This window comes from Pristis pectinata, chromosome 2 (assembly GCF_009764475.1).
Source record: "Pristis pectinata isolate sPriPec2 chromosome 2, sPriPec2.1.pri, whole genome shotgun sequence".
Taxonomy (NCBI): domain Eukaryota; kingdom Metazoa; phylum Chordata; class Chondrichthyes; order Rhinopristiformes; family Pristidae; genus Pristis; species Pristis pectinata.
The window spans coordinates 83,658,385-83,946,742 of NC_067406.1; the positions used below are offsets into that span (position 1 = coordinate 83,658,385).

Below are 288,358 nucleotides of genomic sequence, written 5' to 3' on the forward strand. Positions count from 1 at the left end.
GTTGAAAATCTTACAGACTCCAAAAACCCTCACATCCTTGAGAGTTCAAATTGTGCTTGCATGATTAAAATATCTGCTCCCCTTGCTGGTACTATGGTCCATATTTCCCTCCTAACCAGCTATAACTGTATATTAATGCTTGAATTACTCAACAAGAAAATAAAAAGGTGAGACAAAATAATATTTGGCATATCTGAAGTTTTTTTTGGAAACATATATTCTGTAAACTCAGCCTATTCTGCCAATTTCTGCTTCCTCTGTTTCAAATTCCCCGTTCTGTTACAACACAGCATGGAGATGTCCTCAGCTATTTGACCTGTTTTTAGTGGAATAACATGTAAAGGTATAAATGTTAATTTTTCAAATCATTCCTTTCCCTGTGTAGCAGCAATGATTCCAGTCACATAAAGTCAACATTTACTCTCCATTCTTCAGCATCCTGTTATGGTTAAAACAGAATGAAAGACTCACGCACATTGAAGGGCATTGCTTCAGCATGCCTATGCTTTCTCTTTGAAACAGCTCTTCAATTCATTCCACTTTCCTGCCCTTTCCATAGGGCTCTGCAAATTTGCACACTAAAGTACATATCAAGCACCTTTTTTTGAAAATTACTATCAATCTGTTTCTGCCACCCATTCAACTGATCAGATCATAACAATTCTTCTCCCTGATATTTTTGATAATTATTTTGTGCCTGTGTCCTCTGCTTATTGATCCCCTTGCTTTTGGAAACACTTTCTCTCTACCTGCATAAACAACATAACCTTCATCCTTCCTCAACCTTCACTGCTCTAAGATGAACAATCCAAGGCCCTCATTGCTGGTACACTTTCTGTGCCCATTCTGAAGTGTGGAGCATAGATTTTGAAATAATATGCTAGCTGAGGGTTAAATAGAACTTTATGAAGAGTTGGCAAAACTTTTTTTAAATTATTTTTGTGATCCACTGGTTGGATTTTAATTTTACAACATACTGGGAGCTGGATGGAGATGAAGAGAGGAAATGGGCAGGTATTGGTGGCTTACAGGAATCTCAAGAGTGAGTGCAGGGCATCTGCCAGGGCTTTGCCACTGAATTGTCATTTTAATTTTGTTTTTTTTTGAACTCTTAGTTTCAGTTGCTGTGAGGGTGACAGACACTTAATGTGTATTTAAAGAGACATGCAGTTTTAGGGAGAATGGAGTTAAGAAGAGCATGTTAGTGAACCTACAAGGAAAAATGCTATCTTAGGTCTGGTCCTTTGCAATGAGGCAGGTAAAATTAACGATCTTGTAGTTAGGGATCCTCTTGGAAGGAATGACCATAGTATGATTGAGTTTCTGATATAAATAGAGGGTGCAATAGTTCGATCTAAAACCAGTGTATTATGTCTAACCAAGGGAGACTACAATGGGATGAGGGAGGAGTTGGTTAGTGTAGACTGGGAACACAGACTATATGGTGGGACAGTTAAGGAACAGTGGAAGACTTTCAAAGAGATTTTTCACAGTGTTCAACAAAAGTATATTCCAGTTAAAAGCAAGGACAGTAAGGGTGGGGAGCGCCAGCCTTGGATAACTAAGGAAATAAAAGAAGGCATCAGGCTAAAAGTTCATGCATACAAAGTGGCCAAGAGTAGTGGGAAACTGGAAGATTGGGAAATGCAACAAAAAACTACTAAGCAAGCAATAAGGAAAGGAAAGATAGATTATGAAAGTAAACTAGCACAAAATATAAAAACAGATGGTAAAAGATTTTATAATTATATAAAGCGGAAAAGGATGGCTAAAGTGAACGTAGGTCCCTTGGAAGATGAGAAAGGGAAATTAATATTGGGTAATGTGGAAATGGCCGAAGCATTGACCAACTATTTTGTGTCGATCTTCACAATGGAGGACATGTCTTACATGCCAAAGAGAGATATTATGGATGCAATGGGAGGTGAGGACCTCGATACAATCGTGTCACTAAAAAGGTAGTGATGAGCAAACTAATGGGCCTAAAGATAGACAAGTCCCCTGGTCCTGGTGGGATGTATCCCTGTGTACTGAAAGAAATGGCAGAAGTTATAATAGATGCACTTGTGATAAATCACCAAAATTCTCTGGACTCTGGACAGGTCCCAGTGGAATGAAAGACAGCAAATGTCACCCCACTGTTTAAAAAAGGATGTAGGCAAAAGGCAGGTAACTATAGGTCAGTTAGCTTAACGTCTGTAGTCGGGAAAATGCTTGAAGCTATCATTAAGGAAGAAATAGCGAGACATCTGGATAGAAGTGATTCCATCAGGGAGATGCACTATGGATTCAGGAAGTACAGGTCCTGTTTGACAAATTTATTGGAGTTCTTTGAGCATAGTGGACAGAGGGGAACGCATGGATGTTGTATACGGATTTCCAGAAGGCGTTCGATAAGGTGCCGCATAAAAGACTTATGGATGATGCATGGAGTTAGGAGTAATGTATTAGCATGGATAGAGGATTGGTTAATCAATAGAAGGCAGAGAGTTGGGATAAATGGGTGTTTCTCTGGTTAGCAATCAGTGGTGAGCGGGGTGCCACAGGGGTCGGTGCTGGGTCCGCAACTGTTCACGGTATACATTAATGAATTGGAAGAGGGGACCGAGTGTAGCATATCTGAGCTTTCTGATGACACTAAGCTGAATGGAAAAGCAAATTGTGCAGAGGACATGGAGAGTTTGCAGAGAGATATAGATTGGTTAAGTGAGTGGGTAAGGGTCTGGCTGATGAAATACAATGTTGGTAAATGAGAGGTCATCCACTTTGGAAGGAAAAATAGAAGATCAGATTATTATTTAAATGGTGAAAGATTGCAGCATGCTGCTGTGCAGGGGGACTTGGGAGTGCTTGTGCATGAATTGCAAAAGGTTGGTTTGCAGGTGCAACAGGTTATCAAGAAGGCAAATGGAATGCTGGCCTTCATTGCTCGAGGGATTGAATTTAAGAGCAGGGAGGTTATGCTGCAACTGTACAGGGTACTGGTGAGGCCGCACCTGGAGTACTGCGTGCAGTTCTGGTCTCCTTACTTGAGGAGGAATATACTGGCTTTGGAGGCGGTGCAGTGGAGGTTCACCAGGTTGATTCCAGAGATGAGGGGGTTAGCCTATGAGGAGAGATTGAGTTGCCTGGGACTATAATTGCTGAAATTCAGAAGAATGAGAGGAGATCTTATAGAAACATATAAAATTATGAAAGGGGTAGATAAAATGGAGGCAGGAAGGTTATTTCCACTGGTAGGTGAGACTAGAACTAGGGGACATAGCCTCAAGATTCGGGGAAATAAATTTAGGACGGAGATGAGGAGAAACTGCTTTTCCCACAGAGTAGTGAATCTGCGGAATTCTCTGCCCATGGAAGCAGTAGAGGCTACCTCATTAAATATATTTAAGACACAGTTAGATATATTTTTGCGTAGTAGAGGAATTAAGGGTTATGGGGAAAAGGCAGGTAGATGGATCTGAGTCCACGGCCAGATCAGCCATGATCTTATTGAATGGCAGAGCAGGCTTGATGTGCCAGATGGCCTATTCCTGCTCCTATTCTTATGTTCTTATGCAAGAAGTAGAGAGATGGACATGGGAGAGTTGAGTCAATGACTACACACCGATTCAGGACACCTTCCTGAATGTACTGCTGGAGAGTGTGAGGAGTCAGAGGGACGTGTTGCTTCCTGGAAGTAAGAGGAAAAGCCCAGCTGTGGACACAAGCGTGGCATGGCAAAAAAAGTCAGCAATGGGGGTGTGATGTCTGGTTCCTGGATACAGAGTGAGGATGCTTCTGCCTTCTCAAGCCTACTTCACCTAATGATTCCTCACAACAATCTCCAAAGTACTAGAGTGACACATGCAGGATATGGAGGACTATTTCTGTGCACTTCCTCACATCCCCAATTGTCTATCCACCACAGACATTCATCCTCATTCTTATGCAGTGCCTTGCATTTTCTTCTTGGTGACCCTCAACAAATGCTCTTCACTCAACTCACAGCTGGTACAATTGGCCACTATTGGTGGATGCATCTCAGGAGGGCAAGCCTACTGGAGCTCAGGGTGAGAGGACTCTTGGATACCATGTCTCAGCTCACGAGTCATCTAGGCAGTTGAGCTTTCATATGGTGTCTCAAATGTAACAACTGATTAAGAGCAGATGGTGAAGAGAGGATAATGGTGAAAATTGTGCATTATAGGCCCTGGGTCACTCTAGTACCTTGGAGGCTGTTGATAAACAAAATACTCTGGAGCAATAATTCCAAATTTCAACTGGCCCACAATGTGTACACTTACAGAGCATGAATGGCAGAATTTTTCAAGTGAATGCAATGCTGGCTTTATGCACTGAAACGATGGCATGGAGCATTAATGCTGAAACCAAAAGCAGATTCTGAAATCTGGAGCAACACACAAGATACTGGAGGAATTCAATAGGTCAGGCAGCATCTGGGGAGGGAAATGGACAGTCAACGTTTTGGGTTGAGACCCTTCATCTGGACATTTAAAACTCTAAAGTGCAGGTACAAAATATGTAAAATAACCTCTCAGCACAAGCACTGCAAACAAAACGTTTTACACAGCAAGATAATAAAACAGCTGTCAGTGCTCAAAACATAATCGCATTTTTCTCCGTCAATCCTTCAACTGCTGTTTTCTTCACACCTTGCTTTTACTGGTAAGTTCCTGGAAGCCAAACTTAAACTCCAAAACCAATGTTCTCATTGTTTATTTGCAGCAAAATATATATTGAAATTTATAGTCTGCTTCTCCCAGGAGCTGTTAAATGCAGAAGTCAGTAGCATAAAGCCAGTTTTCTCAGGCACTCACCACACACAAACCCACATTTTTCTCCAAGTTAAGCCTCCCTCGCCACTAGAAAGCACAGGATACCTTTAGCGTAACATCCTCATGAACTTGCACTGGCAGCTTCAAAACTGTGAATTACTGTTCTCGCAATTCACTTTATAATTAAAGCAGAAAATAATAAAATATTCTGTAGGTCAGGCAGTACCTATGGAGAAAGAAACAAGGGTTAACATTACAAGTTAACGACCTTTCATCAGGTCACCGACCTGAGGTATTAAATCTGCTTCTCTCAGCACAGATACTGCCTGACCTGCTGAGCAAGTCTCAATATTTTCAGCTTTTATTTCAGATTTCCAGCATCTGCAGTTTATTTTGCTCTTTGACCACTCACTGTGTATTACCTTACATCGTTCTTCATACCAAAATGCTCACTTCATATGTTTTTGTATGAATGGTATTTACTGTGTATATTGGTATTGATATTTCGTATTGCTATTGGTTTATTATTATCACCTCTACCCAGGTACAGTGAAAAACTTGTCTTTGCATACTGTTCGTACAGATCAATTCATTACAGAGTACATTGAGGTAGCACAGGGTAAAAACAATAACAGAATACGGAGTAAAGTGTCACAGCTACAGAGGAAGTGCAGTGCAGGTTGACAATAAGGTGCAAGGTCATAACTAGGTAGATTGTGAGGTCAAGAGTCCATCTCATCGTATAAGGGAACCGTTCAATAGTCTTATCACCGTGGGATAGAAGCTGTCCTTGAACCTGGTGGTATGTGCCCTCAGGCTGCTGTATCTTCTGTCTGATGGGAGAGGAGAGAAGAGAGAATGACCCGGGTGGGTGGGGTCTTTGATTATGTTGGCTACTTCACCAAGGCAGTGAGAGGTATAGCCAGAATCCATGGAGGGGAGGCTGATTTCTGTGATGAGGTGGGCTGTGCCCATTCCTCTCATCAATGTGCTTTTGAAGCCTCTTACTATTCTACCCACTTTTTACTACATTTAATAAGATAACATAGGATACTTATTTATTAGTCACGTGTACATTGAAACACACAGTGAAATGTGTCTTTTAGCGTTACTGACAATGTGCTGGGGGAAGCCCGCAACTGTCGCCACTCTTCCGGTGCCAACATAACATACCCACAGCTCATAACCTGTATGTCTTTGGAATATGGGAGGAAGCAGGAGCACCCCGAGGAAACCCACGCAGACACATGGGGAGAACGTACAAACTCCTTACAGACAGCGGCAGGAATTGAACCCAGGTCGCTGGTGCTGTAATAGTGTTACACTAACCACTTCCAAATACTGCTTCTTCTGCAAACATAGAAAATCCGGCCCCACTAAAGGCCAAGTCATTTCTATATTAAAAATACTTCTAGGAAATTTCAGAATTCTTCTGTGATTTGGGGCCACTCTAATAGATAGGTCTTGTGCATTGTTTCAGAATTCCTTACAGCTGATCGCCAAAGGTGGTGCTGTAATAGCAGAATATAATGAATATAAATAGTCATGGAACAGAACAAGAGACAAAATCTATTAATTCCATGCAATGTACAGGCCTTTACAATTGATAATAATTGTTCAGTTCTTGGCAACATCTCATGAACACCTGCATCAATTTTCTGCACTCAATTACTCTTCATAGCACCCCCTTAAGACTTTCAGCACTTAGTCTGGCAAAGAGTTGAAATGAAAGACTACTTATCCCACACTAACAATGATGTATTCATGCATTAGAATCGTCTTCTAGGCTTTCTCTCTGATGAACAATGCAAAACGAGTACCATTTGCCGTCATTCTAGCTCCTTCAAGAACCCAAATGACCCACGATGGATGGAAAATAAAAGCAGACTAAAGCTCAGACTGCACCTTTTATACATTTTGAATGTCCCCTGTGCAAAGGAGATCCTCAAGATATTTTCACAATCAGTTCCCGAGCTTCTGTAGAATAGGATTGCATAAGATATATGGCAACAAAACAGACTATTCAGATCAAGCAGTCTGCGCTGGTGTATATGTTCCACCCAAGCCTCCACCCATCTTTCCCTATCGAAATTATACACCATCATTCCCTTGTCTCTCATATGCTTACCAGCTTCTCGCTTAAACGTGCCTATGTTACTTATTTCAACCATTCCCTGTGATAGCAAATTCCATGTTCTGAACATCTTGAACTGAGTTGAATTGAAGTGAATTTCTTTAATTCCCTATTGGATTTCTTAGTGACCATCTTATAACAATGGCCTTTGCTTACTTCCACTTCCCCACCAGTGGAAACATTCAGAATCAGGATCAGGTTTATTTTCACTGTCTTATATGATGTGAAATTAGTTGTTTTGCAGCAGCAGTACAGTGCAAAGACATAAAAAACTATAAATTACAAAATGAATAAACAGCAAAAAAAAAGGAACAATGCGGTAGTGTTCATGGGTGCCTGGCCAAGCTGGCCATCCACGGGACGCGGCAGCGGGCACGCGCAGGTGTGTTTAGAGAAGGAGCACGCGGTTTCCGCGGGCACCCTAGCTGAGTTCCACGCTCGGTGGGACCCTCAGGTGATCGCGTGTGTCGTGGACGGTACAAATGGGATTCTTATTTGAAGTGTTGCGTGTTGCGTTAATGGGTATAGCGTTGAAGGATGCACTGACATCAGCCTCCGAGACAGAAATCACAGGGTCGCCAGATTCTGTGGGGATTCACACCGGTGTAGTGTTATTCTCCCTTTCAAAGCATGCATAAAAGGCGATGAGCTCAATGGGGAGTGAAGCATCACTGCCACTTATGCTGTTAGGTTTCGTCTGATAGGAAGTAATGGCATGCAAACCCTCCCACAGCTGTCGTGCATCCGATTGTGTCTCTAACTTCACACAGAATTGCCTTTTCACTCGCACGATGGCCTTCTGGATCGCTGGTCTTGAGCACCACAGATCTATCCCTCGGCAGACTGCGAATCTCCTGGTTCATCCAGGGCTTCTGGTTTGGGAAAACTTGGTATGTTCTTGACAGCACACACTCATCCACGCAGGTCATGATGAAGTTGGTGACGGCTGTGGCATATTTGTTCAGATCCGAAGCTGAATCCCTGAATATGGTCCAGTCCACCAATTCAAAGCAGTCCTGTAAACACTCCTACATTCTCTCTACACCCACTATTTAAAACCTTACATAATTTCATAAGACCTCACTAGATGCTTCTCAATGCCAAGTCTCTCAGTGGACTCTATTTTATTCTATTTCTTCAGAACTTCTTCCAGTTTTATGGTTACTTCTTATTGGAATGCATTGCAACTATTTAATCAATGCCAGTCATGCCATTTAAGAAGATATGAATTAATCTATCCTTCTGTCAAAGCTGTTGAAAATTTTGAGAATCCAAAGCCTAATGAAGTAACTGCTGTGCCAGTAATTAAAGGCAAGTGATTTCCCACCCACGTCCTTAATATGGAGGAGCTCTGTGGGCTCTGAGCATTGTTCCACATGCTATATTTCCTTAGAACATCAAGACAATTCCATCCCCACTAATTTTCCTTGTAACCTATTCTTTTCACATTCATTTTGCTGTGGCTAATTAATCTACCAACCCAAATCTCTTTGGGATATGGGAACAAACTCGACCACCCAGGGAAACCCCATGCAATCACACAGGGAGAACGTGCAAACTCCACACAGGCAGCATCGGAGGTCAGGATTGAACCTGGCTGCTGGAACCAAGAGGCAGCAGCTCAACCAGCTGCACCACTGTAAAACTGGGCGGGTGAAGAAACCTGGGGCTGCACAATCTCCTGATAAACATTCCCAAGGGATGCTATGAAAGCTAAGATGGAAGATCTTACCTTCAAACAACCTCTGGTGAAAGCACTAATTATCTCCATTTTTGTAATTATGATTGTTTGCAGTTCCGCACCTCTCTTAAATTTTGCCGTTGGCTATTCTTCTTTAGCTGAGTCAATTCAATATGTAAAGTACCTGGAACAAAGACCTGCAGACTGATGTGAAGTGTATGAAAATCCAAAACAATGAAAGTAGAATTTAGATCTCGGAGAATTTGGCCTGGGATCTTTGTGATTTGTGTAGTGCAATTAGATATCACACACTGCAGTTGCATGCATTGTATTTCTGGCTGGACCTCACTGAACGTCATAGCCATTATTTTCCTCTGCCAAACCTGTTCACAACTCCAAGATCATTCAGAAAAGCAAAGATTAACCCAGGCCTTGTATGAATGCAAGGACTTCTTGCTGTTGACACCAGACTTTGGGGTTGGATAATAATTGGAATTCAAATGACTGCACATTTAAAATCACCACATAAACAAAAGTAGAAATTTGGAGATTTTATTTCTCCATGTTGGATTGTGAGGATATGGATTGATCTCTGAGGGAAAGACAAATCCATATTTGCTTTCAAAGGGGAAGTTGATCAATATTTGAAAATGGGAACAAGGAATGAGAGTGAGTGAAGAGTTCTTTCAGAAAAAAGGTAAGAGTGTGAAAAGCTAAATAACTGTGCTGTTGTAAAATTTATTATTTCCATGGGTTTCCATTTAACAGCCTGAATACTATTTGAACCGCTCAGTTAGACTGAAGCCTTAGAATTGGACTTGGACTTCAATGAATTTTATGCTGTTTTCTAAATGTAGGGGGTAGAATAGAGTCAGGTGAAAAAATCCATTTGAAGAGAATGCTTCACAACTCAAGTGAGGAAAAGGTTTGCCAAACTAAGTGAACAAAAAGCTTCCAAACCCACGTGGATAAATTGTTTGTGCAGAGGAAGGATCTAATCCTGCAGCAGTTTGTTTCCAAACAAACTGCTGCAGGAACTCAGCGAGTCAGGCAGCATCTGTGGAGTTAAAGAGAAGATTGAGGTTTCAGGTTGAGGCATTGCATCAGCATAGGGCTTCTCAGTCCATGTGAGGAAAGAGTTTCACAATTCATGGGAGAAGAATGCTTCCGAGTTCATTTTGGGAAAGGACTTACCAACCCAACTGAGGAAAGAGCCTCCCAATCCATGTGAGGAAAGTGTTTTTTTTATGTTGAAATATGAAAGCTGAATCCTTTGCTATATGATATTAGTGGGCTATGTTGTTGTGACATTCCATTACAAGCAGACACTCTTCCAACCATACTGGACTGTAGATGCTTCCACAAGTCATGACACAACTGATTTTCAAGATGTTTGATTTGTTTTCCTCATGGGGCAATCAAAAAACTGAAAGTGTTCATTTTATGCCTTTACACCATTGACCTTTGCTCTCTACCACTGGTTCCTTGATCATGATTGGCAGCAACCAGGGGTCAAGAGGAGAAATCAATGATGCACATTTGCTAGCTTACATAGTTTCAGATCATTGTCCCTTATGCCGAGAAAAATATACACATCTTGAAAACCAATTGTATTGACTTTTTTTCATGGACACATCTTTAGCCTGCTCATTTCAGAGTAATTTCAATTTTAGGAGGATTAGATCCTTCCTCTGCACAAACAATTTATCTGCAATGAACTGAATATTTAAAAGCTTAACTAAAGTTGAGACATAACACTGCAGATAATTTGCTTTGCTTTGCTTTACTTCCTGCTTCCTGATGTTCAGTGTTTCAATAACATTGACTGCTGATTATAAAAACAGAAGCAGGTGCATAGAACACGTAAGTGAAATCTCAAATGGTTTAGGATTTTGCATGATGCTTTAGAAATGTGGGCTTCTTTTGGATAACTTAATAATGAAATCCAGCAGTCAGAACACAAAATAGTTGGTGAACTACAGAAGGAAACAAGAAATGTAGTTAGATCAGAGGAGAAGATGTTCAGGTTCAAAAGAACAGAATTGCTTACCTTAAAAATAAAAGCACCAGCAAATTGTAGGAAACTGTTGCAAACTTATTTTATAGAATTTACATCACTTGGCATTCCCAATGTTTTTTCAGCTGTTTACACAAATCTTCAGAAATGTAAGTTACAATGATCAATAGTTTGTAAACAGTTAATCTCATTGGTCAGCCCAGAAAACTGAAAATTATTGGTGGCATTTTTAAATGTATAGCCTTTTAAAAGATTTTAACTTGCAGTTCTAGAAGAATGGGACCGTCTTTAAGCACCCCACAAGATAGAATATTTTTGTAATTCTGTTAGTCCCATTGAGCTTTTGTATTCACAATCCAACCCACAGAGTATCCATTCTGCTGTTGCAAGCATGATCATTGCCAGAGAACAATTGTACCTATTCAATAACAACTTGCTTCTCCTTCCCAATAGGCTTCCCACTCTGCATTTCAAATATTTTACAGCCGAGCTGTCTGAGAGAAGCATTGACATTTGTAACTCAAAAATGATTTCACCGAGACTCATATTCTCTTAGCTAGTACTATGCCGGAAAGGTGTTGAATTTTTTAGATGTTTCTGTTCACTTTGCAAGTTGTTATATCTGTCACCTATGCTTTATTTTCAAATTGGTTGATGGTAGTGAGACCTATACAAAAGGTGTATCCATGTCCTTTTTGTGTTGATACATTGTGTACATTATTTTTAATTAAAATTGGTCTCACAAATTTATAAATAGTAATTGAGGCTAAGACTGGTGAACACGAAAAGGTTATCCTGTGCAAAATCAACATCAAATGTCTATCTCCACCATCCAACTCACAACTTTTGTGATCCACAACCTTATTTCGTATAACATCCAATGGACCATCATATTGTAACACATCACAAAGCAGGTGCCTTCAATGTTCACATTCAAAATTCAATTTCAAAATTTGCTTCCACACTTTCTTTCCATTGTCTGTTCTATTTTTCCTGTGTGCTTCCTAAACCCTGTAATATTCTTTTTCAATCGAATAGTTGTCTTTCAAAGAATTTAAAGACTCTGCATCAATGATAATTTTTTCTTCTTTCTGTTTGTAAACAATGCTAGGGAAATTCTAATCCTCCAGTTAATCCTGAGGCAATGAAACCAATATTTAGTATGACTGACATACTATTGATAATCTCAGGCACCTTCTTCAAGAGTTCTGTTTCGAGGCAAGTTCTGAAGTTGTGGCTTACTCTGAGGTTACTGTTTGAAGATATTTTTTGAGAATCTTTCTCTTTATTAAATTCTATATTATAAACATACAGGTACAATCATTTTCGTAGAACACTAGAGATGGTCCTTCAGGACACAAAGAGTTAATGGGTTGCATTTTTCAACGTAATTATTATAATGTACCTTTAAAACTGTGGTAGTCTTTCTCAAGAACTTCTCGGTTTCAGGCTGATTTCCTACCTTCACAATCAAGCATTGGCTGTCTGTGTATTTAGCCTTATTTAGAAACCACATGTTATTTTGATACACATATGGAAAATCACTCTTTAACCATGAATATTATCACGAAGACATAAAATAATTTGTTCAAAGAAATATGATCTCTAACAGATGCATTTTTTTACATTGGATAGTCACAGTGCGCTCTCCTGTTGTCACACTCTCTACCTATGGCCCAGTGACTCGTATTGTGCTCCATAGCCAGACAGCTACTGGTAGTTTCTTGCCAGATTGTTTCAATTACTGTCTTTTATGGGTCCGTGTCTCCTACAGTGTTTCTTTTACTTTGCTGCTTAAAAAGTCCCAAAGGCATATGTTTTACTGTTGACATAAATCACCTACTAAGAGCCCAAAAACTCTCCTCCAAATATATATTTCCCAAACATTTGTGATCCCATGACTTAACTCTTCCATCTTGTTTGGGTGTTTTAATCACCCAGGGTTTAAGGTGGTCAAATGGCAAATCAATAGATGTTTTGTTTAACTACGGGACACATTAATCATATCCCAATTTCTTAAAGTAGTTTTTTTTTATTGTGCAGCTTTGGTATACTCCCTGACCCAGCATTGAGCTTTTAACACAACATTCAATCCATCGGCAGTATTGCATTCTTCCACCTCTGGAACATTTCCAAAACTCACGAATCTCACAGCCACTCCTGTGAATACTTCACCCATTCACTTCAGAACCTGGAAATGGGAGTAGGTCATTTATCCCTTTGAGTCTTTTCCGCGATTCGATGAGATCATGGCAGATCTATGATTTTCCTCCACATTCCCATCTCTTCTCCTTATCCCTTAATACCTTTGGTCAACAAAAATGTATCAGATTTCTGGGATAAATGAGTTGTCTTTGTGAGGAAGTATTGAGCATGGGATCTGTACCCCTCTGTGGTTTAGAAGGAGAGATGATCTAATTGAAACATAAAGTTCTAAAATGGGCTTGTCAAGGTGGATGGTGTGAGGGTAATTTGACGTGGAAATGCAGACCACAACACCTTTCAGATATAGCAAGTCGGCGTTACTGCAGAGGACAAGAACATGCACATGGATGGCATATGTTGCTGCTGATGGGGTGTCTAAAACTAGGATCTTGGTCTCAGGATTGGGGACCAACCTTTAAGACTGACATGAGATAGAACTTTTCTCAGAGAGTTCTGAATCCCTGGAATTCTGTTCCCATGAGAGCTGTGGATACTGAGCCGAAGTATATTCAAGGCCAAGATAGGTAGATTTTTGGACTCCCGGGGAATGAATGGTTATGGGGATTGGGCAGGAAAATTGAATTGAGACCAAAGATCAGATCAGCCAGGAACTTAGAGTGGCAGAGAGTTGGCTTGAGGAACAGTAGGACCTGCTCCTGTCCCTATTCCTTAAGTCCTTATGCTGTTTAGAAATGTTTTCTCAACAAATGAACTAATTTTTGCTAATTGAAGCATTCCCAAAATTCATTAATAATGGGTGACCCATTGTAAGAGGCAAATTGAACACCTGGTTTGTTGATGAGTGTATTATAATGGAGCAAAAGGAGGAGGGAAGAGCCACACTGGAGCAGAGAGGACTTAGCCAGCTCATGAGCGTCACAGACAGGAGCCCAAGCAGCAGGTGTAATACAACAGAAATACCCATCAAAAAATGGTGCTGGAGAAGTGCACGGGGGGGGGGGGGGGGGGTGGTTTGACGAAGAAATCAATGATTGGTCAGTGAAGAACTGAAGAAATAATCATCCAGCTCTACTTCCCTACCAATGAGTAAACACCACCTCTGCCCCCAATTCTTACTGTCCACTCAAGGCCATTCAGGAATAAGTCTCAATAGCCATATCATCCAAAGACTGTGAACTTTAGCTCTAAAATTCAGCTCCTTGTATTGTATTTCTTTGACACTACAGGGGTCATATCATTTTCAATGTGACCACATTTGTGCCACATATCATGACAGATGCCAGTTCATAAGGACACCAGCATGTCCACAGTTAATATCTGCTGAATCAGAGGAGGCAGATTGTATTGTCGCTTAGTGTGCAAGGCAGTTTGAAGGCAGCGCTGCTCCATTGGAGCTCGACTCTCCTGTTGCTGCCTTCTCTTAGCCTTGCATCGCCAAATGTGCTTTAAACAGCTGAAAGGAGGACCTAGCCAATACTGCTTTTGAAAGGATGCTTCCAGATTAATTGATTGATTTCTACTGGCTTTTTGCTTTGACTTTACAAGTGATAAGATAATAGGATAAGATATCTTTATTAGTCACATGTACATGGAAACACACAGTGAAATGAATCTTTTGCATAGTGTTCTGGGGGCAGCCCGCAAGTGTTGCCACATTACCGGCGCCAACATAGCATGCCCACAGCTTCCTAACCAGCTGGCGTGTTTGCACTTACAACGGTTATTTAAAGCTGCTTATGTCTACTTGCTGAGATATCTTCTCATGACTTCAGATTTTCTTCGCAAACCTTTGCTTCCAAGCTTGAAAGCAATAGTAGGCATTCCCCTTCAGAGGGCATTATGAGTGGGAGAATGAGCAGAGGACACAGGGATGCAAAAGGGAAGAAGAAGAGGAAGAGTTGAAAGGGAGCCTTGTTCCCCGTATAGAAGACACCTCTCCTGCTTTTCACCTCCTCCAGACAGGCTTCAAGAAACCACGTGGCCCACTCTTTTCAGGGTAATACCATTCTTGAATGTCTATCAGGTCAGACTGATTTCCTGAATCCAGCCAGAATGTCTTTTGACCTCTTTTGGCCATGACACACCTCCTTCCCTTTAAGAAGTCCATGTTGGCTTTAGGTGGTGGAGGTTAGCTTTAAGTTATGTTACTCATCGATAAAGTTGCCACCAGCACCCACCCCCTCCCCCAAAGAGGGATGCAGCCAGTGAGCAGTGAAGTTAGCACTGACTACAAGCAACAGCCTGTAAATTGAGCAAGGAGCTGTAAATCGAAATGCCCCCTGCATTGGGAGCAGCTACTGGAGCTTAATTGTCCATCGAGCTCCCCACACCTGCTTGCAGGAGCTTGCAAACTAAGAGTTCATGGAGTTACCTTACATATTCCTCCAGATTTCCTCTTGTTTAGTGAGCCTTGCCGGTCATCACACAATCATACAGGACAGAAGGAGGCCATTCAGCCCATCATGCCTCTGTCAGATCTCTGAAAGAGCTGCCACTTCATCCTACTTGCCTGCTCTTTTCCCAGAGTCTGTAAGTATTTCATGGAGCATAGAACGTAGAACAGTACAGCACAGGAACAGGCCCTTCAGCCCACAATGTTATGCCAAACTAATTAAATTAGTATTGGTATTGGTATTGGTTTATTATTGTCTTGTCTTGCATACCGTTTGTGCAGATCAATTCATTACATGGTGCAGATACATTGAGTTAGTACAGAGTGCATTGAGGTAGTACAGATAAAAACCAATAACAGAGTACAGAGTAAAGTGTCACGGCTACAGGGAAGTGCATAGCAGGCAATAAGGTGCAAGGTCATAACAAGGTCAAGAGAAATGCCCAACTAAACTAATCCCTTCTGCCTACTCAATGTCCCTATCCCTCCATTTCCTGCACATCCATTTGCCTATCTAAGAGCCTCTTGAAAGCCTCGATCGTGTCTGCCTCCACCACCACCCCTGGCAGCATATTCCAGGCACTCACCACTCTCTATGTAAAAAAACTTGCCCCGGACATCTCCTCTGAACTTACCCCCTCGCACCTTAAATGCATGCCTTCTAGTATTAGACATTTACTGCCTGTCTACTTTATCTGTGCCTCTCATAATCTTATAAACCTCGATCAGATCTCCCATCAGCGTCTGCCGCTCCAGAGAAAACAACCAAAGCTTGTCCAATCTCTCCTTATAACACATGCCCTATAATCCAGGCAGCATCCTGGTTTCCTTTATAAGATTGGATGCAATTCCCTTTTGAATGTTATTTTTGAATCTGCTCCCACCACCCGTTCAGACAGAGGATTGCAGCTTTTGTATTTAGTTTCTGGGATACATTCAGATGAATGAGGATAAAGCATTGTTACACCATCTGCATGGTTTGTTTACCATTAGGACCATTCTGTACAATGAAAGAAAGAATGATTGCAAAATATATGATAAATGAACATATTTTACTCTGTTATATGTTACATATGTTTGCTTTCTGGTCTGTGTGGTTATTAAGCTATTTGTAGATGTAACATCAAGTGTTCTCTCCACTGAGGAACACAGGTGACCAAATTGGTCACAGAGCCACGAAATAGAAAGTCCAAATCTGAATTCACCACTAATCCTTGTGGATATGAGTCATTGCCGAGGGTGTTCTTTGTTGCAGTCACTCTGCTCACTGTCTCTGGACAAAGAGCCTATCGCCTCTTGTGAATGGGAATATGATGAAACAAACTACCACTAACGAGTCAAAATTGCTCATCCTACTTTATGTTGAATGTCCTGGGATAGATTATGTGTGCTGCTGTGTGATGTTAGTGTCTTATTGGTTTCAGAGGTGTCCAAGAAAAAAGCGGGAGAATAGGCGGTTTTTATTACTTTTTCTCTCCTGGACAGAGTTTTGTAAGATCTATAACACGTGTTTAAAGTTCCAGGAATGGGAGACATCAGACTAATTTCCCGTACTCTTTCTTCTCGCACAGTACAAGACACAAAGGCAGAACCTTCTCAACTTTGTCCCGTGGTGGCTTAACACTTTCACACTCGCATCCATCCACCCTCTCTCACTCAGTGTATCTCACTCTTTCTGATTATTGAGGGTTTCTAAAATTGTGAACATAAGAACATACGGAACAGAAGCAGAAGTCCATTTTGTTTCTTGTGTCTGCTTGGCCATTCCATCAGAACATGGCTGATCTGTTACCTCAGTGTCCTTTTGTTGCACTAACCCCATTTCTCTTGATTCTCTTCACATCCAAAAATCTTTCGATGTCTGTCTCAAATATACTTAGTGACTGAGCCTCCACTACCCTCTTGGGCATTGAATTACAACATTACTTGGGTGAAGAAGTTCCATCTCATCTCTGTCCTGAATGGCTGACCTCTTATTTTTATACCCCAGGCAGGGAAAACGTCATCCCTACATCTACCCTGTCAAGCCCCCTAAGAATTTTGTACATTGCTTTTTGTTCTTCCTTTTCGACTCCATCTAATGCCCTTTTCCCCTTCTTCTGCTGCGTGCTTCTGACCCTCAAGTGGACAACACCTTGTATACTTGAGATAAATTGATATACAGTGCTGCTTCTTTTAATCAGACTCTGCCATTGAAAGGCAGTGTTCCAACTTCCAATTCCCAACCCTCAACACAGAACTCCAGATTTTGCATGAGATTATGACAAAGTATCTCAAGTGGATGTTTAAATCAATGATGCAAAACAAACATAACAGTTCTGTGAAATACAGGCCACTTACTGTAAATCCTGAACTTCCAGCGGCAGGTAAAAAAGATAATCGAAATGTGGAACATGTGATCATTGAAGGGATTTGACAATACATTGCAGGCAGATTTAACCAAACACCCACCTCAGCTTCCTTTGAGTACACAGTGTCACTCGTGGCCCTTTTTTGCCTGCTCTTTATAAATCTGCCCAATTCAAAATACAAGCAATATAAAAATATTTTTGTCTACCAAAGGACGATTCTTGTGGAAAGTGTTATAAACAAAATATCTCAGGCAAAAGGTGCAAATTATTAAGTTGTCATCTGAAAAGAAATTATAAAAGAATTTCCCCCTTTTCTGGAATTTTATGATCACCAGAAGTTGTAAGTCCTCCTTTTGTAGCTTTTCAAGTTGATTGCATGTTGTAGTATTCCTCTCATGGAGTGTGAAGTAATGTGTCCCATATGAGTCTTTCCTTGTTTGATCCCAAAAAGCATGCCAGAAGCAAACCGAGCTCTTTGTATTACACATTTCTCACATTGACTCAAAGGCTGCAGCCATTAAGCCTGTCACAATTAATGTGCAGAACCTAGCCAAACAAACTTTAAATTAAATTAAAGCTTCTGCATCTGCTGCATGGTGATGTGACATACTAATTTAAGGTCAAGATTCAGGAAGTTGACAATGACATCACATTTTCCTTTCCACATGGAAAGCCAACACTTGGAAATATTGCTGGATCATCTGTGGAAAAGCTTCAGGTAAATATGATTTAGGACACTAGAATCTGGAAGTTGTCCAGATTTTTTAATGGGGGTGGCAACCTCAGTACTAGAGAATACGAGTGCAATAGTTAAATATCTGTGGAAGGAGTGGAGAATAAGATCATTACCTACAAGACAACAAATATTTGCATTTTCTTTCAGCTGATGGGCAATGCTGTAGCAGTTGGCACTTTGCTGAGCATTGAGTTAGAAAAGCACTTATCAGATAGATCAATTAATAGAAATTTTTAGGAAGAAACTTGCAAACTGCTGGCCATATATTTCTCCCTTGAGAAACAGGAATTGAAAGTTTAATGAACTCATTGTGCATCCTTTCACTTGAGAAAAGTTTTAGGTTTGCCTGCATCCTCACTTAACCTGGTGAGGGACTGTTTCAGAAAAGATATTAGATAACATGAATAGCAAAATGAGTAACGGGTGATGGCACGATGGTTAAATTACCAGACTATTTCCCAGAGGCCTGCATGAACAGCCTAGAGACATAAATTCAAATCCCACCAGGGCAGTTGTGGAATTTAAGTTTGGTTTATCAATTAAAAAGACTAGTGTCAGTAAAGGTGATTTCACTGGCATTTGTAAATACCCACCTGGTTCACGATTAACTTTCAGGAAAGGAAGTCTGCTGCCCTCACCTGGTCAGGCTGAAATGTGAGTCCAAGCCTTACAGTAAAGTCGTTGACTCTTAAATGAAATGAACGAGCAAACCCTCAATCTAGGCATGGAATTTGGAAGCGGATCTCAGCCCAATCAACCCTTCAAAGTCCTTGTTAGGAAGATCTGGGGACTGGTATCTAAAGTGTCTGTCTGTAGGCCACAGACTAGTCCCAGAATGTCCTGACTGCTCTGTCACAATCCCTGTGTATGTCGTGTGCCATGGGAGTTCAGACCATGGCAGAACTGTTGTATACAGATGGGAGAAAGTAGCTGAGGGAGTCCTCGACATCACGTATCATGGCATCAGATCAAGTATGGTGGGGGGGAAAACTAATGACCATCTATAGTCTTATCTCTCTCATTAAGAGGCATTTGGATAAGTACACGGAGGGGAGGGGCTTGGAGGGTTATGGACCGAACATGGGGAACTGGGACTAGCAGGGAGGATGCTGTGGTCGGTATGGACCAGTTGGGCTGAAGGGCCTGTTTCCGTGCTGTATTACTCTGACTCTGACTCTATAATCTAAATCATAGACCTATACCCAATTGAAAACTTCCACAGAGAGAAAGGCAGAGCATACACATTGCAGGCAGACCCAATGTTCCAGGGCATTAAAACACCAGATCATCAATCCCAGGAACAGGTCAGGCCTGAGGTTTCATCCTCCCCTCAACCCACAAGAAAATCCAACCTACTTTTCTGAGTCCCACTGCTGTTTACTGCAAACTGTCCCAACTAGGAAGCCAACATAGCTTTCTGATGAAGGGTTCTTTCCTACTCACTCACTCCATCATATTGTTAGCTCAAGAGCCCTGACTGGACTAACTCTGTAAAAAAAATTGGGTAAAATCTCGCTGCAGCTGGGTTGTTTGCGTTTAACCCTGCTTGTTAGACATTGTCCTGCACTATTCATATGAAAAATATTCTGTGTGGTAAACTGCCGAATTAAATGGGGTCTTAAGAGTGAGATCACACATGCACAAAGCAAATGGCAGATCATCATAAATTAACCACTTTTGCTGAGGTTAGCAACTCACAGTTGTCCCTTTGTCTTTCCCCTGCAAGTTAATTTGTGTGTTATTAATGGCATGTGTCAGTACCATGATGTTATTTTTTACATTAAGGTCTGGTTTAAAGTTTTTGTAACATTTTAGGATGAAATTTACATGGCATTTTGTGCTAAAATAATTCAGATTATACACACAACGCACTGAGAATAATTTTGATTCTACCTTTAAAAGACTTCGGTGTTTCAATTAGCAATTAATCTCACATTTTGGCATAGTTAATAATTTACCTCATATTGTCAGGGTTCTCGATGTCAGTGGAGGAATTCCAAACCTTCAATAGATCAGTGATGCCACATGTCTGAAGATTATGCCATAATTAAACACATGCACAGAACAGGAGGAAGATGATCCCTTTTATTGGCATAGATTTATTAGACACTTGTCTTCAGGACCACACAAGCCACTACATCTGCAGCGGAATCCATCTGCCCGTAAAATCCCTTTTTTTTTGGCTTAGAATTTGTGAACCTTCTGTTCTGTCATATTGTGATAAGGAGGTAGCCAAAATGGTATAGAAATAAAATGCAAAACATACAGGAATTGCATACCTGGTAAATTAACATTGGAAAGCAATAAGATTGGTGAATATTTCGGGCCTGATCTTCCACTACTCATTGCTTACACCAATTAGAGTTGCATATATATTAAACTTGAGTATGATGCCTCTGTGAGGGAAGGAATGCTGATAAATTTAGTCTCTGGACCATGTCTATGAGTTGGCTGCATCCCTAACACGGACAGAGCAACAGTCTGCCCACCTTTGACTGGAAAATGAAGGAGGGAATGAGGCTTGGAGTGATTCAGCAACATTTGTTTTAATTCAAAATGAAATACAGTATGTTTTTTCTTAAAACCAAATGTAATAAAGCAAACAGGTTGCAAATTTCCAAGAGTATGACTTTGGGAGAAGAAATAATTACTTTAAATTGTTCTTTTGCAGGGTCCACCTGGTCCTAAAGGTGACAAGGTTTGTGAAAACAAATTTTACAGACTTACGTAAATATATGTCTCTTTCCATAAAATATCCTCCTTGAAACAAAATTCTTAATTTCTCGTTGCTTTTGCATAGATAATAATTAAATGTGTTTGTGTGTTTCAGGGTGATCAAGGGGACCAGGGGCCGAGGGTAAGTTTTCAGTAAAAGCTTTCCAAGGTGTATAGCATGCAGATTTGAGTGCAGTCGTTAGAAAGGCAATGACCTTTTCACAGCACATCTCTCATTTTCTTGTCAGTTTCATTGACCAGAAGACAATCCTGGTATATTAAAGCAAATTTTAGAGTAGTTAGAAGCTATGTCTATCAGGGCAGTGACATAGGGCTAGTTTTGATACCAATTGTTCCTGAGGGGTAGAAGTCTTTGTGAATACTGCAACACAGGATCTTTTCTCCTGCACATCTCAATCATTGACATACATTAGTAACTGGAAGTGAATGTTCTTCACCAATGTGTGATGGTACTGATGTCTGGAATGCATGGAATAATAATAAACTCAGATACATTAATATTGAGAGTGTTTTGGAAAGTATAGATATTCCTCAATTTACAAATGAGATATGTCCCTGGAAAACATTCATTCAATGAAATGTCATAAATTGAGAAGGCTGGAAAAAATACTTTTTGAAAAGTAGATTTGTAAATCCAAGATTCATACCTAAACAGTCAATGGAGTCACAGCAAAAATTTGTGTCTAGAACATTCGTAAGTCGAGGAATGCCTGTACAGTAATATTAGATGTGTTAAATTTAATTCCTGGAGTGTTTCAGCAAGTGGGTATGCACTGCCCTAGAAATTCAGCCATGAGTCTGAAAACATCTTCATTTTCAGAGTGGAATACGATCATGGCCATTTCCACATCAAATCGTGCCATTCCCGAAACACAACCAGGCAACTCTCATATTTAATTTTTTGTATTTTCATATCTTCATATGATGTAGAAAGAGGCCCGTTATGTCTATGCCATGTCTCAGAACACTCCCTTTCATCCCATTTCCCCACATTTCCCTTTAACCTGTTCTCTCTCACGTGCTCATCCACTCCCTCCCTCCCCTGCCACTTATCTACACTAGATACAATTTAAAGTGACAAATTACCCTGCCAACCAGCACACCTTTGGTATGTGGGAGCGTCCGGGGGAAACCCACACAGTCACTCGGGTAAAGTGCACACTTTACAATCTCTGCACTCTCAGTCGTGATTGAACCCAGGTCACTGGAGCTGTGCAGCAGTATCACTGACAGTTCTGCCAAAGTGCTGCTCAGGTCATGAAACTGATCCACTTTCTGTGAGCGTTGCCGTCATTCCCAGAGCAACCAGGAAATTAGTCAACGTTGTTCCAGGAGCACCCATTGTTGGGCACTCCTGCAACAAGCAGGTTTTCGCAGTAATACTGCCCTTGAAGCAGCACTATAAATGGGTACCACATGGATATAGCTCCTAACAGTTAGTTCAGATCTACTCCCTGCTCTCCTAGCCCCCGCCTCCAACTCCCCACACTGTTCTCAGGTGTCCTCTCCCTGACAACAAGCCCCAACCATGGCACTGCTTTTCTGGCACTCTCCGCACCCGCCCCTCCCCAATCCATTCCTGCCAAATGGGATGGAGTGGGTTAAAATTCCTCCTCCTACCTCCCTAGGAGCTCTGGAACAACCATCTTCTGTGGGTAACTATGTCTGTACACGCAGAGCGTGCAAGAGAGTTGGAGAATGGCCTCCATTAATATCCATGTGTGTCTGATTATATCAGTGTTAGAAGAAGGTTTTCAGTTCTTCCGAGATGTCAACTCACTTAAATTAAGAACTTCTGTGTGTTACCAGATCTGTTAACCACCGCGACCAAATGCTGTGCTTTTATGTGTCCTCCAACACTTTGTAGTATGATTTCAAAAAAGGCAGCTGATCCTTGGTTTTTTTCACAGTGGCACAATGTGGAATCTAACTGCACATCTCTGATTTTGCGCACTCACAGCTTACCACATTGCATGTTTTCCTATAAGGAATAGTCCATTTAAAACAAATGTTCCCGTTGTTGCTTTTCTTAGCATTTGGTACTGGTCTATCTCCTCATCTTCCCCTCCCTTAAGTGGCACTTGAATCATTAAATTAAACCAACTGCTCGTAGTTAACTCTCACTTTTCAAATTGACAAGAACTAAGTGTGACGTTAAACTGTCCTCACGCAAAAGCCAACATTAATAAAATCTCAGAGACTAAGTAGACTTCGCAAGCAGTGATCAGTTACTTATTGGCGGTCATTCAAACATTGCTAATTAAGTTCAGCGCTGTTATCATCAGGAAAGTATTCTGGTAAAGGGAAGGTTGTTCCAGATGGAGACCTCAGCTCCAGACTGAATGAAAGGCTTCTAGTCTGCCACAGTGACAGTTGTCAGCTTGCAGCCATTACTGGCGGTGATTTGTGCAGTCGGTGCAGTAACAAGATACGGACTGTGTTCATCTACCCATGACGCAAAATGCTTTGCTCAGGAGCACATGAATCCTGGTTCCCAATAGCAGCCTGCAAACAGGGCTTCCAGGCAGGCAAAAGGCACAGTTAAAAGCAAAATGTTGATTAGTTGCCATTTTTTGAGCAAATGATAGGATGGCAATTTTTAATGTGGCTATGGAGAGATGTTCTGCATGTTTGCAGTGAAAAGAAAGAAATATAATTGGTGCCTTTCACATTGTCACAAAGTGCTTTCCAATCAAAGAAGCATCTTTAAAATGTACTGCTGTAATTGCAGCAATTTGGCAACAAAACATTAAATGTATAGTGAGCAATTAAAATATGTTGGTGCTTTGGAATGAGTGATAAATGTTGTTCAGTACACCAGGAGAATCCCTTCCTTTTCAAATAGAACCACGGGGTATGTTGTGTCCACTTCAGCAGGTTATGAGTCTTTAGTCTTTATTTGAAAATGTCATGTCTGACAGTACAGCACAGCCTCATCTCTGCCCTGGAACATCAGTCCAAGTAAGGTGTACAAGCTGCTGCTTCTCAGCTTGAGTCCATGATGTCCTAATTCTGAATGTTTCACAGAGCCTTTCCCGATCATAGTGGAGGGAGTGGGGAGTGCACATTCTGAGAAGCCCAGAGCACCTTCCCCTCATGCCAACAAAAGCAATTCACTGCTGAATATCCCATCCTGCCCCGCACCCCATGGGCTCCCAACATTTATCCTTTCTGACACTGGTACCTACTTGGATTGGCTCCAGTCAGACCCAGGAACAAAATTCAGCCTCAGTCACCCTGTCACATCTACACCAGAGCTGCTGAAGAGTTTTGCCACAGACTTTCATGGAGCAGAAGGATACCATGTGATGCATAATATACAAGGTAATACGGAAGGGAATGGTTTCCTATTAATAACACTTTCTTAAGAGCTGTAAAGGGACTTCCTTGAGGAAAACTGCCTGCTGCTCAGGTAGAGCCTCGTGGAAAGTACAAAGCCATCTACAGGTTCCATTTTCTTAGGCTGTTGAGTTTAAAAGTGACCAATTTTCCTGTGCACTAAATCCGTCTGTGCCTACTTCTGTGACACTAGACAGAGAGGAAAGGCTTGATGGCCCATCTTACTGTGTTTACATCCTGTTTGTACTTCTGTGACTTCAGGTGAGGGCTGTGACACGATGCCTGAGTTTGCTACTTCAAGTTTGTTTTAAAAAGCAGCCTGTTTCTATCAGTAAAGCTGCTGATGGGTCACCAGCAGACTGGCCCCCTGAAATACAGGAATTACATTTTTAACGCTGCAGTTCAAATGCTGGATAATACAAATAGATAAGCAATATTTGGTATGGAAGGTGAATGCCTGATTTGGTATTGGTATTGGTAACGGTGGTTTATTATTGTCACATGTACCCACATACAGTGAAAAACTTTTGTCTGCATGCCATCCGGGCAGATCATGCCACACATAAGTACAACGAGATCGTAAAAAGAAACCAGAATGCAGGATATAGTGTAGCAGCTACAGAGAAAGTGCAGAGCAGGTAAACAAATAAAGTGCAAGGGCCATGAGGAGGTAGAGTGGGAGATGAAGAATTCATCTTTAACATATGAGAGTCTGATAACAGGCATAGAAGATAAGATAAGATTTCTTTATTAGTTGCATGTACATCGAAACACACAGTGAAACGTATCTTTTTGCGTGGTGTTCTGGGGGCAGCCCGCAAGTGTCGCCATTCTTCCGGCGCCAACATAGCATGCCCACAACTTCCTAACCTGTACGTCTTTGGAATATGGGAGGAAACCGGAGTACTTGGAGGAAACCCACACAGACACTGGGAGAAAGTACAAACTTCTTACAGATAGTGGTGGGATTTGAACCTGGGTCGCTGGTGCGGTAAAGCGTTACGCTAACCGCTACACTGAAGCTGTCCTCGTTTGAGATCCAGCCCACTACGGTGATGTAATTTGCCCATCTTGATCAGAAAATGTATTAAGTTGCTATCAAACACATACTAAAAATGTTCAGCACATCAGCCAGTAGCTGAGTTCTCTGAAAAGTCAATGACCTGATTCTTCTTCATGAATGCTGTCTGATCTGCTGAATATTTCTTGCATTTCCTGTTCACCTTTCAGATTTCCAGCTTTACATTATTTCATCTACAGTTTATTAAGTTTGCACTTTTGTGGTAAGCCTGCATTGTGAGTACAGCTGACACTTCCATGGAAAGTAAAATCAGGAAAGCTACATAAATAACCACTGTTACATTATAGTCAACACTTTCCCCTTTTGCACCACATTCAGACACAATGGCATGTTCTTCCACGTGGAATATTGGGATCATGGGACATACGGTGCAGCAAGTAGAGTTGCTGGCTCATAGTTCCAGCGCCCCGGTTTCAATCCTGACCTCGGGTGCCGTCTGTGTGAACATTGCACATTCTCCCTGTGACCCGTGTGGGTTTCCTCCAGGTGGGTTTCCTCCAGGTGATCCGCTTTCCTCCCACATGCTGAAGGCATGCAGGTTAGCAGGTTAGTTGACTGCTGTAAATTGCCTCTAGTGTGTAGGTGGGCGGTAGAATCTGGTGGGATATGGGAATGTGAGAAGAATAAAATGGAATTAGTCTAAATGGGTATTTGAAGGTCAGTGTGGACTTGGCTGGGCCAAAGGGGCTGGCTCAGTGCTGGATGACTCTTCAACTCTATGACCTATGAGATCTTGCAATGGCCATTTTTAGGAGCAAGGTTGTCACTGAAACACTAAAACACTTTTTCCTTCAAGTCCTGCACAGAAAATGCCCATGTTTTCCAGGCCAAATCCATAGAATGGTAAAACAGGTACAATGCTGGAGGCAGTCTGCACCTGTGGGACCAATCTCACCAGGGACTCGATGCAAGGGAGAAAAAAGAGGAAAATTAATTTAAAACAAAATGTGTTTCTTATGTCACAAACCAGCAACAAAAGAAACACACCGTCATGATTCGGTGTTAAAAACTATTTTATTAATCACTACTTATGATAATACGTAAAATAAAAGTAAAAATGTTAGGATGTTAGAATTCAAAAATGTTAAACCCTGAACATTAACCCCAAAAATTAAACTCGTCGTGTGTGTGTGGCAAAGTCCCAAACTCCAAGTCCAGGAATGGTTCTTAAAGTTCAGTTCCGCAAGCCATAAGGTGAAACATGATCAAAGGCTTCTTCAACAACCACCGTTGTCTGAAGATAAGACGTAGATGTAGAGAACATAGGGAGAGTAAATACGAAATCCAAATGTTCCACGATGGACTTCCTCACCCCGAAAAGCATCCGAATCGTGGTCGTCCACACAAATACCTGTTTCCTTCTACAGGTCAGCAACAAGGTGAACTCCACCGGATTACTTCCAATTTCCATACATGGATTTCTGTGGCAGACACAGTTATTGTTTCTCATCCATTGATAGAGAAAACTAACAGGCTAGTGTCTCTCTCCCTTTTCTCTCTCTCTCCCTTCTTCTGACCTCTTCGACAACGTCATTGCGTCCTTTATCTTCTATTGATGTAAGCACTCCACACACACACACACACACACACACACACACACACACACACACACACACACACACACACACACACACACACTTTATCTTAAAGGGACTTTCACCGAGTCCGTAACACTTATGAATCTTCTTCTTCGCCATAGTGATGAATTTGGAATTTCAGGCTCATGAATCTCTGCGTACATTTAATTCAGTTACAATCAGATGAACAAGCAGAAATCAATAATGCTTTGTAGGAACAGACAGAACAATAAAAATGAATGTGATGTTATATTCATAACTAAAGTAGCTACTAATTCACAATTAATTAACCAAGTGAGATGGCATTTATTGCATTTATATATTTACTATATTCAATTTTTATGTCAGAATTGGTCCTCATGCTTTGTCATCTACCTACAGTCCCTAATTATCATTACATTATCCAGATTGGTGTTGGGTACAGTTGATATATTCTGGAACTCTCTGTGATTTATAATGAATAATTTTAAAACTAATCTTTATCCCTCTGGGTAACAGAAACATACAGCATGGACACAGGCCCTTCAGCCCACAGAGTCCACTTATTCCATGCACAACACAGACCATTAAAAAGTAAATAATTTTACTCTTTTTTGTACTGTGGCCCTATTCATTTCTTGCACTTGATTTGCCTGCCTTTTGCTTTTGCATTCAACTGTTCTTTTTATCATTACTGTTCTTGGATTTTGACTCCTATTTAGGTTCCCATCCCCCTTGCCATTCTAATTCAAACCTTCTCCAACAACGCTGGCAAACACCCCCACAAAGACATCAGTCCCGGTCCTGCCTGGGTGCAGACCATCTTGCCTCTGCAGGCCCTACTTTCCCCAGAACTAGGTCCACTGTCCCTCCCTCCTGCACCATCTCTTCAGCCACACATTGATATGGTTGATTTTCCTACCCCTATACTCAGTAGGATCTAACACTAGAAATAATCCTGAGATTACTACCTTTGAGGTCCCTTATTTTTTATTTATCTCCTAACTCTTTAAATTCATCTTGCAACACTTTCACCCCTTCACCTATGTCATTGGCACCGATAGTTCCAACAACCACAGACTATTCACTCTCCCCCTTAAGGATGCTGTACTGCTGTTCCATGACAATCTTGTCCCTAGCACCTGGGATGCCACATGTCACTGTCATTCTCCCACATCCCCCACAAACCCAACCCCAGCCTTTTACATAATGCAGGAGGAGTCCATATCCCTCTGGTTAATAGAGATATACAGCATGGAAACAGGCCCTTCAGCCCACAGAGTCTACAGTGACTACCAAGAACCCACACACATGAATCCAACTCTAATCCCATTTCTTATTTTCCCCACATTCCCACCAACTCCCCCAAGATTCCACACAAGGAGGCAACTTACAGTGGCCAACTAACCTACTAACCTGCATGTGGGAGGAAACTGAAGCTCCTGGTGGGAACACAAAGGGAGAAAGTGCACACTCCACACAGACAGCACTGGAAGTCAAAATGAAAAAACACGATGATGCTGGAGGAACTCAACAGGCCAGGCAGCATCCATGGAGAAAAGCAGGTGGTCAATGTTTCAGGTCAGGACTGAAGATAGGAAAAGGGGAAGCCCAATGTATAGGAGGGAAAAGCAGAGCAGTGAGAGGTGGGCAGAAGAGGGGAGGCGGGGTGGGCACAAGGTAGTGATTGGCAGATGCAGGTAAGAAATAGTGATAGGCAGGTGTGGGGGAGGAGGGGAGAGCAGCTCCACCGGGAGATGAGTCAAAGGTAAGGAGAGAGAAAAAATAGGGATGAAAAAAAGAGGCTAGGAATGGGAAGAAGAGAAGAAGCAGGGTGGGGGTGGGAGGGTGTTTGAATCCAGACCACTGGAGTTGTGAGGCAGCAGCTCTACAAGCTGCAGCACTGTGCTGCTAAGATTTGCTCCTGAAGTTGAGTGCCATGCTGTTCATAATCCAATCATACACTGTGGAAGATCATGCATATATGAACACAAAGCGTGTATTGTACAGCACTTGCTGATGCTGAGCACACTCAGCAGTCTCTCCAAATGAGTGCCATACACAGGGAAGTCCATAGTTTATGGATGTGCACCATGTACACCTAAAGTACCTGATCATGATTAAAGATGATGTTTCTGATAAAATTCTGTGACAAAGTGCATTAAAACATTATGCTTTGAGATGGAATATCTAGCCAAATAGGTATTAAACTTTTGACAGAAGTGTGGAGGAAACAAATTTACTAAATTCCTGGCTTCCATTAACTATTGGATTTTTCATGATGTATGGTAAGTGCAAGATAATGGTAATGCCCTGTTCCTTTAATGGCCACTGAATTACTATGTCTCATTTGAGAGATATCGGTACAGGAAGCATATATTAAACAGAAATTTTATCACATGTCTGGTCAATGTCATTAGAGTCAAAGTAAATGGAGGATAATAGTCACAAGTTGTGCTGAAATTTATGAATTTAAACCCAAGTTTTTGAGTGAGAAAGAGCAAGGCTATTCACCAGATAATTCAGCAAATGAAAAGCCAGTGGAATGGGGTATCTGGAGTATTTTGAAATTGATAAGTGAGAGCCTAAAAATTTAGCTGTCCTTCCACTGCAACTGGCTTGTATTCCAGGGAACACAGGAGTACCTTTCATAAACAATTTCCTGAACACCCCCACAATGCCAAACTTGGAAATAATAAATGAGGCACCGCATCACTTATATACACAACTCAAGAATTATTCTTTTCAAATAATTCTTTAAGTGTAGTTTTTAACTAAACATAGTAAATAGCTGAACAAAGTCAATTGTTTCTTTAATTAATAGCTCCCATTTGAAGTCAATCCAGTCCAGACATGGTGCTGGGCAGTAGTGATATCCCATAAGCTCCATCATCAGTGGAAAAACTGATATGTTTTCAAGGTTCCACAAAGAAAAATGACTATTCACACTTTGTTTTTAAGTAAGGCGTAGATAGCTGCTTCAAATTTAAATGACTTAGCCCCTGAACATTCCCTTTCATATCATCTTTTCAACATCTGTAATTAATAATTAAATTGCACTTAATGTTTTTTTTATTCATTATCACCCTCAAGACTTGACTGTATGACACCATCAGATGTATCACCAAATGGGTGTAGGCTGCTGGCCATCATTCAAACACAGTGAGGGACAAGTTGACAATCTCAGATGGATCTTCAAGAAAAAGACTTCCTTGGAAGAAAATAAACCATCAAAACACCCCACACCCACATTCCTATTAAACGGAAATGGAGAACGTCAAAGGTTTGGCAGCAAGTAAACTGGTGCCTCTCGATCAAGAACTGAGAGGGAAGAGAAATAAGTAAAATGAGTAGCTTAGAGAAAAGAATAATAAGCAAAACTTTCTCGCACTCACTCATGTTGAAGGCTCACCAGAGACTCAACACTTTAATGGAGGTTCGTTGCTTTTTTACCTGCTTTGAAGGAAATTATAGATAAATGCTAATCCCAGCAGTGCTGAGCTAATCCGAACAGTGTTGAGCTAATCCTGAGTGCTCAATAAAATCGGAAAACAGATTTTCAATGGGTGGGCCTCATAGTCTACAAAGTTTCAGTTCTAACTAAGGAAATTTTAACTCCTGTGACCAGATAGATTCAGGAGCAGGTAGAAGGTGAAACCTGTGAAAAGGGATGCCATGTCAGAAACCCGATTTCAACATGCCAACTTCCTGTTCTAACTTGAGTGCGTTCAAGGCTGTAGTCAGGAAAACCAATTGGGAGAGGTGGCTTGGCAATTTAAACACATTAATCCCTCATTGAGACTGATATTTAACAGTATTTTTGGAATGTAACTTGATATGCATGGGGTTCCCATGCTTCCTGGAACTTGCCAGTGAATGAGCATGAGAGGGCCGAAGCATTGGGTGGATGCTGAGGAGTTGACAGACAAATCTGGTAATAAATCCTGCAGCCTCATAGCTGCTTTCTTGAGTGACTCTGTGAAATATATTCCTCACTGGAATGCTGTTAGTTCTTTGTTTAGAAAAGATTGGAGAATTCTTTTGCAGGATTTCCACGCTTAGTGAGCCTTGCTATCCACCTGGTCACAGCACTTGGCATATTTTCCCAACCGTACCAGCGCAGATGCTGCTATCTGGTGATTGTGGTGGACACAAAGGGCAACAAGATCGCCCCAGATGTGGGCATTCAGCCAGTCCACACCCTGCTTCTGCATGTATTAACTGTGGACAGAATAAGCTGTGAGCTGTGCCTCTCTGCTGACATCCCCCTCTTCAGTGCAGCTTCAGGCAAATGAAGAGAAGCTTCACCTCTCTAGAGCTGCAGCAGAGAGGGAGGGTGCTGGGCAGGGAGACGCAGTTTACAGGAGTCCATATCTGCCTTCACTTTTCACAAGCTGTGTTTCCTAGTTGTCTGAACACAGTGTCGAAGGAGGCTCACGGTGTCCCACAGAGCTGCTGCTGACTAGGTAGTCAGTGGGGTGGGCATGGGAGATGATCACCACTCTCGGCCTCTGTGCTTTGGTGTCATTCTGGGGCGAGACTGGAATCATGTCTTTTTTATTTCAAAAATAAAAAATATACACTATATTCAAAATTAAAAATATACATTAAAGAAGAACACAGTGCAAAGCTCTTTATGTCCTTAGTGTCATTTAGTCAATACATTCAGTAGTGTTAGCATGTTTTCTTTACAAAACACCTTTGCAACTCATGTGGCTCCCGGGGATGATACACCCTTCTGTTGTTTAAGGGGCTTCCCCACCAGACTCAGCCCCTCAGTGTCCAGTCATGGAAAGACCCTAGACTGTGGTCCTTGCCCACAGAGCCTTTGCATTGGCTGCACTGAGCTTCAGCGCATCCCTCAGCACGTACTCCTGCAGCCTGGAATGTGCAGCATTCCCTTACGGACATCTCGCTGTGCTGGAAGACCAACAAGTTTCGGGCAGACCAAGGGGCATCTTTCACCGGGTTGATGATCTTCCAGCAGCACTTGATGTCTGTCTCTGGGAACAGCCCGTAGATCAGAGAGTCCTCTGTTACGCAGCTGCTTGGGATGAACTGGGATGCAGATCCTTGCATCCTTCTCCACACCCTCTTGGCAAATCCACAGTCTGCAAAGAAGTGGGCGACCATCTCCTCCCCACCGCAGCTGTCCCGAGGGCAGCGCGTGTTGAGTGTGATATTCTGATTGTACAGGAAGAATCTGACCAGGAGGACCCCTCTCACTGCCAGCCAAGTGAGGTCTCGATGCTTAATGGTGAGTTCCTGTGATGAGGCATTCTGCCAGATGGTTTGGACAGTTTGCTCAGGGAAACACCCCAAGTATCCACAGAGTCCCTGTCCCGCAGTATCTGCAGGATGTTCCATGCTGACCACTGCCTGATGGACTTGTGGTCAAAGGTGTTTGTCTGGAAGAACTTTTCCACGAAGGGCAGATAGTGCAGCAGTAGCCAATAGAGCCAGGCCCATCCTTTGCAAAACTGGAGACAGATAGAACCTTGGCACGTAGTGATACTTGTTGCTTGCATACTTGTGTTCCAAGCGCCACCTGATGCAGCCACACATCAGAATGCATGCGAGGTTGGCTACTTTGTCTGGGGACTTGAGCATCATAACCCATCGGACTCCCTCCATCTTGGATCCCCAGATGAAGTGGAAGACAGCCTAGGTAATTTCCGGGGTGGAGGAGCGGGGGACGGGCCACACCTGCGCTAAGTAAGGCAGCCGCAAGAACACCTCATACCTGATGACCAGGTTCTTACTAGTTATCGAGAGGGAGCATCACTCCCACAGTCCAAACTTCTGCTTAACCTTTCCCATCCACTCCAGCCAATTCTTGTCACATGCCTCGGCCCCTCTGAACCAGATACCCAGCACCCTCAGGTAGGTGAGGTGAACAGGATGGTGGACCAGTCCGGCCAGATACCGAAGAACATGGCCTCACTCTTCTTGCAGTTGACTCTGGCCCCCAATGCCAACTCAGACTGTTCAGAGCTGCTGATCAGTCTGTGGACTGACCGTGGATCCAAGCAGAAGACAGTGACATCGTCCATGCAAAGGGAGGCTTTGACCTGGGTGCCGCCACTGCCTGGCAACATCACCCCTCTTATGCCCTCGTCCTTTCTGATGGATTCAGCAAAGGGTTCAAGGCAACAGACAAACAAGGAAGGGTCATCCAAGACCTTGCAATTGGCCACTGATTCCTTAGGTTAGGTGGGGGGCTGAAGCCATCAAGTATCATGGATACAATGCACCTTTAAGTACTGGTAGTTGAAATGAGTTGTGTATATGGACATTGTGATTGTTCACCCTAAATAGTTAATGCAACAGTCAGATTGAAGTGTGCTGACAAGTCCACTGCAGAAAATTTAAGATCTGGTGCTCTAAACCCCCTTCCTCCCAGCACGACAAAAACTTAAAATCTCGGCCAATGCGGAATGTCTTCAAAAGTTTTAAATGTTTATAGCAGACCAAAATTTAGAAATTGTTTGTAAAATCATCCACAATTATCATTTTTCTGGTAAGCTTTGCAATCAAGTTTGTCCCCTGCAACCTCTCTTTTGCAAGAATCTTTGTGCATGAGAACAGAGTCCTTTCAAGCAATTAGTTGTCCTTACCAACTTCAGAAAGCAAAATGACAAAAGGCCATGAGTCAAAATGCCTTTGCACCATCTTGTAAATAATTAATATTAAATTAAAGCCTATGCACAACATCATACATCATAGCATCTTGTAATGACAAGCCAGCCTAACTGATCGATGCTAAAGATAATTTCTTGAAGATGATGAGCAAACTTGTCTCCAGTAGAAAACCAGTGTCATAAATACAAATGAATTATGGACTTTTAACTGATTCGTCTGCATCTCTGGAAAGCATGTCCAAAGTCAGTGCCTTAAAACAATCCTGAAATAGGCCCAGAGAGAAATGCCACTCAAAGAATGATTGATACCAGTGGACCACTGATAAGAAATGTTCTGTGATGTGACTTTTACAAGCTTGTTTGTGAAACAGTTTGAGGAAAAGCTCTAATGAAGTGATTGGACTGAGACTCTGAAATAAACCCTAATCATCAATCCAAATATTAATGGCAAACTTTTGACCTTATTTGGAATACAGGTCTTTAAAGGGACATTACTGCTTTACTAGAGATTGAAACCTTCGAATCTGAGCCATCTGTAGATAGTTTGTACTAAAACAGTTGCTTTCTGATTTATTGTTCTTTAGTGTTATTGACTTTTCAACAAATACAACTGGTGAAACTACCAATCAGGCAGTTTTTTTGCCTGTGCTTTTTCCCCATAGACTCCTTTGACCACTGCTGCCTGGAACTTACTGACCTACTGAGATCCAGTTCATCCCTGAATTCATGCCCCCAGCTACTCCTGCCAAGTGGTCATTCTTCATGTGTGACCCGAGACTGAAAGAGTTATTTAAAGCAATCCTGCCGAGCAGGAAACTGTGAGAAAATTTGGATCAGCTGCCTGCGTTGCAATCATATTTCTGTAATCCCAGACACAATTTTAATAGTATAATAAAAATGGCAAAGAATTAAACAAAAATATGGTGGAAAGCTTCACAAAAATACTCACCAAACTATTGCATTGCACCAAAAACTCTCTTGGCCACTTTTGGGCAAATTATTCCAAAATCTTGGTACATCTCCGATTTTAATTTAGGTGAGTGTCTCAAAAACAGAGAAGTAGTAGCAAGGTGGCATGTCCTGTTTCATGTTGCAATGTGAAAACCTTGTGCTGTTTTGTTGTGTTTTTTTGTTTGTTCCTTTGTTGTGTTGTGTTCCCAGGGTTTGCCGGGGTCCCCCACAGTGGCGGCTCTGCACAGTAATCAGATCCTCACTGTCAAGGTTTGTGGATAATGTGTGCGTGTTCAGTCAGACCTTGACCAGCATACTATCGTCACTGTTTGATTTGCCAAGTCTAAATGTTTCACAACAATCTGCGGTCAGTTATTAATAATGAGGTAGTGCTTAACTAAATTAAAAAATCTTCAAAATAAAAGACAAACTATCCGTCGTTGTTGGCCTCTGTGAGGCAAGTTTCAAGTCCAACCACATACACGTTATTTAATTGAGGGAGGTTGTTGCTTCCTCACCTCCACTATCATTTTCTGTCCATTTTTTCTGAAAGCAACAGCAAGCTATGAAGGAAGGAGAAGTGGCAAATTAAAAGACTCTTCTCTGTGCTTGCCTAGTCCTTTCACTGATGGATTATTTTACTCCAGATGATTGGAAGCCCCCATCAACAAACTGACTGAAAACAGCATAAGTGCGCTTGGAGCGTGGAGAGGAACTTAGATTGGGATGGGAAAGTGTATGGTTAGGATGTGACTACATCATAGGAAATCAAGAAGTGCAAGAGCATTTTGCCTAGAAATAGGATTTCACCCATTTTTGTTGCAGTAAGTGTGTGCTGCATTTAGTGCTGATGCCCAATAAGTAGTGAGTTTGCGAAATTTACTTTCAAAATCACTTGGGTGGTTTGCGCTCTTTTTCCGTTGTTCAAATGTAACTTGTACATTTCCCAGCAGAAGCACTGTCAGTGCCTGATAGTGTTCTATTCATGGCAGCCACCGTATAATAGCATGGTATTGGCCTGGAGGTGAGGGAAATTGTTGTCAGGATAGGGGACTCTAGTTGATGGCCACAACCAACAACCTGTCCAGTCAACAACAGCACCCACAGACTGTATCATGATTCCTGTATCATGAATGGTTGCAAGTTACTGCAAGACACAATCTCATAACTCAGGCAGTGATCACAGCAATAGTCCCTGCAGTAAGAAGCTCCTGTAAGTGCTCTGACACACAGAAATGATCTCCAGCGCAAATAGTGCAATGAACAAACAGGCAGGCACAGAAAGCGAGCTATAAGTGTCCCATTAAGGATATGCATGGTTGGCAACATGGTGCAGGGTTTTCTCCATGTTTTATTGTGAGTAAGAAATGTAGGTTGTGGATTGCTCAGTTTTGGCGCAGTAGAGGTGAAATGAGTATTGTGCACATTGATGATGCTTTTATATATGTGTCTGAGGCCAGTAAAATGACACCTGGACTAGGATGATTCATGTCCGATCTAATATACTGATTGGCAAAGCTTCCATTGGAAATAGATGCAATAACATTAAAACATGTACAAAACAGTTTTTATGTGTATTTTATGGGCATAATAGGTCCAATTTCAAAGCAATTTCATTTTGAATCACCTAAAATTTATCTGGGACAACAAAAAATGGGAACCTTATCATAAATAGTGATCTTTCTAAAGGGCTCTGTTGGCAAATTTAATTTGATCATAGGTAATGAATCACAAATGAATTTATTTGATTTCAGTTTAAGCAGATAATGAAGGACTATTAATTCAAATAAGTTTTTATTCATATGGGAGAAAGAAATCTTACAATTTGGTAGTCAATTCTCAAAGTATTTGTGAACTTTTAATAACTATGGTTCCGAACAAAGCTTTCTCTTAAAATGTTGAACTCATAAGACAGATCAAAATGTTTCCATTCAGCTGAGTGGCTGATACTAACACATGTTTAATAGCAAGATCTAAGAGTCATATTCAAATCGTCCATCATTGTGTTCCTCATTTTGTTTGATTAAGCACAGAATTAGTATGCTGGACTAATGTCTGACTGAATGCATCACTGTAAATTCTCATGGTTTGGAACATGGAATTCATGCCAGTCTGCCAGTTAATAGGCACAGTGAGCTATGCAATTTCACGGTATTATGTCAGAAATTAATAGACCAGCAAAATAACATGATTATAATTGAAAGGAATGGATTCATTTTACACTGTAAGATATATAATGAGATATCAGATAGGAAGGTAAACAATGGCCATTTAACAAATTGTTGTACATATACTTGTTTTGATGATCAATATTTTGATTGAATGTTCCACTCACCAATATATTTTATATGCAGGGATTATAGTTAGAATACATCAAATTTAGATGTTCTGATTGGCATTATTTCAATCCTTTTAATATAAATGAAAGGCACATGGGAAGATAAGCTTTGTGTTGGCATTAATTTTAAAACTCAGAGTGTTAGGGCTTAGTGATGAATGTGTTCAATAGTGAGACAGGCAAATAAACAGACAGATGAATGAGTTGATAACTTACAGCTGAACTTTTAGTGAAGTTGATGAGAGACAGACGGATCAAGATTAGGATTATCAATCACATTAATTTCTGCTTCCTGTTCACAATATTGTGCTAATTATGGGCGTTGACATGGCACGTATTCCATAGCCAGAATCCAAAACTATATGTAGTTGGTAGAGATGTTAACTTGCTGTTCTTAACTGTTTCTCCTCCTTCTTTTGAAACCTTCCCTTGCCACTCCTTCACCTTTCTGACCTCTGACCTCCAAACTTTGACTTTCCCTGCCTGATCAGATGGCGTTTCCATACCCAAGAGTCAATCATGGGTTCCTCTCGGCTGATCAGCAGTTTATTAAGCGACGCCTCATGAAGGTAGTGCTAGTGCTTGTAGAATTCGTCTTTGCATTCTTTACTGTAAATATTATTCTCACTTCTTCTTGATTTTCTTTACCTGCATTAAAATTAGAAAAAATAAATACTTGCTGCTAACTTAATTATCTCAGAATTGTCACTCAATTGAATATTGATTAATTCTACTTATTTTTAGTTGGTTGTAAAATCTAAAACTACCTTCCCATGTGACATTGCCATTATAAGTAACGATATTTTGAACAATCATTAATCCACATCTTGTTTTATTCACACACCTTTTCACTGCTATGTAGGGTGATCAAGGACAAGCTGGCCCACCTGGTCCACCAGGGCCTCCTGGTCCTCCAGGCCCCCGTGGTCCTCCAGGTGACACAGGAAAGGACGGTCCTCGAGGAATGCCAGGAGTACCTGTAAGAATCCATCTGATTTATTTTGGTGCACTGTATTATAGTTTCCTGTTCATGTATTTCCAAAAAAATTAAAGGTACTGTACCATGGAGCAAGAGTGCATGTGTTTAAGCCTTTTATGCTCTCAAAACAGTGGGTTACCTTCAGCATGCAACCTTGTGGAGGAACCTCATAGTGCTCAGATATTGCAATAGATGGAGGAAGGGAAAATCATGGAGAATTGCCTAGGTTCTACTTCTGGTAAATTGTTAAATTGGTTTATTATTGTCACATGTGCCAAGGTGCAGTGAAAATCTTTGTTTTGCATCCCATCCATATAGATCATTTCATCACATCAGGACATCAAGGTAGTACAAAGGAAGAGCAATAACAGAATTCAGAATATAGTGTTACAGGTACAGAGAAAATGAAGTGCAGGCAGACAATAAGGTGCAAGGCCATGACAAGGTAGATTGTGAGGTCAAGAGTCCATCTTATTGTACAAGCCTTAGCAAAGAGCTTGAGAACCTCACGGAGAGAAACTCAGGAACTCACGACCTGCTGCCTCTCAATCCATTGAGACTCAGGAAAGGACATTAGTGTCATCTTAAAAACAAGCTATTACCTTTCCTGATGAACATTGAACTATCAAGATAGTGGGTTTATCAAATATAAATATGTATTATGTTTACTGAACCAACATTCTTTGGTTTTAGGGAGAAACCGGATCAACAGGTGAACCTGGATTGATGGTGAGTAAAATATAAACCCTGGTATAATGAGAAGATGTTTTAAATCTTGGAGGAAAAGTCCAAGACAAGTTCCTTCTGCCCAAAATAGATGAATTTAGTAACCTTTTGCTTGATAATGTTTGGGATTTGGGTTTTCCCCTCACACCCTCCCCACCAACCACTCCCAGTCCTTCCAGACCAGAGGTTAAATAGTTGCAGTGGATTCCATGAGTAGGCACACTTGTGGATGAATTATTTCTTGTTACTTTGAGGACTTTGAATTCTCAGCCATCCAGTTGGCTCAGTTTCATCTTGATCAGCTGTTAGAATTAATAAAGTCACCTGACCCTGTAATTACTTTTTAATGTAATTTAGAGCAAATTTTACTTCTGAAAATGTTATATTACTTGTGACACAAGCACTTCAAGTCACATCCACCTTTTGTATCAGTAAATAATCTAAGTTTTCGTCAATTTGCTTTTACGGCTAACATCCTTCCATCGATCTCTTGAGATCAATTGGTGTCAATTGATCCAAAGGGTCCGAATTGAGAATGAAGTTAGTTACCAGTAAGCACATGTTGTATATTTCCCAATTAGTTCATTTGGTTGTCCCATAGTGGCAAATGCAGCCAATTTGAACCAACAAATTGAAATAGTGATCAACGTTACTTACCTTAAATTAATGTGAAAAAGGGAATTATAGCAATTATATGGCAGTTAGATGTGTGCCATTTTAATGGAAGTTTAAGCCTGTTTATTTTATTAGTTTGTTAAACTCTTCAGGAGGAATACTGTCTAGTTTTTATAGGTTGGAGTGTTAGTGATTTGTGCAACCTTTACAACCAATAAATCTTTAAGTGGCAATCTTTTACAGCAAGAACTGGCTTTTATTCATTACAGTGAGGCAAGGCAGCCCGTTATTTGTTCAGTGTCATCCTTGTTAATTGGAAATATCTATCTTAAGGTCAAAGCGATGACACAGAAGTATGCTTTTCAAATATCTGTCATCATCAAAAGCATCAAGAATTCAAGCAATTATGATAATTTTAATCAGAGATAAGCAGTTCAGATTCCTGACTATTTGACCTGTGATAATTATGATTATATTGACTCTGTGTTTTTACTGACTTGAAACTGCCAGCAATAGCCACAAATTCCACTGTTTCAAATGCACATAAGTCAAAGTTAGGCCTTTGTCATTAATTTCAAATGCTTACACACTTTTCTCACTGTAAAAATCATTGAAAATATTAATTCTTGCTGACTGAGATGCAGCTGAATTTTTGTGGTAGACTAAATTATAATTTCTGCTGAGCAACTTCCCTGGCCCTGAAAGACTAATTTTATAAGTGTGGAGTCTCATTTTCTCAGATTTTTAAAATAACTTTTTACAAGTTTAGTCATGCTATTTCAGCTTCTGTCATAATATTTTGTGCTTTCCGGCATTTTATTTTCTGTAAAAAGTTAAGATGCTGTTAGAAATCAGTGTCTAGTTTTCTAAGAATTCTTCAAACTGAATGGCTGCTCTCTCAAAGCAATGACATATCTCTTGCTGGATGCCACAGATCCCCAGCATCAGGCACCTGAGAGCAACTGACTTTGGACCAGGGGAAACTTACACCAGAGTTCACCAACATTTTGTGAGCAGTTTTTATCAAAGGTAGAGGAAAGCCCTAACCCAGTCAGCTATGCCAGCTGTCAAATCTTTTCATTTATTGACATTCAGAAATATTTTAAAAATATTGAAAAATAAAACAAGATGTGGACCATGATTTCTATTTAGTTTTTGGCTTACAGTTAAATAGAAATTATGATTTTTTTAAAAAAGAACTTCCCTTCCCTTTGCCTTTTTACTTGCAGCCTTACAATCCTCAATCTATGGATTCTCAAATCCAGAACTTTGTCTAACCTGGTGCAATATCCAAGGCAATTCCCCAGCATAAATACTGAGGAATCTTGCCAAAATGAAGTTTCTCATGCTGGACTCCATTCAGCGTTCCAAATTCATCGGTAGATTCAGGATTTCCACACTTAACAAGATATGCAAGGAAATCCCAGATTTGCTTCCATTTAAACAATATGAGCTGAATTGTTTGGGGCAAGATCTGGGCTATTATTTTTTCTTGGTATCAATGTCAATGTCAGAGACAGCAGCATTAGGGCAATCCAGTGCAACCCAAATTGTGAGAGACTTCCTTTAAGGGAATAATGTTGTGCCAGCTATCAATTGAAAGTGCAGCTGGTTTCAAGAGTTACACAGCTGCAGCTGATCAGCGCTCTTTTTGCTTTCTGACAGCAAAGTTTCAAGCATTTCACAAAATGACCTCATTGCACGTTAAAATTTGTCCCTGAATTGACAGCAGTTGAAGGAAGTGGTTTGAAAAAAAACTGCCAAATGCATCAAGTGTTTGTAACTGGGCTTCTGTTTACTTCTGTGATATTTGTATAGCCACTTAACTCTCTTACTTTAGCTAGAAACAGATGTCCGCTTATCAGATCATTTTTTTTAAAGGAATTCCAGTGAGCTAAGATCTTTTTTGATTTCTTAGTCACACCTGGCAAACTAGTTTCAGGAGAAGAATTACATGCTCAGATTATTTTCTTTTGGGACTTAAAGTAGGATTATTTTCACACTCTAGATTGTCCATATAATTTCGGAACAGCTTAATCGAACTTCCCAACTCTGAATAACAATTGCCATTTTGGGGAGTCAAAGAATTGTGACCCCTTTCAACCAAGTGTTGCCATATGTGCTACAGGTGGATAGTGATTATTGGACCACAGGGTGCTGTTTTCATGAGGTCCTTGGATTCTTTCTGCCGGAAATAGCAAAGTTAATGAAGGGAAGCTCATTTAAGATCTGGGAAAAAGGTTGGCTCCATCAAGCCTGGGAGAAAAAAAATAAACTTACAGTCATTTGCACAGCTTTTGGTGCCATATCTAAATGTAAGATTCTCCTTAGCTAACTGGATAAATAAGAATCTATTATTTTTTAATTGATTAATACCTCTGAATTGTAACCAAGATAGGCACAACTTATGAATTAATGAAATGGCTTTCAAGCTTTTATTACTAATGTGAAATAAAATGCAGCAAAGCTTTTTTCAACATTTAGGCAAACAGAAGAGTAACCAGAGAAACAAAGGAATCTAGATGAAAAAGCAACAAGATGCTGGAGGAACTCAGCAGGCCAGGCAGCATCCTTGGAGAAAAACAGATGGTCAACATTTCGGGTCAGGACATTTCTTCAGGACTGAAGATAGGAAGAGGAGAAGCCAAAAATATAGGGGGGAGAAACAGAGCAGTGATAGGTGGACAAAAGAGGGGAGGTGATGTGGGCACAAGGTGGTGATAGGTAGATGTAGGTAAGAGATAGCGATAGGCAGACTCTAATCTCTGTCGGGTCTTTACCATCCCCCCCTGACCTCCCCCTCTCTGAGGCTGAGCGGTCTGTTCTCAGCAAAGGCCTCACCTTTGTACCTCTATGCCCCCACCTCAGTGAATTCCGAGCCCATCATGATACCGACTCTTTTTCCGCCGCCTCCGCCTCTGTGCCTTCTTTGTTGGTAAGGAGTCCTCTTCCCCCTTCCAAAGACCCGTTGTCCCGCCTCTAGCCCTCTTCTTCCACCTGGACTCCCCCACTGGGACTGTTACCTTCCCTGGACCTATTCATGGCCAAACATTGGTGTGACATCAGCCATCTTGACTTTTCTGCTCCCCTCACCCACTCCGATCTCACCCCTACTGAACGCTCTGCTCTCCACTCCCTCTGCACCAACGCTGACATTGTCATCAAACCAGCCGACAAAGGTGGTTCCGTGGTAGTCTGGCATACTGACCTCTACCTTGCAGCGGCCAGATGCCAACTCCCAGACACTTCCTCCTACCTACCCCTGAACCATGACCCCACCGAGGACTACCAGGACGTTATCTCCCCACCATCACAGACCTCGTCACCTCGGGAGATCTCCCCACACCCACACCTTGACAGCTACTAACGTGATAGTCCCGCAACCTAGGACTGCCCACTTCCATCTTCTCCCCAAAATCCACAAGAAGGACTGTCCTGGCAGACCTATTGTCTCCAAGTGCTCTTGCCCCACTGAGCTCATATCCTCATACCTGGACACTATTTTGTCTCCCCAGTCCAATCCCTTCCCACCTACATCTGTGACACATCACACGCTCTCCAACTCTTCCATAGCTTTAAGTCCTCTGGCACACACAACCTCATCTTCACCATGTACATCCAGTCCCCATATACCTCCATTCCCCATCAAGACAGCCTCACCACCCTCCACTTCTTTCTTGACCAGAGACAGAACCAGTCCCCTTCTACTAACACTCTCATCTGCCTGGCTGAACTTGTCCTCACTCTAAGCAACTTCTCTTACAATTCCTCTCACTTTCTACAGACCAAGGGTGTAGCCACGGGCACTCACATGTGCTCCAGCTATGCCTGCCTTCTTGTTGGCTACGTTGAACAGTCTCTGCCAAGCCTACTCTGGCCCCATTCCTCAACTCTTTATCCGCTATATCGACAACTGCATTGGTGCCACCTCTTGCACCTGTGCGGAACTTGACAGTTTCATAAGTTTCGCCACTAATGTTCACCTGACTCTTTAATTCACTTGGACTATCTCTGACACCTCTATCTCCTTTCTCAATCTCTCCATCTCCATCTCAGGAGATTCTTTATTCACTGGCATCTTCTACAAACCCACTGACGTCCACAGCTACCTTGATTACTGCTCCTCTCACCCTGTCTCTTGGCAAGGACGCTATCCCTTTCTCTCAATTTCTCCACCTCCGCCTCCACCTCATCTGCTCCCATGATGAGGCTTTCCACTCCAGGACATCTGAGATGTCCAACTTCTTTACTAACCATGGCTTCCCTCCTACTGTGGGCGAGAGAGCTCGCCCCCGCATCTCTGCCATTTCCCACACCTCTGCCCTTGCTCCCACCCCTCCCAGACCCAGCAGGGATAGGGTGCCCCTTGTCCTCACATTTCATCCTACCAGCCTATGTATCCAACACGTCAGTCTCCGCCACTTCCGCTATCTCTAACAAGACACCACCACCAATCATATCTTCCCCTCCCCACCCCTTTCTGCCATTCACAGGGACCGTTCTCTCAGCGACTCCCTAGTTCACTCCTCCCCCCCACCCATCCCGCTCCAATCCCGAGGACTTTCCACTGCCCCTGCCATAAGTATAACACCTGCCCCTACATCACCTCCATTACCTCCATCCAGGGACCCAAACAGTCCGTTCAGGTGAGGCAGAGATTTACCTGCACCTCCCCTAATATCATCTACTGTATTTGGTGCTCCATGTGTGGCCTCCTCTACATTGGCGAGACCAAACGCAGACTAGGTGACCAGTTCGTAGAACGCCTGTGCTCCATCCGTAACCGCAATCTGCATCTCCCCGGTGCCAGTCACTTCAACTCCCCCTCCCACTCCATCACCACCATGCATCTTCTTTTCTTCCCTTTCCTAGCCTATCTCTCTTTTTTCTGCTCACCTATTCCTTCTTTTTTTTCCTCTTCTCCCCTCCCCCCATGCCACCTGTCTCCTTACCTTTGACCCATCCCCCAGTGGATCTCCTCCCCCACACCTGCCTATCACTATCTCTTACCTGCATGTACCTATCACCACCCTGTGCCCATCCCACCTCCCCTCTTTTGTCTACCTATCGCTGCTCTGCTTTTCCCTCCTAAATATTGGGCTTCCCATTTCCCTATCTTCAGTCCTGAAGAAGGGTCCTGATCCGAAACGTTGGCCATCTGCTTCTCTCCACGGATGCTGCCTGGCCTGTCGAGTTCCTCCAGCATCTTGTTGTTTTTTCAAACATAAGAATAATGTTTTGCACTAACCTTCTAGTGCAATGGATTAGAAATTTTTGGAGACTCAAGCCTGTCACTTCAAGGCATTCCATTTTGCAGAGTTACAACCAAAATCAGATTTAACCAGCTTATTTTATTTATAGAACAAATCACTTTTCTTTTGAACCTATCATCTGCAGGTGCCTGTGCCCGTAATCTGCTAAGCAGCATAAGAAGTTTGATTGATACATTTAAGCAGTTAGATCTTGGAAATCAGTCATTTATGCTAACTTTTCAGTCTAGTAATAATGACTTAATGTGTTTGTCTTTCTAGGGACCTCAGGGACCACCAGGACAAAAGGTACAATATTGCCGTAACAATACTGGAAAAGCAATTAAGCCGTTTATTGCCAACACTTGACCCAGATCCTGAGGAAATGAGCTACTGTATGTAGTTCAGGAACTAATACTTGGTCATCACTGTAATTTTAACACTTTTCAGGAGAACGTGTTGTTATATCAAGTGGAGCAATATTGATTTCTACTTTAAATTAACTTCAAATTGGAAAAAAATAGGCAGCTTAAGTTTTTTCTTCAGAGCTTTTATGTCAAAAAAAGGTTGTTATTTTAAAAGAAAGTTACTGGTCTTCATACTCCATTGATGGCAAAACTCTGGAATTTAAATTTGAAACATGTAGGGATACAGTTTCTGTTACAACCCAAACAAAGCTTAATAGATCACTGCCACATGATTGATACTGAGCAAAACTTTCTATGTGTGACTGATGAATGGGTTTTGCTTTTGCTGTGATCAGGGAGCTGCTGGTGTTTTCCTGTTTCTGAGGTAACTTGATGACAGACTTCCTGAACCTTCTGTCAGCACCTTTTACAGTTATCAGAATCGGCTGCCAGGTTTCTTTTGATAAACTCAACACGCAATTTATGGGATTTCTTCATTACCACATCGTAAAGAACATCAATGCCATATTCTTACCTCGCAGTGAGTCACCAGTTTTTGGAAGGATGCCTCTGAAGCACCTACCAAACAACAAAAAAGATTTTAGAAACGGTATTCTTTGCCTTGCTCTTTGTTTAGTTTACTCTGTTGTAGTAGCACGAAGTGTTTAAAGACATGGATAGTTTCAAAAGAATATATAGAAAGAGCGAAATGAAATTATGGGCTTTTTTGTCCCCGTCCATCCTACTCCGTCACGAGACATGAGCACAAAAATCAAGGCTAGTATTCCAATGGACTACTAAGGGTGTGCTACACTGTCGTAGGTGCCTCCTCTCAGATGAGACATTAAGCTGAACACACACCTGCTCAGGCAGACATTAACCATCCCTGTTTTGAAGAAGGGCACCATTCCAAATACTCATTCAGATACAAAAGCAAAAATATAGCAGATGCTGATATAAAAGCAGAAAATGTGGAAACACTCGGTAGGTCAGACAACAAGTGTGGAGGGGAAAAACAGAGAGAAACATCAGAATTCTGATGAATGTTTATTGGCTTCAAGCATTAAATCTGTTATTCCCTCCTGCTGAGTATTTCCCACATTCTCTGTTATTATTTCAGGTCAGTGAACATATACCAGAACTAACCTTTATCCAGACTCCTGCACTAGGGCAGCCACAGGAGGGAATTCATGACTAGCTGTAAACATTAACAAAGAAAATTATGTGGACATTATCATAGTATTGTTTATGGGAGTTTACAGTGTGCAGATTGGCAGGTACATTTCCTACAGAGAATATCCTGTAACAGGTATGAATATATAAATGTATAAACATGTGAATTAGGAGCAAGAGTAGGCCTACAACAAAGCATTCAACATTCAGAAAGGCAAGGTAAAGGTTGGATTTAGCTTGGTTTTCACAATTTCACATTTTCTGACATTATACACCTTTTACCAGATCTTTGCCCGTTCACAACCTAACTATATCCCTTTGTAGCCTCCTACATCCTCTTCACAACATACTTTTCCACCTAATTTTGTGTCAATTTAGCAACCATTCCCTTGGGGCTTTCATCCAAGTCATTTACCTATATTGTAAAAGGTACTTCATTGACTGTAAAGTCCTTTGGGATCTCCTGAAAGAGATTTGAATGGTAATATACAAATGCAAGTCTTTCTTCCAAAGCAAAATGGTATGAATTTCCATTATTATTCACCGAGATCCTGTTTCCTTCAAGTTGATTAGCCGAGGTCTCCAAAATCAGCTTCTTTAAAGATTGATGAGATTCCAGTTTTGGGAATGTGTTTGAATTGGAAATAATGTGAAAAGTCTTATTTTTTAGCACAGTGAAAACACAGGATGGACAAAGATATGTACGTAGAATATGTTCACATTTTACTCAATATGTAAAGTAATATTAGTAATATAACAGTAAAGTTGGCTACTTCAGCTAAATTATTACATAAACTGATTTCAACAAATATGAGAAAAAGAAGCGGCAATTAGGAATATAAGCAGCACACACAAAAATCTGCTCTGTGAGGAGTATTGGCAGAGCAGGCTGGAAGTAGTTCAGAGAGTTATTTAAATCTAATGGGAGGGATTGCATTTGTCAGGAAATTGAGATGAGCAGCATGCCATTATTAATTGAATAATCTATCTGTGCAATAATTTATTGAAAGCTTTTAACATTTCAAAGTGCATTAGGTCTAAATTCTGATTTATTGAGCTGACTAGCCTAACCAAAGAGCTGAGCTTTAACTTGTAGATTCCCATTTTCTGTTGCCTCACTCAACCAAAGTTAAGCCCACGCCTGGGCATTCACATTCCCTTTAGAGCAAAATATACCCCTACCTTCCCCTGCAACCCTCCTCCCAATCCACCCTCACAGAAAAATGCACTGATAGAATTTATTTATCTTTTCAAACTTTGCTGTGGGCTTCATTTTTTGTCCATATTTACTCCACTTGAATGTGGAGATGTTCTAAGGGTTTTTTTTCTTTCAACTTTGTTAACATTCTCCAAAGCAAGGTAAAGGTTGGATTTAGCTTGGTTTCCCCAACCAACAAAACTAGATGCAAGTTTTGTTCAATATTTTGTTGTGTTCCAATTTGCTGCTAAGAAACTTAATAGTGCTATTTTTGTTAATTGAAACATTTTGAATTGTCCATGATATCATTCATAAGCATAGGGCTATCAAACATGATATTGTAGCGACTCACCGTCCAAACAAGCGAACCGGCTTGGCAGTTGGGTCGCGCGTCGTCGGAGCGGCGAGGCCCAAGATGGCGCTGGGCCTTTGTCTTCCCTGAGCGATAGGGAGAACCCGCGCATGGGAAAAGTTTGATGACGTAGCGCATACGTCATTTCCGTTTTCGGTGGGCAGGAACCATTCCTCTTAAAAGGCCCGCGCAAGGCGGGAAAATAAATCAGTTTTGTTCTGCAACTCATCGACTAGTGCCTTACTTCCACATCACGGTAGCAGCTGCTACAATATAGCTTTAAAAACTGAAAATTACTCAATTGTATGATTCGATGGCAATCTCACTCTTAAACAATTGGAGAATAGTTCTTAGTCAATCCCTTCTCTTGGCAACAGCTATATTTTTAGAATCTGGGGGCAGTTGATGGGAACATGGGGAGAATAAAATGGGATTAGTGTAGGATTAGTGTAAATGGATGGTTGACGGTCGGCACAGACTCAATGGGCCGAAGGGCCTATTTCTGTGCTGTATGATTCTATGACCTTCTGAGATGAAATAAGTTCATCGGTCATAGAAAGTATAGCACAGAGTGAGCCGCTTCAGCCCACCTCACCTATGTTTGTGCTGAATTTTCAGTTGGAACTATCCGCTCTGACCTGCTCCCTTGTGTATTTTTATTTTTCATGACTCTGTGTGTTTCTTGAGACAAGCACCTTGCATGTTTTTAAAAGGAAACTAACCAAGTACACAAGTGAAAAGGAACAGAAAAATATGCTCCTTATCACTCTTTGATGAACATTATTAAGAACCCACTTCCTACCATTCCACCACCCCATCCATTTGGATGGCTGTATCAATACTGTAGAATAAATCTCACTGTCTGTGCTGATTTAAGTGTAGAGATGATCTCTTCCTTCCCTGAGAATAATCCAAATGCATCAAAATAGCATTTTCAAGTCAAGTTACCACCTTATTATTTATATATGCAATTCCTTGTCTATTGATATTTCTTTTGTGACTCCAAGCACTCTCCTCAGAAACCTGTTGGCAGGTGATGACCCCAGTCTGATACCAGTAGAAAAATAACAATATTAGCTTAACTTGGGATTTACAGCCCACAGATTTTCAAAGCCCAAATTGTCTTAGAAACCATGTAGGAGAGCTACTCAGCATGCTGGTCTTTATGGGAGGTCAGACCTGGGTATCCTCAGTCCTTTCTGAGTGAAAGGTTCCCTTGGCTTTCCCAGCCAGTCTGCAATCGAAATCTAAAACTTCTTGTCTTGCTAGATCTGGCATGGAGACAGTTTATGACTCTACCATAAGAGTTTAAATGGATAAATACCATTAAAGGTCAAGGAATTAACTAATGTTTTAACACACTAAACTGTCACAGACTCCTTGCTATTGTGACCAGAAGTACAAAGAGTGATAGAAACACCAAAGCACAGCATTTTATCTCCAAGTATGGCTCTCGGAGTCTTATCAAGTTAATATGATATTGTACATGCTCAGAACAATAAAATAACAAGAGAAAATACCATCACATCTTTCTGGAAGAATAATCTGCTATTCCATCTGCTATTCATATCACTGCATTTTTAATTTGCTTTAGTGTCTGCCGTTAGGTGGAACACAAGGTTCTGCCGAGAAAGCTGGTATTAAAAGCTGAGCTCAGTGTTTGAAGGGAGTAAGGTGCTTAATTTTCTTCCATCAAGTATTAATGAAACTTCATCAGCAACCTCCTCACGTGGAAGATCTGACAGACATTTAGGCAAAGTTGCTGGTTAGAAAAGCACTGCTGTGATAAAAGTCTGCAGTCCCAGTACATCAGAACAGATAAAGGGAAGTAAGGACTGATGGTTCTTCAGGCTTAGTGATGGAGTACTGAGAGCCGCAGGCTGAAGAACAAGTGAAGTTATAGGTGCAACCTCCCCTCCACTAAGGAAAGGAAAATTTGAGGAGAGATCATGCTTCCTGGTGACTGACTGTGGGAGACTCTGATGTCAGGTCAACAGAGGTATGGAGACCTGGAGGACAAAAAGTGAGAAGTAGTTTAAAACAGAAAATCATATGAAAAAGAGCAGAAGCAAATATCTAATATGGCTTGCAGTCAATTGCACTTTATTGAATTAGTTCAGGGGAAGGAAACAGAAGAATTCACATTGATGATATCAGAGTGCAATAACTGCTGCAATTTTTTTAAACGATACTCATGAAACATCATCAAAAAAACACATGGGCAGATTGTAGAAATGATGCCCATCTGCCCTTTGATGTTCAATGTTTCTTCACTGTCCACGCAGGAGTCTGATGCACTCTAGAGGTTAGTTGCCAGTGTATCTGACGTCCTGTTCTCCCACTGGACTCGCCACTGTGACCCAGTGGAGATTCCAAATTGTACTAAGCTGAGAGGTGGAGGGCACATGCGCTTCACATCTGATCCCTCAGCTTTGTACCAGCCATGACTGACATAAACGCAGCAACCATTTGGTTGGAAGTCACCAACTTTCATTTAAAAAAATGTAAGCTCAGGTTAAATTTTAATTTCATTTTGCTTTATAATTATGTTTTTAATTATGTTACAGCAGTTTAGTGTATTTTAACTACACTTCTATATTTTAAAATAAGCTATCAATGGTCACCAGGGCTATTCTGGGCAGGGCCTCAGGTTTCACCACCTGAGGCCTAGTCATCACCCACAGCCTGCTTCACCTTGCAGAAGGGCCACAGAGTGAAGAGCGCAAGTAAAGTGGATCCAACAAAGCTGGGAGAGGTTACTGAGGCTGCAAGGGAGCCTGCAGCTGACAAACATGAGGTCCAGGGTGGGTTGAGCACAACCTGGCCCAGAAATATTGGATCAGTCATTTATTACACGGTTGTTCTTATTCCCTTTTCATTGGTGAAACATTTCATTTTAGTCTTGAGAGAACAAAGTGTTTGATCAAACACATGGCCCACCTAGCTGTATTTTGGATAAGACATTAGACCAACTTCTGCTTCTGCTCTTGTCAGCTGGGTGTAAAAAATATTCCCAGGCCATATTTGAACAGGGACACTCTATCCCTATCTTTTGATGACTATTCCAATGGACTTCCCATCATCAAAGCTTCAGATGCTTGAACTTACTCACATCATTCTTCCCTGTATCCACTCCATAATGATAAGAGGTCTGGACAGAGTGGACAGTGGGAGGCAATGCAGGACAGTAAGCTCAGAATTTAATGTTGGTTAGGCAACAGGAATCAGAGATTTTAGTGAGTCACCATTGGTATTGGTATTGGTATTGCTATTGGTTTATTATTGTCACTTGTATTGAGGTACAGTGTAAAACTTGTCTTGCATACCAATCGTACAGGTCAATTCATTACACGGTGCATTACATTGAGTTAGTACAAAGTGCATTGAGGTAGTACAGGTAAAAACAATAACAGTACAGAGTAGTGTTACAGCTACAGAGAAAGTGCAGTGCAATAAGGTGCAAGGTCACAACAAGGTAGATCATGAGGTCAGATTCCATCTCATTGTATAAGGGAACCGTTCAGTAGTCTTATCACAGTGGGGTAAAGGTGTCCTTAAATCTGGTGGTATGTGCCCTCAGGCTCCTGTATCTTCATTGGTGGAGGGGCCAAGGACTAGATGTCACAAATATAAAATAAAAGGAAAGAGAATTAACAGTGACATGAGGAAAAGCATCTTTACACAGCATGTGGTTGGAATCTGGAATGCATTGCCTGTAGATGTGGTGGAAACAGGTGCCATTGTAGCCTTCGGGAAGGAATTGGATAAATATATGTAGACGAGGAGATTGCAAAGCTATGGAGATGGGGCCAAGGCTGAGGTATGGAACTAGTGAGTTGTTCTGATATACAGCGATGAGCCGAATAGCCTCCTGCTGTGCTGTAACCATTTTATTATGACAACCATGCCAATATAAGGCAGGTTCACAGAAACCTTCTGTGAACTTGAATCGGATGACACGTTTATCGTGATAAAATATTCCAAGGCACTTCATGGGAGCTTCAATGATAAAGAGATTAAACAAGGAGTGTATAAAAACTGATGCACAGAACCCTTGGAGGATGATGAGATGGGTGGGAGATTCTAGAGATAAGAGGAGTGGGAAGGGTTTGAAGCCAAGGGCAAGAAGTTTAAAAGTGAGGTGGTGTCAGACCAGGAGGCAAAGGAGGACAGTAAGCATATGCCTTCTTGTGTCCTTAGACCAGGAAAATGATTAAATCAATTATGGTGGGCTGAAGGGCCTGTTTTGTGCTGTATGGTTCTATGGTTTAATTCCTTTCGTCCTTTCTTGAAATCTATCAGGAAAGTTATTTAATAGGCAACTGATTGATATTGCCTCATGCACACATACCAAATGTTAGAAATACACCTGTTAAGTCTAATTAATAAAAGTAATGTCAGGTGATGCTTTAGAGAGGTGATCCAGTGAGGAATAAACTTTGTGGGGAGTAAGGGATTATTGAATCACCACTAATAATTATGTTAATATTGTATGTAGTAATTTGAACTCAAATGTGATGGACATTTTGTTATTTCAGAATGTATAGAGTTCTTTAAATCATGGATTAGCCAGACTAAAGATATCTCTGCCCTGAAGATATGAAAGATGTCATATAAATACAAATCTTTCTTTTTAGAGAATGACAGAAAACTTCAAGCATTGGCATTGCTGTTATTGCAGAGCCAGGCCAGTGTTCAAAACATCCAGTTATAGAGCCTGCAGCATATTAGTTATGATATCATCTAGCCTCTTCCAAATGGCTTGTAGAGTAGTGTAGCCTTATGGAGCTCAGTGGAGACAAAAGATATTCCACATCCACCATTTGGATTTATTCCTGGCCAGAATTCAGAGAAAGTCACAAAGGGAGCAAACACTCACATAGAAAGATGCAGGAAAAGAAGCCTGTGAGTAGATCTGTATCTTTACCCACAGTGGGAGAGGGAGATGTTCAAGGAAACCAGAACACAATCTATGCTCAAAAATCCAGAGAACCAACCTTTCATACAACTGGCAGAATTCTCAGTTGGTCTCTAAGCCAATAAATCAAATCTTACAGCTGGATTACTTTTCCATAAAGTTGTCACAGACATTGATGGGTTGAATGGCATCCTGCCCTGCCGTAAACTTTCTGCACTCTGTGATTCATATAACACAATGTTTGGATGGTTGAAAATATGCTATGATGCAACTTCTTTCAAATAACAGAATAATGTAAAAAAAAGATATTGTCAGAAATAAATGAAATCTTAGAGCAGCTTCAATGAAGATTTCACAGGAGCAATAATCTGTGTTTCATCTTTGCAGAAACTAATGAGACTACTGTCTATTTGGAATCTAATTTGCACACTTCTTGTATATTTTTAGGGCTCTATAGGAGCCACCGGTGTACCTGGCATTCATGGACAGAAGGTAAGAAACCTCTCAATTGCTTTTGTCATGTTTCATTCACACTGTGTACCTTATGGAATCCAATGAGGCTGCTGCAGTTGGAAGGTTTTTTTCTAAGTCAGTATAGATTGCTCTGATATAATGGTCAAAGTATTTTGTTGACCATTGAGCTTACTTTAATTAAAGGAGCAGCACACAAGGCTTTGGGTGGGATAATGTATCAAGGTTTTCTCCATCTGCTTTTGTTAGCTGGGTTTACATTCATCCCATTCTGAACATTTCCTCAGCAACAAATGATCTGCTGGAGGGACTCATTGGATCAAGCAGCTTCTGTGGGAGGAAAGCAATTGTTGACGCAGGATTTTGACCCCAAACGTTGACGATTCCTTTCCTCCCACTGATGCTGCTCGACCTGCTGAGTTCCTCCAGCAGATTGTTTGTTGCTTCAGATTCCAGCATCTGCAGTCTCTTGGATCTGCACTGAACATTTCCTCACTCTGGGTGATGTAAGTAATCTCAGTTCCATTCCTCATGAACACAAGCCCATTTCAGGATGCACCTTTACATAACCCTCTCTTGCTGTGACTGACTTAGGAGTTCACAATGGTGCCATTTCCCCTGATTTTAAACACAAGGCATCCCTGAATGGATGAAAGGCTGCAGCTCTTTATTGTTAGGGAATTCTTTTTGTCCTTGAAGCTACTCACTTGGAATATCTGCTGTTTTGCTCAGGATTATCTGTTTTCCAAAATAAAATTGGAAGTTTGGAGAAGTCTTCTCCAAATAATTGTGTCAATTGTTAATTTAAAGTCAGAGATTAGTATATGTTTTTGTTAACAGTATGGAGTATAAGGAAAAGGCTTCCTTGGCATAAACAAGAAGGATAGTTGGGACTTCCACTCTGTGTACAAAATTCTGCCACCAATGCCATCTCAGGAAGAATAGCAGCAGGATAAAATTTTCTGAGTCCACCCTCGTTATATCACAACATCGCCAGTAGTGTATCTACAATCGTCCAGTATTCAAAGGCTCCCATGTGAAATTCCAAGTCTTAGGAATTTCTCCTCATTGGCATGTGCTGAATTTGCACATATTTTGGCTGCACGTTATGCTCTATTTCTGAAGTGTTATACCTTTGACTTAATTTTCAGAAGTGAAGAGTTGCGTGCAACCACTACTATATTGCATAGTTAGCACATATGACCAAGAATGAACTTCTATCAGTCCATCAGAAGTGTATACTCAGGGATAGTAACCCCCAAAACTGCCAGAAGTGTTCAGTCACAGCAAAGCTCAGTTCACTTTACTAAAAGCAGGATCTATTGGCCGACCCGCGAGCCTGTGCTAACCTCAGGAAGAGCTACATGGAATGTGATGGAGCCGTATCCATTGTGTTATTTTTCTGGAAAAGACCTGAAATTAAGTAGTTTCTAGACCTCGCCAACTTGGGAATGATTTAAGCAATATGAAATCACTGATAAGCTCATCAACAGACAAATGTTAATAATAGTTTCATGTTGGCAAATGCAAAGATCAAACCTGGTTTGTGTTAAATAAGACAAGACACAGAATTGCAAGTAACAGTCCTAACAAATCAGATGATTAAGTGATTGGATCAAACAGACTGAGCGGGGATTCACCAGAATGACCTTATTCCAGGAAACAATGAATGATGAGTGTGTCTGGACAATTGAAAAAGACAGTCATTTATTATTAACAGACTTTGAAGTTGAACAATTGGCAGCAGTATTAACCGCAATAGGATTCCTTTCAACTGACCCGCTAAAATCTTTGTTGTGAAAGCCACAATGTGCTCTTTTCCCAATTCAGCTGAAGATTCAGTTGGTTCTATGCTTACTAACCGAGTCCTGCGATGTTTTAAATTGAAGTCCTGAGACAGTGGCTTAAACACAAGCTTATGTGCTATGTCACGGATGGTTTCGGTTTTATGCGGCCATTTTATTACATAAATCCGATTGTCTTCATGGATCGTGTTATACCATATAAATGAAAATCCCCCACTCTGAAGTGTTCATTCTAGAGTTCATATCTAGATGACAGGCGGCACGGTAGCGTAGCAGTTAGTGTAACACTATTACAGCGCCAGCGGCTCGGGTCCAATTCCACCGCTGACTGTAAGGAGTTTGTACATTCTCCCCGTGTCTGCGTGGGTTTCCTCCAGGTGTTCTGGTTTCCTCCACATTCCAAAGACGTACAGGTTAGGAGCTGTGGGCATGCCATGTTGGTGCCAGAAGAATAGTGACACTTGTGGGATGCCCCCCCATGCACATTCTCAGTAACGCAAAAAGATGCATTTCGCTGTGTGCTTCGATGTATATGTGACTAATAAATAAATATCTTATCTTATCAATAACGGTAAGAGCATATCCTGCTTTTGTCCTAGCAAAATATCACAGTAATGTAAAATAATAGCTCAATCTCATTCATAGTTCTTCCATGTAACCAAAAGAAGTTTACTTCTTAGGAGGTTATTGAACCCATCACCTCTTTGCTGGTGCAATCTTAAAGTGAGCCCACTTTCCCATTGTCTTCACCCTCACTTTTACTAAGTATATACAGTAGGTATCCATGTTGTTTCCAGTATTCCAGAATATTTATGCTTGAACATTACAAATTTTCATCTCCCCATTCCCCCTCTGCACTATTGCAACACTCATCAGAAGGTGTGGGAGGATTATTATCTTCCACTGGACTGAAAACAGAAACTGCTAGCAATACTCGGCAGGTCAGCCAGCATCAGTGGAGAGAAAAACAATGTCTTCCACTGATATTTCTATTTTTGTCAACTGGACAACTGATATATGAAGTTCATAAAATTCCTTAGCAGGGCCATTCCTTCCAAAATTCCTTGGCAATTCCTTCCAAAATTAGGACCAGGAAGCAGTCATTTATCAGTTAGGAGACATTTCTTGAATAAATTCCATAAAATCGTTGGAACAAACAGTTGCAGGTGCTGGAAATCCAAAGGAAAAGCTGAAAATGCCGGATGTGGTCAGCAGATCAGGTAGCATTCCCTGGAGAGTAAAATAGGGTCACATTCTGTGTCAGTGATCTTTCACCAGAACTGAAAAGGGGAGAAAAAAAGTCCTGTTTTAAGTTTCAGAGGTAACAAAGGGCAGAGAGAACAGGGGAATGTCTGTGATGGGGTGCCAAAGTGATCATTACTGTAGCTATCAGCATTTAGACACAGAAGAGAAAAGAAACAAAACAACAAAGTGAAACTGAAGTATCCAGCAACATCTGAGGAGTAGAGTCCTGAGGGCTGCAATGTACTGTTCATCAAGCTTGCATTGGGCATCATTGGAACAGCATAGGAGGTCAATGGAGAAAGGTTAGCGTGGGATTTGATGGAAAATTAACATGGTATGCAACTGGAAACTCAGGGTCACCCTTGCAAACTGTACAGAGATATCTGTAAAGCTACACTTACTTTCTCCATTGCAGCAAAGTCAATAAAATAATATCTGATTCCACAAGATAGTGTGCATGGATGAACAAAATATCTTACCATTCTTGATTGATGAATTTCTCAAGTACCTATGATTTTTTTTTCCATTTCAGCCAGCTGACCCACTTTGTATTAATAACCGCAGCATATCTGTTATATAGAGCTTGTTATACAAGGACATGTCCCTTTATAAAAGACTGACAGTGCTATCAAGTCACAGGTTACCTGCTATGTTTCAAGTCAGAAGTTGAAGCCATGATGCCCATGATCTAATGCACCAAAAAATCTGGTATTGGTATTGGTATTGGTTTATTATTGTCACTTGTACCGAGGTACAGTGAAAAACTTGTCTTATAAACCGATCTTACAGGTCAATTCATTACACAGTGCAGTTATATTAAGTTAGTACAGAGTGCATTGATGTAGTACAGGTAAAAAAAACAATAACAGTACAGAGTAAAGTGTCACAGCTACAAAGAAAGTGCAGTGCAATAAGGTGCGAGGTCACAACAAGGTAGATCGTGAGGCCATGAGGTCATAGGTCATAGTCCATCTCATTGTATAAGGGAACCGTTCAATAGTCTTATCACAGTGGGGTAGAAGCTGTCCTTAAGTCTGGTGGTAAGTGCCCTCAGGCTCCTGTATCTTCTATCTGATAGAAGAGGAGCGAAAGAGAGAATGTCCCGGGTGGGTGGGGTCTTTGATTATGCTGGCTGCTACACCAAGACAACGAGAGGTAAAGACAGAGTCCAAGGAGGGGAGACTGGTGTCCGTGATGCGCTGGGCTGTGTCCACAGCTCTCTGCAGCTTCTTGCAGTCTTGGGCAGAGCAGTTGCCATACCAAGCCGTGATACATCCTGATAGGATGCTTACTATGGTGCATCGGTAAAAGTTGGTGAGAGCGATAGGGGACAAACCAACTTTCTTTAGCCTCCTGAGGAAGTAGAGATGCTGGTGAGCTTTCTTGGCCGTGGCATCTACATGATTTGTCCAGGACAGGTTGTTGGTGATGTTCACTCCCAGGAACTTGAAGCTGTCAACCCTCTCGATCTCAGCACCATTGATGTAGACAGGTGCATGTAAACTGCCCCCTTTCCTGAAGTCAATGACCAGCTCTTTAGTTTTGTTGACATTGAGGGAAAGGTTGGTGTCATGACACCATTCCACTAAGCTCTCTATCTCCTTCCTGTACTCCAACTCATCACTGTTTGAGATACGGCCTACAACGGTGGTATCATCTGCAAACTTGTAGATGGAGTTAGAGCAGAATCTGGTCACACAGTCGTGAGTGTATAGGGAGTAGAGTAGAGGGCTGAGCATGCACCAGTGTTGAGAATAATCGTGCCGGAGGAATTGCTGCCTACTCTCACTGATTGCGGTCTGTTTGTTAGAAAGTCAAGGATCCAGTTACAGAGGGAGATGTTGAGTCCTAGGTCTCCGAGTTTGGTGACAAGCTTGCTTGGAATTATTGTATTGAAGGCAGAGCTGTAGTCAATAAACAATAGTCTAACGTATGTGTCTTTACTGTCCAGATGCTCCAGAGCTGAGTGAAGGGCCAGGGAGATGGCATCCGTTGTAGACCTGTTTCGGCGTTAGGCGAATTGCAGTGGGTCCAGGTTGTCTGGTAGGCTGGAGTTGATGTGTGCCATGACCAACCTCTCAAAGCACTTTATGATGGTGGATGTCAGAGCCACTGGTCGGTAGTCATTGAGGCATGTTACCTTGCTTTTCTTTGGTACCGGAATGATAGTGGTCTTCTTAAAACAGGAGGGAACCTGAGATTGAAGCAGGGAGAGGTTGAATATGTCCGCAAATACTTCTGCCAGCTGATCAGCACAAGATCTGAGCACACGGCCCGGGACACCATCTGGGCCAGGTGCTTTCCTCATGTTCACTCTTCGGAAGACTGATCTTATGTCCTCCACTGTGATCACAGGTTCAGTTGCATTGGAGGCTGTCAGAATGGATGGTGACAATCCACTTCCTTTTTGTTCAAAACGTGCATAGAATGTGTTAAGTCCGTCAGGAAGGGATGCGCTGTTGTTAGCTATGGAGCCTGACTTCGTCTTGTAGCCTGTTATTTGCATGTAAGCCCTGCCATAACTGGCGGCTGGTCAGGGACTCTATTTTGAGTTGGTATTGCCTCTTGGCATCCCTTATAGCTTTACGAAGGTCATACCTCGCTTTCTTGTACAGATCAGGATTACCAGATTTGTGTGCAGTAGTCCTCTCCTTCAGTAGGGAGTGGATCTCCCGGTTCATCCATGGCTTCCTGTTAGGGAACACCTGTATTGTCCTCTTTGGTACACAATCCTCCACACACTTGCTGATAATGTCTGTGATGGTGGTGGCATACTCATCAAGGCTGGCAGCTGAGTCTTTGAACATGGACCAGTCCACTGTCTCAAAGCAGTCACGTAGAAACTCATCTGCTTCCTCAGGCCAACACTGCACGACTCTCTGTACCGGATCCTCCTGTTTCAGTTTCTGTTTGTATGCAGGGAGAAGGAGCATAGCCTGGCGGTCTGATTTACCAAAGTGAGGACGAGGGGTGGCTCGGAAGGCATCTTTGATGGTTATATAGCAGTGGTCAAGGGTGTTGGCGCCCCTGGTGGAGCAGGAGATGTGCTGATAGTATTTTGGTAACACACTCCTGAGGTTGGCCTGATTGAAGTCCCCCGCGATGATGAAGAGGGCCTCAGGGTATCCTGTCTGAAGGTTGTTGACCATGGAGTATAGCTCATTGAGTGCAGGCTTCATGTCCGTCTGTGGTGGAATGTAGACTGCCATCAGGATAGCTGAAGCGAACTCCCTTGGCAGATAGAATGGTCGACGCTTCACCGTTAGATATTCCAGGCTGGGTGAGCTGGAGCTCGCCAGGATCGTCTCGTCCGAGCACCACAGGTTATTGATTAAGAAGCAGACCCTTCCACCTTTAACTTTGCCTGAGGACTCTGTACGGTCCATTCGATGAATCGAGAAGCCCTCAGGTTGAATAGCAGAGTCAGGTGAGGCAGGTGTGAACCATGTTTCAGTGAGACATAGCACACAACAGTCCCTCAGTTCTCTTTGGTAGGTCAGTCTTGCCCTTAGTTCATCAACTTTGTTCTCAATAGACTGGACATAAGCTAGAAGTAAGCTGGGGGTCTTGTAACCACGTTGTTTCAGCCTCACCTGCAGCCCAGCCCTCTTGCCGTGTTTCCAAGATACATCCTTCACATTTAATAATTCTTTTTCAGGGTGACCCTGGTTTGATTGGGAAGGATGGTGAACCAGGTCCCAAGGTTAGTCTGTTTTCCAGAATATTTAAATACTATATGTACTGTGCTGAAAAAAATGCCATTGTATTATCTACAAATTATATTCTTGGACCAATAGGGGTAGAATACCTACAATTCACGGATTGTAGCCTGCATTCTCCAGTACTAACAAAATGTTTAAGGTCAGCTAAATAATAATGACTTAATATTTTGTCAGAATAGTAACTGTAATGCAGGTTATTGTTTCACTTTCAAATCACAGGAAATAATGAATTTCAATGGGAGCTAACAGCAATCATTGAAAAGGACATTTTTTGGATGCAAAAATTTGGTGTGCCTCCGTGCTATATTTCTGCAGCCCAAATTACTTCCATAGAAGTACAACACCCAAAATACATTTCTGGTTAGATATTCTACCACATGATGTCAGTAAAACTGGTGCTGTTCCTTCATTAAAAGAAAACAGCTTTTAATCATGTTGAAGGCTCAAACTGTATGTTATTTAAAGAGCCAGACACACTTCTCCTGCATTCAAAGGAAGAGTGCAGCAAAACTCCCTGCAAAACTAACTTCAGATAGATCAATCCAAATGGGAAACCTGTCACTTTCTCACCAGCTCACTTCAGCAGATCTCCTGTCAAACATCAGTGACCAGAATTGCCAGAAGAAATGCAGAAACAAAAGCCAAAGTCTGACACACCCTCACTCTTAGAAACCTTACTTCAGGGTCCTGATAAGTTGTTTCTGTTGAGATATGCCATCAATGACATTTTGCATCTCACTACTGCATTGTAGGAGTCCACAGAAGTTCAACCAACAAAGTGGGGAACCTTTGATTTTGATTCTGTCTTTTGCATTCATGCCTGGAAGGGCATTTGGCTGCCAAAAGTGTGGGCATTTATTGTGGGTGTTCCTGCCCTTACAGACACCACCCTGGCAACTTCCTGCAATAACTGCCTCTGCTCTATTTGGAGGATTCTGCCCACCCCCTCCTATCACAGGAGCCTTCATTCATTCCTCAGCAACTCTTTTCATAAGAGTTATGTTTGTTTGTGGTGTGACCATGTAATATATACTTTCTGAATTCAAAACTGTGAGGGAACTCACCTGCTAATGATCTGTCCAATGATAAGTGTTGTTCCTGAAACAGTGTGGTGTAACAAGGGGGAGCCCAAAAGTCACAGATTAATTTGCAATTTTTGTCGAGTATTTCACAATGGTTGTTTATGGAGGTTGCTTTTACTGTTCTAATGCCAGAAAGTCAGTTCAGATGACTTTCTAAGCCACAGATTGCTTTGAAAGGATGCATTCAAGATTTAAAACAAATGTTCTGAGGCGTTCAAAGCAAATTCCATTTTAGTGAAAGTGTTAATCCACTTGACGTCAGATTTTACTCTTTTATTAATGTTGTGCAATGCAATTTCAGCTCCAGACACTACAATTTTGCTGTTGATTCTACGGCTTTTGGAAGTAGAAATATTATAGAAAGATTGTACCGTGGTAGAGCTGGGTTTCTCCTGGCTGCTCCATTTTCCTCCAATTTCTCCTAGTGTGTAGGTGAGTGATAAATTCTGGGGGGAGTTGGAGGGTTTGCGGAGAGAATTATAGAGAAAATTAGTGGGTGACTGGGAATACTCTGTGAGCCAGTAGAGAGTTGATGGGCCAAAACTAGGATGTGAGATTAGCCAGAACATTGAATGTCAGTGTAATGTCAGCAATGTGCAGCGATTGATGGGACCATATACCTGCTCTGCATTTTTCTTCTTGGGCAATTTGTCGAGATTGAGGATGACTTGCTTCCACTCCAGTTTTGATGTGACAACGTGGGATCCGCAGACTCTCCCGCAGATGGGGCAGGAGCTGCCTGACGGAGTGGGCTGGTGGTTAGTTAGTGAGATGGTCCTGTCCATCCACCACTGACACAGGACTTCTGTGTGCTGCAGATAGGTGGCCTCAAGGTTCTCTACACCGTCCTGAATGCTCCTTCTCCACTTTGAGCACTCATGGGCCAGGGATTCCATGGGCCAGTGGGATGTTGCATTTCTTCAGCAAGGCTTTGAGCACATCCTTGGAACTTTTCCTCTGTCCATCTGGTGATCTCTTCCCATGACAGAACTTTGTGTAGAGCATCTGAATTGGCAGATTGGTGTTGGGAATGTAGACAGCATGGAATCTCCAAAATAGCCAACTGAGAGTGAATTAGGGCCTAGGGATCTGGTCCTGGGAACAAACACTGATGTTGGTTCACTTGTCCTTCCAGTGAATTTGGAGAGACAGCTTTGGTGTTATTTTTCCAGTTCCTTGAGACACCTACTGTAGGTAGTCCAGGTCTAAGAAGCACAGAGGAGGGCAGGAATCAATGAAGCAAAAAAACACAAGCTGCTGGAGGAACTCAGCAGGTCAGGCAGTATCTGTGGAGGGAAATAGACAGTCGATGTTCTGGGTTGAGAACTTTCATCTGACAGCTTTGACACCCTTTAACTTTGCCTCCTGTTAAGGGCTGTCGGGGCATTCTGCGATGGGTCTCAGTGGTATGCTGCAGGAGGCAAGTTGCTATTAAGACCTCGCCAGCCATCTCCAGGACCCAAAGAGATTGCATTATACATATATATAAGACAAGTACAGATGTGGGGAGAGACTGGATTGCAGATTGGGTCCAGCAAGGTCCAGCCCTTGTCTTCGGAAAACAGCACTGCCTGTGATCACATAGAAATCACTAAAGGAGTCCTTTTCCACTCAACAGGTCCTTTGCAGACCTATCCTTTCTAGAGTGTGAGCTCTGTTCTTCAAAATGAACTCTGTTTTCCATTTGTAGGCGGAGATTCTAAATGTTTGGAACAAGTGTATAAATTTTTAAGAAATCTGCCCTGCCTTTTGTCCTGTTGACATTCAGATTTTTTTTCTCTTTCTGCCTTTTCGATCAGGGTGATGTTGGAAGTCGAGGTGAGAAGGTGAGAGCGCCACTTTGTTTGGTTGCTATACGTTGCACAATTTTAAATTATCTATACTTCTGTCGGTCTATTGTGAGTCAGGCTGTGTTCCATTAAATTGTATCTCTTCTCTTCCCTTTCCTCTGTTGCTCAGGGTGATGCTGGTCCAAAAGGTGACAAAGGAGGAAAGGTAAACTCTTCAGCAGCATTCAGCCGATCAGGATGGGCTGGTTGGGAGGGTGGGGGGGGGGGGGGGGTTGGAAACAGAGTGACGGTAATTATAACTTCATTCTGCTGGGTGTGGAACAGAAGGGTGGGATTTGGAAGGCTAAATAAAAAAGGTTCCACCTCAGGCTTTAATGTGGGTGTGTTGGTGAGGAGTGCGGCAAGTAGGAGCGGCTAATCCATGCATAGTGGATCATTAATATTTTAAGCAGCCTGCCTGTCTCCATTTTAGATACTTCTGTCTTATTTGTAACATCTGTGGGCCTTGAGAAACAGAGGAAATGAAGGGAGGTGTGGAGAGTGAATGTATCCAAGTACTTTGTCCATGACACTGTGGAATGCCAAGGCCAAGAGAGCAGACTGACGTCACAGCATCTGACCAAACGGTTCCCAGCATTCCATGGCATCCACCTGACCACCTCCCCAATCTGTCTGATGTGACTGACCCCTAGAGTTCTTCTCTCTCCAGTATCTATTTAACCATCATTCCTCCCCCCCTTGCCCAACCCAAGGATGTACTTCTAAGATTCTGGAGTTTCTCAGTGATTGATTTCATCCACTCTCCGCCAAGCACCTACTCTGCTGAGTCCTATATTTTGATGCTGGTATGTCTGGAAATCCATCCCTAGTCAGTAACATGAACTGCACAATCACACCGGCCCTTTGTATTGAGCCTCTGAAGTTATTGGAATGAATTTCAAAACCAGGTTCCGACGTGCTGACATTTAGTGCCACTGACCAGGGATGAATTTCAAGTCATTAAACTTTTGGAGAAAGCCTTGAGACTTCAATTCTTTATTATTTCGCCTTTTTACAGGAAGGTTGCAAAATACATCCCAGTCATTAATATGGAGTGTATCTTCTGAAGGGCAATCTCCCTCTTCTGTGAAGTCACACGCAGCATTCCCTCCACTTGTATCTGGCTTCATTGTGTCACCTCCAGTAAAGTGAGACATAATGAAATGGGTGCATAATGTTTTTTTTCTTTCTTTTTCAATCTTTTTATTAAATTTCAAATTAATAAACATAACAGTAGTAATTATACACATGATACGAAGAGATCGGGATTACAATAATAACAGTTAACATATACAGACACAAAGAGTAAAATATATAATCTGAACCTCCCAATCTCTTGATAATTAAACACAAGAAAGATTTTAAAAGAAATTTAAGTGGGTGCATATTGAGCTTTGTCCAGCATTTCCTTGCTTTGACATTCACCCCAGAGTATAAGCAGAATGGATTCCACAAAAGCAGCATCCTCACGTCGGCTTGTCCAACCATTTTGTGAGGCAGTTCAGCAAGATACAAAGGACATGGGACTGATCGATTTGCATTCTTTCTGCTTCTTTCCCAATAGGTCCCAAGAGCCTAGTGTTTTAGAGAATTGCTTCCTTGATATTATCTGCCAGATACAGTCCAATATGAAACTGAATCGGCACAAGGGCGCCGAATGATTCCTAAACCAAACATTTGAACTGAGCTCAATGATATCATGAGCTTTAATTCTACTAATTAATACATCATAAAATCATAAGTAGATTGAAAAAAAAGAAACAGTTTACTACACCCCGTTCTTTGCATCTAACATTTTACCTCTGAAATAAACTCCAATAAATAGGAAAATGTGATAGTTTCTACTCAGTGAATTCCCACAACATGCAAATTAAATAAATAACTTTTTTTAAAATTTATTCATGGGAATTACAAACTCTGGATCATTAAGCTTCTGGGCTATTAGTTCAGTGATGTAACTATTATTTGCCACACTCAGCTATCCTCTCAGGTTGAGGGGATGTCATTGGCAAAGACATCTTGGGACTTCCTGCTCATCTTCAAGTTGCTAAATCAATGGCATGAAAAGTTAGGCAGCTTCTACAGTCTTATTACAGTACAGTACTTCTACAGTTTTTATATTTAATATCTTTTAACTACCAATAATAAAAGAGAAAACCAGACAAGTAAACAGATTCATACTGCTTGCCGTAAGATGAGGTAATAAGGAACTTAATACAAATCTTTTAAGTGTGATACAATAATCTAAATCATAGTTTAAAGACCAGTACAACTTAATTTCCACATCTTGTCACTGTTGGTTTCCAAAGTGACAATAGTAGCCCCACAAGCACCATTTCACAGTTATGTAAAAGGACACAACCTGTAAATGGAAAAAAATGGCACAACATTTTGTCTGTGAACAATTATTCACTTGAAAGAACATTTCTGTGATTGATTTTAGAACAGTTTGGTTTTGTTCAATTCTGATACAATTACAAGGAAATTAATTGCCATGATTTTAAACAAGCCATCGGATAAGAACATAAGAAAATAGTAGGAGTAAGCCACTCAGTCCCTCGAGCCTGGCCCACCATTCAATATGATCATGGCTGATGTGCCCCAGCCAAGCCTCATCTCCTCCTCAGTGCCAGTTCCCCATAGCCCTCAGTACCCTGATCTGTCTCCTCTGTGATCTAGTTCCCATAACCCACCGAGGTAGAAAATTCCAGACCAACAGCTCTCAATAAGGACATTTCCAGAGATTTACAACTCTCTGCAGGGAGGTGAACTGAAGAACCTTTGCAGGATCAGCTGTGAAGAGGCTGTGTAATGCTTGTATTAATCTTTAAATTGGTGTATATTTCTACTAATCCAACTTCAGACACACTTTGCCTATCCTGAAGTTTCAGCAGTTAGGAGACTGCAACAAGCCATATGCCTAAACATTTTTTCTCACACCATGGGAAAAGTGTAGTCTAAAGCTGATGCATTTTCTCTGTATTCGGGTTGGTGCATTCAAAAATATGGATCATTTGCTGTAAGATTACAGGACGTTTGATTTCAAGTTGTGGCTTCAGGGAATAGTTTCAAGGTTAGCTTATTATAACCTACATGGGCCAAAAACTGAGTGAGCAGTTGCAAAAGATAATTCCTGTAGTGAAAGGTAATTATTATTATTGGTGAATGAAGGGCATCATTTCCTTCTACCCTTATGCAAGTTTTGTTGTGAAGATATAATCTCATAGCTGGGGATGGACAAGCAGCATCCCTAAAAATCTAATCTTTGCAGAAAAAAAAATCATTCCTACTCTCTTCCAAGTCTGTGTCAGAGCAAAATTTGACTGGACTTTAAGTTTCCTTTCAATGAATGGAGAGATGTGGAAGCTAAGCCTCACAATGCTCAAAATTCACTTGGTCCTGCAAACGGAACCAATTTCAGATTATTGATTTCAACTCCAGATCATTAAATCTATATATAATTATTTACAGGGAGCTAATAGAAACGATTACCTGGTACTTTATTGTTCCAATAACCTATTGATCAATACAGTAATTGAATCTTTCAGAATTCGTATACATAGTGGAATAAAATATTGATTTTTCCTTCAGCAGAGCCCTGTAATTCTAAAAGCTACGCCAATAGCATTTATAATATGCTCCAGGGATGTTTCTTGTCTGTTCTATATTCTACTTCCTGTGAAGAAGTGCCTGGCCTCCCCTTGAAAATTGCCCACAGTAATGTATTAGAAATTGGAAGCTCACTTTGTGAAAAATTGCCAAGACCTGCATTCCATCTTTTGTGGTTCAGTTTATTGAATCTTTGCTGACTCGGGTCTTGCAGAGAAACGCTGCTGGTGATTGAAGTTCTCCACAAAACAGTTATTGAAAGGTAATTAACTGGAAATAAAACTAGAGACCTGCTATCATCCATTTTGCCTTTATCACACAGTGTCAACTGCTGCTACCCAGAGTGCAAGCCACGAGACAAAACGGGGAGGGGTTGGGTGGAAAATGTAGGGCACTGTAGTCGTTTTCTGCCTATTTCATTAGAATAATATTCATGGTCAGGGATTCATCCCCTTACTGTTAGAACATACTTTTCCCTTTCCATTCCTGACCCAGTGCTTGCTGCATCCCCATGTGGGTATGCATATCAAGCAGCTAAGCCATAGCCTAAAAGTTCATCCTCAGTCAGTTGCAGGCAATAGGGTAGTGTCAGAATGTTGCATCCTTCCATTGAAGTCAGGGGATAAATTTCAGAAGCCGACTGCAATGTCTCGAAGCAAGCTTTTGTCGGGGATGCACATATTCCACACAGCAGAACAGGCTGGCCTTCAAAGATCGGATGGCACAAACAGGGCAGAACTCACCAGCGTCACTATTGCTTACCCATGGCACTGTCTGCACATACCATGCCCATGCTTACTGTGCCCATGCACCATATTCTGTGACTGTAATTTCTGATAATGAATTGTAACAGCTAAGAGTAATTATCAGAAAAAGAAACAAAAAAAAAGACTGTAGCTGGTGATAGGATATGCCAGTCCAAAATATTGTAGTGGGGAAGCAAGTGAGCACAAGGTGGAGTAAGGATGAGGGGAAAATTTGGAATGGAAACTGTTTTTATTTTGTTTGGTCCCCATGTGCAGTTTTCAATAGGCAAATCTCACCATTGCGACCTGTTTAGTGTTTGGGTCAGATGATCCCTAGTGACACCAGGAAATTCACCTTCAGCTTACAGAAGGCATAGGTTTGGTCTTGGGCCGTCCCTCACACCTCAGATCCCAATTTAGTGGGCAAATCAGTCACGCCAGCACTGCTTGTAATGCAGATGAGTTCTGGAGCCTCAACATTGCATAAATCATATAAGTGGCTTGCATGGAGGCACCCAAGGTATGTTTGTTAAAATTGATGATGACACAAAGGTAGGTGGGGAAGTAACTTGTGAAGAGGGCATAAGGAGGCTACAGAGCAAATTTGATAAATTAAGTGAGTGGGCAAAGAGCTGGCATATGGATTATAATGTGGCAGTAATAATTTAAAAGAATGATATTATCTAAATGGTGAGAGCTTTCAGAGCTTTGAGATGTAGAGGAACCTGGCTGGCTTACAATACAAAATGCAAATGGATGACGTGCATGTACTCAAGCAATTAGTAAAGTCAGTAGAATGTTATTGTCTTTTGCTCAGGGAATTTTACACAAAAGTATGGAGGTTGTGCTTCAGGTATATGTGACATGTGAGACCACATCTGAAGTACTTTGTACAGTATTGGTCTCTTTATTTAAGGAAGGATGTAAATGCATCAGAAGTAGTTCAGAGGTTTACCAGAACGATGGTTGGAGGGGGTAGGTTGTGTCATTGGGAAACATTGGACAGACTAGGCTTGTGTTCCCTGGAGTTTAGAATCCTTGATTCACGGACAACTCAAATCCTCCATAATAAAACGGATGGACATCCACATTTGGACACTGAATTAATCCAATCTTTAAGAATCCTCTTATCATTTTGTTTTAGAAGTTCTTTCTTTCTCAGTTATCTCAGCAATTTCAGCTGCTGTGACTGCAAAGTCATGGCTGTGAAGTGAAGATTATGTTCTCCTACCTGCATCAGAATCTCCATGTGATAACCTGAATAAAACATTTGCAGAAGAATTTTGGTTGGTAGACTGATAAACCAATGATGTAGTGGTAATTGGAAATAGAATCACGTACAGTATTTCTCCATTTTAGAAGCTGTGTAGTTGAAATCACCTATTTTTGATCTAAAACAGCCAATAGGGATTTATAATCCATGACTAAAATGAAAAATCTTCCCTACAGAAAATGGCAAAACCTCAAATATAATTGCCAGTGGTTCGTTTCTAACTGGGCATATCTCCTGTTGGCTTCTCCTGGCTACCTTCCAGGATCTGATCGATACCAGTGCCCAATCTGTTGTTTGAGGTGATACACTCGAGCGTTAACGTTCTTGCCATGTTACAATGAACAATAAGAATTCATTGATCAAGTTCCTTGCATGAGTCATATGCTCCCTGTCGATATTCATTCCATCTCCATCTTCCACTAATTTTGAGCAGCTAGTGCAGTGATGTGAGCATCATAACTAGGTGGTGTAATACTGTTCCATACCCAAAACATATCTGAACTTTGCAATGTTTGCTTCTCTAATTCATCTAGTTGCTCTTCCATCTGACTTCTAGAAGATATGCCACTAGTCAACCTTCTAAATATACTATTTTGGCATCAGGCTTGATGAATATGTGTGCCTTGTAGCTGGTAATGCCAGTATGAACAACCTTGGAGACTGCTTCATGTTTGTGTAATAGGATTTCTAAGCATGGTGTTGCAGTACCTACATGGATATGTAACACTGATTATCTGACCATCTGATTAGCTTTCTTAGCCAACCCTTGCCTAGTAATGTTACTCCATGTTATGCTGGTCAATGAATGAGATTCCAGGGCATTTGTCAATGCCATTTCCAATTTTACTAGCCAGGTCAAATGTAATTCTTTGTGTGCTCAACAATTTGGGCTGAATCTTTTTATCATTTAAGTCATACACCAACCTATCTCACATCACAGGGTGAAAGAATCCACTAATGTTACAATATCTTTTAGATCAACAATATAGACCCTCACGCCAAAATTGCAAGTTTGCTATTTCTGATGAAAAATATTCCAATTTCTGCACTACTTCTGCGTACTTCTTTGTAGGCTACCAGATTAATCAGCATATGATGTATCAAATCCATCAATAGAATAGCTTTCTTATACTCTCTTTTGACAGTATTTTCAATTTGATCCCTCTGCTTCCAGAATATAATTCACAGTAAAGAACATTTCCATCCCCTTTACATTCGCTGGAAGGACTCACACGGTCAATTCCTTGCTTGCATATATGTTTTGGCTGCATACATATCCTGTCTGTACTTGAGCCATCATTTCATCCCATTTCCCACCTACACTGTGACAGTGCTGCACTTAAGGCTTCTCTACAATACTCAGCTTTCTTGTGTATTGTACTGTTATCAGCATCACAGTATCTCACAGTATTACTGACTTTCTTTAATTGCTATTGTCTGGAGTGCTCGATGCAAGTTTCCTGACTCAGTGTGCACCCATGAAATGCTGGGGCTGTTTCCTTTTCCCCGGTTCTAGATTTCTGAAGTCTTGTAGGCAGTGTCATCAATCATCAATGTTCAGTAGGTGCTTCGAAGTATTTCCTCAGAACACAGGGTTTTTTCGCTGAACCCGATGCATGTCAGTTGCTTTGACTATTCTTGTCAGCACTTGTTGTGTAGGGAGTGGTGTTCAGTGAGCCACTAATCTATAACTGGTGAGAACTGCCTTTAATCATCTCTAGCAGACACCAAGAGCTTCAGAACACATTAACTCTTAGCGCAGCCTAACAACTACCACCTGTGCTTATGCCACATATATGTCAATGTCATTAAATCACATTACTCATTTGCATATTTACATACAAGCAACCCATAGCCCAATTGCTGAAATGATCCTATCACTGAGATTTAGGAAAAAGAAATGGTTCTTTTCTATAGTTAATGGAGGGACGCCAGGATTTGTGCCCCATGTCTTTAGAAATGTGAGATTAAATATTTAGCACAGAGAGGGTTAAGACCACGAATTATTTGTTGCTAGATAAAGTTTTTACATCAGCTTCAGAAAATATCATGATAATCTAAAAAAGCAGGTACAGGTGATATTTATTAAGTGAACATATAATATTGCAATTGTTCTCAGAAGAACTAGCCTGTTTTTAATGAAGGTGTCTGAATGCTCAGTGAATTGAGCACAGGGTACCTATCCCCACTAGTACACACCACAGCAGGTCTTCACAGATGCATTTGTAATATTTTAGCTCCTATACTCTTGAACATAATTTTTATAACATTTATAAGCAGCTGTACGAATAATCATTTCAGCTAACTACACTGCTCTTCATATCTGTTACATAGAGAATTCCAGCATTTCAGATTAAATCTATCATTAGAGAAAGAGACATCTTTGAATAAAGAGGGGAATCTCCACAGAGATTTTCTTGGTTGTCCATCTCAACTGTAGTTAGAAAGCCACAAGTTACACAAAGTTCCACACTTTTTTTTGTCAGATGAGCAGAGAAACTTAGCAGAGATTTGCCCAGTAGTTATATTACCCTGAACACTGCACTAATTTATTTAAGGCAGAAAAGCTGTATTTTTTAAAGCAATCAAGTAGTCAACTATTGGGAAACATTTTTGATTGCAAGTTAATAATTCTTATTTTTACTTGCAATCTAAACTATAAACAAGTTAATATTGTTAGTAACAATGTCATCTCTGGTTCAGGGGATAAGGACAATGAGTATATAATCTAAGCTGACTCTCTAAAGCTGTGCTGAGGGAGAGCTACACTGCTGGAGGTGCATTCCTTTGGATGGAAGAATACAACCCTGTCTGCCTAGAGTAGGTTTTAAAGATGCCATGAAAAAGAGAAAGAAACTCTGCAAATGACCTGGCCGAAACCATGCATAGTAGATGGAACATATTGTAGAAAAATATAAAGTCATCCAATTTGGTGCACAAAACAGAAAAACAGAGTATTTTTTAGATGGTGACAGATTGGAAAGTGTTGATGTTCAAAGGGTCCTGGATATCCTTGTAAACAAATCACTGAAAGCTAGCATGCAGGTGTAGCAAAAGCAATTATAAAAGCAAATGGTATGTTGGTCTTTATTGTGAAAGAATCTCAGAACAGGAGTAAAGTTCTTTTTGTGATTATGTGGGGCCTTAGCGAGACCAGTTTTTGGTCTCCTTATAAGCATATACTTGCCATAGAAGGAGTGCAGTGAAGACTCACCAGACGAATATCAGGGATGGCATGTTTGCAATATGAGGAGAAATTCAGTAGACTATTCCCATATTGTCCAGAGGTCAGGAGAAATGAAAGGTGATCTTATTCGAACTTACAAAGTTCTTACAGGATTCAACAGGGTAGATGTGGGGAGGATGTTTTCCCTTGCTGAGCAGTCTAGAACCAATTGGACACAGTCTTGGTATAAGGGGTAGACCGTTTAGGACTGAAATGAGGTGATTTTTATTCACGCAAAACGTGGCAAATCTTTGGAATTCTCTACCTTGGAAGGCTGTGGAAGTTTCGTCATTGAGTTTATTCAAAACAAAGATCAATAGAGTTCTGGATATTAAGGGAATCAAGGAAAATGGAGCTAAGGTAGAAGATTAGCCAAGATAACATAAGGAGAATGTTAAGAGGTTACAAAGAGACATTGATAGGTTAAGTAGGTGGAAAAAGATGTGGCAAATGAAATACCTTATGGGAAAATGTGAAGTTATCCATTTTGTCAGGAAAATTAAAACAGAGGTATATCATGTAAATGGTAAGAGATTGCAGAGCTCTGAAGTGCAAAGGGATCTGGGTGTACAAGTGCATGATCCACAAAAGGCAGGCATTGTTAAGGCACAGGTGGAGTACTGTGTAAAGTCTTGGACTCTTTGCTCAGGGAAGGTTGTAAATGAGTTGAAAGCAGGCCAGAGGAGATTTCCTAGACTGATCCTTGGAATGGTGAATTGTCTTATGAGGAACGGTTGAACAGAGTAGGCTTGTGTCTGCTGGAGTTTCAAAGAGAGAGAGAGAACACTGAGGGATTTTGACAGGGGAAATGTTTCCTCTTGTGAGAGAATCCCAAACCAGGGGGTCACTGTTTAAAAATAAGGGATTGAAAATTTAAGACAGATGAGATAATTTTATTACCTCAGAGGATCATGACCGTTTGACAAGGGAGGTGGAAGCAGTGTCTTTGAATATTTTTAAGGCTGAGTTAGATAAATTCTTGATAAGCAAGGGGCTGAAAGGTTACTGGGGGTAGGTAGGAATGTGGAGTCGAGGTTGCAGTCAGATCAACACTGACCTATTGAATAGCAGAGCAGACGAGGAGCTGAGTGCCCTACTCCCGTTCCCAATACTTATGTTCATAACTTCGAATGATCTTGATGAATAGTGGAGCAAGATCCAGGGGCCAGATGGCTTACACCTGCTCCTCATTCTTATGTTTTCATACCTAATTCACCACAGCCAATGAAAAATCCAGTTGGTGCTCCATATTATTTCTGTAGATGAAATATTGCTTACCCAGAATAGCTGCTATAATAATCGTTCCTTATCCTCCAGTAATTAATTGTGTGAAGTGCTTTGAAGTATTTCAGTGTAATGATTTGTCAGCATCATTACTATTGGCAGGAATGGCTTGTAGGTGACATGGCAGCCTATTTAGGCTCTTTGAAAACCCTTTCTCAAAGCTGCACTATTCAGATTTGTAATTAAGCTAAAAGCTTTATCAATCCAGAGAAAAGGCTGCATCTGTGTAAGAACATGTTTAAAATAGGAATCGGAAAGGTTTGCTCTCCTGGCATCATAGAATCAAATCAAATCAAATCAGTCCCTGCACTGATTCACTTCCAATTCTGCATCGTAAAATCTCTAGTATTTTTGCAGGTTTCACTGAGACTGTGCGGGCCTGAGTATTCCCCTGAATTTGGTGCAGGTGTTAATTGGTCTCATGACTAAGCCTTGTGTATTCTAGGATTTTTACTACTTTTTTGCCACTTGCCTGTGTAAAACAGCAGCTGCTCACCCCTCGACTTTGATTCATGGCCATGGGGTCAGACCATCTTTACTCAGATTGGCTTTTACAGCCTTGATTGACATGTGGTTCTGCTATTTCCACAATATTGTTTCTGCATTCCTTTCTGGGTTTTTTTGCTGCTTGCCTTTGATTTTTTTTTACAGTGCAAGACACTTTTTGCACAGATTTAAGCGAAAACACTGGTGCTTTCAGCAGCTACATGCCTGAACTATCACCATGCTATTCTTCAATTGGCTCTGCCAGCAGTTTCCATGTATAGGGATAAGGAAAAGGAGCTCAGCAGGAATTAAAACAGATACTCTTGCACCTCAGGCAGCTGGTATCTAGATAAATTTGTTCCAGGTAACCAAGATATCAAACAGCTGCTGGCAATGTCCGAAGAGACTTGTATTTGCTGCTTACGTATCAGGGGAGCCTGTTGTGGCATTAAGTTGTCCACTATAAAATGGCCTACGGACCTGATCCTACAAAGGGATTAGCCCAGCCCATCGCTGTGGAAGTCAGTGCAGTAACGAATATTTAAGTCATCTGATTCTTTTGAGCTACGGCTCGTGGTTTTGCCACTGCAGGCAGACTGCAGGCCATCAGTGCATCCAGGGGATCACTGGAATCTGGTTCACCCAGAGGCATCATTTCCCCCACATAAAAGAGAAGCAGCGGGAGAGCACACTTCTGTTGGGAGCGGGCTTTCCTGAAGTCCACAGCAACATTAAATTGGTATGCATTGCCAGCAAACTCTTTAATGACAAACCTCAGAATAGAAAAGGTTTTAATTCCATCAAAGTACAGGTGAGGTTGGACCACAGGATCAAATAATGCAGGTGAATCAGCAGCTACCATGTCTTCATCTTACAGTCTATCTTCAAGGAGTTGGCAAGCAGGGCAGACATTTATGAATGTACAAATTAGGAGCAGGAGCAGGACACTCGGGCCTTTAACCCCGCTCTGCCATTTAATAAAATCATACCTGATCTGATTATAAACTCAACTCCACATTCCCACCCAACCCCTGTAACCTTTTCACACCTTAATCATCAAGTTTCTATCTACCTCTGCCTTAAAAATATTCAGAGACTCTGCTTCCACCTCCCTTTGATGAAGAGTTTCAGAGACTTGACCTTCAGAAAAAAATTATTGCCTCATCACTATCTTAAGTAGATGTTCCCTTATTTTTAAAGAGTGGCTCCTGATTCTAGATTCACTCAAAGGAGGAAACATCCTCTCCATGTTCACCTTGTCAAGACCCCTCATGATTTTATATGTCTCATTTTTCTAAACTCAGCCGCTACAACCATAACCTGCCCATTCCAGGTACTAGTCTAGTAAACCTTGTCTGAACTACTTCCAATGCAGTAACATCCTTTGTTACTGCATTGGAAGTAGTTCAGACAAGGTTTATTGGACTAAATAAGGAGGCCATACTTTACCTGAGTGCATGGCCCATGTCAGGAACCCAGGAACTTTTCAGCTTCAGCAGAAGGGTTCTTGACTTGAAGTGTTAACTCCACAGATGCTGCCTGATCTGCTGAGTGTTTCCAGCACTTTCTGTTTTCATTTCAGATTTCCAGCAAATGCAGTTTTTTTTTATTTTCAGTTTACAATTTCCTCCTGGTCTAGTGCTCTTCCAAATTGCCATTTATGTGTGAGAAGCATGCATCTTCCTCCTCATTGACAGCCTCATCTATGGCAATCCTCCTATTTTCTGTTGGGTCATGGATGAGCTTGCCATTGTTGGCAGTGCTTTTTCCAGTCCTCTGGATAACTACTGCTATCTGCTGTAGTCTTTGGTGCAGCAGAAAGTTAAGGATATCACATTAACACATCAGGGATAAGTTTGATAGGTAAGATTTATATCTGTTGTAACAATATATCTGCACAGTAAAACCACTTCATAGCAGGGAGTCTACTGTTCAAGGTATACCTGTTCCTTCTTTGGTTTTTACGTTTACAAGTAAGCTTATGGTCAATTATCCAAAGAACCACGATCGTGTATAGTAACAGGGATGGAATTTGGAGGACAGACTTTCAAAACTCCCTGGAGTTTCCCAGATGCCACAGTTTGAACTCTTTGACAGCATAACCATTTTTCTCTTTGCCAGATTCCTCAATCAGAAGCCAGCCTTTTGACGGGCTTGGATTCCAGTTAGGTGAGTGGGTCTCCAGAGCAGGACCCATTCCTGACCCAGGGGAGGAATGGTCTATCCTTGAGGGAGGTACAGTTCCTAGCCCCGGGAACTCTTGTATGTTGATTGAGGAAATAAATACTACCCAGGGCATCAGCAGAACCCTGATGTCTTTTGAATCGTGCCATTAGATCTCTTACCTTCCACCAGAGAGAGCAGACATCTCAACCCAAAGACAGCTCTTCCAGCAGTACAACACTCCTTCAGTGGCCCAGGAGATGTTCTCAATTCTCTGAATGTGGTTTGAATCAGGATCTGACCCTGTGAGTGCTTCCACTAACCAAACCTAACACCTTATCTACATTCACACATACTTCATCTTCTGGCAACGTTTATTCCCATTGACCTTTAACCCAAAAAAGAGGTGCAACTGATTGACACCCTATTCTGATCTCCTGAATCAAAGCTACATTAGCAGGATACCACTCAACCAATGAATTTCAAGCCTGTTGTAATCTAAATGGGTGGCATAGTGGTGCAGCGAGCAGAGTCACTGCCTCACGGAGTCAAAGACCTGGGTGCAATCCTGTCCACGGGTGCTGTCTGTTTGGAGTTTACTTTGTTCTCTCTGTGACTGTGTGGGTTTCCTCCAGGTGCTCCAGCTTCCTCCCACGTCCCAAGAGGTACGGGTTGGTCGGTTAATTGACCTCTGTAGATTGCCCTGACAGTGTAAGTGAGTGGAAGAATCTGGAGGAAGTTGAATAGAATGTGGGGAAAATAAAAACAATGGGATTAATGTCGGATTAGTGTAAAATGGATGGTTGATGGTAGGTGCGGACTCAGTGGATGAAGGGCCTGTTTGTAGAACATAGAACAGTACAGCACAGTACGGGCCCTTCGGCCCACAATGTTGTGCAGACCGATGTAAAACTACTCCACGATCAATCTAACCCTTCCCTCCTACACAGCCCTTAACTCTCCATTGTTCTTACATCCATGTGCCTATCTAAGAGTCTTTTAAATGTTCCTATTGTGTCAGCCTCCACCCCCACCCCCAGCAGTGTGTTCCAGGCAACCACCACTCTCTGTGTAAAAAACCTACTTCTGATATCTCTCCTAAACTTTCCTCCAGTCACCTTAAACAGATGTCCTATGGTATTGGCCATTGCCGCCCTGGGAAAAAGGTGCTGGCTATCTACCCTATCTATGCTTCTCGTAACTTTATACACCTCTATCAAGTCGCCTCTCATCCTCAAGCTCACTCAACCTTTCCTCATAAGACATGTTCTCTAATGCAGGGAGCATCCTGGTAAATCTCCTCTGCACCCTCTCTAAAGTTTCCACATCCTTCCTATAATGAGGCAATCAGAACTTAACACAATACTCCAAGTGTGGTCTAACCAGAGTTCTATAGAGCTGCAACATTACCTCGCGGCTCTTGAACTCAATCCCCCGACTAATGAAGGCCAGCACACCATATGCCTTCTTAACCACCCTATCAACTTGCATGACAACTTTGAGGATCTGTGGACTTGAACCCCAAGATCCCTCTGTTCCTCCACACTGCTAAGAATCCTGCCACTAACCTTGTACTCCAAGTTCGATCTTTCGAAGTGTATCACTTCACATTTTTCTGGATTGAACTCCATCTGCCACTTCTCCACCCAACTCTGCATTCTGTCTATATCCCGTTGTAATCTACAACAATCTTCTACACTATCCGCAACACCGCCAACCTTCGTGTCATCTGCAAACTTACTAACCCATTCCTCCACTTCCTCATTCAAGTCATTTTTAAAAATCACAAAGAGCAGGGCTCCCAGAACAGATCCCTGCAGAACACCGCTAGTCACCGACATCCAGGCAGAATACACTCCATCTACTACCCGCCTCTATCTTCTGTGGGCAAGCCAATTCAAAATCCATGCAGCCAATTCTCCATGGATTCCATGTCTCATTACTTTCTGGATGAGCCTACCACGGGGAATCTTGCCAAATGCCTTACTAAAATCCATATACACCATATCCATGGCTCTACCTTCATCAGTTTGTTTCGTCACCTCCTCCAAAAACTCAAATTAGGCTCGTAATGCACGACCCACCCCTCACAAAGCCATGTTAACTATCGCTAATAAGACTTTGCTTCTCTAAATGCTCATAAATCTTGTCCCTGAGAATCCTCTCCAATAGTTTGCCCGCCACTGATGTAAGACTCACTGGTCTATAATTCCCAGGATTATCCCTGTAACCTTCTTGAACAACAGAACAACATTTGCCATCTCCAATCCTCTAGTACCACTCCTGTGGCCAAGGAGGATACAAAGATCATCATCAGTGCCCCATCAATATCTTCCCTCGCTTCCCGTAGTAACCTGGGGTACATCCTGTCCAGCCCCAGGGACTTATCTATTCTAATGTTTTCTCAGAAGCTCCAACAATTCCTCTTTCTTAACCTTGACTTATTAGACTGTTACAGCACATTAGACTGTTCTACGCTGACTTCACATTCATCAAAGTCCCTCTCCCTGGTGAACACTGAAGCAAAGTATTCATTAAGGACCTCCCCTACCTCCTCCGCCTCCAGGCACATGTTTCCCCCTTTATCCCTGATCGGTCCTACCCTCACTCTAGTCATCCTCCTGTTCTTCACATACGTGTAGAATGCCTTGGGGTTTTCCTTAATCCAACTAGCCCAGACCTTCTCATGTCCCCTTCTAGCTCTCCTAAGTCCGTTCTTAGGCTCCCTCTTGGCTATCTTATAATTCTGTCAGATTTTTGCTTCCTAAATCTTAAGTATGCTTCCTTCTTCCTCTTGACTAAATGTTCCACCTCCCTTGTCAACCATGGTTCCTTCACCCTACCATCCTTTCCCTGTCTCAGTGGGACAAACCTATCCAGAACCCATGCAAGTGGTCTCTAAACAACCTCCACATTTCTGCTGTGCATTTCCCCAAGAACATCTGTTCCCAATTTACGGTCCCAAGTTCCTGCCTAATACCATTGTAATTAGCCCTCCCCCAATTAAAAACTTTCCCATATTGTCTGCTATCCTTGTCCATGGCTATGTTAAGGGTCAGGGAATTGTGGTCACTATCTCCGAAATGCTTGCCCACTGAGAGGTCTGTCACCTGACCAGGTTCATTGACAAGTACTGGATCCAGTATGGCCTCTCCTCTAGTCAACCTGTCCACATACTGTGTCAGGAATCCTTCCTGGACACATCTAACAAATTCTGCCCCATCTAAACCTTTTGCGCTGAGGAGGTACCAATCAATATTAGGGAAGTTGAAGTCACCCATGACAACAACCCTGTTATCTTTGCACCTTTCCAAAATCTTCCTATTTATCTGCTCCTCAGGGTCTGGGTGGCTATTGGGGGGCCTATAGAATACTCCCAATGGACTGATTGCTCCCTTCCTGTTTCTGACTGTGCTGTATCCGTATGATTCTCTGATTTGTTTTAAAATATGATTCCAGAATTCAAAAAAAAATTCTCATTTTGCCACTTTTCCAAACTGTTGTGTCTGTGACTCCAGAGGGCGTGAGCTCATTGGAGAGAATTTGAACCCTCCTCCTTCTGAAACCTTCCACCCCCACTCCCCACCTCAAAATAGCTCAGGAAAACACCAAATCCAGCCAGTTAGACTGTTCTCTGGGAATTTTGTCTGCCTCCTACTGAAGATCAGGTAAACCAAGATCAGGAAACTCCCATGGTCTCATTTCATTAAAGATATATTTCCTACTTATTCTCAGTATTACTCAGTTGTGATTTTTGTAAATGAGCTTCAGGATGCCTATATATATATATACATGAATGTGTGTTTGTGACAATGTGCACAATTACCCAGATTTGATCATCAATGTTTTGTTGATGGCTGGGTTATATCAATGGAACGTCATTAAGAACTTTTTTACAACCATGACCTGTAGCTCTCTGCTCACAACCTGTGACCTCTGTGAACCCAAAGGGTCTGTGCTGAGTGTAATTAATCCCTGCTGTAGTTGGTTTAAGTGTTAGTATTTTACAATGGACAGCAGATACCTTGAAGTTTAGCTTTATAATACACATTATTAATATATATTATAAATGTATATGTTATATGTATATATTTTTATAGTTAGTGTTTAGGTATCATGTGCCAGAGGGTTTTGCGGATAAAAACCCAATAAGTGAGAGGACTTATGTCACAAAATCATCATAACTGCAAATCTCAGTTATTGTGACTATGAATAGCAGACAGCATAAAATAAAATCCACCTCAACTACATATAAGAGTCTAAAATAAAAACAGAAAATGCTAGAAACACTCAACAGGTCAGGATACATCTGTAGGAAGAGAAATAGAGCTAATGTCTCAGGTCAAAAACCCTTCATCAGAACTGTGAAGGAAGCAAAAGAAGCTTGTTCAGCTGCAGGGACGGGGGATGTCTCTGACACAGTAAAACCAGGGCTACCCTGGGAATAAGATGGACAATGAGTGAATGGTAGCAGTTAAGGAGTGAGACCATATGCCAAAAGAACATGGACCAGAGACTGTAGGGGCTGCGAAATGCAGAGCAAGAAGACATGTCCTGCAGGTCAGGCTAGGTGTGTCCTCCACTTCCAGAGAGAATAAAGTAAGGGACAAAACAAACAGGCGTGTCCAATATCACAGATGGGCAACTGATACAAACAGAGAAATCGAGTTACCTGTAGTTGTAGAATTCAGTATTAAGTCCAGAAGACTGCTGGGTATGCCTTCCTGCTCTGTATTTCACAACTCCTGCAACCTCTTATCTCTGTTCTCACTCTCTCACTGCTCCACTCATTCACTGACCAGATAACCTTGTTCACCTGGTTTTACCCAATCAGAGACATCCCCCTCCCCCACCCACCTTTCGGCTGAACAAGCTTCTTTAATCTCCTTCCCACTTCTTCAGAACTGGAAATACTCATATGGTCAGGCCATATCTGCGGGAAGAGAAGCACTGTTTCTGTGAAAAGTAAGCAGTCAGGAATGAGCTGTGGAAGAGAATTAATTTTCTGTATCTTTGGGGTTCAGAGAATATTTATACCAAACTTTACCTAAGAGATTAAATATATGCAGTAAAATTCTTAATAGTAAATTGCATGTACTGTACAGAAAGCGAAACCCCAATAGGCCAGGTAACTTTTGTTACCTTAATTCTTTAGAACATAGAACACTACAGCACTTCAGGCCCTTCAGCCCATGGTGTTGTGCTGGCATTTTATCCTGCTCTGAGATCTATCTAACCCTTCCCTCCCACATAGCCCTCCATTTTTCTATCAGTCATGTGCCTACCCAAGAGTCTCATAAATGTCCCTAATGTATCTACCCCCACCACCTCTGCCGGCAGTGCATTCCACACACCCACCCCTCTCTGTGTAAAAAACTTACCCCTGACATCCCCCTTATACCTTCCTCCAATCACCATAAAATTATGCCCCCTTGTGTTAGCCATTTTCGCCCTGGGGAAAATGTCTCTGACTGTCCACTCGATCTATGCCTCTTATCATCTTGTACACCTCTATCAAGTTACCTCTCATCCTCCCTTGCTCCAAAGAGAAAAGCCCTAGCTTGCTCAACCTATCCTCATAAGACATGCCTCTCCAATTCAGGCAGCCTCCTAGTAAATCTCCTGTGCACCCTCTCTAAAGCTTCCACATCCTTCCCATAATGATGTGACCAGAACTGAACACAATACTCCAAGTGTGGTCTAATCAGAGTTCTATAGAGCTGCAACATTACTTCATGGCTCATAAACTCAATAGCCCAACTAATGAAGGCCAACACACCATAAGCCTTCTTAACAACGCTATCAACCTGCATGGCAAACCTGAAGGATTTATGGACATGGACCCCAAGGTCTCTCTGTTCCTCCACACTGCTAAGAGTCCTGCCATTAACCGTGTATTCTGCCTTCAAATTCGATCTTCTAAAGTGTATCACTTCACATTTTTCCAGGTTGAACTCCATCTACCACTTCTCAGCCCAGCTCTGCATCCTATTGATGTCCTGTTGTAACCTACAGCAACCTTCTACACTATCTACAACATCACCAACCTCCACGTCATCTGCAAACTTACTAACCCACCCTTCCACATCCTCATCCAAATTATTTATAAATATCACAAAGAGCAGGGGTCCCAGTACAGATTCCTGTGGAACACCACTGGTCACTGACCTCCAGGCAGAATACTCTCCATCTACAACCATCTTCTGTCTTCTCTGAATGAGCCAATTCTGAATCCATACAGCCAAGTTTGCCCGGATCCCATGCCTCCTGACTTTCTGAATGAGCCTTCCATGAGGAACCTCATCAAATGCCTTACTATAATCCATGTACATCATATCCACTGCTCTACCTTCATCAATATGCTTTGTCACATCCTCAAAGAATTCAGTCTGGCTCGTAAAGCACGACCTGCCCCTCATAAAGCCGTGCTGATTGTCCCTAAACAGCCTATGAACATAGAACATAGAACATAGATCAGTACAGCACAATACAGGTCCTTTGGCCCACAATGTTGTGCCAACCTTTAAACCTCGCCTAAGACCATCTAACCTCTACCTTCCACATATCCATCTATTTTAAATTCCTCCATATGCTTATCTAGTAATCTCTTGAATTTGTCCAATGTACCTGCCTCCACCACCACCCCCAAGCAGTGCATTCCATGCCCCAACCATTCTCTGGGTAAAAAGCCTTCCTCTGATATCTCCCTTGAACTTCCCACCCATTACTTTAAAGCCAAGCCTTCTTGTATTGAGCATTGGTGCCCTGGGAAAGAGGTGCTGGCTGTCTATCTATTCCTCTTAATATTTTGTACACCTCTATCATGTCTCCTCTCATCCTCCTTCACTCCAAAGAGTAAAGCCCTAGCTCCCTTAGTCTCTCCTCATAATGCATACTCTCTAAACCAGGCAGCATCCTGGTAAATCTCCTCTGCACCCTTTCCAACACTTCCACAACCTTCCTATAATGAGGTTACCAGAACTGGATACAGTACTCTAAGTGTGGTCTAACCAGAGTTTTCACAAGATCACAAGATCACAAGACAAAGGAGCAGAAGTAGGCCATTTGGCCCATCAAGTCTGCTCCATGAGCTAAACTAAACTATTCCTATCTAGCCCAATTTCCAGCCTTTTCCCCATATCCCTTGATACTTTGACTAATTAGATACCTATCAATCTCCTCCTTAAACACCCCCAATGATCAGGCCGCCACAGCTGTATGTGGCAAAGAATTCCATAAATCCATGACCCTCTGGTTAAAGAAATTTCTCCTCATTTCTGTTCTAAACGGGTACCCTCTAATTCTAAGACTGTGCCCTCTAGTCCTGGACTCACTCACCAAGGGAAACAGCTTAGCCACATCTACTCTGTCCAGTCCTTTCAACATTCGAAATGTTTCTATGAGGTCCCCTTTCATTCTTCTGTACTCCAGTGAGTACAGAACTCCAAGAGCCGACAAATGCTCATCATATGTAAGCCCTTTCATTCCGGGAATCATCCTCGTAAATCTTCTCTGAACTCTCTCCAACATCAGTACATCCTTCATAAGATAAGGGGCTCAAAACTGCACACAGTATTCCAAGTGAGGTCTCACCAGTGCCCCATAGAGCCTCATCAACACTTCCTTACTTTTATACACTATTCCTCTTGAAATGAATGCCAACATAGCATTCGCTTTTTTTTACCGCCAATCCAACCTGGTAGTTAACCTTTAAGGTATCCTGTACGAGGACCCCCAAGTCCCTTTGCACTTCTGTACTTTGAATTTTCTTCCCATCTAGATAATAATCTGCCCATTTATTTCTTCTACCAAAGTGTACAACCGCACATTTCTCAACATTGAATCTCATCTGCCATTTCATTGCCCATGCTCCTAAACTATCTAAGTCTCTCTGCAACCTTCCTGTTTCTTCAATACTCCCTACTCCTCCACCTATCTTGGTGTCATCTGCAAACTTAGCCACAAAACCATTTACTCCATAATCTAAATCAACGATGTACAATATAAAAAGAGGCGGCCCCAACACCGACCCTTGTGGAACACCACTTGTAACCAGCAGCCAACCAGAACAGGATCCCTTTATTCCCACCCTTTGCTTTCTGCCTATCAGCCAATGCTCCATCCATTCTAATATCCTTCCTGTAATTCCATGAGCTTTCATCTTATTAATCAGCCTCTTGTGTGGCACTTTGTCAAAGGGCTTTTGAAAATCTAAATACACAACATCCACAGCCTCTCCTTTATCCACCCTACCTGAGATTTCCTCAAAAAACTCCAATAGGTTGGTCAGGCAGGATCTTCCCTTCATGAAACCATGCTGGCTTGGACCTATCTTGCCTTGCACCTCTAGGTATTCCATAACCTCATCCTTGAGTTTTATAGAGCTGCATCATTACCTCGTGTCTCTTAAACTCGATCCCACGACTTACGAATGCTAACATTCAATAAGCTTTCTTAACTACCCTATCCACCTGTGAGGCAACTTTCAGGGATCTGTGGATATGGACCCCCAGATCCCTCCGTTCCTCCACACTACCCAGAATCCTGCCACTAACTTTGTATTCTGCCTTGGAGTTTGTCCTTTCAAAGTGTACCACATCACACTTCTCCGGATTGAACTCCACCTACCACTTCTCAGCCCAGCTCTGCATCCTATCAATGTCCCTCTGCAATCTTCAACAATCCTCTACACTATCCACAACACCACCAACCTTTGTGTTGTCTGCAAACTTGCCAACCCACCCTTCTCCCCAACCTACCCCCTCATCCAAGTCATTAATAAAAATCACTTCTCCAAATGCCCATAAATCCTGTCTCTAAGAATCTTCTCCAGTACTTTGCCCACCACTGAAGTAAGACTCACTGACCTGTAATTCCTAGGGTTATCCCTACTCCCTTTCTTAAACAAAGGAATAAGATTTGCCACCCTCCGATCATCTGGCACTACTCCTGTGGCCAGTGAGGACACAAAGATCGTTGTCAAAGGCACAGCAATGTCTTCCCTCGCTTCCCGTAATAACCTTGGATATGTCCCATCCGGCCCCGGTGACTTACCTATCCTAATGTTTTTCAAAGTTCCAGCACATTATCTTTCCTTATGTTGACATGCCCTAGTTTATAAGCCTGTTGTACGCCATCCTCACAAACGTCAAGATCTCTCTCATCAGTGAATACTGAAGCAAAGTATTCATTAAGGACCTCCCCTACCTCTTCCGATTCCAGGCATATGTTTCCTCTTTTATCCCTGATCGGTCCTACCCTCACGCTAGTCATCCTCCTATTCTTCGCATACGTGTAGAACGCCTTGGGGTTTTACTTCATTCTATTTGCCAAGGCCTTCTCATGCCCCCTTGTAGCTCCCCTAAGTCCATTCTTAAGCTCCCTCCTGGCTACCTTGTAACTCTCAAGAGCCCTGTCTGATCCTTGTTTTCTAAACCTTAGGTAAGCTTCTTTCTTCCTCTTGACAAGATATTCTACATCTCTTGTCAACCGTGGTTCCTTCACCCTACCATCCTTATCCTGCATTGATAGGACAAACCTTTCCAGAATCCTATGCAAGTACTTCCTAAACAACCTCCACATTTCTGTTATGCACTTCCCCAAGAACATCTGTTCCCAATTTACGCTCCCAAGTTCCTGCCTAATGGGATCATAATTCCTCCTCCCCAATTAAATACTTTCCCATATCATCTACTCCTATCCCTCTCCAAGGCTATGGTAAAGGTCAAAGAGTTACTGTATCCAAAATGCTCTCCCTCCAAGAGATCTGAAACCTGATGAGGCTCATTGCCTAGTACCAGGTCCAGTATGGCCTCTCAACTAGTCGGCCTGTCCACATACTGTGTCAGGAATCCTTCCTGGACACTCTTAACAAACTCTGCCCCATCTATCCCCTTTACACTAAGGAGGTGCCAATCAATATTACCGAAGTTGAAATCGCCCATGACGACAACCCTATTTTTGCACCTTTCCAAAATCCGCCTTTTGACCTGCTTCGGGAATTTAATACCTGCAGCTCATTGACTTTGCAATGTACCTAAAATTGAATTTGCTTTACCCATAGGGGTTGGTCAACATGATAAACTAGCCATGTGTATTACGGTGAGAAGTTCCACACTTTTCTTTTTGTTTGACCCATACAGGATAATGCGTTGGAATTTCAGTGATAGGTTCAATGTTGTAGGTTAGAATGAACCTTAAATGCAGGGATGACAAAATGAATTTTCAGTGTCAGTGTCACTTTTTTGTTTCTATGGAAGGTATTGGGAAATTTAATTATGTTAAAAACACCATCCCCTGTTAAATGCAAATTGTTAGAATATTACTGTTTTGTGGAACACAGTTTGAATGAAACATCAAAACCCATTATGAATTTGAAGATCCTTCTACTCATAGCTATGAAGCACAAGACATAAATCTGCATATCAGTCTGTTTAAAATCAAACTAATTCAGATAAAGCATTTGGATTGACCTAATTAAGTGATTCTGAATTCATCAGCAACCTCTGATTCCAATAACACAGGCTTGAAATAGCAACTTCTCGATGTGGTATTACATATTGTTTGTTTATGTAAGCAGTGGGTTGGCACCATGTCTTTCACCTCTCACACTTGGCGTGGAATCCAGCCCAGGCAGATGGTGGAATCTATTCTCTCTCTCTCAACTTGGATGAAGTGGAGTTGAGAATTTTGAAGCCTTTTAAATAGTAAAGTTTCATAACACTACGCTGACCCAATTTCATATTTGACTATCTCGAAGACCTCTGAATGATGACTTTTCCTGGGTTCAGTGGGAATGGCATGTAAGTAGATTGGAAGGAGTTTTGGTTTTACATGTGGTTGTGCTGTATTTAAACTGATACGTACCGAGACTGGTTGACAAAGGTGACATTCATCCATGCTGAGAGCCGCATTGTGGTGCGCAGATAAAATATTAAGTGGAAACGATTGATATGAAATAAAGTATTATGGACTTGTTCAGAATGCTAGGGCAACAACAAAGTACAGTGAAAGGATACTGATGTGCTCTGGAGTATACCTGTTTACAGACAATGACTGTTTCATTAACCACCCTGCCTTTATATTGCATGCTCAATTTAAACTGTGTACTTGCACAAAGTTTATGTTACCTCTTCATACCAGGGACTGATAGTAGTGATGTGTGGACCCATTATAAAAGAATTTTATAAATTCTTTTCCTCTGAAGACCCACAATGGAATTATCCTACTTCCCTGCAGTTAATTGGTTAGGAGCTATAGCTTTTGCTTTTTTTCTCAGATCTGGTCAAGACTAGCATATAATCCAGAGGCCAGGAATTTCTGGATGCTTAACACTCAAGTCTGCCGGCTATTACTCTGTATCCTCTCTCATCTGGGCCACCAGGTGCACAACCAAAGAACCAAAACCAAAACAAGTATTAGCTTGCTTAACTTTCCATGGATTATTATGAAGAGGTATAAGCAGAAATAGTGCTGCTTTAACCCAGAGCTGCCAAACGTTCTGATTTGATTAAAGAGAGAAACTGATGGAGCAATAAGGACACAAAGAAAGGCTTGCACTTAGAGGGTCCCTTTATGCCTCCAGCACATGCCTTGGCAACAAGTTGCAATTGAAATATAGTTTATGGCAGTTTTAATATCAACAAATGCAGAAGTCCATTTGTATCCAACAAAGATCTGGAAAAAAACAGTGAAATGAGTGACCAGATCACCTGCAAAGAATATGCCCAGGCTGTCTATTTACTTGTGTGATTAATGTCTGTTTTCTCTTTCCTGTAATTGTACTTAGGGTGACCCTGGATCATCAGCTGCGGGAATAAAGGTTAGACTGGCCCTTGTTACTGAAGTTCCAAGTTTTGTTACTTCTTTGGCTCTACTTGGACCATTGGGTGAATGGTATCTTTCTTTTACTTTTTTCCTCTACAGGGAGAACCAGGTGAAACCGGACTTCGTGGACAAAAGGTAAAGCAGAGGAGAAAAGCATGTCTTCTGATTTTTTTTTCTCTATCTATTATATGAGTTTGCAGATGGGTTAGTCTTTGGACAGAAATTATCTGGCTTTCTGCATTGCTCTTGCATCTGCTGATTACCTAAGTAGGAAAGAGCAAGAGGAAAAATTAACATTGAGATAGGGATAGGCATTTCAGCTGATAGCCAAAGCTGACTATCCATAAACAAATAGTTAGGAATCAGTCAAAATATAACAATTAAAAGATTGTGATGCTTCCACTAACACACTTTATTGTGTTGCCATAACACGCTCTAATCCTGAATGCTTTACTAAAACACTACCCCCTGTGAACTTCATATTCTTAAAAAAAAATCACAAGCGATTATGATGCAGTGTTGAACATATCTAGCAAACTTAAATTTAGGAAGTACCGTTTGTACTTTCTAATTCTTTGTTTTTTTATCTGCACAATTTTGCAGTTCTCAATCTTTCACCAGGGAGAGTCTGAGTACATTGGATTTTAAAAGTTCAAATCTGTCCTAAAATCTATTTTTCAATGAAGTTCTGCTTTTTTCTTCTCCAAATTATAGCACTTTTAATGTTTTTTAGTGAATAGGTTGATATTGTCCTGAAGCATTTTCATGGAGAATAAATGAGATTGACATTTGACAGAATTGTTAGTTATCCATCAGTTCAATAATTGACCTGAGCAAGGTATTGTCAGTGAAAGTGTGTTTAATATTCATGGGCCAAAAAATTGCATTCAATCCTTTTCTTTCTTTATTAAGACAAATCATGCATGTATAGAAATGACTAGGAATTAAAGATCTGCTACATTCCAAAGAGCAGTTTCTGCCTGAAGTTAGAGACTGGGAATATCCTAATACAAAAAAGAAATCAGTTTCTACATTGTCTTTAGTGTCATTCTGTGGCTGCTTCTGAAGGAGCCATTGAGAATAATTTTGCCTTGTTGCAATGAAGTAAAGACTCTGAGAGTGATTAGGAGCACAATTTCACATCACTCCCATTTTTTATTTCCATTGTGGTCAATAAAATTTACAATGTGACCTGAAACAGGGTCCTGATTCATTATCACCAATCTGACAGTTTTGCAGGAAGGCAAAGTTATCCCATTCATTTTAAGCATCTGATATGTTTTTGAACAAGAGTTCAATATATGCATCAAATATATTTTCAGATCAAATTACAGGAGAACATGTAATTAGAAGCAGGAGTAGGATACTTGGCCTTTCCAGCCTGATCCACCCTGTAATAAGATCATGGCTGATCAGATTGTAACCTCAACTCTGCATTCCTGCCAACCTACAATAACCTTTTATCCCTTGCTTATCAAGAATCTATTTAACTCTGCCTTAAAAATTTCCAAAGCCTCTGCTTCAGCCTATCTTCGAGGAAAACGATTCCAAAACAGTTCACCTCATCTCCGTCTTAAACGGGAAGACCGTTCTTTTAAAACAGTGACCCCTAGTTCTAGATTCTCCCACCAGAGCAAACATCCTCTCCCTATCCACCTTGTCAAAACTTCTCTGGAACTTATATGTTTCATTTAAGTTCCCTCTCATTCCAAACTTTAGCAGATACAAGCCTAGCTTGTCCAACTTTTCCTCAAAAGACAACCTGCCTATCCCAGCTATCAGGCTAGTTAATCTTCTCTGAACATCTTCCAATGCATTAACATCCTTTGTTAAATAAAATGATCAATACTGTACACAGAACTCTGGATATTTTTTCACCTGAAACATAACCTCCCTCCATTTGTATTCAATTTCCCCAGCAATAAACAATAACATTCTGTTGGCATGTCTGCAAATACTAGCCTTTTTGCAAACCATGCAGTGGGATAATCCGATCCTTCTGCATCTCACAGCTCTGCAATCTCTCACCATTCAGATAATACACAGCCTTTCCATTCTTCTCACTAAAATGGATAATTTCACATTTTCCCTTTGTACTTCATTTACCAAGATCTTTGCCAACTCACAATCTATCAATATCCCTTTTAACCTTGTTATGTCCCCTTCCAACTTGCTTTCCTCCTTGTCTGTGTCATCAGCAAATTTAGCAACCTTTTCATATTTCATATTTCCCTCCAATATAGGAGGCGATTCGGCCCATTGAGTCTGTGCTGACTCTCAGAGTTGGTACCTTCATTTATATCCCCAGCACTGATCCTTGTGGTACACCCCTCATTATATCTTGCCAACCAGAAAAGACCAATCTGTACCTGATCCTTGTTAGGTTGTTTTTATTATTTTATTATAATTTGCAATATCTTCTTTTCAATTCTCCTGCACCATGTCACATTCCTTTGCCCAGCATTTTGCTTTTGTCATTTATGCAGTCTGTGAGTAACCGATCCTTTACTTTGGCATGGACCATGTCAATATTTTACCTTCCCAAAGCCCCAGAACTACATTGGCCAAAACCCAGTATTTTTTTCATTTTCGTTCTTCTTCCTCCCATCTAATGATCCAGCTGAACTGATTCATTTTACCATTTGTGGAGCATTTGCACCCCCCAATATCTTCCAATTAGCCTGTGACATGAGCATAACTTTAATTAGATTCACAAGAGCTGCCATGGCGTATTGATTTGTGTTTTTTTTCAAATTTAACTCCAGATTAAATGTATCCATTAGCAGACAGTTTGACAAATTGATTATGAATGCTCTGTAAGTGAGATTTCAAGAGAAGGAAACACTTCTCCAGGTAGCTGTAATGTTTTGAAAGCTCAACCATCTTCCTTTCTTCCAAATACATCAACATGTTAAAATCATACTTGTGGACTATCCCAAAGATCTACTTTGCTTGTTTTTCTAATATTTTCTGTTATTACCGAGCTGTTGAATAATTTCTGATTGGTGAGGTAGATGTATTAAGTCTGTGCTGACGTCATCCTATTTGGTGGGACCATCCCGTTCCTCCCCCTATCTATTTCATGTGTATGTGTTTATGTGTCTTTGTGTGGTGCAGTACATAGAAGCACAGCAAGTACTGCAGTAGTTCCCTGTCTTTGTCCAGCACGCTTTTGCTATAGAAATAGCTGCAATGGTGTCACAGGTAAAGGTCATGGAAAAGAGTTTAAAAAAATGCTGGAAATCTAACATAAAGAGAAACAGAACCACTGAAAAATTGGTGCACTTCAGTCAGTAACTGAAGCAGAAAGGAGTTTAACAATTTGGGTGAGACTTTTTACCACTTCTGATCAAAGATCATATCTAAAACATTTACCTATTTGCTTCTCTTTGATGCTGATATACGTGCATTTCTGTTCCAACAGTAAGTTGCTGACATCAGTTGCAATGCATGTTAGTGACATCACTGTTGGAGTTAGCCATAGTTTGAACATGGAAATGATCACGACAAGAAAAGTCCAGCGTCAAGTCACTGAACTTCCATGAACTTTCACATCAGCTAATCAATGTGGTATGCATGGCATTCCACTGGTCTTTTAGAAATCAGCACATGTTCGAGTAACTTGATGCAGTAGCAGTCAGCACTCTGATCTTGTTGAATCTTGGAAATGTATTTTTATTTCAATATTTGGAGTTTGTTTCTTCGATACATAGGCAACAAAATATTTTCTTGCCTTTTTTTTAAAGAAATACTTCCTTATCCTAGTGATATCCCTTCAAAATTCATAAACAAAAACATATTACCCTGCCTGTATTGAACAAAAGAGTATCTGTGGTCAGTAGATCCTCTGAATCATGGTACATTGTAAGATAACCATAAAGGAGCCGATACTGCTCCCTCAGTAAGTAAATTTGCCACCAAGCATTGGTTTTACACCATTCAGTTGAGGTTGGTCAGGTTTGAGACCCCATCTACTCTGAATTAGTAGTGAAATGTTATAAATGGCCTCTGCTTCCTTGGCCCAGCGATTCAGAAATATCTGGCCATTTTCCTTTACTTATTGCTGCCAGTTTCCTCTGTAGAAAAGCATGCCCATCGTGAACATCAGATGGGGCAGGGATCAAGACTGACCGTACTCTCCTGCACAATCCATTTTACTATACTCTAGAGATCTGGGTTCACCTGTTAAGAATGGCCATTTGGAGAAGCCACTAATAGGCTGCTAGTACCGGTATAACTCGAGTACAACAAGAGTCAAGATTTTTCAGGGAAGAAGGGAAAGAAAACAAATACTCTTATTCAATGGAAGGAGTTGTGGCTATGGAATAAACCTTACACATAACAGGTGACAGTATGCTTCTAGCAATCGGGTACAAATAGCAGTATCTGGTATTAATCCTTGATTGGGCACCCTTCAAGTTGTACATCCTGATAATATCTGCAGTGCTGCATAAGGTTAAGCCTGAACATTCAGATTTTTTAAAGCATGATGTGATTGTCGGATAAAGATGCCAGATTACTCAATGCCAATTAGTTCCACAATGAGGGGCAACTGAATGGTAGGGGGTTCATGTCCACTGGGAGCTGGATTTAGACTGCCAAAGCTTGTTTACTGTAAAATCACCTAATTGCAATCATAAGGAGGAAACTTTTAGCTTTTCCATCCTGGCAGCATTTAAATCCGAGTCCCAGATGTGAATGGGCCATGTTTTACTACATGGTGCCACCTAGTGCTGCATTACAGTGACTTCACATTAAGATGTGGCAATGCGAGCATTTTTATATGACAATCTTGCCCCAGTTCACATTTATACTTGATTTATTAAAAAAAAACTAAAATATTTCCTTGTTAAAGAACAGATGAAATCATGCTGCCTGGAAAAGAAACAAAAGGCCTATTACGTTTGCTAATGATTGAATCTTGAATTGGGATGTTGCTTAGCTACCATTGCGGTGGAGATAAACACGACTCTTGAGACAGCTGAACACTTTTCTATAATGCTTTGTAATTTTCCTATGTAGGGTGAACCAGGTCTTCCTGGGCTTCCTGGACTCCCTGGGATAAAGGTAATGACTGCTGCAGCCTGTACATTGGGATGGATGTGAAGTAAAGCTGTCATTAGCCTGCCTGGTTTCTGATACTTAGTCACTTGTTTCTGTTTGTAGTGCTTCCCATCATTATATTTTTGGCATTTAAAGCTTCTCAATCCTTCTTTGTTGGTTTCATTTTGAAAATTGTCAAAGGTTTGGATTTTGTAAATGAAAATCTACCAGAACTCTTATTTTTTTGCATCAGCATTTTTTACATTTTCTGCATCTTTTTTCGTTGAAGTTCACCATTGACCATTTGTATGTATATGGCTCAAAAAAACTTAATGAACAGAGGATTTTGCAAAGGCACAATATCAAGTAAATTTACTCATAATTATTGTATTGTAAAAAGGCAACCTCAATTTCCCAGATAAAGTCTACCTGATGTAAATATTGTTATATGTTCATGAAGTCAATATATCCCAATTGAGATACTGACAAAAATTTCCTTTTGATCTTCTGGAGCAATTTATTTTACTCAATTAACAAATGTGTTCATGTGAAGTTAATATGTAAAGACAGCCTTGCTGCAATAAGCTTCTGACCTGTCAACATTCAAGGTACATCACTTTGTTATTTTTTTATTAATAACATTTTCCCGTATTATAGAAAAAAGAAAGCCAAAAAACATGGTTGCACCTACTTGGTGCATTGGCAACATCCAAGCAGCACAATGATGAATTTTGTTTGTTGATCTACCTCAAAACAGATTTGTTGCTTAGCCTTTCAGCAGCACTGTTGCACAGCTCGTAAAGCTGCCATGTCACAGCTCCAAAGATCGGGGTTCAATCCTGACCTACGGTGCTGTCTGTGTGGAGTTTGCACGTTTTCCCTGTGACCATGTGGTTTTCCTCCTGGTGATCTGATTTCCTCCCTCATCCCAAAGACATGTGGGTTGAGAGATTAACTGGCCACATTAAGTGATCCCTAGTGTGTGGGTGAATGGTAGAATCTGGGGAATGTAAGGAGAATAAAATGGGATGAGTGTAAATAGGTGCTTGACGGTTGGCATGGACTCAGTGGACTGAAGGGCCTGTTTCCATGCTGTTTGACTCCATAAATGGTTGCTCTTCTCCATTAATACTGTAAGTAAATTAATACCATTGATGGATGGAGGAGGGATCAGCATGTGTTCGGATTAATAACCTAATTTCTTATTCAACCAGCAGTGTTTGCCTTTGGGGTAGAGAATCACTTGCAGAGCTTTTGTACAGCAAAGTAAATGGGTGGGTAGGTTCCATGATGGGGAACTTTGTTCTGGGGCTGTACAAGGAGTGATTAGCCCAGTCTGCTGGGCTATTTTCATTCAAAATAAATTTGTTTTACACTCCAATGTTATCAAGGACCGCAAGTATTTCACAGTGGGATAAGCACACTATTGGAATGAAAATAGTGTACCCTCACAAAAAATATTGAAAATCCATTGCAGTTGGTACACTGGGTACAAAAGGAAGAGTTGATTAATTTGTGTTACTCTATTTTAAGAAGAATAAATGCAAGTAACATTATATAAACAGTTTAATCTGTATAACTAAATCAACTTCATGGTCATCAAAGTAAAAGTGACACCACTGGGCTTAGCATTTTGCTCTCTGTCCGTGCTTTTCACCAGCATCAATAACTCTCCTGCCAGGCGTAGCCCAGTAAGTCTCTAACAGGTAGGATACATGTTAGCCGCTTATACCAACCCAGTAAGGACCAGATCACAGGAGCCATATATCATGTATTTAAGATCACTAGTTTTTCAGTTAGGGTACTTCACTGTGTAGGAGAATTGCAGAGGAGTGCACGTGCATTTTTGTTGGCCAGGTGTGTCATTTTACAGATAGAGATATATCACCAGAAAATCAAATATCTTTCACTTCACTCTTGAGCACAGTGACATTCAGAGCTTCACCCTACCAAGGTATTTTATGGGACTCACATCTATCAATGTCACTCTGACAAACCAGTCATACAACAGTTTATAGCATTATAAATTATAACTGGACTCATATTGATAAAAAGTGTATAGATTGCACTGGAATCTTCTCTGTTGTGCCTGTAACTAGGCAAGAATATTCATTGAAATCCCAGGGAAATATGGCAATGGAACCTATGGCACCTCTTCCTGCCCTCCACACTACTGCCACCTTCTGACCTTATGACTTGTTATGTATTAGTTTACCCTTCTAAAGAATTTGTACGCATTGAGCTTAACAAAGGCTTCTAACAGGAATAGTTCTCACAGGGAACAAATCCAGATATCGAAATTTGGATAACCTTTTACAACAATAATGAATCATTTTAATGATGTAAGATTGCAGTTTTGTAAATTTGCAGAAAATGCAAATTGTCTCCTCTGTTTTCCCATGAAAAATGAGATGTAGTAAAAAGTGAATGGTGACACATCTGCTGTAGCTTCGTTTCCTTAAGTTGCTCCTGAAGAATTTCCTTCATACAAGATTTTTGTAAAGGATAATATCCCTTCAATGAAGCTAATAAATCAATTAATTTTATGTCCCAATAAGTGACAGAACCTGGCTGTTGTGTTAGTCCAAATGTTGGAGCAGACATATTTTTCCCCAGTGACACACAATCTAACAATTTAACAGTAAGCACCATACTTTCCACTATCAAGAACAGGGGTGTTCTTTACAGCTTCCACTTTCTGTCCTGTAAAATGTTCATGAGACTTATTTTCAATTTTTAGAAATGAAAAGTAAACTTAGTGAAATATGAAACCCATTGAATTTTCTTTTTCCATTTTTAGCTTTCAAAATTCCCTGTACTTTTTTTGAAAACTTGAAGACCTGAATTTCTTCAGACTCTTAGTTACTGTACCCCAGTAAATTCACCAGAAGTATCATGATGAAATCTCTTTTATCCCTATTCAGGATTCAGTAGTATGCAATGTTGTCTGCTGTTCACAGAGAAAACTTAGTGTGGTTCAGATAAGTTTAGTGTTGGAATTGCAGAAGAGCTTTGACAATGTCATTCATTGCGGGGAGCTACGTACATTTGGATCTTCTTGTTTTATTTGTGGTCAATAATACAAAAGTGATAGTGCTGTTTTAACTGACACAAATTTTGCTACTTATGTCTGCAAGGTGAGTGTAATTGGGTGTATTTAAGATTGCAAGCAGTGTGTTACTTCCTCCTGACTATAAGCAAATGAATTCACAACCAATAAGAACTAGAATACACTTTCATATTCCAGGAGACCAGTGCAGTTACCTGCCCCTCCAAGCGCAGGTCTTGTGCAGACAACTGCAAAACACTTATGAGCTGCTAAGGGTCACTAATGGTATTTGAAAATAGCATTGTTCAGTAGCTAGGTCCTGAGCTACTGCAAAGTGCGTTTTCAGCAGATGCACTATGTGTGTACCATTCCAAGAATGCTTGTGAACTAGGTTCTTGATAGCCACCCTTCTCCGACCACTTTTATCTCCCTTGTGGAAATTCTGGTACTAATCATCTTCAAAGGTAACTTTGATTTTAAGTAGCACTGCAAAAAGGATTATATTGATTCAGATGACTATTATTTCTCTCCCAATATATTTTTCTGTTGAATTTAATGATTAGGAAAATTAAGAGAGACATCCCGATTTCAACTACTATGTCAAGTTTTAGAAGTTGGGGATAAGATAAAATGCTGTCAACAAAATACGATGCTCAGGACTGAAGCAATCAAATCACCAGTACTAATTCAATTCTGAGCTTACTAATGAAACCAGCAGCATCAAGGACACTAAAAGCAGCAGTGAGAATTCCCTCTTCCGTGCACATAATATAATGACAGCAGTGGGAATTTTCCCTCTTACACATAGAGTGCCAACAGTGGGACTTCCACTCCTGTGCATGAAATATCATGGCAGCAGTGGGAATTCGCATTCCTATGCATGGAATATGATGGCAGCAGTGGGACTTTGAACTCCAAGTATCATGGTAGGACATTTCTCTTCTGGCTTGAAACATAATGGGGATTATTTATAATGGGAACTGGCAATTGTTTCTCCTATGCATGGAACATGCTGGCACAGTGGGAATTCTCCTTTCTAGCATGGAACATAATGGTACCAGTAGGAATTCTAACCCGATTTATGTAATGGAGCTCTTCAGTACAGTCATTCATCAGAATGATGTAGGTGTTGGTGATCATAATGTTGGATTTCATTGGCTCAGAATGGAGACCAATGCAGGAACAGTTCCTATTCCTGTGCCTGTGATCCATCCAGCTGCTCAAGCAAACCTCGAAGGGGAGGAGATTGCGCCTTTCATTGGAGCTTCCTTAATTTTTTAGCAAGCAGAGAAAAGTCATCCTCAGTTTGTATCCTTGACTCCAGTTTGAGATGCAAGATTGAAAGTTGGATTCTCCAATAATCAGGCAACTTTGTTAACAAACAGAGCACAAGAGATTGCAGTGCATTATTGTCACTGTGTGTGGTAAAATCTGAAGGGGCAAAGGCAGACTGAAAGAAAACCTTGACTTTCTGCAAGCAAACTATTTCATTCATTTATCATTAGGAAGTTTATCCTCATACATGTCGGACCATTGGTTCAATGGTAAATGTTCAGTTTGTGTCTATTAGGGCTATTGCTATTGATCCACACAATTGATGTGCTGGTAAATTCAGCAGTGCCTCCTGTGGGCCACTTCCAGCCGGGCAAATACCTTGAGGTTTGGACATTGGAGTTCAGAGCAGCCACTTCACCTGAAGTCAGGCCCTGTCCATGACCACCTTCGTGTTGGGTCTGATCTATGAACCCCACCCCACCTGTACCCTGCCCAAGAATATTGGGCCTGGACCTCTCAACCCCATCCATGTCTGGCTCCACCACCATTCTCCTGTCTGGACCTCGTCCACCCCATAAAATGTCAGGCCAGATTCCTGGGTCACCAAGTTTGGTGCAATCTTCAGGACTCTGTGCTGATGTCAGTTCTCTGACCCTCTTCCTTCCCGCTCCATTGATAGCGGGAGCAGTTGGCACCTACCTCCCTTCCCCCACCAAGCTCCAGGACTGTAGATAATAGATCTGACTGTCTCAGGATAACTGAGGCACTTGTGAGAGAGACTGACTAGGGGGAGGTGTGTGTGGGAGAGAGCAAGGCAAAGGGAGAGAATGTGTGAAGGAGGAAGAAGGGAGTGTGGCAGGAGGGAGGAGAGCTTTGGGAAGGAGGGAGAAGAGAATATGGAGAAGAAAGTATGAGGGGGAAGTGAGGGGGAACAGAGGGAGTGAGGGAGAATGTGTGTAAAAAGGGAGAGGGAAAGAGAGGGGAGAGTGAAGGAGAGATGGGGAGAGGGGTATAAGGGAGAGAGAATGATTAAGCTCAATTATCACACACACACTTCTCACTCACTCAAACCCATCTGGCTCCTCACTGCTCTTCCCAGAGTCCTCATTTTTTCCTCCTTGCAACAACTGACTCAAAATAAAAGCTTTTTTTAGCCTGTAAATTTAGAAGTGAGTGTAAATAAACCACTTGATAACAAGTCCATTACCAATGATAGGGTGAAGGAGGTCAAAGGTTCACAGGAGGCAGAATTAGAAATATGCAGTGATCTGAGGTTGTTAGACTGGCAAAGATTACAGAGATAGCAGCAGATCTTTAAATTATATTATTTGTAGTTAATAAGGCAAAGCAAATGTGTTTTTCTTTGAGCCATTTCAAAAATTGGTACTCCATGGTTTGGTTGAACAATTAAAATCGTGTTTCACTTAAATTAATTCTTCTAATCACTCAACAGCCCTATGATAAAAAGGAACCAAGTTAAGTATGCTACAGAGTTTGAGGAATCACTTGTAAAAATCAGTCCTCTTCATAGACTTCAATTCAGTATCCTTTGCCCATTATTATTGAGTAGATTAGACCCATGTGCTCTGAGGTTTAGAAGAATTGAGAGGCGATCATGTTGGGTGATGTGAGAATGTTTCTCTCGATGGGAGAAACCTGGAACTTGGTTGGGGGGTGGGGAGAGTGCGTAATGTCAGAATATTAAAAAATCACCCGTTTAAGAATAGCTAAGGAGAAATGTATTCTCCCAGAGACTGTGAATCCTTGGAATGTTCTACCCCATAGAATAGATGCTAAGATATTCATTACGTTCAAGACTTAGATGTATAGATTTTTTGGACAACAGAGGAATTGAGGTTTATGGGGAGTAGCCAGGAATCAGTATTCAGGCCAACATTCAGATCGACCATGATCTTATTGATTGGTGGAACAAGCACCATATGGCCAACTCCTGCTGCTGTTTCTTATTTTCTCCTGTCCTCCTCCTGGTCCTGCAAGGTTTGGGTGTTTCATTGCCAGTGGGCAGATCCTGGAACATCCTCCAGAATTTGGGCTCACTCCTTGCAGACAAAACCCAGTTAAGGTTATCCTGACTGCACGCAATTGCAGGTCTAGGATTACTCACAAAAAAATAAAACAAATCCTTCCAGCTGGCAATCGTCCTCCTGGGCTGGTGCAAGTCAGATGTTAACTACAGCACACATTTGTGAAATGAATATAAAACACAGCATACAGATGTGCAGAACTCATAGGCTATGCATGTGCTTGTGAATATATTACTTTATACACCAATTAGCTGCTTTAGTCCACTGGAGACTTATCATGAGAAATAGAACAAAGCTGCACACATCCCTCACACCTTCAGTTATGCATGAGTACCAATGCATATGTTTGTGCATGTAGTGTGAGTGCATCTGTGTGTGTGTGTGTGTGTGTGTGTGTGTGTGTGTGTGTGTGTGTGTGTGTGTGTGTGTGCGCGCGTGTGCACATGTGCACACTACTGGAATGTTGATCAGTGTGACAGGTCTAGGGACAAGCCACACCACTTTCTGGTGGATGGCTGCATTCTGCCCTCTCTTTGTTTTCCAGCTGCTTAAAAATAACAGCCTGAAAGACAGTGTTCTTGGGCATACCAAACACAATAAACTTCTTCCAAAAGATCATCAGACCACCCAGCTAGTGTGCTGTTAGCAAGTTAGTCAGTTACATAAAATCATTTCTTGATTCAAAGTATTTCTAATTTTCTGAGCTGGATTGTCAGCTGAAAATGCTGGAAGAAGATTCAGCAGTAGCTTTCAAAACCAAATAGGATAAACACTTGAAAGGTGAAAAAGATGACAGGGTGGTGTGGAAACAATAGGAGGGTGAGACTACTCTTTCAAAAAGTTGTCTAAGCATGATGCAGTGAATGGTAAACTTTGTGGTTTTAGCAATATTTTTCATTAATGGCATCAATGATATCGTTGTCACTCCCAGTTCAAGCATAAAGGTATCTAAGGATCACTTCCTGTTGCTCCTGACCAGGTAGGAGGAGGCTGGAGATCGTTGATACCTGTTCTGATCAAATCTTGGAAGTCTTGTCAGCACTCTATGGAGTTACATAAGCAGGGTAGTAGTGTGGTATTTTCATTGTGTCTACTAAATATAGAGTATAAAATGAATAGGCCCCAGTGGAAGACTCTGAAAAATGATGCCAGTGCAGCATTGAGAGTTGGGCTGGAATTGTGTAGGGACAGACTGAGCAAAGGGTCAAGGTGCAGATGGCATAGTGGCACGACAGTTAGAGCTGGTGCCTCACAGGTCCAGGGTCCCAGGTTCGATCCTGACTTCAGGTGCTTTCAGTGTGGAGTTTGTACATTCTCTCCATGAACAGGTGGTGGGTTTCTGCTGCATGCTGCCATTTCCTCCCACATCCTAAACATGTGCTTGTAGGTTAATTGTCTCAGGTAAATTGCCCTTTGGTATAGGTAATTGTAAAAGAATTAAAGGAGAGTTGATAGGCTTGTGAGAGAGGATAAGTTACAGGGCTGTAGGGAAATGAGGAGAGAGAAATGAGATGGATGGGATAGCTCTGTTGGAAGCTGGCATAGACTAATGTGCCAAGCGGCCTCCTTCTGTGCACTAACAAGTAGGTAAATAAGATTTACGATGCAAGAAAGTGGCAGGGTTGAAAATAATAACAGGAGAGGCAAGGTTAACGAGGACATATTGGTTTTTGTGCTGAGCAGTAAGCTGGTTTTCAAAAACCTGAAATGGTTAGGAGGAGCAGAGTTAGAGAGAGCAATGAAAATCCACAGCTGTGTAATAGGAGGAAACATGACGAGAGGGTAACGTGGCTTCACCCAGCTTTACCTGGGCTTTTAATTTGTCCATAAATGTGCAAAAATTACCTCAGCTTCCTACCTATAAACTAACTCATACAAATAAACCTCTTGATGGGAAAGATAATTACATAATGTGTTGAAAATTTTGGCAGTTAGCAATTGCAGTTAGTCTTTAGTTATGGAACTGACATTTGCACCTCTCACTGGCTATGATCAATTTTGCATTGTTTCATATGGTAAGTTCTGCAATTCGATGTCATTTTCTCAACATTTTGTATGCATCTCAGGTTTCCTATGTAAGCAATCATTTGTGCACCCCCTTACTTGAAATATTAGTGTTGTCCTGAGGGAGCATAAAATGGATGGGACTGACATAATGACATTGATTTTTTTTCCATTGGATGGTACCAAACCAGCTGTTGCTGCTTTTTTTTTAATGGTACGGGCTGTTAGGGATATGATATGAAGGACTTGGAAGAAAAAGAGAAACCATCATGGAGTTTTCATTTGCAGTTTATATTGTACACATCTGGATTGAACAAAAGTTTGTCCGCTTGAGGATAAATCCAAAGTGTGCATTGAAGGATGTACCGTCTCTTGACATGCTAGAGCCATACAATTGCATCAATAAAGCATAGCACCAAGTCTGGAAGAGCCAACACGGTGGTCAATGTTTAACTAAAGGTTTTTGATGCGCTCTGAAACGGTTTTCAGAATTACATAAAAAATAAGGAATTTTCTAATTGCTAAAATCATGGCAGCAAATGAATATTTTCTTAATTAACTCTTCAATCAAGTTGACTTTTTATGAAATGCTTCTTTTCATTTGGTCCAATTGATCACAAAGGGATCAGTTAGGATGTGGAAGCTGATCCCATATTTTAGGTGTGGTATATGGTGTGTGGAGTGGAGAATCCCAGGAAATTGGAACTCACTTTCATTCACGGAGTGTGCCATTGTTACCTGGATTGTCAGCCACCATCAGGGTAGATAAATCCATGGCCTTTCAGTCCAGTGGTCAGGGGCACAGCCAGATTTGGGGATAGTTCCGCAGCACGGTCTACATGGCACAATGCTTGTGGCTGGAAAAGATGCAAGTAGGAGTTTGTGAAAGTCCTTACATGGTCTCATTTCATCAAGGGTGCAGCTCAGGACCATTGGTTCAACACTGACTGAGGAACTTGCATATTTGATCAAGTTTCAAATGTGCTTCTGCCTCCCGCTGAATACATTGAAATAGGCTGTGTCCCCAATACTCTCTGACCCCTTCCACTTCCCCAGTGGCCCCAACCTTCCCTTTCTGATCTGACACAGCATTGCTTCTTGCAACTGGAGTACAAAGCTGAGTTGGCAGTGCCTGTCTTGGAGCTGCACACTGGTGCTTGAGCACTACCAGTGCATTTTCCACAGGGCTGGGAGCACGGGGCCTCAGGGAGTCTAATCCCGGCACTGGGCTCAGGAAAGAAATGAAGTACTCTTACTCATCTCATGTCCTGTGCCTTGGGAGACGTTCTGTTTCCAGTGTGAAACTGCTTCACTACTTCTTTGTGAATTGTAAAGTCCTAAAATTCTATGACATTCTGTTATTGAGAGCTTGCTGGCCAAACACAGCTCTCCAACCTAGTTCCTCATCCCAGCTCTTGTTCCGTACTCTTGCAAGTTGCACATATCAATTGCTCAGATAATTGTGCCCTGGTGCTAGCTGTGTGATGAGACTGCAACCTTTTCTCCTCTTCTGCCATGCACGGTACTGCTTCAGATTTTATGGCTGTTTATGATTGGCTGGTGTATTTCTTTAAAATGCAATTTTTGCCTAAAAATCTCATGGTGCATCCATTTACCATTAATCACCAAACCTTTAGCCTATTAACCACGTGGATGACTGCTTAATTTACATTCAATGTTTTTCCGTCATTAAAGATTTAAATCCACATTGTGATTGAATGTATTGTTAACTTTGCTTTTTGTATTTCAGGGCGAGCCTGGCTTTTGGGGTCCTCAGGGAGAACCTGGGTTGCCTGGACTACCAGGAACAAAGGTGAGGTCAACATATTGTGTTCAAAAGCCTACAGTTTGAAGTCGCTCATCTTGTGTTTATTGAGGGGACATGAACCAAAATATACTTCACTTAATGTAGAAAAGGTGCAGTGAGCAATGGCAGCATGTCCATTTCGAGGGAAGGGGGGGGGGGGGGGTTGGTGAGGGGAAGAGGAAGAAATGCATTTCAATTTAAAGTATAATTGTGCACAATACAAATTGTTCTCAGAAGCAGCTAATTTTATGTTTAAATAGTCAACCAGGTCAGTTGTGCCCTGTGCCTTGAAAATGGCTCAAATCTGTGCCTAATGTGCACAAGCAAAATCTTTCTGTGAATTTACCATCAGATGTCTCTGACTGGGCACTATGCACCAACCGGAAGTGTGGTAAAACATGGATTAGGTTACCAGTGGCAACGTCAGAAGGTTAGATGAAGGGATTTGCGATCTCACTGTTGCAGGAAAGCAGGGTCTACTTATCTGTAACTCTGCTTGTTTTGCGGTTATCTTAAACAGGGAGAGAAAGGAGATGGCGGGCCACCTGGAAGGGGTGAAATCGGCCTACCCGGACCTTCAGGCCCCAAGGTCAGCTGACTTTTCTAACCAGGAAGCATTTGCTCATGTTCACAGTGGTGTACAAAACTCCAATTAATTCATTTGCCCCAATTCACATACATTTCTGGGCTCCAGCGTTCATTCTGCACAAGAAACATGCCGTTGCTTTCTGTCCAGTGTACAGCAAGGTTTAACAGGTCTTCATCCTCAACACTGCTCCCACTGTTAAGTTGACACAGGAGATTATTGACCATGATGGTTCTGTTTCTGTGGGCGTAGTTTGATGGTGCTGCTGTCTGGATGGAGCAACTTGCTCTTGATTGAATTTTCAGGTCTGCACGGTCTTCTGTAAAAATTTCCTTGCAGTACTTCAGAATGGACAGATTACCTGGCCTTTGTGGCTGAAAGAAGCAGCACTTCCAATTTAAGGGAGTTGGTCGTTCACCCACAAGTTTTGGCACCCATTTAATATGTCATTGGGAGGCTCAGAAAGTTGTAACTCATGGACAGAAATCTTTTCTTGAGACCACTTACTTTGTGCAGTTTCATGTGTAGCCATTAAATAATGAAGTCAAATAGATAGATTTCCAATAGATTTCATTAATCGGTAAGCATAGCTGGGAACACAAGCAGTGATCTCATCACCTAGTCTGTCCCTCTCATGTTTTGGACCACAAGAAGTGTCACCCTATTCCTCATTCTTGTACATTATGACCTGATCAGCTGCCTCCACTTGAACATAAAGAAACTAGAGTAATGGATGCTCGGTGACAAGGCAGTTGGACTGAGACAGGACTTCAAACTCCTAAAGCGGAATTAACTTGGGTTGAAACACCTACAAATGCACAAGCACCAACAGCACAATGAAACGGGGCTTTAGGTGGTGTAGAGACCATCAACCCCTCAACTTCACTAATCCCAGAAGTACTATAGCCATGGTACCAGGGTGAGAATGAAGTGGTTGATGGTACCTCATTGTAACACCAAAGCATAGGATGGGGGGAAACAGTGGGAGGCAAAAAGGATGGTGTTCCTCACCATTACACCCAACACTCCCTGCTGTAACACTGGGGAGGAGGGATAGGTTGTACTTCACTAGAACCTTGGGATGGTTAGAACTATCTGTACCTCATTGTTACCCCAAGTGAGGGATGGAACCGTGTGTTCCTCACTGTAACCAGGGTATGGGTGCATCTGTCTGTAACTCACTGTAACTCTGAGGTGAGGGTTGGACCATTCATACCCTACTTTAACCCCAGGGTGGAATTGAGCCTGTCTGTAAGGTAGGGGCAGGATCATCTGTATGTCATTGTAACCCCAGGGTGAGCATTGGACCACTTGTTCCCCACTTTATCCCCAGAATTGGAGTGGGTAACTCTGTACCTCACTGTAACTATGGGGTGGGTTTGGACTGTATGTTTCGCACTGTAATCCCAGAGAGACTGGAACCCACTGTAACTCACTGCAAACTCAGAAGGACCTACAAGATATTAAAAGTGCCTCTCAAGTTATTGGGTTTATACTGTTGATCATAGAATAAAAAGAAAAAAATTCCAGCTATTTACAATTCTTCTCCAATATTACCAAGTTCCCTGCCAACAACATCAGCTAAATGAATACCATTCCTCCAAACAGAAATCAAAATGAGATAGATCAAAATCAAATCCTCTCATTTTAATCTGTAGAATGCATCTGCGGAAATTGTGAATGCCATGTACAGATTGCATATATTAAGGTACTATTAGCCCAGGTTATTAACTGTCTCTGTCAGGAGCTGCTTTAATGGTCTCTCCTAATCTTTCCCTCCTGTTCCTGCTTTTCTTTGCCGTGACGTGGAAAAGGGTGAGCCGGGTGATCTAGGGATGCCAGGCCGGCACGGAGCAAAGGTCAGTCCATCGGTACTGCTTGTGCTTCTGTTTTATTGCAGTCATTGGGAGTGACATCAAAAGCTTAACAGAGTTGGAATTGTCCTGGGTGGTCACAGTTAAAAGGAGGTCAGAATTACTCAGAGCAAGAAACTGCACTTTTAGAACCTGTTTTAACAAAGGCAGAAGGCCAAGGAGTCTACCAAAGCCACCCAACTCTGACGTATCAAGTACCTTCTCAATGTGCCCCCTCCAATCATAAACCCATTCATTTAGTCTACATCAATGGCCTTCCCTGGTAAATTATTACACAGTCCTATTAAGTCTGGAGTCAATGGTCTAGAAACAGGACCCATTTGCACAGACTTTTGTATACACTGATTACACTTAAAAGCTGTTTTGTGCAAATTAGAAAGCACCAGCAGTCATTTCAGGATCAAGTAGCAATGAGAAATTGGCCTGGGGACAAGAAAACCAGGAAGACTTGGGAATGAGATATCAATTAAATGGTTGGTCATATATCTTTAGCCAATGGTGTGGATTTTTTGGGGGTGGTTAGAGTGTGTTTTAACGTTATCTGCAAAACATGTTAGCAGACAAAAAATGGGTGGACTCCAGTTTCTAGTCAAAATAGATTTGTCCAACTTCACTCTTATTTTAATGTGTTTACCTGGCACATTGTCATAGAGCATAGTGTCTGGCCGGCAGGCTGTCCTGCTCTAGACTCTAAACAGCAGCTGGCCAATTCAACTTCCAGGCAAACGTATCAACACACTGCTCTCTCTTCTGATCTCTTCTCCTTCCCTTCTGCCTCTCTGTGCTATTGACACTTACTGCCCCATTACTACTTAGATTTATCTTAATATTAGAATTATTTCTCCATGCATTTTTTATAACTGATGAGGATTCAGCAGTGTTAGTCTTCAGCAGCAACTGCACCACCAAATCCAGCTGCTTGCCTTCAAGAGTGGTATTACGAATTCCTTGAGTCAGTAAATGAATGTTCATGATCTCCCCGCCAAACTGTTCTCATCCAGTATGCACTTGTTTATGTATGTAACTTAAGGACATGGCCATTCTTCAACTGGTTTGCCAGAAGCTGGTTGTACAACATTGGTTACACTGAAGTAAAGCCTTTTGTCTTCATATATGTGCAAATTGTGTGGCAGAATTCTGATATGCAATGCTTTTAAGCAATAGTTCAAGTCTTCCATTGCCTCAGCTTCAAGCCCAAACCAATGCACCAACGACCAGAGACTGCACCTGTGCCATCCAATAGATTAGTGCACTATTATTAATCTCCTACAGTCAGCAGAGAGCTGACAGCGAGATCAGTTCTCTTTTAATGTGTACCAGTGAGCAGAAATTTGTTTGTGTAAGCAAGTACACACAGGTAGAGTTACTTGCTCCCTGACTGCAGAGTGTGAACAATGAAAAGAAATAAACTGGGTGGTTTTAATAACCAAGAAGATAGCAGTTTGAAATCTGCATCAGTGGTATGAGTGTTTGGGTAACATTGTGGCACAGCTGTTAGAGCCACTACCTCACAGCCCCAGCAGTCCAGGTTCTGTCCTGACCTCAAGGACTGTCTATCTATAGTTTGTATGTTCTCCCTGAGGGTTTCCTCCTCTCACATCCCAAAGACGTGTGGATTGGTAGGTTAACTTGATGCAGTAAATTGCCCCTAGTCTGCAGCTGAGTGGTAGTATCTGGGGGAGTTGATGGGAACATGGGGAAAATAAAATGGGATTCGCGTAGGATTTACTGGATAGTCAATAAGGACTGGTTGGACCAAAGGGCCTGTTTCGATGCTGTATGACTCTATAACAATACTCTGCCATATATGTTGGAATTCACATTGAGTGATGGGCATTGAAAACTCCAATTCCAAGCTTTCTCAGCAGTCCACTTAAGACGGATGTTCACTGCCTGGCATCGCGGCGTCACTGAACAATAGTTTAGTGAAGAGGAGAAAACTCTCAGGGCCTAGGAGCAGCCTGCAGAATCACTTCAGCATCTTTCTGCCATACGCTTCATTTAGATTATAATGACAACACTGAAGCATTCCAGCTCTCCTATTTGAGTAGATTTAGCTTAAGTTCCCATGGGTTCTGTGTTTCCTAAGCCATGGCCAACATTTTAAACCATTAAAGTAAAGAGGCAGGTGTACCCTGGTCAGTGATTAGTCTCACACCTGTCGGACGTGACATCAGAAGTTCCAGACAGTCTAGACTGACAGCTCCAGAGGAAATATTAAGGACTAATTTAATCCACAAAAGTATCATAAGAAAAACATCAGATTCTGTGTCCTGGTTATTGGAAGCTGCATCAAACTCAAGGAAGACCAGGTTTTTCACACCTCGTCACTGCAGTTCCCCTGTGGATCTATTGAGAGACGCTTTAAGAAGCGAAGATATGTGCGGTGGAAGGGTACTTTCAGTATGAAATACTACCCCATGTAAGTAAGGTTAAAGCATGATAATAAGCTTCTTAGCTCTTAGCAAGAACCTATATTTTAAATTTATTGTCCCATTTTCCTGAGCATTTCAACTCTCCATGCCCTGGAGGGAACCATTTAGTTGATGTTGATAGGCTGACATCTTTACTGGTCTTAGAGAAAGGCTAACCAGTATATAAGGCAGCAGCCACTCTAGGCCAGCTGGGACTGCTGTGAAAGGTTACCACCTATGAGCCAGAGAGTGCTAACCATGGCTCCTTCTCCAAGTCAGACTGAAGGAAGGGAGATCAGTGTAAGAATTGCAGCAGAGCCTCCCACCAGTGATCTCAGAGATGATGTATTGTCAGCAGCTTCATATTGAAATAGGGGGGGGAAGAAAATGTGAAAACCATACATAACTCCCAAGAAAATATTGATTTTCAAACTATCTCTGATATTGGCATAGATATTTTAATTACAGACTAGAAATGGAACCAGAGCTCAGGCTATAGAAATCACCCCTTTTTCATTACCGTGGAAATCAGCGGAAACACAGAATCTTAAAACCTGCAGCATAGAATGAGGACATTCAGCCTGTCTGCCTTTGCTGGCTGTTTGAAGACTCCACCTCGGACCATGCTGGAAGAAACAGCAGAGCCCAGAGCACAGGCGATCTGCAATGTCAGAGTCTCCGCCCCATTGTGACCACTGCCTCTGGGGTGTCTGCCTCTGATTCTTTTAACAATCCAGGATTCGTTACATCTGATGCAGGTGACCTGTCTACTTTCAGAAAGGGGTCATCGCTTTTTAATGTAACCTTCTAATCATACAATTCCTTCTTAAAACAGGCAATATCCTCTGCCTCTGAAGATATCCCATAGGAAATCTACAGCTTTTTCCATAGCTAACATTTTGCACTTTATGGTCTGAAGTTTCAGCTGAACTGACTTGGTTATTGAGTTGTAATTCCATCAAATTTAGTATAATCTTCACAAGAGATTACAGAGTTTTCAGCTCAAGTTGCAAGTGCATCACCATAGATAAATGAATCACCATAGGGAGTTCCTGCTCATTGCACTCAACTGCACACAAATATGTGGCTAGCACTTTGGGGTTAAAGACAATAATAACCATCAAAAACATCTTGAATATTTATTTTAATTTACTACAAAGCCAACTACACTATCCCAGTATAACCAAGAAATAGCCTTGTATATTTTTTGTGATTCATTTTCTATCCTTTAAAATTGAGTTACTCGCTTGTGGAGATTGCCTCTGATTAAAAATGCTCATCGCTTAATGAAAAATCTATTTTTAACCATATTAATCAAACTGTTACTATTAAATATATTAAGGAATATAATCCTCTTTCCCTCTGCTCTTTTAAGTAAAATATGCTTTTTAAAACCTGCCACATTTGCTGGTTGATTGCAAATTTTGTTTGTGAAGGAACTAAAGCATATGAGCCTGGAATGACCACATTTGTCTTCATTTCACTGAATGCACAAACTCTGGCATATTTTTTTAATTCATTCCTGTATTTTTCTGAGTCTTCCTGATTAATAACTGAATCATGCTTCTGACAGTTGTTCTTAAACCTCCCTTTACTGATCTACTTTTTAAGATATACTTTCTGGCATTTGGGACACAGTAGCTTTGGCTGCTTTACCATTTCCCTTCAGAGTGGTGCTGCTACTTTCTAGCTAATCTATCACTTTGCTGACTGCTTTCCACTGATCATTTCCTGCTTAACCCCTTTCTGGTCTGCCTTCAGAAAGCCCCTTCTGAAATCACTGAACTTCAGCTTTTTCTCAATTGAGCAGTTTGACCTTTGATTTATTTTTGAAATCTTTCCATATTTACTCTAAACTGATTGTTGTTTTCACTATGAGATAGATGGGATACTGTAACAAACTCCACCGGCCAGCTTGGTTTTTTAATGCAAGATCCTCTTCTGTTCGACCAGAGACATTGTGTAAAAAAAAAGGATGAGGTAAACCAAGAACTACTCTAGGCCAGCTGGGACTAATGAGAGAGATGAGCAGGGCTATTGTGCATTAGAACAATGAGAGCAGAGCTTTTGATGAACTGGGGTTCCCAGAGGGTAGAGGATGGAATGTTGAGCAGGGAGAGGAATGGAATCATTGAGTCTGGAGGTAACAAACAGCATAGGTGAGAGTTTCATCGGTAAAGGTGGGCAAAGACACATGATGTTATACTATATTTTGCAGTATACTATATTCTACACTATAACACTATATTCTGCAACCTGATTTTTTTTTTCTTTTTGCACTATCTCAATGTACTTATGTATGGAATGATCTGACGGGATGGCATGCAAACAAAAGTTTTTCACTGTATCTTGGTACTGTACATGTGACAATAATAAATCAATTACCAATGTTAGATGGAAAAATAGGCACCTTTCCTAATGGAGAGTCGGCAAGTTGAAAGCTCAAGTTGGGTCAAATGGGATTCCAAAATCAAAAACTGTCTGGTTCATCCTTGAGAGAGATGGGATAATAGCAAAGTTAAAAAGCTGGTGACTAAAGACGATGATTTCTCTCTTCCTAAGCTTAACAAGAAATAATTGCAGCTCATCCAAGACCTAGATATTTGGCAAGCCATCTAGAACATAGAACGGTACAGCACAGAACAGGCCCTTCAGCCCACAATGTTGTGCCAACATAGCTAATCCCTCCTACCTACAGAATACCCTTATCCCTCCATTTTCCTCTCATTCATGTGGCCATCCAAGCCAGTCTTAAGAGCCCCCAATTAATTTGCCTGCACCACCCTATCAGGCAACGCATTCCAGGCATCCACCACTCTCTGAGTAAAAAAACTTACCCCTCACGTCTCTTCTGAACCTACCCCCTCGCACCTTAAATGCATGCCCTCTGGTATTGGATTGCCCAATAATGGGAAAAAGATTTTGCTTGTCCACCCTATCTATGCCCCTCATAATTTTATACACTTCCAACAGATCACCTCTCAGCCTCCGCCGCTCCAGAGAAAAGAGTCCAAGTTTATCCAGCCTCTCCTGATAGCACATGCCCTCTAATCTGACAGAGAAGGTGGCAGTAGAGGGGTGAAGCTATAGAGATGGGTATCATTAGCTTATTTGTAGAAGCTGAATTGCTGGTTTTAGTTGATCATTGCCGAAGGACAGCAAGTTGTTAAAGAAGAAGGGGATAGTGGGGGCTGCAGGGGTGGCAGACAGTATCGATTCTCTTGAGGCAATATTCTGGGAACTGGCAGAGGTGGGTAACTTTATAAAGGCTGAAGAGACGACCTTGTGATAAAGAGGAGATAAAGTCAGAAGTTCAGCGTAAATTAAAGACATGGAGGTTGCAAGCGATCTGGTTCTGCTGAAGCAGTGTCCTAAGGAGGTGTTGGAGAGATGATGATGGCAAGGGAGCAGAATCTTTGATGAAGCAGAACGCCATCAATTCCTAACTGGAGAAAATTCTAATGAATTCATGAAAGGACATCAAACAAGCAGCCTGACAGCACAGGAGATCCTGAGTGATGCACATTTGGATGCTGGGTGTTTGTCCATGATAATGTTGCCAAAGGGCAGCATAACAATGATAAGGGGGAGAGGACTTAGGGGGAGCATTTGCAATTCTTTGAGAATGGTGTGGAGTAAGAACATATTGGAAAAGATGTTGTGGCCAAGGTCAAATCAGTGAGAGTGGAACTAAGTGACGGTAATGCTACCAATCCGATCACTGGGCCAGATGTGGTGGGAGGATAGTGTGGACAATCATATCAAAGACCACAGAGAGTTCAAGGAGGATGAGAATAGATAATGAACCATGGCCACAATGAAAGTGAAAGTTGCTCACACCTTTATTTGGGACTCTTTCAATACACTGAGACAGAGGAGAAGGATGGGATATATACAGTATACTATAGGCAGAAACGTGTAAAAGACTTTAGAGAGAATTTTAATGATGGTCGGGTAATTTTCCTAGAAAGAAAGTGAATTTTTTTGAGGAGATTCCTGGTGGCAGATTTGAAAGGAGTTGACTGGTACTTAAGAGCAGAGCACCATTTTATGTCAGCTAGTGTGAGGACCAGGAAGGTAAGCTGAGTGATCCGAACTTTATTGAGAATGGGAAAACTGGAGAGCAAGTGGTGGTTTTCATGAGTGAGGTGAGCATGGAAGGGACAGGGGAAAGAATGAGAACAAAAGTTGTCAGGAATTCAAGTCTAGTGTACCATACTGGAGTGGCTGGAGAGAACATTGTTTTATTGGGAAAGGATGACAGGAAAAGTTCCAACAGGAGCTGAATGATGGTGTCCACCCATTCCCTTTTGCAAAATACCACTACCTCCTCCATTCAACTCGGGAGACCTTTGCAATGGATCAGTGTCTTGTTCTGTCATATTCAGAATGAATACCCCTCATGCTCAGAGTTTTTACTGGAATCACCATGCAAGTGAACTGGGAAAAGATATTATCCTAAACCATCTGGTTCTTCCAGGTAAAAAAGAATGCAGGAACTGAAGTAAAACTTCAATAAGGGTGAAAGTAAGCCATAGTTTATTTAAAACTCTTCAGGGCCCACTCGTTTATCATCCTTACAGTGGACCCTGAAGAAGACAGTTGTTTTTTGCATGTGGTGCACATGTAACTCATCAAAACACACAATGAAGTTTACTTAACTGCTTCCATTTATGAAATAAGCTGCACTCTTTCCTCATCCCTGTGTCCCACAACCACTCACACTTTTCTTTCTTATTGTTGCATTTTGGCACATATGTGTGGTTTCCCCCAGTTATATTTCCTGGCTGTGTTTGACGTGTATTAATAGGGTGTCTACAAGGCTCAGTCACAAGCCCATGGTATTTCGCAGCTGCCTCCTCAATGGAGTTGGTAGCAAGTAAGTTGCATATCTGGAGGCTGTGAGTCCAATTCTCAAGTGCAGTGTTAAGTTGCATTTTCTCCACAGACACTATTTTCTCTGTTGGTTCTTTCATCCCAGAGTGAGCTACTGCCAAAATAATATCATCAATATACAAAACAGAGAGCAAGAAATAGCACCATCAAATGGTTCAAACTGCGATTGCAACTTAGAGAAATACAAGAATTGCTGAACAAGAAAGTACTGAGGTCTACCTGAATAGCTATTAATTTGACGACAGACCGTGGCAATCATCTCTATTTATTCAAGACCTAGACAGGAAAAAAGGACAGTCCCCAGTGGCAGAAGGTTTTGAAATCACAGTGGCACGTTTTATTCTTCTGAAGCATGACCAGTCCTCCTGAATCCACAAAACAAATTCCAACCTGCTGCTACTCTGTTCAATGTGCCCCACTCCCAGAATTGGCTTTCCCTCACCAATTCCATGGCCACTTGTTGCCTGCAGCTTATCACTAACAACCAAATGGGGCTTAAATATGACCATGGCTCTGGCCTCACGATCCAGCTGAAGACAGGCAGCAGAGCTGCCTTTGCTGACATCAGGCCATTTTTGGTTGATGTCAACAGTCCTCCCCTAATGCACCCAGATTCATAAAAAGTAATGCGTGGTGAAAACACAACATTGTGGTTAATTGAGTTGCACGACGTTTTTGGTAGACTGATCTGTTTGTAACAAAAGACAAACTGGAGGAACTCAGTGGGTCAGGCAGCATCTGTGGAGGTAGATGGTTGCTTAACGTTTTGTGTCATGTACCACTGTGATTCCAAAACCTTCTGCCACTGCTGAATTCCTCCTGCAGTTTGTTTTTTGCTCCAGATTCCAACATCTGCAGTCTCTTGTCTGTTTGTAACTTTGATGTTCTTAATTAGAAGGTTTTGTTGCAGACAGCAGGACCAAACCAACTCAGTCAAGTGTTTCCTGTGTTCATTTCCCAATCTAAATTGTTGGTTAATAAACTGGAAATGGTGCTCATTGTTGTTCTTGCAATGTGAGAGTCATCGGCCTATCCGTAATAGTGAATATTAGCTATTTATATTTATACAATATAATGGTAAATTATAAATGAAAAGAGTAAACCATAAGTTACTGCAACATCATATATATAAGTGGGAGTGAGTTAAAGACTGGAATCTGAATATGTCATTTTTTGAAGATGAACCGAACTGGCCAGATTCTGATGTCTTCAATGGTCAGGTGGTGCCAATCATTGGAATACCATGTACAATTAAACTTGGGAAGCATCCTTGCATTTAACTTTCAGTGCCAGCTGTTTGCATGACATAATACTTAGCTCAAAGACAGAAATCCATTCAAAGTTCACTCAGTCAAACCTTAGATGGGTTTGCTTCCTGATAGCAACTGCTCAACCTCTATTATATCTTATGCCTGGAGTGAATTTTCTATTAGGTGTCATGATCAATATTCCAATCCAGATCTTCCTATAATTGTATCAGTGCTTTTATTTAAGAGGGATCTGTAATATCCCTCATGCTGTTCTTACACACGCCTCTATAACTAGATTATCTGTATTCCAGGGTGACCGTGGAAATGATGGGGAATCAGGCCCTATGGGGCCCAGGGTAAGTTGCTTTGTATTTTCCAGTATCCTTTGCTCCATTGTCGTAAATTTCTCATTTGCAAATCTGAATTCACTGATAATGATGTCCTTTCAGGGTCCACCTGGGCAGAAGGGTGAACAAGGTGTAACCGAGATCATCGACTACAATGGTAACATTCATCAAGCACTACAGGTGAGTACAACTGAAGAAAAGCATCTACCCACAGGAACATTTCCAAGAAGCTCTCCATCCCCATCCCTACATACCACAGGGCAACACAGCTTTAAAAATTGCTCAAAACAAGTGATGCCTGACAAACAAGAGGTTCCATGTCACCTGAAAAGCAGCGCAGGCAGGTTTTATGTGAGGCTCCCAGCAAAGAGATTTGACCGCACATGAGACGGCAGCTATAGAGTGGGCCTTTCCTTCATGAGCTTTCCAGCAGGCTGGTTGAGAAGATTGGCAGTAGAGAGAGGGTTGGAGGTGGGGCAGTGTGATGGTGAGGAGGGGGGTGATGGGGTGGTTGTTTGGAAAAGGGATCAAGTCAAGGTCAGTCATGAAGGGATTGAGGTTGCTTGGAGAGGAGATTGGAGACAGGATGAGGTGAATTGGAGGTCAGAGGCTGGGGTTGTTGGGTTGCTCGGCTGGATTAGCATCAACAAGTGCGCTGTAGTTTGGACAAACAACTGATCAGAGCAGAGTATGGGGAAGGACTGTGGATTAGTCAGACAAGCAGGTGGGAATGCTCAAGACATCAGCAGTAAAGTGGGAGCAAGCACGAAGATAGGCACCTAAAGGAAGACTTACCTGGAAGACAGTGGACACTATGGATTCCCAGGCAGTGAACCTGGTAAGATTGGGGGGGGGGGAGGCCTTTTAACTGTGGCAAGGTCCAGCCATTCGGTTAAGACCTGCTTCCGTGTACGTCGACTGCACCATTTGCCTCTTGTGCGTAGAAGGATTTTGTGCAAATTCTTTAAAGGATGAGTTGCACACTCTTTGGCATGACTGCAGAGGTCGCACTACCGCCATGTGCCTGGTGTGCACATCCATAGATAAAACAGAAGGAGTTCCCAGAATGTGCCTCTCAGATACAAAGCATGTATTTAGCAATTGTGTTTTTGATAAACTTTGATCTTGTATTACCCAAAAACATTATGCAGAATTTCAGAATATAACAACTTAGAAGATAAGACAGTACAGCACAGGAACAGGCACTTTGGCCACCAATGTCTGCAACGAACATGATGCTAAATGAAATTTATTCTCTTCTGCCTGTACATAACCCATATCCCTTCATTCCCTGCATATTCATGTGTCTAACAGTCTCTTAAATGCTACTATCGTATCTGCTTCCACCACTTCCCCCGCAGCAGCCACTCCAGCCAGCTGCCACTCTCTGTGTAAAAAACTTGCCCCACACACCTTCTTTAATCTTTCCCCCTCTCATCTTAAATGTATGTCCTTTAGTACTTGACGTTTCTACCCAGGGAAAAAGATCCTCCCTGCCTACCCTCTCTATGTCTCTCATAATCTTATGAACTTCTATCAGGTCTCCCCTTAGCCACCAACGCACCAGAGTTATGTGGTTCAGGGAAGCATAGTTCTTATATCAGACCCTCTGTTCCAGTGTTTAGCCTATATTTTAAATGTCAGAGTGAGGGGTGTCAGTACAGGGAAAGTGAGCATGATCTCATCTTAGGCATTCAATGACAGCATCTGTTAGATCAGGCAGTATGTGATAAGCTCAGTTACACTGCCTTAATAACATTGGCTCGAAATTAGATTATGGAGCCATATGTTTTTGTGCTCAGCTCAACCAACACCAATGTAAAATAAATAGTGAATGAAATTTGGGGGCTTACAGCATGGTTCAGGAGGTCTGTGGTTTCTATTACAGTTTCCAGCTTATGTCTGCTGCATAATGCACAGAGGACATTGGCCATATCCAGTGGCATCCAATGTACATAAGGACAATATTTCTGGGTTTTTGTTTCAGATTGGAGTGGTTCACAACATCCCCAGAGGCCACTTTTTTTCTAGAGCAGGCTTCCAAACCACCTGTGAAGCCTGCTTTTTTGTGACTTAGCCCAGCACTGGGGACCCAACTCAGATAGGTCACTTTAAGTGATCTATCTACCCTTTCTATTGGTTGCCCCATGACACCAGTCCCAAACTAGTAACCCCCAAACACCCATCTATTACTCCGTTTCCCATGAAATGATCATCCAATACCCACCCGCCAGTCAACTAACCAGACCCCCTCCATATCTACCCATCCCCAACCCCCAGATGTCCTCTGATTTCTTTTGCAGTGGGAGAGTATTCAACAGTCAGGCCTCCCTCCTGTTTCATCAATGCCTATTACCTTGGTCCCCAGGTGTTATTCACTGCCATAGCAGCAGGTCTGTGACCAATCTGTTGTTGGTGTGTCACCCCACAACCAATAAAGATGCTTCTGCAGATGTCGTGGAAATTCTGGACATTTTCCTTTCTCCCATTATCAAAAGAGTACTCCCTCCTGCATCAGTGTGGTATTTTCACTCCCCACATCTGCAGTCTTCATGAGGTCTTCAAAGAAATTATCAATTTTTAACCCAATTGGCAGAAAGTCATGGGCTGTTTTATGCGGTCGGTCCACATCTATTAACAAATGAATGAATCAATGGAATTGCTCCTCTTGAGGAGGTGCCTGATTGTCATTGTTCTGCCAGTTACAGTGTCTTCTTTCCAAAATGTCTTGCCACTTTCACCGCCATCCACCTCACTCCTAACTGGGACAAGTGATGGCCAAAGCTGTACATCAGTTGAACCCACTTTGAACTCAAAGGTTCTGGAGCAGATGGCAGTACTCAATCATCCATGACAGTGATGAGGGATTGAGGAATCTCAGCCCTTGTATCTCAGCTTGGATCTCAATTTTATTTCTGGCTCTTCTGTTTGTTTCTTTGTTCTCAGACATTTGTTGACATAAGAACTTTTTGTCTCAGTGTCTTCAAAGCTTTTATTAGATTGATTTAGCTTTAAAGGCAAACTGAGCTCAGAGTACAAATATTAGATTGGGATCATGGAAGACTGCAATCTTCGACTTCTTATTTTCACGTGTCATTATATGGGGCAGGTCTATCTGTACTGGTCTATTTTACTCTCCCTATAACAGCGTTTGCTGAAGAATAGTTTTGTGATTATAAACTCTACTTTGTTTTCCATTGACCTTGAATCCTAGCCATAGATATAGGTACCAGATGTGTTATTAAGGCCAGTTAGTCCTTTTTAGATTGCCTAAAACATTGAAACAGATTATCAAAGCCACATATTAATCAAATAAAATTTTGCAGTTAAGTTATTATGGATACTCCTAAGCCATTGGTTTAAAGGTCTTACATTGTGTTTTCATGTACAGGTACTGTGACAAGTTTAAAGCTCTCTGTCTATCTGTGTGGGCTGCTGCAATGTAATAAGAGTTTAGGCCAAAGTTTATAAGTATATTTTATCCTTGGAAATTAGGTTCAATGATAAGCAAGAGTAATCGAAAATTGCAAGGTTATGAGGAAGTACTGAAAGAAAAATTGTAATGGTGCCCTAGCTGTCTTTCGCCTGTCCAATCCATTAAGTCAGAGAGGAAGGTGGTTACACTCACTTTCTCTGCATGGGCAACAGAGTGGATTGTCCATCTGTTACAGAAAACATCCAACTTCTGTTTCCATTAACTTGAATAGAGTTTGGCATTTTCTGTAATAGAGGGGCCATCTGCTCCACCAATTCAATACTCAGATGATGATGGAGAAAATGCAAAAAAAATGTCTTTTTGGGAAAAAAATCTTTGCAATAAACTGCAGCATACATCTGTAAACTCCTTTACATGGATGCTCTTACATTTCTTTCTCTTTAATTTTGGCATTCAAACAGAGGATCACCACCTTAACTGTCACGGTAATTTGATGGGTTGCTAAGGGCTATTGCATGAGCTATTGTGGCTTGTGGCTGTATTATTGTGAATTCAGGCTTTTGAAACTAATTGTCTGACTTGTTGAGATTTGGATTAGGGATAGTGTTAATTCACTGTGCAGCAAAGAAGATATCTCTCATTCATAACCAGCCATTAATTTAAGCTTCATATAGTTAATATTAGTGAACTGCTCTTTACTCAAATGTTTCATCAGCATTTTAATGAGTTTTACCATAATCATTATGACCCTGTACCCAAAAAGTCTGTTTTGTACTGTTTTGCTTTCATTTTGTAATAAAAGCAAGTTGCACGATCTGTAGAAGGATGCCAATGTAAAAATATTCCAACTTTTTCCATGCAAAAGTAATTCTTTTGTTCTGCATCATCAGGGTCCACCAGGGCCTCAAGGATCTCCAGGAATACCAGGACCAAAGGTAGGAAACACTTCATACTTTTCCGTGATTGAGGGACAACCTTACTCAATAGTAACTGGGGACAGTCTCACTTTAATGATGCGGACTGAAACAATGGTCAGAGCAAAATTTCGTTTCATCCTGTCAATACTAGAAAGCAAATGTTTATTCGTACACACCGATGTGAGAACTATGCAAGTGGGACATTTCCCGCAGTATCCGCGCTAGTCAGGATGCTGCTAATTTTTGAAAAGTTCCATGAAACAATTTGAGGGATTGAAGGCACCTTGCCCAGTGCCTCTGTGATCATGTGCCTCACTGCTTAAATGACTCTTTATTCCAGATAAACTCTATTGCATTGAGTGTTTTGATGATAATAAAAACAAAAAAGAGAAAAATTCCAATGAGTAAGAGATTGGGCAGCAAATGAAGGAGAAGGATATACTAACATTCAGAAGGGATCCATATTCAAAACTGCCATGAAGCCTATGGTGCAGCTCCAATGAACTGTGCCCTGCAGAATGTAGATACAACTTTCAGCATCAGTTTCTAGTTACAATTCATGTATTTCTGTTTTGTAGCATTTGCACGTATTTGCATTTTTCATCAATAATAAAACATTCCAATAATTTGATTCCAATATGTTAAGGATTAGTAGACCTTCTCATCCCAAGAGGTGCTGTTGCAACATTGTGCCCTGAGGACAACATTGGCTGTGGAATTGTTCTGACTTGAAGCTGATAAGACATTGCTATCATAGCAGGACGATTTGAAAATAATGTTTAAGAGCAGGTGCCCAGATTTAAGGAAGAAAAATGTGGCCATTTAAAATGAGCTGTTTTTTTCTTAAGATATCAATATTTATTCAATTTATAGTCAATTGCATTGTGTGGGACTGAGTTTACATCCAGACCAGGCCATTGGAGTAGTGGGTTATTTTTGCTGAAGATAAGAGAAACTTAGTTGAGTTCTTAGAACAATCTTGTATCTTTAATGGAAGCAAAATGATCAAATGTATTAATTTAGACAATCTGCTGTGGTAGGTTGGACTATGAACTCACTACCTCCAGTAGACCACTGACCCCATCACAACACATTAATGTTAAGCTCAGGGTAGATTGGGCTAGATTCAGTTTCTGAACATATGCCTTTGATTTTACGTTAGGATGCCTTCTGCTGCCAATTTGAACGTGGGGCAAAAAAATCTGTCATATTCAGTAGTGATTAGAGAGAATAGGAGTGCATGTGGACTTTCCTCAACATTAAAAGCTTTCTGAAAATAAGGACTAATTAGAGTGACTTACCAGAGGTTTTTTTTGCATCCCTTTTACTGCTACATCACAGGGAGACATGGGGAACCCTGGATCACCTGGAGCCCCGGGAATGCAGGTACTGCAACCATCTTCTGTTTAATGATTTTTAAATAGTTCTTAATACTTGTAATATGCCTTTTAAGAATTCAGTAAGTTGCACCCTTTTCTACACTTACTGTGCTTATTTTCAGGGCCCCAAGGGCTCTAAAGGTGACATCGGTGTTCCAGGAGATAAAGGAAGCATGGGCTTACCTGGATTATCTGTAAGTGCTTTCAATGCAGACAAAGATGTCCGGAAGAAATGTTGCAAATAGCTCACCTACTTTCAGCTGATATGGAATTGTATAAACACCCTGATAATTCACATGGCAAATGCAATGCATGAACCTTAAACCATATTTTGGAACTAGCACCTCCCTGCCTACCTATGTTTACAGAGGGCCAATAATCAAATCACTGCTAAATGTGCAGAAGTCCTGACTGGGGATTTTTAGTAAATGGCAAAAAAAACAGAATATCAGTGGTGAAAAACCTTTATTTGAGTTTGAAAGGTTATAGTCATCTTAATGTAACTGCTGACAATAGGATATCCTTCCCTTTCTTTCTACCCCTCTATGCTACAAGCTAAACCCTGGGTATACTCACAACTTTCTTGAAAGGGCCAATCCAAGTGAAACATGATTTCCAGTGACTGACCAGGTCACCCCTTTCTCTTTGACTCCAGCATTTTTTTTGGCTGAGAAATCTTACTTTTAAGGATAAACTACCCTTTCCCTTCTGGCCTGTCCAAACAGCAGTTCAGCTCTCTTCCCTTTTCCTGTCTAGTAACCATGTCAGCAGATTGATAGAGTTTTTAATGTCACAAAGTCATAACTCTGAATTACTTTTTAGGGGATGAAACACAATTTCAGTAGTTACATTGGGTTATTTCACTTCAATAAGATTTCCAATGAGAATTCTGTTGAAGGCAGTTACACATTCAAAATGGGTTATGTTTTAGCTGGGGAAAATAAAAAGTTTAAAACATCTGAAACATTCCACTGTTGTTGAATCAAACTGTCCCACAGTGACTTGAAAGATATGTATAAATAGACAACTCTGCACATGAGTATTTCTAAAAGCTTATTATGAGAAAACTCAGACACTGAACCACAACCTTACAGCAGTACTGTGAACACTATAGCTCTGTAGACAACCAAAAAACCACAGGAGGCAGAAGGTTAGACATGTGCTTCCTTCTCTCTCTCTCTCTCTCTCTCTCTCTCTCTCTTCCCCCCCCACACACACACACACACACACACACACACACACACACACACACACACACACACACACACACACACACACACACACACACACAGTGTCACAGCTTATATATTCACATGCTACACATTTGGTAAACTGCTGGAATTGTAGAGTACAAACAATCCCTTACTGAGCAGTCACCTGAATACATCTTCCCAGCCCCATTAATTTGGGTATAGTTTGCCATGCTTCAGTATTGCTGCAACACAGACAGAAAATTCCCTGGTTCCAGTTGCCATGTCTGCTAGAATAAGGAGACAATTATCTCTTTTGACTCTACTTCTGTGATGCAGATGGAAATTCATGGTGCAAGTCCATCAGGTGAGGAAGGGATCAAGCTCAGCTGCCGCTTAAAGTTCAACAGCTAAATAAAGATCATTAATTCCGGAACTGCTTCCATAGTGAAGCAGTCAGATTATTAGTGGCAACATCCTCAATGGTATCAAAATTACAAAACATAATGGCGGGACTCAGCTATTCAATCCTTCAAGCCTCCTCCACCATTTTGTTACCAAAGTGATTATTAAATGCTCAGTTATTCAATTTTTTTCCATATTTCCTATTTCTGCAACAAATATCCGTCTTTCTTTTAAGCATCATGGTCCACTTTTTAGTTTGAGCTTCTGATCAATGCAATCATCTGAAGATTATTCTTGTAAATTCAATTTACCTGTGTAGTTCTAATTTTAATACTATGTCCCCATATTTCAGTGCTTCTGAGTTGAGGAAAGAGATGTGCACTTGCTTGTGTTATCATTCCTCTTCATTATTTTTGATGGCTCAGTTAAATCGTCCTTTAATTTCTTAATTTTTGGAGACAAAGCCAAATTTATAGTTTCCCTATTATAGCTATCCCTATCCCAGAAATCATTACAGTGAATCCACTCTGAAACTCATTCCGTTCTAAGGCAGTTGATTCTTTTAAAGTGGCATTTCCAAGGCTGAAGAATATTTGTGCACAACCAATGTAATATTGTTCTAGTTTTAATATTCTGAAATTCTTGTAATAAAACCCAGCATCCCATTAAAATAGCAAAATCAAGGAATATTCCATAATTAAACCAAATTCTGTTCAGGTTTGCTCATAAAGTGGCATGTAATCTCCGAAACAGAAGATTGTACAGTCAAGCTCCATTCAGAATTTAACGTAGACTAACACTTCAGCACAATACTGAAGAAGTGTGTAATTGTTGGAGATTCTGCTCTTTCATGGAGAAACATTAAAAATTGGCCGTACCTTCTTGTTCTAGTGTTTCAGGTGGACATTAACAATTTTGTGTACTATCCACAAAAAGGAAACATTTTCCAACAACAAACTACTTTTGACTAAGCTGAATATTGGGAGTTCAACTGATCAAATTAATTCAGCGTATGTTAACTCACTATTTGGTCTTAACTGTTAATTTTTGTCTCTGCAGGGTATTAATGGAGAAAAGGGAGAAAAGGGTGAGAAAGGAGATCAGGGGATGGCTGGTCCACAAGGTTCTTCTGTAAGTTCTCCAAAATTAGGTATCCTAATCATTGTTTTATATTGTAAACCAGTGCATGTCCCTGATCCACTGCACATTGTCAGGCAGGATACTTTAGCACCAAGGAAAATGGACTTCTTTGGATGTCCTTCTATTTACAATTTAATAACTATTTGGTATTGAGACAGTCTCTTAATACTATTATTACTTCCATACATATCTTGACAACTTAGGAAAGAAGAACAGGATTTTTGGAGGATTGTGTAATTAAAGTAAATATAGTAAATTCCAGTAGCAAAAAAACTGGTACAGTAATCACAACAGTCAATTTAATGTGAGTTTTCTGTCTGTGTTGGTTGTATTTTCCAGTGTGCAGTTGCTGTAGATCAGTCCCCGATCAGTCTGAAGTGATAGTCTGCAGTGTAATAATTAAAATGACTTCAGGTTTTGGCCATAACTGAGAGAAAGAAGCTCAACGTGATGGGCCTTTTTGAAGATGTTTGGGATGAGGAACAGAAACATCTGTTACCATTTTTTCTTCAGATAATCAGCAAATGAGATACAGCAAAAGAAAGCACTCTGTATTATGATGTCCTTCCCTTTTTAAATGCATTAAAAACCAAACATTACAGGGGGCTATAACAGCCTTGCACTCTAGTACAATTTATGTCTTAACCAGTACTCATAGACCAACAGGTACATGGATAGGTAAGGTTTGGAGGGATATGGACCAAACACGGGCAAATGGGACTAGTTTAGCTGGGCATCTTGGTGGGCATGGACCAATTAGGCTGAGGGGCCTATTTCCATGCTGCATTACTCGATGACTCTTGAATTCCTTTGAAATAATGTGGACCCTTCACTCCTTCCAAAGATTTTCTCATCAATACTGTCACAAAGGCTTCCACTGATTGAGTACAGGAAGAGCCCAAGTTTCAAGAGGGTAGGTAACAGTTTTGAATGGCAGTTTGATGAGCGAATCCTCAGACTGTCAGCTGAAGAAGAATCATCAATTGTACTTTTGTTTTTTTTCTCTCTTTCTGTTGGAAGAGTTCTGCAAATAGTTGGAAGTGAGAACTGAGACATGAAAGGTTTGCTTTTTCTCCAGCCAAAGGAAGGTTCCAGGTGGAGGTATGGGCATTCATGTCAGGGATTGATGGTATCTGAAGTGGGTTTGGTGCACTAATGTAGGTAGGTGACAGGCTCTGCTATTTTCCAAATTGCAAGAAAAGTTCATTGAAAACTATTCTAATCATTGCTGTGGCATATAAATTGAGCCAGATTCTTGTTTTTCAGTTGATTTTATCTAATGAGAGTCATTACCAGTCTGCATTCCAGAAGATGGGAAGATTAAAGTCCAGAATACACAATGAAGAACATTAATATTACATCCTCTGGAGCTATGTTATTACTATATAGCCAGGTAGTAGGTGGTTTCCAGATCAAAAAGGCCATAAAGTCTACCTCAGAACCTTCAAAGGTTACGGATCCAAGAGAAAGTCTTGTGTACATCTGAAACTTGTAATTTTCTCAGTTTTTTATAATAAAACTAAAGTAAATCAAGGTCTTTATAAAGAAAATATCTGTGAAAAAATATATTAAAACATGTTTATTTTGTTTTTCGAAGAACATACTTCAACAGAAATCAGAATACGTAGTGTTAATCATTACGAGCTAAGCCTCAGGATTCAATGCCTTGTTGACTTTGGCAGAAACAGGGCAACTCAAATTCAACCTCCAAGGTAAACTTGCTGAAATCTCACCAGCAAATTGACTTGGACATAAAATAAGGCTTGGTTAGGTTTCATGCTTGAATTAAGTTGAAGGCAACACTTAATGAAGAGCAACCAATTTTAATGTGAACAATTCAACACAACTAAATCTGCCAATTACTATTTATGTTGGCAATTGATTAAGAATTACTAAACTATGAGATTTTTAACTCAAGGAAAGATAGAATGATTGCTTTCAGCTGCGTATATAAAATCCTCAGGATGTCATTTGGAAATAAACATTGACTGAAGTAAATATTCCCATAGGTGGAATCAAATGTTACAGGAGTGAATGGGTTACATAAGGAAGAGATGTTTTATTAAATTTCCCCTTTTATGAATATTTAAAACTGAGGGTCCACATTTACTGTTGCTACTTTCATTATATTATCCCCCAGTGTCTCTAAATACCCTCTAAGCATAATTGCCCTAATTTCCTTAGGGAAATTACTACTTGTAGATGATCTGTGGAGAAACCAGAAAGACTCTTGTGTTTCCACTTCAAAGGCCAGTCATTTTTCAGTGTCAGTTCTGCTTGCCAAACTTTGATTCCAATTTACCTGAGCTAGCTCTGTATTCATCCTTTTGAAATAGGCCTTTTCCAATTGACTATTTTTACCTTGGAGTGGTCTATATCCCTTGCCATAATAATTCTAAACCTTGTCCAAGAGGAAAAACAACATCTAATAGGTGGGAGCCATCTAAAAGTGAAATAGTAAGAGTTCAGATTCAGTATGTCCCTGTAAGGATAAGAAGCAAAGATGGTAAGATTAGGGAACCTTGGTTAACAAAGGAAATTGATGGTTTGATTAGGAAGAAGAAGGAAGTGTATTTCAGGTTTTGGAATTCTTATCAATTGAGTCCTTTGAGATTTGCAGAGGATATAGGAGAGATCTTAAGAGGGCAAAAAAGGAACACAAAATGGCCCTGGCCAACAGAATTAAAGAGAATTCCAAAACCTTCTATAAATATATTAGAAGCAAGCATGTAACTAGGGAAAGAGTAGGTCCCCTCAGGGACCAAAAAGGAAGTCGTTGAGTGGAGCCAGGGAATATGTGTGCTGCTCTGCTCTTCACCAGGGAGAAGGATGGGGAGGTGTACACTGATAGTCTGGAAAATGTGTGCGTCTGGAAAGAGGAAATGTTAGAAATATTGATGCACATTAAGGTGCACAGATCCCCGGAGCCTAATGAAATCTATCCGAGGATGTTATGGGAAACAAGGAAGGAGATTGCTAGGGCTCTGACAGATAAGAAGATGTAATATAAACTGAAGGGCACAATTCTAAAGTGGATGCAGGAACAGAGGGATCTGACAGTATATGCACACAGTTTGTTGAAAATGGTAGGACAGTGTAAAAGCAAATGGGATCCTCAGCTTTATAGGAAGAGGCATAGAGACAAGAAAAAGAAAGTTATGATGAATGTTTATACATTTCTGATTCTGCCACAATTGGCATATTGTTAACTCTAGCTTATATTGCCTCTTCTTATTCTTCCTGCACTTCACATTTCTCAGCATTAAATTTCATCTGCCACCAGTCTGTACCAGCCTGTCCATATCTCCACCACGTCTATCACTATCCTACTCATTTCTCCTCCGAGCTTTGTGTCATCTGCAGATTTGGAAATGTACAACCCTTATCCTGACCACAACCAGTTGGAATATGCTTGAATTCCCTTTTATATGCACTGCTCATCTTTTCTCATAATGTTGAAGCTTGGCTTCTCTGAAAACTTCGCAGCTAGTATTTTATGTCAACCCTCCACAATCTGTTCTGAGTGCTGCCATCTTTGATCTGCAGCACTGAAAACCCATCTTTCCTGTCCTCCCGGTTCATCTCTACGACTCTAGAAACCAGCTTCAGAATCTCTCTTATGATTTTTAAACGGCCCCATTCACCCTATCCCCCTCAGTGATCTTCTTCAGGCCTAACCCTTGCACTTACTGTAGGACCAACATTGAACCTTGCTTCCATCATGTCCTCTTGTTTCATCAAGGGTAAATGATTAATCTTTAGCTGCCATATCCTGCTATCTGAACTCCCTCCCAAGATCACTGAACCTAACCTCTATTCCTTTTTCAAAAACCTGCTTTCTCTTCGAATGCTTTTTGACCCACCCTTAATTCCCTTGTAAGTGTCCCTTAAAGTTGTCCGTTGCATTCTCCACTCAGTAAGGCACATTGGGACATGTTGTTGCACAAGAAGCATGATATAAAAGTCAGAAAACACTAGAGGTACTCGGTGGGTCTCTGGAGAGAGAAATAGTTAACATTTCAGATCAATGACCTTTCATCAGATGAAAGCTCTGATAATAGATTATTGGCCTGAAACATTAACTGTTTTCTTCACTACAGATGCTGCCTGACCTGCTGCCTCCAGCATCTTGTTTTTATTTTCAGATTTCCAGCAACTGCGGTTTTATTTTTGCTTTTCAGTTACATCTAACTGGAAGTTGTTTTTATATTGTTCTTGGATAATAACAAAACACGCATCATCTAAATCATACAGTTAGCCATGTGAGATTTAAGCTCTTATAGACAGGCTGATCAATGCTTTACATGATCCGTTATCTATTTGTACAGATTGCAGGACCCCCAGGACCCACTGGTTCACAAGGCCCACCAGGTCCAATGGTAAGTCAGAGTTACTGTTTTGAGAGTCTCATGTTCCATTCCTTTTGATGATAGGCCTGAGAGAGCCTTTAAAAACTGCATGCCATCTGAGGTTGTTCTCAGAGCTGGGAACTTTACCTCTTTGATTAAGTAGAATCTTGCAGTTACCACATCAATGTTTGAAAAGCTCACAAATCCCAGGAGTTACTTGGACTGGAAAGAAATCATTCCTGGATTTTCTGATGCACATCTGTAATTCCAAATTGCCTATTTTCCAGAGTATAATTGCAGCAAAATACACAAAGGCAATTATATTGAGGCATGACAAGTAGGTAACAGCTGTTTTAGCAACTGGAAGACCAATGTATTCAAACTTCACTCTAGACCTGGCCTAGAGACTGATCAAAGGTTCAGAATCAGCAACATAATGGTATTATTCCTTCTATAAAATAAAGGCTGAGTTGTTGTTAAATATGCCTATTATACTGTTCATAGGCAGCTGGGATCAAGCAAGTCCATTAAGGAGTTTGAGGGACATGGGAGTACCCTTAAGAGGGAAATTAGGAGGGCAAAAAGAGACCATGACATATAAGGTAAAGGAAAATCCTAAAAGATTCTATAAGTATATTAAGAGTAAAAGGATAGCTGGAGAGAGAGTAGGTCCTCTTAAGGATCAGTGTGGTAATCTATGTGAGGAGCCACAGGAAATGGGGTAAGTCTTAAATGAATACTTCTTATCTGTATTTTCCATGGAAATGGACATGGAAGCTAGTGAGTTCAGGGGAGGGAACAGGGATATCCTGAAATATATCAACTTTCCAAAGGGAAAGTTATTGGAGGTCTTGAAACATGTAAAGGTGGATAGATCCCTGGGGCCTGACCAAGTGCATACTAGGATGTTATGGGAAGCAAGGGAAGAGATTATGGGGCCCCGGCAGAGACTTTTGTATCTTGATTAACCACAGGTGAGGTCAAAGAAGACTGGGGGACAGCTAATATTGTGCCTTTATTTAAGAAGGGCAGCAGGGATAAGCCAGGGAACTACAGGTCGGTGAACCTTACATCAGTGGTGAGAAAGTTATCGGAAGGGATTCTGAGGGACAGGATTTATTTGCATTTGGAAAGCCAAGGACTGATTAGGGATAGTCAGCATGGTTTTTTCATGGGTGATTGTACCTCACAAATTTGACTGAGTTTTTTGACGAAGTAACCAAGAGGATTGACGAAGGCAAGGCAGTAGACACTGTCTACATTAGCAAGGCCTTTGAAAAGGTCCCGCATGGTAGGCTGGTCTGGAAGGTCAGACACCATGAGCCGGCCAGTTGGATACAAAATTGACTTGGTGGTAGTAGAGGGCTGTTTTTCAGATTGGACACCTGTGACCCAGTGGTGCGCTGCAGGGATCGGTGCTGGATCCTCTGTTGTCTGGCATACACAGTAATGATTTGGATGAGAATGTTGATGGCATGAGTGGTCAGTGAAGAAGGTTGTCTAAAGTTACAACAGGATATTGATCAACTGGGAGAGTGGGCAAGGGAACAGCCGATGGAACAGCAGATTGAATCAAACTCAGACAAGTGTAAAGTGTTACACTTTGGGAAGTTAAACCACGGCAGGATGTACACAGTGGATCAGGCATGGTTTTGCATCCTGAGATATATCGAATGGACTTAGGTTTTATGAAAGTTGTGGGTTAGAATATGTTGAAAGCATAGTCCCTGGCCTTCAGGTTCAAAATAGATAAAGAAAATAGGAACTAAAAATTAACCAATTCTATTGGGTGTAATATCACAATTTATTTGTGAATACATGGCATTTGTAATTTTGTTTGAACTAAACATGTTTGCACAGTCTTCATAACAGACAGTTCCACAGATTACAACCAGGAATGTGGCCTGTTCTTCTGTTGTTTCCCACAGCAGCAAGCGCTTTTATTGTCTAATGAGTCAACTCCCTTGTTTTGAGAGATTTTGAACAGTTTGTGTGTTATATATAGTGGACTGATCTAGCTCAGATTAATTAGATGAAATAAGAAGGCAGGTCAATAGCAGACTTAATTGTGGGAGATTTTGAAGCAAGCTGCAGGGCAAGAATTAAATGCATTTCAACCATGAGTAAAGTGATCCATCAAAGACTATTTTCTATGGGAATACAGAGCCAAGAGCAAACAGCAAGGTTTAAAAAATAGTTTACAATGAACATAGTGCAGACCGTATGGAAGAAATTGAAAAATATAAGTATTGAAGCAAAACTAGAGATTGAAAGGCCGAGAGAGAGCTTGTCACTATGAGGAATAGTGATGGGATAGGTGTGGTGTGTAACCCAGGAATTTATGGGAAACACCTCTTATTTTCTGTAAAGTACATTACATTGACCTCAGTAAAAGAGGCATGGTGTTGAGGATTATCTACCTTTGATACTAAATTAGGTGGTATTACAACCTGGGAAGAAGAATTAAGGAAATGCGCGGAAGGATATAGTCAGTTTCGTGGAACGGATAGGAGGGAAATCCAGCCGATCAGAGAATGGTGAGAAATAGTAGCTCTAGAAAGTGAAAGAGACCTGAAACAGAAAGAACCTTAAGAAAATGTGTGAACATCATCTTCTGAGGGTACAATTGCACTGCAGAAAAGATCTTGCGTAGAGCAGATAGCATTCTGGATTTCACACACAGTGTTTTGGGATTTCTGATAATCTTGGTGGAAAAGAAGAAAGGAAAAAATAGGTGTCTTGGTGTAAAATATGTTTAGAAATACTACCATAGAGATGAACTTAGTTCTCTGGGAGTTTAATTCACAGAACACATGTCTGGGAGATTTGGATTAGAATTCAGATAGGGTGCTCAAACCTGCATGTGCTGACAGAGAATGATGGTTTAACATTCTAGTGACTGTTCTAATTCACTACTTCATCAACAGCCCCAGCCAGCTGAACACAGCAAGAAGCATTGTCAAGTTAGGCTGCTGGGTTCTGTTTTTGGGTGACAGCTAGTCAGATAAATTGAGAGCTAACACTGCGGTCAGTCAGAAGAGAGAGAAAACAGCAGACTAGGGAGAGGGGAGGGGGTTCTGCTCAGTGTAAGGTCGAAAGTACAGGGGTTCAGTTATTTTATAGCCGGTGTTTGTGCAGAGGGGTCCCTCAATTTTGTGGAATAATGTGGTGACTTCATTAGTTTCCTCATGAACAGGGAGCAAAGTGAATGGAATAATTGGTGTTGATTTGAACGTTTGGTTGATGGGTGGAGTGTGCAGGGGGACTGCTGGGAATGAAGAGACATGAAGCCATTTGCAGGTGCAGCTGGCAAGCTGCTGGATGCCAGACAAGAATCTCAGGCCTGGATTCAGGCCTGCTTCTCCAGGGTCCACAGATATAATTTTTAGGGAGGCTTTCTGCTGTTGTACTGCTGGTAAAACAGGCTTGGAAAGCATAACGTGTCATTCCAACCAGCAAGTTAATATCATTATCTCTGATGTAACCCAGGGATTTATCCTTTTCTCATCTACATATTTAAAAGGCAATTGGACAAATATTTGAAGAGAAATAAAAAAACTGAAGAAAGGTTATGGTTTTGAAGGAGATAGCCACTGGTGTTGGGAAAGCATGAAGACACTGAGCTTCTTGGCCTTTATTACTTTAGCACATGAGAATTACTGTGCAAACTCATGGTGAGATACTGACTCATTTTCTTTCATCTTCTTTCTGTTCCAACAGGGACCACATGGCCTTCCAGGACCTAAGGTAAATCATCAACAAAGTCTAAGGAGATCTAGTAAACTGAAAAGTAATGATGTCTTAAATTTGTCTCCATGCTCTTTGTTAAAATTAGCTATGCATGCTATGTGTCACTTATTTGACTAATGAATGTTGATTTTATGTTGTAACATCTTTAAACCTGTAAGTTCTGGCTGCAGAGCAAGTGTTTCCTATACATTTTACCAAATTTTATAAGAACCTTTTTAAGAATGACCTGAGATATTATGATACAAGGTCAAGGTTAGGGTTCTAATTTTAATTGATCAGTTATCAGCAGAGCTTTTGTTGCTTTTCGTGGAGTGGAGAAGGATTTGTGCACCAAACCCCACACAGCCAAGGCTAACACATTTCATACCAGTATTGCAGAAATGGAGATTTCTATGAAGTTCAGCAGAACCTATGCTTCACAAAATCATGTGGGCTCCAGGCAAAATTTGCATCCTGTGAATATCATAAAATCTTATTAATAAGATTGGCCTACACGTCATGTTAAAAGATCAACCACTCATTTCTGGGATCTAGAGCTGCAGTTCAGGCAGTTAATTAAAGTCTACTTACATTCTGAGAACCAACTGGTAATGATCCCCACATAGTCAAAAAGAGTTTTTTCAGTTTTATTGTGGTTCCCCCAATAATTATGAATGTAAGATATAAAACTATCCTCAGTCCTGTATAACAGGCATCATTGTCACTAAATGAGGCAAGATCATATGGATCCAAATCAAGTGTTGTAAAGAGTCACTTGTGTCATGTTAGTGTGGGGAGAGCTCTGCATTGCATCAGGCACAAGCATTCTCTGAGAACACTCTGTATTGTCACTGAATGCAAAACAGAAAATTAAAATCTGTTTCATCACAACTTTCAGTTCTTCCAGTACAACACCTCTAAACACAAAAGGCTTTCCTACTTATATTACTGTAAGAGCTGATGAACTTATGGGTTTAAAGTGATCACCACACAAAAGGTATTACTGAAGATTTCTGAGCATCTGTCAGTGTGTTATTTCACCAGCCATGCACCAGGATCAGCACACAGAACAGTGTTACTAAGAATTATGTCATTTGTAAATGGTAGAACAACAGAACAATGCTTAAGGGTTTTACCTTCTTGTATATTAATGCTTTGTTAGCAAGGATTCTTTTCACAGTAATACACAAGTGTGCAGTTCTCTGAGTGACAAAAAACCCTCTTATTGCTTTAAAACTGGTTTCTGTAGATTATGGGTTCTGAGCCTATAATCAGCCTGATCACTGTGTTACAAATCCTCTACAAAATGTTACATTAATATATTCCCAAATCAATTAAATTTTGGTAATTGTGTAAACAGCTCTAATAGAATAAATAAAGAGAGGCTTGGTAGGAAGCTTGATAACCAGAAGACAAATTCCTAAAACCATTAGCAAAAGAATCAGAAGGAGATGAGTTTGTTTTTAACACAGCAAATTGTTGTGATTTAGAATCACTGCCTGAAAAGATTCAATAATAGCTTCAAAAAGCATTTGGACATATACTGGATATAGCTAATTTGGTATACGTAAGAACGTGGGATTGGAACTAAATAAATTGATCTTTCAAAATGCTCAACATTCGCAATGGGCCAAATGGACTTTCTCTGCCATTGCGTGACGGGGATCCTGATTATGGCTGTTGCTTTTACCCCTTATCTGGGTCCACCATCCACAGAGCAAAATAATTGTGGTATTATCAAACAGACTGATCAGCAATGCACCAGGCATCGGATCAGCTCTGCCTTGGAAAGTGCACCTCACTAAAGTCTGGCAAAGTTGACGTAGAGGTCCCATTGACAGGCTGAATTATAGCCTGATGTGGTTATACTCTGAGGTCTAGATCTATCAGCCACTGTACTAGACTCCTCTATTATCATTTCAATCTCAGCAGCCAGATCCACTAGCTGTAACAGTATTGTGGTATACCTGAGACTCTTCAAACTTGACTCAAGATCCTATCATGTTCAACAGTTTTACTAAAACAAATAAACCTTCATTAATTATTGGCTTCCCGTCAAGCCCTCAATCCTCACCTCTTCTCCCCTAATCCACCGTCCAAGTTCTTTCACACCATGTTGAATACTTCTGCAACACTGACATTTAGCTCGAGACATCAATGTCGACCCAAAGGAATGCTCAACAGGCTGAGTTGTGATTGACATGATTTCCAAATGAGTTCTGGGCCCTATGCTGAGGGAACCAATACAGTGAAATATCTGACTTGGTCTTATCCCTACCCACTCATATCTGTCCATGACCAAAGCGGCAGGAGTGGTTGTCATTGTGAAGAAGTTCATCTTCAAAGAGAGGACAGGCTCCAATATGTCATACATTATCAGAGCTAACATTCCAAAACTAGGCATCTGTGTGGCACTGTGAGTGGTCAGAAACAGATGCCATAAAATCTGTAATCTCAAGGTCTGATTCATCCTTCACTCCTCAATCAGTGTCAGGCTGGTAAACCAGCCCTCATTTACTGAGAGTGTAAGAGGTGATGTCAAAACTTGTTCCAAGCACGTATTTGAATGAGGCATCAAGCTACTGAAGTTACAATGCAGAGACACCAGCAGGCAAAGCATTAACGGCATCAGATTATAGACCAGGCCAAGTGACCTATAGCCAGTCACTTACAGCCAATTGATCAATGGCATTCCTTCTGTCATAAAATTAGAAGTGGGGTAGTTCACACACTATCCAGTTCATAGTGCAGTAATGTCACATGTATCCCTAAAAATGAAATAATATTTTTAAAAAAACAAGCTTTCCCTTTAGGTGCTCCTTAGTTGCAATATTGAACAATAATGACTTTAATGTGACAGTTTTCTCTATCTGTTTATATTAAGTTTGTTAAAAGCTCTTCTAATACAGGAAACTGAAAAATCTTAAATGAATGCATTAAACTTTAATTTCCTATATTGCCAACAGTAAACTTTATACTGTAGCACCCAACCTCCAAGGCTGAGGGGAAAATAACAGCACACATTCAGGAAGCTGACATAAGAAAATCTACTTAAGAACCAGAAGTATGGATGTCTGAGTTATTTCGTCAGGAAGGAACATAATGCTGTCCTGTAATTCTCAGGTGCAATCAATATGGATATTCAAAGTGTCTACACTGAAAGATGTGTGATCCTCTTGGAGATCTTTTCCTGCTTAGTTTAACAGAAAAGGGAGAAAATGTAATTTGTCTCCAATATAGAATGAATGTCAGTAATGCTAACGTACTACAGAAGGATTGCAAAAAGCATTGATCATTATGGGGGAAATAATACTTTGATGGATGCACAGGTATTTGCAGTAGCTTTTTGTGATTAATTTAAATGCATTTCTGTCCCAGCTTCAAAGTAGCCAAAAAAAGGTGGACTTTACTTTTACATTTAGGGTGAACCAGGGTTGAATGGTGTTAAAGGAGGGAAGGGTGAACCAGGTCAAAAAGGTGACAGAGGACCCCTTGGTCTCCCAGTAAGTAGATAACATTTAATACAGCTTACATCGTAAGAGTGCCAACATCTCTGGTTTACTCTGAGTAATACTGGAGAACAGATGCACAGTGCTGGAGCAGAAACAAATCACTAACTCAGTGTCACCCAGTTACATTGTGCGCTGTCTTATTAGATGCATTAACTGTTTTAATTACAAAATAGTCATTTTTACAAATCACTCCCGCAGTATGTAGATGATAGTTCTAAAAGATTAACAGTCATTATTGTCATTGTACGTACATTATGTCCCGTCTTGTGATGTCTTGTTTAGGTTTATCTTTTTTAGTGCATTTTCTTCACTTAAACTGTTCAGAAGCACTTTGGGGACATTTCACGAACTGTGCAAATGCGTTATATTTAACTTATTTTAAGAAAATTTAGGGTGTATTTACAACTTTTTGCTAATCTTCATGGAAAGGCCATGGTGAATACATAGCAAGAATCCCCTTTTATACTCATGGTAAACACTTTCACAGCCATTAGTACATGAAGGAAAATATTAACAATTGTCTTGTAATAAGTGGCAGGCAAGATTTAGTTCATTTTTCCCCACCATTGTATTCAAATGGAAAAGACAAATGTAAGCAGTCTTTGCCAGTGTAATCATTTTCACTTAAACTCATTGCCAAGATTTCAGCCCCCATCAGTGGCCATTTAGTAAGGGTGCATCGTGGTGCAGAGGTGCAGCAGTTAGGGAGCAACAGGGCAGATTTTGTGTTGAATTTTAATCGGGTGGATTCAATTTATGTGATAGCCATCCAAGGTTGCTAATATGGGACTGTGATCATAGGTCCTCCTTATAATGTATTCAGCCAGATGGCGGTGCAGAATATGTAATTCTAATAGACAAATACCAATCTGGAAGCAGGAAATTGAGTAGGATGACTGAACGTGGAAGTCTACACAACTACATTCTAAAGGGGAGGATGCTAGAATCAGGAATAACGTGAAGCAGGATGTGGGGTAGTGGACAACACGTTTGCAGAGCCGATAGCAACTGTGTTAAATTCAAATTACTTTACCTTGCAATACCCACAAGCAACTGCCACAGAAATGACTTTCAAAGTTTATCCAACTATCCTCTGACATTTGCTGGAAATGTCTGTCTTCATCCATCCAGTGCCCCTGGCTGGAGCACAGGAGTGGAAACTGGCAGAGGGTACTGGGCAAAGGCAACAGAAGTCTTCGTGATCTCAGCTGCATCATCAGACCCAACCTGGTTGTGGATGTAAACCTGCCACACACACACATCCTCTCTCTTCCCCCATGTCCAAAGAGAGCCCTGGTGTTCCGAATAGATGAACAGTGACTCAGCCGAACATCAATATTGCTGCAATGTCAATCTCGTTGCCAGCAGGAGTTTGATAACGAGGACATTAGATCAATAATTCTGCCCGGTTGTAATATTTAGTGACTCTTAACAGTTTATACTTGTAAATACTCCACTATATCCTGTGTTCCAGCACTAGCCACGCCTCTAGTCAGGCCATCCAGTACTGTTCAAAACTGGATCCTTCCTAACAACATGGAGAATTACCTGGGACATCCACAAAAAAAAAGCAGAACAAATCCAATTTAGATGATTGCTACCTCATCATTCTATTGTCAATATGTTGTCCAAAAAAAATTCCACCAACCAATATGCTAATTGAAGGTCAATTTAGGTTTCACCAGGACTACCGAGCTCTAAACTGTGGTAGATCTTTGGCATAAATACATCATTTATCAGCCCAGGTCCTAATGTTAACCAGATCTTGCTGCTTGTTGGCATAAACTGTTTCATTCTCTGAGAAGTTGTGAATAAAAACTGAGCAGTTATCAGTGATAAGCCAACCTCTAAGTCCGCTAAAATACTTGTGCTAAAAGTATAGCCATGGAGTTTCAATACGACTAGGTGGGAGTGACTGTTCCTGTCTTCAAGGCAGAATTTGATCAAGTGAGCCTTAGTAAAAGCTGAAGGCAATGGGAATTAAGAGGGAATCTCTCCATTGGCTGGAGTCAAGCCTCACACAAAATGGGTTAGGGTAGGATTAGCATAGGGTGGTTGGTGGTTGGTGTATTCAGTGTTTCTGCGCTGTTTCTCTCTGTAACTCTAAAACATACATGGGAAGTTTCCCATATTTGTCAATAGTTGCCAGCGTTGTGGCTCTGCGGAACACTGTGGGAGCACCTTCACTACAGGTTGCTACATAAAGATTTTTATGTAAAACAAGGGCTCATGGAGTTGGCATGTGTAGATACCTGGTTAAAGAACAGAAAACAGAGTAGGAATGAGTGGATCTATTTATGCACAGCAGTCTGTCTTTTGTCAGTGCCGTGGGGATCAATACTTCCCCTTATTCAACTGTATTACTAATGCAGTTGAAAAGGTTGTATCCAAGTTTGTTGATGGTATGAAGCTAGAAGGGAAAGTGAGCTATGAAGAGGATTGGTAAAGTCTACAAAGGGATCCAGACAGCTTAAGCAAGTGACTAAGAGGTGGTAGATGGAGTGTTATGAGAGAAAAGGTACACTAATTCATTTCACTAGGGGAAATAGAAAACCAAAATATGTTTTAAATGGTAAGAAACTAGTGGGCATTTGTCTGCAGTGGGATTTTGCTTTCCTGCTTCATGAACATCAGAGTTAACATTTAGATAGAGCAAGCAATTCAGAAGGCAAATAATATGTTGGCCTTTACTGCAAGGAGCTGCAGTACAACTGTACAGAACTCTGTCCTAAAGTAATATGCACAGTTTTGATCTCAATACCTAAAGAATAATATATTTCCCTTGGAGATGGACCAATCGTCTAACCATACCAACCCATAAGCCCTTATTTTATGTAACACTCTTCATGTAGCAACCTGCAGTAAGGGATTTACCCTATGAAGAGAAATCAAGTAATATTATCCTATAGTTTATAGATTTTAAAAAGAGAAAATTATCTCATTGAAATATGCAGAATTCTGCAAGGAAATGAGATGGTAGATGTCAAGAGGCTGTCACTCCAATTGGAGAGTCTAGATCTCGGGGCACAGTCTCAATTAAGGAGTCAGCTATTTAGGATTACATGAGGAGAAACTTCTTTGTGCAGATGTCATGAAACTTCAGATTCTATCCTGTGGTGGTGGATGGTTGGTTTTTGAGTATTAAATATATTTAAGACCTAAGTCAAAAGATTTTTGGAAAAGCTTTGGAAATCAAGGAGTATAGGTACTAGACAACAAAATGGGCTTGGAGGGCAGGGTTGGCCGTGATCTTGCTGAATAGCAAAGCAGACTCCAGGGCCCATGTCGCCTGATGTTCCTTCTATGTTCTTATGTCATCGTTCCGTGCACTCTACAGAAGCTGGCAGCAGGTGGCACTCATTTCAAGTCTCCAATCGCTACCGTATTTATTGCAAGTAAATAATCATTCATGTTTCAGAAATAGAAAGAATAGACATTGGTTCTTACGCCAGTCTTGTGGTTTACAACTGGTTCAGAGAGGGACATTTTGGGAGACCAATGCCCAGAAGGACAATGACCTGAAAAGCATTTGACCTGACTGGTTAGAACTATGTTCTCTCCCTTCTGCACTCACCATGCGCTCCCCCCCCCCCCATACATTAATACAAGTTCTTTATACAGTTTTCAAAGTAAGGACCTCATGAGGTAGAATATATGGCCTGAACCCAGGTTATGTACATCGTGGAAGTCTGAAGTGGTACAAATGATGATTGTAGAGGGCTGTTGTGAGACCACTCCTGAAGTTATGTGCACAGTTTTGGTTTCCATCCCAACGAAATGCCTTGAGTGCAGCGTATTATTCCTGGAATGAGAGAATTGTTCCCTGAAGGGAAATCCTGCAAGGAAATTGGGCTACCTCCCCGAGCAGAGAAGAAATCAGATCAGACAGATTTTGGCTTTAGCTGCCACAACAGATAGTACTTTTTAAGGTCAATTCAGGCCAGAAGCTGCATTAGTGCTTCCCTGATCTCCGGTGCACTCTGACTAGAGCAGACTTGGCTTCCCTCTGCCAACCCTGGGACTTAGCTTCAAGCTGCTACAAACAAAATGAATGGGCAGATATTCAAAGACCTAATGCCATTGAATCTGGGGCCCAATTTAACACTCCCACCCTTCACTGCACATGCCCCAGCCTCCAAGCCCAACCATCCTACAGTTCAGACCTTCACTTTGGGCATAAGGCCAGGGGCAGGGTTGCAACATTCTACTCTTGGTCCTTGTTTTCATGAAGAGATGGAGAGTTTTTATTAAATTGGAGGGGGAGTCGGGGCAGGGCAATTGCAGGATTTTAGGGGGAAGTGTTCCTATTTTCTACTATTAAGTAGAAATTAAACTGCATTTTAAATAAAATCAGAATAAACCAAACATATACAGGCAATCAGTTTGTAATTAAAAGTAAAAGGACTTATTGCCATTTCTGTTTTGAACCTTAATCAGAACCGTGAACAAGAAAATTTCTAAAAATGAACAAAACTTTAAAAGGCTAATAGTAAACATTGAGAACCAACTACTTTAATTACTGTTGCATAAGAAAAGGTAGAAGAGATACTATATTATGAGAATATTCTTGAATCTTGGGGAAAAAGGTTAAATGTCTTAAATTATTACAAAAATAGGCTTTATCAATAGAAGTCCATCAAAAAGATGTTAGTAAGAGAAGGCTGAAAAATGGAAGAGCAGGTAGTGGAAGATGATTGAGCTGGAAAATGGGTTTGAAATGTAAATTACAGAGGGAAAAATCCTCCTTGCAAGTGGGCATGTAGTTGTGTCCAGTGGAGGGACTGTGTTATCAATGGATAGAGAGAGCCTGGCAGATGTTGGGGCCAGTAAAGTGAAAGACGGGGGTGTGATCAATCATATCCTTGTTGATATGAAGTGAAAGAGGAGAAATAAGTGGGTGTGATTAAAGGCCCAGGAGTGGGGAGGCCTCAGCAAAGGAAAGAAAAATTAAGTACTGCTGTAGAAAGTGCAGTCAGTGGAGCAGCTAGGGTACAGATAGGGAAATGGAGAGAAGGGGGTGAATCCTCTCAGGAAAGGAGGTGTAAATAGACAATATAACACATCAAATGTCTGTGGAAAGCCCTTAAACTGTCAGAGAGAAGTTCAGGAAAAGGAGAAAAGAGTCAGAAATATATTGGAGGGATGGGTGGAAATGAGAAGCATTCTCAAAATTCTCAAGTGTAGATTGAGAATAGGAAGCAATATCAGCACAGTTGTCGACATATTGGAGAAAAGGGCCTGAGAATATGGCTAAGGTTGGAATGGGCTCAAATATTTAACTTCCAAAAGAGCAGATGTAGCTGCAAACTTGTGCATTCCGATAACTTTTTTGTCGAAAGTAGTGGATGTACCTGAAAGACATTTCTAATGCAATTACATGAGGAATTGTTGCAGTGAAGGGAGGCACTGATGAAGAAAAACCTGCAATTTTCTCATTTAAATACCTATCCACTCCCTGGCAGGGATGATCATTGCATATTATACAGCACTTTCCCCTTCAGATTAAAAGACATTAATTTCTATGGATTTAAAGATAATTCCTCTCTCTTGTTGTTGGTGTATTGTACTCCAGATTATTATTTCCAATTTCAACAGTTTTTAATGCTCTGTCCTGCACTTCTGATTGATGGGAGTGGGTCACGTCAATGGTCTGGATCGAGGCTAATGAGAGGAATTGGTCAGCAGTCACAATTGGAAACATGGTGCGGTAGGGGTGGGGGGGAGTAGCAGGAATCATGGATGGGAGGCAAGCTTAATGATTAAGACCAGGATTTAGTTCAATGGGGGTCACATTCAAGGTCAAAAGGATGGGACTGGGGATAAGAGGAAAGGGCAATAGGGCTGGTGAGTAGGAGGGCCAAGGTTGGATAAGTTTGCCCAAGATGATTGGGGCTGGGGCTGCAGGTGGGGTGATCGGGTCACTGAGAAGACCATAAGACATTGCAGCAGAATTAGGCCATTCGGCCCTTCGAGTCTGCTCTGCCATTCGATTATGGCTGATTTATTTTCCCCTCTCAACACCATTCTCCTGCCTTCTCCCTGTAACCTTTGACGCCCTAACTAATCAAGAATCCATCAACCTCCACTTTAAATATACCCAATGACTTGGCCTCCACAGCCATATGTGGCAATGAATTCCACAGATTTGCTACCCTCTGGCTAAAGAAATTCCTCCTCATCTGTTCTAAAGCAACATCCTTCTATTCTGAGGCTGTGCCCTCTGGTCCTAGACTCTCCCGCTACTGGAAACATCCTCTCCACGTCCACTCTATCCAGGCCTTTCAATATTCAGTAGATTTCAATAAGATCCTCCTCATCCTTCTAAACTCCAGTGAGTACAGGCCCAGGACCATCAAATGCTCCTCATACATTAACCCTTTCATTCCCAGGATCATTCTTGTAAACCTCATCTGGACCCTCTCCAATGCCAGCACACCCTTCCTTAGATATGGGGCCCAAAACTGCTCACAATACTCCAGGTGTGGCCTGACCAATGCCTTATAAAGCCTCAGCATTACACCCTTGCTTTTATATTCTAGTCCTCTTGAAATGAACGCTAACATTGCATTTGCCTTCCTTACGACCGAATCAACCTGCAAGTTATCCTTTAGGGAATCCTACACTAAGACTCCCAAGTCCCTTTGTACCTCCGATTTCTGAATTCACTCCCCATTTAGGAAATAATCTATGCCTTTATTCCTTCTACCGAAGTGCATGACCATACACTTCCCTACACTGTATTCCATCTGCCACTTCTTTGCCCCTTCTCCCAACCTGTCCAAGTCCTTCTGCAGACTCCCTCTTCCTCAACACTACCTGCCCCTCCATCTATCCTTGTATCATCCACAAACTTGGCCACAAAGCCATCAATTCTGTCATCCAGATCATTAACATATAATGTGAAAAGTAGCAAACCCAACATGGACCCCTGCGGAACACCACTAGTCACCGGCAGCCAACCAGAAAGCGTCCCCTTTATTCCCACTCTTTGCCTTCTGCCAGTCAGCCAATCTTCTATCCATGCTAGTACCGTTCCTGTAATACCATGGGCTCCTTTCTTGTTTAGCAGCCTCATGTGCGGCACCTTGTCAAAGGCCTTCTGAAAATCCAAGTGAACAACATCCACTGACTCTCCTTTGTCTATCCTACTTGTTATTTCCTCAAAAAATTCCAATAGATTTGTCAAGCAAGATCTCCCCTTAAGAAAATCATGCTGACTTTGGCCTATTTTATCATGAGCTTCCAAGTACCCTGAAACCTCATCCTTAATAATGGACTCCAACATCTTACCAACCACTGAAGTCAGGCTAACTGGCCTATAATTTCCTGTCTTTTGCCTCCCTCCCTTCTTAAAGAATGGAGTGACATTTGCAATTTTCCAGTCCTCCAGAACCATTCCTGACTCTAGTGATTCTTGAAAGATCACTACTAATGCCTCCACAATCTCTTCAGCTACCTCTTTCAGAAATCTGGGTGTAGTCCATCCGGTCCAGGTGACTTATTTGCCTTCAGACCTTTCAGTTTCCCAAGCACCTTCTCCTTAGTAATAGCGACTACACTCACTTCTGCTCCCTGACTCTCTCGAATTTCTGGCATGTTGCTGGTGTCTTCCTGAGGGAAGGCACAGGATCATAGCCTTAGGGGATTGAAGGATCGAGGCTTTATAGAATTAATTTCCTGAACAATTCTGTTAAAGAAGCATTGCCTAGGGAATGAATATGATTTAACGTGTGTCTGATGCTGAAGTTGGGTCAGTCACAACAGTGTGATTCTTCCTTGGATGTGCCTTGTTGAATTTACGGAGTGTTGCAAAACATCCTATAAATATTTATTCACACATTTATATCTGAAAATTAGCATTTTCAATTGTATGACACTGAAACTACACTACACAATCAAATTTCTAGGCCAGCGTCTTTAAGTTTCTGTCATTAATTTTCTGAACTTTTTTTCTAACATCACATTTGTTTTGCTTGTTTTGTAGATACACCCCATTATGATAAGCTAGGAGTGGTTTGTTTCCAAGAGCTCTATAATGATGAGGTTGAAGGTTGAAACTGAAGTGTGTTTGTTTGAATTCTTAGGTTTTTTTTATTGCTTATCACTGGGTGGGTTCATTGTCTTATCCCATTCCATTGATCCATCTGTTGAAACCGGCGCTGTTCACAAGCAAGCAAAAACATCTCATACATTTTAGTAGGAAAGTTTCAGCATTCCAGCAGTTAATGAGAATCAATGATGGCAATGAATGTCAAGAGGTTTCCTATGTGCTCGAGATATAATCAAATTGTAAATACATTCTTTATAAACACGTTTACAATGTAGTTGTATCTGCTGCACTGAGGAAGTCCTCCTCTGTGTTGTTTCACAGAACCAGCTGTGGTAGGTAGGATATCCTGGATTTAAACCAGTCCATTGCGCACTTCTCACCTATAACTGTTTTAGGATAATTAACTGTAGTGTTGTATAACTTCATTTATTCCCTGTTTTTTTTTAATATATAAATTCCATGTATGAGTCTTTTTTTGTCTGTGATTCATATTTAATACACAAGTGAATCAGGAGTTCCCATCTTCATTGTATGAAGTTGTTTATGATCATTAACCATCATGCACTAAAATCGTGTTCCTCTTACCCACCCCTCTAATGACACAAATTATGCAGGGTGCATCTGGCTTAGATGGACAGCCAGGACAGCGGGTGAGTGAGTCACATTTGTACTTTGTCCTTCCTTTCAACTATCTCCTTTCTGCTTGGTGCTGGCAGTCCACTAGAGTCGGTAAATGCTCTGCGCTTATAATCCCCTCCTTCATACTCACTTCACTCTCTGTGCATGCATCACTCACAATTCAGTGTCAGACACTAGCAAGTCCCTTTGACTAATCTGCCTTTACTCACCATCCATACTGTCCAACATTGCTCCGAGATAAAGTGAGAAAGGAAAGTAGTGCCAGTGTTGTAAATCCTCTGAGCTTTGTACGTTCTCAAAGGCCATGTCACGGCAGTGCAACCCATGCAATTACGCTATGGTCCAGACAAATTAAGTGTGGATCCAGGTAGAAAAAACCGAAGCATTTACATTTTACCAAATGCAAGTGTGTGTTTTCAAATTTGCGCCTATGTGGATTCCCACCAGATTTGGTGGGTGGTAGTTAATATCGTTGTCTAAAAAATCATGAGTGCCCCATAATAGAGTCTTTGCAAGGTCTCTGCTCTGCCACTAAATTATGTTTTGAACAAATGAACCAATAAAAAAGCCAGGATTTGAATTCTGAATGTGTGAAGGCCTCTCTTCTATAATTGATCAAGTTGGCACCAGTCACAAGTGGAGCAGTCACAAGGTGAATTTGCTGACCAGTGTTGTTGTCGTCAGTTTAGTGGATGTTGCATCTGCAAGGTGGTTCTCTGATCATCTTCATTATGAAGGTATTTTCACAAACAATGCATGCATCAGGCCATCACAAGTTGAGGAAGTGATAAAGAATACAGTGGAAATGTGAAAAGGCCATCTGGTGCTCTAGCATCTCTGCCTGTTTGGATACATTCTTGTGCTATTAATAGGACAGAACTCTGAGGTAGTTCTTATGGATGTGAGCAGGTTTATTTTCTCATCTGCCAGAGATGACAGGCCCGTTGGTCTTTAAGTAGGTTGAGAGGACATTGACCACAACTAACTGTTCTCTTTGCCTTTAAAGGGTATGGATGGTGCATTGGGACCCGCAGGTCCAGCAGGTCCAAAGGGAGATAGAGTAAGTTCTCCAAATGTTTACAATGGCTTGTATAAATTAGTAAGGAGTATGTAATATACAACGAGAAATACAGTGCTAGAAATGCTTCACTCAGATGTTGATGAGAGTTATACAGGTGATATTAACATTTCCACAGCTACTGCTCTATTCTGATCTTTTTTATTATTTGCTCTTTTGAGATTTTCCCCTTTTTTTTTGTTCCTCCCTTTTCCCCTCGCTGAGAACCAACTTCATATTTAGACCCAGATGACATTCTATATTTGAAAGAGTAGGGCACCCTCTTTATCATCCTTTAATCTTTCCTTCCATTATTCAAACATCCAACCAATATTTAAGATCACAACTGACTTTGCCACCTCATGTGCCTTTATCACTCCATAACCGCAGTCACTGACAGAGCATATTGAATCATGTCTTTGTATTCTCCTCCATTCCTATCCTCCCCTCACCCCCAGCTCTCAATCTAACAATGGCCATCCCCAGTAAAAGCTCTCCATACCCAGTCACTTCTATACATTCAATATCACAATGATTTGCTCTGCATTTGTCATACATCTGTAACTTCCAATCTGTTTAACCAAAACCTCGGTTCCACCTATGGTCCTAACTCCTTCTGAAACTATTGGTCTCCCTCACCCTGGCTGAGCTCCTGGTAAAACAGTCATTAACCCCACCCTTCAATCCAAGGGACAGGTATTTCAATATATATGGCAGATGGCTGCTTCAATCAGTCACTGCTAGATCTGGTCAGACAACAGAAAGCAATTTCAGGTCTATTTATGAAACTTCCTCATTACTACAAGAAGATGTTGGAAAAGTAAATTTAACTTCTAGCTTCTTCTTTCTATGGTAACTGAAATCTTTATCTCCCTTCAGCAAGTGTGAGGATCTCATGGGCTTCATTGTGATGAGATTGAGACCATCTAGCACCTTCCTCTGCTGCTTCTCTCCCTTCCCCTAACCCAGGAAGCTAAACTCCTCTTCTTCCAGGAGTTGTTCATCAATTGAGGGTCAGAGAGAGGTCCTTTTTGCCCATGATTGACCTGACACAATATGACTTCATGGGGTCCAGAGTCAATGTTGAGGATTCCCGGGCTACTCCCTCCTGCTTGTGTACCACCTTTGCTGGGTCTGTCCTCTGAACTGCTGGTGGAACAGGACATAACCAGGGATTGTGATGGAAGAGTCTGGTACATTGAATATAATGCAAGATCCTTTCAGTGTAATGAAGTCAGGTTGCTGCTTGACTAGTCCAAGGGATACATCTTTCAATTTAGACACCAGTCTTCAGATGGTTGTGCGGAGGACCTTGCAAGGTTAGTTAGGCTGGAAGCGACTTTGCAATGTCCACATTTAAACCGGCTTGATGCTGGGTGGTCCATCTGATGTTATTCTTTCTCAGAATAACTAATGTTGCGCACCATCCTGGCTTTGAAATATATTGCTATTCCTTCACTAAAGAATGTTTTTTTTAATTAAGTAAGTAAGTAAACTTTTAATGTAAAATCTTTTAAAATACGTCTGCTTTTGGCTGTGCACCTGAAAAAAGGCCCAACTTGAAGACTGCTGAGACAGCACCAAACAGAAGCAACTGGGAGAACCATGGTACGGTCAGTCCTTCAGGCAGGGGACATGGCTCTGGGAAGGGCCAGGCTACACCAGAATTAGTTATTTTACCACAGTTAATAATCACAGGAACTTTATTTATGCTCAAAATAATTTCTGTTTAAAATTCCATAATTGTTAAGCTAATGTTTGGCAGGTTTCACCCATAGAAGTCTCTCAGGCCATGATATATAATTTGGCCTTTCTAAAGAGTACAAGAGCAGCACTATATGCTGTAATAACAAAGAGCTTTAATTACATATTCTCCAAAGCTCTGTTTGCACTATATTGCATGCATTGTACCCTTAACCCACATAAATTCTAATACAAAGATGATGGATGAAATTAAATTTATGAAGTATTAATTTATACAAATGGATTATACCCCAAAAATGGATGGATTTCATGATTGTGCATCAGATTAAAGGAATTTTCATAGCTGATGAGATCAAAAGCAAATTGTCTCATGTATTTCATATTCAATGCAGCAGATTGTCCTTACAATAGGAAAGTTAGTGAACTTCATTTGCTGCATTATTTTTATGAATACAAAGTGATCAGTTGAATTTCTTTCTAACATTGAAAGTAGCAGTTGTACATTTGGAAAGGTCAGAGCCCCAGTGCAGGTGGAGATGGGAAAACTGCAGTGGTGATCCCAGGTTTTTCCTCACTTGCAGGAAGCCAGATACCTCACCCAGTGGAAGACTCAGAAAGTGTATGCTTGAATCACTGCTGCACTCTTGTTTTTACAGAACCATTCTCTTTAGGTCGTAGCTTCTATATCATGTGAAGTCTTGTCCAAGATGACAGAGTGTAAAAACCTAATTATCTCAAAATTCTGATCTAGTATGAACTATAATCGTAACCAAAGGATAAACTACTTCAAGGTTATACTAACCCCTGAAGTCTGTGTACAACATCCCAACATATCTACTCTCAAACATTTGGACCGTCTTCTGCAATGCTGAAATGTTGTGAGAGACCCTCCAAGTATTGAGAATATTATAAGAAACATACAGACCATCCCCATCGATGATTTTCATTTCAGCTCTTTAGTCCCAATAAGCATTGTGGTTTGCTGATAAGCTCTGTGCATGCACTTTCTAGGCTTTGCTGCACTTGTCAGTTCCCAGCTCTATCACACCTAAAGATACCAAAAGCATATACTAATGCTTGCTTTTTTTATAATTGTACATTTATATATTAAAATTATTGTCATTTCAGGGCGAAAAAGGAGTTATTGGTAACCCTGGGCCAAGAGGACCTACAGGTTTGCCTGTAAGTAAACGTAGTGCCAGTATATGTAACTAAGAGGAAATAAACTCCAAATTGTACAGTGTAACCAATGTCACAATTACAAGTGGCTGCGAATGAATTCAAGGCCATTTTATCTGCTTCTGTGGCTTGACTTTGCGCTTTAACAATCATGACAGGTGTCAAAGTTTGGGGTCATTTTGGTTCATCTGAGCTCTGACAGTAAATCACAGAGGCAAGCTCACTGTTGCCGTAATGTACACTGACTAAACTGGAAGTTTGCCAATTACTGCAAGATAAAAGAAGCTTTGCTTACACTGATTGACAGATTGACAGTGCTGTGTTATGAGCACTGCAGACAAATGACCAGAGGATAAAATCAGAGAGTTCTTTACGGTTTTAATACAAAATGGATATTAAATAGCCTGACACATTTTATTAACATAGTTATACTCAGGTGTGAACTAATTCCACGTGGCAATATTAAGCCAAGTTTTAGTAGCTGAAAAATTGTGAACTTTGAGCTAACTCCCTTGATGCTTAAATAGAAAGAAAGACTTACATCCATAAAGCAACTTTCACAATATCCCACAGAGTCTTACAAACTAATGAGGTACTTTTGAAGTGTAGTCACTGTGATGATGTAAGAAACACAGCAGCCAGTTTGGATATAGCAAGATCCCACAAAAGCAAGGTGATAATGACCAAATCACATGTTCGAGAATATAATATTGACCAGGACAGCATAGATAACTTCCCAGCTCTTCCTCAAAACACGGCCTTGGAATCTTTGACATCAACCTGAGAGAGGTAATGGAGCCTCAGTGTAACATGGAAGTGTGACTGGTGGAACATACAGATTGTTAAGGTGAGGCTACAGTGAGATTTTAGTCATGCAGAAGAAATTTTAATTTGAACTATAAACCTCAAGGGGCTCACTGTTAGGATATTAGCAACAGAGCTTTCTGGAACAAGAATTTCTACTAAAATAGAGGAAAAGGCTGATGAAGTACAGGTAAAGTTTAAAGCTGCAGCTGAGTTAAATTCCAGGAACTTCACATAGTGTTGAGTGACATGTTGAAGTTGTACAAAACTTTGTTCAGTACATGGTCACAATTTTTCATTTACGTGCTGAAAGTGACTGTGGTAGGTAGATCATGTGGCAGATTTTCCTGTGTGAGATCAACTTAAGCAAGGAATTTTGGAAGGAAGAATTAAAAAATAGTGAGAGTAGATTTTAATCAGCACTGCTGTTCCTCAGATGCAGTAAAGAGGATAAAGGTAGAAGATCCATCATTACTATATTTCCCTGGGCTCCTCCACTCTGCATTTGTGGGCCTGAAATGAGAACAAACATCCACTGAAGACTTCCCCTCTGTTGCAGGTTACCATTAACTTTGTTGGCGTTGCATGTGAGCTCCAACATACGCAAGAACCAAGTGGAGTTTTATGCTACATTGTGTAGATGTGTCCTGGAGGCAATCATAAAGTCTTCATCCTCTGGCAATTCACTCTACTACACAAACTTAAGCTACAACAACAAACCGGGGTGGCTGCTGACCATTGTCCATGATCCTCAATTCATTTAATCACCAATCCAGTGATGTCCAATGCTAACTTCTTGGAGTAAGGCCATGTAGTCACGTTTGTACCCTGCCACTTAGTTGCTACACCACCTGGTCCTGCAAGAGAGTGAGAAGTGTGTCAGTGAGCAATGTGTCTGGGTGGCTGCCTGTCATGGTTGAGTAGCTGGATATGTATGCAAGCTGTGAAATGTGGGTGTGGGGTTTGCAACAGCGCTAATTGAGTGTGGCTGCAGTGGAGCATAAGAATACTCGGAATAAGTTCTGATTGACGGAGATTTTTTGATAAGTGAGTGAAGACGTGTGGTGGATAAAGCACTGTCTGAGGCTTGTGGTACATTTGGTACAATACTGCATTTGAAGAAATATTTATTCATGTGAGGTGTTGAACTTTTTGAGGTGTTGCATCCAAGTCACCTAGCTCTGGATTCATGGTATTTTCTGTTCCCACTGTCTCTGTAGTTTATCTGGGTGGGGTGGGGCAGGAGTCTCTTGGCCCCTACAGATAGAGCAATCCCTCTGTCTCTTGCACCCTTGCATCCTTCACATTGTTGGAAATCCTGGAGCCTGATCTCTCCCCAGTACTACTTTCCTTCAGTGTCTCCAGGGACAGACCAAGCCCCAGAATACCTGCCAACACCTGCCATAGCCACAAGAGGTTCACATTTTAAGCGCTGCAGTCTGTTTTCAGTGAAGCAGGTTAGCTTAACGTTGCGTGGCTCTGGCCTCTCGCTGAGTTGTGCTGTTGATGAACAGTTTACCCAGTGCAGGCTGTGTGCAGCCATCATGCAAGTGAGCAGCCAAAAGATGTTGGCACTCTCCATCAGAGGCAGCAAGCCCAGAGTAACCTTGGACTATGATCATTGTAACTGTTTCTGAAGCAATTCAATTTGACTCCCAATGCCCCTTATATTGGAACATGCCCACTGCAATTTAAGAATGGAAATTCACCAGGAGAGAAATTGTAACCAGCCTCTAAAATGTCCCTGGCAGTTTTGTGCAAAGTCCCCTGACAGTTACCATTCTGTTGTCAACACCTTAAAACATAGAAATGCATATGGAAATATGAGCAGGAGCAGGTCATCAGCCCTTTGAGCCTTCTTCACCATTCAATATAATTGTGGCTGATCATCCAAGTTCAGTATCCTGTTCCAGCATTCCCCTATAGTCCTTGACCACTCCTCCCCCTCCCTAACAACAATACCTAACTCCCTCTTGAATATATTTATTGAGTTGGTTTCAACTGCTTTCTATGGTTGAGAACGCCACAGCATCACCACTCTCTTGGAGAAGAAATTTCTCCTCATCTCCATCTTAAGTAGCTTACCCCCTATCCTTAGACTGTGACTCCAGGACTCTGTCACCATTGGGACCATCCTGCCTACATTTAATCTGTCCAGTCTTGTTAGAATTTTATAGATCTCAATGAGGTCCCATCTTTTTCTTTTAAACATTATTGAATATAAGCCAATTGGCCCAATCTCTCTCCATGCATAAACCCTGCCATCCCTGGAATCAGTCCAGTGAACCTTCTCTGAACTCCTCCCATAGCATGAACATCCTTCCTAAAATAGGGAACTCAAACCTACACACAAAAAGTCAAGATACCTCACCATGGCCCCGTACAATTGCATCAAGATATCCCTGCACCTATACTCGAATCCGCTTGCTATGAATTACCATTCGCCTTCTTAACCACTCACTGCACCTACATGCTTAGGGAAAGGGGAGGCACAACAAGGTCTCCCTGGTCTTGTTGCGTCTCCCCTTTCCCCCTGCCATCACCATTTAGTTAATAAACTACCTCCCTGTTATTACTACCAATCCATATTATCTGCCCACTCCCTCCACCCGCCCAAATCAACCTGGAACTTCATGCACAACAGAACCGTTCCTGGACTCTGGAACTCAGACACAGGCTCATCATCTGTGAGCTCCCACCACTGAGGAGAAAGGAATGTGGGGAGGAAGTCATTTGGGCAGCAGAATGGAGTCGGGGAGAAGATCACAGGGAAGCGATACAGAAAATGGTGAAGGGTGATGGTGGGGGGAGAGACTACAGTGGAGAAAGAGGATTGTGGTAGGAAAGCAAAGGAGGATTATGGGAAGGAAAAAGTCAATGGCAGGGGGTGGGAAGAGAGAATGGCAGCGAGGGGAATAGGGGATAGCTGTGGATGAGAGGAGAGAACTGTGGTCTGGGGAAGGGATTGTGGGGGCCTGGAGAGAGAGGATACTGGAAAGTGGAGAGAGACAAGTGATGAAGGCTAGTGGAGAGGACTGTGTTGGGTGTGGAGAGATGATTGTGGGATGTGTGGGAGAGGATTGTTGGGGCAACGGGAGATGGGAAAGAGGGGGTAGGTGGGACACGAAGGGGAGGACTGTGGGGAACAGACAGCAGACTGGGTGGTGTAGAGAGGACTGTGGGACTGTGGGGATGGTGTAGGGAGGACTATGGGGGTGTAGAGGAGACTGTGGAGGATAATCCAGGAACACACCACAGTTGCAGTACCTTGATAGGCCTCTGAGTGTGACGTGGTTTCTTCCAGCTTTTGATCATATTTGCTAAATTTATAGCTCTCCGTTCTCTAAAACAGTAACCTCCAGCCCACTCCTATCAATGAGATATCTGTAGCTTTCTGCAGAGTCAGTAAGCTAATGAGTGTGCAAAATGAACTGTGAGCAATGGGCAGAATGGATTGAAGGGGGTGTGAAGTGGATTGTGTGAAGGGTTTCTGGGAATTAATCTTTAGTTGGACAAGTAAGTCTTGACAAAACTAAAGTTCCCTGTTTTCAATATTATTTTCACTTCTCAGTTCATATACTTGAAGCTGGACCTCAGTAAGGCAGTCTTGAAGCTAGTTAATTGTTGCAGAACTTTAGCATGGTGGTTCCAAGCCTAAACTATTAAAAGTTGGTGATATTAATGGGTGAAACCATAAGCTGCTCAAATGACAGTACTCTTTCTGGTACTGAACACTTATTAACCATTTAGATTACGTGAATAGTTTTTAAAATTGGTCCACTGATATCATTAACAGTTAAAACACTGGTCACTTATAAAAGCATTTTAAAATAAGAACAAATAACTTGAAACACTTACTTCAGCAAATCTGTTTTTTCCTTTAGATGTTCTCCTTGTTCCTCGACATTCTGTACAATTTTACCATTTTGAAGTTATTATATATATTTGCAATGTCCTATTTTATTTATTTTGACTTCTTTTTAAACTTTAGTAGTTTCTTTCTCCCTCTCAGAGGTATCACAGTTCATTTTTAATCATGGAAGCTGTACTGGAAAACAGATAACACTTGATCGGCTGAAGTTCACGTCCACATGGTTTTCCCATGATTCCAAACCTGAAGTATAAAGACTGATGTCCCTGTTCCCATCATTTTCTATCAGATACCTGCTGCAGCCATCTAGCGGGTATCACATATCACCTTCACCAGCTGGCCAATAATCTGTGGAAACGGATTAGCCAGAATTCATAAAACCCTCCCCATCTGTATTTCATTCAGACTGTGCTTGCTGGTTGCTGGTTCTGCTGTGGTGAAAGTAACTGGGTACAGGCCAGTAGGGCATACCAGTAGGAAACTAGCCAAAGTTATGTTTGTGATATGACTGTAACAGTAAGAATTTCAACCTACTTTCACTCCTGTGCTTCTACAACATCAAAAAAATCAACAGCCAGGAACATTATTGTCTGAAATTGTTACTTTGTATCCAAGTAATAAAAATAATTGCCCTCAATGAGTCCCACAGCCACAACCTAATAGAATTGTATCAGGTGCTGCTGTTTATTCGAGGGCAGCTGTAATGATCATTCATTCAAAGCAACACTAAATCTTAATACAATTTCACTATACACAAGAGAGTAATTCTCCATGATAGTTTATGTGGCCAGGGAATTCCTGTGAGAACAGGCTACATAAATGCAGTTTTCCTGAGCCTTTCCATGGCTCTCCTGCCAAGCCGCAATGGTTCAATCCCCTGTGTAAGATTACCTCCTCGTGTTTAGTTAAATTTTATTCAGAATTAAATAGTCACAGATGATGAATTATAGTTACAGTAGTCCTCAAAAAATGTTTACGCCAACAAGAAAAGATTTCTATTGGATATTTTGAAGGGTTTGCCCATCCTTTGGCAGTATTGGATAAAGCAAATTCAAAGGCATCCATCCACAGGAAATTACAACCTTGAGAACATGAGGATTTAGCATAAAATTTGGAAGTTGCTATGTCAATCATTATGTATATGTTGTTCTTTGATAGGGCATTGATGGAGACCCAGGGTTAGATGTAAGTCTTATTTCCTTTATACTCTGTTTATGGGTCATCTTGTTTCTACAGGATACCAATTTTGTTCAGTTAAATGAGAACACCAGAATTTATAATTTTCTTTTCATTAATATTTTAAATTTTGATTATTTTATTTCATGATTTCAACTTACTTAAATATGCCCTTTTGGGATCCTCTGTCAATGTGAAAGTGCAGCGGCAGACTACAAAGAAGATTCCAGGTATCAAAAATTTGACCAATGATGAAACATTAAAATAACTGTGTGTATTTCCACTGAAAGGAGGAAATTTGGTGAGCTGTCCTGAAGGAAAATATTCATTCAAGCAAGATGTTTACTCTGGCAAAGCGTTCAAGTCGCAGACTGACACAGTGACACAGTAGATAGTGCGGGTGACTCACAGTTCTAGAGACCTGTGTTTCATCCTAACCTTGGGTGCTGTGTGTACGGAGTTTACATGTTTGTACATTCCTCCTCTGACTACGTGGGTTCCCGCTTGATGCTCCGGTTTCCTCCCAATCCCAAAGATGTGCTGGTAGGTTAATTGGCTACTGTAAATTACCACTTAGAGTAGGTTAATGGCAAAAAGAATCAAAGAGAAGTTTGTGGTTATATACGAGGGAGAATAGGTTGCAAGGAACAGAGAAATAAGGAAAGAGGGAACGGGACTGATGGGATTGCTTTGCTGGGAGCTGGCATGGACCCAAGGGCCAAATGGTCTCCTTCAGTGCCAAAGGCAGAATGCAACACATTTAATAAAAATTAGGAAGTTAGGAGTAAGAAGCAAGAGAATGAGACAAACTCCTTTTGTATATTAAATAGTAAATTGACTGTAAGAAGAATCTAAATGGACAAATTTGTGACTGTAATTTTATTATCTTTCCCAAGCTCCAATTTAAAATCTATCCAATCATTTTGATAACTTTTTTGTCTTTCAGGGTTTTTCTGGTCCTAAAGGAGATAGAGGAGAGAGGGGAGAAAAGGTGACATTGCAGATACATTTATTTATGCTTGTCATCATACTTATGTGTACATTGTCGATTGAAGTGATCTGTGAGCATGACGCCAAGATGCACAGAGCTCCAGTATTCCTTTTTAAGTTGCCTTGAGTAAAGCATAATATCATGAGAGAAATAACCTCAATTTACTCTATAAATGTCTATTGTAGGGACTTGCAAATGCAACTAAACATGGTGAGGTAAAATTCAGAGATACCATGCAAATAGTGTTTATCACAGTTAAATTCATCAGGGTATTTCCCATTTCATACCAAGATCTTTAAAGGTCATCTTCAATGTCATGTAGATAATCAACTAAGATTTAGGGGCAATGAATTTTAAATTCAGTACATTCGGAAAGCTCACTGGAGACAGTGATAGTGACCTAAGTATCATAGCTTGGTTCATCATTTTACTGTTACTTTCATCTGAACTGAAAGCTGATCATCAGGGTGTACAATTCTTTATGGTGAGAAAGTCAATCTTTATTTGTCTTTAAGCTTAAAGCAGTTTGCTGACGTTTAGTTAGTTAATTGTCTGTGGAAATTATCAAGTTCAGTTGATGAGCTTATTGCTTTGTGTACAAGATGTCAATGGAGTTTGGAGAAATATTCCAAAGCTCCACCTACTAGGCAGAAATTTAAACAATTGTTTATATTATGTTGAATTTGCAGATTGGACACATGACACAGTTCATTGTCTATTTCACTGAGTTGGATTTGTAGTCAGCGGCACTCAAAGCTGACCTTGAAGGAACATGCCCACAAAGGTCTAGTGATCTCTGTGACAGGCACCTACTTTTAGGCAACAGGAGAGTGTCAAGGTGTTTGAGAGCCAGGATTTGGGGATAGGAGCCTTGGCCAACTGAGAGATGCAATCAATTGTTTGGGGAAGTAGGGATCAGTGGGTGAAGAGTCTGGAGGAAAGAAAGTAAATAATGAGCTTCCTTTAGTAGTGTCCTAGCTCAGAGGTTTGGGGCTGCACTGAAGAAACACAGGCACTTCAGGGAGCCTTGCAAGGGGTATGATGTCTTTTGATGCCCATCTGACACTGAAATCACATTAAGCACACAAGCATGGCTCACATTGAGAAGTGCAAAATGACCCAAAAATGAACTTTGTCATGCTTCACTCTAGAAAAGAGTATTTTCCATCACATAGCTTTGAAGTAAACAGAGTTACTCAATCATAATTATAATTGTTTGTTTTGTAATATTTTTGCAAAGGAATTAAAATCAACATTCATAAAATTAGTGTGTAAGGCCAGAGAACGTGCTCATTTTAGTGAAAAATAAATGTGTCCATTAAAATGTCACTAGCACCTCAAGGAACAAAAAAAATCAGCATTTGCAGGGTATTTTACGGAGAGAGTATTTCATAAACACCTGAAATGTTCACCAAGATGATTTCCCTTGATTATCATGGCAGAGGCTGCAAAGCAGCGGAGTCTGTGGAGAAACACTGAATCACTGGCAGCATGTTTGGGATTTCCACATTAAGCAAATAGTCTTGCCATCATAAAATCATTATCAAGGTGTGATGGTGGTGAAAATTATCTCTGTCACTGTCAGCAAAATCCAACTCTTCTTGTGATTAAGATTGAATTTTCTTTTAATTTACCTTGTCACCTGTGGTGAAATTTCTATTGCTAATACTTCACTTGATTGCAGAAAACTGACTTCTGGTTGAGAAAAAAAAAGATACCTTATTTTCTATTAAATTTATCAAGTAGGAGCAACCATTGCCCCAGTTTTTCTTTCTTTTTAGATCTAGAAACTATGTGTCCACTATATTAAAACAGGTAGACTATCCCTGTTGTTTCTCACCAACTAGAAGATGTACTCAAGTGTCCTGGGTTATTTTACCTCTGATGCTTCTACAATCAGTCATTTCAACCTACCCAATCATTGGTTTTGCAGCAATTGGGCCCAACTTCCTTATCATTTGATGATTACAAATTTTGATTTGTTAAGAGTGAGGTTCTTGTTTTGTAGAGCATATGAGAAGCTTGTAATAGCAAACAGAAACTGAATTCAATGTTGGAAAGTGGTTGATTGAGCAAGATAATAAGGAATACTGAAGCATCTGTCATTTGGATTTTGAGCACCTATGTTTAGAAATATCAAATATAGAACACTCATTGACTGCATGAGCTATCCATCTATAGTTTCACTGCACTGTCCATCTTTAATGGCATGAGCTAGATCTTCACCACCCTACTCTGTAGATTGAATAATCTATATCCATCTAGAGCTCTTCAATGGACAGCATGTGTTATTGATTCACAGTTTTCTTATAAAGTGTATAAGCTTGCCATCCAGAGCTCTCATGTAGATTGCATGAATTGTCCATTTTGCGTAAACTGTACATACCAAGTATACAGTCCATTTATATACAGCTAGAAATTGGCACTATCATTGGATGGACAGTCATATGGCATTCCTCTGTACACTCAGTGTTAGCCTACCTATTTTAAATAATTAACTGATCCTTTAAAAATTTGTGGAGAGGAATGTCATATCTACAAAGCTGTGCATTGATATAACTAACAGCAGTAAGTTACAGGCTGTAAGCTATATGATCTATCAAGCACAGCTCTTTTATAGCATGTATAAGTTCTGCATCTCTTGTAGACCATGTAAGGCTGATTGAGTACACATCACTGGCATGGAGCTTCATGCACTGGCAGCGCATGTGAGTGACTTGTGGGAAGTGTTGCCACAGTTTTGTGATATGTGCTGCAAGATCGTGAAGTTCTCACCAGGACCATGTACTCAGAAAGCTGGCTCTTATATGCCATCCATTGACTGTTGACTGGCCTCCTTTTTAAATGTATGAGCTATCCTACAGCAATATTTCTAGGGTTATAATCAGGCTGTATCCCTGTCAGACAACTGAACTCTTGGCTAAATCAATCAGAAAAGCAATAAGTTACTGAACCAGCAAATGGGTTTTATGTAATTATTACACCTAAATATACAGCTTAGTACATGCAACTTTTGAAAACTTTGAAAACATCATTATTTACACTTTAAAATTAATCACCAAATAAAATATCATGGAATTCATGAAGGTTTAAAAACCACAGCACACCTCTCTCATTGACTAAATGCTGTACATCACTCACTGAGGAAGTGCCCACCTAAGCCTGATTTTCACTTTGGTTGGATATCTCATTACATAAGGAGGTCTGTGTTCAGTCTTGTTAAATAACTATATTTAATTTCCATTTTGCATCCAAAATTGCTCAACTAATTGCATTGTTCTTAGTTGGCCGAGGTAGTGTCCTTTTCTCTTTGCCTAGGCAGCACTCTTGAACGAGGACAGTGATCACTGACTGCAGCGCAGATGATTGTAGCAGTGAACTACCAAATCACTGTACGGCAGATTTCTGTCGGGTTACGAAGAGCATTCCTGGGTAAATGTAAAGGGCCACTTCCTCCATTGAGATTATTACTTTTCGATGCTTTGTTTTCCTGCTGCTCAGATTGAAGCATGCTTCTCTTTCCCGGAGGTGCCTACCCTTCTCCTTCCCACTCTGCCCCATGAAACACGAGTAAATTGGTTCCCACCTATGGACCTGCCCCATCCTTTATCTTTTGACTCCTTAATTTGACCACTCTAATAAATTAGAGTTGAAGTTTTACCTCTTTCTGAATATAACTCACTCCTATGTGTTCCTGCAACCTCACTAATTTCCCTTTTCTAATAGCATCCCTTATCCTCACTGCAATCCCTTTATTCCTTATAACCAACAAGCATATTCCTGGCTTTAAACACTATTACTCTTTTATTGTTTAATTATTAGCGTTCAAATTGGTGGACGTCATGTACATGTAGCACTGTCTGAATTCACAAAACTTTTTTTTGACCAAACCATTGTGTCCGCAGGGGGAAAAGGGAAAGAAAGGCAAAAAAGGGCCTAAGGGGGAGAAAGGAGAACAGGGTGCCCCTGGATTAGATGCACCTTGCCCATTGGTATGTCTCTGCTGTGTATTGGTAATCAGATGAAAAGACAAACAAAAGAGAGAGGCAGATTCTATTCCAACATTCCTTCGTCATCTAAAGAAGCAAAACTACTTCAATATTTTATTTGAAGATTTTACAAAGGCATCAGCTAAACTTACCATATACCCTGACATCTTCTGGTAATCTGGTCACAGCGATCACAAAACTTGGTCCATGTATGTAAAGAGGGTTTCAATCCCACCACACTCATCAGCTTCACACAAATCAAATATTTAAAAGTTTATAAAATTTCAAAGCCCTTGATTTTGGAGATGAAAAGTACTCCAAAATGGCTCTTTTATTCCACATTTCTGGTTGGCACTTAGAAAAGTTTTACAAAATGAGATTTGTTTCTTAAAGTAGGCACTAGTGAGACATTACATGCAAAACTAAAAGAAACAGTGCTCAGTCACATAGTCTTTGTATATTAACACAGTGGCTAATGCCACGGAAACCCCTCTCTACATACACCGACCATGGAATCAGTACCTGCTTCTCTCTCCTGTTTATAAAATGTCAAGTGTTGGCCTCTCCGCAGGCAGAACAATTCGTTGTCAATAACAATGCAAGTTAATTTCAATAAACAGGGACTCCGCGGCAATAAGGGGGAAAAAGGGGAGCCAGGTCAGCCTGGCCTGGATGGGCTGGATGCCCCTTGCCAATTGGTACAGTATTCTTTTTCCTACCAACCCTGCATGCAATCTTTAATTAGGCAATCTGCAAAAATGCAAAGTAATGGTCTGATCCTCTTTGCATTATAGGTGTAATGCACGTGCATGAATATACCTTACTTCAGCTAACAAATCCCAATGCAAGAGGAGTGTGCTTTTTATTTACTTACAGAACAGTATGTGTCATTTGCTGCATAATGTGATAGCTATTGAATTCTCTCTAGTGTATCACTGAGGAAGCTGGAGGGAATAAGCAGTCTGCTGCAAATAGGTGTTAGTATAATAACGAAAAATCAGTATACACACTGCATCAGGAAATTCAAAATGGTCTTTATTATTAAAAACGTCTGCAACAGAATCCATTTAAGTGCAGAGCTTGAAATAAATACGTGAACTTTTCATACGATTACATTCCCAACAATAATTTTTGTCCTTTTAAAAAATGGGTAGCTTTTTTAATCTCTTTTTTGAGACCCAGTGGGAGAACTTTAGCCACCCTTCACAATGATTGGCAGAAGAGGGCTTGGTGGTTAAATTGGTAGGCTTGTGAAATCTGCCCAGCAGAGAGGAACTCTGTCTGTGCATTGTAAATATACACTCACAAGGCCCTCTCCTGACAAGCAGAATACCATTGCAGACACAACAGTTAGTGTAACACAGTTACTACTACCTGCCCTTCCTGCTTCCCAGCTACCAACACCAGTACAGTCAGCTGAGTTACTTGGGTCTTCACTTTGAGGAATGGTCAATCAAAAGGCTTAGCTAGAATCACTGCAGACCAAAGCAAAGTCCTCCTTCACAGACCAGTCAAGTCCCCCTCTCAAATTCATAAACAAAGGCACAGATGACTAAAACATCTCGTGAAAAACTAAGCGATGAGTGTTTTCATTTAACAGACATTTTCCATAGTAATAGCAACAGTACAGTTTTCAAAAGGGCAGGTAATTTCTTTTTTCAAAAGATTAAGTGAAATATAATCTATGTTGTTCTAACTTTTATGTATTTGGAAACAGTGCAAAGTGCTCTAATGAAGAATTTCAATCTGTGCTGAACAACTAGAAAATTAGTGAGGGCCAGGGGAGGGGTTGGAGAAAAGAAACATTTTTAAATTAAATGGTATGAGTAATATGAGACATTACAGCATATACTTGTATCCTGACATAATATTCCCTTCTACTAGTATTGGAACGATCTTGCTTACTTAACACTTCAACCCTTTGGCAGTACCAGTGTAACAAACAATGCCTTCCTTGAACTCAGCCGTTCCAAGCTTATACTAGTAACCCCTCACTGATTATTAACATAATGTCAGGCAACTGGCTTACCTTAACAAATTGCAGTTTACTCCAAAAGAATTCAACCTTTCAATATTAGAGTTCCATGTTGCTTCCAAAACCCTCCTTAGCTTTTAATACAACCTCTGTTTCATTTGTGAAATAAAATGCATAACCAGTTATACACTTTCCCTTCATTGTACCAATCGGGCAAAATTTACAATGTTAGGTATTCATCTGGGAAAATATAAATAATAAAAATATATAATTGATGTAAATTTTTACACAAAAATTATTTTCAACTGACCAATCACAATGATTGATGATATAACTTTGTTGGGATTACATCTCAAACAAGAATGAAAATAGAACCATAGAGGGGTGCATTTGTATGTATGAAAACTCCGGTATATTACTTTTGTTTCTTTCACAGTTCAGACATGTTCAGTCTAATGAAAAATGTTACATATATTAAATGGAATGTGTTATTGTGCATGGTTATATTCTCTTTGAATTTTAATGTTGATTTTGTACCAAATCCTGAAAATGTCATTGTTCTCATTTCTAACCATCGTACTTGATTTCAGAATAGAAATTTGCATTGAGAGACAGCTAGCAATAAGCCTTCAAGGCTCTCTTGATCATGATTGCTAAACGTGATTTGGTTAAAAGTTATAAATTAGATTTTACCATACAGCAGTAGCACTTAGTAGTTTTCATATTTCTAAACCATGCTGCTGCTGAATCTGAATGACAGAACAAGAGGCTATTAATGATGACCATGTCTAATGAATGGTGATATTTGAAAATGACAAGTTCTACATTACAGTGTTAAACCCATGTAAAAATATTTTGCAGTATCAAAGTACACATAGCAAATAGAATAGTATGGCCCAAATCCCAAATGATGACAATTTATTATGAAGCAATATGAATGCAGAGATATTTAAAGGTAGATGTTATCTGCTTAACTGATCACATGCGCTAGTTTCAGAATTTAAAAAACTAATGGAGAGACCTATACCACCAAGTCTCTACTCATACCTGGGTATCTCCTAAATAATACTGATTAAACCCTTCTATATCACTTTCCAGAGGTTAATTATTTCTTCTCGATTGCCTGGAATGAAGCCCATATCTTCAAAGTAGGAGCCCTTCGGTTATGGGGCTGCCTCTTCAGAATGGAGAATCTATAAAGAAGCAGGCAACAAATTCTAGCTATGTAAATCTCTGGTCATCAGACCGCACTGTAGAAGCAGTTGCTATTTGGTTGCTGTTTCTGACAGCAGGCAAAAGTTATGCTTGAGACTTGTGTTGCTGTAGGCCTTTAAGAACACATAACTTTTCAGCCCTGCTTTGAAGAAAAGCCGGTTCTAAAGTGAGATTCCTGGCCCAGCACGCAGATGGGAAGACATCTCTTTACCCAGGTGGTGATGGATCTTTGAATGAGGGCAGAGGAGACCCAGTCATTCAGGATATTCAGGAAGGAGATTGACAGATTTTTAGATATTAAGGGAACCGAGGGATTATGGAGATATTGCAGGGAAGCAGCACTGGGGAGAAAGACCAGCTATAATCTTAGTAAATGGCAAACTATGCACAAAGGGCCAATTGGTGTACTCCTACTTCTATTGTTATGTTATTAGTTACACGCATCCAGGCCATTTAAATGAAGTTAGTACAACAATGCAGCAGGTATAGCAGCGATCCATCTAGGTCCACGGGGAAAGTGCATTGTCCAATTTATGACGGGGGAAGAAAACAGGAGAAGAATCAAATTGATGTTCCCAATGAGAGAACACTGCATTTCATACATGTACCTATAATTTCCACATGGGTTTTCCAGATCTCCTGCTACTTTTGCAATGTTTCCGACAGCCTTCAATCAGAGTTACAACTAGAAGTTGAGAGAGCTCCAAGGAAGCATGTTGTCCAACAGTGTTAATACTGGACCTACATTAATGCATGCGAATATGAAAGCAAATCACCATACTGTACACCAAATAGTTAAATATAAAAAAATTAGTGGAAACATCCCTAGCCCCTGTCATACTCATAGCTAAGCCATAAAATGAGATATGGTTGTTTCTCTCACAGCTTAAATAACCCAATAATGAATGTTGATGAGATATCTTTTGCATTCTTATTAATTGATTCTCAGGATGCAAACATCACTGGCAAAGCCAAAATTTCTTCCACATCCCTTGAGAAGGTAGTGGTCAGCTTTCTTAAACCCATACAATTCATGTGGTGAAATTTCCCACAAAGAAATTACCTTGGGATAAGATGTTGATGATATGGGGCATCAATCCTGTTCCTAACTTTATAAAATCACTTCTGGACTCTCTTACATTAATTACAAAATGTTCAGATGGAGATTGGGAATGGACAAATTAAGCATCGGCTATGGCATTGACCCATCTATTATTCAATATCCTTCCTGCACAACCTGGTTCACATTATTAAGACAGTCCCGTGGGATTGATGACTTGCTTCTGTGGATTCTGAGGTGACTGATGAAGCCAATGTGGAACCTGCAGATTCTGCCATAGGTGGGGCAGGAGGTGCTTCACAGGGTAGATGGGTGGGTAGCTAGGTAGATGGTATGCTCACTCTGCTGTTTACTTTAGGCTTCAGTGTGCTCTCGTCTCATGAACGCAAACTTCTCAGTGCCGTCCTGAATGCTCCTTCTCCACTTTCAGATGTCATGGGCCAGGGACTGCCATGAGTCTGTGGGGATGTGACACATTTTCACAGAGGCTTTGAGCACATGTTTGAATCATTTCTTCTCTGCACTTTGTAATCTCTTCCCTTGGCAGATCTCAGAAAGGAATGACTATTTAGGGAGTCTGTTGTTGGGCAATGTAGCCTGTCCAACAGAATCAACTGGGACCTCAGTTCTGAAGATGTGGGCCTGGGAGAGGAAACCAATATAGGTTTGTTAATTCTGCCCATGGATTTGGAGGATTTTGCAAAGGCAGGGTTGGTGGTATTTCTCTGGTGCATTAAGGAATCTGCCACAGGCTATCCCTGACTCACAAGCAGAGAGTGTAGGGAGAACTTTTGCCTGATAGATCATGAGTTTTGTTCCAGGTTTCAGGTCTTGAAAGACTGTGCTAGAACATGAAAGCAGTGATGGATTTCATCAGCAATTTTTGCCCTAGCTGAGGTGTGGTTCCAAAGATATGGGAAGCAGCCCATGTTTTCTAGGGTCTCAGCATGGACCTTTATGTCAGAGGGTGAATGTGGAAGGGCCATCCAGTCATATACTCCAATGAACAAAACAACAATGACTTCAAGCTCGACTTCAGAATGTGTCGGCATATACAAGCACCATCTGCATACTGCAGCTCAATGAACAAAGTCAGCGTGGCTGTAGTTCTAGAAAGGAAGTGACATTGGCTGAACAATCTCCCATTCATCCTGTATGTTAGCTCCACTCTGGTGGAAGCTTGTCAGAGGTGAAGTGAAATACAGCAGTGAGAGAGTTTGAGAAACATGTTAGGGCAATGACACAGCCTTTGTTAGCAATGATCTGCACTGAGATCTGTGGTGGACCCCTTGGCTAAGGTCACAGCTTGCAGACCGTCATGTAGCAGGCACAAGGCGGAGGCAAGTTTCTCTAGGCAGCCAAATTTGAGAATGATACTTTACAATCTCTCTCAGTTTGACAAGCTCAAAGGCTTTGATGACCTTTAGAAAGGCCACATATAGCGGTTTCTGCTGTCCCCTGCAATTCTCTTGGAGTGGTTGCATTGGTGAAGATCATGTCCGTCATGCATCTCAATGGACAGATTCCACACTAGAATTTGGAGAACAACTCTTCAGCCACTGGGAGGAGGCAGTAAAGGAGAAGCCTACAGTGACCTGCCCTGTGGCATTTGGCAGGAAAACCCCTCTGCAGTTACTGCAAACAGATTTGTCTCCAGTTTCAAAGGTGTTCACTGAAACAATGTCTCGGGCATGCCCTCTCCTTAGTGCTGGGAGATGCACACCAACTTGATGACTGCCAACATTAGCAAAACCAATGAACATGTGTGTGTTCATCAGCGTAGGATACAGCAGTGAGAGACGACAATGCCAGCTGACTGAAGAGAATTCTAAAGATCTAACAAAATTTGAAGTTCTGAAAAGGAGCCTACAATGCTATTGAAATTATCAAGACCAAGGCATTTATTTAGACCTTGGACCTTCTCGCATTTGGTGCATGAATAGGCACTACTTATAGTACCAAATTGGAAATCACCCAAAAAAAATAACTAAATTGGAACATCCTTGTTCTAAGAAATCATTCTTGTAATTTACTCCCACAGACTCATTAAAACCTATCTTGCACGTTCCACAGACATGGGCAACCACTAGATATGCAGCAGAAATGTCATTTGCCTACTGACCCTTAGAAATGTGGATGCTGTGGAGATGAGGTCAAAATGTGGTGAGGGGGAACAATCAGAAAAATATGGATGTGGGAGGAGGCAGTACACGGGCAGAGAGGAGGGGGATATTGGTGCATTATTGACCCCAGAGAGATCCCTGCTCCCCTCCCCCCCATCCCAAGCATGGAGATGGTTGATCACACCTTTGGATGCAGGAGGACCTAAGCCACCACAGTCAGCAATGGCATTGGGGGCACAGATTTACAGAAGGGTCTGCCACAATGAGTTTTTATATATACATATTACAGGGGATTTTACATAAAAAATATATATCATCTGATATTTTAAAATGCACATAATTCATTACTTTCAGTGTTCTTATTGCATTATGAATTAATAACAAGGGTCACAAGTTTTGATCCAGTTTCTGTTGGTGAGTAATAATTAACATGACATCATTATGTGCACAAGGTGTGACAGGAAGGTGACACAGGCATTAGGGGGAATCATGACAGAAAGTGCCCGGTCCAATTTGCCAATGGGATGCACTTCAACATGAAGTGGGTGCAAACGCTTTTATACAACTCCAAAACCTTGCCTTATGAACAATTTATGCACAAAAAATAGGTGATAATGTGTTTCTTTCTGATCCAATTTCAGCATATTATTTTTCCATGCAAATATTTCTAGGCTTACTGTTATATCTACATATAAACAAAATACTTTTTGCAAGTATTGGTACCAAAAATGTACAGTAGAAGCTATTGCCTCTTGCCAAGATTATTAAAGAGCAGCCATAGATTGATTAACTAACTGAACCACCATTCCAGATTTGTTTACACTGCAATATGGAAATTGTTGGAAAATGTTCCATTGTTAGAAACAACTACATATAGATGCTGAACTCCTTTAGCAATCATCGGGTTAATAAAGTTCTGTTTACTGGCAATGGCTGTGTATAGTTCAGCTGTAAAAGAGTATCTGGCAGGAATGCCTGCCTTTGCTATTCCTGTTTTTCTGTGTACTAGTCAAAGGCTTTTGTTTTGATCAAAATAGGGCCCGGATGGATTGCCGATGCCAGGATGTTGGCAGAAGGTAAGGAATGCCTGATAATTTTAAATTAGTTTAAGAGAGATAAACAATTGTACATTAACCACAATTATCATATTACAACTATTACTTCTATTATTCCTATTACCTATCACATTGGGGAAGATTTCTCTGTTGAAATTCATAGTGAGGATAGTAAGTACCAGTTTAGATGTATTGCAGTCGATTCTGTTCTGTAATGTTAATGTGGCTGCAAGTGCTCCAAAGAGAAGTTGATCCCTTCACCATTCTGTTAACACCACTGAACAAATGGGTGGTATTTTTAAAGAAGTTTCTCACCATGATGCTGAAGAACCTCCCTGAAACAATCAGCAGCAACTTTCCAGTGAAAACAAGGTCCCAATGACATAGTTAGTACCCTGACTACATTTCCAAGGAATGTGAGTGGATATTGTGTAACAAACATATAGTCCGTGTGTTCCAGTCCAGAAATAGCAGGAAAATAATCTTTGCTGTTCTTGCAGAGCTGGAAGGAGCCTTCATGTGTGGGCTCACCAGTCGGTAGCACCATGACTGTGCATTCCAGAATGCTGCACTACCACTTGCTTTTTCCCCCATGCACCCTTGATAAGAATAATCCATTGAGACTTTGCCCATACATGATACTACCAGAGCTGAAAGTATGATGGTAAAGGCCAGTACGGTGCACCGTTGGGAAAGTGATTGTTGCAGTTAGTGCAAGTGGATTAAATCAACAATGTTAGCAATGTGACTGTCCCCTGAATGTTAATGGTGACTCGGAAATTCCTCAGAGCACCTTCCTCTCTATCAGCACATTAAATTGTGACAGGCTGTGGGGAAAGCACAAGACACCAGAATTGACACAAGGCAGTTCTTGAAAGGATGTGGGGCAGGTGGAGATTACAAAGATAGGAATTTTAGAGGACTTTGCTTTAAAATCAAAACATTGGTGGATCAACTACCATGTAATCTTTCTCTCAGTACAAGGCTTTCAGTTAGACACAGTTCTGTCCAAATGCTACCAGAATATGACCCCCTTGAAGTAGCAGCCACACATGTGTGGCATACAGCTATATAACTGGAAGCCAAATTGGCCTGTTTGGGAAGTGAGTGACGTAGTTGCTCAATTTTTAAGCCAACATTTTGGAATCATTTTATTTGAAACCCTTTTGTTTGCTCACCTCATCATATGTGTTGGTCAATAAAAATGAATTATTTATAATTACTAATCTTCTAATGTGCGTTTTACTTAACATTTGTGTGTCTTTGTTTATTTTGCAGTGATGAGTCTAACACGAAAGCATGAAGTTTGTATATAATGCTCCATATTTTGTATTTATATAGTTGTAATGGCTTAAGAAAAGTCAAGAAAATGTTCGCACATAGCTGCTTCTACTTCTTTATAGTAAGAAGTTACACATCATACATTGACTGACAGAACAGTTCTGTCAGCAACTCATCGTGTTAAAAAGAAACAATGTGGGAATGTTGTTCGCCAGTGCTCCCTGTGAGCTCTGTCTCACCTTGTGTATTTTGCATGGGCAAGTGCCATTGATACTTTTCAGACCAAGTTCCATCATATAATTGTGACCAAATAGACTAAAGCAGATCAATAATGTGGAATGTCGTTGGTTGTTTCCATTGTAAATAACTTGGCCATTGCTTACAGTCTCCAACTAAAGTCCAATCACTGATTTTCTGATGTCGTATCTGTTCTAAAAAGAAGTGCATGAAACATTTGACCAGTGCTAGATGTGTGACCACTTCAAACACAAACGTTCTGTGCAATCAGACCTGTGGCCAAGGCCTCTGAACTGTCTTTTTTTTCTCCATCTAAAGGGAGGAAACCCCTGGCTCATTGCCAGAAAGAAATAATTGAAATGCAGAGGAAAAGGGGTTTGAATTTGCAAAAAAAAAATGCCTAACCTTCTGTTGTTCAACATCCTGTGTTGTGGATGAAGTAACCATGGCAGCATCAATTTATTTTTTGTTTTGTGCAAGCCAGCTCAAGTGGATGGCAGAGTGACTGAGTTCATAATTCAGTGCTCCAAGGGCTAATCCTTGGCTAATGCGCAGACAGTGAGCACTGGCAGCATTGTGTGGCCAGGCTACAGCATGGTATGTTTTTCATTCAGAGGATTTGAAAGTACAAGTGGATTTAAAGGATTCCGTAAAGGAACAAGGGACTCTTCCTTGTGGAGCAGAGAGGTGTCAATCCTGAATGAGACAAAAAAAGGAAATAGCTTTTGACTGAGGTTGGACACTGGCCGCAAGATTGTTCAACCCAAGTGGGAAATTTAAACTGGCTCCAATGGATGATTTGGAGTTGACTTTGAATTGAAAGGATTTAGTACCGCACATCTAAAGCATCTTGTAAGGCACATTGCTGCTGTTGCCAAACAGTGAAGAGATGCTGAAGGTATTATGCATGACAATTAGGAAGACTCCAGCATGGAAGAACAAGGGTGTTTGGATTTTAATTGCAAAGCTCTCTGAAGCGTATGACCCAGAAGCTTTTGTTTAATGCATCGACAACAAAAACCTTTTGTGCCTCAACTATTCAATACTTTATACATTTGTCTTTCATAATATAAATGCAAGACCCTAGTGTTATATTTAAAGGAAATGTTTCCATTTGAGGCATTTTATAATAATCTTTTCTCAACTATTAATTTTAATGGTGTGTTCTATACTGTCTTTAGCAATCAGTTGCTGTGGACATAACTTTTGTTTTGATTCAAGACAGGTCTTCCTGCAGATTCTTTTACAGAGTCCCCTTTGTGCTGACACTGCTATGTAGGCAGTTTAACTTTTGTGGAACCTTGCATACTTTTTATTGAGCAACTGCTCCTACTGGTTTAAAACTTGACGTCAACCCTGTATTATGTTTAAGTCCATATCCTTTTGTTGGATCCAGCATATGGCATCTCACATGGTTATTACTGCCCAATCGTGTATGAGAAAACCTGGGCCTTAAGTGGTCCAAAAGTTTCTGAGATGGAAAGCAGGCACAGAAAGCCTTGTTGTTTATTCAAGAAAAATCCTTCTTCTTCTTAGTATTTGCATTTTATGAGGATAGAAATCCCAAAAGCGATATTTCATTGAGTATTAATGAAGTATCATTGAGTATTGAGTAACATTGAGTATTAATGTTACTCAAGCATTAGTCATTTAACTTGCAGGTATATCCTGATATTGAGCTCTGTAAAGATACCTGATCCTTCTTGAAGCCAATGGATGTATTGCTCCTCTCTTCCCATCATTTTTTACTAAATATTGACCCCCAGTCCTATTATTTTTTTAATGAGCTGTTGAATAATATGTCCATTGAATGTATTTTATGTCAACTCCAACAAAAGGATAGTGACTCACATCCTACTATATTGTAGCATCTACTTTGCTTTAAATGATGTGGCCAAAAGTTGAGGCAACCGTATGTTGTTCTAAGACCAAGTCCTCACAATGTCGCCAACATCACGACGCTGCTTTAGTTGCAAATGGTTTATCTTTTGATATATGCTCAGTATGAATTATGTGTCTTTATTATGTATAAAATGTCAGTTACGTTTTATTACCTAACTTTAACCATTCCGCATGTTCCTCAAGCATTTTAATGTAAAATGCACAGTCACGACAGTGGTTCATCATACCAGCATTTTTTTTAAGTGTCAGATGAAGGGAATATTTTATGCAAGCTTTCTTGTTTTATATATAAATATATATATTTGGTTGTTGTTGTCCTGTTTAAAGCCTCAAATGCACAAATGAACTGCTGTTAATTCACATTAATACATTCTTCAGGTTTTTCCTGAATTAACTTCACATCACACTGCAAAGTAGCCAAGCTTATGTTGCAAACAACGTAGCTGAGGAAAAAAAGAGTTGGGAATATTTCTAGTGCAGACTTTCTGTTTTGTTTTTACTTAAACTCTCATGCATGGAATCATTTTGCTGCCTGGTTCTCTAAGCAGAATGGTGTGAAATTTACCTAGACAGTGTTATACATCAATCCTCGGTAGTTTCCTTTCCCTAAAATTTGCCAAGTTGTTCCCATGTGTTTGTCAAATGTCCCCCTCAGTTATATCAAAGTTTGAAATAATAGTCAACATAAAGATCAAATGAGGAGTACTGGGTTCTCAGTCTTTTCCTTGGAGAATAATGCATGCAATTCTCTTTTCATGTGCCAACAATCAGCAAGGCACGATATAAAAAAATAAATAATTGAGGGCAAAAGATCATCCTTGCTGTTTGATTGAATTAGACAACTTGTCTCCCATTGTATTACTAGATTTGACACAATAGTAGATATAAAGATTCAACAAGAAGCACTATCATCTCATCCTTGCACCGTAATGTATGTGTGCAACAGGTATTACACTTTTAATCCAGCAAGGCAGGATCTCAAGGCATCGTTTGAGATTAATCCAGTTTAGAGGGATCAGTCTTCTATTGTGTTCTCCTTGCTTTTCTGTTGAGCTTTCCCCAATTTGGCAATCTGATACAAGCAGAGAAGTTCTCCAATGATGGTTTTAAAGCAGTAAAACATCCCCCTTTTTGTTCCAAAGATATTACTTTATATTCTGAAAATTGCCACTATTTATTTCACTCAGTGTGCCATTTGACCTGATACGTTTTTAGGCTGAGGTATCAACTTTAACAGAATTATGTATGCCCCATTCTCTTCAGTTTTTATAGTAATAATTCCTGTTAAACAATGTAAGTACTATTACAGCTCTAATGGTCAGGTTTTATGTATTTACTGCTGAATGTGCCATCAAAGCAAAGGCATAGTACTTGCCTCTGGAGTGACAGTAAAATAACAGATCTTAATTCATAAATGCAAAATACTGTTCCAATGGTTTGAGCAGACTACAGAGAGGTGGCTCATGTCCCAATTTACTGCTTATTGGAAAAGTATTCATTTTATTGAATCTATGCTGGCAATTGTAGAAAATAATTATGTTTATGGAAATTAAGAAATATTTAGTGATAAAAGAAAAATAATTGTAACAAGTTTACTAACAGTGTAGCCAATTTCACTGCCACCTGTCTAAAATTCCTTTATACTGTGCCACAATATCTTTCAGTTTCATGCCTGGACATCAGAGTACTCAAATATCCAAATATATGATACTGGGTTCTAATATCAATATAATAAATAACAGACAAAAGCAACATTTTGTAGTTGTTTCCTATTAAATGAAGTCTCCCTTGAAACAGTTTAATCTGAAAATCCCCAGAGCATAAGGGAGATATTTTCCTGTCCTGCAGCATGGGAAGTAGATTTTCAAGATTCAGGGCAGAGGGAAAGAGGAAGTAGAGCCATCATCGTAGCTCTGTACTGCCATTATATTGCTCCAGTATTTCAGTATTTTGTTAGGTTATCCTCACAGGCTTGAAACAAGCCCATGTCTAATATAATGAGTACCAGGAGGCAGGACAGCACGATTCAAGTTCCTCAACTCATTCCTTGTAATTCTGTCCAGGCGGAGACATAAATATTTAGTGTCATGAGTAAAGTATATTTTTCTAATAAAACAATTAGTGTTGTTGCCTGCTCTCAGACATCTGCAGACCAGAGGATCTGTATGTGGATACAGCTGAAGGAGAATGCAGGCTTGTTACAAAGTCCTGGCATCTTTCTAGCTTTCCGGCATTTAACCTTCAGATTACATCTGTGGAAGGGCAGGGGAGGAGACCACTGCAACTGCCCTCAGATCTTCACTGCCTTTCTTACTCATTCTGCTCAGTCAAGGAGCAGGATTGGATCTGGAGCTCCCCCTGGATAATTTGCATAGTCCAGGTGCCTCCTCACAGGGACAGTGCACCTTGGCTGTACTATGTCTGTCAGGCAGTCACTGGATTGCCAAATAGCAAACCATTTATCATCCAATGAATGCTCACGGAAATAGAAATAAGATTTGCCACTGAAGGTTACACAGTGCTCAGGAGCATTACTTCTGCTTCAATTCTTTGTAAATTTTGGGGATAGGGAATGAAAACCATTGTGCTCCCATTCAGTAAAATTGTTTAAACTGGAGATGGATACATAAGCCTGCCCTATAATAAAAAAAAATTAAACATTCCTGTGATGTAAAATGACAGGGCAATCATTAGTAAACTATCCCCCAAATAGCTTACGAGTTGACCTCATGTCAATTTACGCCCTACTGTTCTACCTGCCATTTAAAATTTACCCTTTCTTTTGTTCTGTCACATGAATGCCTATGGAATTGCACACTCTATTCTTACTTCTATATTCCTTTAAAAATCTTTCATCAAACCCTTTCATTTATGTCAATGATGAACACTTTGTAATCAATGTGCTCTAACTCTTTCCAAGTGCCTTCTCCAACAACAAAAAAAGTTGAAAATGCCCAGTTTGCAAAAGGAGCCGATGAGAAAAATGTCATTTTCTCCAGTCCTATCAAACCAGAAACACATATAATGCTGTTTCCTACTGCTTGTACTATGTCTTTGCAGGGAAGCCATCTGCCCTAGCAGTGCAAGCATGTTATTGAAACATGTGCTTTGCTATAGTTGAATGTCATTTTGGTGAAATATTTAAAATTAATGTGTTTTAATGTATTTTTGGTATATATAATATCGGCATGATTTTTATTTGCTTTCTTTTATTTTCACTGCATTTATTTTTTCCACAGTTAATATAGTCTAAAAGACAGGAATTGTCACTGTCTTTTGAATGTAACAGGAAATAAATGTCAGTTTTTAACTTCAGACAAGGTCACACCACTCCCTGCTACTTTGACTGAGATGAAATTGGTGTTGTGTATTTGAGTGCAGCAGATGCAAACGTAAAAAGGTTAAAGTTGTGGCTCTTTGGTCATTTCTAAAGCAACTTAATAAATTTAACATCTTGCTCTTTGTGTGGGTTGACTCTGATGGCATGATGAGGAATTGCATTATTAATTTGATTTTTATTCATTTTATATCACATATGACTTTTTTCATTTTACATCAGTTGTGTTTTTGTATATTTCCAAAATGTTTTAATATTAAGAAGTTGACCTTCAAAACTATTTTTACAAAATGCTTTTTTTTGGCATAAATTATATGTGACTCTATTAATCACAGCCATCTCTTTTCTTTACTGGTATTACTGTGTTTTTTTTATTGTACGACCTTCTGTAACTCACTGGAAAAAGTGAAGTACACTCTTGCTTATCTACTTTCTGCTGCTGGTTATTTCAATATTGTTGCATCAATCACAGGAGTTGCAAGTGCTTATTTTTTTATAATATTCTGACCACTGTGTGGTCAGTTGTGCACAGTTTTTATTTTGTAGTGGCACATTAAGGAGTTATTTTTGGTTAGGCTCATATACTGGAGCAGCCTGCTCTAACTCTCTCAGGCACAGTAGCTCCATTATCAATATTAGCCACTTGACAGATGTGCATCACGGTAGATGCTATTGGCTGGATCACAAAATTTTCCAGTGCTATTTTTGTGTTTTTATTCTCTTCATTCAAATAACAATGTAAAAAACTATAACGCTGGTGGCATTAGGCCAGAACAGCGATGGTTCATGCCACCTGCCATCTTACGGTCTTATCCATGTAAGAAAGTACATGACTGCTCTCAAAACTTTCTACTATTTTGTGAAGGTGCTATCCTGTCTCTGTACAGCACAAGGTAGGGAGAGAGCAGAAACCAGAACAAAGCAATTCATACAAGTAAGCTGAATTCATATCCTGTCCAACTGTGTACCAGAGTCATTTGCCTTAACAGCACCATTATCATGTTGTACAGAAAATCCTGCAGAGAAAGCAGGTGCTATTATATCACCTTATGACTGATTTATATATTTAATCATAGCTGCAAGATAACAGGAAATTGCAAGTAACTGAAACTTTTCATGGGAAGTTAAAGCACTCAAGGTTTTCTTAAGTCAAATTGTATTGGTTTGTTCAAGGGAGAAAGAGTGTCTTCATCAGTAGGGAATATGATTTTAACAGCAGTCAAAACTTTAACATGTTCTTCAATTGTGAACCACACCAGTATGTTGGTCTTTTAATGGTATTGCCAGAATAAAAAAACATCTTGGTGTACCAAATTATTGTTTAATTAAATCATTTCTTTTAACTCCAACGTGGTCAGTACACAGCTGAGAAGTATTGGGTGGAATCACAAGCCAGCCACATGCACCATCCGCTTCACCCCTGCAACAACATCCCTGAGAATTTCTTCTCACGTACTTAAATTGAAGATCTTAATTACATAGACCATACTCAAACTTGGGCAGTGGGGTCATATTTTATTTAAGTTCTCTCATAAAGTACATAAAGATTATTACAAGGCAAAAACATTCTTCCGCCTCCAAACCACCAACTCCTTATCCTGCTGAAGGTCCTTTCGTTGCTAGCACAGGGTTGGGTCATTTGGTGCTGTACCTGTGACTGGAGCCAATGTAACAAAGTGTCAATGTGAAAAGACCCTTTATTACCTGTGATCTGAGGAGGGAAGAAACAGAGACGCCAGAGAAACATTGTTTAGTTTTCAATCTGATTTTAGGAGTCAGAAAGGCCAACATTTAACTGATCACTGCACTGGTCATGCTGAAGATTAGAATGCTTGATAGAGAGCATTTCTTATAAATCTGCTGCTGGCTGCACTTGATTCAGTTTTCAGGAACGTGGTGGCCAGTGCTCCTGCTCCAAGCCGTGGGAGCCTCACTTCAATGCTTATGTGTCATTCCCACTCAAACTGTAGAACCTGGTTTCCATCTACCAGTCAGTAAATGTGTATCTCATGCAAACCCTAATCAGTGGGGGTTGAACGTTGATGAAAACAGGAGGTTTGGAGTCTGGTTCAGCCTGATGACCAGGTGTACAATACTGGTGAGCTGCATTCCTCTCATGTTCCACAGTTCCCCCTGCTCCTCTATATCTTCCTCCACTGGAAGCTCCAAGGGCTGTCTCCTTGCTGCTGAGAAAAATTGCAGCAGAGTACAGCAAATCCGGAGATGGACAGGGCTTCTTTGCTGGATGCTGCAGCCCAGCCCGGGGCTTAGTGGTTTTCTCTGCTGGGTAACTGGTCTGGGCACAGCCCTCATTGCACTACTGTTTTGGGGGCAATTCTGAGCAAGGTTAAGGGTTTCAAATTTAAAGCTGCTTTTTCTGGGCTTAGGACAAACACCACTGCTTGCAATATTTGGGGCCCATGATGCCTGAGAATCCACAGTCCTCTGTTTGGATGAGCTGTCCGAGGCTCCCACCATCACCCCATCCCATCCACCTATCTGCAACAGCTGTCATCATGCACCGGTTCTCAATTCACCCTTCTTTTCCACCAGGTAGGAGTGAGGAGAGATGTTCATGTCTGGCCACAAACATTGAACATGTAAGAGTAGATCAGCTTCAGTGAAGTTGAATGTACACAACCCCGCACAGTCGATGGCCAATTTCCTACCAAACGCTTTGCACTTGCAACAACAACTCCTCACTACCCTCCACCACCCCCAGCCGCCACCCCCACCATGGTCCCACGCTGGCTAGTTAGAGACAAAGAATGGGCCTGAGCATGTGACTCATGACCCCTCTCAGTGCATTGCCCCAAAAGAGTAGTGCAATGAGGGCTGTGCCCAGACCAGTTACCCAGCAGAGAAAACCACTAAGCCCCAGGCTGGGCTGCAGCATCCAGCAAAGAAGCCCTGTCCATCTCCGGATTTGCTGTACTCTGCTGCAACTTTTCTCAGCAGCAAGGAGACAACCCTCGGAGCTTCCAGTGGAGGAAGATGTAGAGGAGCAGAAGGAACTGTGGAACATGAGAGGAATGCAGCTCACCAGTATTGTACACCTGGTCATCAGGCTGAACCAGACTCCAAACCTCCTATTTTCATCAACGTTCAGCCCCCATTCTTACATCCTCAAAGTAAATACTCTCAATTTAAACAACCACATCTGTATTTCTATATCATAGATCTTGGACAACAAACACTAATCCAAAGGAATGTTGCATAACCTAAAAAGTGACTTTAAATGGCAAAGTATCAAAACTAAAACTAAAGGCGATCTTGGTGCTAAGCCCAATGGCTGATGGGAGCTATCCCAGTGTCTGCAGCATGGGAAGGGAAAGGCTGCTGATCATCCTCTATGTGTGTAGACTGACTTCCAAGAGCAAGAGCTTGAAAGAGGCTCAGTTGCAGTCAGTGTCTAGGATACCACAGGGGCAGTCTAGACCAGCCTGTTTTATTTTATATATTAATTCAAGGGATGTGGGCTTCTCAGGCTGAGCCAGCATTTAATTGTCCATCCCTTGTTGCCCTTAGAGGTATGAATATAACCACAATGCTATGGTTTAGCTGTGCTGTGCTGAGTCTGTTGTAAAAGCAGTATATTTAGAAACAATTTCAGGTCTTGTGATGCAAGGAGAGTTTATTCCAGATGTACATTAGTACAAAGAACTAAGGTTATGAAATGCATGTAGTTAAAAATCAGATTCTGAGAATCCAGCTTCTAGCTGTAATCCCAGCTGAGCCTCACTGTCCATCACCTCAGATCACAGTCCTGGCTAAAGCAACACTGAATTATTTAGCTTCAACAACCGTATGAAGTGAGGCCAGTTGCTTAGTTTGCACGGTTGCCCCAATGATGTTTCATCCAGACTCAGGGTAATGTATTGAGTTCCAGGGCAATAACTTTGCACAGTAATAATTACATACATTCCCTACTGTTTGTGTAGACCTGGTAGTCCGGAGCATCCATTTAGAATACACACTCTTTGCAGAATATAAGAAGGGAAAAGTCTGCCATACTGGACCGACATTCTGATGCCTCCCAAAGCCCACTTCACCCCATCACCCCCTCCGCATTTCCCCCAACAAATTTAAATTCAGAAAAGGCACTAATCTGAGACCAGCATTTCTGGCACTCCTCATCCCACCCACTAGAAGGGAGAAAGCCTTGCATTTGTGTAACATCTTACAGAATACAGGATGTTCCAGAGCATTTCCCAACCAGTGAGGTAGTCAACACCCAGTGAACATGGCAGATGCCTCCTATGCTGTAAGGTCCACCAAACAGCAGTGATCAGATGATCACTTCTAACGATGTCAGTTGAGTGATTGGCCAGAACACTGGGAAAAACTCCCTGACCTTGTTCAAAATACTTTCAGAGTGTGGCGACTCACCGTCTAGTTGGGCGAACCAGCTCGGCAGTCGGGTCACGCGGCGTCGGAGCGACGAGGCCCAAGATGGCGGCAGGCCTCGTCTTTCCGAGCGACGGGGAGAACCCGCGCGCAGGAAAGTCCTGATGATGTAGGACTTACGTCATTACCGGTTGTTTTGGGCGGGAACATTCTCCCTTAAAGGGCCCGTGCAAGGCGGGAAAATAAACCAGTTCTGTTTGGCAATCCTCCGAGTAGAGTCTTGTTTTATTCCGTGGTAGCAACCGCTACAAGGGAATCTTTTCCATCTACCTAAGAAAATAGGCTATGGTTTAATGTCCCATCCAAATATAACCTCAGCAAGATGCCTCTAGGGCAGGAGTTTACCTTACGTTCCAAAGTGGCAGAAACTCACTGAGACACCTGCTTGGGAAATCCTGTATTCTGAAACCTCCCCTATTGAAACACTAACAGTGCAGCCAATGTATTGCCATTGTAAACTGAAGACCTGTTACAAATGTTTTTACCAAAATGTATCTTTTCCACAACTGCAACAAGTTGGCATGAAAGAAATTATTTGCCATGAGTTTATTTAACAACAAGAAAAACACAGCCACAAATTATGTCATCAAGGAAAATGTGTTTTGATAGGTGTTGCAGAGTTAAATGGTAGACATTAGAGTATGCCATTGCAGTATATAATTAAACTACTGCAGTAATACTGAGGCTGATTGTTATCGTACTGTCTGGGTGTTCAGCGTGACACTAGCAGGTTGTTGGTTGTAAAAGTTTGTCCTGCACAACATCCATGACAGCTGAAGCACCAAAATACATTCTACAATTCTTTAGTCCTGTCAATCATATAGGAAAGACAAAATAACGTGAAAACAAAACATAGGAATCCCACTTCTCCTCTACTCCAATGGACAATTGAAACCAGTCCAATAAATCTCGTGAGCAGTCACATTTGTTTACTAATCCACTTAATTTCTTTCTGATGCAATCTTTTGGCCAGACAAGAACTGATCCCTGAGGGAATGAACGTAAACCAAACAAAACCCTGGATCTGCCCAGTCTGTGTTCATTTCCAAACTGATCTGCCCAGATAATTAATCAAGTTTGTGGAAGAGAAGCAGACCAATCTCCATTGAGAGCTTAAAATTGACTGGAAAGAAAATAACCGAAAATCTCTGGATGGATGGAAGCAGCAAACTGAAAAAAAGCTTAAAACATGTAATTATGGGATCTCTATGCACAAAATTTATGTTAAATAAACAATGAAAGTTTTGAAAACACTCAGCAAGTCAGGCAGCAACTGTGGTAAGAGAAACAGTGTTAATAGAACATAGAACAGTACAGCATAGAAAAGGCCCTTCAGCCCACAATGTTGTGCCGACGTAGCTAATCCCTCCTACCTACAGAATGCACATATCCCTCCATTTTCCTCTCATTCATGTGCCCATCTAAGCCCCTCTTAAAAGCCCCCAATGAATTTGCTTCCACCACCATATCAGGCAATGCATTCCAGGCATCCACCACTCTGAGTAAAAAACTTACCCTTCACATCTCTTCTGAACCTACCCCCTCTCACCTTAAATGCATGCCCTCTGGTATTGGATCGCTGTATAATGGGAAAAAGATATTGCTTGTCCACCCTATCTATGCCCCTCATAATTTTATACACTTCCAACAGATCACCCCTCAGCCTCTGCTGCTCCAGGGAAAAGAGCCCAAGTTTGTCCAGCCTCTCCTGATGGCATATGCCCTCTAATCCAGGCAGCATCCTAGTAAACCTCCTCTACACCCTCTCTAAAGCCTCGACATCCTTCCTATAGTGAGGTGACCAGAATTGGACACAATACTCTAAATGCGGCGTAACCAAAGTTCTATAGAGATGCATCATAACTTCTTGACTCCTATACTCAATACCTTGATTATGAAAGCAAGCATTCCATAAGCCTTTTTAACCACCCTATCTACCTGCGTAGCCACTTTCAATGAATCATGGACTTGCACCCCAAGGTCTCTCTTCTCTTCAGCACTGTTAAGGGTCTTGCCCTTAAGAGTGTACTGCCTCTTGACATTAGACCTACCAAGGTGCAACACCTCACATTTATCCGGGTTAAACTCCATTTGCCATTTCTCTGCCCATATCTGCAACTGATCTATATCACACTGTACCCGTCACCAGTCTTATACACTATTCACAACTCCACCAATCTTGGTATCGTCTGCAAACTTATTAACCCAACAATCAACATACACATCCAGGTTATCTATGAACATCACAAACAGCAGAAATCCCAGTACAGATCCCTGCGGAACACAACTACTCACAGGCCTCCAAACCAAAAAAGTCCCTTCAACCTCTGTCTTCTATGGGCAAGCCAGTTCTGGATCCACACGGCCAATTCTCCACTGACCCCATGCATCCGAGTTTTCTTGATTAACTGATTATGTGGGACCTTGTCAAATGCCTTATTGAAGTCCAACTAAATGACATCCACAGCTCTACCTTCATCAATCTCTCTCGTCACCTTGTCAAAAAACTCAACCATGTTAGTGAGACACGACTTGCCCTGCACAAAGCCATGCTGGCTTTCCGTAATCGAGCCATTGGATTCCAGATGCTCATATATCCTATCTCTAAGAATTTTCTCCAGCAATTTCCCTACAACTGACATGAGACTCACCAGTCCATAGTTTCCTGGATTTTCCCTTGTTCCTTTCTTAAATAGAGGAACAACATTAGCACCTTGCCACCCTCCAGGACCTCACCCGTGGTCAAAGAGGACACAAAGATACTGGTCAAGGCCCCAGCAATTTCCTCTCTCGCCTCCCTCAGTAACCTGGGGTATATCCCATCAGGCCCCGGGAACTTATCCACCTTAATACTTTTTAGGATACCTAACACTACCTTCTCCTTGACCTCTAAATGCCTTAACATGTTTATGCCTTCAGTTCCAATTTCTGCATCCTGCGTGTGCCAGTTTCCTGAGCAAATACTGATGCAAAAAAACGGTTTAAGATTTCCCCCATCTCCTGAGACTGCACACATAGATGACCACTCTGATCTTCTAGGGGACTAATTTTGTCCCTTACTATCCTTTTACTCTTAATATACTCGTAGAAACCCTTCGGGTTTACCTTCACATTATCTGCCAAAGCAACTTCATGTCTTCTTTTTACCTTCCTGATTTCCTTCTTTAGTATTTTTTTACATTTTCCATACTCTTCAAGTACCTCATTTGTTCCTAGTTGCCTATACCTGCTATACACATCTCTCTTTTTCTTAACCAGATTGCCAATATCCTTGAAAACCAAGGTTCCCTATGTCTGTTAACTTTGCTTTTAATCCTGACAGGAACATGCAAACTCTGCACTTTCAAAATTTCGCCTTTGAAGGCCTTCCACTTACTGAACACATCCTTGCCAGAAAACAACATCCCAATCCACTCTTCCTAGATCCTTTCTCATTTCCACAAAATTGGCCTTTCTCCAACTCAGAACCTCAGCTCGAGGACCAGACCTATCCTTATCCATAATTAACTTGAAAATAATGACATTATGGTCACAGGACCCAAAATGTTCACCTACACATACTTCTGTCACCTGACCTGTCTGGTTCCCTAATAGGAGATCAAGTATTGCATTCTCTCTCATTGGTACCTCTATATATTGATTTAGAAAACTTTCCTGAACACATTTGACAAATTCCAAGCCATCCAACCCTTTCGCAGTGTGGGAGTCCCAGTCAATATGTGGAAAGTTAAAATCCCCTACTATTACAACTTTCTGTTTCTTACATCAGTCTGCTATCTCCCTACAGATTTGCTCCTCCAATTCTCTCTGACTATTGGGCAGTCTATAATACAACCCTATTAGTGTGGTCACACCTTCCCCATTCCTCAGCTCCACCCATATGGCCTCTGTAGACGAGCCCTCAGGGCTGTCCTGTCTACGCACAGCTGTGTTATTTTCCCTGACCAGTAATGCCACTCCTCCCCCTTTCATCCCTCCCCTTCTATCACGTCTGAAACAACAGAACCCCGGAACATTAAGCTGCCAGTCCTGCCCCTCCTGCAACCAAGTCTCACTAATAGCAATAATGTCGTAATCCCACATGCCAATCCACGCCCTAAACTCACCTGCCTTACCTACAATGCTCCTTGCATTGAAATAGATGCACATGAGAACATTTCTATCACGTATAACCCTCTGATTTCTGTCTATACATGCAGTCCTCGCATGACCTTTATCCTCCTCCACCTCACTATCTTCTCTAACACTCTGGTTCCTTTCCCCCTGCAAATCTAGTTTAAACCCCCCGGAGCAGCACTAGCAAACCTACCTGCAAGTATGTTGGTCCTCCTCTAGTTCAGGTGCAAACCGTCCCATCGGAACAGGTCCCACCTACCCTGGAATAAAGCCCAATTGTCCAGAAACATGAAGCCCTCCCTCCTGCACCATCTCCTTAGCCGAGTAGTTAGCTGAATTATCTTCCTATTTCTAGCCTCATAAGCACGTGGCATGGGTAGCAATCCTGAGATTGTAACTTTGGAGGTCCTGTCCTTCAACTTTGCACCTAACTCTTTAAACTGTCTTTGCAGGACCTCCTCCTCCTTCCTATCTACGTCATTGGTCCCTACCTGGACCACGACATCTGGCTGCTCACCCTCCCTCCTGAGAATAGCGAGAACTCGATCCAAGATATCAGGGGCACTGGCACCAGGGAGGCAACAGACCATCCGGGATTCTTGATCTCTCCCACAGAACCTCTTATCTGTCCCCCCAACTATCAAATCCCCTCTCACTACTGCTCTCCTCTTTTCCCTCCTTCCTTTCTGAGCTGAGGGTCCAGTCTCGGTGCCAGAGACACAGCCACTACAACTTGTCCCTGGTAGGTCGTCCCCACCAACAGTATCCAAAATGGCATACTTATTGTTGACGGGAACGGCCACAGGGGTGCTCTGCTCTTTCTGTCTATACCCCTTCCCTCTCCTGACCCAGCTACCTGCCTCATGACTTTTAGGGGTGACTATCTCCCTGAAATTCCTGTCTATTTCTGCCTCTGCCTCATGAATGATCTGAAGTTCATCCAGCTCCAGTTCCCTAACACGGTTTGCCAGGAGCTGCAGCTGGATGCACCTTTTACAGGTGTAGTCATCAGGGACAAGTGTGCTGTCCCTGACTTCCCACGTACTGCATATGGAGCACTCGACTGCCCTAACTGCTGCCTTCATTACCTACTCCTAAAATTAAATTAATTAAAGGAACTTACCCAGCCTTACCTCACTGGGAGCAAGCTCGTTTTCAGCCTCTGCTCGCCAAAACCTCTCAAGCCAAAGCCTCAAAGCTCCACTCCTAACCTGAGCCACTCACACACTGGCCGCTCCTCTTCAGTTATCCCTCCTTATATTTGTCCCTGCCAATTATCTCAAGTACTCACTCCCTCTAATCAACCAATCAACACTCTGTTTCACCCTTCAGTTGCCCTCCACGCTCCTTTTAAAACCCGCTCACCTCAGTTCCTCAGCAATCAGTGCTCCCGAGCCCCTCGCTCTCCTCCTGCTGCGACGGTCCCGCGATCACACGGTCCATTGTTTAAAAAAGGCTCTAAAAGTAAACCAGGTAACTACAGGTTGGTGAGCCTGATCAGTAGTAGGTAAATTATTGGAAGGTGTTCTGAGAGATCGTATATACAAGTATTTGGATAGCCAAGGGCTGATTAAGGATAGTCAGCATGGCTTTGTGCGTGGTAGATCGTGTTTAATGAATCTTGTAAGTTTTTCGAGGAGGTTACCAAGAAAGTAGATGAAGGAAAGGCTGTTGATGTTGTCTACATGGACTTTAGTAAGGCCTTTGACAAGGTCCCACATGGGAGGTTAGTTCAGAAGGTTCAGACACTAGGTATCCATGGAAAGGTTGTCAACTGGATTCAAAATTGGCTGTGTGGGAGAAGACAGAGAGCGGTAGTGGATGATTATTTCTCAGACTGGAGGCCTGTGACTAGTGGTGTGCCTCAGGGATCTGTGCTGGGGCCATTGTTGTTTGTTGTATATATCAATGATCTAGATGATAATGTGGTAAATTGGATCAGCAAGTTTGCTGATGACACTAAGATTGGAGGCGTAGTGGACAGCGAGGAAGGCTTTCAAAGCTTGCAGAGGGATCTGGACCAACTGGAAAAATGGGCCAGAAAATGGCAGATGGAATTTAATGCAGACAAGTGTGAGGTGTTGCATTTTGGAAGGACAAATCAAGGTAGGACATGCACAGTAAATGGTAGGGCACTGAGGAGTGCAGAGGAACAAAGGGATCTGGGAGTTCAGATACATAATTCCCTGAAAGTGGCGTCACAGGTAGACAGGGTTGTAAAGAAGACTTTTGGCATCCTGGCATTCATAAATCAAAATATTGAGTATAGGATTTGAGATGTTATGGTGAGGTTGTACAAGTCATTAGTGAGGACAAATTTGGAGTATTGTGTGCAGTTCTGGTTACCTAACTATAGGAATGATATCAGTAAGATTGAAGATTGCAGAGAATATTTACTAGTATGTTGCCGGGTCTTCAGAAGTTGAGTTACAGGGAAAGATTGAAGAGGTTAGGACTTTATTCCTTGAAGCATAGAAGAATGAGGGGAGATTTGATAGAGGTTTACAAAATTATGAGGGGGATAGACAGAGTAAATGCGAGTAGGCTCTTGGCTTTAGGGTGAAAGGGGAAAGATTTAAAGGGAACATTAGGGGGAGCTTCTTCACTCAGAGAGTGGTGGGAGTGTGGAACGAGCTGCCATCTGACGTGGCAAATGCCGGCTCACTCTTAAGTTTTAAGAATAAATTAGATAGGTACATGGATGGGAGAGGTCTGGAGGGTTATGGACTGGGTGCAGGTCAATGGGACTAGCGGAATAAAGTTGTGGCACAGACTAGAAGGGCCAAATGGCCTGTTTTCTGTGCTGTAGTGTTCTATGGTTCTATAAATACTGAAGGAGAAATACTCATTCAGAACCTCACCCACATCCTCTGCATCCAAACATAGATTCCCTTCTTTATTCTTAAGTGGCCCTACCCTTTCCCTCATTATCCTCTTATTCCTTACGTAGATATAGAATGCCTTTTTTCTCCTTAATTCTACTTGCTAAGGACTTTTCATGGACATTCCTGGCTTTCATAATTCCTTTCATGAGTTCATTTCTAGCTTCTTTATAGTCCCTGCATGCTCTATCTGATCCTAACTTCCGAAGCTCTACATACTTGCCCTTCTTCTTCTTGACTAAGTTCATCCTGGACATCCAAGGTTCCCTTATTTTGCCTTTCACATCATTCCTTCTAATCGGAACATACCTATCCTGTACCCTATGTATTTGATCCTTAAACACTTTCCACATGTTCGTGTGGACTTGCCAGCAAAAAGGTGTTCCCAGTTTACTACCTAGTTCCTGCCTAATGCCTTCATATTTGGCCATGCCCCAATTTAAAACCCTCCCACTAGCCCCATACCTCTCCTTATCTATAGCTATCCTGAAAGTTAATGAGCTGTGGTCACTGTTCCCCACTTGCTCACCCACTGATAGGTGAGTAACGTGGCTAGGCTCATTACCCAACACCAGGTCCAGAATAGCCTCTCCCCTTGTTGGACTGTCAACATATTGATTTAAGAACCCCTCCTGGATACACCTAACAAATTCTGCCCCATCTAATCTCCTTGCACCAAAAAGGTCCCAATTTATATAAGGGAAGTTGAAGTCTCTTATTTTTACACATTTCCCTAACCTGTTTGTATGTTCATTCCTCAATGTCCTGGTGGTTAGTTGGAGATCTATAGTACACACCCAAGAGAATGATTGCACTCTGTGATTCTTGAGTTCTACCCATATGGACTCTGTGTCCGAGCCCTCCATTATGTTTCCCGGAGTGCAGCTAATATATTATCTCTGATTAGTATTGCAACTCCTCTCCCTCTTTTACCCCTCACCCTGCTCTCTATTCTTCCTAAAACTTCGAAACCCTGGTACATTGATCACCCATTCCTGTCCCTCCCTCATCCAGGTCTCTTTAATGGCCACAACATCATAGTTTCATGGACTGATCCATGCTCTAAGTTCATCACTCTTGCCCACTCTAGCATTAAAGTACAAACACTTCAAACCATTCATCCCATCACATCTGTTATTAGGAATCTGCCTAATCCTACATTCCCTGACATCAGCCCTCCTGCCCGTTCCCTCACATACTGACCTGCCATTCCGGTTCCCATCCCCCTACGAAGCTAGTTTAAAGCTTCCCCAGTAGCATTGCCAAACCCCCTGCCAGGATATTGGTTCCACTCCAGTTCAGGTGCAACCCGCCCAAAGAGACGCCAGGATGGTGTGTTGGTGTGTGTTAATGTTTCATATTGAAGACCTTTCATCAGAAAGTGAGAAATCAAGATTGTTATAAATTGCAGAGAGGGGTCAGGGAGGGGTGGATATGATAAAGGGAATATCTCTGATAGGAGGAAATCAAGATTGCCAATGCTTATTGAGTTATTTGGTTAATAAACTAATAAAATTAGAGAGAGAAAAACAAACAAAAAGGATGTGTTAAAGCTGTGAAATGCTGGTCAGAGCTGTTGCTGAAACCTGAAAGCAAAAGAAGAATGTTATAAATGCCCAGAAGATCAGACAGTGACTGTGGAGAGAGAATTTTATTGGTTCAGGATGAGCTGTCATAGGAGCATCAATTGCCTGAGCCACTTTGTGTGGCCCACAGTGGCTCTGATATTTAGGCCACTCAATCCCTGGTTTCGTGAACTGGAGCATGTACAAAGAATACTCTGTCTATTTGTACCCCATGTTTACAATGTTATAAGGTCTCAGATGCACTTTAAACGTCCTGGCATCCTGATCCTAATTCTGCTCACATTCTCTCTGCAACTGCCACCCAACCCCCCCCCCCCCCCCCCCCAATTTTCAACTGCCTGTCCATATTTCTCCACTCATTGATGAAAATCTCTCTCCTCCTCCCACTGCCCTATTACCTTGTTTGTAACACAATCCTGAAAGTATAGTGGGTCCCTTCATTTTCACTCCAACTTTCTCCACAAAAGGTTCACACTTCTTTGCATGTATGTGGACAGTATGTGGACAGGCCAACCAGAGGAGAGGCCGTACTGGACCTGGTACTGGGCAATGAGCCTCATCAGGTTTCAGATCTCTCAGTGGGAGAGTATTTTGGAGATAGTGACTATAATTCCTTGACCTTTACCATAGCCTTAGAGAGGGATAGGAGCAGACGATATGGGGAAGTATTTAACTGGGGGAGGGGGAGTTATGATGCTATTAGGCAGGAATTTGGGAGCGTAAATTGGGAACAGATGTTCTTGGGGAAGTGCACAGTGGAAATATGGAGGTTGTATAAGGAATACTTGCATGGGGTTTTGGATAGGTTTGTCCCATTGAGGCAGGGTAAGGATGGTAGAGTGAAGGAACCGTGGTTGGCAAGAGATGTAGAATATCTTGTCAAGAGGAAGAAATAAGCTTACCTGAGGTTTAGAAAGCATGGATCAGACAGGGCTCTGGAGAATTACAAGGTAGCCAGGAGGAAGCTTAAGAATGGACTTAGGAGAGTTAGAAGGGGGCATGAGAAGTCTTTGGTGAGAAGGATCAAGGAAAACCCCAAGGCATTCTACACGTATGTGAAGAATAGGAGGATGACTAAAGTGAGGGTAGGACCGATCAGGGATATGTTACGAGCCAGGTTGCTACTTAGTGAATGTTCCTTTAAGGCACCTGGACAGTAGAGTAGTAGTGTGTGTGTGGTGTTACCTACAAGACGGCAAGACTATAATTGGAGCGTGCTGGCTGTTTGGACACAGGTTTGAAGAGAGAGAGAGAGAGAGAGAGACTGACTGCTGGTCTCTGCATTGATGGATGAAGAACAATAGATGTGTCTGTCACTGCAATCCATGTATGGATTTTTGGAGCAATCAAGTGGAGTCCAATTTGTCGTTAACCTGTACTGGAAAGCAGGTATTTCTGTGGGCAGCCACGTATCGAATGCCTTGAGGGTGGCAGAAACCAAGCAATGGAGATCTTCGGTGATTGAGGTGTAGTATGGGTTCCATTGTGGAACATGTGGATTTTGTAAATTCTCTCTACATTTTCTCTTCAGTCAACGGTGGTTTTGCAAAAGCCTTTGCTCATGTTCTACCTTATGACTTGCTGAACTGAACTTTGAGAACTACTCCTAGACTTAGAGTTTGGGATTTTGCCACACACACACTTCTAGTTTAGTTTTGGGGTTAATGTTTAATATCTAACATTTTTACTTTTCTTATTATTACCAGTAGTTACTAATAAAATAGTTTCTAACACTTATACATGGCTTGTTGTGTTTCTGTTGTTGCTGGTACGTAACAGATAAAAGAGGAAATGTGTGCCTGGAGTCAGAAGAGGTAGGGGAGGTTCTTAATGAATACTTTACTTCAGTATTCACCAGAGAGAGAGAACTTGCCACTTGTGAGGATGGTGTACAACAGGTTGATATACTAGGACATGTCGACGTGAGGAAAGAGGATGTGCTGGAACTATTGAAAAACATTAGGATAGATAAGTCACCGGGGCCGGATAGGATATATCCAAGGTTATTACGGGAAGCTGGGGAAGAGATTGCTGCACCATTGGTGATGATCTTTGCATCCTCACTGGCCACAGGAGTACTGCCAGATGATTGGAGGGTGGCAAATGTTCTTCCTTCATTTAAGAAAAGGAGTAGGGGTAACCCTGGGAATTACAGACCGATGAGTCTTATTTCAGTGGTGGGCAAATTACTGGAGAAGATTCTTAGAGACAGGATTTATAGGCATTTGGAGAAGCATAGGCTGATTAGGGACAGTCAGCATGGGTTTGTGAGGGGCAGGTCGTGCCTCACGAGCCTGATTGAATTCTTTGAGGATATGACAAAGCACATTGATGAAGGTACAGCACTGGATGTAGTGTACATGGATTTTAGTAAGGCATTTGATAAGGTACCTCATGGAAGGCTTATTCAGAAAGTCAGGAGGCATGGGATCCAGGGAAACTTGGCTGTGTGGATTCAGAATTGGCTCACCCATAGAAGACAGAGGGTGGTGGTAAATGGAGCGTATTCTGTCTGGAGGTCGGTGACCAGTGGTGTTCCGCAGGGAACTGTTCTGGGACCCCTGCTCTTTGTGATATTTATAAATTACTTGGATGAGGATGTGGAAGGGTGGGTTAGTAAGTTTGCTGATGATAGAAAGGTTGGTGGTGTTGTGGATGGTGTAGAAGTTTGCTGTAGATTACAACAGGATATTGATAGAATGCAGATCTGAGCCGAGAAGTGGCAGATGGAGTTCAACCCGGATAAGTGTGAAGTGATACACTTCGGGAGATCGAATTTCAAGGCAGAATACAAGGTTAATGGCAGAGACTTTTTCCCAGGGTGACAATGGCTAACACAAGGGGACATAATTTTAAGGTGATTGGAGGAAGGTATAAGGGGGATGTCAGGGGTAAGTTTTTTTTACACAGAGAGTGGTGGGTGTGTGGAACGTACTGCCGTCAGAGGTTGTGGGGGCAGATACATTTGGGACATTTAAGAGGCTCTTAGATAGACACATGAATGATAGAGAAATGGGGGGCTATGTGGGAGGGAAGGGTTAGATAGATCTTAGAGCAGGATAAAATGTCGGCACAACATTATGGGTCAAAGGGCCTGTACTGTGCTGTAGTGTTCTATGTTCTATGTGGCATATAAGAAAATATTTAAAAGATTTATCATACATTGCCATATTGTACTTCCATGCATTTCCTGTTTTGTTCCTGGGGGGAAAAAACTGATAGAATATTTCAATAAATGGTGCCTTTTGATGCAATTACATGTGGACAATTTTATATTTAAAATTATTTTACCGAATTTAGGAACATTTGCTTAATAGCGCAATGGGCCTCAGTCCTGGAAATGAAGAGCCTGCAGTCTCTCCATGTTTCCAAAGTAGTGATGCCCCGTGACTACTGGGATTGTTGGCGAGGCTCCTAATTTTTCTATATCCAATCGGTTCCCATACCAGCAACAGTTTAGAAATGAGGTTTGTTAGTTTTTACCTACAACTGACCATTTTGTCTGAATTTAACATGTTAGAGAATGAGATTGAGGCAGGGCACTGGTACACTGCAAACATCCACCTCCCGTCCTCCTCCTGCTGGAAAACGTGAAGAAGCATATGATTAAAATGTAAAAAACTGTCATCAGATACTCCAACAAAAGGGAAAAGACAATGAAGTCACCTGAACTCTTTTCTCGGGAAAAGTTGGTCAAATTAGTAATTTATTGTATGATGGGCATTAGTTGAGGTAGGGCAGATGAGAGTGTTTTTCAATGGAATCTGGTATTCATAGATCATGAAATAAAACTGAAGGCACTGGTGGGATCCTTTTATTTACCAGATATTGAGTAATCCATATACAGTGCCATTTATTGCAGCATGCCTTAACACTATTTCTGAGTGAAAGTCAGTCTGCAGACATGAGATAGACCATCTGTTTGATGTTAGTGGATGCAAGGCAATGTACGAAGCAGAGCAGGTGACAATGACTGGGAACAACAGTGAAACCTCCCCTCACTGATCAAGGTTTCTAGACCTTGGTTCAACATCCTAATTATTTGCTCCACCAAGGTGCTTGTGCTTCATTATGTTGCAGGTCTAGATCCAGGGAGTGCCGAAGGGGATTTGAGCCAATGGTTGTGGTAAATTGCCTGGATCCCCCAACAGCTCTCTGGGGGGAACATAATGAAATCCCAGAGCCAGCCAAACAACAACAAGAAAAACAATCAAAGCAGATGAAAGCACATTAGATCTGCCACCTGCATGATGCCTTTGTGCAGTCCAGGTTGAGGGGTTTCATTGGACACCTCTTTCAAAGAGCCAGCAAAGGCAAGCTGGACTGAATGGCCTCCATTTACGCTGCTGGATTCTATGATCCTGCTAAAGCTTGAAGTGATTGAGACATATGCACGTACAATCTTTTCCCAACAGCCAGCCTGCGGCTGCTAGTAGCAAGCCATGCAATGCCATCACAACCTCCCTGGTAAAAGTTTGGTCTCTCCTTGCAGAGCTGCATGGACATGTGAAACTCTGTAGACATTGTTTGGGATGTACGGGCAGCCCATTCTTCATTGACTAAGATAGAAATGGTGCATACTGAAACAAAGCACCTTAGAATATCTAGTTTAATCCGAGGGTGTCATTTATTGCATCTGGTGCTCCCGGTGTGGCCTCCTCTACATCGGTGAGACCCGACACAGATTGAGTGACCACTTTGTCGAGCACCTTCGCTCCATCCGCCGCAAAAGCAAGGATCTCCTGGAGGCCACCCACTTCAATTCCACATCCCACTCCCATACTGACATGTCTATCCATGGCTTCCTTTACTGCCACGTTGAGACCAGACGCAGGTCGGAGGAAAAACACCTCATATTCTGCCTTGGTAGTCCCAACCTGACGGCTTCAACATTGATTTCTCTAACTTCCGGTAACACCTCCCTTCTTCCCCACCCCCCCCCCCCCCACTGCTTTGTCTTCCCTCATTCCTGTGGTCCTCTCATCCCTTCTCTTTCCCCTCCCCCACCCTCATGACCTGCCCATCTATTCCCCACCTCCTTCCCTTTTTTCCATGGTCTACTGCCCTCTCCTATCGGATTCCTTTCCCTTGCCTCTTCTATCACCTTTCAGCTTCTTACATCACTCCCTTTCATCCCCCCTCCCCCACCCACCTACCTTCCCCCTCTCACCTAGACTCACTTATCACCTGCCAGCCTGTGCTCCTCCCCCTCCCCTGACCTTATCCTGGCTTCTGCCCTCTTCCTCTCCAGTCCTGATGAAGGGTCTCGACCCAAAATATCGACTGTTTATTTCCCTCCATAGAGGCTGCCTGACCTGCTGACTTCCTCCAGCATTTTGTGTGTGTTGCTCCGGATTCCAGGATCTGCAGAATCTCTTGTGTCACCTTAGGATATCTTACTCATGTTCCTTCTCCTCAAGGTAGAAGGCAGAATCAAGCAGAATAGGCTGGATTGCTAGGTTGCTTTGCACAAATATAATTACCAAAACAAGAAGCGAAGAAAGAAGTTGCATTTGTTTACCTTCTCTGGTGACTCCAAGCTAACAACACTGTCACTGTTTGGAAATACATAAATATTTAATATTGCTCAGCCATTACACTCACAATATCCAGTAGAGGGAACTGCTATGTTGTAGATAAGGGCTGACAGATTTCATTTTGAATGAAAATAGATGCAGATGCTGGAAATCTGAAATAAAAACAGAAAATGCTGTAAACATTCAGTGGGTCAATAGCATCCATGAAAAGGGAACTAGAATTAATGCTTCAGATCTAAGACCTTTCATCAGAACTGGCAAAGGGTCTTCAATCAGAAACATTAACTGTTTCTCTGTTTGTCTTTCTACATATACTGCCTGACCTGCTGATTGGTTCCAGCGTTTTTTGTGTTTGGTTTTAATCTTTGGTGTCAGTTGTGTTTTGTTAGAGTTTAGCAAAATCAGATATTTTGGTTATTAAAAAGAATGTCGGTCAAGAGATGCATTTACAAATCTCACTCTCTGTAAAGTTCAACTGAATTGAAATCAGTAATACTGACCACTGTTTTTTCAGAGTCATGTCACCTTATTAAAATTTCATCATCTATCTCACAAACAGATGGGGCTGGTCAACAGCCACAGGTGCATTTTGAGAGCCAGATGTGGAGCATTTTTAAAACAAGGTGAATGAATTTGCAAATTCTACTTGGTTGACATTCATTTCTGGCACACAGTTTTATCAGCATAAAAAATAAAAACACAATTCTCCAAGTGGGTTTCAGGGTTTTCTTTTCTGTGTTTATTGGGGTGGTGCAGTGGTGCAGCAGTCAGTGCTGCTGCTTCACAGCTCCAGGTACCTGGCTATGGCCTCCAATGCTGCCTGAGTGAAATGTGCACTTTCTCTCCATGACCATGTGCACTTTGGATAGTCCAGTTTCCTCTCACATCCCAAACATACATGAGTATAAGTTACCCCTTTAATACAGATAAGTGGCAAAGAATTAAAGGGTAGGTGATGGGCATGTGAGAGACAATATGTTGCAAAGGGATACAGAAATCAGGAGGGTTGCATGAGCCTGATGGGGTTGTTGCCCTGAGAACCAGCATGGCCCCAGTGGGCCAACTCTTCTCCTTTTGTATTGTAATAAGTAAGTAAAATACGTATTGAGGTGACACATTGGCCAAGCTAGTAAAGCTGCTGCCTCACAGCTCCAGAAACCTGTGTTTGATCTTGATGTCCAGTGCTGTTTGTGATGTTCTTCCTGTGACTGTGTAGGTTTCCTCCAGGTGCTCTGGTTTCCTCCCACATCCTAAAGACATGCATGTTGATCATTGGCCATTGTAAATTGCTCCTGGTGTGTAGATGAGAAATAGCATCTGGGGGGAACTACAGAGGCAATAAAATCAGATTAATGTGGGTTTAGTGTGGATGGGTGCTTCATGGTTCTGCATGGACTCTTGTGATAAAGGGCCTGCTTTCCATGCTATGTGACTCCATGACTCTAAATCCTCTCCCCCTGAAAAATTCAAGCCGTTATTATAATTAATGTTTGCTATAATTAATCAAGCATTCTAAAGAAATAAAGATCTGAATCTCTTTTGGGTTTCATCCCATATTTACTACATTTGCAAAGCACAATGGCTGGATAGCTGCATTGTGCAAATATTTGGGTCTAGAAATGCATGGGTTCAAAAGCTGAGTATAAACACTGGGAATCCTCATATCCATCCCTGCCAAAGCAATGGGGAAGTTTCCAAATTTAATTTTCATCAGCAGCTCCCTGTGGTGCAGGTCCCTGCCAAAGCAATGTGACATTGGCCAATCCCTTCCTAAAGGCAGCACCAGTACAGCTGCAAGTAGCCAATCAACCCCTTGAGAAACATTTCCTTCACAGGACTTCTAGTTGCCTTCACCAGGAGACCCTTACATGGACCCCTCACCCTCAGCTCTGAGTGCTGACTGGCAGAGCCCAATAGTACCAATCAGAACAGGTAACAGGTTTGCAATTGAGGAAATTCCAGGCTCACCAGCCTCCTTTCCTTCCCAAGCAGATCACCCCTCCTCCACCATGACTTGGAAAGTTCCAAAAAAACAAACTGCTGGAGGAACTCAGCGGGTCAGGCAGCATCTGTGGGGGGAGGAGTAGGAATGGACAGTCAAGGTATCAGGTTGAGATCCTTCATCTGCACAGTCTATGCAGGCACGGTAGTGTAGCAGTTAGCATAACGCTTTACAGCGCCAGCGACCCAGGTTCAAGTCTGGCTGCTGCCTGTAAGGAGTTTGTACGTTCTCCCCGTGTCTGCGTGGGTTTCCTTCAGGTGCTCCAGTCTCCTCCCACATTCCAAAGACGTACAGGTTAGGAAGCTGTGGGCATGCTATGTTGGCGCCAGAAGCGTGGTGACACTTGCAGGCTGCCCCCAGAACACTCTACTCAAAAAAGATGCATTTCACTGTGTGTTTCAATGTACATGTGACTAATAAAGATATCTTATCTTATTTCCCTCTACAGATGCTGTCTGACTTGCTGAGTTCTTCCAGCATTGTTTTTTGCTCCAGATTCCATTGTATTGTCTCTTGTAATTCCATTGGAAAGTTCCAGACCCACTCACCACCACATAGCTATGCCCCCCAAATCCCCCCAATTCAACCCCCAAACCTACCCCCCAGCCTTCAATTGCCTCACTGCAATCCCATCAGACCATGGTCAGGGATGTGGATTTCTGGTCTGTCGTTCAGGAAACTGGACCTTCCTGGTATCAAGGCTGTGAGGGAAAGCAGAGGGTGAATTTCTGCCAGCAGTCTCCCACTCGGGCAAAAGTCATCATAGAATCCCCAGAAACATGACATAAGCAGCAGCTGGTCTGTCTGTCCAGATTTTAAACAGTTTATGGCTGACAATCAGAGGATGCACCCATCTTCTGTTCCCACATCCATCTCCAATTCACTCCCAATGCCTCCTAAAGTTTACAGGTCACATCTGATTTTCTCTCTTGCTTTGTGTGCAGCATTGGAAATCTAGTTTTCTCCTAACTACATGTTAACATTTTTATAGCTGGCTACTCAGAGCTATCTACATCAGCGCAGAGCCAGTCTCCAGAGTCCAATCTGAAAACAGGGCATGGGTCAGTCATACAGGACCTCTGCCCATTCCTCACATCAGAGGTATCTACAATGCTAAATCTGACAGTGCAGGAAGCTATCATTTAAACCTTGTCATATTTAAGTGAAATGACTATAAACCCTCCCAATGTTTCCCTTTTCCACTCCACTCATAATTCTTTATCTGGAGTACTTTACATTTTCCACATAACTCAGAAACCTCCCATCCAAAGCACCCAATCAGACACACTTCAGAAGGACAAACATAACCTCCCAAGTAGGTTAGGGGCCAAAGGTCTACAGAGGAGGAACTGAAGGAAATCAGTATTACTGAGAGATAATGCTGGGTTGATAAATCCCCAGGGCCTGATAATCCACATCTCAAAGGAAGTGGCTCTGGAAATAGTGGATGCAGTGGTGGTCATCCTCCAAAATTCTTCAGACTCTGGAGCAGTTCCCACAGATTTGAGAGTGGCAGATCTAACCCCACTATATAAAAAAGGGAGGAAGAGGAAAAGCAGGAAATTACAGGGCAATAAGTATTACATCAGTAGTGGGGAAAATGCTAGAATCTATTATATAAGATGCTATTAATGGAACCTTGGAAAACATTACTGGGATTGAGCTAAATCATCATGGGTTTATGAAAGGGAAGTCATGCTTAACAAATCCACTGGAGTTTTACAAAGGTTGTAACTAGTAGGATAGTTAAGGGAAAACAAATGAATATGGTGTATCTGGATTTTCAGAAGGTTTTTGGTAAGGTAAAAAGCAAAAAACACACAGTATTGAGTTTAATATACTGGTACGGATTGAGAACTGGTTCTCAGATTGGAAGCAGAGAATGGGAATGATTGTGTCTCTTTGCTGGGCCGAGACTAGTGGGATATCACAGGGATCAATGCTTGGGCCCCAGCAATTCACAATTTTCATCAACAATTTGGATAAGGGAAATAAATCTCCAAGTTTGCAGTTTGGGTGGGGGTGAGGCTGGGTGTGCAGGTAGAGGAGGGAGAGGGAGTTTGAGCTTTGAGGAGGATGCAAAGAGGCTCCAGTGTGATCTAAATTGGTCGGGTGGGTGGGCAGAATGCATGGCAGAAACAGATTAATGTGAATAAATCAGGAAGATTATTATCTGAATGGTGACAGATTGGGAAAGGGGAGGTGCAATGAGACTTGGATGTTCTTGTGCACAAGCTGCTGAAAGCAAAATTTCAGGAGCAGCAAGCAGTTGGAAAGCAAATAGTAGGTTAGGCTTCAATGTAAGAAGACTGGACTGGAGCAAAGAGGATGTCTTGCTGCAGCTGTACACAGCCTTGGGGAAACCTCAGCTGGAGTTTTGTGTGCAGTTTTAGTCTCCTTACCTGAGGAAGGATGCTCTTGCGCTGGGGAGAATGCAAGAAGGTTTTACTCAAGTGATTCCTGGATGGAGGACTGACATACGAGGAAACATTGGGCTAGTTAGTTTTTACATGTACTACCTCAATGCACTCTGTACTAACTCAATGTATCTGCACTGTGCAACGAATTGATCTGTACGAACGGTATGCAAGACAAGTTTTTCACTGTACCTCACTCAGTACAAGTGACAATAATAAACCAATACCAATAGTTAAGCCTATATTCACCAGAGTGATAAGAATGAGAGGGGATCTCATAGAAACCTTCAAATTCTAACAGGACTGGGCAGATTAGATACTGGAGGATTTTCCCAGTGGCAAAAGAGTCCAGAACCAGGGATCACAGTGTCAGCATACGAGGTATGCTATTTAGAACCGAGAACAGGAGAAGCTTCTTCACTCAGGGGATGGAGAAGCTATGGAATTTTCTCCCCCAGGGTGCTGTGGAGGCCAAGTCGTTAAGTATACTCCAGAAAGATGCAGCTATGTTTCTTAATGCTAAAGGGATCAAGTGATATGCAGAAAAGGTGGGAACAGGATACTGAAGTGGAAGATCAGCCATGATCATGTTGAATGGCAGAGCAGGCTCCTATTTACCATGTCTCTATGTTTCACACACCATTTCTGGTGATCACAAATGTGTCAGTCCCACCATGTGCTACTCTGAATCTAACAGCTTGTCCAAGTGCTACTTCAATATCACCTTTAGTGAGGTGGCTGGTTGCTGTGAGCACAAGGACCTCTTGGGGTGGAGGATGAGTCCTGAGTTGGTCCTGCTGCAGGTTCCCATACATTGATGGCTGTGTGAGAAGCCCGTCCCTGGCTTCCAGAACTGTACTGTCATCAGAGACATGGTGGGCCCCAGTACACTGGCATCCTGAAGGACAGCAGAACCCGTGTTGTCAATGATCTACAGCCCCTGATGCTGTCAGAGGCAGCACATAGCCACTCTGAAGCCTTGGTCCAGCATGGCAGGAGTCTGCACATCCAAGGGAAAAGCACCAACTATCCTCAGGGTCTCTGGCATGGAAAGGTTTTTGGTGCAGATGCCCTGGGAGTTAACACACACTTCCTGCAGTGCCTTGGTGTTGGAAGGAGTGGCCCCAGTGGCATAGCTGGTAGAGCCACTGCCTCACAGCTCCAGTGCCCTGGGTTCAAACCTGACCTCTGGTACTGTATGTGTGGAGTTTGCACATTCTCCCTGTGATCACGTGGGTTTCCTTCAGGTGCTGCACTTTCCTCCCACATCCCAAAGATGTGCCAGTTAGTAGATTAATTAACCAATGTAAAATTGCCTCTAGTGTGGTAGAATCTGGAGGGGGAGCTGATGGGAATGTGGAGAGAAGTTACAGGGAAAGTTGGTGGAGAAAGGGATCACTCTGTGAGTTAGCATAGCCACAATGGGCCAAAGACACTCTCCTATGTTGTAAAGAAATATGAAATATAAAGCTGAGATAGATTTGTTCTCTAGTGCCATAAATTTCCGTGTTCTACACCTAATGGGGACCAGTGGCATTCACGGATGAAGGAAGTTCACTTTCTCCAGGATAATCTCCATGGTCCCATCCAAGGAATGTGTCCAGCTTTCCAAACTCCATCCTGGCAAGGGTCTCAAAGAAGAATGGAGACAAAAGAGACTACAAATGCTGGAATCTGGAGCAGCAAACAATCTGCTGGAGGAACTTAGCGGGTCAAGCAGCATCCCTGGGAGGAAAGGAACCATCGACGTTTTGGGTCAAAACCCTGCCAAGGTTTTGACCCGAAACATCGACAGTTCCTTCGCTCCCACAGATGTTGCTCGACCCGCTGAGTTCCTCCAGCAGATTGTTGCTCCCAAAGAAGAACATTGGTTAAGCTCCAGGAAGGGCAAAATTAGGTGATATTCTTAATACCTCCAACATTACCACATGGTGCATCTTGGTTCTCGGCTGCTACAGCGAGGCAGGAGCTACAGCACTGAGTTTTCACTTGGGAGGGACTGCTTCATTCCCTTAGTATAATCCCCTCAGCTGGCCAGGCTTCTTCGTTTAAGAGCTGAGAGTTCATTGAAACTGAACCATGGAAGCACTTCACAGTGGAGGTGTTTCACATAGAGTCTAGGTACATTCACATGAGGGAGAAGGGAAGAGAAATTAAAGCCAGAACTCTGTGGATGACCAAAAAGATTACAATAAGTCAGAGCAGAAAAGGAGTACATAACAAATGAGGGTCGTTAACACAGAAGAAAAGCAAACTAATTACAGTAAGTTCAGATGGGAAGTATAAAAGGAAACAGGAGAGGTAAAGGGAGAGCTTGAAAAGATACTGGTTGTAAATATATATCCAAAACTACCCTATAGGCATGTGAACAGGAAAAGGATTGTAAAAGGAACCAATCAAAAAGGGAAATTTACTTATGGAGGTGGCGTACACGGCTGACATATTAAATTAATGCTTTACATATATATTTTCACCAAGGAAGGAGATGCTCCTGGAATCTCAGCAAAGGAAGGTGTACTTGTGATTACGGATGGGCTAATAATTGATGCAGACCACTTAAAGTGGATAAATCACCTGGTTCAGATGGGATTCATCCTAGGTTGATGATGGAAGGGAGGGAGCAAATTGCAGAGGTAGTGCCTAAGGACTTATAAATGTTACTCCTTTGTTGAAAAAGGGCTGTAGGGATAAACCCAGTAATTATAAAACAGTCAGTTTAACACCAATTATGGGGAAAAATCCAAAAGTAGGAATCAGGGACAAAATTAACAGTCACTTACAAAACTGTGGATTGATCTGAGAAAGTCAGCAAGAAGCTGTTAAAGGCTAAACATGTTGAACTAACTTAATAAATACTTTTGATGAAATAATGGAGAGGATTGATGAGAGAAATATGGCTGATAAGGTATATAAATATATATCCTTCCAAAGGGCACCTGATAAGATGCAACATCGCAGATTCATCATCAAGATCAAAGTCCATAGCACCTGCAGCAGAAAATTGGATGAGATACAGGAAACAGAGCATTGCAGTAAATGATTGTATTATAGAATGGCAGGAAAGGTACAGAGGAGTTCCTGGGGTTTGTACTGAGACCAATGCTTCTCAGACAAACTGGTAGATTGGCCAGATAGGTGGCAGATGAAATTTAATGCTGAAAAATGCATCACATTTTGGCAGGAAAAATGAGGAGAGGTGATTCTGAAAGGGGCACAAGAACATACAGACCGTGTGTCCATAATTCATAGAAAGTGACTGGGCAAGTTGAGAAAGTGGATATGGGATCCTGGGTTTTATAATAGTTGTATAGAGTACAAGAGCAAAGAAGTCACTATGAACCTGCATAAGGCCACTGAACCACTCTCACAAGAGCCTTGCAGGAGTGAGAACCCTTTATCATGGAGCAATGCTGGGCAGACTATTCCTCTGCTCTTGCTTAAATTCTGCTCTGGAATTTTTATAAATCCCGTTGAAAAGACATAGTCCTGACAGTACAACATTCCACCTGTTCCACGCTTTAAGTAACTGCCTGGGTTCTTGTCCTCAAGTCTCTTGAAAGGAAATTGAACACAAAACCCTCAAACAGCATTATAATAATGATCCAATAATCTCTTAGTGTTGCTGGTTGAAGGTTAAGTATTGGCCAGGACACTGGAGTTCTGCTCTTTTTCAACAGAGAGCAGATGGGGCCTTATTTTTCAGAAGTAACTTAGGCAACTTATGTTTGAAACAAAGTTGCAAGTTATAGGAGTGTTCTTTTAGAAATTATGTTTCCAATGAGAATGCCACTTGATTTATTCTGGCAAAATGTGGCACATCCACAATAGGATCTTGATAGTTTCAAAAAGTATGCTTTGAGATGTGTTTTATGTGACACTCTTGGTTTAAACCAAACCCAGACCAGCAGTGTGCCCCCATGCAGAAAGCAGTGAGGGGCTAAGGCGAGTTGGAGGAGACGGTGGGGCGGAAGAATGAGGTGTAAGGTCCTGGAAAAGAATAAGGCGAAGCTGGAAGTGGAAGAGTGGAGGGAATGAGGGAAGGCGTGTGGTGGGCGTGCAGGTTTTCACACCGACAACTCGGCAAGGTCCCAGTCTGCACCGTGCTCGGATTTGTGTGGGGGGTAAACTTCAACGACATTTTATATTCGACAACTCACCTTGTCCTTTCTCGTCCGTTTCAAACCTTTGGTTAGTTGCATAAACTTCTGTGCGCGTCAGTAGCTACACCGGTTCCGCTTCGCACGAGAAAGGTTTGAGCCAAAATCGAGGGAAGGAAGGCACAGAGCCCCACGGCTCCAGGCAAGGGCGGGGGGTAAGGAGGAGGAGGCACCGAGAGCGATTGGGAGCCGGTGGCCGACACGTGACGGACCTGTTTACCGAAGATTATAGAAGGCAGGAGCGGGGAGTGTGGGGAGGGAGAAGTGTCAGAGGGAGCGATGACCGGCGGTGGGGCACGGTGATCGGGCGAGGATCAGAGCGGGCGCCATGGGTTCCGAGCTGTTCTGTAAGCAGCGGACGCTGGAGCTGAGGCAGCGGCACATCGGGTGAGTGAGCTGCGCGCCAGCCGGACCCGGCGAAAACGCGCGCCCCTTCTCACCTGGGGCTGAAGCTGCTGGCGCCCGGGGGGAGGGGGAGAAGGGAGGGGGAGAAGGGAGGGGGAGAGGGGGGGTGCTGTCTCCTCCCTCCTTGAGTCCACATCAAGGGTCTCGACCCGAAACGTCGACTGTCCACTTCCCTCCACATGTGCTACCTGACCGGCTGAGGTCCTCCCGCATCTCTTTTTCTCCTTTCTTCAGGCGGGGTGGACGGTGACCTGTTTCCGCTCCGCTTCTGAGGTGACTGATGAAGCCAATGTGGGTCCCGTCACAGGTGGGGTGTTTGGGGACCTGCTGCGCTTTTTTTTTTGCTGTGTTCCTAGTAAACGGATTTCTGGTTCCCAACGCGCCCTTTCCTTTTCCAACAGCCACGGGCCAGCAATTGCCATGGTGATGTCGTGTTTCTTTTCCCTGGAGGAGGCTTTGGGAACATCCTTAAACCCTTTCCTCTGTGCGTCTATTAATCTGCTGCTGTGACAGAGATCAGAGTGTCTGTTTTTGGGTTCTGGGCCGTGGGAAGGGTGTGGCCTGAGCAAGAGGGCTGACCAAGCCTGTCGTCTGTTCGCTTATTCCTGCCGGTGGATTCGGAGCGCTTTGCAAGTAGCATTGATGGTCCCTCTCCAGCGTTCTGAGATGTCTGCTGCAAGGTAGTCCATGATTCAGATGTGCACTGGCGGGTGTTTTTCACTGTTGCCTTGGTGGACCGTGAGTTTTTCCCCACATGGTCAGAGGCTGTGCTGGCACACTGCAGGCAGTGGTGAATTTCACCATCAACGCCAGCCTTAGTCCGGAGTCTCAATCATGACCTTTGTTGATGGGAGGATAACGTTGTACGGTGGGGAGGGAGGGGGTGGCCTTTATTTTGCAGATGTTTAGCCCATTCTCTTGTATGCTGCAGTGCCCATATCAACAGCATCTTCATGTTTGGCCTCCAAATGTATACATGTACAAGCATCCTCCTCATACTGCAGCTTGGTGACAGAAGGTAGGATGACCTTGGTTGGGGAGGGGCCGTGATATAAATTGAACCGTCTCCTAATTGTTTGGTACATCAGCTCCACCCTCAGCAGGAAGCATGTTGGAGGTGAGGCGCAGCTTCGTGTCAAAAGGACAGAGAAGACCTGACACCAATCTGCAGTGAGATTAGGTTTTGGGGTTGAGGTCATATTTTGCAAACCTTTGTGTGGCAGACATCGGATAGAAACAAATTTCTGAGAGAGGGCAGTCAAATTTGAGAATGACACTCCACAGTTCTACTCAATTGACAGTGAGAGGAATTTTAAAAATGCCATGTCTATTGGTTGGTAACAGTCCCTGCATTTCTTCTGAAGCTGTCACATGGTCAAGATGGGTTCACTGTGTCTCTAGGTGGACAGAATCCACACTCTGTCTCAAGGAGCAGCTCTTCAGGGAGGAGGGCGCCTTGCTATGACTTTCCCTGTGATAGACACCAGGGAGACCGTTCTCTGTGGTTAAAGCAATTGGATTTGTCTCCATGCTTGAAGATGATCATGATTACAGCATCTCTGGGGGCCCTGTGGCTTGCCCTCCTCTTCACAGATGTGGGAGACTGAACGTGTCTGAAGGTCCTCACTGCTAAGCTTTAGCACTTCAGTAGGGATACTGCCTGCTCCCAAGAAGTTGTTCCTTGCAGCACAAATTGCTGTTTCTTCCAAGGAGGAAGACAATGAGAAGGGGGAGCATGATGACCATTCTTCAAGATCTTGTTTGGATTGTCCAAGGACTAGGTGACAGTGAGAAGGCAGATGGCAGTACCCGGAACACACACCAGTATGTGCAAAGCACCCAGCACCCACACTCAGGACACTCTCTCCCAGCATCCAGTAGACTGGACCATTTGGAAGCAAGAGAGGAACAGTTAAGCATGTTGATTAGATCACTGAAAATACTTAACAAATAGAAAGAACACACTCTGCATTTGGTGAATGATTTTGACTTTGTATTAGGACCCCAATTTACACATGAAGGACACCCAACACTTCTTGTAGCCAGGCACTCTGATTACTTATAAATTGTTAGCTTCCCACTTAATATTTGCATAATTTTGGGAGGAGTTTATATATAGAAGTCCAAAATGTATTCCCTTCAGAATTAATTATATGCATTAAAAATTGGATGTGGTGATTTCTTCCCTCAGTCTTGTTTTCCCATTTGGATATTTTCTTTCATTGGAGGCACACCCAGCATGGTGCCTGCACCACACTGATAGATGACACCTCTTGAGACATCACATCTTGAAGATGCCCTCGATGGTGAGGAGGGTTTTGCTCATGATGGAGCTGGCTGAGCCTACAACCCTCTGCAACCTCTTGTGATCCCGTGCATTGCAGCCTCCATACCAGGATGTGATGCAACCAGTCAGAATGCTCTCCACAGTACACCTACAGAAATTTAAGAGTCTTAGGTGACATACCAAATCTCCTCAAACTCCTTACAAAGTAGAGCCACTGATGTGCCTTCTTCATAATTGCATCAATGTGTTGGGCCCAGGATAGATCCTCTGAGATATTGATGCCCAGGAATTTGAAGCTGCTCACCCTTTCCAACACTGACCCCCTCAATGAGAACTAGTGTGTGTTCTCCCGACTTCCCCTTCCTGAAGTCCACAATCAATTCCTTGGTCTTGCTGACACTGAGTGCGAGGTTGTTGTTGCGACACCATTCAACCAGCCAATCTATCTCACTCCTGTAAACCTCCTCGTCGCCATCCGAGATTTTACCAACAACAGTGGTGTCATCAGCAATTTTATAAAGGCATTTGAGCTGTGTGCTTAGCCACATAGTCATGAGTGTAGAGAGAGTAGAGCAGTGGGCTAAGCACGCATCCTTAGAGGTGCGCCTGTGTTGATTCAGCGAGGAAGCGATGTTGTTATCAATTTGTACTGACTGTCGTCTCCCGATAAGGAAGTCAAGGATCCTGTTGCAGAGGGAGGTACAGAGGCACAGGTTTTGAAGCTTGTTGATGATCATGTTGTACAGAGGGGATGATTGTGTTGAAGGCTGAGCTGTAATCGATAAACAGCAGCCTGATGTATGTTTTGCGGTTGTCTAGGTACTCTAAAGAAGAGTGGTGAGCCAGTGAGATTGCGTCTGCTGTAGACCTGTTGTGGTGGTAGGTGAACTGCAGTGGGCCCAGGTCCTTGCTGAGGCAGGAGTTAATTCTAGCCATAACCAACCTCTTGAAGCACTTCATTATGGTAGACATGAGTGCTACTGGGCGATAGTCATTGTGGCAGCTCACCCTGATCTTCTTGGACCCTGATGTGATTGCTGCCATTTTGAAGCAGGTGGGAACCTCAGACCACAGCAGATGTCCATGAACACTCCAGCCAGTTGGCCGGCACAGGTCTTCAGTACTCAGCCAAGGCCTGATGCCTTGCGAGGCTTCACCCTCTTAAGGTGAACTTTAGCTGCCATACTAGCAGTTCCTGTATTGTAGGTCTGATCTCAGTTTGGTAGGTGTTGTAAATTTAAAGGCTTTGCCATTTTGATGCAAGCAGAAATAATGTGCATTGAGTGACCAATTATTCTGGCAAGGACCACTGGCCCAAGTTTCCTTGTGTGATTTTCCTCCAATTCACTGTGCCTAATTTCCCCCTCTACAAATTGGGCTGAAATCATTTACGCTGTCCTTCGGTCCCAGTTTCTCTCATTTAACCCCCTTTTGACTTCTGTAATTTAGTCATCTCCTGCCCCCACCCTCTCACACAGTGCGGCACAGTGGCACAGCTAGTAGAGCTGCTGCCTTCGAGCTCTCATCACCTTCGATAGCTTCGTCCTGGGAAATTGGCCTTAGTGACCACTGTCTCTTCCCTGAAGCCACGTGGCACCCTTGCCTGCGGCCAGCAAAGATGTAAAATTCTCTGTCAGGGCCCCAGGAATCTCCTTCCTTGCCTCCCATAGAAGCCTGCGAAGAAGTTTATTCAGGCCCTGGGTATTTATCCACCTTTAAGCACACTAAGGTATTTAATACCTCCTCCTCTTTAATGATGAGATGTTCTAGAATTTCCCTGACCCCTCCCTGAATTCTCCAATTACAATATCTTTCTCCTCAGTGAATCCACATGAGAAGTATTCATATAAGAACACGACTGCCTGGCTCTATGCTTAGATTACCAATTTGATCCCTAATTGGTCTTCAAAATGCTCTCCCACTGACACTTCAACTACTTGTCTGACTATGTTCCCTCAGATTAGGTCCAATATTGCCCCTTCTCCAGTAGGTCTGTCTACATACTTGCTCAAAAAGCTCTCTTGGATACATTTTAAAATTTCCACCCCCTCTGCACCTTTCTCATTAAAACAATCCCAGTTAATATTGGGGAAGATGAAGTCCCCAACTACTACAACATTATTACCCTTGCGTTGTTCTATACTTTGTCCACATATCTCCTCCACTATCTCCTACTGACATTTAGGAGACTTGTAGTATACCACCAGCAAAGTGATCACTCCCTTTTGTTCCTAAGCTCTACCCATATGGCCTCATTTAAAGAACCTTCTCTGATATTCTCCCTCATTACAGCAGTAATGGACTCCTTAATTGATATTGCATCTCTGCCTCCTCTTTTACATCCTCCCCTGTTAAGCCTAAAGATTCTACATCCTGAAACGATGAGTTGCCGGCCCATTCCTTCTTTCAGTCTCTGTGATAATCATAATTCCAGCCCTCTTAAATTCATCATCCTTAATAGTGAGACTCCGATTAAAATAAATGCAGCTTATTCTTGAAAATGTGATTGTATTAACAAGAAGTTGTTTTAACAAGGCATGATTCACCCTCAGAACTCTGCCTTCCAGGAAAAGTCTCTCTTGTGTTACATAACCTGTACTTGTTCAGACCAATGTTTATTTTTATTCAAATCACTGGATGTGGTTCAGTTCTTGCCCTCTTCTTTTTTTACTATTCAGACCATCATGCAAGGTGTTCTTTTCGAAGGACCCACTCAAGATAATCCGTGCCCAGGGCCAGTACATGTATGATGAGAATAACAAGAAGTATCTGGACTGCATTAACAACGTAGCTCATGGTATGGAGCCTCTATGAAACTCTGTACATTGCAACACTGTAATATTGAAACATGATCTCCAGCTTGGTGCTGAAGAACCTACTTTAAAATTCAAAGAGATAAGATGAATAAACCTTTCAGGTTCATCTTTCAGCTCAATTGTTTTTGAATCCATGACTCATCGTATGAAAGTCCGAGCTGCAACATGTTGTGACTGTAATAGGCATAGTCAGATACCAGAGGGTGAAAGCAGTTCCTTTCTGTGCTGAAATAGATTGAACTTGTTTTTATCAGATATGGATGGGATAGGGAACATTGTTACTTGTTTGCTTTAGGGATTTTTGAACTATGATGGTTGCAAGCAGGTAAAATGTTGTTAACTAGTCCTCTCTCCCAGCGAACAAATTGATTACATTCCTAAAGAACCCTTGTATAGCGCAAGGTACAGTAAACCCTTAACTTTCGCAAGGAGTGGGTTACCTGTTGCCGTGGATGGTGAACATAGAGACTCATCAGTGTCATAGCTCATCAGTAAAGATGCAGTAAATCAAAAGCAAACTGGCTACTTTTGGCAAACTGAAGGATACAAGCTGAAGCTCCCTTGCAATTCCTTGAAAGGCCATTGTTGCCAGATCAAAGAGCCCAGGTGCTCAAGAGTTTTTTTTCCCATTTTCAATGGCTTACTTATTTCAGAATCTTCCCTTTAACCCAATCAAATGACTGTTAAGTGCTACTGATTTTTATGGATGGTCTCCAAAGACATTCCCCATTATTTACTATAAGAAAAAATCTTTGTTACATCACAGATTAAATAAAATAAAACCCTTCATTGTTGCAAAAATTTGTTAAGTTAAATGTTCATTGGGAGAGAGTTGTACAGCAAATGTTGTAGCACTTTTTGATAGCAAACCTGCAGAGAGGTTTAGAAAATAGGCAATTGTCAGCATGTGTATGATTAATGGCATGTTGGCAAATCTAAATACTGCATTCCTGTAATTTCAGTCGTGAGTGCTCAATCACGGCCAGTAATAGACATTCTGGCTTTTTGTTTTGGCCAAAATGGGAATTTCACCCTTTAGAATGATTAAGTTGTTTTTATGTTTGAATATCCTTTTATTTTTTCAGTGGGACATTGCCATCCAGCTGTGGTGCAAGCTGCTGTCAAGCAGATGGAACTGCTGAACACTAACTCACGATTTCTACATGACAATCTGGTACAGTACGCCAAGCAGCTCACTGAGACGCTCCCACCTCAACTATCTGTTTGCTACTTTGTCAATTCAGGGTAATGTCTACCCATTGTATCCCTCTCTATATAGATCTTTTAAAGTATATTCTCCATTCTCACCAGACCTCCATGAATATGTATTTCTTTGTTTTGTTTTAAATGGTATATCATGACTCAAAGTCCTGATTCCTGTTTGCATATTAATGAGGGGAATATTTGGTGAGGGGAAAGACAATAATAGTACACATTTTCTTGAAAGCGTTTTCAGACGGTCTATTCTAAGATGGTTTGCTATTTATTTATTTTCAGGTTATGTACATTTAATGTCCTTCCCTGAACTTTTAAAGTAAAATTACATTTTCACCTTTTTTTTTGCCATTCAGACACAGACACTCACAACCAAGCATAACCATTTGGGGATCCTGCTCCCTAAAGAATGCATATAAATTGCATCAACTTCATTTCCCCTCCTTGGAAAATCTCTAATATGTCTTTGGTGTACCCTCTTCAACAAGATTGTGCACCAGCATTAGTGAACTCGAAGACATGAGATTTAAAAACAAATGCAGGCTGCAGTGATACCATGCTGGTGTTTGTACTGATAATCAAATGGAAATGACAACAAGTCAATCAATCGAATTAATAAAAACTTTGTATATCAAGTGTCCTTTGAATGAAGCTGGCTGACCATACACCTCAATTTTTTTCAACATGCACAGTGAAAGGTATATTGTACATCTTTAATATAAGACATTTTGTTCACTCAGCTTTAAGTTTTTTTCCTCACAAACCACTCTTTATATGCAATCATAAAGATGAGGGTGTTTACTCAAAATATTATGAACCTTGATGTTTGCTTTTAACACACACTCCTATAATAAAATCAGAGAATACTGGAAACACTTAGCAAGTCAGGCAGCATCTGTGGAAAGGGAGATAGTATTAATCTTTCAGTTCGAAGACCTTTTGTCAGAACAGACTCCCTCCTGTGTAAAATCAAACTTGAATAATTCCAGGAAACCCCACCACACTTTGTTCTTGTAGTGACACATTATTATCATGATGCAAGATCTCTATTATACACTTGCTATATCTACTCTAGTGATGCTGTGTGTTTTTCTTAACAGCTCTGAAGCTAACGACCTTGCTCTTCGATTGGCTCGCCAGTATACTGGTCACTATGATATCATCACCCTCAACCAGTAAGTAGTAGAAATAAAAGAATATACATATTCAAACTAAAAGTTTTTAATCCTAGAGTTTAGAGTGAAACCAAGTACTTAACAACACAGCGATTTGAACAAAATCCTTCTGCCTCTAGACCCTGGATTGAAATGCAGCCTGTTGTGAATTATTGTTTTGCTTAACAAAGCTTGTACCAGAAAGACCAGTTGTGTTGATTCTTTGCTTTCATCACTTCCGGAAGCAATGATTCCAATCAGAGAGTAAAGTGTTGCAGCTAGTAGAGCTGCTGTCTCACAGCTCCCGTAACCAGGGTTCAATCCTGACCTTCAGTGCTGTCTGTGTTGGGTTTGCATGATCTCCCTGTGACTGCTTGTGTTTCCACCAGATGCTGTGATTTCTTTCCACATCCCAAAGATACTAACAGACTTCATTTATATAAACCTCCTTTAATGAAGAAGGAGCTGCCCAAAGGCATTATAACAGGAGATATAAGAACATCTGACAAACTGTTTGCTAAGTTTTGAAGGCCTTAAAGGGTGAGAGTATTGGAGAGATTAATTTTCAGTTTTCTCTCTGCATATGTTGAGATCCTACCAAGTATCTACAAAGGTCTCTGAAATTGCAGTGTTTGGGAAGATGATTACTGAAAGTATACTAAGAAAGAGCCTTTTCTTTACTGTTACGGTTGTATAATATTAGATTTTGTAAAGTTCATCCTCCATGTCCTCAGCCTTCTGAGCTCTGTCAGCTTTGGCCTCTTGCACATCTCAAATCTCACTGCACCACTGGCAATCGTGCTCACAACTGCCAAAGTCCAGCTCTGGACTTCTCTCTCAAAAGAAAGAAAGCGATTGAGAAGTTTAGGGAGATCTTTGTTCAATGTGATTTTGTTTGACGGCACCTGTGAAACTCCTGGGAGTGGTTCACTACAGGTGATGCCAGAGCGTGGTGACTCATTGCAAGTTGCTCTCTGTAGATCCAGTCATTACTTCTATTATAATTGTTACCTCAATGCGCTGTTGTAATGAAATGATCTGTATGGATAGCATGCAAAACAAAGTTTTTCACTGTACCTTGGTACACGTGACAGTAATAAACCAATTTAAATGTAGATTGCAAGTGCCCCTGACTGAATTCTCTTATTATGAACATATCATTAATATTCAGAAATTGAAACTGTTGAAGGCAACGATAGCACATTGTTTCTCAAACAATCCTCCTCAGAGGTTGAGGTGAGGCAAGATTTATTATTTAAAAGGGGTCCTGCTGATCAGTAGTAGCCCTGCTTGATAGTAATGTGTCGATGTCATTTGAATTAGGTTTTGCTGTTGCGTTAACAAAGTAATAGCATGGTGTGGTGTTGGCTCATTGCATCACCATCCATTTTGGGGCTGGTTTGGTGATCCACACTCACATTCAGCACATAATGCCAGAAGTGATGGAAGTGAAAGGGGAGCTGGCAAAGCAGCAGCTTACCCAGTTTCCTAGACTTCCCATACTTCCAGAAGTCAAGTGATGAAACTGAGGTGAACCCAGGCCATGAGTTTTCCCTCTGTCTGATACACCCACATAAAGCCAGGGATATAGCTAAATGTAGTTAGCTTTTTCATAACATGGGCAACAAGAGGTGATAAAGCAATGAGAGTTAAGCAGCATTTTAATTTACTATGTTAGTATCCAAAGGCTATTGATCTGGACACCAGTTCAAATCCCACTAGGGAGTTTAAGTTCAAGTAAATAAATACATCTGGAACTAAAAAGCTAGCTCCATTAATGGTGAACATCAAAATACTTGGTTTTCTGATAATTTTGAGTGAGACTCCTTTACAAGGAACATTGGTGCAGGTGCAATCTAAGTATTCAAAGGACAAATGCTTGGATTGAACTTGGCTTTCTTTCACTTCCCATGTAGTGCTTACCATGGACATGTAACATCTTTGATTGACATCAGTCCCTACAAGTTCCATGAACTTCATGCAGAAGGTCAGAAGGAGTTTGTGCATGTTGTGAGTATTGGTAATAGTTTAACATCCCTGATGCAGGGTTTCAACCCAAAACATCGACAATTCCTTTCCTCCCACAGATGCTGCTTCGCCAACAGATTGTTGCTTAACATTTCAGCTGTTTGCAAGCAAGTAGATTGATAACATATAATTCATTGTGAATAAGTAGGCAATCACTTTCGTTTTTACAACACAAATTGGGAAGCTTAAAGAGTCTTGGCAGATACAAGATTGTAGTCTAAAACTGAAATATGTATGAGATAGGGCTCCTCCCTTACTGCTGATCTGCTAAGTAGCAGTTGCAGCTACAATGGTACCACAATTTAGCTTTGGTGTACCTATGCTGAACAGAAGGAAACTCAGACAAGCTTACTTTTGATTTACAGCCCACTGAATCATGGCGAAACACAAGTTCAGGCCGGAATTATCCTCTGCTTGTGACGCCACAGGTTCACACATGGAACATGATCTTGGTGGGGAAGGTGGCTGGCTGTTGGTCAGTTGTTGCTGCCAAAAATCCTTGTGCCATTACAGTAACCAGCATCTTTGGATAAGCATTGAAGGAATTTTTGTTTTGGATATCAAATAAAGAAGCTTTTCTGTAAAATATGATTCATATGCTGAACATTTGTGTTCAGCATATGAATCATATTTTACAGAAAAGCTTTATTTCTGTTCTGCTGAAAGCCACTGAAAGTAGATCCAACAGGTTTACTTCATAAGAAATTGGATGCTGTGCAGCTTGGACAGTAAAGACACATGAGCAGTTGAAACTCTTGAATTTTTGAGATTTTGCTGTGCTTGGGTTAGTAAAGGGAATCTGTGCTTGCCCTCTTTTAGGCACCACCTCCAGATGTTTACAGAGGAAAGTACAGAGAGGACCATCCTGATCCAGCCTCAGCCTATGCAGATGAAGTAAATGTATTGATTCAAGAGGCCACGAAGAGAGGCCGCAAGGTTTGTAGCCAGTTGAACAAAATTATTTGTGCCACAGTGAGATTAACATTATCCATCTATTTTTCTCGGCCAGAATTTAAAATTGCTTGGAGTAAATGAGATCCAAAAACTTCATGTTTTTTTTATCCAGGCCAGCTTTTGATACAGAATATATAATTTGCATTGAGCTTTATTTCTTTAAAGCTTTCTTTGCAAAAGGATTTATCCCATGCTTGCATTGTTCTGTGTGATCTGATGTTAACTCAAAATGGGTTTGAGGAAGTGAAGAGTTCAGTTAAGCATATCTCAAATCTTTTGATTAAATGTTATTCTGTGGGAAACACAATAAAATGTACAAATGAATAATGCTTTTGATAAAATGCTAATGATGCCAACTTGCTGCATTTAGTACTAATACTTCAATGTTTCATGAAATCTGGGTCTTTTAGCCATTAGATTTGAGATTGGACTAAAATAAACATCTTAGTCCAGTACGAAATAATTCCTCATTTAGCACTGATTGGTAAGGTCACTCGGACAGAACCAACATTGGTTGATGTAGAAATGGATGGAAACAATTGTTGTGATGGAAGCTCTTTTCATGAGCTTGGCAGTCAAGCGATCTCAGCTCTTTGTCAAGCTCTGGTGTACCACATTGAGGATCCATGCTTAACATTAAGAGCCAGAAATGGAAACTGTCATGTTCCCAGATTGCAGATTGGGGAATGATGGAAAACAGGGAGGAGGTGGGTGGTGAGTTTGGATGATTCTTCTGATCCTCCTCCATTTGCTTCGGCAAAAGTTTCATGTGAGCCTTCAAAGAAGTGGCAAAGACTGGAAGTTAATCCCTGTGGCATTGTACTAAGTACAACATGGTCACCTGATGCATCATAGCACTTAAACTGATTTTTTCCTAGTGCTGCATTAGCAACACTGAAGCCAGGATGGTGGCATTTAAAAACTCATTGGCTTTGAAATATGAATAAAAAAATTAGTCCTGATGCCGTAACAGCAGTGTTGTCAATGTTGCTTTGAAATTATCTCAGAGCTGCTCCTTGGATTTCAGTCACACTTCCCAGTGAAGATTCAACTACAGAACAGGAGGAACTCTGTATCAAATTTCCATTTGATGTCTTGAGGCTTTGATAGTATTTAAACATGAGGCAAGTGATTTGTGGCGATTGATGTGTTGCCAATTGAATCCACTCCAACCCAAATATTTTGATTCCTCCAGCAATTTTCTTTACAAAATGAGTAGTTTTATGGGATATTTCCCAGTCTTACAAAATGACATGTCCCAACTGTCCATCCAGAGGTTAGGTAGATCATGATCAATAATCTTTCTTTACTAATGGATAGTTTTTTCTTTTTTTTCCCTCTTTTGTTGGATATTTTCACAGGTAACCAGAATGTTGATCAGCCACACAGAGAGTAACGACTAATACTACATGTGTCAGTAGCATCTCTGGTGTGCACTAATGTACTTGAAGCACCAGCTTGCTCTGTTACTCTCTAACTACCTGATCAAGGCCAGAGACGTGGTTTATTTCCAGGAGGATCATCTGCTGTGGAACACTAATATCCAGGGAGGCCTCTTAACCTTTTGCCTGGTATTTGATAACTTTGCAAAACAGACAGGAGTTGGGAGTCCATCTGATTTTGGAATGTAAGCAGGTACAATGTACCAGAATGGATTCTGCCAAGGAGCCTCAAGTGAAGCAGGTTGCATATAATATTTTCTGACAAATATTAAATATTTGCCCACTTGCTGAGAGCCTTTCCCTTTGTGGTAACACATGGCTACCCAGTCAGGGGTTAAAATTCCATTAAAATAAACTAAGCTGATTAACGTCTTTCTTGAAGCAGCAGACAAAGAAATTTTACTTGGAGCCATTAATGAATGCCTTGAAAGTAACAGGAAACCATGGGATCTCAACCCTGCGGACTGAAAATTGTTCATGACATTTTCTTTTTACAAATGGTCCTGCAACTTTGAAGAAACAGTGGAAAACCATGGTGACCAGAGTTTGCTGAAGATTCGCAGAGCCTTCAGAAATCCTTGCTTTTTTATCTTAGTGACTGTGGAGTGATTAACTGTTCTGTCCCTTGGCTTCCAATTGAATTACAAACCACCTGCTTCCTTTTTGTGTAGTGAAAGCTGGAGATGTGTGGTTTTCATATCATCTTCTTTTGTATAGATGGCTGCATTTATTGCTGAATCCATGCAGAGTTGCGGAGGTCAGATAATCCCACCACCTGGCTACTTCCAAAAAGTGGCACAGTAGGTACATGGTTTGTGTTTCTCTTTTAAGGATAGAAGGCTTGATGTAGCTTTCAATTTACCATTTAAAATCCTCTTTTCCCTCAGAATAAGAGTGGATGAGGCTATTAAAGGACACTTCTCTGATAACTAATGCATGTATCTGGGGTCTGATAATGTGATAATTATGGATGATGCTTAATGTACTTTGCAGGAAACGTAACCCTACAACCTCTGCCTTAAAAGGCAAGAGTGTTCCAGTGAATAATGATTTTTAAATGATATTTTAAACCAGAGTGAAGTGGTGATAGTGGAAGGGATGGTGATGGTGGCAAGGGTAGTACTTAAGAATTAGGAGCAGAGGTAGGCCTTCTGACCATTCGAGGCTGCTCAGTCATTCATCAGGATCACGGCTGTTACCATTTTCCTGACCTATTCGCATATCCCATGATTCCTCTAGTTTCCAGAAAATCGTCGATCACTGTTGTGAATTAACTTAATGACAGAGGCTCCACAGCCCCTCCATTGATATCACAGAACCAAAGTGAAAATCTCTCACAATTTAACTTCACATTAGCGTTCTTAGACTCCAGTTCTAAATCCTCTACTGTGATCCTTAATGGTTAAAATACCAATCGCAGTTTGTAGGCAACACATGATTATGAATTGATCATTTGAAGCAATCAACAGCATGTTGCTCGTGTGGAGAAATATTTTCAAATGTAGGGACTAGTTATGGAAGGTTCTGTTTGCTGCCTGTCCCTTGTCTCTGTGTTTGGTCGAATTGCATGGCTGCTTCTATTTTCAGATACGTGCATAATGTAGGGGGAGTGTTCATAGCTGATGAAGTCCAGGTCGGCTTTGGCCGAGTTGGGAAACATTTCTGGGCCTTCCAGTTGCAAGGAGAGGACTTTGTTCCAGACATTGTCACCATGGGCAAACCCATCGGAAATGGCCATCCCATGTCCTGCGTGGTTACGACCAAAGAAATTGCAGAGGCATTTGGAGCATCTGGACTTGAATATTTTAACACAGTGAGTTATTGAAAGTTCTAGTTCAATAAAAATAGTAGAGCACATCAAGTGTAAAGCCGGCCATGAATGTCCTTGAATGCTAAGTTAACTGATTTGGCAGGTCCAGTATAATGTAGATGGACTGATTAATAAGTTTGCAGATGACACAAAAATTGGTGGAATTGTGAACAACGAAGGTTGTTAAAGGATACAGCAGGATATAGTTCAGTTGCAGATACGGACAGAGAAATGGCTGATGAAGCTTAATTCAGGAAAGTGTGAGGTATTGCACTTTGGGAGGTCAAATGTAAGGGGAAGGTATACAGTAAATGGCAGGATACATAGGAGCTTTGATGTACAGAGGGATCTTATGTACAGAGGGATCTTGGAGTCCAAATCCATAGCTCCCTGAAAGTGGCAACACAAGTACACAGGATGGTAATGAAGGCATTTGATATGCTTGCCTTCATTGGTTGGGACATTGAGTATAGGAATAAGGAAGTCTTGTTGCAGCTGCATAAAACTTTGGTTAGGCCACATTTGGAGTATTGTGCGCAGTTCTGGTCACTCCATTAACAGGAAGGATGTGGAGGCTTTGGAGAGGATGTGGAAGAGGCTCACCGGGATGTTGCCTGGATTAGAATATTAGTTGTAAGGGGAGGTTGGACAAACTTGGATTGTTTTCTCTGGAGCGTTGGAGGCTGACAGGAGACCTGATAGAGGTTTGTAAAATTATGAGAGGCATACCTGGGGTAGATAGTCTTTTTCCAAGGGTACTAATGCCAAATACTAGAGAACATAGTTTTAAGGTGGGGGGGGGGGGGGGGGGGCGTGGAGTTTAAAGGAGACATTCAGGGTAAGTGCTTGGAATGTGCTGCCGGGGTGGTGATGGACAATAGTAGCATTTAAGAGGCATTTAGACAGGCTCATGAACATGCAGGGAATGGAGGGATGGGGATCATGTGCAGGCAGGTAGATTTCATTTAATTTGGCATCATGGTCGGCACAGACCTTGTGGGCCGAAGGTCCTGTTCCTGTGCTGTATTGTTCTGTGTTCTATGTTCTATAATTGACCAAAGGAATCTGAATGAGGATGAGTCAAAAATAACAAACCTACCTGCTTTTGATCATTGTCCAAGGATCCCCAGATGGGAAGTACATGGGTGTGTGATGCTGATGTGTCTGGCTTGGGCCTTCATTATAACTTAACCAGATTTACTCCAGAAAGAGTTGTAGAATGAGTTGAGTGGTGGGGTGCACAAGCGGTTGCTGCTTTATGTGAAACCAATGTTCACAACTGTGTTTTCATCCTTTGCTGAGAGGAGGAGAAATCAGGGAGCTTGGAAACCAGAAGGTCAGCAGGCACAGAGGCACTTGGAGCTTACACATGAGTAAAGAAAACATTTTAGCTCATGTCTAACCATGAAGAATTTTCTGAAGAAGTTGATAAGATGGAGTCCCGGAAAGAGGGGATTTTCATAAGAGGAGGCTGGATAGACTAGGCCTGTATTCTTCAGAGTTTAAAAGAATGAAAGCTTTTCTCTCCGAACATCTTGCTAATGGGAAGAGCTAGAGTTAGATGTTGAAATGGAAATGTCAGGAATATCTGTGCATGTGCTGTGAAATGACAAAGTCCGGAGCACAGTGACACATTCACAACCTCAGATTCAATGGAATCCAATCAGAGTCCTGTGGAAGAGCACAGTCTGCTGGGATCCCCAGCATTTATGTTAGAGATTTGCCTCTCAGATCCTGTTCCAAAGCTGTTAGACTTGGAGCAGGATCCAACTTGAATGGGAATTGTGGCATTATGAATCGGAACACATGGGGATAAAAACAGAATACTGGAAGAAATCAGCGGGTCAAGAAGCACCTGTGGAGGCAAAAGTTGTAAGTTGATGTTTTAGGTCGAGACCCTCCATTAGGACAAAGAAGAAAGAGTAAAGATTGCCAGGATATAACTGTACAAAGGGAGTGTGGGTTAGAGGCCGACAGGTGATAGGTGGAACCAGATGGGGAATGGATGATGGACTGAAGAAAGCAGGTGGAGGAGGGGATGGGAGAGAGGCTGGTAGGTGATAGGTGGAACCAGATGGGGAATGGATGATGGACAGATGGAACCAGATGGGGAGAAGAGATTGGAAAGGAGAACAAAGGGAGAAGAAAACAGGTGAGTGTGTGGGAGGAAAATTCAATGCTCATACCTTTTAGGTTAGAAATTATCTAACTGGAATATGAGATGTTCTTCCAATTTGAGTTTGGCCTCTCCATAGCTTTGGAGAAGGCCAAGGACAGACAGGTCAGTGTGGGAGTGGGAAGGAGAGTTAAAATTCCAGTTGCATGTCATTTTAAGATTTCACTCCCTGAAACACCAGCTGCTGCCTTGCAACTCAAACATCTCGTGTTGAATCCTGCCTTTCTGTGCTCCCTGTGTGGAGTTTTCCCATTGTCCCCGTGACCATGTGGGCTTCCTCCAGGTGCTCCAGTTTCTCCAACCTCCTAAAGAAAAATGTGCAGGTGTTAGGTTAATCGACTGCTGTAAATTATTCTTTGTGTATAGATGAATGATGGAATCTGGGGGAATTGATGGGAATGTGGGGAGAATAAAATAGAATGAGTGTAAATGGGTACTTGGTGATGAGTGAGGACTTGGTATGTATGACCATATGATTCTATGACCTGTAGCACCCTATTAACAACAACAAAGAATTTCTAGCTCAGCAAGTTTTCCAGAGCTTATTCCTTTGCTGTTCAACAAATGTTTAGTAGCGACAAGTCAAGATCCAATAAATCAACATAGTGCTTCCTGTAATTTACCAAACCCATTTGCCATGTTGAAGCAATTGGCTTTCCACTGAATCAACAACTCTCCCAACAAATATTCAGTAAAAAACAAAGTGCTAAGAAATTAGCTAAAGTTTTCACACCTCATAGTGAAGCTTAGAATTGTGATGAGGCACTTGGGTACATTATTATGCTATTTTGGGTTAAAAAATGTTGCCTTTAAAACAACAGTTTTCAAAGGAGTAAACAGATAGACATGTTAGTTTCCAATTATTTTATATAACATGTTTTTGTATCCAACACCCTTTTGGCTTTGAGGTAGGCATTACATGATTCTAACCCACCTGTCCATGTTCCAGTTTGGAGGTAACCCAGTCTCATGTGCTATCGGGCTGGCAGTTCTGAACGTTATTGAGGAGGAGGATCTGCGTGGCAATGCGACAAGAGTAGGAAATTACCTGACAGATTTACTGAGGGAACAGCAAGCCAAACATCAACTTATTGGGGATGTGAGGTAATGTTTGTTAGCAGCATCTTAGCAACACTAACCTACGTCGATATGTAATAAATGACAGGTTATTGCGGTGTTGCCTTAACAAGGTCCAATTGGTGACTGACAGCAGAACACTACACTTTGATTCATGGAGACACTGAACATGAAAAGATCCAAGGAGAACCTGTTTTTTGGGTTTCCCGACTCCATCTTTGTCCCACCCATTATGTAGCACATGTAAATGTGATCTACCTTTTATGACATATTTGATGATATTTTATCAAATAAACCCCTAACACACATTTAGAGCTCTCAGCTCCTCACCCCACCCAACCTTTCCAGAAAGATTAGAGTCAGGTTAACAAAAAATATATAAATGCTGAGAACCCTGAAATCTGCACAAGAATTGTTGTGCATTTACCTACATAAAACTATGCAGCCCACTAGCCCAGGGCACTGAGCTTTCCAGTGGTTGTCCTGCAGAGACACAAGGAGGGTCAGTTCTTGCACCAGTGGTGAAAAATTGTGCTACCTCGTCCTTCTCGCTAGTGGAAGTCATGGGGCTGAGGATGCATTTGCAGTGAACGTGGTGAGTTGTTGCTAGGCATCCTGTGTGTACAAACTGAAAACACAGTTGCAAGAGTTGAATACTGAACCCAGCAGTCGAGATGAGGGTGAAGCTGGGGCTTTGTCCTGAATGCAGCCAAGTTTCATTGCAACTGTATCCACCCAGGCAACTGGTTAATATTTCTGACCTGGTCCTTGTGTGATAACAGCAAAGCCTTGAGCAAATCACTAGTTAATACAGAATATTTAGCCTAGTTTTGTTGACTGGCATCTGGTCAATGCTGTCCCACGATTCTGATGTTAAAGCAGTTCAGTGATTTACATGTGAATCCATCGGTGTTATTTATTGCACCTGGTGCACACTTTGCAGCCTCCTCTACATCAGTGAGACCAGACAAAGATAGGCGGACCGCTTTGTTGAGCACCTTTGCTCCATCCACCATGCCAGCAGGAATCTCCCTGTGGCCAGCCATGTCAATTCCACTTCCCATTCCCACACAGATATGTCTGTCCGCGGGGTCCTCCACTGCCAGGTCACGGCCAAATGAAAATTAGAGGAACAACACCTTATATTCCGCCTGGGCAGTCTCCAACTTGGCGGCTTGAACATTGAATCCTCAAACTTCTGGTAACTGCGCCCCATCTGTCCTTTTTACCCCTTTTTTTTCTTTTTTCTTTCTCCTCCTGATCCAACTGGCCCCCTCCCCCTCCCTGTATTTCCCCTCTCCATCTGCCTAGTACCCACACACTGCTCCCACTGGTTCCCGTCCCCACCCCCCTCCCTTTATTCCATGCCCCACCATCCTCTCCTATCAGATTCCATCATCTTCAGCCCTTTGTCGCTTCCACCTATCACCTCCCAGCTTCTGACATCATTCCCGCCCTCACCTGCCAATCACCCCCCTCAACCGGATCCATAGAACCATAGAACACTACAGCACAGAAAACAGGCCATTCGGCCCTTCTAGTCTGTGCCAAAACGGTATTCCACTAGTTCCATTTACCTGCACACAGTCCATAACCCTCCAGACCTCTCCCATCCATGTATCTATCCAATTTATTCCTAAAACTCAAGGGTGAGCCCAGATTCACTACATCAGATGGCAGCCCGTTCCACACTCCCACCACTCTGAGTGAAGAAGTTCCCCCTAATGTTCCCCCTAAACTTTTCCCCTTTCACCCTAAAGCCATGTCCTCTCGTACTTATCTCTTCTAATCTAGGTGGAGAGAGCCAACTCGCATTAACTCGGTCTATACACCTCATAATTTTGTAAACCTCTATCAAATCTCCCCTCATTCTTCTGCGCTCCAAGGAATAAAGTCCTAACCTGTTCAGTCTTTCCCTGTAACTCAACTCCTGAAGACCTGGCAACATTCTAGTAAATCTCTGCACTCTTTCAATCTTACAAATATCCTTCCTATAGTTAGGTGACCAGAACTGCACACAATACTCCAAGTTTGGCCTCACCAATGTCTTATACAACCTCACCATAACATCCCAACTCCTATACTCAATACTTTGATTTATGAATGCCAGGATGCCAAATGCCTTCTTTACAACTCTGTCTACCTGTGACGCCACTTTCAGGGAATTATGTATCTGAACTCCCAGATCCCTTTGTTCCTCCGCACTCCTCAGTGCCCTACCATTTACTGTGTATGTCCAACCTTGATTTGTCCTTCCAAAATGCAACACCTCACACTTGTCTGCATTAAATTCCATCTGCCATTTTCTGGCCCATTCTTCCAGTTGGTTCAGATCCCTCTGCAAGCTTTGAAAGCCTTCCTCACTGTCCACTACGCCTCCAATCTTAGTATCATCAGCAAACTTGCTGATCCAATTTACCACATTATCATCTAGATCATTGATATATACAACAAACAACAATGGCCCCAACACAGATCCCTGAGGCACACCACTAGTCATAGGCCTCCAGTCTGAGAAACAATCATCCACTACCACTCTCTGTCTTCTCCCACACAGCCAATTTTGAATCCAGTTGACAACCTTTCCATGGATACCTAGTGTCTGAACCTTCTGAACTAACCTCCCATGTGGGACCTTGTCAAAGGCCTTACTAAAGTCCATGTAGACAACATCAACAGCCTTTCCTTCATCTACTTTCTTGGTAACCTCCTCAAAACTCTACAAGATTCGTTAAACACGATCTACCACGCACAAGGCCATGCTGACTCTCCCTAATCAGCCCTTGGCTATCCAAATACTTGTATATCCAATCTCTAAAGAACACCTTCCAATAATTTACCCACTACTGATGTCAGGCTCACTGGCCTGTAATTACCTGGTTTACCTATCACCTATCACCTGCCAGCTCTTGCTCCATCCCTCCCCCCCCCCCCCCCCCCCCCACCTTTTTATACTGGCCATCTTCCCTCTTTCTTTCCATCCAGATCTCCACCCAAAACATCGACTGCCCATTTCCTGCCATAGATGCTGCCTGACCTGCTGAGTTCCTCCAGGACTTCTTTGTCTTGCAGTGGTTGAACTGCCATTGAATTCTGTTTCCGTTGTTGACGGTTTCACATGAGTTCAGCCCAATCCAAGTATGTATATTGTACACTTGTACATGGCACAGGATGTCATTATTATCACAGGAATCCTGAATGGACTTAAAACAGCCCCACTTCTGGCTGTTTGACTCAGGGTAGATTATTGAAGCAGTTGAATGCACTGAGGAATTCTACAAAAGCAGATGTCCTGGGACTGTGCTGATGATCCAAGGGTCCAACAGTCACCATAAACTTACTGACCTCAGTTTTGTTTACCATCCCTGCACCAAGGCGGATAATCTGTGCAACTCCTGAAGGCTGCAAATATCTGTTCTCAAGCAGCTGGTTAAATATTCTACTTCTCTAATGAGCTTAATATTTTTCTCACTGCAGAGGTGCAGGTTTGTTTATTGGAGTTGACTTGGTTAAAGACTGTAGGAAGAGAATACCAGCCAAGGCAGAAGCACAGCACATAATCTACAGGTAAGAAGCCAAAGTCCTATGTTCTGCTAACTGCTAATTAAAAACCCAGAAATGACAAGTAAGTGTGAATGCCTGGAGGAATTCTACAAAAGTTCCATGCCTAAAAGATACAAGTCAGCCAAAATTTGTTGTCAACACTGGATGAAAATTTCAGTGTATATTTTGGACTATCCAACCAAGATGATGTTAGGGATGGTTTGAAATACTCAGTGGTTGTCATAGGACAGGGCTTCAAAATGCAACTTTGTGAAATGGCCATGAAGTCCTGATGCCCGTTCTTGTCACTAGGAAGCCCAAACCAAATTCAGCTCCTAATCTCAATTTAAATAGTGCTACCAGACAGCAGAGCCCAATGGGTTCCCCTCCAGAACCTTCAGCTTGGGAGGGGATTCTGCCTTTGCTGATCCAGCTTCAGGTAGGGACTTAGATCATGGAGAAGCCTCAAGTAGACCACTGACAGACTGGGTTCCTGTTTTGAGCTGGTGGAGCTCTTCTGCAAAGGCAAATAACAGCTTACTGACTCTCTTGCATTTAGTGATGCAGAGCTGGGCTGAGAAGTGGCAGATGGATTTCAACCAGATAAGTTTGAAATGATACACTTCAGGAGATCAATTTCGAAGGCAGAATACAAGGTTAATGACAGGACTCTTAGCAGTGTGGAGGAGCAGAGGGATCTTGGGGTCCACGTCCATAGATCCCTCGAGGTTGCCATGCAGGTCGATAGGGTTGTTAAGAAAGTGTATGGAGTGTTGGCTTTCATTAGTAGGGGTATTGAGTTCAAGAGCCGCGAGGTGATGTTGCAGCTCTATATAACTCTGGTCAGACCACACTTGGAGTATTGTGTTCAGCTCTGGTTGCCTCATTATAGGAAGGATGTGGAAGCTTTAGAGAGGGTGCAGAGGAGATTTACCAGGATGTTGCCTGGATTGGAGAGCATGTCTTATGAGGATAGGTTGAGTGAGCTAGGGCTTTTCTCTTCAGCAAGGAGGGTGAGAGGGGACTCGATAGAGGTGTACAAGATGATAAGAGGCATAGATCGAGTGGATAGTCAGACTTTTTCCCAGGGCGACAATAGCTAACACAAGGGGACATAATTTTAAGGTGACTGGAGGAAGGTGTCAGGGGTAAGTTTTTTTTTACACAGAGAGTGGTGGGTGTGTGGAACGCACTGCCTGCAGAGGTTGTGGGGGCAGATACATTAGGGACATTTAAGGTACTCTTAGATAGACACATGAATGATAGAAAAATAGGGGGCTATGTAGGAGGGAGGGTCCTCCCACATTCCAAAGACGTACAGGTTAGGAAATTTTGGCCATGCTATGTTGGCGCCGGAAGCGTGGCGACACTTGCGGGCTGCCCCCAGAACACGACGCAAAAACATGTATTTCACTGTTTGTTTCAATGTACATGTGACTAATAAAGATATCTTAGGAGCAGGATAAAATGTCGGCACAACATTGTGGGCCGCAGGGCCTGTACTGTGCTGTAGTGCTCTATGTTCTATGATTGAAAGCATAGGCAGAATCCTCTCCCAGCACCTCCACCACTATGTAGAGGGTCAGCTGACATACAGTTCCAGCAAGATGTAAAACAACCTTCACAACTAATCAGATGAGCAATTGTTCAGATATATCTGAATGGTTACCTAACACTGCAACCCATCAGTGCTTGAGGAAGGCGAACTATTTAAGGCATCATCTAGTGTGGAGGTCCAGAAGTTAGCAGTATTGCGGGAGTGGGTTGGAGGAAGCACATGGATACAGGGATGACTGAAGTGCCTGATGAATTTTTGAAATCCTGTATTGACGTGGAGTCTTCCTACACCTGACGGTGGGCTGAGTTTCACCCAGAGTTTCATGTTCAAAACAAAGGTCCTGAAGTTCCTCACATTTGCTAATACAAGTGAGGCTGAAGGGGAGATTGAATTTAAAAGGTGCTTGTTAGAGGAAAGCAAGCTGAAGTTATATTTGCCTTCCAGAAATACTGGGCTGCTTTGAGGAGCAGCCTGAGTCCTGATGGACTGTGATGTTGTCCAAAGAGTACAAAGGTAGTGCCTCTTCCTGTTCAAGACTGCAAAACTGATTTTGTTTTTTAATTTAATGCCACAGACTGAAGGAACAGGGTATATTATTGAGTGCTGATGGACCTCATCGGAATGTTCTGAAATTCAAACCACCAATGTGTTTCACTATGGAGGATGCCAAGTTTGTCGTGGAGAAAATAGATGAAATTCTCTCAGGTACACTACCCTATCAGAATATGTATACCTCTATAGTTAACCAATACAGTTTGGGGTGGGGTGGGGTGAGGGGAGGGTAGCTGGCTGCTGCTACTGACACCTGCACTCTCTGATGAAACCCACCCTAATGGAATTTTCACCAAGGGCATGGTCGTAATATTTTGGAAACTGCTCCAACCGTGCTTGGCTTCATTCCAGTTTATTTGAGTTGCATTTGCTTTATTTGAAATTGAATCACAGCTGTCAAAATCTGTGTTCAGGAACATAAACTCTGACTGGAATCCAGCTCTCCGGATGCAATGTTAGCACAGGTGCCCCATTGTGCTGGGCTCTTCTCTGGCTCGCGCCTGCACAGTCACCACCAGACCTAGGGCAGGAACACAAAGCTGCCTTTCCCCCATTCACTGTAGTGTCTGTCTATCCTGTCTTTACGTCTTCACCAATGTCATGCAAACTTCCCCTTTGCTGCATTGCAAAAGTGCCCCTTTCACTCCTTATGGAGACTGTGCTTTCTAAAACCCTCTTGCTGTAAATAATTCTGTATTTTTAGATTGTTGGCAGAAATAGGATAAGTGCTGAAATAAGTACTGAAGTGAGGATAAAACACTGACCGATTACAATCTAAAAGGATTAAAATCTACTGGGTGGGATTGTAAGGGTTTAGCATAAAATAAGTTTGGATGGTTTCCCAGTGTTAGAGCGCACGAATTCTGAATTGTAAGTCTTGCTCAGAATCTATTTGGACATGTGGTTGAGCAAATAGTGATGCCACACTGAGGAGAGGTTGCTACAAGTGGACCATAAAGCACGTTTCTGAAGCAACACAGGTTCATTCATTTCACCTTGCTCTACTTGACCCAAGAATGCACGGTAGCATAGCGGTTAGCGTAATGATATTACAGCGCCAGCGACCTGGGTTCAATTCTCGCTACTGCCTGTAATGAGTTTGTATGTTCTCTCCGTGTCTGCATGGGTTTCCTCCGGGTGCTCCGGTTTCCTCCCACATTCCAAAGATGTACAGGTTAGGAGCTGTGGGAATGCTATGTTGGCGGGCTGCCCCCAGCACATTCCTAGCAACATAAAAAGACGTATTTCACTGTGTGTTTCAATGTACATGTGATTAATAAATAAATATCTTATCTATATCTTATGTTGATCCTGGGAGGAGATAAGGGAAAATATTCTATATTCAACCACTGTGTCCCATCAGCAAACTGCACAACTCTGCACTATTTTGTGAGCACGTCTTTAGAATATCGATCTAGTTCTATTCAGTTATTTTCTGCAGTCCGAAGTCAATGATTCATGAGGACACGTGTGAAACCTTGATTCAAAGCCACAGCATGAGAGAAATCAAAATATTCCACTGAACCACTGTCATAAGGATCTACTTTCCAATGTGCAAGCAGCAGGTGTACATTTTGCATGTGAATTTTTACAAAATCTTTGTAATGGCACAGGAAAAGATACTTAAGAAGATCGTGCCTTGTGGTTTTGGCAGACTGTTGTTAGGTTGGAAAGCAATTGACTACACAAGGAAAAGCAGGTCAGTTGGTCCCCTGAGCCTGCTGCACCATTCAACAAGATCCGGGCTGATCCAGTCTTCCCCTCAACCCCCTCTCCTGCTCTCTCCCCAGACTCCCTGACTCCCCGGTAGTTCAAATATCTATCATCTTCTGCCTTCAATACATTCAATGACCACCTCCACAGCTCTCTGGGTAGCAAATTCCAAAGGTTCATGATTCTCTCAGAGAAGAAATAACTCCTCGTGTCCACCTTAAATGAGTGACCCCTTATTCTGAAATTATGCTACCCTAGTTCTAAATACCCCATTGGGGAAATATCCTCACCATCCATCCTGTCTATCCCCCTCAGAACCTTCTATGTTTCAGTTAGATATTCTAGACCCCAATGAGTATAGGCTCAGCCTGCTTAACTCTCTTCATAAGTCAACCCTTTCACCCCAGGAATCAAACTAGTGAACCTTTTCTGCACATCTCCAATGCAATCTATCCTTATAAAATTATGAAAGGCATAGATAGAGTAGATGGTCAAAGTCTTTTTCCCAGAGTAGAAATGTCAAATACTAGAGGGCATAGCTTTGAGGTGAGAGGGAGAAGGTTTCAAGGAGATGTGTGAGGCAAGTTTTTTTTTACACAGAGAGTGGTAGGTGCCTGAAACGTGCTGCCAGGGGTAGTGGTGGCAGCAGATACAATAGTGGTGTTTAAGAGGCTTTTGGAAGCACGTGAATGTGCAGGGAATGGAGGAATATGGATCATGTGCATGCAGACAGGATTAGTTTAATTTGGCATCATGTTTGGCACAGAGATCGTGGGCTGAAGGGCCTGTCCCTGTGCTCTACTGTTCTATGTTGCCTAAATATGGAGACCAGAAATGCACATGGTACCCCAGGTGGGGTTTCACCATTGCCTTGTAAAGTTGCAATAAAACTTCCCTACATTTTTAGATCACTCCCTTTGTGATAAAGACCAACATTCTGTTAGACTTCCTAATTACTTGCTGTACCTGCATGCTATTTTTTGTGTTTTATCTAACAGGATCCCCAATCCCTTTGTACCACAACATATTGTTTTCTCAGTCCATTTAAATAAGAATTTGCCTTTTTTCATTCTTCCTTCCAAAGAGGACAACACTGGTTGCCTCACATTACATTCCAAGTGCCACCTTCTTCCCCAGTTGTCACCTAGGTCTTTGTGTCCTCCTCACAACTTGCTCACCCACTTATTTTGCTGACCCACTTATAACTCCCAAATCGGCAAATTTGGCCACTGTCTCTCAGTCCATTCATCCAAGTCATTAATATAGTTGAGGAGCCCTAGCACTGATTCCTAGTGACTGATCGCCAATCTGAAAATGACCCATTTACCCTGCCTATCTGTTTTCTGTTATGTGGCCATTCTACTATCCATGTAAATATATTACCCCCCAACCCTGTGTTCCCTTATCTTGTAAAGTAACCTTCTACATGTCCCCTTGTTGAATGCCTTCTGGAGATCCAAATACACTTATGTCCACTGGATTTCATTTATCCACCATGTTTGTTACATCCTTAAAGAACTCCAGCAAACTTGTCAAATGACAATTTTCCTTTCAAAATACACTGATTCTGCTTGATTTATAGATGTTAGATTAACTGTCCCCATCTTTCTTGTACAGTGGCACAAGAATTGCAGCTTCCCAATTCTTTGGGATCTCTCCCAGAATCCGGGCAATTTTAGTACTATCAAAGCATCCACTGTTCCTTTAAGACCTGAGCATACAGGCCATCATATCTGGGGGACTTGGCTTTTTAACCCCATTATTTTGTTTGGTAATGTTCTTTATTATGATAAAGATAGTATTAAGTTCTGCCCTTTCTATAGCGCCTTAATTATCTTTTTATTATAGGGACGATTGTTGTCTTCTGCTATGAAGACTGAAAAGAAATAATTATTTAGAAGTTCTGTTACTTTATTTCCAATTATTAATTCCCCAGGCTCATCCTCAAAGGGACAAATGTTTAATGACTTTAACTCCTTTTTTTTTATATATCTGCACAGGTTTTGACCATGATGTTTTATATTATTCGCTACTTAACTCGTACTCCATCTTCTCCTTCTTTATAATTGTTTTAGCAATTTTTGCTGATTTACAGAAGTCTAGTAATCCTCCACCCTACCACTAATCCTACTTATATAGTGACAATCTTAGTGACTCTTAGTCTGAAGTGTGCGGTAGAACAATGGGACCTGGGAATACAGATCTCCTTGAAAGTGGCATCACAGGTAGATAGGGACGTAAGGAGAGCTTTTGGTGCTTTGGCCTTCATAAATCAGGGCATTGAGTACAGGAGTTGGGATGTTACGTTGAAGTTGTCCAAGACCTTGGTGAGGCCATATTTGGAGTATTGTGTGCAGTTCTGATCACCTACCTACAGGAAAGATATCAAAAGGCTTGAAAGGGTACAGAGAAAGTTTACAGGGATGTTGTTAGGACTTGAGGACCTGAGTTATAGGGAAAGGTTGAATAGGTTTGGATTTTATTCCTGGGAGTGCAGGAGAATGAGGGGAGATCTTATAGAGATATACAAAATTATGAGGGATATAGATAGAGTGAATGCATGCAGCTTTCCCCTAAGGTTGGGTGAGACTATAGTTCTAGGTTTGGGGTGAAAGGGGAAATATTATGGGGAATCTGAGGGGGAACTTCTTCACTCAGAGGGTGGTGCGAGTGTGGAATATGCTGCCAATTGAAGTGGTGGATGCGGGTTCGATTTAACATTTAAGAGAGGTTTGGATGGGTACATGGATGAGAAGGGTTTGGAGGGATATGGCCCAGGTGTGAATAGATGGGACTAGGCAGAAGATCGGGTCAGCATGGACTAGATGGGCCAAAGGGCTTGTTTCTGTGATGTAGTACTCTATGACTCTATGACATTGTGTGAAATTTCATTCAATATCATCCTTAATTTCTTGAGTTAGCCATGGACATTAGCTCCCATAGAACCTTCTTTCTCACTGCAACATAACTTTGCTGAGATTTATTAAATATCTGCTTAAATTTCTATTGACTTACCCTTCAATTTATTTTCCCAATCAATTTTAGCCATTCCTCATTCTATTGTAATTCCTTTAAGTTTAGGACACCAGTTTCTGGCCCAAGTTTCTCATTCTCAAACTGAATTTGAAATTTTGCCACATTGATTACTCTCTCCTCAGAGATCTTTACCATGAGATCATTAACTAATCCTTTCTCATTACACAATAAAATAGCCTTCTTTCAACATATTGCTCTAAGAAACCAGCCTAACTACACTTTATGAACTCTTCCTCATAGCTAACCTTGCCAATTAATGTGACCAATCTGTGGGATAATTGAAATCACACATGATTATTGCAGTACCTTTACATACAAGACCCCATTGATTTATACTCTGCCCTATATATAGTTAATGTTAGATTTCTTATACAGTACTTTACCAGTGACTTCTTACCCTTACTTCTTATTTCCACCCAAACATGTTAGACATTTTGGGCATCTGAGACAATAACTTTATCACCACTGCAATTATCTCTTCCTTTATTAATAGAGCCAACCTATCTTTCCTTTTTCCCTATTCTTCCTAAATGTAAAATACTCCTGAATATTCAGTTCTTAGCCTTGGTCAGCAAACAACCACATCTCTGTAATAGGTCTCACAACATATATTTCTATTTGTGCTGTGAACATATCCAGTTACAAATGCTACATACTCAGGTATCATTAGGCATCAATGGAAATGGCTTTGCTAGTGGAATCCCAAAAGGATCTATGTTTATTCCATACCTCTTCTTGTTGGTGAGGAAGTTAACAACAAAACCCAAAATAATTTTTAGTTTCTGGGTATTGAATGTTACTGGCACTGGCACCATTTATTGTCCATTCCCAATTGCACCCGAACAGAGGAGGCAGTTAAGAGTCAACCTCATTGGTGAGTCTGGAGACACGTGGGACAGACCAGATAAGGATTTCCTTCCCTGGGGGATTTTGGTGAACCAGTTGCCAATCTGCTAGTTCCATGGTTGCTGTTACTGCAGCTAGCTTTAAACAAAAAAATCCAGGTTTATTATTTGAATTTAAAAAATCCCTAACAACCACGATGGGATTTGAGCTTGTGTCTCTGGATCAGTGGTCCAGAACTCTGGCTACTGGTCCAGTAAGTTAACCACTGCAGAAGCATAAACCAATGATCTGCTAGTTTGCAAATGGCACAAAGTTGTATCTGAGAGTTAGGCCATTAATTGGGAATAAAAAATTACCTGAAGTGGATCCAGACACTTGAGGAAAATCAGCCTCTAGTAGATATTTGTCACCATGGCAAGTGCGACATGTATTTGAGTAAGGACAGTTCTGAGCAAGAATTTATTGTGCAACATTGCATGCTCAAGACTGCTGAGTAGTATAAAGTTCTACTCCGTGAACTTTTTGAAGATCCATATCCAAAGTCATGAAGCTAATACATGTAGTATATTGGAATGTATAATTCGAACACATTAAATAATCGTTCATTTCTTACCATTCATAAGACTTTAGTGCAGCCAGTTTTTGAATACTGCATCCAGCTTTGGTCTCTTGCATGGTGGCTATTGAGACTCTAGAAGAGCTTCAGAGGAAGACCACAGAATTGTTGGTTACCATAACAGACTTTGAGAGCTGCTGCTTCTTTCTTCAGATCTTGCTTCAGAGTTCAAAGAAATGAACAGGATAGATCAAGTAATGAAGGAATTGAATTGTATCCAGTTAGACCAAAAGATACAAGAACAAGATTAGAAAAAGATTAATAGGTTCAGTACCATGGATTATTCCTTCATGAAGACAGGGATCAGTGGAACAGGTTCCCTGCATGAAGAGAGTGTGGATACAGTGCAGGTCTTCAAAGGGGGTGGTACATAACTAGAAAGAACCTTGTTTATCAAAGGTCAGGTTGTTAAAAGGACTGGCAATATGAATCAATACAATCAGGGAGAAATTTTTTTGTTATTTTCTCGCAAGGAATGGGTGGAATACACCATTTCCAGGATGGCTTGATGGATAGCTAGTCTTTTCCTGTGCTTTTTTTCTAATGTTTGTAAATTAAACAACCTTGTCTTCTGTTGGTATTTATAGATCTTGAGAGAGAGACCAGTGCAACAATTCCAAATGGGGAGTCAAAGCCAGTGGAAAATGGTGTCTCCTTGGCACTTGGGAGCAGCAAGAGAAAGGCAAGTGCAAGGTGTTCATTTTCTCATTTGGAAAACCTTCTCATTTATTTGTTCACAAAGTGAATTTAAATTCTATTGTAACCCTTTTGGACATTGGTCCAGATTAATCACTTGCAATCTTGTATTAGACACTAGACAAAAGATGTTTAGAATCCCATTTGTCTTCTTACTTCTTGGATTATCTCAGTGCAGTGTTTAATTTCCCCGCTTGGTTAGGAATTCGGCAATGATCTGTAAGGTACAATAAAAAACTGCACACTGGGAGTTAGAACTCCTACCATTGTAGCAAAATACAGGATGTAATGCAGCACTGAACCCAAGAAGCCTTCCATTGCTCCATGTTGACTGAATTGGTCTTGGTCAGGACATTGTTAAGGGAATTAAATTGGACCCTTGAGCTGGGAAAAGAGGAAAACAACTGCATCTGGAGATTATATTAGCCCACATTCTCCTCTATCCCATCCATCATCCCCCAAAGTGAAACTACACATGATTGTGTCTCAGTAATGAGCCTGCTTGCTGGCTTACTCTCCTGTTTCAGTAATTATGCTGCGATAGCTCAATGTCCCGTCTCATTTACCATGCTGTGTGATTGCTCATTCCCCTGTTGGGTCTTGTACAATCTTTATCTGCAAAATATATCTCCCTTCTGATGAGACATATGGGGCCTAGTTCCTCTCCAGTGTTATTCTTTTATATCTTCTTGTGAAGAAATAAAAGTATGTTGGTTCATTGCCTGCCTGCTTGTGTCTTAAAAACAGATTCCTCCTGCCAATGTTCCTGAGATAAGCCATAGATGCATAAATGAGCAGGACGCAAGCAAGACCTTACCACCTGAAGAGAATCCAGATGGAGATGGTTGCCATTTTAAGAGAACTGTTTGTGGGGAAAATCCAAGTTCCTGTCACAGCAAACAGGACACTGTGTCAGGCAAAGGTTTAAGACATGATCTGCCTACCTCTCTGTTTTAATGAGGTTCCTCTCAAATATGTTGTCATAACTGAGTTGCACATGAAAAGTTTTGCACAATTTAGTCACATTTAGACTGAGTTTCAGTTAATCTCCAGGTTTTTAACAGAAGTTTTTATTTTAATTAATTTGCATGTTGACTATTATCTACTCAAAATCCCCTCTAGGGCTGTTCCCATTGGCCAGTGTCCACATGGAGTATCCTAGCCTTCTACTGCTGTTAATACCAATTGGGAGGGAAGAACCCAGCCCCCTCCCCCAAACCCCTCTTCCCCCCCCCTCCCCCCCAACCACTCTCCAGGAATGGGCTGGTGTTTATTTTGAATTTAAGGGTTTTTATTTTCTTTTGAAATTGTTGCTTTTAACAGAACAATTCTCCTGAGCTAAAATAAGTACAAGAAATGCTGCTGGTAAATGCACTAAAATCATTATTGATGTGCTAAATCACCACTGAAGTCACCACTCAGCTCAGTCATTGAATTGTACAGCACAGAACAGGCTTCGGCCCACCATGTCTATGCCAAACATAAGTACTAAACCCACTAACCAGGATGTGTCATAGCCTACTATGTCTTGGCGATCCAAGTGCTCGTCCAGTTGCTGCTTAACTTTTGTGAGAGTCCAAGAGCCACTTTGGCTGTGTGTTCCAGATTCCAATCACCCACAGGATGAAAGAGTTCTTCCTCAGATTTTCCATAAACTTCGTACTCCTCACTTTAAACCTATGCCCTCTGGCCTTAGACACCTTTGCCACAGGGAGTAGTTTCCTACTTTCTACCATTTCTATGCCTCATAATTTTGTACTCAACTACACCACTTCCACCTTTAACCCACCCCCCGTCTCTGCTCCAAGGAAAAAAAGCCCAACCTATCCAGTCTTTCCTTATAGCTGAAACAGCCCATCCCAGGCAACATCCTGGTGAGTCTCCTCCGCACCCCCTCCTCCTGAGTCGATCAGAGCCCCAAGCAATAGGTACCCCTGGGCTCTCTTGCTCTGCATATGTAAGGTCCAAGCAGCTTCTCTGTACTGACAAGGATGCATTTCCTGAAATCACCACAATGGCTGGAAAATCCTTTGGGATTAAGTTCTGTGCCACTTGTGCAAGTTCCTCAAACTGTCCTCTCATTTCCTTGCATTGACTTGAGTTTGTTATTTGTGGGATTTGGATAGGAATAGCTTTGGAACTCTTATATGAGTAGTCGATAGTATCCAAAACTTCCGATATGCAAATTACTAGAAGCATGAATTTAAATGCTATGCATGTTCACTGAGCTCTATTGTACACAGCTCTGACTTACTAACAACAAAAACTTCTGATATTATTGCAGTACTGCTATTGGATTACTGGCTTTGCATCACGTCTGCCCTATTAATCAAGGACGTGACATTGTTGTTTTAGTTAGTTGGGATGTGCCAGTCACTGATGATAACAGCATTTATTTCCCATCTCTAATTGCCCTTGAACTGAAAAGGCCTGCTATGGCTCTGGGGTTACTTGTAAGGCAGACTGGATAAGAACAGCAGATTCCATTCTCCAAAGGACTTTGTTGAATCAGATGATTTTCTTTTAACATTGATCCAGTAGTTGCATAGTCACAATCACTGATATTGGCTTTTATTATTGCAGATTTATTTCATTATATAAATTTTCCAGCTGCCATGGTTGGATATGAAATCATTGGTCCAGATCTCTGGATTACTGGTCTGGCATTGTAGTGACTTTAAGACATTTTGCATTGAAATAGACATTTTTAATTATGAAATCTATTCTCTAATTTAAAAATACAAGGGCTCAGATTACATGGGTAGTTTATTAATAACGTAACTTTACAGCTTTTTCACCACTTTCTTACTTGATGGTGCAAGCACTTGCTGAAGCTCTTCAATTTAAATATAAATCCCTGTCATTAAAGCTTCAGATTGCTACCAATTTTCTGAAATTGTTTTAGAGATAATCATGTATTATTATGATTCTTAGACTGCTACTTGAGTCAAGTTTCTTGATACAATTTGGTTCTTGATTCCAAGTTAAGAAATGCTTTGAGTTTTGAAAACTAAATAACGTAGTTTGATTTTGAAAGATTGCATTTGCTTTCTGAATGTTCAAATTTCTACAGAAACTGTAGCTCAAGTGTTAGGAAAATTAACCAATCCTTGATTCAAAGTACAGATTTTTTTTAAACCCAGGACAAAATTCCTACTTGATGACACAAGCAAATCAGTCCAGAAAAAGACAAGGAATAATGGAAATAATTTACTCCAAAGCAAACTACTATTCACATTTTTCATATTGTCCTGGCTGTAAACATTTTTTAACATGAAGCAAATCTCAACTTGCAAACACAATCATTATTTTATATAACAGATAATTGTGCTTCCCTTTAATTTTAAGATTAAAATTAAAGACTAAATAAAATTACAGATAAAATTAATGGTCTCCTGCAAAGATTGTGGACCTGAACTTGCTGATTGATTGCAGTGGGTAAGGATATTCTACTGTTGATTGGTGTAAAGATATAGTTCAAAAATATGCTTATCATTTCCCTGTTTTAACAAGGGGTAATCTTTACCCAGGATCTCTGAATGCTAATGCTTGTCATTCGTTGACCAGAAAGTACATGAACTCTATTGATAAAGTGACCTTTGAACTACAGAGCAAGAACAAGCATTTATAAAGAAAATATATAAAAATTGGAGCTACAACACTTATGCGATCTTTAGCAATTCATACCTGTTCAAGAGAAAATTTAAGGGAATTGTGGAGAATGACATAATCAGAAGCAAAATGGTGCACAAACTTGTTCCATGACTCTGTCTGAAAAGTCACAATGCTGCTAAATTGCACTCTATACCATCGCTGTCATCTAATCTACCAGGGGCAGCAAAATAAATTGTAACCCCACAACAATTCAGGGAACTAAAATCTTTAAAATTCTTCTAAAATGACTCAGTCAAATTGTGTTCCAGGAGATCGTCAACCACATGATACATTATCTATTGTCATGTATGTATTTTGTGTACAATAATAATGGCCATGTTCCAGCTTTCCTTTGAAATGTTGCAATGAATTTACTCTCGCTGCATGAAGTGCAAGCTCATTTTTTTGATTTTATTTACAGCGTGGTAACAGGCCCTTCCGGCCCAACGAGTCCACGCTGCCCATTTTAAACCCAAATTAACCTACCCGTACGTCTTTGCAATGTGGGAGGAAACCGGAGCACCCGGAGGAAACCCACGCAGACATGGGAGAACGTACAAACTCCTTACAGACAGCGAGAGGAATCGAACCCCATATCGCTGGCGCTGTAATAGCGTCGCGCTAACCGCTACGCTACTGTGCCGCCCGTACATTGATTACTGTAACAAAAAACCCTCTAGTCATCTAATCCTGTTCAGTACTTAAATAGTTTATTGAGAGAGCACCTCATTTACCCTAACCAATCTAGTTCAAATCATCCCTCCACTCAGACAACAGTATAGTCTGTTTAAAGTAAATCATCCCAAAAGTTGACACTTCTAATATTAAAACAACCCATCTTTCTAAGTGTAACTGGGTAACTAAATGATTTTAAACAAAAGACTATTTCTCTCACCTGGAATCTTTTCTTGGCTCTCCCTGTCTCTGCATTAATCGAGTTCTTTCCAACTTGCATATAAGTGACTATTTCACTGGATTGTAATATAGTATGTATGCTTGTTGATTTACAACATTAATGTTTAATATTTCTACTACCTCGTCTAAATTTAAGTAACAGGAGCTTTAAGATAACAATAGCATTATCTTTTTGTGTGGAGCTATATATGGTAATTTTAATTTTCTCTGATATGGTGCTATAATATTGTGATAATTTTTCTGAGGTTGTTTCTCCTCACTGTGTGATGGCAGTAGCGTAAAACAAAATTGTACAAATGTAATAAAATACTTGACTCCTCTAAGTTACAGCGATGTACAAGTATGCGCTGAACCAAGTTTTTCTCTCATTAATTGCTAGCTTTGTTTTGGTAGGCATTAGTTATGTACAGTTTTGCTTTTTAGAGGAAATGATGCAGGCTTGGTATTTCCAACATCGGTATACTGTTTCCCACATATAGCTTTCTTTGGGGCTTTTGATGCAGTCATCAGTTAAAAGCAGTGTTGCACTGTGCATCAGATAGAAGTGGGTTTAAGAGTCCCCAAGCAACAAACAGTCTGCTGGAGGAACTCAGCAGGTCAAGCATCATCGGCGGAGGGAAAGGAATTGTCAACATTTCAGGTCAAAGCCCAGCATCTGAGTGTAAGAGTCCCCAAGTTCATTTCAGTAAAGGCCTTTGCAGTTGGCAGAGGAGAAACATTTATTCCATCTGCATTTGCTGGATTTCAACTTAGGTTTCAAAATGATAGAACAGGGCAGTTTATGATCAATAACAGCCAGCTTTGAGTTGGTTATCATACTGTAACCATAAAAATGTAATAAACTAGTTCTAACCAGGATAGCTTTAGTAAATAATTTATCACCTGAAGAGATACAACTTTGAAGAGAAGTTCTGTCAACGTGCAGGCCAATTGTCATTAGAAAGGAGAATTTAGATCCTTGTGTTAGCTGGAACCAAATTAACTGGCCATTTGTACACCTCGCACAATTTTCCTTTTGCATCCAAGTCAGAATGTGAAACAGGTGGCTGAACCACTGCTGGCAGTTTCTGATTCCAGGGTCTACAAGGCATATGTAATGAAAGAGCCAAATTCTGGATGTGCACAACATGGTTTAAAAGCATTAAAGGTCAGATCCATTCATCAGGTAAAGCAACATTTAGAAATAATGGGTTATGATAGTTCTGATGGGGGGCCACCATCCAATGTATAAACTGGTCTTCTTCCCACAGATACTGATTGAAAAGCTGTATCTTTCCAAACATTTTCAGTTCTTATACATCAGCCACTGTAATTTTTCTCTGACTTAACCTTTGAGAAGGACCATAAGCAAAAATTGAGTCTGAGACAATGATCGCGACTACTGATCAAAACATAAATTAATTGCTCACAAAATAATTAATACTTGGCCTTAATGTGCTTGGCAAACATGCACAGAAGGGTAGAGCTAATACATCTCTACCCTCCACACCATCATAGGAGGCCAGAAAAAAGGTTCCTTAAATAGCTTGTTTAAACTGCTGAAGCTTAGAAACAAAATCCAGAAAGGGAACCTAAAACTGCTGATCATCTCTGCTGCAGGATGACTTTGGCATTGAGCCATGTGTTTACCATGAAGATCAAGATCTGCAACATAAATTTCATTGGAGGATTTGTGTGTCACAACATTTATGAAGTTATTATATTTTATTTGTTTCCTGTAATTACATGCAACACCCAATGCTTCAACAATTCTGTCTTTCTACACAGATAGCTGCTGCTGCACTGCAACTTAAAAACATTTGGTAAGACTGTCTTCATGAAACTAGAACAAAGGTCACCAGGAGTGTCAGATAAGTTGCAAAGAGTGTCAAATACATTAATTGGTGAAAGCATCTGACAGAGAGGACAGAAAGGCTGCATCATGACAAGGGCCGTGCTCAAAAGCTGAACTTTTAGTCAGCATCTTGACATCTCCTGCTTTAACATTTTGTTTGAGGATAGTCCTGTGGAATACCTCAGGAGGTTTTCCCACACTTAAAGGTGCAGAATCTATGGGCTCTTGCCTTGCTGTTGACTGAGGCAAATAACAAGGGCAGACCCACCAACAAAACATCCTTCAACACCCAATCAAACAGCATTTCTGATACCACAATGGACTGGATTATCCTACCCTACGTCTGTATACCATTCAATTGCAGTTAAGACTGTAATATGCGCCAATAAGGATCCTAAAAACCCCACCCAAGTTCAGCCAACCAATCCCACTTCAGACTCAATACCACTCACTGATCATTAATGCGAGGTGGAAGTCACCTGACAAGCCCTTGCACACGCTAACAATGTAACTTCTTTCCATTCACAGATGATTGCCATGGAGTCCTTCGTGCTGTTTCTGAGCTCCATGCTTTTTAATTTGGGGGGGGGTGGGGGGGGGGAATGGCTTCACATTCATGTCCCACTCCAATGGTTTCCATGTCAAACACCTCTTCACTTAATTGATTGACCTGTTATTTTGGGTAGTTACAAGTGCGCACAATGTTCACTTCTCCCAACACCCCCCATCCCACCCAGAATTCCAATCTGAAACAGGGACCACAGGAATGAATGGCACCTCACAGTGGCTGCTCTGGTCTGGTTGCATCAAAAGCTCCCAGCAAAGCCTGGATCACTGAGGAGGAGGCACTGCCTATCAACACAAAGGCCGGGGGCTTCCACCTCCCAGGGCACAGCAAAGGACAGGCCTCACAGGCAAGTGGCAGGTCAGAAGGTGCCACTTAATGATTGGCAAGCCATCCTGTCCTTACAGCTACCTTCCAAACAAAAACAAAACTAAATAATATCAGTTACTCCTGGTTTACAGAGGCTATGTATATGTATAGTTCTTAAAAATAAATTTACCTCATTTCTTTGGTACTCTTGGCCATACCTCTACCCAATGTGCTAAACGTAACCCACTTACAGTAAATTACCAGCTGCAAGTGATGTTTAGTGGCCACATCTTTGCGCCTGTGCTCTTACTCTGACTTGCACCTTGACTTGTAGATACCAGATCTTTTCCCAGTACTGCTGTCCCTGTTTGATGTTCAAAAGTTGTCACATATTTGTCATCTTGTGCCTGAGGAACAAAGGCAATGCCATCTTTGCCAAGAGTTACCCTCTGTAGCAATTTTCATCTTTAATTGATGCTATCCTGAGGCAAAGACAAACTTGACAGGCACTCTGAGGCCTCCTGCTCTTCGATACCCGCATGACTTGCAGTCTTCCAGCCTTTTGAACATGTGACCTACTGATTTCCCACTGAACCAATTTGTAGTCTCCATGTGAAAAACATGACAATGCTGGAGGGAATCAGCGGGTCAGGCAGTATCCATGGAGAAAAGCAGGCGGTCAACGTTTCGGGTCAGGCAGGACTGAAGATAGGGAAAGGGGAAGCCCAATATATAGGAGGGAAAAGCCAAGCAGTGAGAGGTGGACAGAAGAGGGGAGGCGGGGTGGGCACAGGGTGGTGATAGGTAGATGCAGGTAAGAGATAGTGATAGGCAGGTGTGGGGGAGGAGGGGAGAGCAGATCCACTGGGGGATGGGTCAAAGGTAGGAAGAGAGAGAGACAAAAGGGAGGCTGGGAAAGGGAAGAAGAGAAGAAGCATGGTGGTGGGGGGGGGGGATGTTGTGGGGAAGAGGGGGTGAGGATTACCTAAAGTCTCACCTTCCTCGATCTTTCCGACTCCATCTCAGGAGATTCCTTATCCACTGACATCTTCTACAAACCCACTGATGCCCACAGCTATTTTAGGTAATCCCCACCCCCCTTCCCCACAATACCGCCCCCACCCCACCATGCTTCTCCTTCCCTTTTCAAGACTCTTTTTTGTCTCTCTCTCTCTTCCTACCTTTGACCCATCCCCCCGTAGATCTGCTCTCCCCTCCTCCCCCACATCTGCCTATCACTATCACTTACCTGCATGTACCTATCACCACCTTGTGCCCACCCCGCCTCCCCTCTTTTGTCCACCTCTCACTGCTCTGCTTTTCCCTCCTATATATTGGGCTTCCCCTTTTCCTATCTTCAGTCCTGAAGAAGGGTCCTGACCTGAAATGTTGACCGCCTGCTTTTCTCCACGGATGCTGCCTGGCCTGCTGAGTTCCTCCAGCATCATCGCGTTTTTCATCTAGATTCCAGCATCTGCAGTCCTTTTGTTTCAGTCTCCACATGGCCAGGCCATGAGGAAGACGACCACACCACTATTACTATTTCTGTGGACTAGTTTCCCGCCAGCTCCACAGAATTGAGGCCTGACCAAAGCCATCTCCAGGCCAGTGGCCATTCTCCATCCAGCTTTCGGTCCAGTAATTTTTTTCATCTGCCAGCCTGACCACATTTCCTCTGAAATCTGGTCGCACACATCAAATATGTAACTCTCCAAAATCTCAGAATGAAATATGTTAAAACATCATTGCAGGACTTCTGCCTTATCCAACTCGGAGCAGCAGTATCACTCTCCGCAGATGTGACTGAATCGCTCTATTTCAACCTGTTTCTTTTCTCTTCCATCTCTAATTACTGGTTTTTAAATGGTTACCATGACAACTTTGGTCTGCAGACTTTCCCAAGCATTCCCTTTGCCCTCCCCATCCCTGCAACATAAAACACACCCGTTCCCTCACCTTTCCAGTTCTGACCTCTCCTGGCCAATTACCGACAACAAAATCACCTTCCTCTTCTTGTATGTGGCCATATTGTCCTCTTCTATCTCCTCCTTCCAGAACCACAGTGATGTTGTTTGCTCTCCAGAACGTCTTCACTCATTCCATCCGATGGCTACGGCTTCTCGTATTTCTCAAGTTTGCCAACCTATCTGCCGCATTTCCTGCCTGCTGCCATTACTGACACACCTAGAGAGCATTCATTAGTTAACACTTCATTACTACCCTGCTGCTCACTCACGCAATGAAATTCCAATCTCATTGACAATGCATTGCAACTTTTTGTGATCCTGCTCGCCGAGCCAAGTAACAAGGATAGAGCTACCAACAAACCATACTTTATTGAAGTCAGTCAATGCTCAATTAACAGCAGTGGCTGCTACAACAATGTATCAAAAGTCACACCACATGGTGCATAGAGTTCATCTATACTACAAAAGATTCTAAGTAAATGCAGGCTCTTGTGTTGCTGGCAGAATAATGATGTGGAATAATGACCCATTGCTTGTCGTGGGAAGGGACGGAATTAATAAAATGTACTGAACTGGGTAGCCATTCTTTTTTTTTGTGGCCTTTACTTTTCTGTTTCAAATATGTCACGGAACATGTTTCCTCAAATGGAAATGCACAGAGACTGTGCACAAATAACAGAAGGACTGTGCACAACATCCCTAATCACACACTCACACATCACGATTGGGCATAGGATATCGCCCAAAGGACATTGCCCCAAGGAATTCTTGCCCCACCGACAGAACTAGAGTGGGAGTAAGTCATCCTTGACTCTGAGGGACTGCGTAAGCAGAGCAAAGTCAGCAAATGGTAAAGGAACACAGCAGGAGAAATCTGCCAAGCCAAACCAGCAACCTCAATGTTGAGTGAGTCCACAAAAGGCCCAAGATTGGGACAATGTCAGATTGACACAAGTAGGTCTGGCAGGAAGGGAGGGCCCAAACAACTCAACATTCATTTAAATTTCAAATTATCTAATCACCCATTCAGAACTACGCTGAATTAGTTCTCATCCAAAATTAACTGTGCATAGATTTAATGAGTGGTAGTTGGCTTCTCTAACCCACAGAGTTTACAAATAGCTTTCCGTCTAGTTAAGTAAACACAGTGGGCTCACAAATTCTTTTCCAAATTAGCTTCGTACACCGCCCAGATGAATTGTATCTAAAATCCAAATATCTTTCGAATGTGAATTCTGTACTTCTGTAGACTCAGTTTGTTCCTTCAGGTACATGACATCTGTACACCAGGCCACTAGGCAGGCACACTAATGTCAAATGCCATTCAACACACTTTGGGGTCACCTTGCCAAAATTCCTTTGGGTAGTCGAGGCCCACATATGGCACAGGCCATTCACGCCGAAACAGAGTGGAGAATTTACTGCAGTGTAAGGGAAAGGGAGCCCAATTTCCTGACACCTTGTTGGGGAACCACCCTCCTGAAATCCATGAAGGATTGTGCCCCAACAGGGAATCAGGAAAGCTGATGACCCCACAGTCATTGTACCTGACCCAACACCCCCAAACCCCCTCCCTCATCAACCCAGGACCACAACTCAGTTGTACGTCCACAACTTCCTGGCAACCAGAGCATGGTCCAATCACCTGTCTCACCTTGCCCTCCGCTGTCACCCAATCACATTCAACACTCCCCATTCACCACTTCTTCTCCAGCTCAGTTCCATTCCATCCTCCCAAGCTGCTTTTACTAATCCTCCCAACAGACCTCACCCACCTATTCCCTCATCCTGCAATCCACAGCCATCTCTCCACCACACACCACCCCATCCAAATTGTATGGCCCATCTGACTTCTACTGTTAGCTCCCATTGCTGGAGCTCGTGGCAGAAAAGCCTTTGAGAGAGGTTTGGTGTAAGGGTTATTCTATTGAACAAGAATCCTTAGGTAAGATAAGATTTCTTTATTAGTCACATGTACATCAAAACACACAGTGAAATGCAACTTTTGCATAGAGTGTTCTGGGGACAGCCCACAAGTGTTGCCACGCTTCCGGCACCAACATAGCATGCCCACACCTTCCTAACCTGTACGCCTTTGGAATGTGGGAGGAAACACGCAGACACATGGGGAGAACGTACAAACTCCTTATAGACAGCGGCCGGAATCAAACCCGGGTCTCTGGCGCTGTAATAGCATTACGCTAACCACTACACTACTGTGCCTGCCCCTAAAACTAGTGCCCCATGTGAGCTCGAACTCACGACCTTCAGATTATGAGACTGACGCGCTGCCTACTACGTTAATGTATAGTGGAAGGTATAACATTGCTGCAGGGTGTTCCCCATAAAACCAGTGCAGGCCCTGGGTTCTGGAACTCCTTCCATTAATGTCTTCCCCTTGCTACCTCTCCCCCTCACTCTTTAAAACCTACCGCTTTGACCCAGGCTTCTGTCACTTGCCTTAATAGCCCTCTATGTGACTCAATGCTAAATCTTGTTTAATTGTTATCTGGTGACTTGGACCATTTTATTGCATTAAGAAGTCCTATATAAATGTCTCAATTATTTTAACATTTCATCAGAAGCATAACACTATCAGGGTTGGCCTGGATTATGCGCTCAGGTCCTTGGGTCAGTCTTGAACCACACAACCATCCAAGGGTCAGGTTGATCCCCACCAACCAAGCCAATCTGACAGGAACATTATAATGCATACACATCAGAAACCTGAAATTGCATCCTAATGGGTGCAAATTATTGAGTTTCTGTGATTTCATTCTGTGATCTCTTTACAACATTACATAGTTTAAGCGGTTTGACTACTTGAGATACCGGCAGAGGCTCTCGCACTTCCATCTGCGTGTGAGGGCAGAAAGGAGAATCTGACGGAGATGAGGAGAAACTGATTTTCCCAGAGAGTAGTGAATCTGTGGAATTTTCTGCCCAGGGAAGCAGTGGTGGCTACCTCATTAAATATATTTAAGACACAGTTGGACAGATGTTTGCATAGTAAGGGAATTAGGGTCATGGGGAAAAGGCAGGTAGGTAGAGCTGATTCCACAGCCAGATCAGCCGTGATCTTATTGAACGGTGGAGCAGGCTCGATGGGCCAGATGGCCTACTCCTGCTCCTTGTTCTTACGTTCTTATCTGAAGCTGCGTACAACACATTACAGAACCCAGTGGGTGACCCTGCCGGTGGAACAGGCCACTCACGCCAAAGCAAAGCTAGAGGGTCAGGGTATGCTGCAGTGTAAGGTGAAGGGAGCCTGACCTTCCCTGATTCCCTGGAGGATTGTGCCCCAACAGGCAATCAGGAATGCAGCATTCAATTCCACGCAGCAGGATCCCATACAATGCAATGGGATTTTGAACAAATCATCTGTTTTTATGAACAATATCCAATGTGAGCTTTAACAACAGCAGCTCATCTTTCATCTAGGCACAGTGCAGCCCTTCGGTCTCAATAATGTAGTTAATTTCATTTAATCACCCTTTTTTCTTCCCTTTCCATAGACTTGGCTGTACCTATCTGTTGAACAGATGATCTGTTGAACAGATGCCAACAGAACAGGTTTTACACAATGGATGTTGTAGCTCCATTGGTAACGCATGCACGACTCAAAACAAAATTCCATTCCTTTGACCTGAACACCAAATTTAGGCTTCTACGTCAGTCCCATACTGAGGAAGTGCTGCATTGTCAGAGATGCTATCTTTGAAATGAAATGTCAAACTGAGACTCCTGGGTATCTCAGATGATATAAAAGACCCTATAGCTCTCATTTCAGAGAAGACAAAAGATTTCCCAGAATCCAGATCAAAAATTAAACCTGTATCATCAATAACAGATTCAAGCAAAAAACTCCAGATGCTAGAAATCCAAAACCAAACAGAAAATTCTGGAAGCGGATCAGGCATCATCCGTGGCGGAGAAACAGAGTCAATGTTTCCCGTCAAGGACCATCATCAAAACTGGAGAATTGAGAAAGCGAGTGTCTTTTAAGGTGCAGAGAAGAAAAGGGTGGAGAGAATAGAGGGAATACCTGTGACAGGGTGCACATAAAAGACATCAAGGTAACAATTCTTTTTAAGTCTGGCAGATCGAGACTGAAGAAGGAAAAAACAAATTGAAACAGATAGGTGCAGCCAAGTCTATGGAAAGGGAAAAGAGGAATTTGGAATTAGTTTATTGTTGTTACATGTACTGAGGTACAGTGAAAAACTTGCATTGCATACCATTCATACAGATCAATTCATTACACAGTGCATTGAGGTAGTACAAGGTAAAACAATAACAGAATGCAGAATAGAGTGTAACAGCTACAGAGAAAGTGCAGTGCAGGTAGACAATAAGGTGCAAGGTCAGAACGAGGTAGGTTGTGAGGTCAAGAGACCATCTTATCATCCTAGGGAACCGTTCAATAGTCTTATAACAGTGGGATAGAAGCTGTCCTTAAGCTTGGTGGTACCTGCTTTCAGGCTTTTATATCTTCTGCCTGATGGGAGGGGGGAGGAAGAGAAATGACCGGGATGAGTGGGGTCTTTGATTATGCTGGCTGCTTTTCTGAGGCAGTGAGAGTCCATGGAGGGGAGGCTGGTTTCCATGATGTGCTAAGCTGTGTCCACAACTCTCTGCAGTTTCTTGCAGGGTGATTATTTGAAACTGTTAACTACATTATTGAGTCCCAGGGGCTGCACTGTGCCTAAAGAAAGATGAGGTGCTGTTGTTCAAGCTCACATTGGATATTGACCATAAAAACAGACAATTTGGTCAAAATCTCATTGCATTGTATGGGATCCTGCTGTATGGAATTGAATGCTGTATTTACTCTACTACTACAGTGAGTCCACTTCAGAAGTACATTGTTGGTTTTGAATTACTATATTAAGCAAGTGTTTCTCTTCACGAGGTGAGACATTGTCCTCATTTTCCCCTCTGCCACCCAGATAATGCACAAAACCCAGAGAAGATGAAAACCTAGCAGCTGAATCCAGCACAGCCACGCCTACATCATAAACACAGGAACTGCACAACCTCTTGATGAGTTTAGGAAATAACACCTATGAAGGAATCCCAAGTCACCCCATAGAGAAACAGTTGCAACACCTGTGTTCAGTCAGGTGATGGTCTCCCTTCACTACCCCTGGCAGGCTCTTGTACCTGCTGTTCTACACCTCCAGGTCATCAGTGACTCTGCAATCTCTGTGTTGGCCTGCCTGTACTCTATTCTGAGAGAGAGAGAGAGGCCGGAGCATCCTGAGTGCTTGCAAGCTTAAGGGTGTTGACCATCATAAGCAGCTGAAGCACGAAGTGGCAGGTTTGTATTTCAAGTCCCTGAACCCCAACAATCCAGTCAGCTGTTTTCCTGCAGGTCAGAGAGGGTGCAGTTCACGGTTTCTGTTTCTGAGATGAGCTAACATAGAACTTCTTGGCTAATTGTCAACCCGGTTCCAGCATTGTCAGTGATGACTAGGACAGAGGTGGAAAGCTGGAAGGGTCTGGCCTGTGTTGTCCTCAATAGAGGCAGGACTACTTTACAAGCCAGCAAAGGACTTGCATCTTGACAAGATGCATGTTGAATATGGATCCAAACCAAAAATAAAACAAGCGTCATATCAGAATTACTTTGCTTCTCTCATAACCTCCTTGTCAATGAGCAGTTGAGCTTTCTTCTTTTTCGGTTGTGCGTCAACTGCTGCACTTGTGCAAAAGGTTTGTTATTAATATCTGCATTATTGTAAGGGTCTCCAAACCTCTCCTGCATTCAAGTTCCTTTAGACAGACGAACACTGATCCTCAGTTCAGCCCAGTTCCAGGGTTTTTAATCACTCCTGCAGATCCCCCTGTGCAATAAGACTCTTGACTTCACAATCTACCTCATTATGGCCTTGCATCTTATTGTCTGCCTGCACTGCACTTTCTCTGTAACTGTAAGATAATTAAGACAAGATATCTTTATTTGTCACGTGTACATCGAAAAACACAGTGAAATACATCTTTTTGTGTAGAGTGCTTTGGGGGCAGCCCGCAAGTGTCGCCACGTTTCTGGCGCCAACTTAACATGCCCACAACTTCCTAACCTGTACATCTTTGGAATGTGGGAGGAAACCGGAACATCCGGAGGAAACCCACGCAGACACAGGGAGAATGTACAAATTCCTTACAGGCAGTGGCCAGATTTGAATCCAGGTCACTGGCACAGTAAAGCTTTAAGCTAACTGCTACACTACCGTGCCTACTCTATATTCTGTAACACTATATTCTGCATTCTGTTTTTGCTTTTCCCTCGTCTACCTCGACATACTGATGTGATGAAATGATCTGTATGGATGGCGTGCAGAACAAAGTTTTTCGCTGAATCTCCGTACATGACAATAATAAACCAATTCCAATTCCAGATCATGTACTTTTCAGCCTTGCATACGGAGAAGCAGAATTCATAACTGTTATCTTCTCAGCCCCTGCAGTATCAGCTCATCATAAGAATGTTAGAAAATGTAAGCAATAGGAGGAGTTGGCCAGTTGGAACCTCAAGCCAGCCTGCCAATGAGAGCATGGCTGATCTTCTACTTCAAACTCATTGTCTTGCCCGTCATTTCCCCATCTCCCCTGATTCCTCTAATATCTAGAAACCTGGCAATCAGTCTTGAACGTAGTCAACGGTTGAGCCACCCCAGCTATCCGGAACAGAGAATTCCAAAGATTCAGTTTCTGAGTATTTCTCCTTAGGACAGGCCATCCAGTATGTTAATGCCGAGGAACTTAAAGCTGCTGACTCTCTCCACCGCCGATCCCCCAATGTAGACTGGCGCATGTTCGCCCTCCTTCTCCTTCCCGAAGTCGACAAAAAGAAATTTCTCCTCATTTCTGTGCTAATTGTGCCCCCACCCCCCCCAACCCTTCTTTTTAGAATGTGACTCCTGCTTCTTGATACCTCACCCTAGCATCTATGGTATCTAGTCCTCCAAAAATGTTGTCATATCCTAATGAATCCCACTTTCAATGTTCCCTGTTCACCATCTATTTTCCTTTCTCTCTTGGTAATTCAGCTTTTAAATTGTTTTTTAAGCCTTGGTTTAGTAGTCACTGTTTAACAGTTGGGTACTGCATGGGTGGGTGGAGATCTGTGTCTGTAACACTGAGGTATTGTCATGTTGAAGTCAAGTTTATTGTCACATGCACAAGTACATGTATGAACAGGTCCAATGAAAAACTTACTTGCAGCAAAATCACAGGCATGTAGCATCATATGAACAGCATTCACAGGAAAAATACAAATTAAACATAAATTATACACAATTTTTACAAGAAAGACCACAATTAGAACAAACAAAATGTCCATTTTAGTGCAAAGTGATCAAAGTGGTCGTAGTGTTGCTAAACTGCAGTGATTAGGATTGTGCCAGTTATTTCAAGAACTGAATGGTTGAAGGGAAGTAGCTGTTCTTGAACCTGATGGTGTGGGACTTCAGGCTTCTGTACCTCCTGCCTGATGGTAGCAATGAGAAGAGGGCATGGCCCGGATGGTGGGGATATTTGATGATGCATGTTGCTTTCTTGAGGCATCACCTCCTGTAGATACTACTGATGGTGAGGAGGGATGTGCCCAAGATGTATTGGGCAGAGTCCACTACTCCCTGCAGCTACTTACGTTCCTACGCATTCGAATTGCCGTACCAGACCATGATGCAGCCAGTCAGGATACTTTCTGTAGAAGCTTGCTAGTGTATTCAGTAACAAGCCAAACCTCCCTAACCTCCTAAGAAAGTAAAGACATGGTGCACCTTCCTTGTGATTGCATCTACGTGCTGGGCCCAGGACAGGTCATCCAGTATGTTAGTGCCAAGGAATTTAAAGCTGCTGACTCTCTCCACCTCCGATCCCCCAATGTAGACTGGCGCATGTTTGCCCTCCTTCCCCTTCCTGAAGTCAACAATCAGTTACTTAGCTTTACTGACGTTTAGCTAGATGACCTATCCCACTCCAGTAAGCTGATTCATCATTTGGTTGGCAAAAGTGTGTCACTTCACTGTGTAACACTGGGGTACTGTGCTGGTGGACGCAGGTCTATCATTGTGTGACACTGCAATACTGTACTGGTTGGTACCGGTCTGTCACTGTATAAAGCCAGGGTACAGTAATACACAAAAAGTGCTGGAGGAACTCAGCAGGTCAGGCAGCATCTGTGGAGGGAAATAAACAGTTGACGTTTCGGGCCGAGACCCTTCATCAGGACTGGAAAGGAAGAGGGCAGAAGCCAGGATAAGAAGGTGAGGGGAGGAGCACACGCAGGCAGGTGATAGGTGAGTTCAGGTGATGGGCGAGTCCAGGTGAGAGGGGGAAGGTAGGTGGGTGGGGGAGGGAAGGAAGGAGGGAGCGCAGAGGTGATAGGTAAAAGAGGCAAAGAGCTGAAGGAGGAGGAATCCGGTAGGAGAGGGCAGTGGACCATGGAATAAAGGATGGGGAAGAGGAGGAGAGGAGATGGACAAGTCATCAAGGCGGGGGAAGAGAGCCACAGGAATAAGGGAAGACAAAGGAGTGTGGTGGAGGGTGGGGGGGGGGGGGGGTAGAAAAGGGGTGAGGTTACCGGAAATCAGAGAAATCGATGTTGAGGTATAGTATTGGTGGGTATTGGTCTGTCACTGTATAACACCAGGGTACAGTACTGGTGGGTACAGGTCTGTCACTGTATAAAACCAGGGTACAGTACTAGTGGGTGTAGATCTGTCACTGTATAACACTGGGTGCTGAACTGGTAGACATAGGTCTGTCACTGTGTTACATAGGGTACTGTACTACTGGGCACAAGTCTCTTGTTGACTCGCACTATGATTTCAAAGAGCTCTCTCAAAGAGCCCTGGGACAGACACGACGGCAGCAGGATTTCTTGAATTCTCATCCTTCCCGCAGGCTCCCTCAAAGACTTCAGAGAGAGCCACGTACATGAAATGGAGGGGTTCCCGGACAGACCTGATACCGCAACATACAATGGTCATTGAGGATGGACAGAGAGCAAATATTCCTGCTTTCTGACCCGGGATTGGGAAATGTTTGCCCCACTGAGAGGAAAGCATGAATAGAGTTTACGTTTTGCTTCATGGGCTTCACAGAGTCTGAGTGGCTGGTGATTTTTTTTACCGGGCCATTCAATAATCACCAATCAAGGGAGAGTCAAGTGCTATTGATAACAGTGCCACAAATGTTGAAAAGCAAAAAACTGCAGGTGCTAGGAATCTGAGATAAGAACAGAAAATGCTGGAAATCCTCAGCAGGTCAGGCAGCATCTGTGAAGAAAGAAACTCTGTTTTAGGTCAATGACCTTTCAACAGTGAAACTCTGTTTCTCCCTCCACAATTGCTGTCTTACTTGCTGAGTATTTCCAGAATCTTCTGTCTGATGGGAAAAACAGGACAAGGCCCAGGGGAATTAAAAATCAAGCAAAATAAAAACTGAACAATGGGAAGCCTTCAAAGATGGCGCAAAATGAGGAGGACACGAAGGGCACACAGAGATTAAGGCAGTGCAGGAAGATTGTAAACTTCATAATATGAACCAGGCCGCATATAAAAAACAGAGGCAACCTAAACAAAGGAAGAGGGTCAAAAAAAGGACTGGAAGTTAAAGGGGTAGATGTGTATTTATGATGCAACCTTCATTAATCCCTCAAAGTCCTTCACAACCAACGAAGAACTTTTATAGTCTAGTCATTGCTGTGTACGAATGCTGAAACGTTCAGGAATAGATGACCTGCTACTATAAATAGAACACATAAGTGCCAGTGCAGTAAGGTCAGTGTAACTCACCCCACCCCCATGACAGTGCCAGGGTAGTCAAAGAGAGGTGTAGTTAGAGGCCAAAAGGAAACGTGGAGTCAGAAGGCATGGCTGGGATACTCAATTGGCTTCATTATAGAAGAAATGGCTGCTAGTTTAGAAGATAGTAACAATGCTGGATATATAAGAATACAGAGGAGGAACTTAAAAGGTTGGCAGCGCTCAAGTGGGAAAACATCATTCTAGTTTACTAACACAGAATGGGGTAGAAATCAAAGAATCCTGAGGCAGAGTTTTGCTGTCCTCCATATGTTATGTGAGGTGGTGTCTTTATTAGCATACAAGAACAGGAAGGTCATGCTAGGACCTTCCTGTTCTTGGTCACAGCTCTCTGGATATACTGTCCTTATGTATATTCAAGGGTGAGATCAGCCATTATCCTACTGAATGCCAGCGCAGGCTCAAAAGGCTGAGTGACCTACTCCTGTGCCTACTTTTTGTTTTATTCCTTCTTATTTGCCCTCCTTCTCTGATGAAGATAGAGGACTTCAACCTATCTTCATTATCATCCCCTTTGGTTTCAGGAAAGTATAATCCCTTCTGCTTGGCGGAACTTTGCAGACTACAGTTAGCTTGTATTCCATGTACAAGATGGATCTGCAACTCCACTCAATTTATCAGGCACCTATAACAAGACTTCAGGGTGCCTCTGGTTTCTCGGTTTTGATTCTTGTGGGCTTGTGCTGATCTTTATACTCGTTCTCCCATTCTGTTAATTAATGCCTTATCTCTGTCATAAGCCATGAATGAATTGTCTGTCACTCCTACGTGGCACCATGGCAGGATGAATCCTTCCTGAGCAGCAAGGATCAATGTACAGGATACAGTGGTTGGTGTGTACAGTCTCTCTCTCTCTCTCCCTCTACCTCTCTCTCATCTGTATTCACCAAGGACTTGTATTTGGAGAATTCGTGGGGGAAACAGTGAACTTCTCGAACATATTATCATTAAAAATATGTCTTATGGGGCTTACAAGTGGATAAATCTCCTGCACCTAATGAGATTTATCCTGGGCTGCAATGGGAAGCAAGGTAAGAGATTGCTTGGGCCCCAAAAGAGATTTCTAAATCTTCACTAGTGTTGTGTGAAATCGTTCTTTTCTACCTTAAGGATCAAGGACTCTGGACACGAGCTTTGTAGACCAAAACTAGTTTAATCACAAAGGCAAACGCGGGACAGAATGGATGGGAACAGACACACGCTCACTCACGCACAGGATACCGCGAACACGAGAGGGGAATCGCAACTGGGGTAAAATACACTCACACACACACACTGATACACACAAGCACACAGTAACAATGTACAGCTTCAGGATATAACACTTCAATGCCTGACCCACACTAGCATTGGCCCTTAACGCTCCCCAAGTCTGAGTGAAACGCTCCCTGACCATGTGGTGACGCACTCTCACCAATGATCTCTGCAGCATTGTCTCACTACTCCTGGGATCATCAAAGAGGAAGGGCTAGGGGATGCAGCCCTTTTTATGGTGCTAGCAGGCTGGTTGGAGCCTCGCTGTTGTGATTTAAATGAGCCAATGGTGTGGGGGTCAACGATAAAGGTTCCTGCCACAGCCAATGGTCAGGCAGGTTCAGAGACAAAGGGTACTGGTCAGGCAAGTTCAGAGGCAAAAGGTACTCTCACACCTGAGGGGTGGGTGGAGCCGCACCTTGATTGACAGTAGTATCACTTCCGATCAGAGGACCAATGCTGTCCTCTGGTCAGCGGGGTCAGTGTCGTTGATGTCACGTGACATCCATGTGGATTTCTCACAACAACTAGCAATGGATAAGGTGCCAGATGACAGGAGGACAGTAAATGTAATGCCCTTATTCAAAGGCAGCAGAAATAAACCAGGGAATTACAGGCCTGTACATCTAATATCAGTGGTAAGGAGGTTTTTGGAAAAAAGACTGAAGAACAGGATTAAACTTGGAAAGGCAAGGATGAATCAAAGATAGTCGACATGGTTTTGTTAGGAGGACATCCCATCTGATTATTTTAATTGAATTTTTGAAAGAAGTAACAAAATGTACAAATGAGGGCAGTGTGGTTGGTGCAGTTAACATGGATTTCAGTAAGGCAGTTGACAAGATCCCTTTTGGGAGATTGGCCCAAAAGCTTCGAGTTCATGGGATCCAGGCAAACTGGCAAATTGGGTCTAAAATTGGCTTGGTAATAGGAGGCAGGGGGTGATGGTGGAGGGTGGTTTTTGGGATTGGAAGCCTGTGACCAGTGGTGTACCACAGGGATGGTGCTGGGAACCTTACTGTTTGTTGTATACATTAATGATTTGGATGAAAGAATACAAGGTATGATTAATAAGTTTGCAGGTGACGTGATAATCAGTGGTGTTGTTGACAGTGAATAGGATAGTCTTAAGCTACAAGATGATACTGACCTGTTGGTAAGTTGGACAGACCAATGGCAGATGGAATTTAATCCTGATAAGTGTGAGGTGATGCACTTTTGGAGGACAAAAACACATAGGATATGCACAATGAATGGCAGGGCCCTAGAGGGTACGGAAGAACAGAGGGACCTCAATGTTGAAGTCCAAGGATCCCTAAAATTGGCAGCGCATATAGATAAGGTAGTGAAGAAGGCATATGGAAAACTTGCTCTCATTAGCCAAGGCATAGAATATAAAAGCAGGGAAGTTATAGTACAACTTTATAAAACATTGATTGGGCCATAGCTGGAATACTATCTACAGATCTGGTTGTCACTCTATAGGAAGGATGTGATTGCATTGGAGAGGGTGCAGAAGAGATTCATTAAGATATTGCCTGAGATGGAATGTTTCAGTTATGAGGAGAGACTGGAGAGGCTGGGTTAGTTTTCCTTGGAGTGGAGGAGGCTGAGGGGAGAGTTGATAGAAGTATACAAAATCATAAGAGGCATAGATGGAGTAGATAGTCCGAAAGTTTTCCCTATAAGCGGGCATATCTAAAACTAGAGGTTATAGTTTTAGGCTGAGAGGTTTAGAGGGCATGTGAGGAAGAGGTTTTCTACCCAGAGGGTGGTTGCAGTCTGGAATGCACTATCTGGGAATATGGTGGAGGCAGGCAACCTCACAACATTCAAGAAGTATCGAGATGAGCACTTGAATGCCAAGGCATAGAAGGTTATGGACAAAGTGCTGGGAAGTGGAATTAGTATAGATAGGCACTTGCTGGTTGGCGTGGACATGACAGCCTGTTTCTGTACTGTACGACTTTGTGACACCGATTCTACAATACTGAATAAACACTACATGACCTTTTTTGGTCTTTAGCAGCTCTAATAATCTGTCTCCATCAAAGCATTAGTCTTAACTCTTCTCATTCTCCTTCAATTGCAGAATCATCCACTGTTTTCTTTTACTAGTATTTTTTCCCCTGGAGAATGGAAAACATTGCCAGTCCAAGTAGCTATTATCAGCAGCAGGTCATTGAGTCTTACAACACAGAAACAGACCCTTCAGCCCAACAGGTCAACACCAACCACTAAGCATCTCTTTACACTAATCCTACACTAACCCCATTTTATTCTTCCCACATTTCCTTCAGATTCCACCACTCACGAGTGGCCAATTAGTCTACCAGGCAGTCCTTCTTTGGGATGTGGAAGGAAGCTGGTATACCAAGGGGTAATCTATCCAGTCACAGAGAGAACACACAAACTCCACACAGACAGCACCAGAGGTCAATACTGAACCCAGGTCACTACCTGCTGCGCCACCCACCAATCCAATATTTCCAAGTGGGTCAAGATACAGTTTACCTATGTGCATTAAGGCTTCATCCACTCTGGCCCAAACTATCCCTTCCTTCATAGGAGTACGATATTTCTACTTCCCACACCAGTACTTTTGTGAGCCAGCTGCAAAATACTGGCAAAATTATTTTCAATGTGTGCTACATTGGAAGGCATTTCCAGCTGGGGAGTGTGTCCATGAAGAATTAATGTGAAATTGGATAAAAACGTTTCCCACAAGATCTTAGCAGAGACCACTTTCCTCCCAGTAACTATGCTGGATTCAAGCGCAGCTTCCAGAGGTGAAAAGACCAGTACATTGACCTATTGTGCCATCTTCGTCCTTGTATTTTATCATTGTTTGTTTGCCCTCGGGTAGCAAACATATCAAGTTTTGAATGGAAGAAACCCGTTTAATGGATATAGTAAAGCGAAAAAACTGCAGGTGCTAGAAATGTATTATAAGAACAGAAATTGTTGGTAGATCAGACAGCATCTGTGGAGAGAAAGAGAAATCCTGGAACCACGAGCACTGTGTTCTGTGTCTCACACTTCTAGCATTTTTTTTGCTCTCCTCTGTCCTAATTCACCTTTTATTTCCAGATACATCTACCATGATTAACAAGCTTTCACCATCTGTGAGTAGATCCGATCACCAACTGCACCTCTCCCCACTTCTTTGCAACTTAAAACATGCTTGTCTTCTCACTTTTGCATTCCTAGTGAAAGATCATCAACCTGAAACATTAACATGTTTTTTTTCTCTCCACAGGCACTGCCTAACCTGTTGAGTACCTTCAGCATTTTCCATTCTAATGGACTTATTAAACCTGATGGCAATAGCTAACACAAAGACAAAATATTGCACAAGTAGAGGTCTGAAATAAAACAGAAAGTAATCAGCAGGTCAGGAAGCTTCTGAAGTGAAGGAAGTAGAGTTAACCGCTAACCTTGCAGCTCAATGGCATTTCATTAGAAACTGACTCCTGGAACCCCAGTTGTCATTAGTCTATCAGTCAGACATTTAACAGATGCAAATCTTTTTTCTTCATTTTCTGTATTCTCGCCAAGTCATCAACGAATTCAAAAAACTTTGTTCTACGAAAGTGCTTGATTTTAAAAAAAAGTTCAAACTTTGAATCAGATATTTCAGGCTACAACAAAGAAATAACAAGAAAATCTGAGGATAATTTCAAAGCAGGGCAAATAACCCTGGTGCATATTAACAATCAATTATGCCACTCCTAGATTTCCTCCTGATAACTCAATCGCTTTCTCCAATTCCTTTTAAATTTCCAGCTTGTTTGTGGATGTGTGTTATTTGCATACTTGACTTCACCATCTGAGTTACCAGTTATTCTGGTATAATAACTGGTAACTCAAGTGAGTGAATCCTACACTGAACACTACTACATCAGGTCCTTTGTCTACCTCCATGCTATTCATTCAGTAAGTGTCAAGTGCCACGGCGGATTGAATTAAACTGGCAGATGGCCACCAACTTCTTCCTTACATTGAATTAGGAGTCCAGTGCAAGGCTGGTTCACTTGACTCAGAGAAGAAAGTGTCAGAGTATCTAAAGGGAATGTGTGATGTCATTCTTCTATAGAAATGAAATATTGTTGTGACCTTAAGAGCTCATTTATTTCCCTGATCAGGTAAATACAGTTTCAAGGAGTTACAGCAGTTGTTCCTAATCTTCTGCCTTGATCCAGTGTGGGCTTGCAAAGATTTTAAAATGGAGATGCAAAGACACTTGCCAGGTATTGTAGCATATGTTATATGTCATATGTCGATATGTTATCTACATATCAAGTGCATCTTTTGGGATCACAAAATATTTCCAGTGTTTAAATAGGGTCACACTTAGGGCAGGCATGGTAGTGTAGCAGTTGGCATAACGCTTTACAGCACCAGCGACCCGAGTTCAAATCCGGCCACTGTCTGTAAGGAGTTTGTACATTCTCCCCATGTCTGCGTGGGTTTCCTCCGGGTGCTCTGGTTTCCTCCTACACTCCGAAGACGTACAGGTTAGGAAGTTGTGGGTGTGCTATGTTGGTGCCAGAAGTGTGGCGACACTTGTGGGCTGCCCACAGAACACTCTACACAAAAGATGCATTTCACTGTGTGTTTTGATGTACATGTGACTATTAGTTCATCTTTATTAATATCTTTTCTCAAAGAAAATTTTTAAAAAGTTTTAAATTAGGATTTGTGACTGAAGTTTTAAATTCAAACAATCTCAAAGAATTCCCAAAGAATTACAACTCATTTTATCATTTGCTTGTGTTGGATAATGGTCAGTTGGGTACCACTCTCAGCTCAGTCAGAAATCTTGGGTTCTCAGTCCACTCCAGGCATAACATTTGGCTGACACATCATTGCAATAGCACACTACTGGAAGTACCATTTTGTTTAAACAGGGCCTGTAAATGATTTGTTGTATTATTCCAAAGTAGAATTGAGAAATAGTCAGAAAAGTAGTTGTGTTACAATGCAGCTGTTCAGGACAATCCATTGTCAAAGGCAATTAGGGATGGGCGTTAAATGTTCCTGCTGGCTGAAAACAAAAGAAAATGTTGCTGAGCAACATTATCTGTGTTATATTGAGCAATGCCATATTCCATTCGTATACAAACGTGTTATGTGTCAAAGGTATATTAATAGATTCTGAAACAAACACTAAATTTGCAGCAAGAAGATAAGCTATGGAATCCAGGAAATTACAGTTAACTTAACATTTGACAATTACCAAGCTTAGAGCAACTAAGCACCTCAGTTTTTTTAAGCTTTCAAAGAGAGCTACCATGGGTTTGGAAAGGGAGGGTGATGTCCGATGAGCCTGATAGAATGTTTTGAAGAGATGATGGAAGTAAAGGATGGGAGAATGTCTCTGTAGACTTACAAGGACATTGATGTGGTCCCCACAGGAAGCGGTTAGCTAAAGCTGACCCACAGCAAACTGAAAGCACTTTACCGGTCTGATTGGGAAACAACTGGCCAAAAGGCAGAAGACAAACTGCAGGTATAATGGACAGGTAATTAAATTGATAGGATGTGATTCGTGTCCTGAATGGATCTGTGTTGAGTGCAACCGTCCACTTCACTAATATACAGTTTAGATGTCAAGATGGAAAACCATGGATCCAAGTTTGACAATAACAGTAAGAAAGGCAGCCACAAACTCTCTCAATCAGGACTCTTACCTAACATTGCATGCCCCACCACCAATTCACATACTTAACAGATCTCCAAGATACATGCCCACATCTCACAATTTCTATTCACTTACTGCTATTCAACTGTCAGTCAGATGCATTGCAAGGCAGGTATTTATCCACCTGTATTTGCTGTGTACAGCCACTGGACACAATCAACGTATGTGGGAGTAGATTGGGGAGGGCCAAACCTGGGTCCTCTGGTTTAAAGACCTAGATTGCAGCAGGTTATTGGAAGTCTGTGGGCAATGGTGACACAGAGATCATTAAACATTGCAGAGCATTTACTCTGCCCCTTCGTTCCCTATCTCTCATCCCACAAAACCTTCACATTTATAAGTCACCAATGATGCAAGTATGAACCTCTTATTTTCCCCTTGCCCTTTCCATGACCCTACTCTTGTGACTTCATCTTATCAGGTAGCCAAAAACTTCCAGCTGGCTGAACTCTGGCTGCTGAACACTGAAGGCAGCACCCTTCTGGCACCCACAGCTGCCAACTTAGATATTCCACGTATTCTGGAGGATGGTTGGTTTAGGATCATTGGTCATGAGTGGTCCACAGCCAGAGCAGCAGGCACCAGGGAACACAAATGAAATCTTCAGTGGGATATCGTACAGACAATGGCTGAGAGATGTGCAAGCTCCTCACAAGCCTTTAATGTGCTTGTCCTTCATCCTGATAACATACTCTGACCTACTTACAGTCATTGCATAATGAGATGTTGCTTCATCTCACACATCCTTCCTTTTGTTGTTTGTGAGTGTTCCAATTTCATCATTCAACATAACGGTGTCCATACTTCTGGTGTTCCAACAAACCCAAATAAATTTACATGCATAGTGTCAATGCAATGTAAACTGTTTCCTAATATAAACTGCTATGCCTACAACATAAAATTCTGACATATGTGTATACCTACTTCAGCAAAGTCTGCAAGATGTTTTGATTGGCAAGCAATTCTCACTCCCAGGTCTGGTCATCACTGGCTGCCGTTCATTGTGACATCATTGGTATTGGTATTGGTTTATTAATGTCACTTGTACCGAGGTACAGTGAAAAACTTGTCTTGCATACCGATCGTACAGGTCAATTCATTACACAGTGCAGTTACATTGAGCTAGTACAGAGTGCATTGAGGTAGTACAGGTAAAAACAATAACAGTACAGAGTAAAGTGTCACAGCTACGGGGAAGTGCAGTGCAATAAGGTGCAAGGTCACAACAAGATAGATCACAAGGTCAGAGTCCATCTCATCGTATAAGGGATCCATTCAATATTCTTATTACAGTGGGATAGAAACTCTCCTTAAGCCTGGTGGACTTGTAGCTCTGCAACAGGGGTTGTCGTGCTTCCTCTGTTAACTCAAACTCAGCTTCAGCCTCCTGAGACGCTTCTGTAGTCTTTCTCTGACGATGCCTGTTCCAGTGGTATGTAACACCTTCCTCATCTTCACCTCACAGGATCCGGGTGGTGACATCTGGCTGATGAATGTAGCTTTCAGCCATCTTTCATGCTGGTGGCGTTGGGGTAGGTTAACTTCAGTTGATAGGCTACGGCTAAACTGAAGGTATGAAATGAAGGAACTGCAACAGCTATACGGTGCTTTCTGGCATAAAAACACAGAAGGAAAAGTGACCTAATGATGGCTTACAAAAGAAGTTAAGGCTAGAATTAGATCCAAAATATAACATTGCTTTTAAAAAAAAACAGACCTGAGCTTTGGCAGCAGATTCGAATCCAGCAATAAAGGACCAAGAGAATTATTTATGTAAAACAAAAAGATTAGTGAAGATAAATATTGGTCCCTTACTGTCAGAAATGGGAGAACTTATAATGCGGAACAAAGAAATGTTTAATTGCTTTTTTTAGTTCTGCCTTCATGAAATGGCACAGAAATAACTTCCCAAAAATGCCAGGCAACTAACAGTCTAATCAAAAGGAGGGATTAAAGGAAATTAATATTAATACAAAACAAAGCTCGAGAAAATGGGTCTGAAAGAGGATAAATCTGCAGGGTACTAAAAATATTGGAAAGAGTGGATGCATCAGTTGGCATCTTCGAAAATTCTATAGCTTATGGAAATGTTCTTACAATTGGAGGGTGGCAGATTTAACCCCACTATTTAAAAAAGAACAAGGGAAACAGGAAACAGACTAGTTAGGTTAACATCAGCAGAAGGGAGAAAGCTAGATCTATTATAAAAGATATGACAACAGAACATGGAAAATATCAATGGGACCAAACAAAGTCAACATGGATTTATGAAAGAGAAATCGTGTTTGACAAATACACTGGGGTTTTGTGGAGGATGTAACTGGTAGGATAGAGGGAATCAATGGGTGTGTTGCATTTGGATTTTCCGAAGCACCTTGATAAAATCCTACTTGGGGGTTGGTGTACAAAATTGAAGCACAAGGGATGGGAATAAAATACTGCATGGATTGAGAATTGGTCGACAGACAGGAAACAGAGAGTAGAAATAAATGGGGTGTTTTCAGGGTGGTAGGCTGACCAGGGTCATGACTAGGGGGTGCCACAAGGATCAGAGCTTGGGCCCAGCTTTTCACAATACACATTAATGAATTGGATAAGAGAACCAAAAGTAATATTTCTAAATTCACTGATGGCACAGAACTGGGTGGGATTGGGAGTTGTAAGGAGGTTGAGTGATTGGGCAAATACACAGCATGAAATTCAATGGGAGAAAAGGAGAGCATTACTTAATCGGTACTAGATTGAGAAATACTGATATACAAAGGAATTTGGGAGTTGTTTTACACCAGCCACTGAAAGCCAACATGCAGGTGCGACAAACAGTTAGGAAGGCAGATGGTTTGTTGGTTTTCATCGCAAGAGGCTTGGTATACATTGGCAAAGATGTCTTTCTACAGTTGTACGAGGGCTTGGAGAGACTGCACCTGGAGCATTACGTGCAGTTCAAGTTTCCTCATCTAAGAAAGGATATACTTAGCAATGAGGAAAAGTAACAAAGATTACTGGGTTGGCAGGACTGTTGTACAAGGAGAGATTTGGTCAGCCAGGCTATATTCAGCAGAGTGAGAGAGGATTTCATTGAACGATACAAAATTCTGACAGGATTAGGCACACTGGATGGAGGGAGTGTGTTTCCCCTGGCTAGGATGTCTAGAACCAAGGGCCAAAGTCTTCAAGTAATATAGTTAAGACTGAGATGAGGAGAAATTTCTTCCCTCAGAGGATGGTGAACTTGTGGAATTCCCTTTCACACAAGGCCGCAGCAGCTTTGTGATCGAGTACATTTTAAAACAAAATAAATCGATTTCTGGACACAAGAGACAGCAAGGGATATGGGGAAAGAGTGGGAATATGGTATTGAGGTAGAGGATCAGCCACTGTTGTATTGAATGGTGGAATAGGCTCGAAGGGTTGAATGGTTCTCAAACTATATCATGTTTAAACTTGGAAAAAATTAGGAGTGGTACTGTTGATCCTTCGCTTAAATTTGAGGAAGTTTGGAGTCCATTTATTCAATATTTTCACATGATATAGATCCTCTTATAATAACTTTTCAATTTAGAGGAACGGAGTTGATGACATAATATTGTTCTGTTTCTACTGAGAAATTTTAGTCCAGTTTTTTTTTTAAAAAAATTTTCTTTAGCTTAGTTTGGTTTGATATATTGTTTATAATTTTTCTTATTGTTTTGTTTTTTTTCTTTTTTTATATTTTATAATAAATCTTTTTCTTTTATATTATATTCATTCACTAACAGATCATTGGATCTACAGATTTTTTTTATACTCTATCGTTCTTTATGATTATCCATGTCATGATTGTTCTCCTAATCTCTTTGTATTACATGTATAAACATTGATATATTAATCTGTATTAATTTGAAAACTAATAAAAAGATTGAAAAAGAAAGAAGAGTTGAATGGTTTGACCCTGCTCTTATTTTACTAAGTTTCTGTGGTACATCACCTAGTTTAGGGATTGTCCTGTTGTATTTGGAAGTTTATTGTTCCTTCTCTCTTTTACTCTGCCTATTCCAATTATAATTTTTGACCTCAGCAACCTCCCAGTTGTTGGCAGTGTTGCTCTGGTTCACTAATTCATCAGTCATTGGTTTGGGCTGGAAGTGAAGCCTGGTGTTGACGTACCTCTATATGTGAAGAGACTGAGGCATACATCATGCATGTGCTTCTCTTCCTTTCCCAGGAGTGAGTTGGTTGCTCTTTCTGCATTCTGCACCTTTCCATTTGTTGGTAGACAGTGTGGTGATAACATACGAGTATGAGCATTTTGCAGTCACAACCTCAGCTGAAATATCGTGTCTTGTGAAGGACAACTGAAGGTATGGTTGAATCAGGGCAGTCTATTTCCAAGAAGCTGGAAATCTTCCTCCCTCTTCACTAGGACTAATAGTGATTTGTCACTTTGACTTCCAACCTTCCTTCCCATACGCAGAGCATTTCTCCTTCTGCCATTCATGCTGTTTGCTGCAACATTTGCATACTTTAAGCTATTGTTGTTTTTGTCCTTCTTTGTTTCAATTTGACTGCAATGTGTTGCCCACTATCAAAACTCACCAATTCTGCCTTTAACCTGGTTTAAGGCCCTATAGATATGACACACTTTTCCAGGTCTAAGCCCACTTCCCTCAATCCTGCATCTCAAATTCTGAACGTAATCCTGTCATGAATTAACAAGTCCTTCAGATCTCCAAAGTTACAATTTGCAGCTAGCAAATTCAGTTCGGTCAAGTATGTGCTGAATGTCTTCCTGAAGTCTACTAAAAATCTGTCCACGGTTTCTTTCCAGGGAAGGTTCCAGCAAGTCTCAAAGGCTTTGAGAACCTTTTCCAGTGTCTCATTGGTAGACCAATTGATTGGAAGATCTCAGTGCCATGTTGATCAACCAGTTACAATAGCACCTTCATTTTTGTTTACTGCTCTTTAACAGCCATCCCCAGAGAGATAATTCTTTCTTCCAAAGTTTTCACTCATTTGGCAAGTTACTTGCCTCCATCCTGCATGTCAATCATGGAATAAAACCTAGATTGGTGTTGGCCACGTGTCTACCATGCGTTCAGTGGAATTCTATCTCTTTATCCTTTAGTGACCTGGTTGTCAGCACCCTCTCCTCTCAGAAGAATCTAAAAATCTGTTTTTCTCAAGCCTCACTGATCACCTTCTTTCCACAACAGAGATCCATGTAGGATTTCTTAAAAGCAAGGCAGAGGTCTAAACAAAACCACACAAAATCAATACAACGTGTTTAACCCACTTCAGACATCACATTGCATTATGCTGACACCAGTGGTTCATTCTTCCCAAATTATTCCTTGTCACATATCCTATGTAAAACCCATAGAATGTAGTCCAGAAACAGGCCATTGAGCCCAAACAGTCTGCACTGGGATTTATGCTCCACTCAAGCCTCCTCCTGTCTTTTCTAAATGGGATTGATGTAAATGGGCAGCTGATGGTTGGCACAGACTAGGTGGGCCATTGGACCTGTTTCTGTGTTGCGTCTATGACTCTATAAATCTATCACTACAACCCTGTTTCCTTCTCCCTCATACACTTGTCTAATCTCCCTTTAAATGTATCTCCTCAACCACACCTCACCTGTTGTAACAAATTCCACATTCCCAACATTCTTTGAGTAAAGAAATTTCTGCTGAATTCACTGGATTTGTTGGTGACTATTTTGTACTGATGGACTTCTCTCAAGTGGAAACATCTCAGTGTACATTTGTAGCAAAACCTCTCATAAAATGGGGCAGAATAACCTCAAATTATTCCAACTGATTTCTTTCATCAGTAATGGTCTTGTAATTTTACAAATAAAGTATAACAACAGATCTCAGATCTAAAGTGTGATACCAGAATGTGAGACATGGCACAGCTATTAATGTATTAGACCGAAGGATATTTATATCCGATTATGACCTCAGTGCAGAGAAAGGACTCTGTAAAACTGTCAATCTGTCTGGCTGACTATCACGTTGAGTGATAAGGTCACTCATTCAGCAATCAGGATAGCTGACCATAAAACACAGAGCTGTCCATTTAGCCAGGCTTAGTGAACAGAAACAAGAAGAAAAGATAAACACTCTCAGAAAGTGCTGGACCCCAAAAGAGTGATAGGACAGAGGCAATGAGCTGTGAAGTTCAACAGTGCTAATTATACAACAGTGTTCTTTGCTGAAAGGCATAAGTCCTGTAATCAAACTGTGGGTTAAGAAATGTTTAGCATATTTATCTGCAATGTCATCAGTTAGTCAGAGATATTAATTATCTTTGAATAAGTAGCTGGCATTCACAGAATAACAACGCGATGAATGAGTTAAATATTTTGTGTGTTAGTGCCCTACAGACATTTGATGTAAAATTTTATAGGCTCAAACTGCCTGGTTGCCACACCATTAACGAGGAAAGAAGAATCCAGGATACTTGAGTATACAATACATAATGCCAATAGCTGGAAAATATTCATGTCAAAATACTTCTCCAAAAATAGCACTCTTCTTTTGTATTATGTTTAGATTAGGAACTAGCAATTTCAAGTGCCTGCATATTCTTAGGTCCTTCTTGTTTTAAGAGAGACAGCAGTGAGAAAAAGGGCAGGGTTCTGGTCACACTCGACTCCAATGCCAGTGCCCTTTCAAAGGAGGGGTCCATTACATTTTGTTTTATTCCAGCTGAACTAAGCTGCTACCCAGGCATTTCCTTAACCCCCAACCTTTCTTTTAGCTGGGTTATTATCTGCCGATAGTATGCAATGTGGCTGACACTGGGAACAATGGGGTCAAGTACTGGGACCACTGGAAGAGCACGCATAGGAGTGAACAAGGGGTTAATTAAGGGCTTGGATTTCGATCATTCAAATTTCAGTTGCATTGAATTGAAGCATCTAAATTATTTTGTCCTACATTCATTTTGTTTCTTTTTGTAAAAGTTTAAGTTCTAATAGCCTTTCAATCTTTTTCTGATTCTCAGGCATTCAAAATCTTGACAGCCAATGAGCCTTGGAGGGTGGGTGATCTAATCAGCTGTCAAAGCATTTTGTGGATGGGACAAGGTGTTTTTGGCAGGTCTGCAAGACCTCGCCTATCAGGTACCAGTTTCCGGAATAAGTTTCCAATGCAGTAAGTGCAGGAAGGGGATCCACAAGTGCGGAGAGCTCACTACTTGAGGAATAACAGAATGAAATGTCCCGTAAGCCAGATATAGCAGGGAGACCATGTATTGGGCAACAAGGTCCTATTGGATCACCACAAGATAATTGAGCGTGCAGCAATAACAATAGATCCTTTGATTCTACTGGTCTCTGCCAATGTTAATGCTCCGCGGAGCTACTTCAACCCTATTTCATCTAACCCAGTCAGTACTTCCTTAAATTTCTTGCTACTTCATGCTCCTACCTAGATTTCCCTGAACCTGGGATGCTTCCAGACAGCCTACCAATGAGCAACAAGCTGCCAGCTAACCCACACAACCCCAGGCCTACTGGCTGTCAAAAGGAATCAGAATGATTCCGAATGTCTCCAAAGGTAATTTGATTCTTGACATCTTCAATCAGTATGTGGGAGAAAACTGACAAGGGAGGTCCTAGCCTATCAGAGTCATGCACTTGTTCTTGCAGAAGTTCACTGCTTTTTTATTGGACCAGATTGACAATTAGAATCAATTCTGAGTGACAGCTATGAAAACACACAAGTTGCAACTATCCAACATTGCAAATAAATACGTTAAATATTTTAACCTCACTTGATATTTACAAATATTGAAAAATATTCAAAACTGTTACAATATAAATCTTCAAAAAAATTACAAAAATTAAACATTAAAAATCAAATTAAAGAAAGTTAAGTGCCAAAAACATAAATATGGTTTAATGGATTCAACTAATACAAAAAGTGTGACAGAAAGTTGGGACTGGTAATCTTTGGAGTTTAGAAGAATGAGGAATGATCTTTTAAGACATGCAAGGTCCTGAAGGAACATGACAGGGTAGATGTCGAAGTGTTTCCACCAGTGGGAGAGTCTCAAACAAGGGGACACACTCACAAGATAAGGTGGCAGCCATTTTAAATTGAAGTGCATGGAAATTTTTTCCTCACGGAGGGTGACGAGTCTCTGGAATTCTCTGCCCTGGAGGGTTGTTGAGGCAAGCTCATTGGAGTTACATTATAGGGGAAATGGATAAATCTTTGAAAGATCAGAAAATTGAGGGCTATTGGGACATTGGCACAAAAGAGGAGTTGAGCCCTAGGACAGACCAACCATGATCCTATTGAATGACAGGGCAGGTTTGAGGGGCCAAATGGCCTACTCCTGTTTCCTTGTGTTCATATGTTCTTTTCCCATTCCCCCTTAACAGTCTTTCCTCTCCATTGAGAGTTGCATTGACAAATTTTCCAGCATAACTGAGCATCAGCATAACTGCTGGGGGACGGCAGAATGTTGGCACTCCACTGCTGGGCCCCTTGAGCAGTCCCACACTGGTAATATAGCAACAGGAACCTCTCAGGAAGTTTGGACCTCAGTGTTCACCTTCAGGGGTGATTCAGATTATCAATCTGGCCTTCCCATAAAAAATGACTGCATTAGGTGTCTGATTCAGGTAGGCTAGGATCTGCCCTGACAGCGCCCTCACACATTCTGTGTGAAGATACCAGGATACAAATGACTTTGGGCAGTGGTATAAACTGGGCAACAGCAAACTGGCATCTCATTTTACCTTCCATCCCTAATTTTCTTTCATAACTATGCTGCTGCCCAAAATTAAATTTACACTAGCGTTCTCTGTTACTCCCTATTGCAGAATCTCACAGCCTAGCTTCTGGCAATAGGGAGAAATCCCTGGTGAGATCAAACTAGCTGAAATGTTGTTTGAGATTGGGTCTCAAATACAGGAGGATGGGAATGAAAGTCTTCTGTTCCAAAGCACCTTTGGATGACCCTTAAACTCATAGCCGTGATGTTTCATGTAATCTGACCCAGCAGCACACTGCAACAGCTGAGGTGCTTATGATACTTCAAAACATGTGTCTAACGTCAAGAGATAAACAGCAGTGTTTAAAAGACAATATGATTGCTATTCCTGGAAATACAGTAAGAGCTGATATCCTCCCATGTCAGTTTGCTGCATAACCTTGATCTGCAACCTCAGATGGAATGTTTAATGCCATCAGACTATTTGGTCATTATTATTCAAAAATTTGTATCAGCGGTGCATATATTTTTTTTGTTTCATTCCTCCACAAGCTGGACTTCATTTGCGAGCCTGAAGTGTTGACAGCTGTGGAGGGCCATCTCAGCCACGACAAATCCTGTTATCCACCCTAAATCAGGGGCACCCACTTACACTCATGTCACCGAGCAGTGGACGGCAGTTGGATCCTTGATTGGTTTCCTTTACTTCCTGGTGCAGGAGTTTGAGCCATTGCAAAACCTCCCCAGTATCAGATAATTATACAATGATCTAACCTCCTGTTTGCCTGGACCACATCCTATTGTGCTTCTTCCAAGAGAGCTACTTAGAGCACTTCACAAATTGGCTTTATTGATTTCAGTCAAACAATGTTGGGAGTGAGGACCATGACATCATAGACCCATTCAGCACAGAAACTGACCCTTCGGCCCACACCAAGCATCAAACAACAAATCTCACGACATATGTCAGTGATGATAAACCTGATTCTGATTTACACTAACCGTACACTAATTCCATTTTATTCTCCCCACTTTCCCATCAGCTCCCTTCAGATTCGACCACTCTTCCACACATTAGGGACTATTTACAGTGGCCAATTAACCCCCTAATGTGGGAGGAAACCGAGCGCCTGGAGGAAACCCACGTGGTCACAGGGAGAAGGTGTAAACTCCACAAAGACAGCATCCAAGGTTAGGATGGAAGTGGGTCACTGGAGCTGTGAGGCAGCAGCTCTGCCAGCTGTGCCACCCACCTCCCTCACTCTTCAATCCAGTTTATGCTTCACCAGATGCAAAGTTTGATGTATCCATCATAGTATTTGTCCTACACTTTGTCAGAGGGTCAATTTAAGCAATTCCAGTACATGCTTGATTGGGTATTTTAACCTACAGTGATTGATCATTTGATGTAGTAAGATAATGCAGAAGTGCCATTTGACCATTTGTAACTAATTGTCATAATAATAAGAATGTTACAAAAGATGACCACCATAGCTGTGCACAGTGGCTTTCCTACCATGCAGAATTGCAAAGTACGTTTCTGTTCACCATCAGCAATTCTTTTCCTCATCAAATACAAATTGACACCAAACTTCAGGTAAAAATAATTGAGTGCAAATCTGTGATGATTGTAGGTCAAACCTGTCACAATCTTGCTTTTAACTCATTAGATAACTTATGACCTCAGTTCCTATTTCTTGTTCAAGAAGAGGGCTCAATGTGGTTCGATCGTCTCTGGACACCGCTGCCAGTATTCAGTGACATCTGTAACAACCTTCATATTCAGAAACATCTCCACATAAGAGAAAGCTACCTGGGAAGTCAATAAGACTAAAACTAAATAAGGGGTCAAAGTCAAAGTCGAGTTTATTGTCATATGCAGAAGTACATGTATGGTCTGCTGCAATGAAAAACTTACCAGTAGCAGCTTCACAGGTACATAGCATCATATAAGCAGCATTCACAACAATAACATAAAATAAACATAAACTATACACAATTTTTACTAGAAACAACACAATTAGAACAGGATAAAAAAAAAAGTCCATTTTAGTGCAAAGTGTTCAAATGAGAGATTAGGGAGGGTGGCCTTAAGCTTAGTTAGAGAGATGACTTCCAAGTAAGGCACAGACAGACACTGGGGTTTAGGAAGTGGGATCTGGGAACTGAGAGTCAGCCAATAAAGTTAAGGTGAAGGAAGGGAGGATGCACAAGAAGCTGGACTCAAAGGAGTGGAGAATTTATAATAGAGTAAACAGCATGGTCTGAAGGAGGTTACAGAAATAACTAGGAGAGGCCATGGAGGGGATTTAAACTTTGGAGCACAGTCTTGTCCCAAATTCTAACTGCTATCCATGACCCTGTATGTGCTGAAGGTATGCATTCTCCAGTATTGTTATCACTGCTCATAGAGAACCCTATTTAGAAGTGTCATGTAGTTTGGGAGATCAATTTAAAAGCAATGTAAATGCTGAACCACACGCTTCCCTTTATCTTCAAAGGTTGATGTCCAATTTAGCATCAGCAAAAAAAAATGCTTGTTCCAGGAGATTTAATCATGTGATAATTGGTCACATGATATCTGATCATGATTTACAAACACTATTGCACTTACCTTAGAAAAACTGCAGCCCAGTTGTTGAGCACCTTTGCTCATCACACCTTTCCTGTAGAATCATATTTTGGTTTGATCTTTGACAGCCATGGTTGCACTGGATTGCTTTAATCCCAAATTCCTTTCCTCCCTGTCTATTTCCAAATTCACAAAAAATCAGTTTCTTCAGCTTCAGCCAACAATTTTCAAAGAGGAAATTTCTCAAAACTTACAGTTAGCCTGGATCCTCGCCTTGCCCTAGAAGAGGTTGCCTTCCTGTAAGAGAATCAATTCTCAGTCTGAAAACAAAAGAGGTGTTTTCTGGATATCCAACCAGAAGGAGTCATGATGAGATGTTCGCCCACCTCTTTGCGGGCTATGGGTTTGCGAGGAGGGTGTGGCAAAAGGTGCAAGGGTCCTTGTCACGTTTCATCCCCAGCAGCTGTGTAACAGAGGATTCTCTATCTACAGGCTGTTCCCGGGGACGTACATGGAGACGGACATCAACTGCTGCTGGTAGGTCATCAGCTCAGTGAAAGACGCCCTTTGGTCTGCCCGAAACTTGCTGGTCTCCCAGCACTGCGAGATGTCCGTAGGGGAATGCTGCCGACTGGCACATTCCAGGCTGCAGGAGTACGTGCTGAGGGACGCACTGAAGCTGGGCGCAGCCAATGCAAAGGCTCGGTGGAGAAGGACTACAGTTTAGGGTTCTTCTGCCACTGGAGAGGGAGGGGTGGGGTCAGGTGAGAAAGCCCCTTAAATATTGTAAATACGGGATTGGGGTAGCCCCGCAGGGAGCCACACGAGTGGCATCGGTGCTGTGTTTTTTTATATATAAAAAGGTAACACTAATGATTGATCCGTACACAAATGTAAAGATTTGCACTGTTTTATTGTTGTATATAGTTTGTTTTTTATGATGAATAAAGTTTATTTTGGAATAATAATAAAAAATAATCCAGCCCAAACCCTGTGCTCACTGGACAGCCAACGACTTTCCAAAAGGAGACTATGGAATTCTGCCTGATGGACCCCAGTCCCAATACCAAGGAAACTAAAGCCATTTATAATCTTTACCCTTCATGAACTGGGGCCTTCTGGGGATTAAAAAAAGAAGCATAGAGGGAGAGATCTCTGATTGGCAGGCTATGATAAGTGTTCCTAAGGACCTGTACTGCTTTCACCATATTTAACAATGATTTGTATGTCACCTGGAGATGACATTTATTTAGGACAGTTGAAATAATTGGACATAATATAAAATGGATTACCAACTCACCAAGATATTTTGTACAACTGAGAATGACCCATTTCATCACCTATCGCTAACCAGCCCTCACCCCACCCCTTCCCCTCACCTCTTTATACTGGCCATATCCCCTCTACTTTTTCAGTCTGGATGAAGGGTCTCGACACAAAGTTTCGACTGTCCATTTCCCTCTACAGATGCTGCCTGACCCAGTGAGGTCCTCCAACAGTTTGTCTTTTTCACTTCATCGCCTGTACATTGTGTAGGTGGGAGGAGAAAGCTGCAAAGGCATATTGTCCAATTAAGTGAACAGACACATTTATGGAAGTGCAAAGTCAGCCACTTTTGATCTAATAAAAAAAAGCCAGTTCAGAATATATTTCTAAAGATAAACAAACTAGGAGCTGCGGAGAAGTAAAAGGATCCACATAAAACTCAAAACCGGAGCACAGGTGCAAAGAGTAAAGATGAAGGATATTGGAATGTTTCATCAAGGCAGTTGGAGTTGAATAATGAGGCAGGCAGATCATTGGTCAGACCCCCACTGAAGCACGATAAGACATACATAAGAGCAGAATTAGGCCATTCGGCCCATTGAGTCTGCTCTGCCATTCGATCATGGCTGATTTATTTTCCCCTCTCAACAACATTCTCCTGCCTTCTCCCTGTAACCTTTGACACCCTTACTAATCAAGAATCCGTCAACCTCCACTTTAAATATACCCAATGACTTGGCCTCCACAGCCGTCTGTGGCAATGAATTCCACAGACTCACCACCCTCTGGCTAAAGAAGTTCCTCCTCATCTCTGTTCTAAAGGGATGTCCTTCTATTCCGAGGCTGTGCTCTCTGGTCCTAGACTCTCCCACTACTGGAAATATCTTTTTCACGTCCACTCTATCCAGGCCTTTCAATATTCAGTAGGTTTCAATGAAATCCCCCCTCATCCTTCTAAACTCCAGCGAGTACAGGCCCAGAGCCATCAAATGCTCCTCATACATTAACCCTTTCATTCCTGGGATCATTCTCGTAAACCCCCTCCGTACCTTCTCCAATGTCAGCACATCCTTCCTTAGATATGGGGCCCAAAACTGCTCACAATGCTCCAGGTGTGGTCTGACCAATGCCTTATAAAGCCTCAGCATTACACCCTTGCTTTTATATTCTAGTCCTCTTGAAATGAATGCTAACATTGCATTTGCCTTCCTTACGACCGAATCAACCTGCAAGTTATCTTTTAGGGAATCCTGCACTAGGACTCCCAAGTCCCTTTGCACCTCCAATTTCTGAATTCGCTCCCCATTTAGAAAATAGTCTACTGTGGCGACCCACCTTCCATGCAGGCGAACCGGCTCCGAAAACGGCACGTGCGTTGGCAGAGAGGCCAGCCACAAAATGACACTGGGCCGCCTTCTCCACCAGCGAGGGGAAAAAGCCCGCACACGGGAAGAGGTTCTGGTGGCGCGCCTCTGCCGTCATCGCCGCCTGGAGATGGCGGGAACTTAACTGTTTAAAAGCCAGCGCGGCGAGGTTCGCAATAAACCAGTCTCGAGTGCAACCTACCGACTGCGTGTCATTATTTCTAGCTCAGCGCGTAGCCCATCGCTACATTGGTGACCCCGATCGTCCAAACGGGATTTGGACCAAAGATGATCGACTCTTCATCCATTCACACAGTTTCGCTAAAGCTGCCACCCTTCTGGACGCTGCGACCACGCTTGTGGTTTGACCAAGCAGAGGCCCAGTTCCAGATTCAGCAGATATCTTCTGATCCCACGCGTTACTATTACGTGGTGAGCTCCCTTGACCAGGACATAGCCACCCAGGTTGAGGATTTCATACAGTTGCCCCCGGAGGAAGGCAAGTATGCAGCATTCAAAGCACTACTCATAAGGACCTTCGGCCTCTCACGGCAGGACCGAGGTGCCCGCTTGCTGCACCTCGTCGATTTGGGAGACAGGCCACCGTCAGCGTTAATGGACGAGATGCTGGCCCTGGCTGACGGACACAAGCCCTGCCTCATGTTCAAGCAGGCGTTCCTAGAGCAATTGCTCGAGGACATACATCTGCTACTGGCCGACGCAGATTTCAGTGACCCCCGGAAGGTGGCAGCCCGGGCAGACGTGCTGTGGAAAGCCAAGGAGGAAAGCGGGGCATCGGTCGGACAGATTACTAAGCCACGTGCCCAACGGCAGGACAGACCAGGCCCGGCAACGGAGTGCACACAACCCAGAGGCAGGAGTGAGGAGGCCAATGCACAGTGGTGTTTCTACCACCAGCGGTGGGGCACAGAAGCCCACCGGCATCGCCCACCCTGTGAGGTCCCGGGAAACGCCAAGGCCAGCCACCGCTAATGGCTATGGCGGCTGGCCAGCAGGACAGCCTCTTGTACGTCTGGGACAAACAGTCAGGACGCCGCTTCTTGGTCGACACCGGAGCAGAAGTCAGCGTCTTACCCCCAATGGGGTACGACACCCGCAACAGGGAGCCGGGACCCACCCTGAAGGCCACAAACGGTAGCACGATATGAACCTACGGCATCCGCACGGTGCAGTTGCAGTTCGGCGCCAGCCGGTTCATGTGGGATTTCACACTGGCCGCCATGGCACAACTACTCCTGGGGGTGGACTTCTTGCGAGCTCACAGCCTACTGGTTGACTTGCACGGGAAAAGGCTGGTCCATGCCAAGACTTTCCGGACGTTCTCCTTGGGCGAAGCCAATTTGCCAGCCCCACACCTGGACTCCATCAAGCTGTCGGACAACGAATTCACCAGAATCCTGGCAGACTTCCCATCGGTTCTGGCACCGCAGTTCATGGCAGCCATCCCCAGACACGGAATACAGCACCACATTCCGACGAAGGGACCACCACTCCACGCCCGCGCATTTTGGCTTTCCCCGGACAAGCTCCGCCTGGCGAAGGAGGAGTTCAAGAGGAAGGAGGAATTGGGGATCGTACGGAGTTCAGACAGCCCATGGGCCTCCCCCCTGCAATTGTCGTCCCGAAATCAATTTCCCTATCCGTCCGCTGTAAATAACACAGTGCCACGAGGTCGATTCGAACAAATACCTTTATTAGCAGTGCACCACTAGGAGAATTCTCTTCAGCACTCACTAAGAGTCGCTTCCCGAGTTCTCCCAGTACAAAGGGGTAGACAGAGATTTATACAGGTATTGTCACGTACACTTTAATGAGTCAGGTGCCGGAGTTCTTGGTTGAGCAGGAAACGGACAAAGGGCTACTGCAGATGGACAAAGAGCAGCCTCACACCACAGGTTCAGCTAATCATTTTGCAATCGGGTGAGACAAAGGCAGGTATCACCTTCATTGTTTGAGACAGCCTTCCCATTTCCCGTTAAGATTGACCATCATCTCCATAGTCAAGCATAATGGGAATCCAATTAAGTTCCAGACACAGCAATTACCACAAAGCAGTGGTGTGGCTGTTCTGGCCTGAAGGACACTTTTTAAATGAGTATTTCGAGCAGCCATAATTCTCATCCGTCTTAAGATATCAATACAGTTCTAGTTTATTAATTCTACACCTCCTCACCCAGACACGGAATACAGCACCACATTCTGACCAAGGGACCACCACTCCACGCCCGCGCATGATGGCTTCCCCCGGACAAGCTCCGCCTGGCGAAGGAGGAGTTCAAGAGGATGGAGGAATTGGGAATCGTACGGAGGTCAGACAGCCCATGGGCCTCCCCCCTGCACATGGTGCCCAAAGCAGCCAGGAACTGGAGACCATGCAGCGACTACCGTCGACTGAACAAGGCTACAACCCCAGACCGCTACCCCTTGCCGCACATACAGACTTTGCAGCAAACCTGCATGGGCAAAGCATCTTTTCCAAAGTGGACCTCATCTGGGGATACCATCAAATCCCAGTACACCCTGAAGACATTCCCAAGACAACACTCATTACCCTGTTCGAGTTCCTCCAAATGCCGTTAGGCCATCAAGAATGCCACACAGACATTCCAGCGGCTAATGGATGCGGAGGGATGCGACCTGGACTTCGTGTTCATCTATTTGGATGACATCCTCATAGCCAGCAGAAATCATCAGGAGCACCTGTCCCACCTCCGCCAGCTCTGCTCCCGCCTGAGTGATTTTGGCCTCATGATCAACCCGGCCAAATGCCAGTTCAGACTCAACACCATCGACTTCCTGGGCCACAGGATTACCAAAGACGGGGCAACACCCCTGCCCACCAAGGAAGACACGATCTGCCACTTTGCCCAGCCCAACACAGTCAGAGGCTTGCAGGACTTCATGGGTATGGTCAACTTCTACTGCCGTTTCCTCCCCTCAGTAGCCCATGTCATGCACCCTTTGTTCACCCTGATATTGGGTAAAGGCAAGGACATTACTTGGGACGAAGAGGCCGCAGCCACTTTCGTTCAAGCCAAGGAAACCTTGGCAGACGCCGCAATGCTGGTGCACCCCAGAACAGACATTCCAACCGCCATTACAGTGGACGCATCAAATACGGCAGTCAGTGGAGTGCTGGAGCAACTCATTGAGGGGCGCTGGCAACCCCTGGCGTTCTTCAGCAGGCACCTGCAACAACCCGAACTCTAGTACAGCGTCTTCAACTGGGAGCTGTTGGCGCTATATCTGGCAATCCGACATTTTAGGTACTTCTTAGAAGGCAGGCCTTTCACCGCGTTCACGGACCACAAACCGTTGACCTTCGCATTCATGAAGGTGTCCGATCCTTGGTCAGCCTGCCAGCAGCGACATCTGTCCTACACCTCCGAGTACACGACAGACATCCAGCATGTCTCAGGAAAGGACAATGTCGTGGCGGACGCACTCTCCAGGCCAGCTATCCAGGCCCTGTCCCGGGGGTGGACTATGCAGCACTGGCGGAGGCGCAGCAGACAGACAACAAGTTGCCCAGCTACAGGACCGCAGTCTCAGGTTTGCAGCTGCAAGACTTATTGGTAGGCCCAGGTGGGAGGACCCTCCTGTGTGACGTGGCTACCGGCCAACCTCGCCCCATCGTCCTGGCAGCCTGGCGGCGGCGAGTTTTCAACTCCATACATGGCTTGGCGCACCCATCTATCAGAACAACCATCCAGATGGTCTCCAGCAAGTTCGTGTGGCATGGCCTTCGCAAACAGGTCAGCAAATGGGCCAAAACGTGCACGCAGTGTCAAGCGGCCAAGGTGCAGTGGCACACCAAAGCCCTGCCGCAGCAGTTCGAACCCACCCGCCAGAGGTTCGACCACATTCATGCGGATATCGTGGGGCCCCTGCCAGTGTTGAGAGGAGCGCGGTACCTCCTAACTATGGTAGACCGGTTCACGAGATGGCCGGAGGCAGCCCCGCTCACTGATACCACCGCCGATTCCTGTGCCCGACCGCTGACTGCAACCTGGGTAGCACGCTTCGGCATTACCTCCGACAGAGGCGCCCAGTTCACCTCCAGCCTGTGGTCGGCTGTGGCCAGCCTGTTGGGAGCACGGTTACACCACACAGCTGCCTATCACCCACAGTCGAATGGACTAGTGGAATGTTTCCACCGTCACTTGAAGTCGGCTCTCATGGCCCACCTGAAAGGGACTAACTGGGTGGACAAGCTTCCCTGGGTCCTGCTTGGAATCCACACAGCACCCAAAGAGGATCTGCACACCTCGTCGGCTGACCTGGTGTATGGCGCACCCCTGGTCGTCCCAGGGGAGTTCATACCAGCCCCAAGGGGGCGAGAGGAAGAACCTGCAGCAGTCCTGGACAGACTACGCGAGAGGCTCGGCAACCTGGCCCCCGTACCGACTTCACGGCACGGACAGATCCCAACCTGCGTACCCAAAGACCTGCAGAACTGTAAGTTTGTATTTGTACGGAGGGGCGCACACCGGACACTGCTACAGCGGCTGTACGAGGGGCCATTCAAGGCGCTCAGGAACAACGGGTCCACGTTCGTTCTAGACATTGGGGGGAAAGAGGAGGTTTTCACGGTGGACCGGCTCAAACCGGCCCATGTGGACTTGGCGCAGCCGGTCGAGGTTCAGGGCCCGCAGTGCAGAGGCAGACCGCCCAAACAGCGACTGGTCCAGTCTGTGGACTTCAGGGGGTGTATCACCAGTTCTGGGGGGGGGGGGGGGGGGGGGGGGGGGAGGGGGTTATGTGGCAACCGACCTTCCACGCAGGTGAACCAGCTCCGAAAATGGCTCGCGCATCGGCCAAGAGGCCAACCACAAAATGGCACTGGGCCGCCTTCTCCACCAGCGAGGGGAGAAAGCCCGCGCACAGGAAGAGGTTCTGGTGGCGCGCCTCTGCCGTCATCGCTGCCTGGAAAGGGCGTGAACTTAACTGTTTAAAAGCCAGCGCGGCGAGGTTCACAATAAACCAGTCTCGAGTGCAACCTATGGTCTGCATGTCGTTATTTCTAGCTCAGTGCATAACTCATCGCTACACTATGCCTTTATTCCTTCTACCAAAGTGCATGACCATACACTTCCCTACACTGTATTCCATCTGCCACTTCTTTGCCCATTCTCCCAACCTGTCCAAATCCTTCTGCAGACTCCCTGCTTCCTCAACACTACCTGCCCCTCCACCTGTCTTTGTATCATCTGCAAACTTGGCCACAAAGCCATCAATTCCATCATCCAAATCATTAATATATAACGTGAAAAGTAGCAGACCTAATGCCAATTTCTGCAGAACACCACTAGTCACCGGCAGCCAACCAGAAAAGGCCCCCTTTATTCCCACTCTTTGCCTTCAGCCAGTCAGGCAATCTTCTATCCATGCTAGTACCTTTCTTGTAGTACCACGGGCTCCTATCTTGTTTGGCAGCCTCATGTGCAGCACCTTGTCAAAGACCTTTTGAAAATCCAAGTAAACAACATCCACTGATTCTCCTTTGTCTATCTTACCTGTTACTCCATCAAAGAATTCCAATAGATTTGTCAAGCAAGATGGCCCCTCAAGGAAACCATGCTGACTTTGGCCTATTTTGTCATGAGCTTCCAAGTACCCCAAAACCACATCCTTTATAATGGATTCTAACATCTTACCAACCACTGAAGTCAGGCTAACCAGCCTATAATTTCCTGTCTTTCGCCTCCTTCCCTTCTTAAAGAGTGGAGTGACATTTGCGACTTTTCAGTCCTCTTGGAACCATTCTTGACTCTGGTGATTCTTGGAAGATCACTACTAATGCCTCCACAATCTCTTCAGCTACCTCTTTCAGAACCCTAGGGTGTAGTCCATCCAGTCCCGGTGACTTATCCACCTTCAGACCTTTCAGCTTCCCAGGCACTTTCTCCTTAGTAATAGTGACTACACTCACTTCTGCCCCCTGACTCTCTCACACTGCATTCAGTTTTGGGGACCCTTAGCTCAAGAAGGTGATATTGGCATGAAGCAGGGTAGTACAATTCAGAATCAGAATCAGATTTATTACTCATCAGGATGACATCAAGGTGCAAAGGATTGAAATATTAAAGAGAATCAAGGGTTAAGTATAAACTATTGCAGATTGAGATTGTGCAGATTGAGGTAGTACAAGGGAAAACAATAACAAAATGCAGAATAAAGTGTTACAGTTACAGAGAAAGTGCAGTGCAATATTGAGCAGTCCCCTAGTATGATAAGATAGACTCTTGACTTCACAATCTACCTTGTTACGGCCTTGCACTTTATTGTCTGCCTGCACTGCACTTTCTCTGTAACTGCAACACTTCATTCTGCATTTTGTTATTGTCTTCGCTTATACAACTTCAATGCACTGTTAAAAGGAAATGATCTGTATGGATGGTATGCAAAACGAAGTTTTTCCACTGTACCTCAGTGGATGTGACAATAATAAACCAATTTACCAATTTATTTCCACTGGCAAGGGAACACATCTTACATAAGAGCTAGGCCATTCAAGAATGACATCAGGAAGCACTTTTTCAACAGAATGGATGGTGGAAATCCAAACTATCTCCTCTAAGTCAAGAAATTTTCAAAGCTGAGAACAATATCTTTTGATATACTTACCTATCAATGATCTGTGCATCATAGATGGATAGAAGTTGGAAATATAGCACAGCAACAATCTAATAGAATGGTGGAAACAGCTAGAGGGGCTGATTGGCCTATTCTAGCTTCTGCGTTTCCTACTAATTCGACCTGGGCGAGTACTACCGGCTGTGGGATTCTGCCAGTAACACAAGTCTTTGAAACCCTGGCTGGCAGAACCTTTTATGAATCAATGCACTTGTACTTGAAGTTGTTCAAATTTCAGTGGCCTCCCTGATTTCAGTCATAATCTTACATACACAGCACTTGCTTCAAAATGAAATACAAACAGGGAAAGCTGGAAACACTCAACAGCTCAGGCAGCATCTGTGGGGAGAGAAACAAGTCAAAGACCCTTCATCAGCAATGGGAAGGAGAGAAAGCAAGTTTGTATTAAGTTGTAGTGAAGGTGGGGGAGGGATGAATACAATAAAGGGAATATCTCAGATAGGTTGAGGTCAGGGTTGCCATGGGGATAAAGCTGTAGGTTAAGGTATCTGCTTGATTGGTCAAGAAGGACAGTTAGAAAGAGAACATGATCAAAGGAACATTAAAGCTGCAAAATGCAGAGGTGTAAGAAGTGCCCACTAGGTCAGGTGGTGCTATTGGAGAGAGAAAAAAACTGAGCTAATATTACAGAAGGATATCATGTCTGGAAGGCTTCAACCTGCCCACATAGAAGATGATCTTATCATACTAGGGGACCGCTCAATATTGCACTGCACTTTCTCTGTAACTGTAACACTTCATTCTGCATTTTGTTATTGTTTTCCGTTGTGCTACCTCAATCTGCACAATCTCAATCTGCAATAGTTTATACTTAACCCTTGGTTCCTCCAGCATGCATTGGACCTCATTTTATCAGTGCAGTAGGCTACAGATAGCTAGGTTGGAGTGGGAGTGAGATGGAGAACAGGCAACAGGAAGCTCAGGGTCAGTGCACACTCAGCAAGGTACTCCACAAGGCAGTGACCCAATCTGCGTTTGGTTTCTCCAATGTAGAGGAGACCACATTATGAGCAGGAAAGCCGTACACTGGATTGGAAGAACTGCTTCGCCTGGAAAGACTATTTGGGTCCCTAGTTGGTGGGAAGGGAAGTAGTAAAAAGGTAGGTGTTGCATCTTCTGCGGTTGCATGGGGAGGAGCTGGTGGAGACAGAAGAGCAGACCAAGGAGTCGCAAAGGGAATGCTGAAAGGGGAGGGAAAAGATGTATCTGGTGGAAATTGCAAAAGAGGATCAGTTGAATGCAGAGGCTGTGGGTTGAAAATTGAGGACCAGGGGAACTCTACCCTTGCTCTATCAAGGAGGGGAGGGGATGACAGGAGAGGCGTAGATATGGTCAAGGGCTCTATGTAGATGGGAAACTACAGTTCAGAAAGAAGGAAGGTATCTCAGAGGCACCTACGTGGTAAGTGTCATCATTGGCACAGATACAATGGAGAACTGGGAGAGTGGAATGCTTCAAAATAAAGATCACAACCTCCTTCAGGAAGGACTCCATCGTCAAGCAATCTTGCCAAAGCTCTTGTCAACTCCCCTTTACGATGCCCTGTCACTTTTCCCCTGAAATTCAGCATCCTGAGCTCCATTATTCCCTTCCGCAACCATTCTCCCAACCCATCCTGCTGGAGGTGTTTGCTTCCTTTGTATCCACTGTTTCCCCATGGCTCTCTTGTGCTTTTCCAGTCATCTTTCACTCGTGCGTTAACAGCACAAGATAAAAGCGTCAGCACATCAGGAGTCTGGGCAAAGCTTTCCCACCATCAGAGGAGCCCAGATCCACAGCTCACCAAAGAGCACTCAGTCTCAGGCTGTGTATAGAAGGTAGTCCACAGGATCAAATGCCTGGTCCCACTCTATGTAGCAGGGGTCCCAATAACAGAATCGTCGACAACTTTCAACAGTTTGCGTGGGTTTATCAGAATGGAGATCAAGCAGAATTACTTTGGTAATTGCAGGAATATCCCACTTCCATCCTCTTACTGTGTGGTAGGGGTAGGTGGACAAAGAATATGTCCAGGCTTTGCAGCTGACTGTTAGGGAGCTAGTAAAGAGCAATCTAATTCCTCTGGGTGATCTGGACGAATGACCATTGAACTGAAATATTAATTCCGTTCCTCTCTCCACAGCTGCTGCATGACCTGCTGAGTATTTCCAGCATTTCCAAATTTTATCCCCTGGGTGGAAATCAGCTTTCTGTCTTCTCTAGGTCTGGGATTTCAGGGTCAATATTTTAATGTTAGTGGACAGAGCTTTCACAATTCTTTAATTTAAAATTAAGTATTCAGGGACCTAGGTCACAGAGACTGCAGTCTTGTTCAGTTAATCACCCGAGCCACACCTAACCTGGTAAAGGCACTAGAAGCAAATTGGTAAAGGCACTAGAAGCAAATAAGTATGTGTTTTTCCATTCCCCCAGCACTTGTTCACTTCACTTTAATTAAATGTCAAATCTCTCTCCACCTTTGTCCAATTGAGAAATCAAATCAGCAGTAATTATGTGAGCATAGTGGTTAAATTCATTAATAAAATGTACATAAGTTAATAATTGTGGCTATGGCTTGCCCTCAATAGTTTATACTTTCAACGTTTGACTAACTTCATAAACACAATGTTGACATTAAAAATTTTCCACTTGGATTCAACTTTTTGGGGAATAGTGAGTGATCATTGCATTTAGAAGATTTACAGTATGTTGTTACTAATAGCAAGGTACAAACTTTGGTTCTTAAATCCACTGGTAAAACATTTGGTTCCCTGTCAAATAAACAACATGAATAACATTGATTCATATCTTATTGGGAATTGATTGTTTTAAATGTAAGAGGAAAATTATATTCCTTTAATGTAGATCTCTCTTTTCTTTCAGAACAAACTGGAAGAGATCAGGCTGAAACTGAAGTTAATGGCCTGGATGTTATGGGGAAATGCTTACGTTTCCCTGTGTAATTTTTGGCACTACCCGTGTGTGCCAACTGGTTCAAGATTTCCACTCCTTCAATCTCTTCTACAAGGAGCTTGGCACAGGGGAGAAGAGAGAAAAAACAAGCGGTGCAGTTGGAATTGAAAGGAATTCACCGACATAAAGCTAAGAGGCCGCATATGCCATCGGGTGTTTCTAGTGATCTATCTGAAGACCATGTGGACCAAAACAAGTAGGTAGGAAGGAAAGTGCATGTGGCAGAAAAATGTGGAGGCTGCAGCAAAACAAGGAAGGAGTTATTGTTGAACGGGAGTGTGGAGATGCTGCTGTGTGAAGAGAGTTGCATTGTCTGGTGCTCCAGGCATCTTTCCCAGTGCAATTCTACAGAGCTGGCAGAAGGTAGCAGCCATGGTTGAAGTACTTCCAAGAGCTGGGAAGAGATGAAGATGATGGCAGACTTTAAGGCGAAGACATGATGACTATGAAGTGGTATGACACACCAGATAGGCAGCTTAACAATAAAGTATTGGCATCAGTTACTCTATATGCATTGCCTGTACACAACAAACCATCAGACAATGTCACAGCTTGTTCACTGCTCATCATGCATGTTTATGGGAACCAATTCTGGCTGCAATATCCATTTAAACTCTGAAAATACATTGTAAAGAGCAGAGACACAGGATGTATGGCTTGCATTGACACACATCTTCATGTAGCCATACATCTTGAAGTGTCTACTCAACCTTTCAAATTAAAAGTCTAGATGTCAGGTAGTACAAAGGGAGAAACCCAAACAAAAAAGCAATTAGTCACAATCCTTTGACATTCTTTGAGAAAATTACTCTGGACACTCTTGACCAGGAGAACACAAAGGATGAGGGGGAAGTGAAACTAGGGTTTAGGTTTAGTGCTACTTTAACATTGTTCTTCTGGTTTTCCCATCCACTCAAAGTAAGAATTCAGATTCGAGTAGAACCCAAAGATGTCTCAAAGCTTTCTCTGGTGGTGAATTAGTTTTTTCAGTGTAGTCAACAATTCCCACAATTATTTTTTAAATAACCTTGACTGAAGGAGATGTATTGATCAGGCCACCAGGCAAATTCCTCTGCTCCTTGTAGGATTTGTTTTTAATGTCTATCCAGAAAGACAGAGAAACAAGGCTTTAGTTTAACCTAGGATCTGTAAGATGATACCTACGACTGTGCAGCAATCCCTCAGCACTGTGCTGAAGTGTCAGCTCAGAACATGACTCACATCTCCAGAATTTGCCTTGAACTAGTTCAGTAGTGAGACCATTGTTACTGTGCCAGTAGCCGAGGTGTATTTACAATCAGACCCAAACACAACCATGTCGACAATATTGGCAGTGTGCCTTGATTAAAGCTGTATCATGTCCCCTTTTCTATCATTGCTTCTCATTGGCTAATCCAACAATATTAATAGACCATAAAGTGCCAAGGGCCAAAATAAGGGTGTAGCTCACACCAGTCACTACTTCCCTCAGGATGTTTCCCAGCACTTGCAATTACTCCTGTACAGCCAATATGTTTGACAAGAAAACAACACTTAGGTTACTGCAGAGGGGAAGAGGTGGAAGTGATGCTGTTCTCAGGTGCATCTATTTCAATGCAAGGAGCATTGTAGGAAAGGTGGATGAGTTTAGGGCATGGATTGGCACATGAGATTACGATGTTTTTGCTATTAGTGAGACATGGTTGCAGGAGGGGCAGGACTGGCAGCTTAATGTTCCAGGCTTCCGTTGTTTCAGGTGTGATAGAGGGGGAGGGATGAAAGGGGGAGGAGTGGCATTACTGGTCAGGGAAAATATCACAGCTGTGCGTAGACAGGACAGCCCGGAGGGCTCGTCTACAGAGGCCATATGGGTGGAGCTGAGGAACAGGAAAGGTGTGGCCACACTAATAGGGTTGTAAAATAGACCGCCCAATAGTCAGAGAGAATTGGAGGAACAAATCTGTAGGGAGATAGCAGACCCGATGTAAGAAACAGAAAGTTGTAATAATAGGGGATTTTAACTTTCCACATATTGACTGGGACTCCCACACTGCGAAAGGGTTGGATGGCTTGGAATTTGTCAAATGTGTTCAGGAAAGTTTTCTAAATCAATATATAGAGGTACCAACGAGAGAGAATGCAATACTTGATCTCCTATTAGGGAACCAGGCAGGTCAGGTGACAGAAGTATGTGTAGGTGAGCATTTTGGATCCAGTCACCATAATGCAATTAGTTTCAAGATAATTATGGATAAGGATAGGTCTGGTCCTCGAGTGGATGTTCTAAATTGGAGAAAGGCCAATTTTGTGGAAATAAGCAAGGATCTAGGTAGGGTGGATTGGGATAAGTTATCTTCTGGCAAGGATGTGCTCAGTAAATGGAAAGCCTTCAAAGATGAAATTTTGAGAGTGCAGAGTTTGTATGTTCCTGTCAGGATTAAAGGCAAAGGTAACAAGCATAGGGAACCTTGGTTTTCAAGGGATATTGGTGAGCTGGTTAAGAAAAAGAGATAGGTGTATAGCAGGTATAGGCAACTAGGAACAGATGAGGTACTTGAAGAGTATAGGAAATGTAAGAAAATACTAAAAAAGGACATCAGGAAGGCAAAAAGAAGACATGAGGCTGCTTTGGCAGATAATGTGAAGGTAAACCCAAAGGGTTTCTACAGGTATATTAAGAGCAAAGGGATAGTAAGAGACAGAATCGGTCCCCTAGAAGATCAGAGTGGTCGTATATGTGTGGAGCCTCAGGATATGGGGGAGGTCTTAAACAGTTTTTTTGCATCAGTGTTTACTCAGGAAACTGGCATTGTGGATATGGAAGGAAGGGAAACAAGCACTAGTGTCATGGAACATATAGAGATTAAAAAGGAGGAGGTACTTGATGCTTTACAGTGAATAAAGGTAGATAAATCCCCAGGGCCTGACAAGATATTTCCTCGGACCTTGAGAGAGACTAGTGTAGAAATTGCAGGGGCCCTGGCAGATATATTTAAAATGTCCTTAGCCACGGGTGTGGTGCCAGAGGACTGGAGGATAGCTCATGTTGTTCCATTGTTTAAGAAAGGCTCGAAGAGTAAACCGGGTAATTACAGGCCAGTGAGCCTGACATCAGTAGTGGGTAAATTATTGGAAGGTGTTGTGAGAGATAGGACATAAGTATTTGGACAGCCAAGGGTTGATTAAGGATAGTCAGCATGGCTTTGTACATGGTAGATCGTGTTTAACGAATCTTGTGGAGTTTTTTGAGGATGTCACTAAGAAAGTAGATGAAGGTAAGGCTGTGGATGTAGTCTACGTGGACTTTAGTAAGGCCTTTGACAAGGTCCCACATGGAAGATTAGTTCAGAAGGTTCAGTCAATGGGTATCCATGGAGAGGTTGTAAACTGGATTCGAAATTAGCTGAGTGGGAGAAGACAGAGAATGGTTGTGGATGGTTGTTTCTCAGATTGGAGGCCTGTGACTAGTGGTGTGCCTCAGGGATCTGTGTTGGGGCCATTGTTGTTTGTTGTATATATCAATGATCTAGATGATAATGTGGTAAATTGGATTAGTAAGTTTGCGGATGACACTAAGATTGGAGGTGTAGTGGACAGCGAGGAATGCTTTCAAAGCTTGCAGAGGGATCTGGGCCAAATGGAAGAATGGGCCATAAAATGGCAGATGGAATTTAATGCAGACAAGTGTGAGGTGTTGCTTTTTGGAAGGACAAATCAAAGTAGGACATACACAGTAAATGGTAGGGCACTGAGGAGTGCGGAGGAACAAAGGGATCTGGGAGTTCAGATACATAATTCCCTGAAAGTAGAGTCACAGGTAGACAGGGTTGTAAAAAAGGCTTTTGGCATCCTGGCATTTATAAATCAAAGTATTGAATATAGGAGTTGGAATGTTTTGGTGAGGTTGTACAAGTCATTGGTGAGACCAAACTTGGAATATTGTGTGCAGTTCTGGTTGCCGAACTACAGGAAGGATGTCAGTAAGATTGAAAGAGTGCAGAAGAGATTTATTAGAATGTTGCCAGGTCTTCAGGAGTTGAGTTACAGGAAAAGACTGAGTGCATTAGGACTTTATTCCTTGGAGCGGAGAAGAATGAGGGGAGATATGATAGAGGTTTACAAAATGATGAGGGGCATAGACAGAGTTAATGCAAGTAGGCTCTTTCCACCTAGATTAGGAGAGATAAGTACGACAGGACATGGCTTTAGGGTGAAAGGGGAAAGGTTTAGGGGGAACATTAGAGGGAACTTCTTCACTCAAAGAGTGGTGGTAGTATGGAACGGGCTGCCATCTGATGTGGTAAATGCAGGCTCGCTCTTAACTTTTAAGAGTAAATTGGATAGATACATGGACGAGGGAGGTCTGGAGGAGTATGGGCTGGGGGCAGGTAAATGGGACTAGCAGAATAATGTTTTGGCACAGACTAGAAGGGCTGAATGGCCTGTTTTTTGTGCTGTAGTTTTCTATGGTTCTATGAAGACTGGAGGTGATATGCCAGAGCTGGAGTGGAAATATACTCAGGGGTCCCATTATAATTCTCTCTGCTTCATCTTCCTATTATGAGCTCCACACTCAGTTACTGTGTCTGTTAGAGTCAACCACAGGGTGGGTATTCTGTGGCAAATCTCTCACCTGCTCACTCTCCAACTTGCAATATGAAGGGGGAACTTCTTCACTCAAAGAGTGGTGGGAGTATGGAATGGGCTGCCATCTGATGTAGTAAATGTGGGCTCACTCTTGAGTTTTAAGAATAAATTGGATAGATACATGGACGGGAGAGGTCTGGAGGGTTATGGACTGGGTGCAGGTAAATGGGACCAGCGGAATACTGTTTCGGCACAGACTAGAAGGGCCGAATGGCTTGTTTTCTGTGCTGTAGTGTTCTATGGTCTTTTCCCATCCATAAGGCATATCAGGAGTGTCCACTGGATGAATGCATCTCCAGCAGCTCAAGAAGCTCAAAACCATCCCAAACAAAGCAGCTGATGGCCAAGGGACCAATCAAGCACCTTAAGCATTCACCTCCAGAGCCAATGCAACCTGCCTGCTGTGCGTAGCATCTACAAGGTGCATTGCAACAATTCACCATGGCTTCTTTGACAGTTCCCCTGTACCTGTGACCTTTACAAGCTAGGACAAGAGCAGCAAGAATTTAGAAAAATCACCTCCTGCAAATTTTCACCTTCACATCTCATACCATCTGATTTGGAAATATATTGCCATTACGTCAAAATTATGGAACTCATTACTTAACAACACTGTGGAGTAAATTCAGTTGCTTTCAGCGATTTGTATACATGGATATCTAAACTTCTCTGCTTGCATTCTCTCACCATCAAGAAAGCTCGCCTTCCTCTGATCAAATGGGTGATACACTTCTCTATATGGAATTCCAACTCCCAAAGCTTTGCCCTTTGAGTGACTGTATTTGTCCTTTATCACTGCCTCCTCCTCCTCTCCCTGAAACTTACTGTGTCTCACTTGGTGTTATCTGCAAACTCTTACTCAAAACTCTGTTCCTTCCATAATTCATTGCATACCTCCAGGGAACACCAACTGTTGCATCCCGCCAATCACAGAACCAACCCTTTATTCCCTCTCTCTGGTTACTACCCACAGTCAACAATACCATGTCACCTGGTTATCTCAACTTACTTTATATAATAATTTTGTGCAGAACTTCAAACATCTTCTGGAAGTCCATATTGACAACATCAATAGATATTCCCCATCTACCATATTAGAGGACTCAAAAGCTCAGAACCGACTTACCATTCGCAATTTCAGGTGCTCCTTTTACTTCACTAAAAGTTGTTAAATACAGTCAACTATAACTACACAGTTAATCGTGAGACAGGAAAGAAATTTTCCAGCATTACTTGCTTGGTTTCGTAAGGCCCAGTCATTGTTTACAGATAAGAAAACGAAGTGGTACTATTCAGGCTAACCTAGTTCAAGGTTAACAGTAATGCAGGCCTGAGTCTCACAGGTCTCACTTGTTTTTTTTTAAAATGTTCACCTGGCAGGCATACAGCTGGAATAATATGTTATTAGTTAACAAATCCCATGCAGGGGAATGGTAAACAAGTTGAACAGAATGCTTTTCATTCACTTCATATGTAAATAGCCAAGATGGGTGAGGCTTGATACAAATAGCTAATTCTTAAAGGTTAATCAAAGTCATGAGCTTCATTCTCTTCTCCACTCCCTCTGACCTCTCACCAATTTCTTATTCCAAAAGAAATACTTGCCTCCCCCACCTAACTATTCCCAGGAAGGGAGAAACCTGAGAATATGTGCTGAATCTACCTTTGCATGTCTCTGCAAGGGATTAAACTTAAATGCCTCGCTTTCATCCCCATGAACCAAAGAAATATATAACACTATTAAAATAAATGTCAGAGCAGCTGTGAATGCCATTTACATTGTACTGAGCTCCAAAAATTGGCAATATTCCGTGCAGGCAAGGTGTTTACAAGTTCTCCGAATCCCAGGTGAAAAGTGTCCCCGTCTTCTCCAGCACCTCCAGTGTAATCGAGAACAAAACCTGGGGGTTTGATCAAATGCAGGTTCCATCCATCGCATGGTTTAGATGTGGCAAGGAAGATAGGCTGTGCGTGTGGAATGACATTTCTACTCAATTCTTGGCATCCTAGCATCCCATAAACACTAAAAAAAATTACTCATGCACCATAATTTAAAAGTTCGCAGGTAACATGGAACTCAGAAGGATAATAAGCAGTAGCAACATACTCCAGGAAGAATGGGCTGACTGGTGAAATAGGCAAATCCCAGCAGATATCATCTTATGCTGAGCACTGTAAAGTTCTTCAGTTTGGTATGAAGAATGAAGAAAGGTTGTATGGTACAATTTTATTGTGGATACAAAAACAAAGAGATCTATAGGGTACATACACAATTCTTTAAACAGTGGCAGCTCAAATCTACAAGACTGTAAACAAAAACTATACAAGACCCTTGGCTTTCAATGCATCGCTCAATCAAGTAAGTTATACTGAACCTTCACAAACTACTGGCTAGGCCTAATCAGGAGTACTCTAACCGATTCTGGCCACACACTGTAGGAAACATGACAAGGTCTTGAAGAGGTGCAGAGGAGAATTACCAGAATGCACAAGGGTTGAAGGAAGTTCTGGGCGTGCTATGTTGGCGCCAGAAGCATGGCAACACTTGCGGGCTGCCCCTAGAACACTCTACGCAAAAGCTGTATTTCACTGTGTCTCTCGATATACATGTGACTAATAAAGATATCTTATCTTATAAAGTAAGTGGGATTGTTCTCTGAGAATAAATCAAGAGGAGATTTGACGGCGTGGTTTGGAAGGACTAAATAAGAAACTCCTTCCAAGGACAGAAGGCTCAATAACCAAAATTCAACCATCTGGCAAAAGGACCGGAAGCAACACAAGGTACAAAATTTTATGCTGTGGATTAGTAAGATCTGGAATGCAGCACGGGCAGTGAAAGCAGCATTAAATAATAACATTCCAAAGGGAAATTAATAAATATTTGAAGGGTGAGTAATTGTACAGGGGGAAAAAATTGTCAGGTCAAGGGGGAGAAAGCAGGAGAGAGACGCCAAAGGGAGACTTGCTCAAAGAGGCAATGCAACCAAAGACTCAAATGGCTTCCTCCTATGATTCTATAAAGTCTACAGTTGATTGCTAAAAATATTGATCTCCTTAAATAAAGAGCCAGAATTTTCACCAGGTCCCATCAACTGATGCTCATTCTCAAGGCTCACGTGTGAAAAATAACAGCACAGATGAAGTGCAAAACACCAAGTACCAGGTGGAGGTCTGTGCCTTCCTGAGAGGAACAGAGGTGCAGGCAAAACCTAAAAGGCAGAAGAGGAAATGAAATGCATGTAAACCTGGTGGGAGACTAAAATACATAAAGGTGCTCCTGATGTGGCCTCCTTTACATCAATGAGACCAGGTGCAGACTAGGCAACCACTTGCCGGGTACCTGTTCTCCATCCGCCATGGCTATGTAGAGCTCCCGGTTACCAGCCATTTTAATTCCCCTCCCCATTCCCACACTGACTCTGTTCTTGGCCTCCTCCACCGCCAGGGTGAGGCTAAACGCAAACTAGTGGAACAGCACCTCGTATTCTACCTGGGCACGAACAATGAGTTATTGAATTCTCCAATTTCAGGTAAACTGCTCCCCCTCTGACCCTTTTCTCTCTCCACCTGCTCTACCCAGTTCCTCCTGCACTCACCCCAGCCCCCCACCCTGTTTCTTTCCTATCCTCCACCCATTCCACCTGCCCATCACCGAGACACTCCTTCCACAGGTTCCCCACCCCCTACTGTCCACTCCATCTCCCCTACTTGGTTCCATGCTCCACCTTCCTCTCCTATCAGATTCCATCATCTGCAGCCCTTGGTCACCTCCACCTCTCACCTCCCAGCCCCCTATTGTTATTTCCTCTCTCTCTCTCCTCCTCCATCTGCCTATCACCCCTTGTCATCTGGATCCACCTATCGCTTACTAGCTCCTCCTCCACCCCTTTATTCCGGCTACCTCCCCTCTTTCAGTTCAGATGAAGAGTCTTGACCCAAAATGTCGACTGTCCATTTCCCTCCACAGATGCTGCCTGACTCAGAGTTCCTTCAGCATCTTGTTTGTTGGTTGAGATAAATTAAGGGGTCTAGCATGAAATGTAGATAAATGCAAATTATTTTATTTGTGGAAGAAAGAATGGAGAAATATAACCCAAGTAGAGGGAGTTTTAATCAATTGTAATCTGATCCCGTGACACAAATTGCTTAGTATCTAAGGAGAAGTAAAGAAGGTAGTCAAAGTTTCCACCATCTCCAATTTGACTTCAGTACCTGAATCAAGGCTGCTCCCACTTGAATATTTGTGGATTTAACAACACTCTGGATTCCAATGACTATTTTATTCCTAGATAAAAGTTAACATAGGGTTGTTTCCTTCATAATCTCCAACATCTGCTTTACCAGGAGCTTGGTTTCCTGGGTACGTGCGTTTCTATCCCAACATTCATCCAAAGACTACTTTTACAATGTGATCACATGCACCTCAGACCCTGTTTACAGCTGCTTCCCTCCCATCTAACAGCTTATTCAATTTTCAACTATGGGCTCAGTATCCCTTGTGTGTCCCATTTCTTTCCATTGGCTCAGTGCATCATGATGTTTTTCAAATCCCTACAACTATCCCTCTAAGAACATGTTGTGTTGTCTCCAGAAGAAAACACCAGAACAGGTTCCCAAACATCTGAATTTTCTACACAGTGTTAAGCGTGCCAGAAAGCCTCCTAAAATGGATTCTCAAAGAAAGCCCAAGTCCAGTTGTGACTGTGAAAGCCAATGAGCTGGAGAAAAGTTTCAGGTCTAGGAAAATGACAGGCAGCAAGCCCAGAATTGTGAAGGGGAACATCAAGAATTGGAAATGGTGCAGACAAAGGGGGTTGGAGGGAGAGACAGGCACTTCGGTCAAAAAAAAGGAAAGAGAAAAAATTGAACAAAGGAGGCACAACAGGAAGAATAATGAGCAAAGGATAGTAACATGTACTGGAAACCTCCTAACCTTGGAGCAACCCCAGAAAACATACATGGCATAAGATTTTCCAGTACCATAAGTAGTGACATTGTCTCGCGTTACCATGGACTGGATGCTTTCACCACTGTCTGACTGCCTTTGTACTCACCAGGCTTCCATCATCTATCTCTCCAGTGACCAAAGCAACTGCCCCTTCTGGGCACATTGAAATAACGGCATTCATTATATATTAAACGTCCTTGCGATTACAATTTCGCAATAAAACTGGTCAAAGCACCAGGAACTTTCAGGAATAAAGATATTTAATGTCTGAAATATTCAGCCAGTCAGTCAGCATCTGTGGAGGGAGAAACAGAGCTAACACTTCAGTTCAATAATCTTTCATCAAAACTGGAAAAGAAGTTGGAGAACCTTTTTATATGTTTCAAAAATATATTTTGTTCATATTATATATACACAATAAATACAATCAGTATACATCTTTCCCTACATTCATTGTACCATCAGTTCAATATATTCTCTTACAATGTGTCAATGCACTCATATTTCCTCAAACAATGGAGTGTTTGAGAGAGACCGTTGCACAGGGTCCAGACCCTCAGTGCCCGCTGGCAGCAGAATCTTAGGCTGGGGTCCTTCCTCA

At 42.0% G+C, this 288,358-nt stretch overlaps 2 protein-coding genes across 2 annotated transcripts; both read left to right on the plus strand.

The window, feature by feature from the left end:
- Positions 1 to 19,212: 19,212 nt before the first annotated feature.
- Positions 19,213 to 172,815, plus strand: LOC127584027 (collagen alpha-1(XXV) chain). The gene is made up of 35 exons (XM_052040547.1): positions 19,213 to 19,227; positions 20,927 to 20,953; positions 21,086 to 21,112; positions 37,389 to 37,466; positions 37,760 to 37,876; positions 38,570 to 38,605; positions 44,749 to 44,775; positions 52,962 to 53,006; positions 59,694 to 59,738; positions 62,639 to 62,665; positions 62,799 to 62,834; positions 87,244 to 87,276; positions 87,381 to 87,416; positions 92,304 to 92,348; positions 102,448 to 102,510; positions 103,025 to 103,093; positions 104,905 to 104,949; positions 113,836 to 113,880; positions 113,974 to 114,051; positions 117,769 to 117,792; positions 118,198 to 118,242; positions 119,566 to 119,610; positions 119,726 to 119,797; positions 122,258 to 122,329; positions 126,667 to 126,717; positions 130,408 to 130,434; positions 133,839 to 133,919; positions 142,593 to 142,628; positions 143,624 to 143,677; positions 146,507 to 146,560; positions 152,391 to 152,417; positions 153,355 to 153,399; positions 157,305 to 157,391; positions 164,799 to 164,837; positions 166,095 to 172,815. Exons 1-35 carry the CDS (start codon positions 19,213 to 19,215, stop codon positions 166,095 to 166,097), a joined length of 1,656 nt encoding a protein of 551 aa, XP_051896507.1. The 3' UTR covers positions 166,098 to 172,815.
- Positions 172,816 to 198,806: 25,991 nt separating this feature from the next.
- Positions 198,807 to 233,487, plus strand: LOC127567364 (ethanolamine-phosphate phospho-lyase-like). Its single transcript, XM_052010196.1, has 13 exons — positions 198,807 to 199,064; positions 204,048 to 204,166; positions 205,271 to 205,430; positions 206,501 to 206,575; positions 208,471 to 208,564; positions 209,402 to 209,518; positions 211,696 to 211,778; positions 212,566 to 212,791; positions 215,914 to 216,068; positions 219,519 to 219,608; positions 221,717 to 221,847; positions 228,493 to 228,587; positions 229,349 to 233,487. The coding sequence occupies exons 1-13, from the start codon at positions 199,006 to 199,008 to the stop codon at positions 229,556 to 229,558; spliced, it is 1,614 nt and encodes a 537-aa protein (XP_051866156.1). The 5' UTR covers positions 198,807 to 199,005; the 3' UTR covers positions 229,559 to 233,487.
- The last annotated feature ends 54,871 nt before the right edge of the window (positions 233,488 to 288,358 follow it).

What these genes read in the sequence shown, in the direction of transcription:
- LOC127584027 (XM_052040547.1), top strand. An exon ending in ATGGACAGCCAGGACAGCGG is followed by an intron (nt 142,629 to 143,623) that starts GTGAGTGAGTCA and finishes TTGCCTTTAAAG; the next exon opens with GGTATGGATGGTGCATTGGG. An exon ending in CAGGTCCAAAGGGAGATAGA is followed by an intron (nt 143,678 to 146,506) that starts GTAAGTTCTCCA and finishes TTGTCATTTCAG; the next exon opens with GGCGAAAAAGGAGTTATTGG.
- LOC127567364 (XM_052010196.1), top strand. Translation starts at nt 199,006, where the DNA reads ATGGGTTCCGAGCTGTTCTGTAAGCAGCGGACGCTGGAGCTGAGGCAG. An exon ending in CCACGAAGAGAGGCCGCAAG is followed by an intron (nt 209,519 to 211,695) that starts GTTTGTAGCCAG and finishes TCTTTTGTATAG; the next exon opens with ATGGCTGCATTTATTGCTGA. An exon ending in TACTTCCAAAAAGTGGCACA is followed by an intron (nt 211,779 to 212,565) that starts GTAGGTACATGG and finishes TTCTATTTTCAG; the next exon opens with ATACGTGCATAATGTAGGGG.